At 40.1% G+C, this 281,446-nt stretch overlaps 10 protein-coding genes, 2 long non-coding RNA genes and 1 other non-coding gene across 32 annotated transcripts; 7 read left to right on the forward strand and 6 right to left on the reverse strand.

Annotated features, from left to right (window-relative positions):
• The first annotated feature begins 39,468 nt into the window (after positions 1-39,468).
• On the forward strand, positions 39,469-103,241 carry col11a2 (collagen, type XI, alpha 2). 9 transcript variants are annotated; one of them, XM_077009524.1, is made up of 66 exons: positions 39,469-39,706; positions 39,801-39,973; positions 52,323-52,484; positions 53,826-54,036; positions 54,288-54,450; positions 58,642-58,764; positions 61,751-62,911; positions 64,562-64,690; positions 67,521-67,742; positions 69,360-69,413; positions 69,650-69,691; positions 69,880-69,942; positions 70,163-70,237; positions 72,934-73,020; positions 73,308-73,364; positions 73,572-73,625; positions 73,745-73,798; positions 73,926-73,979; positions 74,084-74,137; positions 74,537-74,590; positions 74,910-74,954; positions 75,161-75,214; positions 78,856-78,900; positions 79,009-79,062; positions 79,612-79,656; positions 80,238-80,291; positions 80,459-80,503; positions 80,992-81,045; positions 81,460-81,504; positions 82,913-82,966; positions 83,122-83,229; positions 83,504-83,557; positions 83,688-83,741; positions 84,167-84,211; positions 84,483-84,536; positions 84,623-84,667; positions 84,781-84,834; positions 84,949-85,002; positions 88,018-88,071; positions 90,752-90,949; positions 91,483-91,536; positions 91,682-91,789; positions 91,888-91,995; positions 92,367-92,420; positions 92,545-92,598; positions 92,985-93,092; positions 93,181-93,234; positions 93,425-93,478; positions 93,590-93,643; positions 93,748-93,801; positions 93,937-94,044; positions 94,138-94,191; positions 95,682-95,735; positions 96,060-96,113; positions 96,333-96,386; positions 97,095-97,202; positions 97,373-97,426; positions 97,827-97,988; positions 98,938-98,991; positions 99,092-99,127; positions 99,219-99,272; positions 99,779-100,064; positions 100,291-100,403; positions 100,538-100,606; positions 100,774-101,010; positions 101,310-103,241. In XM_077009524.1, the coding sequence occupies exons 2-66, from the start codon at positions 39,877-39,879 to the stop codon at positions 101,454-101,456; spliced, it is 6,477 nt and encodes a 2,158-aa protein (XP_076865639.1). In that variant the 5' UTR covers positions 39,469-39,706; positions 39,801-39,876; the 3' UTR covers positions 101,457-103,241. The 9 variants fall into 9 exon arrangements, with proteins under 9 accessions (XP_076865639.1, XP_076865642.1, XP_076865640.1 ...); XM_077009527.1 differs by having other exon boundaries at positions 39,849-39,973; XM_077009525.1 differs by having other exon boundaries at positions 39,469-39,623.
• Positions 91,938-95,258, reverse strand: LOC143517246 (uncharacterized). The gene is made up of 4 exons (XR_013131907.1): positions 93,926-95,258; positions 93,729-93,772; positions 93,565-93,632; positions 91,938-92,596 (listed from the first exon to the last, which is right to left on the reverse strand). It is a non-coding gene; the product is annotated as an uncharacterized LOC143517246 (long non-coding RNA).
• Positions 103,242-103,615: 374 nt separating the features above from the next.
• On the reverse strand, positions 103,616-146,509 carry hsd17b8 (hydroxysteroid (17-beta) dehydrogenase 8). 2 transcript variants are annotated; one of them, XM_077009534.1, is made up of 9 exons: positions 146,419-146,509; positions 124,776-124,978; positions 124,032-124,148; positions 109,229-109,324; positions 108,665-108,750; positions 108,469-108,553; positions 104,208-104,250; positions 104,024-104,098; positions 103,616-103,805 (listed from the first exon to the last, which is right to left on the reverse strand). In XM_077009534.1, the coding sequence occupies exons 1-9, from the start codon at positions 146,462-146,464 to the stop codon at positions 103,786-103,788; spliced, it is 771 nt and encodes a 256-aa protein (XP_076865649.1). In that variant the 5' UTR covers positions 146,465-146,509; the 3' UTR covers positions 103,616-103,785. The 2 variants fall into 2 exon arrangements, with proteins under 2 accessions (XP_076865649.1, XP_076865651.1); XM_077009536.1 differs by having other exon boundaries at positions 124,928-124,978; positions 146,419-146,496.
• Positions 130,663-138,281, forward strand: LOC143517248 (uncharacterized). Its single transcript, XR_013131908.1, has 3 exons — positions 130,663-131,207; positions 138,001-138,033; positions 138,128-138,281. It is a non-coding gene; the product is annotated as an uncharacterized LOC143517248 (long non-coding RNA).
• Positions 146,510-148,262: 1,753 nt separating the features above from the next.
• On the reverse strand, positions 148,263-161,852 carry brd2a (bromodomain containing 2a). Of its 3 annotated transcripts, none has more exons than XM_077009538.1 (12): positions 159,939-161,852; positions 157,176-157,473; positions 156,866-157,003; positions 156,502-156,640; positions 156,152-156,351; positions 155,472-155,933; positions 155,250-155,378; positions 154,481-154,708; positions 154,029-154,294; positions 153,440-153,756; positions 150,933-151,061; positions 148,263-150,269 (listed from the first exon to the last, which is right to left on the reverse strand). In XM_077009538.1, exons 1-12 carry the CDS (start codon positions 159,968-159,970, stop codon positions 150,142-150,144), a joined length of 2,466 nt encoding a protein of 821 aa, XP_076865653.1. In that variant the 5' UTR covers positions 159,971-161,852; the 3' UTR covers positions 148,263-150,141. The 3 variants fall into 3 exon arrangements, with proteins under 3 accessions (XP_076865653.1, XP_076865654.1, XP_076865652.1); XM_077009539.1 differs by having other exon boundaries at positions 148,263-150,272; positions 161,512-161,851; XM_077009537.1 differs by having other exon boundaries at positions 148,263-150,272; positions 159,939-161,851.
• A 31,823-nt stretch (positions 161,853-193,675) lies between these two features.
• tap2a (transporter associated with antigen processing, subunit type a) lies at positions 193,676-199,722 on the reverse strand. Its single transcript, XM_077009540.1, has 11 exons — positions 199,081-199,722; positions 198,889-199,003; positions 198,455-198,585; positions 196,734-196,939; positions 196,124-196,321; positions 195,804-195,932; positions 195,499-195,687; positions 194,902-195,075; positions 194,540-194,699; positions 194,267-194,403; positions 193,676-194,119 (listed from the first exon to the last, which is right to left on the reverse strand). Exons 1-11 carry the CDS (start codon positions 199,580-199,582, stop codon positions 193,904-193,906), a joined length of 2,157 nt encoding a protein of 718 aa, XP_076865655.1. The 5' UTR covers positions 199,583-199,722; the 3' UTR covers positions 193,676-193,903.
• On the forward strand, positions 197,439-197,510 carry trnac-gca (transfer RNA cysteine (anticodon GCA)). Its single transcript has one exon. It is a non-coding gene; the product is annotated as a tRNA-Cys (tRNA).
• Positions 199,723-214,309: 14,587 nt separating the features above from the next.
• psmb9a (proteasome 20S subunit beta 9a) lies at positions 214,310-218,459 on the reverse strand. Its single transcript, XM_077009541.1, has 6 exons — positions 218,136-218,459; positions 217,830-217,897; positions 217,286-217,417; positions 214,983-215,112; positions 214,705-214,846; positions 214,310-214,592 (listed from the first exon to the last, which is right to left on the reverse strand). Exons 1-6 carry the CDS (start codon positions 218,190-218,192, stop codon positions 214,465-214,467), a joined length of 657 nt encoding a protein of 218 aa, XP_076865656.1. The 5' UTR covers positions 218,193-218,459; the 3' UTR covers positions 214,310-214,464.
• An 803-nt stretch (positions 218,460-219,262) lies between these two features.
• Positions 219,263-225,247, reverse strand: psmb12 (proteasome 20S subunit beta 12). The gene is made up of 6 exons (XM_077009555.1): positions 225,117-225,247; positions 224,613-224,683; positions 224,325-224,456; positions 222,551-222,680; positions 220,058-220,202; positions 219,263-219,669 (listed from the first exon to the last, which is right to left on the reverse strand). Exons 1-6 carry the CDS (start codon positions 225,162-225,164, stop codon positions 219,542-219,544), a joined length of 654 nt encoding a protein of 217 aa, XP_076865670.1. The 5' UTR covers positions 225,165-225,247; the 3' UTR covers positions 219,263-219,541.
• A 34-nt stretch (positions 225,248-225,281) lies between these two features.
• psmb13a (proteasome 20S subunit beta 13a) lies at positions 225,282-231,318 on the forward strand. Its single transcript, XM_077009553.1, has 8 exons — positions 225,282-225,414; positions 225,764-225,857; positions 225,971-226,068; positions 226,754-226,894; positions 227,230-227,345; positions 227,526-227,584; positions 227,703-227,854; positions 230,854-231,318. Exons 1-8 carry the CDS (start codon positions 225,353-225,355, stop codon positions 230,963-230,965), a joined length of 834 nt encoding a protein of 277 aa, XP_076865668.1. The 5' UTR covers positions 225,282-225,352; the 3' UTR covers positions 230,966-231,318.
• A 2,306-nt stretch (positions 231,319-233,624) lies between these two features.
• On the forward strand, positions 233,625-236,820 carry psmb8a (proteasome 20S subunit beta 8A). The gene is made up of 6 exons (XM_077009554.1): positions 233,625-234,079; positions 234,653-234,794; positions 234,981-235,092; positions 235,915-236,044; positions 236,160-236,364; positions 236,623-236,820. Exons 1-6 carry the CDS (start codon positions 233,930-233,932, stop codon positions 236,709-236,711), a joined length of 828 nt encoding a protein of 275 aa, XP_076865669.1. The 5' UTR covers positions 233,625-233,929; the 3' UTR covers positions 236,712-236,820.
• A 1,039-nt stretch (positions 236,821-237,859) lies between these two features.
• On the forward strand, positions 237,860-241,875 carry tapbp.1 (TAP binding protein (tapasin), tandem duplicate 1). The gene is made up of 8 exons (XM_077009552.1): positions 237,860-238,053; positions 238,441-238,629; positions 238,873-239,121; positions 239,381-239,740; positions 240,600-240,923; positions 241,175-241,276; positions 241,506-241,534; positions 241,691-241,875. The coding sequence occupies exons 1-8, from the start codon at positions 237,990-237,992 to the stop codon at positions 241,697-241,699; spliced, it is 1,326 nt and encodes a 441-aa protein (XP_076865667.1). The 5' UTR covers positions 237,860-237,989; the 3' UTR covers positions 241,700-241,875.
• A 981-nt stretch (positions 241,876-242,856) lies between these two features.
• On the forward strand, positions 242,857-276,557 carry daxx (death-domain associated protein). 9 transcript variants are annotated; one of them, XM_077009544.1, is made up of 12 exons: positions 242,874-242,901; positions 243,021-243,138; positions 244,213-244,437; positions 245,436-245,804; positions 248,073-248,204; positions 263,060-263,176; positions 269,488-269,719; positions 270,052-270,221; positions 270,530-270,677; positions 272,410-272,914; positions 273,318-273,447; positions 273,589-276,068. In XM_077009544.1, exons 3-12 carry the CDS (start codon positions 244,240-244,242, stop codon positions 273,682-273,684), a joined length of 2,097 nt encoding a protein of 698 aa, XP_076865659.1. In that variant the 5' UTR covers positions 242,874-242,901; positions 243,021-243,138; positions 244,213-244,239; the 3' UTR covers positions 273,685-276,068. The 9 variants fall into 9 exon arrangements, with proteins under 9 accessions (XP_076865665.1, XP_076865658.1, XP_076865661.1 ...); XM_077009545.1 differs by having other exon boundaries at positions 242,879-242,901; positions 244,216-244,437; positions 273,589-276,069; XM_077009550.1 differs by having other exon boundaries at positions 242,857-243,138; positions 270,533-270,677; positions 273,589-276,071.
• The last annotated feature ends 4,889 nt before the right edge of the window (positions 276,558-281,446 follow it).

The following is a 281,446-nucleotide window of genomic DNA, read 5'->3' on the forward strand; positions in this document are numbered from 1 at the left end:
TCAGGGTGTCCTCTGGTCCATATGAAATGCTATAGTCAGGTTTTTCTGAACAAATATATATAGATTGATTTTAGCACATTGGACATTCATTTTTCTCACGTCCAGTGAAGGGCCTAAAGGCACAGATTTTTTTTATTATTTTTAAGATTAATTCTGTAAGAAGTTGTGCTTTGCTCAGTGGATGTGCATATCTTCAAAGTTAAAAATTTCTACATTTTTTCGGCAAACTGGTCCAGTGCTTAGAAACCTGCCATGTTCTTAAAGTGGAACTTTCAGCACCAGACCCATGTTTTGACCCTAGAGAACCGATCTTTGTGTGTGTGTGTGTGTGTGTGTGTGTGTGTGTGTGTGCGCGTGCGCTTGCATGCATTTATAGTGTGTGTGTGTGTGTGTGTGTGTGTGTGTGTGTGTGCATGCATCCAACCACTTGTTTTTTTAATGTGCCAGGTGTAACAGGCTTCTTTTTCTACACAACAAAAAAATAGAGCTGAAAGACTTGTACTGTCAGTGCTGAAGTACTGACCATGAGTTCAATATGAAGTAAGAGAACAGTTGGCCATGATGGATCAGTCTTGGAGCAGACGTTTGAAATTTTAGCTTTTACATTCCATCTAAATTGATGCCTGTGCTCACCCAAAACCTCTCAGCCCTGTTGTTCATCTTTTAAAAAATATGTTTTATCTTAAAATATTATTTTTAGGGTGACTGGTGATGGGAATAATGTTTCCATAGTTTCTTTATAAAGCTGAGGAATCAAAACCAGCATCCATCTATGCATCTGTTTGTAAAGAGGCTGAATGCATGTAAGTGCTCCGACCATCCTCACCAACTATGGAAGACGGCAGATATCCAGTCAAATGTCCTAGCTGAGAAAAAATGGCAATGTGCATAGATGCAGCCCATTCCCCAAGCAATGAAATTTTTAATTCAAGTAAATGTATGAGGTACTTTCACTCCTTAATTCAGTAAGATTGAGAGCACAGGTCTAGACCAAACTAATGTTTTAAGTAGGTAATTAAGATTAATTTCAATTATATCATATATCTAGATAAATGGTTATGTGATTTTTGGTGCTAAACATTACACTGAGTCGATGTATTGTGAACACCAATGCAGATACGCCAGGGAATGTCACTGGTTACTGGTTAATATGCAATCACACATTAACAAGAGCAAAGTTTCATTATGCTCTGGTCTATAATTTCATCTTCCATTAAATTTTAGCAGATGTTTTACGTCTTCTAGCTAGTGTATAATAAATTTCTGTTATGATTTGAACACTATATATGTAAAATCGGTGTTCACCACAAAGCAGTTTTTACATTGTGAATGTATTCAGAAATCAGTGATCAGGAAGTAGTTCATCAGCAACTTCTGGGGTAATCTGCCATTATTCAGAAGTCACAATTACAGCCACAATTTTGTAATCATTATTTTTTGGCTTTTGATGCTTATCCAATTTCTTAAGAGGTGTCCCCCTGGCTTCCAAACGTTTCTTAAGTACCATTGTCTCATGTCTGATGAATGCAGGTATTTCATTATTGTCAGTGTTAGGACTGTCTGCTTCCACCTATATGGTATTGTAATCTTGCATCTTCTTGACTAATTCGTAGTGGGGAGGGTGTGTAATGCAGCATAGGTCACTCCATAATACTTTCATGGACACTTTGCTATCTGATAAGTGGGCAGGCACTTTTGAACATGTGCACTCATTTCCATCTGAAAAGTGTTTGGTTCTTTTGTAATTGGAGCAACACTAACACTATATCAAGTCTGTGTGTGATGCATGATTGAAAAGTGTCATCATTTTTGTGCAGTGGAGTTGTGAGAAAAGACAAAAATGCACACAGGAGTTTTGACTAAGGAGAACTGGAACTGTTTAACTGGGCTAAATATTCTAAATTAAATTTAAATTTAGTGCAATGGATTAAATTTCTTGTTACTTAATTGCAATTCACTGCAATTGGTACTTTAGTATTTAATTGAATAAATCACAAATTTGCATGTGCCCATGGCTGGCCTAAGGTGTTTTTGGTTCTACTATTTTAGCTTTACAAAGTAAAAAGCTCTACACAATGCAGCAAAAATGATCAAAGACTCCACTGGTGCTTTCTGCTGTGCCCATGTGCTGCATTTATTTTCTTGTGGAAAGTTCTTGTCTGAGTGTTTGAAATTGTATAATCTGAAATATGCACAGTGTGGACTCACCTAGAAAAATATGGATTCACATACATAAGAGATGTAATCATAGAAGTGAATATATTTTTTGATCCCCAAAATATAAGTCTTAGGATACCCCCTCATTAAATAGTCATACTTGATTGCATTACACAAACAAGACAACTGGGAGAGTAATGTACCGTTACATAGAATGGTTTTGATAACTGCTGCCTAAACTTGAAATGCAATTGAAGAGAATTCTTGTGATGCCCACTAAAGTAAAATGAGAAATACACAGTTTGACAAACAGTTTCTCTCCATGTTGCCTCACCATCCTTTACATATTTGTGTGTTATGTATTGGTGTATTAAAGTGCAAAGATTATAACTTAAGATCTTTCCACACTTTAATTGAAATTTTTATATTCTCTTTTCCATTTTTAACTTTGGCAGTTTTAAAAATGACTATACTTTAAGTGATCTCCCTGACCAGCCCTTTCTTCTGTTCCATGTCTAAGTAAAATTTAATAATATAGAGTTGGTTTTGAATGTTTTTTTTTCTTTGACCATTTCTTGCTCTCTATCAGTGTAATTCCTATGTTTTAAGGAATTTATGATTGAATTTCTTTTTGTTTGTTTTTATTTTGTTTGTTTGTTTTTTTGTAATGATTTTTGAATTTACTAAATTATAAGCCAGGTCTGCTGGCATTACAATGGAACATTAAATCTGATATTGATAAACCACTCTTCTGAAGAAAATACCTTGTGCAGCATGTTCTTTAAGTTTCTATGTGGCTTTTCCTTGTAATTTATTTATTTGTATTTCAATACAGTCTATTTTCTGAGCATGTCTTCTGTTATGTTGATTTGAAGTGCCTGAAAATGGTGTCAATTTAGCATTAACTAATTTCAGGTTGTTGATGAATTGTTTTTTTAATTGCACTTATCTTGATCATAAAAATTAGGGTCTTGGTTAGCAGTTACAGAGAATTACTATTATTACTACACTGGAGGGGCACAATATTATATCTTTATAAACATCAGAAAACTGCTAAATAACTTGATTATGCAATGTTTGATGGAATAGTGCATGATTTCTTAATGAATTAGTGAACCAACTGGTCGAACAAAAGCTTAATGTTGTTAATTCTTTGACAAAATTTGATCTGAGAAATATCTATAGCACCCTTGCCTCTTTACTTTCACCTTGATCACACTCCTTTGTGAGAGAAAATGAGGCATGAAATGTGGCCACTACATTTTTGTAATGCCCGTTAAATAGCCCTGCCTCCAAATTCCCTGTTTTGATGTTAGACAAATAGATACATTTTATAAATAATCACCCGGTTAAGCTTTGTATTTTATTATTTGGCATGTCAAATTGAATCTAAATACGCCATAGATGGAAGAAAAAAAATTAACAAAATACAAATTGGGCAGCAATTAATTAAATTTCGTATTCCAATAGAAAATTTATATATCTTCTGAGGTAGAGCAGAGTAGCATTTTATCCTGCCATGCTAATTTACATCATGGCCACTTAAGAGTTTTAAAACTGCTAAGTTATATAACAGCAACTTTGTCATTTGATTAGTACATTTGAGAAGGCGTTCCTCAAGATTTTGGGGTGAGTTTAAGAATTTGTAGCAACTGCATAGTCTAGCCAAATAGCTGCCCTCAGAATATGGTACATTAGTGCCAAAATGCTTTTTGTGAGTATTTTTATAAATAAAAATATATAAATTCTGCTGTAACACACTCAATTAAAATGGGATGGTGCCACCGATGGCTCCTTTGGTGTGGCACTCCTGCTACCTATATAAATTTGTTAATGTCAAGACAATGAAGTCTGATTACTTGATGTATGAATCAGTTACAGAGTAGTAGTCAGTCGTATTAGTAAGATTTTTTATTCGTAAGTTCATTCCCAAACTGAGAAACTTTGAGTGGAAATTTTCATTGTCCTAGCACTGAGTAACCTTATCGGATGTCTATCCCACAGTGGATTGAACATGGTCTCCAAAAAGTAATGATAATTATAATAAAAATAATACATTTTATTTATAAGTGCCTTTCACAACACTCAATGACACCTTACAAAAAATAAATAAATAAAAATGATGCAAAGAACATAAAATGCACTAAAGGACAAAACATACAGTACACAATAGAATAAATCACAGAGAATAGGCTATTTTGAACAGGTGAGTTTTGAGTCTAGATTTAAAAAGGAAGAGAATCGATGTTACAGATGTCAGGTGGGAGGGAGTTCCAGAGTTTGGAAGCCAGTGGAGTTGTTGAAGGACAGGTGTAATGTGTTGGAATGAAGGAGTTTTAGAAATAATACAAGCAGCTGTATTCTGAACCAGCTGAAGCTCATGGAGCGATTTATGAGGAAGGCCAAAGAGGAGAGAACTGCAGTAGTCAATATGGGAGGTAGCAAGGCTATGAACAAGAATAGATTGTTGCGGAGATGAAAATATGCAGACCGGGTTATATTACTGATGTGCGAGTGAAAGGATAAAGTGCTATCTAAGATGACACCCAGACTCTTAACCTGAGGTGGGGGGGAGACTAACGAACTGTCAATTGGGATGGAGAAACTGAACCGCAAAGCAATATTTCAGTTTTATCACTATGATAAGTTTTAGGAAATTAGATGCAAACCAGGTTTTTCTTTCAGATACAGTTTGAAAGGGATGAGGGTGGAAACAAGGTGTTTGGTTTACTAGATAAGTAGAGTTGGGCATAATCTGCGTAGCAGTGGAAATCAATATTAAATGTGCGAAATATATTGCCAAGGGGCAGGAGGTAAATGATGAAAAGGAGGGGCCTGGGGCACACCAGAAGAAACATGGAAAGACTGAGACCTGAAAGATTTGAGGTCACAAAGATTTGAGTACAGCCTGAGAGATATGAATGAAACCAGTCAAGTGCAATATGGTTAATGCCTATGGAAGATAGTCTATTAAGGATAGTATGAGAAATAGTGTCAATGGCTGCGCTCAGATCGAGAAGAATGAGAATGGAAAGAAAACCAGTGATCTTAATAAGAGCAGTTTCTGTGCTGTGGAGGGGGCGAAAACCAGACTGGAATTATAGGGAGTTTATTATTAGGGTTCACACACACATAGTGTGGGAACCCTATTGTAATTGTTAGCGTTTTTCTTATTATTATTCTTCTTCCCATTTTGCTGTCTATAAATGATACTGCAGCCTAAACCGTAAGGCCTAGACACACCAAACTTGCCAAACTTGTTCTCTAGGTCAAAAGGACCACACACACTTATAGGGACCCACATCGGCCTGATGGTGGCGCTATAGCACACTATGTGACTTTTTGGGCCATATCTCCCATACCATAAGTCATAGAAACAAAATTCCACTTCCTATGCATTCCTTGGCTCAATTCAATAGGACATTTCATATACAACTATGAAGCTCCGCCTACTTAGATTTTTTGCTAATTTGCATAATATGCAAAACCTACTTTTGCCTACTACTCCTTGGTTTTTCATCTGATCACCACAATCTTGGTATCAAACTACTCAGAAGAATCTCATTATCAAAACTGATCGCCAACATTGTGACATTTCCATACAGCCTGGCTGTCACATGTCAATCAATAGCTCTGAGGTGTGGCCAAATTTACTTCAGCAGCTATATCTCAACAATGCTTTCACCAATCTTCATGAAAATTTATCAGTTGTTAGGGCACATGACTCGGAGGTCACAGGTCAAAGCTGGCCACGATTGTCCAATAGGGGGCGCTATAACATGGGAAAAACTGTTTCTCAGAAACCATTAGTCACATCAAGCCAAAACTTTACAGGCATCATCATGGGGTCAAGTGGTATCAAGACACACAATGATGACCTCATCACTCAAAAAACATGGCCGCCATAAGCCAATTAATTTTAATTTTAATTAATTGGCCATTTGACAGACTTACCATAGGTATATACACATGAAACTGACATGGTATGTTCATGTACACACCCTCTAAGACATACTCATGTTAGAAGGGAATTGCACTACTAGGTGGCGCTATACTAGAAAATCCAGAATTTCTCCTACATATTTTCACTTATCAAAAAATGCTTGGACTCATATGATTGTATGCAGAATTCCTAGCAACTTTGTAATTACATGTGCTTTGCAAAAATGTACCACTTTTTCACTATTATCTAATATATATAACTAGTCATTTTCATACTAGTCCTAGCATTTTAACTCCATCACCTTAAATCACACCTTGTAATACTCAGCAGACTCTGAAATGCTAAGATTAGCGAGAAAATCCTAAGTTTTTGACAAATTAATATTTTTCATATGCATCACAATGCTACCATCATAACACATCAAATTCCCAGTTCAATAACTACGCCATAGTATGTCTGATTGTTATGGAAATTGAAATCCACATTCACATGACCATTGTGGTGCGATGTGCCAATTTTGAGCCAAATCCGTCCACAAACAGCTCTACAGTGAATATTTTCATTTTCCATACTCAGCAGTGGAGGGAGGATTAGAGACACACGCAGGTGCCTTTCTCACACACACTGCCCCCCCCTCCTCCACTCCCCTCACACTCCCCCATGCTTCCAACACTTTACAACCCATGGGCTCTACCTCCTCCCCCTCTCTTTCACATGCACTTACAAAAACACAGGCCTCTGTAGCTTTCACACTGCCCTTGCCATACCTACCCATTTCTCTATGAGTAACCCAGATACAAACACACAAACTGACGTTTAGCTTCTGTTTTTGAAAACACACACACTCTCTCTCTCTCTCTCTCTCACACACACACACACACACCTACTTATAGGTTTAACATACACACTGCCCTAGCCATGTATACCCATTACTCTTTGACTAAAACACACACACACACACACACACACACACACACACACAGATATTTAACTTTTTTCTCCATACACATTCACACACAGGACTACAATTATGCTTCATATACACAGTTCTCTAGCCATTTCCAACACACTAACTGATGTTTAGCTTATTTTTGTCATCCAAAGACACACTAAGATAATCTCAGCAAGTGATTTAGATCTATTATCTGAATTGTTTTGCCATTACAATGTTTTGTGACCTTTTGGGCCTTGGTGACTCATAAGCCAGTTAAATGGACACTGATACTTCAGAGCACGCTACATGTATTCAAATCCAAGGTTAATTATTTACTCTAAACAATGCTCATATCCTATATGGCCCATGGGCCCCTGCATATCTTCTTGAGATTCAAGACAATTGACAATGGGTGACTTTATTTGCTTAATCTGATTAATGTCAGAACATACACTACCACACACACACACACACACACACACACACACACACACACACACACACACACTTCTACCTAAATGTATGTATAGTTTGTATGCATATTTATAGTATATGTATAGTATATGTCAGTCGTGCCAGCAATGTCAGTCGTATCAGTCATATCAGGCATGCCATGCCAGTCATGTCAGTTATATCAGTCATGTCAGTCATGCCAGTCATGTCAGTCGTGTTCTGCCAGTCATGTAAGTGGTGTCATGCCAATCATTTCAGTCCAGTCATATCAGTCATGTCAGTTCACATTCATACTTTGAATACACGGACAGTCATGTTATGCGTGCTAGGTGTGCAAGGAGTGAATTAACAAAGCATAGTCTCTGGCTCCCTCAATCTCTCTCCGTTGGTAATATACAGGCCCAATCATGTATAGACACAAGCAGGCCTTCCTATATTGTTCACATAGATGCAACCCTAGCCAGATGAGCTATTTCTGTGTCTCCTTTTCTGACACACGCAGATGTCAGTCATGTCAGTCCAGTCATGTCAGACATAAGTCATGTCAGTCATATCAGTCATGTCATGCCAGTCATGTCACTCATATCAGTCATGTCATTACAGTCATGCTAGTCATGTCACTCATTCCAGTCATGCCAGTTGTCAGTCATATCAGTCATGTTATGTTTGTTCATCATGCCAGTGAAGTCATTCCATCATGCCAGTTATATCAGTTATGTCAGCATGTGATTTACTTCTGATCTGAATCATTTTGCCTATTTTTTGGACTTTTTTGCCTTTTCGTGTGTGAACCCGCAATTGCCGCTTGCGGCTATATTTATTATTTATTATTCTATAGGGAGTTTAGGGATAAATAGGTATTGAGTTGAGTGGCAATAACTTTTTTGAGTATTTTGGAAATAAAAGGGAGTTTAGAAATGGGGTGGAGGTTATTAAAATTATTGGGATCTGAGCCAGGTTTTTTCAAAATAGCAATAATGGCTGCTGTTTATATAGCAACAACCATGCCATGTTCATAGTCACTTAATTCACTTTTCTTTCCCATTCTCAGTTTGAACTTGCAGCGGATCATCTCTAATTACTCAATACCATAATAGCTTAAAATATAAAATAATGTGGAAAAATTGGTTATCAGCAGATTAATTGTGAAAATATTCTCATCCCCTTTTTTAAAAAAGTGAAAAAATAGCCTTCATTCATTTCAGTGGATTTTTAAGCTTGGGATAATTAGGTTACATTTGCCTTTTTTTCTTTCCCAGAAATGCTTCCAAAGATCAACTAATTTGCAGTAGGAAAATGTGACAGCCTGGCCCAGGTCTGGTCCACCTGCTTGGCCACCCTTGGTCACCAGAGGGAGGCACAGAGCTCCTCTTCAGTAAGCAAAAACAACCAACAGCTCCCTTACTTAAAGCAAGCTCTCTCACAACAGGATACACAGTCTTGGGTTTCAGAGTTTTTGTTTTAAGTTTCTAAACTAGATGCACCTATTACTGTGTGGCATAGAGTATGGAATTATTTTCTGCTAATTGTTGAGAGTTGCTTACACATTCTTATAATCTGGTCTTACAAAAACCTGCTCTTTCCTTTTGTAAAATGTGTATGCATGCACACAAATGCATCTCATGCACTTGCAAATCTATTTATGCTCTTGTGCTCAAGTTTTCACCACTACATTGGTGAGCAATGAATTTTGACCAGTGAAATTGTGCCTGCTTTCCTCTGCATTCTCACTGGGAAAGGTACAAATAACACATTCACAATGCCGTTTCACAGGTGCTACATTAGTAGTAGTAGTGGAATATTTTCCCATTGTTTAATAATGAGGGGAGGAGGATCAGGTGAGCTGGGCTGTGGGACTCAGAATCCCTGGAGGATGGATGCATGACAGTAACATTCCCAGGCCTGGATCCTCTCCTGAATGTTTTTTGTTCTGATTATCCCACTGTTATGTTCAGTTTTGTATTCATTCATTTAATTTGGAGACTTGTGTTTGCGTCCTCATTTTAAGAAATATATAAAATTATTCTTCTGCATTAGAAGAATACAAAATCTAGGCAAAATCTAAATACCAAATATAAGAAATATAAAGTTAAAAGTAAAAAAATATATTTTAAAAATTGAAGTAAAAGTGTGAGCAGTATTATTATAGGGGAATGAATTAATGTGTGCTTGGTGTAGAAATACTGCACATTTTATTTAAGACACAATAATGGCACATGTATGGGTCAAGCCACCTAGTGGTTGCACCCACTTAGTGGTTACAAAGCAGGGCCCCACAGGCAAAAGTTTTTGATCCACACTGTACCTGACCAACCCAGGCATGGATTAACATGCCTCATACAGTCATGTGAAAAAAAAACCATTTGAAGGCCTATATATTTACCAACATTTTTAATGTGAATATTTATTATAACTATTAACAATACTGAGGGATCCAAGTGAAATACAGTGGGGGAAAAAAAGTATTTAGTCAGTCAACAATTGTGCAAGTCCACTTAAAAAGATGAGACAGGCCTGTAATTTACATCATAGGTAAGGATACAGGACAAGGATACAACAGGACAAGGAAAACAAGAGCCTAACCTAAAGACCATGCAACAGACAAGGGAACTGGCGCAAACACAGGAACAGACACTGGAACGGACACCAAAGGAGACAACGGAACCGAAACAGACAACATAACACCAGGAACCACAGAAGGCAAAAACAAATAACCAGAACAAACAAAACCAGAACCCACAGAAGAGGGCGGGATGGTGGGAAATGAGGCACAGAATAGGGTGGGACGGGCAGGGACCAAGGCATAGCAGGATGCATAGGCGGGCCCGGGACCATAGAAGGCACTGCGGGGACATCTAGCAGCAGCGTGTCCGGATCCTCGGAAGGTGCAATGGCGATTTTCAGCTGCGGCAGGCCTGTGGTTACCGGGAGCGTGGCGTCTGGGGCTGGTAATTACCCACTCAGGTCACTGAAGCCGGGGCTGACCCACTCAGGGTCACTGGAGCTGAGGAAGACCCACTCAGGGTCACAGAAGCCATGGTTGACCTCTTCTGGGTTGCAGGAATGGGAGGAACTAACCTCATTTGGGCAGCAGGGATAGGTGCAGATGCCCACCAAGGGCAGGGGGCCCCACCAGGGCCCATGGACGCCAACACCGCGACTGCAGTGCCGGGCCCACCTATAGGTGTGCTGTCGCAATGGGGACGATTTCCCTGGGTGTGACCTGGGGAGCACACGTAGATCCCCCCAGAAAATCCTTAGGTGGATCAGCAGCCTTTGGGGTGTCTGTAGGTGCAGCATGGGGCACAGGAGACACTGATGCAGTCCCTCCCACACAGGGAAGGGGCTGAAGTGCTGGCAGCCGTGTCCTCCCCCACAACTGGAGCTTTAGAAACCCTGGAGGAACATACAGACACAAGATCTCCTCGATGGCTGTTATTGCACTTGCTCCGCCCCACCCAAGGCACCAGGAGCTAACACTGGTGCTTAAGAGCACACCGAGTGTTAGAATACAGATCGTCTGCACATTCACTCCGCCTGAACACATCTAGGTACTACAGGTCACTCCTCCCTGTAGTGTTGACCAAGACGGGCAGGCCATGTCATCTGCCCTAGCCCGGCCTTGTTTCCCCATCTCCTTGGTTTCCCTTCTGTCTGCCACACCCCTGTCCTCAGGGTTTCTACCTCCATCTCGTTTCTCCTCCATGTTTCAGTGTATGTAAACCCCTCCGTTCTACTCCTCATTGTCAGCCATTGTGTTTGTGAGTACTCTCCCTTCCCACCCTGCTCTGCAATGCCTTGCCTTGTAGTCTCTGTCTAAGTTTCGGTTCTTCGTGAGTACGTTGCATTTGTGCTTTACTCTCTGTTCTTCCCCTCAGTAGTTGTAATCTTTTGTGTTTCCTGGCATTTATTTCCTTTCCCCCATCCGCCCTTCTCTTTTATTGTGGTTGTCTCTGTTTATTCGCTTTAGTGTGTATTCGGGTTTGTCTTTTGTTTCCTCGCTTGTTGTCTTATGTATTTTGGTTCCATTTGTTTACTAGTTGTTCTTGTTGCTGCCTATTAGTTAATCTGGTTTTGTCTTTCATTTCCCAGTTCTTAGTCCTATGCATTATGGTTCAGTTTGTTTGTTAGTTGTTCTTGTGTCTTCCTATTAGTTTTGGCTGTCTCCTCTTTAATTTTGTTTTCTCTCGTTAGTTCCCATATTATCCCCACGTCATTATTAGTTACGTTTTGCTCTCTAGCTTTCTCCTGCTCCCCCATTCTTTAGTTTCCTTAGTGCGTGTTTTCACTCTGTTTATTATTGATTAGGGGCAGTCCTGTGGTAGGGAACTGGTCTTGTGACCAGAGGGTCATGGGTTTGATTCCCAGGCCTGAGGCCATGACTGAGGTGCCCTTGAGCAAGGCACCTAACCCCAACTGCTCCCCGGGCGCCGGGCTAGGGCTGCCCACCACTCTGGGCATGTGTGCACCACAGTCCCCTAGTAATCACTAGTGTTTGTGTGTGTTCTAATTGCACAGATGGGTAAATGCGAAGGACAAATTTCGATTGCGGTGAAAAGAAAAATAAATCACAATTGACAAATATGGCACATTTCATTTCATTAGTCTGTTATTTGTTCTATTACATATTTCATGTTTTGAAAGTTACGCCAGTTGAGTTGTTGGTGACAACAGGTACACAAACAACAATGGGTTTCCAGGACGCCACTGTCACATATGCCCCTCCCTGCCTGTCAGTTAGCTTTCCTTTTCACAATTGACCCACAAGCAAAGACAGAGAACACAGGATAGATATACAGAGCTTATGAACACTGAAACAAGGAACAGTTGGAGCTCATTGAAGGAGTGAAAGAAATGTAAAGAAAAACATGAAAAATAAAAACAAAAGTAGGGCTAAGTGAAAACGAAAGCCAACAGACAGCCATGCTGGAAGCCCTGTACTTTGGAGGAGTGGACTCGGGTCTTGAGAGATCACATCACAGGGGCAAGCTCTGCCACCTCAACCTCCTCATCGGTCGCCGACATGGCCTCCTAGAAAACAGAAAACACAGAAAACCTGTGGGATGAGCTGAAGAGGAGAGTGCATAGCAGAAGACCCAGGAGCAGAGGTGTCAAGTAACGAAGTACAAATACTTTGTTACCTTACTTAAGTAGAAATTTTGAGTATCTATACTTTTCTGGAGTAATTATTTTTCATTCAACGTTTTACTTCAACTTCTTACATTTTCACACAATTACCTGTACTTTCTACTCCTTATGGTTTACAAATAGCCTCATTACTCCTATTTCATTTTGACTTGTTCTCAATCTGGCTTGTCATCGTTAAAAAAACTATCCAGTAAGTGTGTGTCTCTGTCCTTGTTTTCTTCTTGTTTCTGAATGGGTGGATGAATGAGTGCGTGTTGGAGGGAGGGGACATATGGCCAGGTTTGGAGGTGTGAGGGTGAATTTGAGTGTATGTGTGTGTGTGTGTGTGGGGGTGGGTGTGTACATGGTGGGGGTGTATAGGGGCGAATGTAGGGTGGGTTTGGTTAGGTGGGTGAGGACAGCTGGTTCTGGGTCGGGGCTGGTCGTGCCCGGTTCACTCATGGACACTCCCCTGAGACTACTGCACCACTCCAGAGGGGGGGCGCCTTGGGGCTCCGGTGTCCGGCTTGGCCCCCCGGCGTAGGGGCGGTTGGCCCGCTCCCCTGGGCGGTGGTGATATGGGGCGGCCGGGTGCTCCTCGGCGGGAGGTGGGCCCTGCCGGGTGGTGGGTGGCTTTCCGGGCGCGTGGCGCCGTGGTTTTGCCGCTGGCCCCTGGGGGGGGGGGGGCATCCTGGGGGGGAGGCGCTCTGTTCCCTCTGGTTCCCCTGGACCTGCGCTCCTTGACCGGTGGGGCGCTGTCCGGGGTCTCTCTCTCCCGCCTGCGGGGGCGGGCGGGTGAGGGTTTCTGGGAAGTGCGGCTCTGGTACTCCACCGCTCTGTGGGGGGCCGTGGGCGGGTGGGGTTCCCGGGTCTCTCTCCGCCCGCCTCTGGCCTCTGGGGGAATGCTGTCGCAGCTACCCACCCTTGCTGGTAAGTACATTCCATACATCTATCCTATGTTGCACTTCTAGGTTGCACATAAACACACACTCACACACACCCATACATCGCACTCATCTGCACTATATGTATTTGGTTTACTTTCTGTACTTCTTTGCAGTGGTCATTTGAGCTGGTTGCGTGTTTTATTTTATTAATATTATTATTATTATTATTATTTTATTATTATTAATTTTTTTTTTATTTTTTTTTTTTTATTATTATTATTTTTTTTTTTTCTTCTTTTCTTTTTCTTCTCCTTTTTTCTCCTACCTCTGTCTTTTCCCTTTTTATTATTTCTCTCCCCCTCTTTTCTTGGTCCACCTAACCCCAATAATTATCACTTTGCATACTGTTATCACTATATATTGTTATCACTACACTATATATTATACAGAATTGTTATAATTGCCATTTAAATCTGTACATAAAAACAAAGTTGTCCTCCAAAGATGGGGGGGTGGAGGTGGGCCAAAAAAAAAAAAGGAAAAAAAAAAAAAAAAAAAAAAAAAAAAACTATCCAGATAAATTGCGACATCCAGATAGAGTGGATTTGATTGTGGTGGGATCAGAAGTATAAACATACACAGTATAAACATACATTCCCACACCCTATTGCTCTGTGTGCAATCCATCACACATGTCAAGTCACACTCCAGCAATGAGATAGCAGACATGAGTAGCTTAGTATGAAGATGTTCATGGCAGAGACTCGAGAACTTGAGTGAAAAATCCCAACTAAGCACAAGCAAGGAGGCTGGTAACCAGGAAGACCAGCTAAGCCATACTGTATATCAAAAGCACTCCGTTGTAGGCTTTTGAATTATTTGCCATGTTTGTGTCTTTGTCGTCATGGTAATAAAAGTTTTGTGTTATGCACCACTCTCTCACTGCCCCTCCCTGATCACCGTGACAATATGGTTTTAATAAATTTGCATTGTACTGAAATGCATTCGTTTTCAGTGAGCATATATGCTGCTGAAACAGGGAGCCTAGTGCATCTCAAATTTTTAACATTAACATTTTAAAATAACATTATTAGGGGTGTGACAATACACTCAGCTCACGAGACGAGATGAGACACGATATTGGATTCACGACAACGAGACGAGATTTTAAGAAAACTAAAATGACAAATTATATGACTGGACAACAGACTTTTATTTAACTGAGTTACACATGCATTTTGAAATGTTTTATTATAACTCTTACCATGCATGATGTAAGCATGAACTTTTAATAAACATCTTCCTCTACAAATTGAAATTGAAATAAAATTTCATAAAAGTTAAAATAAAATTAAAAAAATGTATCCTTTTTTCAATATTACAGTGAGTCCCCGCTTAACAATGGGGTTAGAGACTGAAAGGTCCGCCGTTAAGCGGTTTTCATCGTTAAGCGTGACCCTAGATTTAGATATGCTTTTATGGTAAATACAGTATAGAATAAAACAATGCTCTCGTGCACAACACTCCACTGTGCTGCAGGGTTGCCAACTTTTCAAGATCACTTGGAGATTTGAACCTGGGAGGGTGGCGAGTGTAAATTGTTGACGGGGAGGTTGGCACCAGAGCGAACTAGTAACTCATTGAATCATAGATATGGATCAGATATAGTTTTTTTTTCTGCTGTGAGAAATCGGATGTGTGAAGTCAGTCAAATGCGTGTGTCTCACACTCAATGCGTGAGAGTTGGCAACCCTGGTGATGCCACTGCTCTTCTGCGCGGAATTTTAAAAAGTCGGTTGTAACTCCGGTCCGTCATCAAAAAAAACCCGTCGTTAAGCGGGGACTCACTGTATTATGTGCAAAATAAAATTTATTCTCTGTCAATACAGAGTGCAAATAGAGCAAACAGGGCCTGACCAAGTATGTCACTGAATTTGCTGCAACTACACTGCCATGTTCATTTTTTTAAATATTAGCATGTCCACATATTAGCATATTAGCATCCCCACACTGCTCCCGATATCCTTTGCTGACTCATCTTGCCAAAGTGTGCCTTTCTGTCCCTGTTACCTCTGTTTCAAGTTGATAAGTTGATTTGTTTACTGAGCTGTGGTGGTGCTGTAAATGTCTCTGCATCGTGCTTGTATTGGCCGTGGTGTACGGCATTATTTTCATACAATGTTTGCATATGGTCCGTGTCTTATCAGTCACTCTCTTGCCATTTATCCTTTCCATTATCACTTTTACTTGAGAAAAAAGATTGAGTTGATACTTCAACTTCTACAGATGTTTTTTTAAAGCCTAGTATCTATACTTCTACCCAAGTAATGAATGTGAATACTTTTGACACCTTTGCCCAAGACTCTGGACAATTTAGAGAGTTTGTGCAAGAGGAATGGTCGAAGATAGTCATTCTGTATTCTCACATCTTGTGCAGAGTTAAAGGAGAACATAAAGGAGGTACAAAGTACTAACACCAGGGGAGCCAGTAATTGTGGCACACATGATTTCATTCAAAAGGTTTATTTCTTAATGTGTGACTTTTCCCACCAAATAAAGGCATTTGAATTAAAGCTTAGATTTTTATTTTCTTTCATTTTGCATTGTTGTCCTATATTATTATTCTTAAAGAATTTATCAGAAGCCAAAGAACACTTCTTAACCAGGGGTGCCAATAACTATGGAGGGCACTGTAATTCACATTCAGATGCATCCGAGAGATGGGCTACAACTGTCGCATTCCTCAGGTCAAGCCACCAATTTAGGAAGTGGTCAACAGGGTCAAAGAGAAGAAGGACTGGACGGTTGGCCAGTGATCCAAGGGCCTTTTTTCTGATGAAAGTGTGCCTTTTTCGGGAATCAAGGAGGGCAGTCATGGCCTGGTGGTGGGTCGTGGGGGTCGTGGGTTCGATTCCCAGACCTGAGGCCATGACTGAGGTGCCCCTGAGGTGCCCCTTAACCCTCAATTGCTCACTTGTACAGTGGGGAAAATAAGTATTTAGTCAGTCACCAATTGTGCAAGTTCTCCCACTTAAAAAGATGAGAGAGGCCTGTAATTGACATCATTATTTGCAAATAACACAACACACAACAACCACAACACTGCAAATAATGTGACGCGTCAAGTTTAAATGCCTCCGCCGCTCGCGCGAAGTGTGCGGAGTCGCTCGCTACAATCACTCGCGAAAGTTTAATCCAGTCTTAATGGTCCAATGAAGGTAATTTAAAAACCAGGACATTTCCTCACTTAAAAAAAAACCCGGGACGCCCTGGACAGGAAAATATGGAAATACGGACGTTTGGTCACCCTATCGTACTAGGAATACATTTAGCAGCTAAGTTATCGTTACTGACCTGCACGTTAGCCCCAACATGTTTTGCGTTGAGGTGGTATCGAAGGGTGGAAATTCTTCTGTGATAAGCGAACTCCTTCCTGCATAAAGTGCAAATAACACTATTTTCGTTTGTACTTCCATCTGGAAGTTTCTTATATTTAAATTTCCCATCCACCCGCGTAGCCTCTTCAGTCATATCATGCTCATCTTATTGTGCGTCCATATAATTGTATGCCTGGAATTCGTGCACTGAGAAACATTCCACTGTGCAAAAGTGTCTCATGTAGGGCGACGAACGTTAATTGTTGGGGGGGGGGGGGGGTTGAGGGGGGGAGCATATATTAGCATATATATATATATCATATGTCATATCTATATATATGGCAGTGGAATATATATATTAGTCCACTGCCATATATTTATAGACATTCCCACTGCCCCGCACACACTCCACACTCTCCCACCCACTCAGGCACTGCCCCGCTCATCATCCTCTCATTATTAGTTAATTCACATCATGTGCAGTTTCGTGTTTTCTCCTCTATCAGTCACTACTTAAGACCCATGGGTTCCTGCCATTGTTGCTGCACATTGCTAAGCTGTGATAGGCATCAGTCCCTGAAGTCTTGCCAGTACTCCTGCTGCCTTATCCTCTATAGGCACTGCTAGATCTCAATCTGCTACACAGTCAGCTTTTTGTTTGTTGCCTAACTGCCTTAGGATGCAACATGTTACTATAATATATAAGGCAGTTAATTTGTATTCAGAATATGGGTAGGTTTTAGTAAAATGTTTTCAATATATTCTTTACAACTTTAATTGGAAATTGTAAGTACTACAATTTAGAATATTATATGAGAATAGTCAGTATAAATTAACAGAAGATTAAAGCATTCAAGGACAAAATATGCATTAAATTCTTTTGGAGGAAGGTCTTTGAAATGTATCCATTCAGTAAATGCTTCATTAAAGTAATTTCTATGAATGCTGTAGAAATGTTGGTGTTGGTGAGGTGGTCAATGGCTGTAGTCTCCACACAGCTTCCACTCTTTCCATCTCTACCTACTGTACCTACAGCTCCCTGCTTCTCCTTCCTTTCGTGCTGTACAAAAGACCCTTCTGTTCTCCCTGCCCTTTCCTGGCCACCCTTCCCCCTTTCTCAACACTCCAGTGGTACATTCCCTTTCCTGCCCATCCTCCCCTGGTATGTATTCCATGCTGACCGGACCTATTGTGAAGCTTTTTCCTCACATCATTGCTTCTCAGTTCAAAGGTGGTCAGGGCTACTGACACCTTTAACTGGATGACTAACAGTGATGTGAAAATTAAATTAGTGGCTGAATATAATCACTGGGAACCTAACTAGTCTTTACAGAGTTGCAGAGAAAACCCCTCTACCTTCATCAGAATGGTGCTATGAGAGAATATTTGATCAACAGAAACACAGCAAAAATGTGCAGTTATTCATTTTGTTAGAAAAACATTGAATATGTCTTAAATGTGAAAAAAAGATTTAAAAGATTCTTAAATGTGAATTATTACGGACATTGATGATAGGTCATCATTAGTAAAATGAACAAATCATTGGGAAAATGCTGAACTGTCACTGAAAAAGAAAGTATTATGTTATATATTTGTTATCTATCTAACTCTCTCTCTCATCCCTCTCTCTCTCTCTCTCTGTGCACAAAGTTGATTTTGTTGATGTTGAATGCTATCATTCATATGATGTGTGAATGTTATGGGTTAAACATATTTTTCATATATAAATGGGATTCTCCATCTATTCATTCAGAAGCACTTTGCCTCTGTCTAAAACTTCCTGTTTCTCTGGACACTTTGTGTATTCACTACATATCACATATAATACCTAAGTGTGTGTGTGTATATATATATATATATATATATGTATATATATATATATATATATATATATATACTGCTCAAAAAAATAAAGGGAACACTCAAATAACACATCCTAGATTTGAATGAATGAAATATTCTCATTGAATACTTTGTTCTGTACAAAGTTGAATGTGCTGACAACAAAATCACATAAAAATCATCAATGGAAATCAAATTTATTAACCAATGGAGGCCTGGATTTGGAGCCACACACAAAATTAAAGTGGAAAAACACACTACAGGCTGATCCAACTTTGATGTAATGTCTTTAAAACAAGTCAAAATGAGGCTCAGTATTGTATGTGGCTTCCACGTGCCTGTATGACCTCCCTACAATGCCTGGGCATGCTCCTGATGAGGTGGCGGATGGTCTCCTGAGGGATCTCCTCCCAGACCTGGACTAAAGCATCCGCCAACTCCTGGACAGTCTGTGGTGCAACGTGACGTTGGTGGATGGAGCGAGACATGATGTCCCAGATGTGCTCAATCGAATTCAGGTCTGGGGAACGGGCGGGCCAGTCCATAGCTTCAATGCCTTCATCTTGCAGGAACTGCTGACACACTCCAGCCACATGAGGTCTAGCATTTTCCTGCATTAGGAGGAACCCAGGGCCAACCGCACCAGCATATGGTCTCATAAGGGGTCTGAGGATCTCATCTCGGTACCTAATGGTAGTCAGGCTACCTCTGGTGAGCACATGGAGGGCTGTGCGGCCCTCCAAAGAAATGCCACCCCACACCATTACTGACCCACTGCCAAACCGGTCATGCTGAAGGATGTTGCAGGCAGCAGATCGCTCTCCACGGCGTCTCCAGACTCTGTCACGTCTGTCACGTGCTCAGTGTGAACCTGCTTTCATCTGTGAAGAGCACAAGGCGCCAGTGGCGAATTTGCCAAAACTGGTGTTCTCTGGCAAATGCCAAGTGTCCTGCACGGTGTTGGGCTGTGAGCACAACCCCCATCTGTGGACGTCGGGCCCTCATACCATCCTCATGGAGTCGGTTTCTAACCGTTTGTGCAGACACATGCACATTGGTGGCTTGCTGGAGGTCATTTTGCAGGGCTCTGGCAGTGCTCCTCCTGTTCCTTCTTGCACAAAGGCGGAGGTAGCGGTCCTGCTGCTGGGTTGTTGCCTGCCTACGGCCTCCTCCACGTGTCCTGGTGTACTGGCCTGTCTCCTGGTAGCGCCTCCAGCCTCTGGACACTACGCTGACAGACACAGCAAACCTTCTTGCCACAGCTCACATTGATGTGCCATCCTGGATGAGCTGCACTACCTGAGCCACTTGTGTGGGTTGTAGAGTCCGTCTCATGCTACCACGAGTGTGAAAGGACCACCAACATTCAAAAGTGACCAAAACATCAGGCAGAAAGCATAGGTACTGAGAAGTGGTCTGTGGTCCCCACCTGCAGACCCACTCCTTTATAGGGGGGTTCTTGCTAATTGCCTCTCATTTCTACCTGTTGTCTATTCCATTTGCACAACAGCAGGTGAAATTGATTCACAACAGCATAACAATAGCATAACATCACAACAGGATAACTAGGCACTGTGCTAGGGAATGCTATATATACATGTTATTAGTGAACTAACAAACTGGACATGGAACAGGACTATATCTGGATATTCATGTTAGAAATTGTCATTCATTCATATATTCATACAGTTGTGATCAAATTTATTCAACCCCCAATGCTGCGAAGGGTTTTATGGAATTCAGTGCACATTTGTAATTGTGTTCATAATGAAATCTTACAAGGACTTGTTAAAGAACTAAATGCAACTAAGATAGCATCAATTTTTTTTGTCATAAAGTATTAAATGGCCTTTTTGTGATTTCTTCATTGACACAATTATTCAACCCCTTTACGACTACCACTCCTAAGAACAGAGGTTCATTCCAGTGTTTTCCATCAGGTATTGAAAACATCTGTGGATGTCAACGAGCAGCAATCAAGCATGATAAGCACCAATTAGGCAGATTTAAAAGGACTGTGATACTCAGCTCCTTCTAGACATCTACTGGTGTGTTTCCAAGCATGGTGAAGGCAAGAGAATGGTCCCAGAAGACAAGAGAAGAGGTTATTGCTCTTCACAAGAATGGCAATGGATATAAAAAGATTGCGAAGTTGTTAAATATTCCAAGAGACACTATCGGAAGTATCATTCGCAAGTTCAAGTTAAAGGGCACAGTGGAAACGTTACCTGGTCGTGGCAGAAAGAAGATCCTGACCGCGACTGCTGTGCGCTACCTGAAGCGTAATGTGGAGAAAAATCCCCGCGTGACTGCTAAGGAACTGAAAAAAGACCTGTCAGATGTGGGCACTGAAGTTTCAGCTCAGACAATAAGGCGCGCACTGCATAACGAAGACCTCCATGCCAGAACGCCCAGACGCACCCCCTTGCTGACTCCAAAGAACAAGAAAAGTCGACTGCAGTATGCCAAAAGTCATGTGGACAAGCCACAAAGGTTTTGGAACAGTGTACTGTGGTCAGATGAAACTAAATTAGAACTGTTTGGGACAATGGACCAGCGCTATGTTTGGAGAAGGAAGAACCAGGCTTATGAACAAAAGAACACCTTGCCTACTGTGAAGCATGGCGGGGGGTCAATTATGCTTTGGGGCTGTTTTGCTTCTAATGGTACAGGAAAGCTTCAACGTGTGCAGGGTACCATGAATTCCCTTCAGTACCAGGAGATCTTGGAGGAAAATGTGATGGAGTCAGTCACAAACCTGCGGCTTGGGAGATGTTGGACCTTCCAACAGGACAATGATCCGAAGCACACATCCAAGTCCACTAGAGCATGGTTGAACATGAAAGGCTGGAACATTCTAGAGTGGCCATCGCAATCACCAGACTTAAATCCAATTGAGAACCTCTGGTGGGACCTAAAGAAGGCAGTTGCAGTGCGCAAGCCTAAGAATGTGACTGAACTGGAGGCTTTTGCCCATGAAGAATGGGCTAAGATACCCATAGGTCGCTGCAAGACACTTGTGTCAAGCTATGCTTCACGCTTGAAAGCTGTCATAACTGGAAAAGGATGTTGTACTAAGTACTAAAAAATAATGTCACTAGGGGGTTGAATAAAACTGATAATGATGTGAGCACAGTAAAGACATTTGTGGTTATTCCATCATAAATATTATGTTATGTTTGTCTAATTTATAAGTGCCTCTTTGATATAATTGTAAATAAGATGACTGAAATGATCAAAATCAATGTCAAACTGGCCAAAACACTTTATTTCAGTGGGGGTTGAATAAATTTGATCACAACTGTATATGCAAACTTAATCTTTAAATGCTGCTTGAATCTAACAGGGAAGACTTTGCCAGTCTGACATGACAGAAATTTTTGGGCCTCTTTACTATAGCCATATAAATACATGTAACATGTAAGATCAAGAGCAATTTCAAAAAGTTAAAGGGAAGGCTGTCCCATCCCTACATCTTATCTCCTTGAATTTTATTCATTAAAAAGAGCACATAATTAGATCAGATCTCACTTTATCATTCAGATGAGTATTTGTTATGATTTCAAATATGTTAGGGCAAAATAAAGTGGGTTTAATTAATGTTACAGAAGATATTAAGGATTAAGGGTTTCCATATGCTGATACCATTGTTCACACAGTTCCTTTAATGTACTGCTGCTTGAATGGATGGTTTCTGATGTTTCAGAGAATGATAACAAATTAATGAAATAACATAATGCTATACATTTCCTATTAAATGTAAACATTAAATTATGTCTAAGTCTAAACAAGTGAGTTATTAATCTGGGTCTAGAATGCGATTCCAGTCTTTAATGGCTATGAAATAAGATCTTGCACTAGCTGTGCAAGTGGTGAGGAGGGGCTATAATGCTATAGGAGGTCAACAATACATTCCAGAGCTAGGACAATAAAGACTTTAAACATCACAAGCAAGACTTTGTCAATATAACATTTTCAGCCAATGTAAATGAAGTAAATCTACAGTAATATGCTCTAATCTAAACTACAAAAGCAGCATTAAGGTCTAACAACATAAGAAAAGAAACGTGTCCTTTATCAGAGGGTATTAAGAGATAATTTATTACTTTAGTCAGCGCAGTTTCAGTGCTGTCATGGGGTCGAAATAACTCTAGGACATGTTCTCTTTAAGAAAGAAGAGAGTTGTGAAGAAACTACTTTCTCTAGAATTTTGGAAATGAACGACAGATTAGAGATTGCACAGTTGTTGTACAGTTCCTGGGGATTAAGACCAGGTTTTTAAATTAGTGGCTTGATGACTGCAAGATTAAGTGATTTGGGGGTGTAGCCTTGGCTCAGAGAATAGTTAATTATAGTAAGCAAAGGTTCTACATTATTGTTCAGTAATTCTTTGAGTAAATGATTTGGTACAGCATCTACCATGCAAGTGGATGTTTTGGCAGATTTTAACAATGAAATAAGACCCTCGTGACCAAATTGGGGAAAAGAACTCCAAAAAGAACATCAGGGCCAGTGTTGCCAGGTGAGAAATGTAGGATTATCGTACCAGAGACATAAAATTATCATATTTTGAGGGAAATTATCTTATACCCATCATAAACAAAATTCAGCCAATCATGGCCTTTTTTGGGATCATCGTACAAATACATAGGTTGACAGGGTCCGAGATAGCATAATTTTTTCCCTAATTTTATCAGCACTGAGGCAGCAGAGAATGCCTCTAGGTGGCTGTGGCTAAAGAGGGCAGATCTGTGGCTGAGCGCTGCTAGGGCACAAGCTGATGCCTGATCAACCTTGGCTGGGTCGCCTGAGCGAGGGTGTCTTTGGGATTAGGGATTCGATTTGGTCATTATTCCTAGTTAGGCTATATACAGTTTTAAATATGAGTCTTGGGGGGTATTCCAAGAAGCGGGTTTAACAAACTCTAAACTTAACCCTGAACTCGGAGTTGTCTTACCCCGATCTGACATACTCAGAGTTTTCGGTTCCAAAACGGCGGATCGGAGTTAAAGTAATCAGGGTCGCTCAACTCTGAGTAGGTTGACCCAGACAGAAGCGCGTTCACGCATAACTATGAAAGGCATTCTTAATGGAACGCAGATAAATAGGATTTATCATGGACTTAAACGCGAAAATCAGCCGAACATCGTATTTCACACCACTGTAGCTTGAAGTATTAATGACTGCGTATGAAGAATATTTAGATATTATTAAACGTAAATATAATACTGCGGTAGCTGCTAGAGAAAGGCAGTCAGCATGTCAAAAAATTGCCAACAGAGTTAATGCGTGAGTGAAAATGATATTTTTATATTTAGCAGAAGGGTGCGATTATATTATTATTTTCTCCACCTTTATAATACTGTATTGAGTTTTTAAATATTTTTTTATTGAACACTTACTAATTCCAGGTCTAATCTGAGTGGTGTGAAACACACATGGCATCAGATAAAAATGAAGTATAAGAATATTGTACAAACTGGTATGGCTGTACATAACTATATCTTATTCTTAAAATATATTATAAAATATATTATTTACAGGAAAAATGAAATAATGAAACATAACAGTGAATTTGACTGTAATGTATATTAAAAGGTTACAGGGTGGATGGTGGGGTGGGTAGTGTTGCATGATTTAATGTGGAAAGCAGTGATTGCAGATGGAGTCTCTGACAACTCCACCATCTCTGTTGTCACCCACATGCATGTAAGGTTCCTCGTCTGTGGTCATGTCAGAGATGGTAGGCTGTCGCTCTTCCTGGATGGTTGCAATGTTGTGTAATACCACATATGCCATTATTATGTGGCACGCTCTATCAGGGGTTACTCTGAGCCCCTTCAGGCACTGGAACCTGGCCTCGAGGATTCCTAGGGTCATTTAAATTCTTGCCCTGGTTTTGCTGTGGGCCTGATTGTAGCGGGACTGTGGTCCAGGTGCAGGATCTGAATAGGGAGTCATAAGGTAGGCCTATAGGACAGGCAGGGATACCCTCTGTCTCCATGAAGGAGGCCGTCATGTCCTATAATCACACTAGGGTTTGCAATGATTTAACTATTACACTGCATGTGAACAACTAGCAAAACTACCGCAGGCCTACTCTGTTCAGATTTGTTGTACAGTGTGGAATCATACACGCATCCTGGCCATCTGGCTTCAACATTTGTGACGAGGTGGGAAGCATCACATATGATCTTGATGGGAAGAACGGTCAGTTAAAATAGCTACGTTATTTTTGTTACCATTAAAGATAAGTACATTATTCATTAAGGATTATAAAGGTTAGTACCTGTACATTAATGCTATGGATGAATTTTCATGTTCTAATGGTGCTGGAATAGGTAGCATATGTAGGTTCCATCAATACAGCCAACCACTCTAGGAAATCCTTAGAATGTAAATGGAATTAAGTTTGTTATATACTGCTTCTCCTTTGCTTAATTTCTTTATTGTCCGTGTGAATTAAAGACAAACCAACGATGCTGTGGAATTCCTCTTTGATGTCCATAACTGGCTTATGCCCAGGAAACACCACAAAACTGGGCACTAGTCAATTTAATGCCAGACATAGTTTTCGGACAGACCGACATACAGTAGCTTTGCTGACAGATCCCGCATCTTCTACACTATAAAAAAAAAAACATCCACTAGCAAAAAACGAAGAGCGATGTATAACAATCTGGAGAGAATTTAGGGCTGATCCGCGATGTGTAATATTTGAAATGTGACGCTTAATAATTTTATTGATGTAAGTATTGGATTGTGCTGAAAAACGATAACGTTCATTAAAAAATAATCCGAAAATGATAGTAGGCCTATGTCTATTCGGGGTTTTATAAGGCGTTCCCGACGAAGAACTCAGCGAATAATCTGAGTTTCAATATCCACATGATCTTCGAGGAAAGGACACGTCATGGTGACGTGTTTGTAACTCTGGGTCAGGTCCAAGTTAACCTGCCAGCGAGCAGGTTAGCTTCAGAGCATAAGTTGCTATAGTAACTGACTCCGGTTCTCTCTAAGCTCGGTTTCTGGAACGGAAAACCTCGAGTTTCCGTGAACTCTGAGTTAACTTACCCGGGTTTTCTCGCTTAACCCGCTTCTTGGAACACCCCCCTGGACTGTTTATTTCCTGTTATTTTCCTGTTTATGTTTTTGTTTATGTTTTTCTATTAAAGTGGATAAGTATGAGGATTTTGTCATATGGAGCAGGGGCGTTTGTTAATTAGGGCGATTGGGCGACGCACCACGAAAGCATAAAAAATAAGTTTTTTTTCCTCACATTCTATCATGGCATTTAACTAGCTATGCCTGTTCTGGACAGTTTCTCTTGCCTCGGAATGCCATTGTCCAATCAGCGTTGAGGTGCATTCCCTGTAGTACCGCCCCTTTTGGGGCGATTTTAGTCTAACTGAAAATCGCCCCGACTGCTCTCGTAGACTCTCATGTTAATATTTTTTTTCCAAAGTGTAGAATGTCTATGGGTTCCAGGAGGGCTCGCACTTACGTGCTTGCGTCAGACATAACGTAGGGAAAATAACGGCAGCCCACCACATTCTGAGTGATACCCATTGAATCAAGAATTGCTTGAAAGTTTATGCTAAAAGAGTCATGTAGATTTTCAAAGTGGATGTTAAAATCGCCAACTATAATCACCATATCAAGGTCATATAGGCAGGCCAGGGTCAGATGAGTTTAGGAGGAGTTAGGTGTGATAATACAAAGAACAAACCAAACCAAACAGTAGCAAACTTACAGACACGGACAACAGGGCTGTGGTACAAACAAAGATTAGCCAAGAACTGGACATAACACAGGGCTTTAATATACAACTCAACAAGGAAACTAACAAGACACAGGTGGGAGTGATCATTAGGGGGCAGGGTTTCAAATGACATGGGGTGGCAGGAGAAGCACATAAAAATCAAAACATTAGCACATAACAAATATAACAAACAAAACAGACTTGACAGTCGGATGGGGGTGGAGCCAGATGTGACAGCACGGTGCTATTTTTGGAATCAGATTGTAATAGCAAGATCTCTCTCTCTCATGTAGTTCATGATATTATATCATGAAAGTGAATAAATGAATGTTCAACTTATATAGCGCCTTTCTAGAAACTCAAGGTCGCTTTACAATTGTAACACAGGTACAACTCTTACACTACCATTCACACACCGGCGAGAAGCGGCAGCCAATTGCGCACAGCGTACTCTCTACCGGGATACACAGCCCCCTGGGGGACTGAATGGGGTGCAGGAAGGGGAGAGAGGACAGACCCTAGTGACAGAGCACCATCCACCACTGGGCATACAAACACACACACACATTCATGCACAGACACTCAGACAACTGCTTTTATTGAACATGAAGACATACACAGACTCAGGGAGAATTTGTCAGGGAATCAGAGAGGGCCAATTTACCTAACCTCCATGTCTTTGGACTGTGGGAGGAAACCAGAGACCCCGGAGGAAACCCACGCAAACACAGGGAGAACATGGAAACTCCACTCAGATAGGGACTTGAACCCAAGACCCCAGTGCTGAGAGGCAAACGTGCTAACCACCAAGCCACCGTGTTGCCAAAGTAGGCAATTTAAGTAGAATGCAATGTGATTTGCTCATCTTAAACAATTTATTGAAACAAAAGCCAACAATAGTGTTGTGTAAACCTCAACAACAAATTTCAATGTCTTAATAACCTTTCATGTGCCCTTGAGCATCAATTACAGCTTTACAACACCGTCTCATGCTGTTCACAAGTTGACTTTTTGTCTGCTGAGGTATGGCATCCCACTCTTCTTGAAAGGCAGCCCTTAGGTCAATGAGGGTCTGGGGTGGAGAGTTACGAGAAAGTGCAATCCATTCCATTTGAAGTACCCCAGTATTAGGTTCCCTAATAATGCAACCTCGATGAGCTTGAGCATTGTCGACCATGAAGGTGAAATTAGCCCTTTGTTGTTCATGCAGAGGTACAATGATTAATACTGTTATTCAAGTAGTACGTGGCTGTTACAAAGTGTAGGGCAGTCCTATATTGATTAGACACACCTGCCCAGACTGTAACACCATCACCACCAAACGCTCTGCTGGTGTCAACAGTGGCGCTCTCCTTGATGTCTACAAAATCATTGGCAGTGAACAGCACACTCATTCCCTCATCCAGTGTAAATGCTCCCTGGCCCATGCAAGATGGTGCCTGTGCCTGGTGGAGTGGTCAGATACACTTGCAGGTTGTCTAGCACGCAGATCACTCTGATGGAAAAGGTTTCAAATGGTCTGACATGGCACTTGGGTGCCTCTCACCTCCCTTAAATGTGCTTGGAGTTGTGTGATATTCATCATCTGGTTCTACAGGGCACTGTTCACAATGTATTGTAGCAATATTCATTAATTATGAATAATTATAAGGGGGACCACCCTAAAATTTCGGGGAAATAATTAATTTTAATAACTGGAATAGATGAATAGATAAATGGACACAAATTAAGTATTCTATCGCTATCGATCGCCAAGTATAAACGCCTCCGCCGCTCGCGCAGGTTTGCGCGAGGTGTGCGGAGTCGCGTGCTACGGTCACTCGTGAAAGTATAATCCATTAATATAATAATTTATATTAATTTATAATTTTTTTGCTGATGTTGGTCTAGCGTGCTGTGTGTCAGTGATTATGCCTTGGCGTGCCAACGGTGGCACGCGTGCCATAGGTTGCCGACCCCTGCCTCAGACTAAGGTCCTGGTGAGGGTTTCCTAGCAGAGGGACTGACGTAGCATTTTTCTTAGCATTTTTTACTTAATGCTGCGGGTACCTTTTAGGACCAGAGATGGATAGTTTGAAACTTTGTGAGGGAATGCACTTCCTGTGATTGTAACGGTAGACCCTCAGAGCAAGGGAATGAAAAATCTTTCTTTACTACAAAGTGGTCATCAGTGTGGAATGTGGCAAAAAAATGTCCACTTCTATGCCTTTCTGTGATTCTTCTAGTCTCTCTGTATTTCAGTTGCAACCTGCTGATGACACTCTGTGACTCTCTAAGCTCAGTGGCATCCTGTTTGAAGCCTCACAATGATCAAGTCAAAAAATGTTTTATGTAGTACAGCTTTACAAACACATGGGTCCACATCCCTAATGAGCAAGCCAGGACCAATAGTGACAATTTAAAACTCCCTAGGCAGGGTTTAGGAAGAAACCTTGGGAGGACCAAGACTCAAAAGGGTCCACAGTGTCTGGTCCCATCATTCCCATTGACATTATACTAAGTGAAAAATTAGCCTTGATTATAACAATTTCTGATGTTATTTATATCTCTGACAGTAGACCTTAATTGACAGTGAATGTTTGTTTGCCATATTTGTCTGTCAACTCTAAATTATATATCAGGGACATTTTTTAAAATGCCATATAAAGGTCAAATGAGCATCTCTCTCTATCAGATCTCAATTAATCAGAATATATCACTATAGCCCAGAAAGAGAACAACAAAAGTCACTTGTTGTATAGGGCTATAGCTACCTTGCTCGTGGTTACCTTACCCTAACAGCATGTCTAACCTTATCCTTCGTCATGGGGGAGTATGTGAATATGAATGCTAACTATACAATATATGTGTGCAACAAGCACCTCCAGTGAGGAATCAGTTTCCCTTCAAAATTCCAAAACCCTTTTTCATATGACAATCTCCTTGTCACACCATCAGCCTCTGACCAGCATCCCTATATCCCTCTTCATTACTTACCCTTTATTAGCTATACCTGTGTCTCATTGTCTGCCTTATCCTTGCGTATATATGTTGCCTTCTCTCTGTCATTGCAAAGTCTCGTTTGCCTTGTCTTGTGTTCTGAGCTGTCTGTTTACTTACCCTTTTTCATTCATGTTGTGACAATCCGGATTGTTGCATTTTTCTCTGGTTTTGTTTTTGTGTAAATATGTTTATCTGGGTAATTGATTTTAATGAATTGTGCTGCATTTCATCATAGTTAAGCAAGAATGCCTAAAAACTACCTTACATTGTTTAATTGTTTCCACAAAGTGTGATGTAGGCCTAGCCCACTTCAACAACTTTGGTCCTCAAGTGTTACTAAAGCATTATATATTAAAGATAAATTTCTGTACATTAGGACACTGGATTTAAAACTATACGCTAACAGTGAAGTTAAAGTGCAGACTGTCAACTTTACATTGCTACAATTAATACATAAGAAATCAAGAGATCTGCTTCTTAGGTATGTTGCTGTTGTCGCTCCAAGAAGTGTCAGAACCATCACCTGAGAAGACACTCGTCTGGGATTTGTTGACAGTTGTCAGTCATTGATTAGAAAGAATTTACAGCCAACTATATAACCATTTAACATTGTATTAACTAGCCAGAAAGTGGCAATAAACTATTGTTTATATCCCACGGTATAATGTCTGGTCACATTTTTTCCATATGTACCTGTATTTATTATTTGGACTAATGTCTTTTAAACACATAGAAACACACAAAACCATATTATTTCTATGGTTTTGTAACAACCCATACCAACTATAATACACACACACACACACACCCACACACACACACACACGCACACACGCACACACACACACACACACACACACACACACACACACACACACACACACACACACACACACACTTTCCTCAGCTGATCTATTTTGGTATGTTGTAGCAGGCTAGGGTGTGTGTGTGGTTTGCAGCCCTGCCCAGTAAAATACAGAGTCTTCAAGGAAGTCTACAATATAATTTTCCTGCTTTATTTTAATTACAAGGTCCCATTTTTTAAATAGCCACCATAGCCACACAAGGTTGATGAACCTCTCTGTAGGGCAATCTTGCTTGTATATCCCGTTCATGAAATATGCATGCACGTACACACACACACACACACACACACACACACACACACACACACACACACACACACACACACACACACACACACGCACACACGCACACACACGCAAACTTGATCAAATCTATCTGTTCAAACTGGTGGATCAGAAAGATAAAACAATCATACAGTCTCTGTATTATCTCTGAACAAATTAATTAACTAACCTAGATTTGATTTGAGAATTCTGTAATCAGTATCCAAATGCTCTTCTTGTTGATATATTACTCTGTCACAATTATTTAACTAATGTCCACTTCTTGATACCATTTTATAAGTTGTCCCTAGGCCAAAATGGTGCTCAAATGTTTATTTAAATAATAGGATGTCAGTAGCATAAGCAACATAGTTCTAGAAATAAGTAATACAATATACAACTCAACATTCAAAATTTAAATATATCTCAATTGGGTTTTTTCAAGACTTGATTAGGCATACTTTCAAAATGGTGGTGTGGCTGCCCTGCAGGCCTGTCCGCTTTTATAATGGTTTCCATTTTTGCTATTACTTTCTGTCTCTAGAACTCAACCACATAGGGCATGATTACAGCGTTTAAATTTGGAATCACTGCAGACTAGACTGCCCCAGCTCAGGACATATGCAACAAACGTTTACAGATGTAATCACTTCACATTCTATGAATTCTATTTTTCTGTCTTGGAACATTAGATCCTAGAGATGTACCACATATAAGTGAACAGTTACAGTTTAACAAAATGTGTTATATAACAAACAACCAATAAAACAGGGAGCTATTAAAATTAAGGGCAATTCTGAGGGAATAAATGTTTACCTCATGCTTTGTTTCTGTTAATATTTTAAGATTACATTAAAAAAAACAGCCCTGTTGATTCAATTTCTGAATGGAGCTGAAGCTATGCCTTGGTTCATTATCCTGTTGCAACCAAAGTCTCAATGCAGAAGCAGCCAGATTTTTATAAATCTCTGTCTATTTGTTGGAGTCCATGATCACACATCCTGTTACAGAACACTCACCTCTGGATTTTGTTGTCAAAAAGTTATTTTTATGGTTTATCTGGCACAGGAACCTGGTTCCAATCAAATGTAATGAGGTATAGCATATTCCAGGCACTTGCATTTTGGGGTTAATGGACACAGAAGCTTTGTTTTCTAGCAAGACTTCTAAATAGTTTAATGGAATTGAGGTGATTTGTGGTGTGAAGCTAGTCCAAGAAGGGTAAGTGACAATACTGACAGGGTAAGTGACAGTAGTGTCATCATGTTGCCAAACCACAAGAAAGGACTGTTAGTGAGAGGAACAAGAACCCAAAACTATGAATTCTTTATGTGCCCTGTCCTGTTCAGCCCTAAGTGTTGCAAATAAAAGCTAGTTAGGGGTTACTGAGCCACATATCCTGCTGTTACTTCTTTTAAGACCCAGACTCACCCATTGGCACAAATTACTTTTACCATGCATCAGACTGCACCCCTTAATACATGTATTACATATACAGTATATGTAAATAAACATTTAATGCTTTCCCATGGAACATTAAAATATATAGAATATTAGCAACATGAACCTAATCAAATGTCATTGCTATTATGCTCTATGTACCAAGCTGTCATAGTAGTAGTACGTTCAAGGAAGCAAAACTGGGGCCTTCTTTCTGTGTCTATGTGCTTGCTTCACTTCCCATGGCTGGTAGTCATGTGACAAGGGAGAGATCACTCAATGGGTGAGAATGACCATATTTACTAAAATTTAAAAGAGGATGGTAGTTTAAAAAAGCTACTGTTGGAATTATTTTGAATGTGGTCAGCTTTACAAAATTGTATTTTATAACACCCAGTTTCTTTGGTCCTAAAACATGGTCCTTTTTTAGGGGCATGAAAAATTGTGGCAGGAATGCCACTTCCCTCCTTCATCTTGTGACAAGCACACACATCATCATCATGACATCATGGTTAAGCCTTCTGCATAAACAGGGATAGTCATACCCAAGTAAATACCACTCTTCACACCCAATCATGAATGAAATGTGCATAACTCATCATGCAGTGCAGAATAGCTGGAAATTGGCAATATTGTCTGGAAACAAAAGGGAGCTGCCAGACCACAAATAAAAAAGAGACAACCGTGACCAAAATAATGGTCATAAATAATGCTACTTATTCATGTCAGCATATAGGATAAGAGGCCCATGGTGAAAAATTATCAGTAAAGACTCTGTGAGGTCATGCATATTTATTATGATAGTCCAAAACTAACAAATGTGGATTAAAACAATCATAAATTCAAACAACCAAAGTATACAACATAACAGAAATTACAGTGAGAACAATCATAAATTCAAACAACCAAAGTATACAACGTAACAGAAATTACAGTGAGGAATTCATACATTGTGATTTCCAGATTCACATTGGACATGCACCCAAGATGTAAATTTCAGACCCCTCCAAGATTTCTAAGTGGGAGTGTTCAAATACTTATTTTCCTCACTGTACATATAGCATATCTGTCATGCAACGGACACAGCAATCTATTATGTAATACCCCAACATGTCAACTTTGTATAAAAATTTAATTCAGAATAAACATGATGTAGCTTTCCCACAGAGTCAGTGTGGGCAAGATGCAAGTGCAGGCACTCCACAGGTTTATTAATAAAACCCTAACAAAAAACCCAACAATAACTAAATCCCAAAGTCCTAACCCAACCCATATCAGTGACAAACACAGCAAACAGGAAACACAATAGTATTAAAAAGTAAGGAGTAACATACACAACACCAAAGCGAACACAGACAACAAGAACTAGAAAACAGGGCAGGTAGAAAACAGGGACTTACAAAACTCAAGAAAATACAAGAAGCACAGAAACAAACAAACCAAACACTAAACCAAAAACCAAACACTAATCATGAACCAACTAACACTTTGGACTTGGGACAACTAATAAACAACAGAAAACACAGCATCATGGAACATAAGAAACAGACATACTTACAAATCAAAAGGTGACAGGGCTAAAACAATCAAGGAACAAACCAGGTAATAAGAACTAGAACAGAACAGAACAACAGAGAGGTAACTACACAAGGCACAAATGATACAACTAGAATGATATCTCTAAAGCAGAGGCTAGAACAAGCAAGAGGCTACATACAAGGACCAGCAACATGACTGGAGAAACACAGGATAAAAATACACAGGGAAAAAAAGGATCTAACAATACACAACCAATACACAGGGTGGGGACATGAGGTACATGATAGACACAAAATGGCATTTCAAAATAAAGGTACACAAAGAGGAAAACCAAGAAATTAAATCAAAACCAGAGGGGTTGCCGTGGCGACTGTGACAGTAGCAATAACAACCAACAATACCAGCAGTTTACCTATGACAGACCTATGAAAAATCATTTGTTCTCTTTTCACCAAACTCACCCATTCACCACTTGAAAACAAAAGCCACTTATTTACTTCCATTTCAATTCGAAAATGCAGAAATGCTTGCGTGGTTTGACACAAGGAAGACATCACAATGAATGAAGCTTGAGTGCAGGATCTACTAGAAGTCTGTATACACAGAGACTCTCCACATGAGAGTCAGGATTAGGGGAGTAACTCAAGAATGGCCACTCAATTTTCACCTGTCATCAGGATCCTAGTCTCATTCCTGCTGGAAGTGTGATTGTACCTCTAACATCAAAAATCTTAGAGGTATGGTATTTCATCATGTGCAGGCAATAGTGAATCATACAATAGCAGCATGATGACTGCTAGAACCCCCCTGAAAAAGCCACTGCCAAGAACAATGCTAAGAACATGCTCTTCTCTTTAGCAAGTAGGGGATCTCCAATAATTGGCATCCTGTCCAGGGAACACTGGTAAGCTGCAGAGAAAAACATTGTAATTTCCATTTACCATCAGCAGTCTGAAACAGACCGTGAAGAGGATGCGATGGCACTTGATAGCTGCTCTATGACCTCTGGCCCAGGGGCAGCTGGACATAGCCTGAAACTGGAAAAACCAGTCCTTCATGTTTTCTAATTTCATCAAATTATTGGAAATTAACTATGTGAACAATTTATTTTTAAACAAGATCACCTTCATGGAGACAAAAACATAGCATATTTGTTATGTTACATAAATAAAAATTACAAAGTCCTGGTCCAAGTGCCACATAAAGGCATTAGAATGGCAAGAACAGGATTATTTGTTTAGACATCGAAGTTATTGTTTCTGAGATCAGTAAACAAAAACTTTTTAAAATGTTGATAATGGAATTGTCATGGTAGGCTGGTCCCAGTCCTCAGGGGAGACACAAACGGTCATGCCCAGACACGCATTCACACAAGGCCACTCCCTCGCTCACAGTCCCCAACCTACTGACACTCCTTCTCATCAGCACACAGCACACACCTGTTCCTCATCCCTCTCTCCATTCGCCCCCCCCCCCCCCCCCCCCCCCCCCTCCATTCATCGACCCCATAGGTGCCGAGTTCCAGTACTGCGCATTCTTCAGTATGGTCCCTAGAGAGCTACATTAAGCTATTACCAACTGTGAGTATGTGAACTGTTTAGCTTTACATTAAGTTAAAAGAATATGATGTTTTTATGATATGTTGTAATTACCAAAACAGAAAAAAGAGAAAGAGACTATCAATGAACAATGTACAACACTGTAGAAGTGTACCTCTGGGCTTTAAATAGGGAGAAGACAAATAAAGCACAGGCACTCATGGTTAATAATAAGGAGGGAAGAATATTGTAGGTGGTGTGTGTGGAAATGTTCTTACATTTACGGCATTTGGCAGACGCCCTTATCCAGAGAGACTTACATTTTTATCTCATTTTTATACAAGTGAGCAATTGAGGGTTAAGGGCCTTGCTCAGGGGCACCTCAGTCATGGCCTCAGGTCTGGGAATCGAACACACGACCCTCCGGTCACAAGGCCAGTTCCCTAACCACCAGGCCATGACTGCCTTGATAGCTGGGTTCCTGGTGCACCTTGACAATGATCATTTAAAAAAATTATAAATCAAGTTTTTACTAACAAACTAACAAGTAATTCAATTCCACTCATACAGTACAATGTGAAAAGTTTAATTCTGTGAAATATTTTTCAAATCATGTAAATGTAGTTCAGTAGGAAGAATATGTACATTTTGAGCCTGTTATTTGGTCATCAATTCTAAACCAAGTGATTGATATTTCTACTCTGCTCTTAATATTTTTGCTTTTATACCAATATGCCACAAAAAAAACACAATTTATTAAGCAAAATTGATATAATGATATGTCCAAAGCTGACCAAAATCATCGATGAACAAAAGGTACTTCAATGGAACTTGCATAAACAACACTGATTTTAGGAAAGGCATCATAGAAATACTGGGTGAGGCAGCCTGTCCATTAAGAAGGTCTAAGATATCACATGAATGTGTTAGATTAGGCCAGTGTCTCTCCTTTATGTCATTTCAGAAGAATAAGGATCAACTCGGTCAAGGGAAGTGGTTAACCTGGGCTGTGTGATGATCACCACCCAGACTCCTCACCTTAAATAAACATTCCTCCAGGGCCTAAATGTGGAAATGATGTCTGAGTAACTTCATACCATATGGCAGTCTGTCCTATTCACAGTGTTTTGGAACTTTTGGTGGGCCCTGGATACAACCAACTCCTGCTGCAGCTGTCCAACTCTGTAACTTGGAAAAATGTTTTACCTCTTAAAACATCATTCTTACTATACTTGTATCCTCTTTATTGTAGTTGTGGTTGTCAAAACTCCTTATTTCCCTAATAGTATGCATTCTATTTTTTCAGGTGTTTTTATAGCCAGTGCCTGATTAATTATGATCAATAACAATGAATCAATAAAAATGGTGGACTGTCACGGTAGGCCTGACCGGCTCCACAGGGGAGCCACCCATATCACTACATTACACCACTCGTACACTCCCCAGATCCCAATTACCCGCCTACTAATTATTCAATCATCACTGCTCATTATCTTGTGCACCTGGCCCTCATTCCTCCTCTATATAAGCCCACAGGTCCTGCTGAATGTTGCTGTGCATTGCTTGTGTCGACCTGGACCTGATGGTGCTCTTCTGTTGCTACCATTTACAGGCCAAGTTAAAAGTGACTGCTGACCAAGTTTTGAGCACGCTATGCTCCTTTGTCTGTTTGTGTATTATTGAGCTTGAGCTGTGTTGTGTCTACTATGGAGATGTGTAGACCCAGGACTACATTCTGTGTCTGTTGCTTCCATCACCCTGTTACATGGAATTATATATCAAGGTGTTCCATTATAAGGTAAACTGTTCCTATAGGCTACCAATCCTTTTTTGTAATCAACTTTATGTACTCAGGAAATTCTGTATTCTAAGAAAGGACTGGTCGTCTTGATATTTTTATATCAATGATGTTTATATTTTTTCTGTTTACATAATGTTTAAGTGTATTTAAATACATGTGTATTTACAGCTAACACCTGCTCTTTTGTTATGTGCTTTCATTGCTCCTTTCTTCTGTTTTGATATGGTGGTTTGCCCTGCACTTTCCTCTGTGTGTCTACCCTTCATATCCAAAGGTGGAACGTTTTGGAGCTTTTCCTGGTCTTAATCCTCATGACCTTTCCAACAACAGGCCATTTTCTAATATATGATTTACCTGTTCAGTTAGGAAGCAACACTGACTGTGAATCAATTTAACTTGCTGTTGTGCAAATAACACAGATAACAGATAGAAATGAGAGGCAATTAGCAAGACACCCAGCAGCAGGACCGCTTCCTCCTCCTTTGTTCAAGGAGGAACAGGAGGAGCAGTGCCAGAACCCTGCAAAATGACCTCCAGCAGGCCACTAATATCCATGTTTCTGCTCAAACTGTCAGAAATGAACTTCATGAGGGTGGTATGAGGGCCTGATGTCCACAAGTGGGGCTTGTGCTTACAGCCTGATGCCGTGCAGGGCGATTGGCATTTGACATAGAACACCAAGAATGGCAGATTCACCATTGGCGCCCTGTGCTCTTCACGGATGAGAGCAAGTTCACCCTGAGCACATGTGACAGACATGAGTGTGGAGACTTCATGGAGAACATTCGGCTGCCTGCAACATACTCCAGCATGACCGGTTTGGCAGTGGGTCAGTAATGGTGTGGGAAGGCATTTCTTTGGAGGGCTGCACAGACCTCCATGTGCTAGCCAGAGGTACCCTGACTGCCATTAGGTACCGGGATGAGTTCAGGGAGTTGTTAACACTGCAGGCTGAAGCTCAGGCCGGGTTTAGCGTGCGCTGTCTGGGTGAAATTGTAAACTTTAGTTTGGTGCTTGAGGAGGCCACAACACAACTCGCTGTTATTCTTAGGAACTTGCAGATAATGCGGATTAAAAGCAACTAAAGCCAATGTAAAAAAAACAAAATAAAATGAAAAGGGAGAAACTAATACCGTTTAGAATTTCTAAAAACAAGCAACACTAAAGAGACAAAAAAAAGGACAAAAGAACATGCTGCCATCTTTGAATGTACCGATGTATATAGTAAGTAAACACAATAGACACTAAGTATATAGTGTCTCTGCCATTTGTAGTGTTACTATACTATTTATCATCAAATCCACAATGTACTCGCCATGGTGACCGGCATCGAGCAGAGGAGGAAGAATCCCCCCCCCCCTCCCGAGTCTTGGTTCCTCTCAAGGTTTCTTCATGCTCTTAGGGGGTTTTTCCTTGCCATTGTCGTCCGTGGCTTGCTCACTGGGGGCTTGGACTCGAACACTTGTAAAGCTGCTTTGTGACAACAACCGTTGTAAAACCGTTTTTATTTTTTGGTTGAATTTCATTATTGGTGAAAAGGTTGCAGAATGCCAAAAAAATCAGGATAGTTTGCTCTAGAACCTAGCAAACTACATCATTTTCTTTTCTGTAGGAGGTACAGTGAGTAAATGAATGTGGGATAGATTCTACTGGTGAACAAACCAGACATTGTTATAGTAGACAAGATACAGACAATAGTTATAATAGTAGCCTAGTTGTGATTCCTTCCAATGTAAGGAATAGGAGATTTTGGAAAGAAAAAAAACAAAAGAAGAAATAGAGAGAATGTACCACGAAGGATGTCCCAGGTGACAGAGATACTTGGGACTCTGACCCCTAAGCTGGGGGTAGGGTGGGGGTAGATTCGACAGGTATGACAATGTCTCAACCCAGAAGAGTGCAGTCCTCTGAAAACAGTAGAAAATAACTAACCACTGGACGAGTGAGAACTGTTTATGCACTATATATGTTTTCCGTATTTTCAATGTAAAATTAACCAAGTCTTACACTAAACAAAGCCGTTTTGCTCATTATCCTAACGATTAAAAGTCTGGAGGATCACTGTATTTATTTGCACTAAACTGAGCAATCAGAGCATAGCCTATATATGACTTCGAAGAGAGCAAGCGAGAAAGTGGGTGTGGTGGAACGCTAACAAAATGCGGATCACAACGTGATTGGCTAACTGGTTAGAAAAAAAAACATCTGCAAAAAATACATCTGCAGACTTGAGACTTTTCCCTTCCCATTCTTCTTTTCTTATCGGACAAAATACAAAATTAGATGTAAACACACTATCTTTGTATTGCCTGCCGCCAGGTACTCTTTTCCACTATAGCAAACCACAGAAATGTCATGTCAAGTACAGGGATAATAAAGGGATTATACGGGCTTCCCCATCACAGTCGCGCGTGTATTCTCTTTATTTATTTTTTTGCTTATGTACCTTGTCAGACTATAGTTACCATGTGCACACTGTCGTAGTTAGACACGTACTCTCTCTCCCTCCTTCTACTTACTTTCGTCCCAATCCTAACGCACGCGCACATACAAACACTCGCGCGCGCACACAGCACAAGGGTTCTTCGCTCTTCGTGGGAGAAAGTAAGAAGGGGAGAGATTTAGAGAGTGATTCCAAGTCACTCTCTGCTCTCTCCACTTTGGAACTGCTCACACATCTGACTCAATGGGGCTTTAGCACAACGATTCAAGTAAAAAACAAAACAAAAAATATTTATTACTAATTCCCATTTTTAAGATTTGTACATAAGTAGATAGGTAATTTATTGTCGAGGTGGGTGTGCGTTAAATACTTCTCTTAAAGCGCACCGTTTTCTTTTTGTTTCACAGAAAGCTCAGTCGATGCTAACTTTGATTTTCTATGTCAGAAGGCAGGTCTAATTTGATACTAATTTGATACTAATTTGGTAACTTAGTTTTACCAAACCGTCAAACTTGGAAGTTATGGATATTCGGAAGAAGCGAAGACCGTGGTGCAAGGACCTCACGTCCATCGTTCTGGTAACCGTCATGCTCACCCAGATTCTACAGGCTCAATCAGGTAAAGGTTTTCTGTCGATAAAATTAGATTTTTGTTGAAGTAGGACTATTATATGTTGGCAGACCAAATCATATAAAACGTCAACCATAAATACGAGACGATTTGTGTGGCGTTGTGTGTGCATTTGTTAAAAGAAAACATTGTAGACATTTCATTAGAAAATCGAAAAACAAATGTATTTCTGCTTGAGGAATAACACAACCATGTTTATTATATTACTTGCATCCTTTTAAATTTTAAGTGTCTTTGTAATCTCTCTGCTGTTCTTTTGGTCAGCTTTCATGGATTTCATTTTACTTTTAGATTACTTTGTTGTACTGTGTGTGTGCATTTTTTGTTGTTTTGGTTTGCTTTTTGTTGTTGCTGTCGGTGGTGGAGGTGGCTTACGATTTAAGATGGGCACTGCAATATACCAGGCGGGGGCATAGGCTTGGATGGTGCGCTTTAATGACAAGGTTAGGTTGGTTATGCTGACCATAGGCCTACAGAACGTCGTTTAGGTTTATGTATTTAACAAACAAAAAGAAAAAAGAAGCAAAAAGAAAAAATATCACTATGCAAAATAATGTAGCATAAGTATATAGTAGCGTAATATATTAGTGTACGAAAATGGCATCTTTCCTTGTCACCTGTTCTCGACAGGCCACTACACTACATAGGCTACACTAGGCAACATTTCGTTACATAGAGCATGGTCTTTACTGCGCATTCATTATGAAAGATTTTTATTATTTTTGGGAATAGGACGTTTGATTTCTGTTATAGGTTTTTATTGACACACGTTTATGAAAATATATTAGAAGTAAAATTATAAAAGTATATAAATCGAAATACAATAAATTTTTTCGGAGTGTAAATGTCAGTTCTAAAGTAAGCTAATCTTATCATCTTATCGCCTTTTCAGTCAGAGAACTTGTATAATTCCATATTTTTCCAAGGTCTTAATTCCTTGTACATTTAATAATGTTTTTGCTTTTTATGAATAGATTATTATAAGGAGCTCTGCGAATCACGGAGAGCTAGTCAGTTTAAAAAGAATCAAAGAGTTAGTGTCTCCGTGTATGTGCGCTTTGTTCAGTTATGTTTGTGTAACTGCGTACGTCAGTGTGAACCTTTTTTCAACCGGCGTATTAGGAAAATGAATGCTTCACTGTGTAAACCGCAGTGGAAGTAGTAGAACCCTATGTAGAATATCTTTCGTAGACTGAAAATCACATTGTCATCCCGCTGATTAGTTTTGTTGTCAAGGAATAACAACGTATTTGGAAACGGTTTGTGCAAAATTAACGAGAGTTAGACTGCTTAAGACCAGATCTGAGAACACAACGATGACGACGTTTTAGGTCGAAGAGACTATGTTTATTTCACTGAGATGTTCATTGACTTTGAAGAAGATATACTGAAGAAGCGCACTGTTTTAAACTAAAATGTTCTTGTGTTAACGAAACAGCCCTTAATGTCACTTTCCTGCCCTGCCTTATATCTGATGTGGGTACTGCACTGGAGCTCTTTGTGAAGTAACTTTCAATGCATGTGTGAGGAAACCTTGCATATACCAAGCATATACACTGCTGCTGGTTGTTTTCTGATTTTCATCTGCTCCGCCCGTTCTCTCTCTCTCTCTCTCTCTCTCACCATAGGCAGCAGCTAGTCTCTTGAACATGCCTTAAATATTATATTATGATTAGTCTTCTACAGGCCTCAGTAAATCTCTCAGCTAAAGTCAGTGTCTGAACCTTTAAATTGTAGGCAAAAAATGTATTTCTAAAACAATCCCACATTCTTAAAAAGCATGGCATAGGCCAAGACAAAAAGAGGACGTTTTTTTGTCTGCAGCTATATCTGTAGCTTAGTTACAGTCTAGATGCATTTAGCCATCAAGAGTGGTTGTAATAAACATTCTTTTCTAACCACAGCAGTGTCTTTGTGGAGAGGTGAATGCTCCATAAAGTCTTGCCGACAAAAAACTCGTCCAAGTGCTGAAAATGTGGTTATGTGAATATGACTAGACAAAGATACATGGACACCTCTCTACTGAAGCTCAGCATGTAATAGCACAGTACTCGAATTCTACTGTAATATCTCTTCCACATATGGTTCAAAGCATATCTGTTTTTTAAAGTTTCTATCATCATTTAACTTGATAACAATAAATAAACAAATAACTAACAAATATAACAAATTATCTTTTATCGTATGGCTCTCTGACTCAGTACAAAATAACAGGAATGTATACCACTTTTGATGTTTGATTTCAGATCCTGATTTTAGGTTTGATTTTAGGACCATGAGCTTTTATCTCATTATATAAAAGACACTGTCAATGAAAGGCAACTTTACAACTTTAAATGTAGTGCAGGTTGTATGGTGTGTGTGTGTGTGTGTGTGTGTGTACATAGCTCTTATTATAGATGAAACAATCAAAGCTGTTTTAATATGGCAAAGAGCATGCATAGGTATTGAGTAAATCAGTATTCCATGAGTAAAAACAAGGGTACTAGGTAAATCAGTACTTCATGAATAGTAAGTTCTGATTAAGTGGAAAAGCACTTTTACATATGACATCCTTTTTCTTAAAGTATGAAAAAAATGAACATATTATAGTTTCAGTGATTACATTTCCTTTAACATAGAACATGGATCATGAAGTGGATTAAAATGTCACAGAAGATCTCAAACTTTTGTCTGGATGTCTGCTACCCCACAGGATGCTGGTGCCAGGTTTAATTTTTATTTGTTAGGTTATGGTTTTGTTTGGAACTATTGTAATAGTTTGGAACTAACTGTTATATTATATTAGTGCATTTAGCTCACAGAGTGGCTTCATATTTCTAGAGACTGTATCATTTTAGCCCCCTTTAATCTTAGTTTAAATTAATGTATGGTTTATACAATAGATTACTTTAGATAATTATACTGCAATTGTGAGGAGTCTATTAAAAAATCTTTATTATAATGCACTAGCTGTTTGGTATTGGAGGTTTTGTGGTCAGTATCTCCACCCTTTAGGGCCAAGAGGAGGCTAATGCAGGTATATTGAATCATTCTGCCAAACAGATCCAGTCACATTGGTAATCTAGACAGATAGGGGCAGCCAATACAACTTTATTTCATTAGTTAAGAAGTTTTGTAAATATTAAACCTAAGAAGATTTCATCTCAATTTCCACCACACTAATACAATTAGCATTCTTACTACAAAAAATCTGTTGCCAAATTGTTATTATGCATTTGAGGGGCGGGAGGGTTACTAATGGAATTTGTCATTAAAGAAGTCAACTTTCTTGAATTCATTTACTGCTTGATATCAAGATTAAATCAAATGACCTAGTCCAATGGTATGTTTCTAAAATTGTACACCTGCCATGCTTATTGAGCCAAACTTGCACATATTCCTCATGTTAGCTACACTTTTTAAGGAATCTCTCCTCATTCACCCTGTGACTGCTCCTTCTGAACTCTGCTTCCTGCTTCCTGGTTTTTACTACTGAATTACAAACAAAAAACTTCAGCAAGTTGGGTGAAGGTCCTGCTAGTTATGGTGATGGTATTTTGCACAGCTGTTCAAGTTTGGAAGAAACAGTAGCACAGGGAACAAACAGGGTCAAGCCAGATGATTACAGAAACTGACCTTTGGATATTTCAGATGTTTGTTTCTTGTCTACTGTTTGTTTCTTGTAGGGCAGGCGTCTGTTGATGTAAAGCTGTTCAGAGCCTTGAGGGCACCTGAAGTACCAGTGACCGAATGACTGTCTAATCTTATATCTCTTTCTTTTAGAACTTAAAGTTTTGTTCTCGGTTTGTGTGGTTGTGTGATGCTCAGATAATGGTGCATTCAGAGATTTGGTTTCTACATTTGGTCTTGTACATGTATGTCTGCGAGTTTGTGTTTCCAAATTATCCAGTACAGTTATTGAAAAATGCAATACATAAAAAGTCAGCATTGCTTTTTGTCCTTACATCTAAAAACTCTTGCAACAATGGTACATCCAACCACAGCATCGGCACATCCAATGGCAAGCCAGACCATCTCCTGGGTGCTTTTATGGAATTGTCTTTGGTAGAAGCATGCAACCAATATTTAAAATACAGGTTGAGTATGTGAACATCAATTTAGACAACCATCGATTTGAACAGACATACTCACATGCCAGTGATATGCATTCAGACAGGCTTATCTATAGAAGCACAACTAAAGGGAGGGGCCTGGAGGTGACCAAAATCATGTGGTCTCACTGAGCCATTGCTATCCACCCAAGTCATTGTCACAACTAGAGTGATCACATGACATGGCTGGATGACAGCATCAACATCTCAGATTACCAGAAGACTCAATGATTGGGGCCCCCGAAGCTCCACACCTTCACATGAAGGATACTAAGTGAAGGCTTGATGAAATAGGTCAGTCTTAAGTCTAGATTTAAAGATTAGAACGGTGTCAGAATCTCAGATTGGTGCTAGAAGGCTATTCCATAACTGAGGGGCTTTAAAGGAGAAAGCTCTGCCTTCGGCTGTAGTCTTACAAATTTTTTGAACTAAGAGAAATCCTGCATTTTGGGAGTGCAGAAAGCCAGATGGAGCAAGCCCATTTAACGCCTTATAGGTCAACAGAAGAATTTTAAAATTGATTCGATATTCAACCAGAAGCCAGTATAATCCTGAGAGAGTAGGACTAATATGATAAAATTTTCTAGCCCTAGTTAGGACTCTAGTTGCATCATTCTGCACAAGTTGGAGTTTCTTTAGGGACTGTTTAGAGTAGGGGTGTCCAAACTTTTTGCAGTGAGGGCCAGATTTGGTGAGGTGAACATGTGTGGGGGCCATCCATTCAGCCTGGCATTCCAGGGACAGGGAGGGATGTCCAACCATTCAGCCTGGCATTTTACCATCTGCCGCTATAGTATAGTATAGTATAGTATACGCTGCCATCTTCTGGTGAAATATAAAATGCTGCTCACGTTCTGCACGTTCTGAATTCTTGCACTTTTTCGGGACACATTATTTCTATGACTTTGAAACTGTTATTGAGCTTGCAGGCTAGCTACCATTTGCTTGACTTTCTATGTTCGTTTGGGACTGGTGTATGATGTGGAGAACTGACGTTTGGGCTCATAATGCCGACGAACATTTATACTCTTTCATTACAGCGACAGCTTAATTGCAAATCAAACAGATACACTTTCCGGTGATTTCTTTCCCACCGTGTTTGAAATCTTCTACATTCACTTGAGTTTTTTCAGTGCTGCCATTTCTGGTGACTCGCGATGCATCTTTTTCTTTGCTTAATTTTGTTTAGTGGAGAAGCACCATTTCCATGACTGGCTCTTTCTAGTGTTGAAACTGAGAAGTGCAACAGAGTTGAGCTCAAGCTTCTTGTGCAGGCCATATTCAACTGTATTTTCAGAATTTGCTGCGGGCCAATGAAACCTGGACATTGGGCTGCAGTTCGCCCATGGGCCATAGTTTGGACACCTCTGGTTTAGAGCATCCAATTAAAAGACCATTACAGTAGTCCAATCTTAACGTGACAAAAGCATGGACCAGCTTCTCTGCATCAGCTAATGAAAGTAAATGTCTCAGCTTGGCAATATTACATAAATGGAAAAAGGCAGCCTTAGTTACATTGCATATATGTGTGTGTCAAATGAAAGATCCGAATCAATAGTGACACCTAAGCTTTTTGTGGTAGATTTAGGTGTTACTGAAAAGCCATCTAGGGTAAGAGGAATATCAGACCAATTGGTTCTAGCAGCTTTTGGTCCAAGAAGCAACACCTCAGTCTTACCTGAATATAGAATAAAAAAATTAGATACCATCCAGTTTTTAATGTCCTGGACGCAGTTCTCAGTTTTGGGAGTAGTATCGACATCCGGATTAGAAGATATATACAACTATCATCTGCATAGCAATGGAAGCTAATACCATGTCTATGAATGATTGTGTCCAGCTATAGCATATACAATGAGAATAATATGGGGCCCAATACAGATCCTTGAGGAACACCATATTTTACCTTTTACGTTCTGAACATTTGTTATTTATAACTACAAATTGGTAACAATCTGTCAGGTAGGATGTGAACCAGTAGAGTACTTGGCCTCTAATGACAATGAGTGTCTCCAGCCTATTCAGTAGAATGTTGTGATCAATGGTCTCAAAAGCAGCATTAAGGTCTAACAGTATAAGAAAAGAAACGTGTCCTTTATCAGAGGATATTAAGAGATAATTTATTACTTTAGTCAGTGCAGTTTCAGTACTGTGGTGGGGTCAAAATCCAGACTGAAATAACTCTAGGACATTTTCTGTCTGTAAGAAAGAAGAGAGTTGCGAAGAAACTACTTTCTCTAGAATTTTGGAAATTCAGATTCAGAAAACTTTATTCATCCTCGAGGGGCAATTGAGGGGATGAAATTAATGATTAGAGATTGGCCTATAGTTGAACAGTTGCTGGGGATTAAGACCAGGTTTTTAAATTTGTGACTTGATGACTGCAAGTTTAAGTGATTTGGGTATGTAGCCTAGGCTTTCAGAGAATAGTTAATTATAGTAAGCAAAGGTTCTACATTACTGTGCAGTAATTCTTTAAGTAGATGTGTTGGAACGGCATATAGTATGCATGTGGAGGGCCCAACTGAGGAAAAGATCTTCAAAAGAGCATCAAGGCTGATCAGACAGTTGTGTGTCAGAGTGCATTTGCAGGTTGACAGAGTCTGAGATATGACAAATTTTGTGTCAGATGGCTAGGGACAGTGCATTTGATGTTGGAAATTTTATCAGTCATGGGTGCGTTTCCCAAAACTTCGTAACCTCATACTTACGAATATTCTCCGCTTCTCTGCTTTGAATATCCAAGTAATATGCAACCACCAAGGCCTCTTTACATTGTGGCCAAGTGGCCTGGGAGTGCCCATGACTCCTTCATCTGGGCCAATTCTGGAGTGTGTCAGATAGCTAGGGACGGTGCGTTTGATGATGGACATGTACTAGCTGACAGTGGGTATCCACTCCAAAGCTACATACTCACTCCTGTGTCAAATCCTCAGACTGAGGCTGAGGAGAGATATAACATGGCACACTGCAGAACACAAAGCGTGATCGCGAGAGCTTTGGGCATTTGGAAAATGCGTTTTCGGTGCCTCCACAAGTCATCAGGTGGGCTTCGATTTTATCCACAATGAAGCTGTGCTGTAATTGTTGTACGTGCTATGCTCCACATAATTGCAGTGCAAGCTGGCATACACAATCAAGAAGAAGATGCGGAGGATGATGAGGAGACAGAGGAAATAAATGTTCTGGTAGAGTTACCAGGAGAAAGGAGAAAAATGACTTTACCAGCCTGGCCTGGAAAACCAAAGGAAAATTATAAGGAATGTTTTTGCCTAGATACAGCAAAAAATAAAATACTTTGGATAAGTGATCCTTGTGTGGTAAATTTGTTATAAACATACATTTAATTTATTATAAACATTAGAAGTGTGCCAAAAAATTGATTAACATATCGAAACTCGATTCTCATTTACTATGATTCAGAATCGATTTTAAATGTCCCAAAATTGATTCCAAGTCGTGGTGAAGTCTCACGTTACGTAATTACAAAATTACGTGAGACTTTACCAGCAGGTTCTGGGACACACTCATGCGCGGAAAAGTTTCAAAACAAATGAATGCCAGGGAAGACCGAACTTGACACAATGTAGCTCGTGCGCAAGGCTTGTGTAAGGCGGTGAGCACGGGAACGTACACACCGCGTGAAGTAATATAGAGAAGGGTGGACCCATGTGTCAGCTCGCAAGAGCAATACGTTTGACACTTGTCAAATATATTAGCGAGAGGGAAATGTGCACAGTGACCCAGAACGAACAAACAAAACAACACGGAAGACTCAACGCGCCAAAGAATAGAAACCAAAACCACGAGGGCACGGAGTAAATAGAAACAAAAAAATGCGGAAAACACAATGCGTGAAAAATAACACTCAACCGTAGAGAGATGGGGGAGAAAAAAACAAAACAACAGTAACTAAAAAACAGCGCGGATAAATGCCACACGAAAACGAAACCAAGGACGTCAGGGGAAGTAACTGGCAGCGGGCAAAAAACGCCGCAGCAAAATAAAACCCTTCCCAAAAATAAAGGGGAAACGGATAGGAAGAAATACAGGATTGGGAAAACTTGAGATGGGTCAGGAAGCGACGCAGGAGATAGATACTCGAATAAGTAAAGAGAAAGCATAAGAGAGAGGTGGTGAGACACCTTCAAACGAGAAGCAACCACAGAGAAAGCAGAGACTGGCTGAGAATGTACCGGCATAACAAAATGATTCAGCAGTGATCCGTCTCCACAAGCTTCCTTAAGAAGCCTAACAAACAGCTGAGACGAATCACTGCTGATTACGCCGGACTCTGGTGCCCCTAGCAACGGCTGGGGGAACAGCATCCGAGCCAGCCCTGACAGCTTGCAAAATGAAGCTCAAGAATTTTGGTAACACAACAAAAAGCATTTTTTCCCCCAAAGCACTTTATTTTTGTTAATTAAATGTGAAAGACACTTTATTTTCTGTATTTGTCATTCTGTCTTGCAAAGCAGACTGTAGTAGATTATGTAGATTTTATAGACTGAAGCAGAACTTTTTATAAATCAAATCGTTTTTGAATCGAAAATCGTTATGAATCAAATCGTGGCCCCCAAAATCGGAATCTAATCAAATCGTGAGATAGTAAATGATTCCCACCCCTAATAAACATACATATAAAATATTTTTGTGGTGCCTTACTTGTTGTCGTGCACCTCTGGAATTTTGTAACTTTGCGTGCGCCGCACTTCAGCGCTATGAACAAAGTCATGTTTGCAGGGCTCATACACCTTTACAAGGTAGAATTCAAGCACTTGTACGTCACTTTCAAGGTCCATTTTCAATATTTTCCAGCACCTTAAGCTTAATTAATTTACATATTTATACATACAGTATACTCAAAATGATTAGAAATTATTTTATTTTTTTCACATTACTTAATGGTTGTTTATTTTCAAAATGCCCTATCTTAACATCTTCACGTTCTCTCATGTTTCGCCCTGGAATTAACAGTATACAATAGAACTGTTCAGCCAGATAGCTATTTGTTGTAAAACGAAATACAGTTACAATTTCAAGCATTTTCGAGTACTTTAGCCTAAATCCCACACACATATCGTTTCGGAGAACTCTGCAAAGAATATGATGCACCAAGTATAAATTTCTCTGCCGTTCGCACGAGGTGTGCGTAGTCGCGCCACATGGTCCGTCGCGCAAGTATAATTCAGCCTTTACTCTGCTGCCTGCCTTCACTGAACACTTGAGCTTCGTAAGGTATACTTGACACGTTGCAACTGGCACAAGGACTCTCGCGGCAAAAATGACACAATTGTGGTGGCTCCGCTCATGCACGTTGGACCCGTGCCACCGCATCGTGAGGTTGTGCACAGAGACCGTATATATAAGTGGACTGGACGACACGAGTGAAAAGTGAAGGCTCCGTGTGTCAGCTACCCTCTAGTAGCTGGCTGCAGTACAACTTTTAACCCCGCCCATTCCCATGTAAGTGAACGGGCTTGACGAGAAACTTTGAATTTTTATTACACGTAAAATAAGTTTTTTGAGCAATTATAATTTGTCAATTCTATAAGACCCCATTGCGTTAGTATCTCTCCCGGTGTTTTTCTCTACAATAAATATATTTTATAAAAGTTATTAAGTGTTACTTAAAGGGGTGTGGCAATAAGGTGATGGACAGTTAATAGCTGCGTTGATTGACATCTAATACCAGACACTCAAACGTGAACACGCTCAACAGCAAAACTCTATCAAAACTCTCGACAGCAGTATTAAAACCTTTTACCTTTGTTTATTTTGTAAAACGTCAAAAGTGTCTTTATACCACACCTTAATGTCTTGTTCTGCAGTAAATTGTTGTAACAGACCATTAGGGTCAAGTTCTTTCAGTAAAAAGCTCAGTTAGATATTTGACTAGCTAGCCAGATGTTAACTTCAAATCTTCTCAGGTTACCAAATTGTGCTAGCTAGTTCGTAGTTTAGCGAATTGAACGAATTGTACTTGAAGCATAGACCATATATACATGTGTGTCTGTGTGTGTGTATACACCAGAGACCATATATATATATATATATATCGTGCACGTTGTTTACATATTCTGCTTCCGAGGAACATGGAGCTGTGAACCTTATTTTGTTTGGAACCTTATTTTGCTTAAGAAGTTATCAAGTACAGATATTACTGTTTATTGCGTTTCTAAAGCTGTACTGTCGTCTCAGTTTTTTTTATTTATTTATTGCAGTTAATTTGGAAAGGAAACAATTTTTTTTCGTGGGGGTGGGAGCGGGCCCAGATTTTATGGTCACGGTTCGCTACTGACACATTCAAGATTAATTATTGAAGTCATTCACATTAAACCTCATCAAACTAACCATGCTTTTTATATTTGGCTGTTAGCCAATAGCTTTTTTTCACTTTTACATTTTCAGTTACAGTCAGTGTCTGGTTTGCCTAGTGAAAATCGCACAACACGTACAACACCTACTACAAATACAATGTTTATTCTTTAGTGCGAAGATTAATTTCCGTTAGGACGTTTTGTGCTAAGCGCGATTCAAACCAAATGATTCCTATTCAGCATAGGAATAATTACCTTTGCGCTATAAAGAAAGTAGCATAGATTCACGGGTTGTAACTTTTGAACTGCTTCTTGAAGCTGTGTCAAAAGTGCTATACAGATGAGCTGGCCAAGCTGGTTTTCCTTGGAAAGGAGAGTGGGGGTCGGCGCCTCAAATGCGTACCATGTCATTAGCAAAACAAAGGGCACTAATCGCTTCACAGTGGGGAAGTGGGCTACTCGAAGGCTGATTTTCCTCGCGAAGATTTTCGTGGCGTTTGCAGTCCTAGTGTTAAGTGAAACAATATCTTTGTTCAGTAGTAGCTAGCTAGGTGGCACAGTCTGTATGCGCGACCCCGTCTATACTGGTGGGCGTATCCTAACGAATGTGATCAGAGTTGGGGCGGAGATACTGTCCTGCCTACCGGTTCTAATGCGCATGCTCTGGCTCCAATTTTCATCTACTGCGCAAGCGCATCCAAGATGGCAGCATCCATGACGGCCATCTTGGTGGCTTCAAAAATTCAAAATGGGAGTCAACGGTGACGTACCGTCCATTATATATACAGTCTCTGGTCGTGCACATCTCAATTTTTGTGCGTGTGAAGTTACAAGGTGGAATTGGACGGCACTTTCAAGGTCCAATTTCTATATTTCCCAGAACCTTCAGCTTAATTTACATATATATATATATACAAATCCACATATACTCTAAATGATTCGAAAAAAAATCATGTTTTATCACATAAGAGATGGTACCTAATTATGTTCATGACATGTTGCAGTATTCACTTAGCATTAGCTGGCATAAAGACTATGTCACGCTGAATTGTGTTTTTAGCAACAGTAAGCCGTGTCTTTTTTTTGTGCTGACTGATCAAGTGCCCATTTTTATAATGTAAAAAATGGGTCACTCGTTCTGAATTCCGGGAGATTATATGTGACTCGCGGGTATCAGGGAGACACTACCGAAATGCGGGAGACTCCCGCAGCTTCCGGGAGACTTGGGATGTCTGTGATGAGAGGGAGTGTTAATAGGTAGGGGACTGTGAGCAAGGGAATGACCTGTTGCAGTGGCGCAAAAAGGGGGCATGCAGCGTATGTGACGCATAGGGGCACTGCACTAGAGGGGGCACCAAATCGATGTAATACTTAATTGTGTCCATCTTACGTTGCCCCCCCCCCCCCCCCCCCCCCACGTCAACAACTTTTGTTCGGGGGGGCGCCGATAGTATGTTTGCATACACCTCAGAAAGTAAGTAACTGCACCCCTGACCTGTTGTGGGTACATATGTGTCTAGGCATGGGCACAGGCATCTCCCATGAGGACTGAGACCGACCTACCATGACATGTTATTTGTGTTGTTTTGTGTATTTCTTTTAATTAGTTTAATAAATCTAGGCTATATTGAAAATTAAGGTCTCCCTTTTTATAAGGAATGTGATGATGATTATCTATCTAATTAGATTTCTGCTGGTGTGGGACATAATATGAATAAATTTATATGAGAAGGCAGGTAAAAATCTGCCAACTCACTAAGGTAATTAGGCAATATTTTGCTGTGGTTAGTAATAATGGTGGCAAAGCATTAAGCAAGCTATTACTACTAATATACTGTAAGTACCAAATTGTTGAAAAAATTTTTTTGTAAAAAACTAAACTGTAATTAAATTGATGATCTTTCTCTCTGTCTTCATCCATAGAACCAATTGATGTGCTGAGTGTGCTACAGCTTCCTTCTCTGCCTGAAGGTGTGCAGAAAGTTCCCGGCTTTTGTAGCTCTCGGCATGCTGGCACACCTGACCATGCCTACCGCATCACTAAGAAAGCCCAGATCTCTGCCCCAACCAAGCAACTCTTCTCAGGTACCCATCTTTAGTGTTAAAAAAATTAACTCAACAAGAACAAAACAAATCACATTTGTTTTAAAAAGCCAATTACAACAAACATCAAAGGAATATTCCAGTGCTAGCCCTAAAAATACCTTTCAGGATGTTTAGTGTTTATTTGTCTGTGCATGATTTGGGAGTACGAATGGCATACTTAAAAAAGTTACGTTACCTCCATAAGCACCAACAATCAACCAGTTAACATGATGTCATCTTGACATCAAATTTGACAAAAGCAGCTTTTATGCCAACTTATACTTGTTAGAATAATGATACCGTAGCGTTGTACTTGGAGGGGGCGGAAACAAGTGTGATTGAGGGCAGGGTTTATTAGCATGAAGGACAATGCCAACATTATCAAACTTGCTTAAACTAACCATGCCAACACGGAGGGCATGACGTCGATGAGGCATTATTACTAGACACATTCACAGAGCATAATAGAAAATTATTAACAGAATAATTAGAAAAGAATTAACAGAAAATAATAAACAGACTACACAAGCAGTGTAAAGACTACACATTGAACAGGACACAACTAGACAGACTAGATATACGAAACTCTTGATCTGAAGCATAACGTAAACAAACATAGAAGAGACCATACAACCATGTACAGATAACTATCGAATTCACTACAGAAACTAAAGCCAAAACGTATACCCACACCATGAACTAGATCACCACGGAAGTCTGGAGGTACAATATTGGCTTGCAACCTACAGAAAACAAGGGTTATATACTAAAACTAAATTACCAACTAAATTAGAAACAGCTGACTTGAATAACAAAGGGTTCATGACTGCTGGTGTTGCATGGTGTTGTAATTGTAATGTATTGTAACATTAAAGCACTTGGATTGCAAAACATGCAATTACCCAGAAAAAGTTATGAATGTGCTTTTTATCAGGTTTTAAACAAGATATTTGGACAATTAATGACAGATTAAATTTACCTATAGTAATGTCCTCAAGGAAAAATAAATGATGGTACCACATATATAAGTTGAACAGTGTTTCAGATTATTCAGCATTTTAAAAGCTATACCTTTAGCGGAACTATTTGTTTTCTAGAACAATTAGTTACCTTTTTGTCAGTATCAGCATTTCACTTGTGCAATGGCAAAACCTTCAAGCTGTCTCATGTGTTCCTACACTCATGTGTCAGTTTCTCATCTACACCCTGATTTTCTGTTGTCCAGACTCCCTCACTCTCACTATTTCTTACTACCTGTTATATCCCTTGCTTATCCTTTCTTTTCTTAATTATTTGATTATGTCTTCCTTTTCTTGCTTATTTATTTTCCATCTTTAAAAGGTCGTTTCCCAGAGAACTTCTCCATTATGGCCCTGGTGAAGACCAAGGTGGGCCTTCAGACCTTCCTATTGTCGATTTACAGTGATCAGGGGGTGCAACAGCTGGGAGTGGAGCTCGGCCACTCACCTGTCTTTCTATATGAGGACCAGCGTCACATGCCTGCCCCAGAGGACTACCCACAGTTTACAGGCATCAATCTGGCTGATGGCAAGTCAGTAAATAGACCCCGTTGTCTCTCTTTCTGTCTGTCTGTCTGTCTCTCTCTCTCTCTCTCTCTCTCTCTCTCTCTCTCTCTCTCTCTCTCTCTCTCTCTCTCTCTTTAAAAAACCAAAAAATATAGGTTATACATTATGTCTAATATTTGCATGCACCTGTTTAAAAAAAACTGCATATACTGCATGTAAAGAAACTGACCAAACATATGCACATGTTTCTCCCATTCTATTTCTTTCAATACTGCAGGTGGCACCGCATTGCCATTTCCGTACAGAACAAAAATGTTACACTTCTCCTTGACTGCAAGAAGCGTATAACTAGACCGCTTCCTAGGAGTAACAAGCCAGTGGTGGACACCAAGGGTATTACTGTATTTGGTGCTCGCTTGTTGGATGAGGAGGTCTTCCAGGTCAGTTATAACTCATAGTGCAAAGAATTGTGGAACAGTTGCTTATTTTAAAACTTCTTCCTGTAACTCTGAAATAAATCAGTGCTACATGCTCCCTCTATTCAACTCATTAGTTAATTAAGAAGACACTGATTCAGCCAGGGTGTTGGAACATGGAAAACATTAAAATGTTTGGAGCATCAGATCTCTCTGATGGGAACAATTAACTCTAAATGTAAGGTGAATAGTTAAAACTAAAAAATAATAGCATCATAATATCCATGTGAAACTAATACACACATTTTGAAGGACCTCTTGATCTCTTTACTCCCTTTATCTTTTATAAACTCCCTAATATTTCTCCAAATATTCTACAAGGGATGGACTTTAAAGCAAGGTTTTTCAAACCAGTTTTCAGATGACCCACATTTTGTCCATACTTTTTTACCACAACACAAACAATGCATTTAACTCTAATCATTTACTAGGAACAAAACAAAAAACATTTACGTAATGAAAAGACTGCTCTGTATGATCTGGTTCCACTGTGCTTCACAAGAAGAGATGGTAACATGAATATCATGACTAAACTTCTGTTTACCTGAGTTAGGATGGATAATTCCACTACAAATATATACATCATTGTGAATGGCAATAGCTACAAGACACATTTTCAGTTTGCTGGTACAGGTCAGGGGTGTGTTTCCCAAAATGTTTGTAACTCTAAGTACTTCGGAAACCTTGTACTTAAGAATATTCTTAAATTTATTTTATACGTATTTATAAAAATACGTATTATACGTACCCATTTGTAACTCACTAAGTACTTCTTAACTCGAAGCTCATGTGCAGTTCTACCTCAAAAAGGACAGAGGTGCTAATTTCACTCATGCTGGTTTTAAGCACAGCATTACAACATTTGCATTTATGTGTAATAGTATTTTCTTTTGAACTAATTACATTGCATATACGACATTAAGTGTCAACAAAAATCACATGTACTACTTTGAACTCGTGACAGAGTGTTTTTGTAATAGCCCTGAAATAAATGCTCCGGTTTAAAATTAATTCTCCCGTCAAAATCAAAAAATATTTTTAACAATTTATTCTGGGTCCGGATGGGATGGCATTTGGGTTCGTATCCGGACCGAGGTCCATTGGTTGCGGACCACGGAAATAGAAATTTGCAGAGTTAATCAGGAATGAGATTGGGTCCGGACAGGACTGCGTTCGGGTCCGGATCCGGGCCGCGGTCCGCCTGTTAGTGACCTCTGCCCTAGATCTTCCAGATGATGTGCTGTGTGACAGATACCGGCTGCGTAGGGGTCAGATCATGGCTCTCCTTGAGCTTGTGCGGGAGGAGCTGGCTAGAGGAATGAAAGGAAATTTTGCCAAATAACATATTAAAATTGGTTTTCATGCAATTGCAAACATTCCTGGAGTTGTTGGTGCAATGGACGGCACTCTGATCCCCATACACACTCCCACCCTCTTGAGCCCAATCTACATCTGTGGTAAAGGCATCACTTGCTTTGAATATCCAAGTAACATGCAACCACCAAGGCCTCTTTATGGACATTGTGGCCAAGGGGCCTGGGAGTACTCATGACTTCTTCATCTGGGCCAATTCTGGAGTGTGTCAGATGGCTAGGGACGGTGCATTTGATGGTGGATATGTACTAGCTGGCAGTGGGTATCCACTCTGAAGCTACATACTCACTACTGTATCAAATCCCCAGACTGAGGCTGAGGAGAGATACAACATGGCACACAGCAGAACACGATGTGTGATCGAGTTTTGGTCATTTGGAAAATGCATTTTCGGTGCCTCCACAAATCATCAGGTGGGCTTCGGTTTTCTCCAGAACGTAGCTGTGCTGTAACTGTTGTATGCGCTATGCTGCACAACATTGCAGTGCAAGCTGGCATACACATTCAAGATGAGGAGGAGGATGAGGAGACAGAGGATAGAAATGTTCTGGAAGAGTTACCAGGAGAAAAGAGAGAAGGACTTTACCAGGCTGGCCTGGAAAACCGAAGGCAAATTATAAGGAATGTTTTTGCCTAGATACACCAAAAATTTAAATACTTTGGATAAGTGATCTATGTATGATAGATTTTTATAAACATACACTCGGAGGCATTTGTTGCGGTTTTATTTTCAATAAATATTTTATGTGCAAAAAAAAAAAAAAAAAAAAACCAATAAACAAAAAGCATCTTCCATAAAACTCCTACCCAGTGTTGGTACTAGTACTGGGATCTGGAAAGAATTTTTTTTTTATGTCAGTGCCACAAAATGGGAGTTATTTCATAGATGTTTTAGTGAAAATTCAGTAAAGTATATTCACATTTACTATTGTTACTTGGTATAAGTATCTCACCTTGTTCAGAGGGCAATATAATTGGAACAGATATTGAGGGCCTGCTCATCTGATATTCTGCTACTGCCAGCTGCTTGGCCATGATATCCAGTTTGGCCTTCTTGAGTTCCAGCAGCTCTTGATGGTGTTTCTCCCTCTGCTGCATGCGCTCTTCATGCTGATTCTCCTTTTGTCAGAGCTTTTCCCGTTTGAGCTTCAGCCTTTCCCTTTCCAGTGCAACAAGCTCCACACTGCATCCACAGGTATTTTGAGGTGTCCAGGTTCCAGTTGGATCTCTCTCTCTCTCTGGCCTGAGCACAGGAAGGCCCTGGAGATGCCTCAGGACTGCTGCTACATGAAGGTCCTGAGTTTGCAGGTTCAGGCGGGGTAGAGGGAATCTCACCCAGACATATATCTATACCCCACATTCCCTTCAGTAGCTCTGGGGCCCAGTATCCAACGATAAGGGCACTTGTAGACATTTGATCCCCACCAGTCTTAGCCCTCTCCTTTCTGAGTTCTCCCCCCCCTTTTTGGCTTGACTAGAGAAGTCGTGCCACTTTTTTCTTATCTCTACACCCGAACTCTTAATGCCACTACAGGCACTGATATTATATGTAATATTGTCTCATTTTTGTTTTTTTTCAGAATTTGAGGAACTTCCTTGCAGTTTAGAAAATAATATACTTTCGTCTTTTTCCACTTCGTTTTTCCACTTCCACCATTTGGCTCAGTTCCGTCAACAGAAAATTTTGTTTCCTTTGTTTGTTAGCCATGGTTTTGAATGACGTGTGAAAGGTTAATCAGGTGCCCTATTTATACCCTTGATATACGATCGGTCAGAATTGTAAAGGTAATAATTTTACACGTATTAGTTGTTAGTTTTTATGATTGTCATTTTCCCAATAATACTTTTGTGTCGTAATAATGAAAAAATATATGTAAATCGATGGAAAGGTGGAGTCAACAAAGAACTACTTAGAACTCGTTCGGAAATTGGGAGACTAAGAAGGCTTTTGAGGAACACTTGTAAATTTGGCGTTCTTAAAGTTACGTCATTCTTAAAGTTGTTTATAACTTTCTAAGATTGTTCGTTATCAGGAAACCCACCCCTGTTTTACAGTTCAGCAGCCATTATGTCCAGAACTGTTCTCATAATGTCAAGTGCAGCAAATATATTCCTGTGACTGCATGGGACACCTTGTCTTTTGCAACACAGTATGCAGTTTTATATGACTAAATGGAATTTGTTATTGGCATTTTTGACAGCACTCTGCTTAACACCTGAGCTAATATTTGCATTTCTTGACTTTTTCTTGGTTTTTAGCCATGATCCGTAGTTTTTACCCATGACCTGCATTTGTCCCTCATGAATCATGGTTTTTATGCATGACCCATGTATTTTACTCATGTCCAATGGTTTGAAAAACGTTTTAAAGCCATATGATTTTCGTAATATTCTTACTCATTCTGAAATTTTAAAATATATATGTGTTATTTGGCTATATATATTTATATAGGATAAATAACATAATATCTAAAAATGTGCTTAATTTCCATTCAACTTTTGACTTTATTAGTTAAGTCCTTCAGTTAGTTAACACTTGTTCGGTGGAGTGACCAATAAATGGCATGAGAGTTTTCTGTCATTGCTTCCTTTTATTTCTTTGACTAGGAAAGCTTAATTATAAATGTTAAACCACTTCATTTTATTTACAATTTGCAATCAAGAAATCATTAATGACTTTGTAAGTGTTTGTGTAAAAAGCTTCAGATAGTGTTGTAATAATTATAGTTATAGCTTGAAGATTTCTTCCTCTGATAGTCCTTTGAATTTGTTTCTTCGCAGGGTGAAATCCAGCAGCTTCTGATTGCCTCTAACCCTCAGGCAGCCTATGACTACTGTGAGCATTACAGTCCTAAGTGTGACACTTCTTTGTCCAAAGTTCAGGCCCAGGATCCTAACACATATGTGAGTAACACATTGCATCAGTCCAAGCCCAAAACTTGGAATTGCTGCACTATTCTGACATGAGAGACAAACTCACAAATCAGTGTTTTATTTTCAGTTGAAGCAGCATTTACTGTGACTAAGAATGCATTATAGAAAATATAATGTTTTGTCTCTCAAATCTGAGTGCATTTGATAATCATTTTCATTACACACTTTACAAAAGCTTGTGATAATAAATGAAAATAATACAAGGGTCATCAATAGAAAATATATGCAATCTCAAACTCATTTTACACATAAATGTTCTAGTGGAAAGTTTTACTTTCACATTGGATTATTTAAAAAGCTCTATAAACATTACCTACATAAGATTCAAAAGCATCCACAAAATGTTTACATGTCATCTACAGCTCTTGCATGTCATCAAAGTTTCCATTTCCTTACGCACCTTGAGTCTCGTTCTTTATTCTGTCAATGGCTGTGTTTTAAAAATTTGTGCTTCACATTGTGCTTCACATTTAGAGAAATGCAAAGGAATGTTGATGTGAAATTGTACAAATGAAGAAATTGTTTGAGGTTGCAAAGTTTATTTTGTCATGCCTCAAACTCATCTCACCTCAGTGATAGTTCCATTTTACATTAAGGTCTAAATGTGAGCATAAATAATATGGGTTGACACTATTTTGAACACCCCCCACCATATTTTAACATGTGTCAAATGAACATGCAGCCCATACTTTGACCCTGCCTCTGCTGAACTTGTTTCTGCATCTTGATCATCGTTCTCTTTTCTCCCCTTGTCCTCCGTTTCTCTTTCCAGAGGTGTTTGTGTCTGTTCTGCACATTGTACATCAGCGACTACATTCCTTCTTATAGTTATTCATATACTTGTTTCTTTACTTCCCTGCATTCCTCGACCTTCATTCCTCCTTCCTTACCCCATCCCCCATTTTTCTAATGCCTTTGATGAAGAGCTAGATGACTATGAATACCCCTATTATTATGAAGGAACTTTCCTGTTCAGTCCTCTCCCTCATCATAATTTACAATGCCCCACCTTTCTTCTACCTCACCTTGTATAACATAATTTGCAAGTCATTAACATACTGATGTCCTGTTTGTACTTGTCTTGTCTTGATGTACTTGTTGTCCATTGTCATATATCTGTGTGTACTATGCACTATATTTTATGTAAAATGATTTGTTTAAAATGCATCTATATAGATAGGCTGAGGTATTGCTGTGCAACGTAGACACACAAACCCCCCAAAATTTGTGTAAACAACTTTGCCTTAATCAGAGAACAACCAGGCTCCACTGTGTTAATCCAGCTAAGGAGAGAAATGTTGACCTTCTACAATTATCATGCTGTAATCGAATACATGTAAAAAATGGAGATAGAGTTTGATAATGTTTAAATTTTTGTCAATATAGAACAGCTTTTATTCTTTGCCTGCATGCATACATATGCTATATTCAAATTAGTTTAAGTATGCACATAAAAATGCACAGTAACATTTGCAACTTCTATAAACAAAAGTCATGTCATTCTTTGTAGCTGCATGACAATATTCTTTCTGTAGTAAGTAATACATTATTCTAGAGTATATGTTTGTGTTGGTAACCAAAATACCTTGCATAAATACTTTGCATTAATGACTGACATTATCCCAACACCTAGTGAGCTGTCTACATAGACAGCGTTTAACATCATAGTGTATAGGCTGTCCCAATTCTTAGATATCTTAAATATGCTGCCTAGTATATTTATAGTATACCAAGTAGCTTATCTAATGTGAGAATAAAAATTGTGATAAAAACAGGAATAGGAGAATGAATTGTGCTGAAATGCCGATGCAATGCTTGAATCACAAGTTTCATACACTGGTCGAGAACAAGATGTGATCGCTCTCAATAATGTGCCTAAGAATACATGTCGGTTAGAATGCTGCCTACTTAAACATTGCCTACATAAACAATGCCTATTTAGACAGGTCACTAGGTTTTGGGACAGACCCTAGGTTTATCCATATCCATCTGTCTGAGCACACTAACCATATGTTTTCTTTTTTCCGATTTGAAAATATGGTCAGACCTGATACATTACGTTGTTCACTTCTCTGTTGACTGGAATGTAGATAGAATAGATATATAGAGTACATTCTACTGTGTACTGTATGCATCATGTGACTTAACATTAAAGTGACTTAAAGTTACTTAACTTTAATATTTAGCAGATCATGCTGAAAAAGTCAGTATTTGACTCATGCTACTGCATGTCTCTTAAGGCCACCCTTCTGCCTGGGCAGACTTAACCATTCATATGGTGTCTACACTATAATGAATTCATTTATGATGTAATTTATCAGTTGTCATTTAATGGATAGTATTGTTAGTTTGTTAGAGCTCTATGAATGGTGAAATATGGCTGCATTGCTTGTTGCTATCAGCTTCCTATCTCAATATGCCATCATCTCTCTCTGTACAGCTGGGCAGCACAGTGTACCAGTCATGTATTGGTGTAATCAACAACATATGAGCCTATTTTTCTCAGTTGCTTGCAAAACACAGGCTCTGAGTCCTCGTACACACAAAATCACTGCTTTTTAATACAGATCATGGCATTATTGGAAAGCAGTTAAAATCTGGATTTTAGTTTCCATAACCCATGTGCTCAACAATTGAATGGATTTTACTTTGAAGAAAAAAAAAACAGTAAAGACCATTAAGTAAATACAGTATTCACTGGTATAAAGTACTGTATCCAGTAATGCCTGTGACATCTCAGTCAGTCACGCAGCAATCTTAATGTCATTATGTCATCAAACACCAACCCTTGTCTTTCTCTCTCCTCCTGTCCTTCCCCACTGCTTTCAATCCCACCCATCCCTGACATCTGTTTCTCTGTATTTTTTCCCCTTTACTCTGTCTACCTCAACATTACCAAATTACAAAATACACATCCAATTATGCTTAATAACTGAATAAATTATAAAACATATAGGACAGCATGACCACCAAAGTCAAATCTACATTTGCCACTGAAAAAACCAAACCAAACAATGCAAAACTTGGACCAAAATCAACTAAGGATAAACATGGTCCTGCCAAGCCAACTACTTCAACTAAAACAGGACCAGCCAGAAGTTCCACAGCCAAGGCAAAACCTCCTACTGCCCAAATTTTACTCTCAAAAATTAAGCCAATTATAGTAACTAAACAAGGGTCTAATTCAAAAGCCACATCAGTTCCTAAGGCTGGCAGAGATAAAACATCAAATAGCAATAGCAAAGCAGATCAAGACAAAAAAACTAGCAGCACATTTAAGCAAAATAGTGAGAGTAATGGCCATGGCAAGAAGACTATGGTGTCAAAAGCTACTGGTTTCAATAAAGGTAAAGCTAACAGGAATGGTAATGTAAATAACAATGGGAAAGCAGCTATTTCTAAAGCCAATGGCCAAGTCAATATTAAGGCAGTTGAAGTGAAAAAAATGTACAGAGCCACTAAAGCTAAGAACAATGCTGATGAGAAAAAAAAGAATGGTATGAACAACAGAAAAACAACAGAGGAGATTAAATCAAATGTTGATATTAAAGCTAGTGGCAGTAGAAGGGCCACTGATAAGAAGGCTAATGGCCTTGAGAATGTGGGAAAACCAATGAAGATTGAACAAGAAATGTTGGCTGTTGGCAAGTACAAATTAAATAAAGCACAGGTTCCTAATGCCAAAACACAAAAAGCTGAGAAAGCTAAGAGTGGATTAGCAAAAACAGAAGTTGCTAAGGAAGCAAAAGCCAAGAGTATCAAAGTTAAATCTGAAAATATTGATGACAGTAAGACTAAAATTACTAAAATTGAGTCAGTTAAGGTGAAGCCTGACAAAAATGAGAACAAGATCAAAGTTCACTCTGCAAAGGAAACAGTCAAACAGACTGTCAAAATAAAGAAAGTGACAACCCTAGCACCTCAACCTGCTCTAGCCTCTGTGCCTTTGCCTGTCCCCATCCCTCTCAAGCCAGAGAAACCCAAGGTGTTGATAGACGTCAGTAACACCAAATCAATGTCCAAACAATTCCCACCCTTCGACAAGGCTGCAGTCAGTGGTACCACCATCTCCGCTCCAGAAAAACCCAAGAAGAAACCAACCAATGGTTATCAACAGGTACAAAATCAAGAGCCCATGTTGGCTGTCCAGAGCTTTATTTCCAACCTCATCTTGTAGACAGCTATGGTCTGCATTCAGAAATTAGCTCAAAGTAAAAGTGCCTTCCTAGAGTCATAATATTCTAAATAGGTCTTTATCACTATATGCTGAAAAGAATATATAATGTGGACATCAGACTTGACTCTGTGGTGCTTTACAGATATAGCCCCAGGTCTCATCCTTTTAGCTTCTCATTTAGCTAGGTTTTACACACAGCAAAACATTTGTAGCTCTGTATGAAATCTGCAATGTCAGTGTAGTTAGCCTGAGTATTAGCCCATAGGCAGTTTGAACTGCTTTTGAAATTACATAATTCAGATAGCCAGTCTACTATATCATATAAAGTTACAATGGGTAAGTGGTTTTTTAATGGTTTTAGTACACTATAATTAATAGAAGCCTACTTCCTAAATGCATTTACTTACTAAATGCATTTACTATTTGTTCAGCTTTTCCAAGATCTATTATTCCTCTCCTAGGCTTACTATATAAGTTTAAACCTGTTTGTATTTGCCCATACATTAACTCACACCTACCCAACAGAGTTTGCGCCAGAGTTTGCACCATACAGAGTGTAACGCTGTGGTGTGGGCAGGACCAGGCATGATACATGTATTGAATTACAAAAAGCTAAATGGTTCAAAATGGGCCACATTGCTAAGGGGCTCAGAATACTCAGGCTAAATAAAAATAAAAACAATTCATGGTTATCTAATAGGACATTTGTACTGCATTTGAAAATGACAGAATTTTCACAAGTTTGTTCAGCTTCACAGCTAGTGCTGCTGTAGTGCTGGCAATAGCTGTATTTTATATATTTTATTGACATACATGCATTGTGGATTAGGAACTAGAATACCATGTAAACATTAGAGATGATATTCTGGTTTACCAGGAATGAGGTTGGAACATACTGACTAACTGGACCTTCTCCACTGTTTCATATCAAATTATCTTGGTGATATGAGAAACGATATAAAGCAGAATAAACTATGACACTATTGCATGACTTCATGTATAGATTTCTGTCTGTTTTCCCTTTAATGTACTTACTAAAAGTCTACTAAAACTATAGTATAGAGTTTCCATGACAGCATGCAACATTTCTTTATGTCTGTTCCTAGGCCTTTTTCTCTTATTCATTTTCTGTTCATTGATTTGAAATGAATATGAGTAAAGCAGTTTCAACAAAACTAACAAAAATAAATGTGCATTTATTACATATGACAGTTGCAAGGAGCTCCTTAGGTATATAATCGTTTTAAAAAATGAATGCAGTAAATACTTTGTGTGATCAATAATTACTGTTTTCATTAAAGCCATTTCACTAAAGCTCCTCACAGAATTCTCAGAATTGGCAAAAATATCTAAAAACATTTTAGGGTTAATTCCAAGACATTAGTTTCCGTCTTATATTTCTTTTTTACTCTCATTTTATTATGAGTTTAGGACAATTGCATTTTGCCAGGAAGTATGTTGTTTCTCTGGCAAAGGCACATTGTTCTTTCCTTGCTGCATTTAAAAGGTTCATCAAAGCTAACCAGTCTCTCTGCTTCAAATCTGCATACCTCCACTACCGATCCTATCCTCTTTTTGGCCTACCCAAAGGATGTAGAAGCTGCTAATTTTGAGGCTGACCACACCCCCACAGAGATGGATTATTATACCATCTTAGATGAGGAGGCAAGCCGACAGCCAAAAAGTGAGGTGACTGCAAATGAAGTAACCATAGGCCAGGTAACCTATTCACTCTAGACTGCTAAAGATTATACTAATAGCAGTAGCCATTTAAGAGACCTGTTACAATGGAGGTGAGACCAGCCCATGTACAATATCTCATAATACCTAACAGTCTATAATTAGCCCTTATCTTTATTAACATTACTCTGTAGCCACTAGTGCCATGAAATCTGCTGTAGTTCTCCCAAAAAAGAATGCATAGCATCATTTTTTATCTGATGTTCTTTGGTGACACTTGTTTAATACTGCCCAATATTTGCTTTTGTTTTTATATCGAGACCATTATCCTGAAACGCTAAATCTTTAACCCTCTACTGCACGCATTATTACACCAACATGCAAAAAATTTTTACAGTGTTTTTTATCACTTAAAATGAACTTAGATTTATATATTTAAAGTTTTTTTAGAAATATTTATTTTTTAAGGGGTACGTTTTGGTACGTTGCCATATGGCAACATTGTGCAACAATGGAAACAAGATCATACAGATCATAGAACTTTCATAGATGAGTATAATTAGTTTTGTTCACTGGAAAATGTTACAATTGATTAATCAATGAGAAATTTGTAATAAAAAGTGACATCTCATTCCTAATCCATAGGGTTCAATATGACGTTGGTCCACCCGTTGCATCTAGAACAGCTTCAACTCTTCTGGGAAGGCTGTCCACAAGGTTTAGGAGTGTGTTTATAGGGAATATTGACCATTCTTTATAAGCGTATTTGTGAGGTCACATACTGATGTTGGATGAGAAGGCCTAGCTCTCAGTTTCCGCTCTAATTCATCCCAAAGGTGTTCTATCGGGTAATGGGCAGGCCAGTCAAGTTCATCCACACCAGACTCTACCATCCATGTCTTTGCGTTACTCCAAGGACCTTGCGTTGTGCACTGGTGCACAGTCATGTTAGAAGAGGAAGGGGCCAGCTCCAAACTGTTCCCACAAAGTTGGGAGCATGGAATTGTCCAAAATGTCTTGGTATGCTGAAGCATTCAGAGTTCCTTTCACTGGAACTAAGGGGCCAAGCCCAGCTCCTCAAAAACAACCCCACACCATAATCTCCCTCCACTTGTACATGCATGGCTTGGATGCAGCTGCTTGTCCATGGAAACCCATTCCATGAAGCTCTCTGTGCAATGTTCTTGAGCTAATCTGAAGGCCACATGAAGTTTGGATGTCTGTAGTGATTGACTCTGCAGAAAGTTGGCGACCTCTTCACAGGTCTTCAGCATCCACTGACCCCACTCCGTCAGTTTACGTGGCCTACCACTTTGTGCCATTTATCTTATGACATGGTACACAAAAGAATAAACATATTTGTAAGCATATAAGCATATCTGTAAACATATCTGTCTAGTCCTACACCATTTATCTATCTATGTGTCTGTCTAGCTCCACTGACTATATTGTTCCATTGTTGCACAATGTTGCCATTTGGCAACGCACCTAATTTTTTGAATAAAAAGACAATATTATCATAATTTAAACATTTTTCTAATAAAATTAAGTCATAACGCCCCACAGAATCTGTCAGTATTTTTTGTAATGCTGTAAATGGACGAAAAAATGGCAAAATCATTGTAGATTGAGCAGCTCTTCGTCAGGTGACCTCAGTATGGGAACAGTGTGGGAAAAAGCACGACTTTGGAAGGAATAAATGTCATGTGATGTCCCCCAAGCACATAATTGGTTAAACTAAGGCCCCAGGTTCTATGTAAAAGCCAATCAGTATTGAAGTTTATTTTTAAATACCAGGAAATTGCAAAGAAATGGTATGTTGCCATATGGCAACACCGTGCAGTAGAGGGTTAACATTTCACCATCTTGGCATACGAACATTAAATCTTGAGAAACATGGGTCACCCAGGAATGCTTGATTTGTTAATATAAAATGGATATCATGCATTGTTTTTTGGACAGCTAATGATCTCTTGAGATTTTCAAAAGTAGATTTTATTTCAAAATTAAGTATTTGTATTGGAGTTATTTTGTTTGTTTGGTTTGGTTTGGTTTTCAACATATAAGCAGTATTTAACAAATAACCACTTAGCCAGGTTTGTCATTATCAACTGCATTTAAATAGTTTACAGTTAGATTTAGAGTCTATGTCCAGATGCACTGGAAAATGGTAAGTACATTAAAATGCACTTTAGAAGCAACCAGCTTTAGAATGCAAAACACCAGAGTAATATACTTATTACTTAAAGAGAGTGCATTATCATTTACTTGTGTGATTCTGTGTTCTCATGTTTTAGGATGAATTATATTCATATGGCAACCCTACTTATAGTTTATTATGGTGTAATATAGAATCTAATAGTAAGTAAACTGTCAAAAGATTGCTATTGTTTGTTGAGGCACAGTACACAAGATTATGGTGAAGCATTTTACTTTATCAGTCGGCTACAGTCACAAACCATGGTCTTGAGAGTATATTAAATGGACAAAGAGACATGACACTCAAAGAAATTACCAACCTTAAAATCTAATGATGGAAATGTGTATATTATAGACTATTTAGTAATTGGCTATTTGTTACTTTCCATTGTTATGCGGTAAACCCACATTAAATCAGTATTATGTGTCATTCTCAGTGTCTGTATAGAAGCAGGTAAGACTTAATATTATTTTTCTAATTTTTTTGGTCTCCTTTACTTCTCTCTTTACTTTACTCCTCTTCCTTCACTTTACTACTATTTCCCTTTACTGATTATTCTTTAATTCTGCCCACACTAATCGATCCTTCTTTCTATTCTAATGTTTCATCAAACCACATCCTGTCCTGCTGTTATCTACCCTGCTGCCATATTCTCCATGGCATACCCAGGTGGAGGAGACTCTGGTGGGTGAAGAGATAGAAAAGGCCAAAGCAGGGAGCGAAGGGGTATCTCAGACACCAGATGAGACTTTCACTGAGGAGTATGTCACAGGAGATTTTGGCATTAAGGAGTATGACTATTCCTACAAGGATTACAACGAGCCCAGCCTTGAGGGGAGGACTGAGGATACCATGGGTCCTAGCCTGTCTGCTGTCACAGATGAGAGGGGTGTAAGTTATGTCATGCTTTATAGCAAATTTCTTTGAAGCTTGCTGTAAAAGCGCTGAGAGCTGAAGTAGGATTTGCTGTATTTCTGAACTGTACATACTGTACTTGCAAAGGCATCTTACAGAAGTACTACGAGACTGGACATCACCTAAACTGTTCCTAAGCACTACTGTGTTTATTAACTTAAGGATTCAAGATTTTTTATTTAAAGTAATGCTTTAAATCTTCGTCGATCAAATCAGAAAATGCTTCCTGTCAGCACCAGTCTTAATGCCCTGCTGAAAGATCCCACTGCAAACATATATACAGTTTGTGACTGAAGTACCTTAAGTTTTGCAAAAGTTGCCCTTATGCTGATGTGATCAGAGACAAATTTAGCAGTTATACTACAATAGTGTATGAGGATGTATGTAGAGGAATCTGGTCCTAGATCATTGCAAAAGGATAACTTTCTTCTCAAAACAGCACCACAATTATTTATTTATTTATTTTTATTGTACTTCAGGACTGTTCTGTATGTATGGGTATATATACTCAGTAGATACTGCTCTGTATTTATGGGTGTATAAACTCAGCAGACGCTACTCTGCCTAGATTGCAAATATCACCTGCTATCATGGATGAACAATGCAACATCCTTTTCTGTGTTAGAGAGATACAGGTATTTGAAACATCATTTAAGATCCAACAACTATTTGGAAATAATATACAGTACTGCTGACTGAAAAACCAAAGTTTTTACCTCGGCTTCATATTTAGCTTAACTACAGGGTATATGGCCACTTTTCTTTATGACTTACAAGCAGAGCTAACAAAGTGCTCGCTTGCCAATGACCTCTTTCCAAGACTTCCTTTAGACAACCCTTTGAAACCCAGACCAGATCACTAGGCGCAGAGTGACATACACTAAGTCATTAAGCTAAAATTGTTTAATCTATAGTTTTATAGTTATCCTAGTTTTGTAGTCTTAGTCAAATTTTTGTTTATCACAAATTAATAGTGATAATTGAGACAATGCAGTAACTTTACAGACCTGGTGATCCTTCCAGTTTCAGTTTTCATACCTCTGCTGATATAAAAGGAACAGTATCTGAGGTGTAAGTAACCAGAGATATGTTGGATTGCACCAATGTTTGGATGTTTACTACTTTATGCTAGTACATACAATCCTTTTTAAACCAATGTTATTATTAATTAGTTATTCATTGCAAAATCACACAAAGATTGGTGAAAGTAGTGTTAAAGTGTTAAAGAGCTTACAGAGATAAAATGAATGCTCTACTGAATGGTGAATATGGCACTGGCATGTATCTTGCAGCTCTTAAATACACTGAGGCACATATGCACTGACAGAGAAGTTGGCAAGGAAAACTCTCTGTGGTTAGAATCTTCCTATTGTATATGGAAGATTCTGTCTCTCTGTCTGATGATGCTAATGGAAGACCATTAGCAGGAAGTGCTCCAGTGCAAAATGTTTGTCAAGTGCTCACAATTCAATAGTTTTTATTTTAGCCTCTTTTTGACATGGAGTTTGAGTTTTTCTTTCAGTCCAAGTCCAAAGTTTCTTTCTTTCTGTATTGACTGTGCTGTGTTGTGGTCTGCATATCTGTTCTCCTCAGGCTTCTATTAGGTCCCAGAAGGGAGAGAAGGGAGAGCCCGCTGTCCTTGAGCCTGTGAGTACCATCATGGAATTTGGTTGGCTTTAAAGGAGCTTGTTTTCAGGGTCTAAGAGGAAAAAAAGTGTCAGGTTTGCAGTGAGATAGAAAGATATCCTATTAAAAAAAAATCCACAAAAATCTCCTGGGTGGTATTATTCCTAGCATATGAAAGGTGCCACCACATTGCACCTTCTGGGAAGAAAAATGTAATGTTAAATGACAACTTCTGTATTATTGTTTCTGTCTCATAGGGCATGTTAATTGAAGGACCACCAGGACCAGAAGGACCAGCAGTAAGTGTAACATTACTAGATCATTTAGACAATAAATTTGCATATTGACAAGAAAAAAGTTAAGTTTAAAAGTACATTTCACTTAATTACTGTTTTATTCTTTTGCAGATTTATATGTACTGCAAGGGAAATGTATTGCTTTTTCACATTTTTCACAATTATATTTTCACAATTCCTCTTTATTGTAGGGTCTCCCTGGTTCCGCTGGGCCTTCTGGACCTCCTGGGTCTGTGGGTGATCCAGGCGAGAGGGTTAGTTTGTACTAAAAACATGTTGTGTACTCATATGGGTATGTTGAATAACATCTTGTAATACCTACAATTTTGATCTTTATTTTAGATTTTAATGTAATGTCCAAACCTGCATTGCATTGCAGCCAAATGCTTTTGAAATATAGACCATGTGGCATTCAAATTAAATAAAACAGATACTGGTCACAATATCTTAACTTGTAAATATCATGTTTTTAAGGGTCCACCTGGTAAGGCTGGTCTGCCCGGAGCAAATGGCATCCCTGGACCTCCTGGATCATCTGTTATGCTCCCTGTATGCGTTTTGCATTCCTTCTTTAATCTCTTTCTTTGTCTTTCTCTATGCATTTCTCAAATTAGTATTTATCTCTGCTTTTGGGATTTTATATCCTCCGAAAGATGGATAAAACACTGGAAAAAACAAACAATTAGCAAGATTTGACAGATTCTTTGATTTATGCATCAGATAAAATAAGTTTGGAACAAAAAGAAGTTCTTGATAATTAAGGAATGCACTTAATGCTTATCTACAATAAGTATTTTTTTACTATATCACAGGGCAAATCGTCAAAAATAGAATGCATGTAGAGAAATAAGTCATTATAAGTCTGGAGTGTAGAAAATGCACAAATAAGAAAAAGATGGGTCTCTTAAAACTTTGAACTGATGTGTGAAATTGCCAACACAGATCCATATTGATTTGCTTAATAATGCATTCAAATGATGTACAAAGGAAAGTAGAAGGTAAAAGCGCAATATCATAAACAACAAATAATTTGGATGGGAAGGGGGACAGTGGTTTTCACAAATACATTTCAAATAAAATAGAGAGTAGGCCTTATAGGTTTATAGAAATGCATCAGAATATCAAGTCCAAGGCCCCCCCATGCAATCATTGCCAGTAAACAAAAAGAGCTGAGGCTGTAGGTACAAGTCTGGAATTAGTGCTACTCTATTCACATTTTGCATTTTTAAATAAATAAATATATGGATTTTAAGGTCAAAAGTGCACAATAGTTTTACTCAACCACAGCTTCTTTATTAATAACTCCAGACTCAGAGCTACAGCACCATCTGCTGCCACCTTAGTAACACATATTTGCTAATAAATATAGTGCCCCCATAACATCCTAAATCAACAATAGGTCTTCCATCATGTAAGGAATCTATGTTGGGGCGTAATTTAGATGAATAATACAATTATGGGAGATGCATTTATTTTTTATTTGGTCACCATACATACTGAGACTAGTCATGTGAATAAACGTGATAATTGTAAACAAAATGTGTGGCATGTGATCAGAGAAAAGTCACAAAATGTTTGAAAGCAATATATAAACACATGAACAAAGAACACTCAGACAGGGAGGACAAAATACTTGGGTGCAGAGAAAGAGGCACTGCTGAATCATGAACAGACCCACATGATACAAGTGGATGCACTCAGGAAGGGCATATAGCCAGAGAAGCACATGGCTAGGTGGGGACATAAGCAATGCATGGAGGATCAACATAGATGAGAGGGAACTGTTATAAAATCAATAAGGTGAATAAATAATTTTACCTATTTTATATTTCACCTTATATAGATAGATAGATAGATAGATAGATAGATAGATAGATAGATAGATAGATAGATTATGATGACCTATTGGTGTGTTATTCTAGATCTACTGCATAGTGACGATGACCTTGGGATTCACCACAATCATTTAACTCAGCACCTGCTGTCTGTGCATTTTGTCTTTTTATTATTTTTATTACATTCATATTTGAGTCTCACTATGTATACGTTTGCTTGGGTGTTTTACTTCCATCCATACATCCATCCATTTGCAACCGCTTATCCGGATCAGGGTAAACAAAGAGGGCCAGGTTTCCCTCTCCCCAGCCACCTCTTCCAGCTCTTCTGAGGGGATACTGAGGCATTCCCAGGACAGCCGAGAGATATAATCTCTCCAGCGTGTCCTGGGCCTCCTCCCAGTTGGACATGCCCGGAGCGCCTGCCCAGGGGGCATCTGGACCAGATGCCTGAACCACCTCAACTGGCTCCTCTCTACATGGAGGAGCAGCGGCTCTACTCCCAGTCTCTCCCAGATGACCATATTCCTCACCTTATCTCTAGGTTTAGGGTTAGGATTAGGGTTAGAGAGCCCGGCCACTCTGCAGAGAAAATTTAATTCTGGCTCTGGATGCTGTGGGACTGCCCTGGCTGACACATCTTTGTAACATTATGTGGACATCGGGGGCAGAGCCTCTGAATTGGCAGAACAAGGTGGTGGGGACCGGAGGGTGTGCTCCAACTTCCCCTGGGATCACACTCCTCAGCCTCCCCGGTAATGTCTATGCAGGGGTTCTGGAGAAGAGAGTGTGGTCTATATTTGAGTCTCGGTTGACAATCGAGGAACAATGTGGGATTCGTCCCGGTCATGGAATCAGGTTGTGGAATGCACCATCTTTTCACCCTTGTGATGGTCCAAAAGGGTGGGATTGAGAAAATCCTCGAAGTATTCCTTCCACCACCTAATGACATTCCCAGTCAAGGTCAGCAGATCCCCAGCCTCACTGTATACAGTGTTGGTCAGGAACCGTTTTTCCCTCCTGAGTCGCCTGAGGATTTGCCAGACTCTTCTTGGAGCTGACCAAAAGTCACTTTCCATGGTTTCACCAAACTCTTCCCACACAGACAGTTTTTGCCTTTGTGACGGTTTTACTTACAACTGTTTTTTAAACGCTTGGCTTAAATTCTAAATGAATTGTTTTACATTTGAGAAAACATACAATGTGACTGTAATATATCTTCTTTTGTGATGTCACTGTTGTAAGGGCTGTTGTGAGGGCTGTCAAGTTTTATCAGTCAGTATTTAATCTATGCTGGGTTTAAACTGCTATGAATGACCACAAAAAACACACATAGACATATATAAAATTTCTAATGAAATTAAGGTAATTTAGCACAAAAATAAAATAAAACACATTCTGATCTAATAGTTCCGCTTTGGACAAAGTGGTGGAGACAAGGGTCCCATCGTCTCAGCACAGGAAGCCCAGGCTCAGGCCATCCTGTCTCAGGCTCGGGTGAGAAGTTCACATGTCTGTTCCCTCACACTGGGAGAAAACAGTGTTGTATATACTTGTATACTTGTAACTTGTATATAGTTGTAACGGGAGTATTGTATATCGCTATGTGTTGTATTAATCTAGAAACTCTGATGGTAATTTGCATGATTTTCAAAAGATGTACTGGACTCCATTTCAAATAAAACTGCTAAATTATTAGAAATTGTAAACCCAGTAGTGTAGAACCACAATGAATTAGCAGGTAAATTGTGCTTTTGGCAAAACAAGTTTCATCTTCCACTTAGTTGGCTCTGAAGGGGCCACCTGGACCAATGGGCTTTACTGGCAGACCTGGACCCCTGGTAAGAAAATCTATGTTTTAAAAGCCCATGTTTAATATATATATATATATATATATATATATATATATATATATATATATATATATATATATATTAGATACACACTGCATGCATTTCTACATCATTAGAATCTGAATACTGACAAATCAATTAATATAATGTGTAGCTCATTATGTTACAATAATTCTCTAACTGATGTTTTAATAGGGATCACCTGGCAGCTCAGGTTTGAAAGGAGAGAGTGGAGACCCAGGTCCTCAGGTTAGAGGATGTTGTAGAGTATGAGTATAAAAGTAAAAAAATATATGTTAGTTATATCAGCCATATATCCTATGCTGCTGGATGGTGTAACATGCACACTTTATTCCTTTATTCTGCAGGGTCCAAGAGGCCCACAGGGATTGTCTGGTCCTCCTGGCAAATCTGGAAGAAGGGTGAGAGAGCATATGTGTTCTAATGTGTTTAAAGGTTTACTAGGACTTACAATGCTGTTCCAACATGAAACTATATGTCTTGGTGATTGGGATTTTGTGGTGTTTGTCATATTTCTGGTACTTACAGGGCCGTGCTGGTGCTGATGGTGCTCGAGGAATGCCTGGAGAGCCTGGGATTAAGGTAAGAGATTTATCAAACAGAACAAAAATCTGGGTTTTTTCTGCAACAATTTCTATAGGTGTAATAATAAAATTTCTTTCCACATTCCGGTCTATCCATTTTAGGGTGACCGTGGTTTTGATGGTTTGCCAGGTCTGCCAGGAGACAAAGGTCATCGGGTAATTGCAATCTTCACATCAATGGTTATCACAAAAGGATTTTACAAACTCACTGGATCCTTGAACCTTCAACATTTACAATATATTAACATATACAAATTATTTCACACAAAACATACACAACACATATGGCACTGAAATAAGTAATACCAACTGAAGACCATTCAATTATTCAGTCAGAGATGTATTTGGCTCAGCGCCAGACACCTCATACTTCAAATAAATTGGATTGCTAAAGGAAATTTACACAAATGAACTAATCTAAAATGGCCTGGGTAACTATATATGTTTTATATAGTTTGTGATTCCAGTGTGTAAATGTGTGTTGTATGTCTATTATACTATACTGTTTATTCTAAGAATATTGACTGTTTTCAAGGCAATCTCTTTTTTATCCAGGGAAACCCTGGAGGAATGGGGCCAATAGGACCCACTGGAGAGGATGGAGAAAGAGTAAGTACCATGATCAGAACTTTGTCCATTTTTGGAAAAAAAAACTGCATATTATTTGCAGTCTGCATAGTATGTATGATATTAATGTCCCCAGTATTTTGCGATTGATAACATGTACAGACTTGGTTCAAACCCTGCACACTGTGCAGCTGGATAGGCTCTAAGCCCAGTGTTCATTAATTGGATTGTGTGTGTTTAAAAATGAATGAATGAATATTGTATATTACTACGTATTACTCTTACAATGTTTCATAGTTTCCTTGAATCCTTGAATACGTTCTTAATTTCTTCTGTTGTCAACAACCTCTGCCTTTTCCAGGGAGATGATGGAGACGTTGGACCCAGGGGGCTTCCAGGAGAACCAGTGAGTATTCAGGTTTATCAAAATGAAGGAAAAAAGCTCTAGAGTTAAAACTAACTATCTTTGGAGAAATCACTTTCATAATGTAATGCTTTGCCTTAGATATTGTTTTTCTCACATTGTGAATTCTGAGCTATGCATAAGTTTTTAGTTTTTATGTGTGGTATTGAACATTCCATGACTAATTGTGGGGTTTTTTTTGTGTCTAGGGGCCCCGTGGTTTATTGGGGCCTAAAGGTCCATCTGGAATCCCTGGACCTCCAGTGAGTATTTAGTACAAAGATGTCATTATGGAAATTTAATTACAATTTAAGAGGCATTATTCCACCTTTAAATAGATGCTTTGTAAAGATATTCAGCTTTGTCTTTACATTACTGTATATTAATCAGTGTTGCGAATAACGCCGTTAAAAATAACAGTGTTAGGTAACGTCGTCATTTTGTCAGTAACGGGATAATATAATTAGTTACTTTTCCTGTCGTTACAACGCCGTTTACGTTACTGGTCATTAAAAGCGGTGCGTTACTATATATTGATATACTAATGCGAGCGGACCGCTGCCCAGGCTAGTGAGGAGTAACAGATCCCGATAGGTCACAGTTCTCGGTGTAACACCTGTTTAACTTAACAAGTCAGTAAGCGATTGGCTAAGGCAGCGTTATGATAGCCAATCAGAGCCAATGTTTTTACACGCGCGCCGAAGCACACCAGTGACACGACACAAACGGAGAAGAGACAGAAATGGCGTCAGGTGCAAGCCGAAGAAAACTAGAACTTTCAAGGCGATATAAACATTATTTAAGAAAATACTTGAAGTTCCTGAATGTCTACCAGACTGGGTATTTGATTTATTTAATTAAGAATAGTGTGACGCGGGAGGCAGCAGACGGACGAGACACAGAATCCTTCAGTTTACTCACGGTCACTTTATTAAGTGCACAGGTATTGCGCAATAGCGCACGAGTAACACAGACGACGCTCACAACGTGCAGACTTAGACAACGACGAGCACAGGACACTGCGCGAGCGCACATAGAGGTTTTATAGACAAATCTCATTAGCCCCACGTGATCACGAGACGATTCACAGGTGAGACTTATTAATCACACGACATAACCCCCAACCACGAATATCCACTGACGCAGACAAAGCACGTGGACAACGTTGACACACGCCCAAAAGGGAGGGGCCGGGGTCCTCAACGTGACAAATAGAGGTTTTATTGTTAAGTTTACTTCTGTTGTAAACAAACCAGTTGTCTCAGGTTGAGAGAATTTAATTTAATTTCATAGATGTAAATGCACTTTATATAGTGTAACTGTTTACTTTTGCTTTTTTTCCCAAAGATTTGGGATTTTAAAGGATTTTATCCTGCACTGGTCTGTGGATGTGCAATAAATATCAAAAGTTAAACAATTTTCTGATCTACTCATTTCAAATGACTGTGAAAACTGCTTTAAAAAAAACTTAATTAATTGGCATATAACCTTTTTTTAACTGTAACGCAAATAGTTACTTTCCCTGGTAAAGAGTTACTTTTATTATAGAGTAATTCAGTTACTATCTCAGTTACTTTTTTGAACAAGTAGTGAGTAACTATAACTAATTACTTTTTTAAAGTAACGTTCCCAACACTGATATTAATATACATACGCACTAGGGCTGGGTATTGATTCAAATTCCAAGAATTGATCCGATTCCGATTCTGAAGATTAAGAATCGATTTTTTTTCGATTTAATCCGATTTAATCGATTCGATCCGATTCGATCCAATTCGGGGTTTAATGTTATTAAAAATGTATTTGAGCTGTTTCCTGACTGTGTACAGAAGCAACATGTTAAAACTAGTATTATATCGATATTAATCAGCAAATAGTTACTGGTAGTTGGTAGTTACTGATGGCTGGAAGACTGGTGAAAAGGGTCATCATAAATCTACCTTCAAGAAAGGTAATCCAGGACAATAAACAGAGGACATCTTTGAGGTGTCTATATCTGCAACAGTGGGCTCCTATTGGGACACTAACCAGTGCATTATTATTATGATTGAAATAATTAAGAATTCACCCAAAAGCTGTTGCTACCAAATGCATTTTTATTTTAAAAGTGCTCACACTTAATAAACTGAAAGTATAAAATGTAAACGTGTATTTTTCTTTAAAGTGAGTATATAAGAACAGAACTCTCACGTTACGGTCCCTGACCCCTCCGTTTTGGGCGTGTTAACGTCGTCTGCGTCTAATCGTCTACGTCGGTGTATCTCCGTGGGTGCGGGTGCGTCTTGTGATAGTCCTCACCTGTGGCTCGTCTCATAATCATGTGGGGTTTATGTGGTTTGTCTATTTAATTTGCGCTCGCGCAGTGTCCTGTGCTCGTCGTTGTTTGAGTCACACATGTTCTATGTAAATGTATTTTATGTGCGCTGTCTGCGCTTCGGTAAATGTAATAAACGTAAAGATTTGGAAAGTGCAAAGGATTCTGTCTCGTCCATCGCCTTGCGCCCAACGTTACAAGAACATTTTTAACTTTTTTTAAACTGTAAAAACACTGGGTAAACGGTCAGTGACACGGACTAACTGTAAATAGTCACTGACACTGGATAAACTGTCCTTCTGTTTTTAGATTTCCGATTTGACTATCGTCGTTACCGGCACTGTCCGACGCCAAGTCGTTTTACAGTTAGTTAGACCGAGCACGCCTGCGTGAATTCAGTGATGAGGCGGGGGTAAAAGTTCACTAAAAAATCGATCTTTGGACGTACGAATCGATAATCAGATCATCATATGCAAATCGATTCTGAATCGGAAAATCGATTTTTTCAACACAGGCCTAATACGCACATATAATATTACATTAATAATTAACATGCCCACCAGACGTATTGCCAATAATATGAGTAAAACATCAATTATTCATCATCAATTACTGTTTATCACTTAATGCACATTTTATCACTTAAACCTTTTTTATTCTGAATTACATTTGATTTTTTTTTTTGACATGCATGCACTTTGCACATGTGTAATGCATCATTTTTGAAGGCAGGATACCGAGGCAAGAGCACTTACCTTTTCTCCTTTATGCCCTTTCATTCCCCAGTGAACCCCCTAGGATCATATATATTTATAATTTTCTTGACAACATGTTCTCTTAGCCAAGATAACAGCACAAAAAATATCTGCAGTAATTCTTGATGAGTTTGAAACACAAATCATAGAATCTGAGATCATGTCCATACAGTATATAAGCTCACTCCTCACCAGGGCCGGAGTGGGCCACTTTTTCAGCCCGGGAGTTTCATGCCCAAATCCGGCCCAAAATAAATTTTCCCTCCCAATCGGCCCAAACTAGAGATTGACATGAGCCGGCCCATCGGGAATCCTCCCGAATCTCCCGATTAGCCACTCCGGCTCTGCTCCTCACTCCTTTTCAGAATTTTAGAGGAGCAAAAACAAAATTCAGTGATCAACGAACCACTTAATGTGGACCTAACTGATATTTCAGTCCTACTGGAAGATCCAACCACTAATCCAGCTTTATCTTGCTGGTAAATCAAGCTAGATTTCGAATCTCCAGAATATCAAAAATCCATCTTAGTTCTAGACCTTCTAAATAGTTTGTGGGCATCTGCTTCTGGATACTCCAAAATGTAACCAAGACCCCAAGATGTAACAAAACTCTACTGCCTAAAGTGTTAATCCAGTTAATTTTTTCAGATCTATATATATGTGTTATGTAACATTACTAGAAAATGCAACAAACATTTTTGTTAAAAACAATCCTTGGAAAGTTTCTAAACTTTTGGCTAATGACAAATATGTTTGGATATTTCATGGGATTTAGTTTTTGACAAAAAGTTCTCAGGACTTGATATTTAAATGAACTTCTGTGATCTTCTTTAAGGGTGTACGTGGAAGTGATGGTCCCCATGGTCCAAAAGGAAATATGGTTAGTAAATATGGATTTTAAAATGCAAAGAATGGCAAAAAAAATGAGGCTACCAATTTCTTCTAATCCTTAATGCTCAGTACTTCTCATTTATTATTTTTTTCAAAGGGACCCCAAGGAGAACCAGGTCCTCCAGGCCAGCAGGGGGCTCCAGGAACACAGGTGAAAAAACATTGCATCAAATTATTATGTACAAAATTAACATATCACTGGTGAACAATGATTCTGCTTCCTTTCCTTCCTTCCTTCCTTCCTTCATTTCAACAATGATTTTCCTTCCTTGTTTTGCATGCTGTAAAAAGGCGGGAAAACACTATAAGGTCCTATAGTGTTTTCCAGCCTTTTTACAGCATGCAAAACAAGGAAGCAAAATCAAAAGATCAAAAGATTCTTCCTTCCTTCCTTTCAACAATGATTTTGCTTCCTTGTTTTGCATGCTGGAAAAAGGCTGGAAAACATATTGGGCTTTATGCATGCAAAAAACAAGGAAGCAAAATCATTGTTGAAAGGAAGGAAGGAAGGAAGGAAGGAAGGATCTTTTGATGTGTAGGCAAAAAATTGCCCAAATAGTCAAAATGATCCCCTCTTTAGTTGCTTGGTTTGCAGAATATGGATGCTAAAAATAAATATTTTATGGGTAGTTGAGTTCATCTGAAGCACATTTAAAATGAAACATGCCAAAATTGAAAATGATGTTTTTGTGTGTTACAGGGAATGCCTGGTCCTCAGGGTGCTCTTGGTCCCCCAGGAGAGAAGGTGATTTTTTTCAAGACAAAGTGATTATCCTCAGAATGTCACAGTGCTATAGGATCTATTTAAAAAAAACTTAAAGTTGTCCCATGACAACTAGAAACTAGTACTAGCACTAATGTGCACTGTAGAAACCCTTACTCTGATGAATACTCAGCTATGTGCACTGGCATAAGGAACTGGTTTTGAACATCATTTGTTGTTTTTGTTATTATCCTATTTGATGTTCAATGTTAATGTATACACACAGTTCAAGTGAACGTTTCATGGGTGCACACATATGTTTATTTTCTGAGCAGAATGACAAAGTTTGTGCATGATTAATAGACTACACTGTACCAATCAGCCACATAAAGAGTGTGCGAGAGCACTGTAAGGTTAAAATTCACAATGAGCCTCATAGAAGTGGGAGTGGGAAAATCATAATGTTACATCTAATGTGCTTGCATGTACTTGTTACATGTTTCTGGTGAGAACATAAATATTTCTTGTATGTACACAATTGTTTCTAGCATGGAAACAAACAAATCTGGTGAAAGTTTCTCAAAATGATTGCTGATGTATGACTCTTGTTGTGGCTTTTTCAGGGACCCACAGGGAAACCAGGTCTACCAGGCATGCCAGGAGCTGATGGGCCCCCTGTAAGGGTTTAGTTTAATTACCTCTGATAGGCTGTCTTCACTCCTACATTCACTTTTATCAAGAGTACACGATTTCATTGACATGCCTTGCCATATTCATTGTCAAAAGATGTACCACTGTCATTTTTAATCGCCTTTTGAGATTTAAGTTAATCTTTCAATTCTAGGGTCACCCAGGAAAAGAAGGCCCACCTGGAACCAAGGGAAATCAGGTATGCCCATGTAACATATGTCTTAGAACAAAATACTGTGGTAATTAGCAATTATGCCCCTGTAATGAATATTTTAATCTTAATGTTAATCTTAAATTGAATCTAAAATGTTTTAATTTAAGGGGATAAACCCTACAAATTTATATACTGTTGTTTTATTTTGAGAGATCCTGTTATGATTGTTTTTAACTAATCAGACTGAAAAGAAGCTATTTAATTGCCATTCTCCTGAGCATATAAAACCCTACACAATTGTTATTTTAATGAATGTACTAAGAGTAAGTGACACAAAAACCATATCTTGAAAAGAGCAATGTAAAACCAACCAACCAATAGTTAATCAGTCACTTGTTGTGTGTGTGCTTGTGTGTGCATGTGCATGTGGTGTGTGTGTCTCAGAAATAGGTTTAATAATCTCAGTTAGCCATGTGTGTGTTTTATTATCAGGAAAATTGTATTAACAACTTTAGTCTTTTTTTCTCACTTAGGGCCCCAGCGGTCCCCAGGGCTCTATTGGCTATCCTGGCCCTCGTGGAGTTAAGGTATGATTCATCTTTCTTCTAGGTAGATAGCAGATGTGGATGAATTCAGTTCCTGATACCTGGTCATAAAAAAGAACTACATAAGAAATACACTTATTACAAAAAGACAAGGGATTGCCTTGTTGGCAATGTTGACATTGTTGAGTGGTGTTATTTTATGTTGAGTGGTATATATTTTATCTTACATTATGTTTATGTCTGATTTGGTATTATTATTGTCAATGTTGTCACTACTAGTATACAAGTCATTTACTGTAAAATGTAAAAATATATCTATATGAGACATGAGGCATGGTCTCAGATTCTATGCTTTGGGTTTCAAACTAATCAAGAATTACTATAGATATTCTTTGTGCTGTTTTCTTGGCTAAGAGAATGTGTTGTCACAAAAATTATAAACATATATGCTCCTAGGGAGTTCAAGGTATCCGGGGAATGAAAGGACATAAAGGAGAAAAGGTAGGTGCCACAGGAGTAATTTTGCCCTCTAATAATTTGTTTTTCTCAGTCGATTTGGTTCATTTCTCAGATCAGAATTGAAATTCTCAAAACTGTTCATTCAATCTCCACATCTCCTTGTCACTTCTGCACATCATAATTGCATTTCTCATTGTTTCACATTTTGCAAATGTTACGGTAGGAGGAGGCAGGCAGGTCGAGCGGGTACTTTCAGACATACAACGTTTATGCACAACGCATAAAGTGTGGCGCTGATAGCGCAAGCACGCAACATAGAACACTCACAACGGCACGAGCTTTAGACAAAGACGAGCACGAGACATTGCGCGAACGCACATTAAATAAGTGTAGAACACATACCCTCGTGATCACGAGACAAGGCACAGGTGAGACTAACGAACATGCTCACAAAACCCACACCCACGGAACTACAAATATGGACATAACTAGACGCAGATAATGTAACAACACGCCCACAAGGAGGGGTCCGGAACATTTTGTAAATGGTCATGGACAATTGTCTATTGTTTTTTACGTGATCAATTGCTTATGTCATGTTTATCAAAATGTGTTGCACGCACTGACGTAAATTTGGGGGGGGCGCTAGGACCACGCAGAAAACGCTCAGAGTTCTCACGCTGAAGGTTTAGATCAACCATAGGTCAGAGGTGCGTCTCATGAACCTTTACTGTAATTGGCAAACATTAGACGCTAAACACTGCAGTATCACAAAGTCTCATAATGGAAAGATGAGGCCATGTACAGGGTGAAGAAGAGGCGTAAGACTGTGTGGTGTAAGGCTAAGGGGACAAAAAAGTGAAATAAGGGCAACAATTGTGGACCATGTTTTACATGTAAGTCATGGTCTCACAATGGCTGAAGAACAACTGTGTCGTCAATCGTTCAAACATTATTCAATTTTTCCATCAGAATATACAGTCTGCACTGACTATGACACAGTTGCACTGACAACATGACTAAGTATTTTGACTGCCTTGTTCATAGGCAATGGCACACAGACTAGATATTCTGATGGCACTGACAAATTGATTGACCTAAATATTTGCTTTTGAGGAAAAGTGAAGTATGTGCTCTTGCAGGTATTTCATTGAGTTTTGCTGTTTGCACTAACTGTTTTGAGAAATGCACTTTTTATGATGCCAATGTAAACCATGATCTGAGAAATGTACCAAATTGACTGAGAATAACTGCTCAAAGTAGTGCTGCAAAGTTTAAATGAAACCTACACCACTGTGTATCTGTCTGTATCGGTATATATAGTTTTGAGTGCATTTAAAACCATGCAAATTTTTTTAATAGCCCTGGTTAAGAAACCTCAGCTGAAAAACTACTGAAGGAATCCTTTTGTACTGCAGTATATGTCAATTCTACTATACTTCATTGCTAGGGAGAAGATGGTTTTCCTGGAAACAAGGGAGATTTTGGTCCAAAGGGAGATAGGGTAAGACTTTCACAATACACATAACATGCATTAATGGTTTCACTTCTTTCTGATTTAGCCATACCCACAATCTAATTGAGCATCTAACACTGCGTGATTTTTATGTTAAAGTGAAAGTTTTAGTTTTTGATTAATGCACTTGGTGATGGCTACAGGGAGAGGTAGGAGTACCAGGCTCTAGAGGAGAGGACGGTCCTGAAGGTCCAAAGGGTCGGGTTGGTCCTCCTGGTGAGCTTGGACCAATTGGCCTCATTGGAGAGAAGGTAAATTTCGCATTAGTTATGGGTGTATTTATATGTTCATATCTTGATATCTTTTTATATATGTTTATATCTTATATCTGTTATATCTGCAATCTCTGCAAAGTTCACAGTTCTAATGCTAATCACAATTGTAATGTACATGCTCATACAGTATTCTTCTGAACTGGATTATAAAGTCCATTTATCCATGCTTTACCTGTCTATGAGCGTGAGCATTTACTCTGCTGCATACCTATATTAACTGATATTAATCAGTTCATTTGTGCATTTCTAGGGCAAACTTGGTGTCCCTGGCCTGCCTGGCTATCCTGGAAGACAAGGGCTAAAGGTGAACCACTGTTCATCTGTGATCCGATGAAACTTATCTTTTGTCTGATGAAGTCCCTGTCTTTCAATGAAGTCAGACACTTTGATATAGGTATAAATAAACTTTTGTAACTGGACCTTTATGTTTTAAGGGTTCACTTGGATTCCCAGGATTCCCTGGCACAAATGGAGAGAAGGGTGTGAGGGTAAGGTTTCCACAGAGTGGGTTTCTTTGCAGCAAGAAATTATTTAATGAACAGAGACAGTGCAGTAATGCAGATCCAGTGCTGCATTAAACATGATGACATGAACACCTGAAGTCCAGATAAGTTTTTCCAGTCACTGATACATTCCCAGTGGAACATATACATACCAATCTTGAAACTGATGGTTTCATATGCTCATTTAACACTTAAAACCAATTACATCATCCAAATGTTTTAAACCTACATTGTTTAGGGTCTCACTTGCACATATACAGTGTTACCATTCTTTTCCAGTCAGAATATATGTCCAGGCCATACAGTGTCATACAGTGTATATGACAGGGCTGGAATTACAGCGTAAAACCTCTCAATGTGAATTTGCTTTGTTTTGATATATAACTAAATGTCCCTTTTGTCTCCTGCAGGGTCTAATTGGAAAGACTGGACCAAGAGGACAGAGAGGACCAACAGTATGATCTCATATCAACTATTTTCTTCTCTTCTCCATCCTTTTTTCTTGCTTTCTCTCTTCTTCTTTGATAATCAGAAAACATTTAAATACATGTTTATTATATTGTTTGATGTATTTTTCAGTAACTAACAATTTCCTTATATTAATTGCATATATTGTAATTTGTTTGTTTTTGACTTTACCCTAAGTACTATTATGTTCAATGTCATCAAACCATTGTTGTTCAATTAACATTTCTTTGATATAATAATGCTACCACATCTCTCTAGGGGCCCAGGGGACAGAGGGGGCCACGTGGGTCTACTGGAAAACCAGGTGCCAAGGTAAACTTTACATCAAGAAAATATCCTCTACAAATTACAACAGTTTTGACCTTACACACTGAACAATCTTGATTTTAATTTTTTAGGGTTCATCAGGTGGTGATGGGCCTTCTGGGCCTCCAGGCGAGAGGGTAGATTCATTTATATACTAGTACTTTAATTAACAACAGTCTCACTGGGTAGCTCAAATACAGGTCTCTCATTTTGTCAAATGTATACTTATGCATATGATGTTCTGTCTCAGGGGTTGCCTGGACTTCAAGGAGCAAATGGATTCCCAGGACCAAAGGGACCCCCAGTATGACAATGCTTTTCTTTATTAGCTAATTATTCAGTATAATAAAGTTTATTTTATGTAGTGAGGTAGGGGTTTTTTTGCATTTGGTTTCTGACAAAAAACTGATTTTTAAAGGGCCCACCAGGAAAGGACGGGTTACCTGGACACCCTGGACAGAGAGGAGAAGTTGTGAGTATTTTATTATGTTTTTAAATTTCTCTCAATCTCTCTTTCTCTCTTCTTTTGTCACACTTCTACCACGAGGTCTGGAATTTTGAGACTGGCCAAACATTTTCATAAATACAGAATACATAAAATTGGATTCAATCATTCAATCATCAATCATCAGTTTGCCAGTGACTGTAGTACATATAACCTTTATATTGTAATGCATAACGTCATGAGCGAGAGAGTGGAAGTTGGGAGAGTACATGAATAGCATTCAGACTGTACCAAATGAGCATATATATATATATATATATATTAGTGGTGGGACTTTAACGTGTTAATTTCGATTAATTAATTACAGGAAAATTAACCAACTAAAAAAATTAACGCATTTTAACGCATTTAACGTATGAGACACTTTTGCACCGTGGAATGATTCTCAGTGCACGAGTTCCAGGCATACAGATTATATGGACGCACAATAAGATCATGATGGAGATGACTGAAGACGCTGGTGGATGGGAAATTTAAATATAAGAAACTTCCAGATGGAAGTACAAACAAAAATAGTGTTATTTGCACTTTATGTAGGAAGGAGTTCGCTTATCACAGGAGCACTTCCACCCTTCGTTACCACCTCAACGCAAAACATGTTGGGGCTAACGTGCAGGTCAGTAATGATAACTTAGCTGCTAAATGTATTCCTAGTACGATAGGGTGACCAAACATCCGTATTTCCTGGGACATGTCCATATTTCACATCCTGTCCCTGGCGTCCCGGGTTTTTTTTTTAAATGAGGAAATTTCCTGGTTTTTAAATTACCTTCATTGGAACATTAAGACTGATTAAACTTTCGCGAGTGGCCGTAGCGCGCAACTCCGCACACCTCATGCGAGCGGCAGAGACGTTTATTCTTGACGCCACATTATTTGCAGTGTTGTTCGCTCTCTGTGGTTGAAGATAAAGGCTTACAAGAAGCACTGCAAATTGCGTCAGCTGATGCAAGTTACGAACTGCCGTCTAGAAAGACAATGTCGAAGAAAATCCAGCAGCTGTATGATGAGGAAAGGGAAGTAAAACAAGTTATTGTGAAGAGCGCCACAAATGTGGCTCTGACTGGGGATCACTGGACCTCTGTTAGCAACAAGAATTATCTTGGTGTGACAGCTCATATTATAGATGACGAATGGAAGATCCAGTCATTTGCTTTGAGCATGCAGAAGACCACTTCTAGGCACTATGGAGATGCCTGTGGCAGAGGCCTGGGAAATTAAAGAAAAAGTATAGTCTACCATCTAAAATGGTATTAAAAACATCTTCTTATTTACTTCAATTCTTCTTATTCTTCCAATATCCTGAGCAAAACTCCCAAAATTAAACAACATTTTTGGTCAGAATTTCCAGTGTTCTGAAAACTGTTTGCTGTTTTCTGCACTCATCTATTGGTCTGTGTAGTAGACAGACTGGTGGAAAAATAAACAAGATCTTGAAGTTTATGATTATGTTCATTGATTCATTCATCATTCAAACTTAAATTTATATTTTTCATGTTAAATACTGAAATGTGATAAAAATGCGATTAATTTCGATTAATTGATTAATTACAAAGCTTCTGATTAATTCGATTTATATATATATATATATATATATATATATATATATATATATATATATATATATATATATATATATATTAGGGATGGGCATAGATTAATTTTTTTATCTAGATTAATGTCACTGAAATCTTGAAATTAATCTAGATTAAAATGGCTCATTCAGAATATGTGTGCTACCCAGGTAATGACTAAAAGTCAGTTTTTGAGGTTTCTTAATACAGAGGGTGCATTAGACCAGGGGCTCATCTCCTGTTTCCAAAAAGCATCAATGACTGCTTGAGAAAGCTATTCTACTTTGATACTTGAAGAAAAATAACATGCTCAATAAAATGTAGGCTACTCGTGTTCAACGGTTTATTCAGTTAAACATGAAAATAGTACTGTATGCCTACATACTTTAAGAGGGCATATTCAGTCAAACATGAATTTGTAAGTCTACATACTGTACATTAAAAGGGGTTGATAACATGTTTACTCAGTTAAACATGAGATTTGAAATGTAAGCCAACATTTAGTACATTTAACCTGTTTTCGGCGGTGGCGACTCTTCCCCTGGGCTGCATTAGCAAACGGGTGCTTTGCATTTAAATGGTACTTCAGACTGGTAAAACTCCTACAATAAACTAATTTTGCGTTGCATAAGGTGCAAACAACTTTAGTCTTGTCAATGTCTCCATTAGGAAGCTTCTTAAAAATGAATTTTCCATGAAGCAAACCTGGCGGCTTCGTGGCTGCATCCATGTAAGCTAGTGATGTGCCGGCTCTTTTAAGTGAACGACGAGAGCTGGTTCCCCTCTAAGACCGAGCCGGTTCCCCTCTAAGACCCCACCAGTCAACAAAATATGTTCGCCACCCCCCGGTCAACAAATTACGTTCGCCCCCCAACCCCCCCGGTCAACAAAGTATGTTCACCACCCCCCGTCAACAAATGACGTTCGCCACCCCCTCAAATAAGGAGCCATTTGGGAGCCGAAAGAGCCGACTCTTTATGAGGAGCTGAGCCAAAAGATCCCTAAAAAGAGCCGAAATTCCCATCACTAATGTAAGCACATGTGCAATTTGTTGTGGGTGGTAATTCACAGGTTTGAAAACTCGTTCTCGCACCCTACTGTGCCATTTGGTTAGGAATACACCCGAGCTAAACTATCAAAGTGAATGTCATCTGTTTGCTTACCTATTTTGACCCAGTTCCCAACCCAACTTTAAGAATAGATTAACGGCGATATTTTTTATATTGCCCGATAAGATTATCACATCAAACGCCGATAACGGCCCACCACTAATATATATATATATATATGGGGTGTTAAGAATAATATTATATTTTGGTTAATATTATTTCTTTGTCAATAAGCAAAAATACTCATGCTCATTGTATTTTAGTTGTCAGTTCTTTATTTATTCAATCATTCATTTTAGGGATTCCAAGGCAAGACTGGGCCACCTGGGCCACCAGGAGTTGTTGGGCCTCAGGTAAGCTTTTTTGTTTTTTATTGGTTTTCCCTAATTTCTCAAAAAAATTCTATTTGCATGGTTTTATTAAATTACTAGTAGTTTTATCAAATTACAGCAAGTAAATAATAAAATTGATTAATAATGGGAGTACAGGTGTCATGTTCTGCCCCTGACCCCTCCCTCGGGTTCATCTGTGTGTGTGTGTGTGTGTGTGTGTGTGTGTGTGTGTGTGTGTGTGTGTGTGTGTGTGTGTGTGTGTGTGTGTGTGCGCGCGCGCGCGTGTGTGTGTGCGCATCTGTTTTATTTGGCGCACCTGTTGCTTGTCTCAATATCGTTAAGTGCTTGTTCCTTGTTTATGTTGGAGTATTTAATGAATGTTGATGTTGTGCCTGTTGCTCATCTTTGTTTCATGCCCAGTCCCTATCGATTGTCTACGTGTGTTTCTGTTTAAATAAACGTGTGTGAAAGTTACAATGCTTTCACCTTGGTGTCCTGCTTCACCTCTCGTTACAAAAGAGAGAATGTAACTATTGTAACTATTTGGATTTTTAAAATAAATTTTGCAATTAAAACTACAGTTAATTTGCAAATACAAAAATAAATAAATAAAATAAATACAAAAGCATGGACCAGTTTCTCTGATAGCAAAAGTAAATTGTCTCAGCTTGCCGAATTACGTAAATGTAATTGGCAGTCTTAGTGGCATTGCAGATGTATGTGTCAAATGAAAGATCCAAATCAATTGTGACACCTAAGCTTTTTGCAGTAGATTTAGGTGTTACTGAAGAGGAATATTAGACTAAGAATATAATTGCTTCTTGCAGCCTTGGGTCCAAGAAGCAACACCTCATTCTTATTGGAATTTAGAAGAAAATTAGACGCCTAGTGGTACCATATATAATGAGCATAATAAGGGGCCCAAAATAGATCCTAGTGGGACACCATATTTTACGTTTGTGCGTTCCGTGCATTCACTATTTACAAGGACAAATTGGTAACGATCTGTCAGGTATGATTTGAACCAGGAGAGTGCTTGACAGTCAATGAGCATCTCCAGCCTATCCAGTAGAATGTTGTGATCAATTGTGTCGAAAACAGCACTAAGGTCTGAGAATAAGAAAGAAATGTGTTTATCAGAGGATATCATTAACTACTTTACTCAGTTTCAGTGCTGTGGTGGGGTATAAATCCAGACTGAAGTAACTTAAGGACATGTTCTGTCTGTAAAAGTGAGTTGTGAAGAAACAACTTTTTCTAGAATTTTGGGAATAAAGAGATTGGCCTATAGTTGAACAGTTCATTGGGATAAAGAGCAGGTTTTTTAAATTAGTGGCTTAATGACTGCAAGTTTATAATGATGTAACCTAAGCTCAGAGAAGAGTTAATTATCCTGAGGAAAGGTTCTATATTACTATGCAGTAGTTCTTTGAGTAGACGAATTGGTACAGCATCCAGTATACATGTGGAGTGTTTGGAAGAATTTACCAAGGAAATAAGAGAAAATAACTCTTAAAGAGCATAAGAGGTGACCAGGCAGCTGCCAGAATGCATTTGCAGATTTATTTGCCAGATTTATCTGAGATAGAATGACTAATTTTTTTCCCTAATATTATCAATATTATCATTAAAGAAAATGTTTACTGCTGCACTCCTGTGGGATTAGGGATTCAATTTGGGCATGATTCCTAGTTAGATTCGATACAGTTTCCAATAGGAATCTTGGATTAATTGTTCCCTAACCCTTGGATGTTTTTCTATTAAAGATGATAGGTATGAAGATTTTGCCATTTTGAGAGCATATTCAATAAGGCTGTTTTTCCATGACACTCTATATACTTCTAATTTAGAATTTCGCCATTTACGCGCCAGGATTTGCACAGCTTGTTTGAGATTACACATGTGGTCATTGTACCAAGGAGTCAGTCTTTTCTCACTTACTGTCTAATATCACAATGGCACAACCTTGTTTAAGGCTGTACAGAGAGAATTCTCAACATGTTCAGTAATACGCTCTAGCCCCTGCGGAGCTACAGATGGATCATTGTTTGTCAGATTCAACAAAGTATCGATGAACGCAGCTATGGTAGCAGATGTTATAGTTTGTTTTGATAATGGGGCAGCCAACGAGTATCATTGTTCAAACGCAACTTGTATATTTTGAACTATAATCACCTTTTCTGCTGATAGCACTATATTAGACAGGAAGTCCGAAAACTCAGAATAGGAACCTAGAGGGCGCTAAAAAGTAATTAACATAAACGACTGTGACACTTTCTTAGTTGAAGACTAAGAAACACAGCAAGAATGAGGTATTAAAAATAATTAAACCTGTAGTCTGATTTTTGAGAGACGCCTATATCGAAATCATATAGTGTGGCGACACCACCTCTGTGACCATTTAGACAGGGGTTATGAACATAGCTATAGTCAAAGGGAGAAGCTTCATTTAAGGCCATATAGTTGTCTGGCCGAGTCCAGGTTTCAGTTAAGCAAAGCTTGTGGTCGGTAATCATTTAATTAACATGAAGTGCTTTAAATGACAAGGATTTTATTTATATATTATAATTATCAGATTAAAATAATTTTCAGTAGTGTTACTGAATCAGTCTCTGTCCGTCTCTTACTTAAAATGGTTTTAATGGGTTTATATTTTATCAGCGAACTACTTAATCATTTAAAATGTTCTTTTAAATTATAGGGTCCTTCAGGTGAGACTGGCCAAATGGGTGAGCGTGGTCACTCCGGACCTCCAGGACCACCAGGTGAGCAAGGCCTTCCTGGACCTTCTGGTAAGGAGGGAACAAAGGGTGACCCTGGTCCCCCTGGTGGTCCTGGAAAAGATGGACCACCTGGATTGAGAGGCTTCCCTGGAGAAAGAGGACTTCCAGGGACTGCAGTAAGGAACTTAATAATAATAATAAAAATACTGAATCAGATTCTGGGAATCATGCACTCAAATGAAGATATATTTTTCATATAATAGTTTCATGCTTTTAGTTGTAATACCCTGACTTAATACTACATTTATTAATGTTTGTGAACATAGAATGTTTATGGCTCCATGTTATCTGAAAACATCAATGCCACCTGATTTCTATTTGAATAAAGTGTGCATACTCTTACTTGTATTCTTAGTTATACTCTTAGTATGCACATATGCAGTACATGTGGTACATGGTCCTTAGCATTTTCCAAAAGAATGTTGTACTTTTGACTCTTCTACATTTATACATTTACATTACATTGGTGAACTCATAAACTGAATATTTAAAGTCTGGATGAACTGAAAACTGAAACCATCAAATGAGATTTTGATCAAGATTTAGATATTTTATTGCAAGTAATTCACTTTATATAATACTTAATTTCAAGTATATTTTAAGATGATATGAAGAATCTGAATAATATATGTTCCTCCACCTCTAACAGGGTGCTGGTGGGCTAAAAGGAAGTGAAGGACCCGCTGGACCTCCTGGACCTGCTGTAAGTTTTTATCATTGTTGCTGTTTTTGCTGTCTTACCTTGTCAAAAATAATGATGGAAGGAAATGGAATAATAATTTAAGGAAATGTATCATATTGATAATTTCATTTCTCAGTCAGAAAACTGAAACTAATCTGATGTCTAGGGATCACCAGGTGAGAGGGGTCCAGCAGGCACAGCAGGCCCCATTGGTCCACCTGGAAGACCTGGCCCTCAAGGACCCCCTGGAGCTTCAGGAGAGAAAGGAGTGCCTGTGTGTGATCATTTCAATTTTACTCTATTTGTAAAATTTAAGGAAAACTACTCTATGAACTATGTATGCCAGTGGCACAAGATCTTCCTAATTCACAGGGAGAGAAAGGCCCAATTGGTCCACCTGGTCGTGATGGCATTCAAGGCCCAGTTGGTCTTCCAGGCCCTGCTGGACCATCGGGTGTTCCAGGAGAGGATGGTGATAAGGTTTGTGATTGACTTATATGACAATTTAAACCAAAAATGCAAAATTTGTGGTTGCTGTCATTAAATTTGTTTTATTTAGATATCTGCAGTAAAACAGCCACAATTTCAATAATGTTGAATAGGCTACCTGTATAATCTGTAGAATATGACTCACCATATTAGATACTACCAAGAGAATAATGTAATTCCCTTCACAACAAATTATGATGCTGACATTTAACAGTGAACACATAGGGTTAGACGTAACCTGACTGACTGACTAATACTTGACCCACCAGTGCTAATTTTGAAACCTATGAGTAAAATGAGCATAAGTGGTCACTGGCTTCAGTTTGCTCAAGAAAAAAATGTGATTGATCCTTGTGTAACAGGGTGAAGTGGGAGAGCATGGGCAAAAGGGAGCAAAGGGAGCCAAGGGAGAGCATGTAAGTGAATGTACTCAAAAAATGTAATTGGAATAAATAAGGAATAATTGATCCCAATCTCTACATCATATATGGCTGTTGAAATTTAAATGTTTTTTGTAATGGTATGATTTTTTATTTTCAGGGTCCTCCTGGTCCACCTGGGCCAATGGGTCCTGTTGGACAGCCTGGTGCACCTGTAAGTATGAAATATATCCAATTAATATTCATACATTTAAACAAGATTTAGAATATCCTTTTGCATGATATTAAACCTGCATTGTTGTCACAGTTGCCCCTCCTTTGGTGCTGTAGTTCCCATGACAATGCCTTGCCATATCCATTTTCTTTTGGTTTTATTCTGTTTTCATTTCTTACCATGTTCTAACCATGTTCCAGCTGTACCTCATTTCTATTGGTAAACTGTCCTTTTAAGCCCTTTGTTGTGGGCTTGTTGTGATTCACATTTGCAAGTTTCATTTTCAGCTTTTCTCATGCATGTATGTGTATTCTTTGTTCCATTTGTTTTATTAAAGACCCGTTTCCTGCATTTGCATCCTGCCTATGTCTCATCTTTTTTGACAGGGTGCTGATGGTGAAACAGGTGCCAGAGGTCAGCAGGGTCCATTTGGTGCCAAAGGAGATGAAGGAACAAGGGGTTTCCCTGGGCCCCCAGGGCCAATTGGTCTACAGGTACTCAAAGTCAAACCACTATTCTGCAGAGGATATTTTCATTTGACATAGTGGTATGAACATTTTTTAAAAATACATTTTTCACTAGGGATTGCCAGGCCCAGCTGGAGAAAAGGGTGAGACCGGCGATGTTGGACCAATGGTGAGTCTTGGAAATGCTTCCACTGATATGCAACCATAATGAAAACTTGACTGCCTTTGTACATTCCTATGCACAATGGCCATTTTGAATTCAGTTTTGAGTATATTTATTATAAATATTTTAAAATGAATACTGCAGACATCATACATTATTTTTGGTTGTTGATCCACTCATTTGTTTGCCTTGTTAGGGTCCTCCTGGCCCTCCTGGGCCACGTGGGCCAGCTGGTCCTAATGGTGCTGATGTGAGTAATCCCAAATGTAATCACATACTTTTAATAGTACAATGGTTATTTACTGTTGCTATGTGATGTCAATTTCTTTCACTTACACAACACATGTCTTTTGCTCAATAGGGCCCTCAAGGTCCTCCTGGTGGATTGGGTAATCCTGGTCCCCCTGGAGAAAAGGTTAATTACAAAAGAGGAGAGCTTTTTTACACATTTGTGAGTTATGTAGTTTACAACACATGCCAGGTTCAGAAGTTGTACTGACTTTTAAGGTCTATTGGCAGGGTGAACCTGGTGAAACTGGTCAACCTGGTATTGGTGGAGAGCCAGGAAAGAAGGTGAGAATTAATTATTTGTAATTGTAAATCTTTTCCACAAATTCTGAGATTTGGAAATTCTCTTCTTTTCTCTCACACTGTTCAGTAATGGTGTTCACTGTTTTGTGCATGCTGTGTGACTGACGTTGATGCCAGGGCCCAAGAGGAGAGCGTGGTGAGAAGGGTGAGACTGGGCAGCCAGGTACCCCAGGTCCTCCTGGTGGAAAGGGCCCCCCTGGAGATGATGGACCAAAAGGGAACCCTGTATGTAGAATGAAAAAATAAATAAACTCTCACCCACAAAATAGGTCATTACATGATTCAGAAGTGACTTGGCCCTGTTTTCATTTCTTTAAGGGTCCTGTTGGCTTCCCAGGTGATCCTGGACCTCCTGGAGAACTTGGGCCTAGAGTAAGTCAAAATCAATGTGAAAAGCTTTCCCATCATCCTCTGGACAACAACAGACATCACAAAAGCAACAATGTTACGCTGAAATAAGTAATAAGATACAAAAAAGCAGCATATGTCTATTCTAGTTTTCTAGAACTTCTTGTCTGGGTTTGATGAGTTTAGGTGTTTTCCAAATCATATCTGTTGCAAAGACATCTGTCCAGTGCAACGGAGAAGTAAGAGCTGGGTAAGGAGTAAGTGAGGAGGGTGGGGCAGCAGCATCAGGTAGTGGGGAGAGGGGCAGCTGAGAGAAGATCAGGCATGGCAGAACATTAAGAGTGGGTGTACCTTGGCAGAAAGAGAGAAAATATTATTAGGCATGTCCAAGTATGAAGGAAGTTAAATTAGGGAACTATAGTGTGCAAGGCTGGCAGATCTAGTTATGGCAGTACATGTTACAGGAAATAACTAGAAAGTAATGCAGATGTGAGAGCTCTCTGGAACATCAGCACTATGCTGCTCTCAGTTAACAAAGTTGACAAAAAAGAGGTGAAGTGACAGCATCATAACATCCCAAGTTTCCATAACTCCCAATGTTCATGAACCCCCAGTATTTAATATAATGCTTGACTGTACAAGCATGTTTTCAAGTACAGTAAGTACATGTACACATATATTATCATTAGTGAATCTAGTTTGGGAACTTGCACTTTGTTAATACTGGTCTTTCTTGTCTTTTAAGTTCTCTCCTGATCACTTCAAATCTGAAGTGCCCCTAAATATCCTATTCATCATACTCTGTAATCAATGGAACTTATCACAATGGCTGACTGGGTATCAGCCTGGGCATGATCAGCCAATCTGTCTACAGTGATACCATCCTAAGATCCCCTGGCAAATCCTTGGCAACTTTATATGTAACTAAGATAGTCTTCATTTTGGCTTCTTTTTCTCATGAGACCCAGAAATGAACTCCCTTCTTAGTCAGATTGCGAAAGATAACATTCACATTTACTTTCATTAACAGGACTAGAAATGGCTTCAAGATAAAATACTATAAAATACAGAATACTAACACAAGAGCCAAACTGAACTTAAAATCATTGCTTAAATGAATTGAGAAATTAAATAATATGCAAGTGATGAATTTCTCGCTTGCATATTATTTAATTTCTCAATTCATTTAAACAATGATTTTATGTTCAGTTTGGCTATTCTGTTCTGTTTAGCTTATAAAATCTACCTGCATGAACTACACCTGTAGCTTTTATGTGAGCATTTTGAGATGATAAAGTATGTGCAGCTCCTGCAGTGACCTGCATTCTCCTCACTTGAAAGTAGAAATGTAGTAACCTGATTTACTTATTTAATTTAAAAAGAAGTCAAACAGGAGACACTTGTGCACTGATTTAATGAATGTGTTGCTTGTTTGTGTCACTGTTGCATCTGATATTGCTTATCTGATAAAACAACCTTTTGTTGTCTATTGCTCACCCCTTTTGTTTGATAAGGGCCAAGACGGAGCAAAAGGAGAGAGAGGAGAGGATGGTGAACAAGGAGAGGCTGTACGTGGAAATTTATTCACATGGGTCTAGCTGAATATTCCAAAATATAAACCAAAATATTCATCCAAATATTGCATATAAAACCAAATATGATACAAGATGGGTAGGTAGATAAATTCACTTTGATCTCACAAAAAATAAAAACTGTTGTAGGTCATTTTCTGGTAGAGTTTTGTAGGATTTCTTTGTATTTAGGACATTGCATTAAAACATTGTTTTTAAATTTACATGGACAGTTTATGAATTTTATTCCCTTTTAATGCATCATAGCACATTGTAGTTAATGAGTGGCAAATTTATATGTGCTTCTGGCATTCATTTTAGGGCTCTCCAGGACCTCCTGGTGAAAATGGACCTCCTGGGCCTCCTGGAAAGAGAGTAAGAATAAATAGCACCTCAGCCATGTAATTTGTTACAACATGTGATATAACACCATTACTGGCATGCTTTGGGCCTTGATGTGCCGAACAGTGTATTTTCAAGTGATTGATGTAGGGATTTCATATATCCCTGTCTAGATATCTGGCTTTCTAGAAGGGAATTCAAAAATATTTTAAAAATATTTTTCAAAAGCATATCCAATTTCATTCTTTTCAGGGTCCACCAGGAACAAGAGGGCCTGAAGGTCGTGAAGGAGAAAAAGGAAGCAAGGTAAAAGATTGTGATTTTTCATCCAAAGCCTTATTTTGAAAGCATTTAAAATGCGTAATTCTGTTCTGGTCAACAAGACAAATAATGTTAGACTACTGTCTAAGCTGAGTGTTTCCATCGTCCACTTCCCTCCTGTACCCTCCCTTCCTCCCTTTGTGGTAACCAGAAGAACTAGAAGCATTGTCACAACAACCCAGCAATCACAAAAATGTCCGCAAGCTCACTGTAATGACTGAAGGGGAAAATAATCTCTAACATTTGGTGAAATACAAAATGGGATTTCACTTTGACATGAATGGAACTCTGGCTTCCTCTTGTCTGAAGGGGAAATTTGTCACTTCCTCTCTCACCCGAATGCCTAATGACATGTTCACAAAAAGTGATCAACTAGTGGGCTCTTATAGTACACATGTACACATATGAAAACTGACAGAGGTGGACATTCCAGGTTCAGAAAGTAAACATCCTCACCAAGATTTTTCTCAGGCTTCCTGAATTGTGTTGATTCCACTCATTTGCACTGGCTTGCACTAATTAGAAAATCCAGCAAGCTTGAGTAAAATCCTGGCAAGGAGTTTTACTTTCTGAACCTGGAATGTCCACCTCTGAAAACTGAAATGGTATTAGATTTTCTATAGAAACAGCATGTCTGTTGTTTTACAAAGCAAAATAAATTTCATTTCATTTTCTGTTCCATATTTACCATAGGGAGGTCCAGGGGCTGTTGGACCCCCAGGAAAGACTGGCCCTGTGGGCCCACAGGGTCAACCAGGCAAACCAGGAACAGAGGGTCTGAGGGGGCTGCCAGGATCAGTGGTAAGCTAACACTCCCTTCATCTCTTTTTTTCATATGGGCTGGAACATTACCTAGTGCTAAGGGTAAGGTGTGTATTCTGTTTTACCTGAATGTTATATACAGTTTTCAGTAACATTAATAGTTATACTATATTTTATTAATTAATATAATTTCTTTCTTTCTCTCTCAGGGAGAGCAAGGTGCCCCGGGCCCTGCGGGCGAGAAAGGACCTCCTGGACCTATTGTAAGTATTTGTACAAGAAAAATTAGCATACGGAAATGTATAACACTTTAAAATTCATTGGTCTGTTGGTTCTATTAAATAAATTACTGAGTCAAATAAAAATGTTTATATATAACTTTTTACCACACACAATGTCACAGAGTAGCTTTACAAATATATGGGTTGATACCAAGGATTACTATTGCAACAATGCATCATCAGTAGGGTAAAACTAACCTGTCTCACAACAGGTGAGACCCAGCTCATACTTTAAACATAATACTTTATGTTCATTGTTAGTGGGTGAATAATCCAGCGCTAAGGTTCTAAATTCTGCTTCACAATGATATAAAGAGCCAATATCACATCATGAAAAAGCAATGGTGCTACAAATGTTAACAGTGTTGTTCTCTATACTCAGGGTCCTCAGGGATTGCCTGGATTGCGTGGTGACCCCGGTGCCAAGGGTGAGAAGGGACACTCAGGTCTCATTGGTTTGATTGGACCTCCAGGAGAACAGGGAGAAAAGGGAGACAGAGGTCTGCCAGGTCCACAAGGATCACATGGCCCCAAGGGAGAAACTGTAAGTTCACACATAACACTGAATATTTACTAATATGACAAATCCATAAATAGCCATCAATAGATAAACTAGCTGTATCCTACATTGTAAAAGCTTGTATTGCATGACTAGGCCTACTTGTAACGCCAAAGGCGATATATAAGAAGCCGCAGATGTGGGTGGCATTGGAGTGTCTTCCATAGTGAAGATAGATACAATAAGACACATAATCTAAAAGGCAGTCTCTTAATGTGAAAGTCACAGCACAATGCACTCAAAATAAAGTGAATCAGCACTAAGTAAGCACCAGAGTCTCACTCGTTGCAGCATCTAACTTATGAGTCCTTGACGACACAATGTACTCAATGTGCAGTACTGGAGGTCTGGACCTGTGGGTATAAGTGCTAGCTGTGATTAGTGAAAGGAACGTGAGACAGGTGTGTAGGGTGTGTCAGTAGGAGGGCGTGGGAGTAACTGAGGGTGTGTGTGAGGGAGTAGGCATGACTGAGGGCGTGTGTGTGAGGGAGTTCTTGAACTATGAGAGCAATTTAATATGCTGAACTATAAGAGGAATCAGCTAGAATCAGCTAATTAAAAAAGGTAGGATATTGCTGGCACTGCAGTTAATGGAAATGCTTTAATAACACACTGTTTCAAAATATTAATTTCTTATGGTTTGTTGAGACCTGCGAACTTATTAAAAACAACTCCAGATTGCACAGATTGCTGTGATATTTAACACAAGCTTGTGTTAATAATAATTGGCTTAAAATAAAATGGAATTATTATTGTTCGTTTATTATTGTTAAGAACACCAATGTGAAGCCTAGATTTTAAAAACAGGCTTCAGTGTGTATTTGCATACAAGATAGGTAAAAAAAATAATAATGAAAGTTTTATAAGTAATTTTTTAACAAAAGAGTACATTTTAACAGATATGTTGTATATGGTATGTTATCTTGTATTTTAGGGAATGCCAGGTGGAACAGGCCCTCTGGGTCCTGCTGGCCCTGCTGGTTTGCCTGTGAGTGTCTTATGAGTCTCTTAAGACTTTGTGTGTACAGTTCCTAGCAATAGAGTTCTTTTTTTCCTACATTTTTAACCATGTCTTTTGTTTCACACAGGGTCCAAGGGGTGTAAAGGGACCAAAGGGTGCTACTGTCAGTAATGTCTAAAAACAACATTTTCAAAGCTATTTCAGTTGAAGTACACTGGATAATGTCTTCATAAAGCATCTGCTGTGTGTTGCAGGGTGGAGGTGGTCCCAAAGGAGAGAAAGGTGTACAAGGGCCTCCAGGTCTCCCTGTAGGTTTTTTTTTCTTTAAAATATACTAAATTTGATCGTGTATATTTTAATCAAATGGAAATATAATTCTTACTCCACATGAAACTGCCCTTGGTTTGTTCTCCCATGTCATCTGCACTGTTCTATGTTGAGGTAACATTAGTGTTAACATTCAGCAAATACCATAACAGTAGAAAATGTTGCTACATAATTTCTAGCATAAAATAAAAAGCATATATCAGCTATATGACAATAATACTGCCAAAATACATAACACTACAATGTCATGTATTTGATATAGATATATAATTTCATGATGATGACTTTTCTGTATTTTGCTGACACTTTTTTTTAGGGAAAAACAAGTGAGGTTGCAAACTGCAGCTTTCAGCATTGAGAGTACTGAGTGTAACATGTGCATGCCAAGATAATTGTATATTGTGCTGGAGAGTAAAAATCACCACCATACCTGCAAAAGCAGAAGACTGGTGGATTTATTTGTCACTCTGGCTGAACTTTCTTCTAGGGACCTCCTGGTGATGTCATCCAGCCACTACCCATTGAAATCCCCAAGAAGTCCAAGCGTTCAATTGATGCCAGCAGGATGCTCTCGGATATGGAAGATGAGGCTGCCTTAGCTGATGCTGCAGGCATTGAATACCTGATGGGCAATGAGGGCATGGAGGAGGTCTTTGGATCTCTAAGTTCACTGCGCCAAGAGATTGAATCCATGCGTTTCCCACTTGGAACTAAAGATAGTCCAGCTCGCACCTGCCAGGACCTCCACCTCAGTCAACCAGAATACAAAGATGGTATGGTGATCACGGATATTGTTTAATTGTTGAATGACTAGTAAAAATCTTGTTGAGAGTAACATTGTCTGACACTAACAGTGTAATGTCTTAGCTCACTCAGAAAAGAGTTTTGAAATTTTCCTCCCTCTCTGACGCATCACATCCTAGCTCAAATGCATGTCCAATATGCTCTACAAAACATACAAATAGTGAAATTTCATGTTTCTTTCCTGTCTCTGTTCAGGTGAATACTGGATCGATCCCAACCAGGGCTGTGCTCGTGACTCTTTTAAAGTTTACTGCAACTTCACAGCTGGAGGGGAGACATGTATCTATCCTGGGAAGGAAGTGGAGAATGTAAGAACATGGGTCACTGCATATCTAAAGTCTACATTACCTCATCACACAGTATAAAACCCCTCTGATCAATCAAAAGTCAGTACTTCTGTCCAACAGAATGCATAATGTGTAGTGCTCTCTGTCTGCTACAGGTAAAGATGAACACATGGTCAAAAGAGAAGCCTGGTTCCTGGTACAGTAACTTTGCTAAAGGAAGCAAGGTAACCATTTCTTCTTCCAGCTAAAATTACACATCATTTACCTAAAACTTGTTTCATTGAGGTTTTCTAACCAACAGAAAGACATGAAACACAAAATAAATATTTTGCTTTTACTGTGTATAATACTATAAAATTGGTTCCACTTTTTGCTGTCCATATTTTCACAGTTCTCATATGTTGACTCAAATGGTGAGACTGTGAGTGTGGTCCAGCTGGGCTTCCTGCGGTTGCTTAGCGTACATGCCCGACAGAATCTCACCTACCACTGCCACCGCTCTGTGGCCTGGTCAGACAGCACTGCTGACAATGGCTACCAGAGTGCACTGCATTTCCTGGGTGCTAATGAAGAAGACCTTAGTTATGATACCAGCCCATATATCAAAGCCCTCTTTGATGGCTGCTCTGTAAGTCTTGCCCTTTTCTTTTTTAATTATTTAAAATCAAATAAGTAAAAAAACAAGACCACCATAGCTCCTACATGCAATATAGGACAGGATACATTCAGTCTATGGCTGTGGCTCATTAAACATCACTGTACTCTCAGGAGGCTTTAAACATGATGGGAATTATAGGAATTTGAATACACAGCAATGTTCTAAAAAAGAATGGGAGTGGGCATTAACAAAAGAAATCAAGCACTGCTACTTTACCTGTTTACATTATTATTTTTTTATTCTAATGCTTCTCTTTTCTCTCTACCCAGTATCGCAAAGGTTATGACAGGACAGTTCTGGAGCTAAATACACCTCAAGTGGAACAGCTCCCTCTCCTGGACATGAAGATAACAGACTTTGGAGAGTACAATCAGAAATTTGGTTTTGAAGTGGGACCTGTCTGTTTTCTGGGATAAACACTCAGACATGGAAAAGGAGCAAAAATGTAAACCCAAATGAGATATTGACAAACTAACTTGGACATCAGCACTCATCCATCTGCACACACCTTCAATAGCAGTTGTATAAAGCAATGATTGATGTCAGTCATGCAGAGGTTGTCATGATCAGTGACAATCTTAAAACATACACACACACATGCACATGCGCACACCCACAAACACATTCACACACAAATATACACACACAAAAGCTGTTGTGAAGAAGGTCTAAACTCGGTCAAGTACAACCCCAGGGAAAATGACTCCAAACCAACTGCTGAACCAAGGTGAAATTCTCTTTCAGCAAAAAGGAGTAACGGTCAGCATGCAACAAGACATATTATGAAGAGGAGTGTTTTGGTACGAGCTGTTGCTTTAAAGTGGCAGCTCGCACTGGAAAGCCACCAAAGACCCCCTGCATCTCAGATCTCCCTGAGCCTCATCTTTCCTCCTCACTGTAGCTCTTTCAAAGCACCCTTACTCTCTACCTCCATGCTTTAGCCTTTCACTTATAGTCTTATAGAAACCCTACCCTTTTTACTTTACCTTATCAAAAAATGAGCTGCAGATTCATAGTTAGGACCAGTAGTAGTCGTTTTGTTTTTTTTTTTTTTTTTTTTTTTTTAATTTAAAGATAATTTATAAATAAGATTAAAGTAAGCCATACGATAAGCCATATGGGTAAAGGGAGTTTCTCACTGTTTCTGGATTGATGATTACCCTTTGCATTTGACCTTTCCATACTGTAATAAAATCCTTCCAGCAATGTTTTTGTACTGCACGTTTTCTTGAGCCTAATATATGCAATGAATTCAAATCCCCTGTAAATTGTATTGATGTGTTGTACATGTCTTGTAGAATGATTAAATCTGAGTGTTTTTACACACTGACTTAAGGTTTTGTAGGCAAACCATTAGCCCAGATCCAACTTATTAGTATTTATGAAGAAGAGCTTGAAGGTAGTTTCTTTAATACATCATTTATTGTTCATTCTCAAGAGAGAGGCACGTGCAGCTGTTATATAGAACAAAATATGTGCAGTATGACTTGTTTTGTTATGTATAGATTTGCCAGCATGCAGTAATTGATACCAGTTAGTCAAGGTACTCGGTACTCTCAAGACCATCAGTATTAAAACAATTTTCAGGTCATTGATACAGTGTTCAGTCTGGAAACCCTTTGTGTAATATTCTAATGTATTTATTTTTAAACTGAATCAAACAAGATGCTTTCCAGAAGACCAAACACTCTTGAAATGTGGTATTTCATCTGTTTTTTTCCTGTAGTTTTCTATTTCATTAAATATAAACATTGAAACCCAAGACTCTGCCTTCACTGTATGTCACACTGGTGGTGAAAGACGTAGGTCAGTGTGGAGCGTTAGAGGCTTTTAGTTGTAGAAAGAAAAACATGAGGCATGGGGATGCATCCACAAATGAACAACCACGATGAGGGTGAATAAGTGGGACGAAGGGCAAAGGTCAAAAATTCTACATAATCAAAGTATGGCAAATTAGTCATCTTATGAGGCAACATGAATTTTTGTTTTTGTTTCGTTTTATATCCTAGGGGGAGGGAAACTACAGCAGTATTTGTGAATTATTAAACAATGATTGTTTAATCTTGTCAACAGGATAATACTGAGGAAAGTTTTGCTATTTAAAGACCATCTGTTCCAACACAATATGGTGCAGAAAAAACATTTTTCTGTGTGGAAGTATTTTTAAATGCTGTTTCTGTAATATATTATCTTTAAAAAAGACATGACTCAATTGTTTTTATTTAACATGTTTGTTTGCATATATGGTAAAACATGTTGCTTACACCTATGGCTAACTATGTAATTTAATATGTTTTCCATAAAACAATATTGCTAAAACCTAGACCTTCATTCCACAGCACATTATAAAATTTTCTTTAAAATTAAACTGGTCATCTCTACTTGGCTTCTGTCATTTTAGCTTTTTTTCTCCAATTCTGCCCCTCATTTCTAGTGGCACCATGAATACATTACAATACAATACATACTTGGTACGCATGCCAGAATGTTTTCAAATGTGTCCTTATATGCATTGTTAGTACTCTGCCCATATTAAGATCATACTGTACATCCATTATTGGAGACAACACCTAGATATTCAACCAAGGTCATTTTATTTATTATTGCATAACATATATATAGTACAGACACAATTTTATAACTTTATAGACAAAGTTAATTTTATGAGTTTACGTAAAGGCACAAAGTTTATTTTGTACAGACACAAAGTTCATTTTAAGGGTTTGCGTATGGACCAGTGTCTCATCAGCCAATGAACAGGCCTCCTGAAGGTGTCAGGGGAGAAAAGTGAAATAAAAAAATGGAATAAATCTCAAGGTTCACCAGTAGTAAAATGTGGCTTATTTGGTTTTACTAGCTGGGGAGACTTTTAAAAGCAGCCAACAAGATATCAATCTGAGCCTTTTTTTAACACAAACGAAGAGCACAATTCCGAAATTCATGTAAAACTGCAGGACATGTTACACAATAAAAAAATCCTCACCTGCAACTTCAATGCTCACTCCAGTTATATACCGGCTATCATCTGATGCCAGAAATGCACAAACATCAGCAACCTCTACAAATACACATAGCACAGAAAAAGGTGATTTAAATATATATATATTTTCATATTTTAATGAGAAAACTGCCAGGCCAGAGCTTAAATTTTAGATATGAGGACTTACCTGCAGGCTTCCCCATCCTGCCCATCAGAATAAATGGTGTGATCTATACCAAACATTACATATGGATATAAATTGTATTTTCATGCATTTCAAAATGAGACATAAATGTGAATATTGGAAACTTAACTCGTAATGTCTTTATGGATTTCTTTGATAATAAAATAGAATTTTTGACTAAATATAAAACATTTTATAGGTAATCCAACTGGTCTGTCATCTGGTTTGGTTGATATTATAAGAAACACTTCTAAGATTAAGCTTTTCATCCACTCCCACAAGTAAAATTGGAGAAAATAATTGCATCACTAAATTATACAAATTGCACATTAGACTCAATTCCCTCAAAAATACTCAAATAAGTATTATCAGTTGTGACTGAACCTAGGCCCAAAACCTGTGTAAACCATGGACGAAATTTTGATTTCATAGGTGGGAGACACACAAATGGCTTGAGAACTGGATCTGACACCTCAAATGTAGGTGTTACTGAAAAACTATCTAGGGTAAGGGGCCCAAGAATTAGCACCTCAGTCTTAGAATTTAGGTTAAGAAAATTAGACGCCATCCAGTTTGTCCTGGACGCAGTTCTCAATCTTGAGAGTAGTAGTGATATCATTTGGATTGGAAGATATATACAACTGAGTATCATCTGCATAGCAATGGAAGCTAATGCCATGCCTACGAATGATAGCATATATAATGAGAATAATATGGGGCCCAGTACAGATCCTTGTGGGATGCTCTGAGCATTCGTTATTTACCAGTACAAATTGGTAACGATCTGTCAGGTAGGACCTGAACCAGGAGAGTGCTCTTGTGCCAATGAGTGTCTCCAGCCTATTAAGTAGAATATTATGATCCAATATTATGATCAACAGTGTCAAAAGCAGCACTAAGGTACGTACGTACGTACAGACAGACAGACAGACAGACAGACAGACAGATAGATAGATCGATCTTTATTAATCCCAGAGGGAAAGTCAGTTATTGCAGCAGCCCAGTTACAAAGAGAGCAAGAAGAATATCAGAATAACAATATAACAATATATAAAAAATATAATATAACAGTATGAGTAGTAGTAATAGATATCTAAATTACACGAGATTGATGTGCAAGGTAGTGGCATGGGTATTATGCAGTAAGTACTAGTGTTTAACTGAACGCAGTGACTGCACTCAGTAACAACAGAATATTAACAGTGTTAATATTGATAAGGAAAAAGTGACAGTGAAAAGGACAAAGTGACTGCATTGACGATATGGATAATGTCATAAAGACCAGCTAATGCAATTGAGCAGGACCTGGTTAGTCATTACTGTGCAGTAACGACTGGCACAGTGGAGAGCTGTTGTACAGCGTGATCGCAGTTGGAATGAATGATCTCCTGTACCGATCTTTGTTGCAGCGGAGCTGGAAGAGTCTGTTGGTAGAGGTGCTCCTCTGTCTGACCAGTAGCTCATGGAGAGGGTGTGATGTATTGTCCAGTATAGAAGTGAGTTTGTTGAGTGACCTTCTTTCCACCACTTCCTCAAAACCATCCAGTGGGCAGCCCAGAACTGAGCTGGCTTTCCTGATCAGTTTGTTGAGCTTCCTGGTGTTTCCTCCTCTGATGCTGCTTCCCCAGCAGACTGCTGCAAAGAAGATAGCACCAGCAACAACAGACTGGTAGAAGATCTCCAACAGCTTGCTGCACACATTGAAGGACCTGAGTCGTCTCAGGAAGTATAGTCTGCTCATCCCCTTCTTGTACACAGCGTCAGTGTTGGCCTTCCAGTCCAGTTTGTTGTCCAGCAGCACACCCAGGTACTTGTAGGAGTCTACCAGCTCAACATCCTGACCCATGATGGTGACAGGGCAGATTGTGGAATTCTTCCTTCTGAAGTCCACCACCATCTCCTTGGTTTTAGTCACATTGATGATCAGGTGGTTCCTTTTACACCGCCCAACAAATCTGTCCACGAGGTCTCTGTATTCTCCTTCCTGTTCGTCTTTGATGCACCCAACCACCACTGAGTCGTCAGAAAATTTCTGAAGGTGACAGAGGTCAGACCTGTACTGGAAGTCAGTGGTGTACAGGGTGAAAAGGAAGGGGGAGAGCACAGTTCCCTGTGGAGCACCGATGTTGCTGACCAGACGATCAGACTGGTAGGTTCCAGTTCTCACATACTGGGGTCTAGCAGACAGGTAGTCCAGGACCCAGTGGATCATGGGCTTATCCACCATCATCTTAATCAGTTTTTCCTTCAGTATGAAGGGTTGAATAGTGTTGAAAGCACTTGAGAAGTCGAAAAAGGTGGCTCTCACAGATGTGTTGGCCTGGTCAAGATGATAGTGAGCCTTCTGCAGTAAGTAGATCACAGCATCCTCCACTCCAACCTTCTGCTGGTAAGCAAACTGCAGGGGGTCCAGGAAAGGGCTGACCTGAGGTCTGAGGTGTGTCAGAACAAGTCTTTCAAGGACCTTCATGACATGAAGGTATGTCTAGCAGTATGAGAAAAGAAACGTGTCCTTTATCAGAGGACATTAACCCCCATACCGTGAAAACACAGGAGGGAAATAAAGACAATGGAAAGAACGCGGAATAAACTCAACGCATGAAAACAAAACTAAGGACGCCTGGGGAAGTGACTGGCAGCAGGCGAGAGCCGCAACAAAACAAAACCCTTCCCAAAATAAATGTGTAACTGATAGGAAGAGAGATAGCTGGAGGACAACTTGAGATGGGCCAATAAGCGGCGCAGGAGATAGACACTCGATTAAGTAAAAGGGACAAGGTAGAGATGAGAGAGAGAGCGAGAGAGAGAGAGAGATTAAGGTGGCGAGACACCTTCACAATGCGAGAGCAACATAGAGACTGGCAGAACAGAGAAAGGGCTGAGTGCGTAACGGCAAGCCAAAAAGAATCAGCAGTAATCCGTCTCCACAAGCTTCCTTAAGAAGCCATGGCAACAGATGAAACGGATCACTGCTGATTGCACCAATTCAGTCTAGGACTGACTCGGATGCCTCTTGTGGAGGTAGAAGGCGTGGCATCCGAGGCAGCCCTGACAGCCCCGCTACCATTAGGCTACATCTACTACCATAGCTGTTCTTATTGATGACCTCATGACTGTGCTCACCTCCAGGCTCCTCCCTTTAGTTATGCTGCTATATATAAGCCTGCCAGAGCCACATGCTAATCACTGGCATGTGAGCTATGTATGTCTATTTAAATCGATGGATGTTTAAATTGATAATCACATACTCAACCTGTATTTTATATCTTGGTTGCATGCTTCTACCAAAGACAATTCCATACAAGCACATGGGAGATGGACTGGCTTGCCAGTGGATGTGCCAATGCCGTGGTTCAATGTGCCATTGTCACAAGAGGACACGCTGATGCCAATTTCTACCTGAGGCTCACAATCTGCATTGAAGGGACTGTGAGTACTCAGCCTGGAATTAGAACTATGACTATAGAACTATATTTGAACTATAAATGCAGACATCTGCTACCAGGTTGCCCAATGCAGGATGGGTTCCCTTTTGAGTCTTGGTCCTCCCAAAGTTTCTTCCTAATCCCTGCCATCTTAGGGAGTTCTTCCTTGCCAATGTCACCTCTGGCTTGCTCATTAGGGATCTAGATCCATACGATTGTAAAGCTGCTTTGTGACAACATGTGTTGTAAAAAGTGCTGTATAAATGAATTTTACTTTGACAGTGAGCCGACTGATGAGTGGTGCACAATACAAAACATTAAATAAACATGTAGACATAGATGACAATACAAATGACAATTCATAGACAAACACGTAATGAGAGCTAAAAAGATCAACAATGGAGGGCAAAACACAACAGTTTAAACACACATTAACGAGGGGAAAACAAGAGGCAGGTGTAACAGGCTAACACAGGAAAATCTAATGAGAGAGAGGCAGCAACAACAGACATGCACGAAACACAGGCACACAGCAGACCATACCAAGGGTGCCCCTACAGGGGTGAAGTGTAATGGATAGTAATGTTGTGAAACTTTTTAATTTTTCTTCCCAGGTTTCCAGTAAAATAACTTAATTATTACACCCTCTTATAACTTTTGAGGTGTTTGACAGCCAAACATTTCATAACAGTCCAACCTTCATCCAGTGCATCCTGTGACGATTATTGACTTGGAATTGTACTTTTGATACAAGTTCATTTTGCTTCTTTCTTATGTATTTGCAAAGCATCAGCAGAAACATTTTATAACACATGGCAAGGCAAACCTTTATAACATACCTTATTCATGACTCTCTCTGGCACTTTTTCTGTCATAGGTGTGGCAATAAACCCTGGCAAGACACAGTTGCAACGAATCCCATATCTGAAATTATAATATATACCATCACACTGGTAATGAAAAAATCAATTTAGGAAATTGCAATAGTTGCATCGAATGACTGCCTAGTCTAATGAAACCTAATAAACAACCTGCCTGCTCAGTTCTTTTGCTGCAGTTCTAGTGAGCCCGTCCACTCCAGCTTTAGAGGCTGAGTAGTTGATTTGGCCAACGTTCCCAACCTAGTGCCAAGCAAGAACAAAGAGAAATCATAACAAATCACTAAAATAAAGGCTTCATTAGGCTACATGTAAAATAATAAACATTCTGATACAGTGAACACCATTTACATGACCATATCTTCTGTCATCTTATGTCACTGTTACATAACATTTCTCTATCTACTACCAGTGGATAGCTGAACTGGACCATTGACATTTTGTATTTCAATTTTAAAAGCAAGTTTGTTCTATGTATTATCCTATAGCAGCTGTGTAAGAGCCAACAAGGATTCAGGATTCTTGGCAATTATGTTTCAAGTAAATTTTCTTTACAAAAATTCATGTTATTCGCCAAGACAAATGTTTCTTAGACAGACTCTCACATGTGATGGTACATTGGAATGAAAACATTACAAACTGTTTAGCCTAAGGGTTAAAACAAAATTGGTTGCATGCATGGATGCATGTTGTTTAGATTTCTACAGGTGAGCTGACTGACCTTGCCCACTATGCTGCCCACAGTGATAATGGAGCCCTTTGTAACACCGGCAGCAACAAGAGCCTTGGAGACTGCCTGAGTTAGTAGGAAAGTACCCTAGAAGAGAAGTGTGTTTGAATAGAATCTGCACAATGACAGCTGGATGAAATGTTTGTTTTAAGTTCTTGAGTAAGGTTTTGTTTGATTAGACACAATCATGATTTATTATAATATTATTATAAGTACTGTTTATGCTGATCGTGGCATGTGAGGGTGAAAGACCCCGCGCCGTGGAGGTGAACGTACGGGAGAAGGAGTTTTTCACCTAGAGAAATTTTAAATATAATCTATCGATGAGATAAAAGGATAGAAGAAACACCAGAGCATCTTCCGAGAACAAAACCGAAAGTTTATTTTTAACTACATTAAGCTAAGGCTAGGAATTCTAAACATTAGATCGCTTGCATCAAAAGCTGTGATAGTAAACGAAATAATCTCAGATAACAGACTAAATGCACTCTGTTTAACAGAGACATGGGCTAGAGCAGGGATGTCAAAGTTAAATACACCAAGGGCCAAAAAAACAAATTTGCTACAAGCCGAGGGCCGGACTGGTTCAATGTTTATTAAAACATATTGAAATGATTGCACATAGCCTATTGAACCAAGACCTAACACAATGTATATTATTTAATGCTTAAATGAATAAAGCAATATTTTCTTATGGATCTGTCAGTAATTTCAAGTGAAAACATTTTTCAACAAGCAAACAGATAAAAACAAACTTCCTTCAAAGAAAACATGTCCTGTACATTAAATGAATAAAGTAATAAAGGTTTGAAAAGTGCTGGAATTTAGGCTAAAGTACTTGAAAATGCTTGAAATTGTAACGACTTTGTTTCACAACATATCTGTCTGACTGAACAGTTCTCCTGTATTACGTTAACAAATACGAGCCTCTTGTAATTCCAGGACGAAACATGAGAGTGTCACGGAACAGCTCCGGACCCCTCCCTGTGGGCGTGTGTCTACGTCGTCTGCGTCTTTCCGTCTGCGTCTGTGGCTCCTCGTGGGTGTGGTTGTGTCTGCGTGTGTTCATCCGTCTCACCTGTGGCCCGTCTCGTAATCACTCGGGACTCATGTAGTTTGTCTATTTAATGTGCGTTCGCGCAGTGTCGTGTGCTTGTCGTTGTCTTTAGTTTGCACGTTGCATGTGTGTGTGAGTTTGTGTTTTCTGTGCGCGTATTGCGCAACGCAACTTGAATAAAGCAGTGACGTTGGCTGCAAAGCAGGATTCGTGTCTCATCCTTGCTCCTACCCGCCACCGTCACAGAACGACAAGCCTACTCGAGACACCATGCCCGGCCACAAGTCCAAGACCAAAAAGGGCAAGAAGAAGACAAGCAAGCGGCGCCACCGTTCATCGCCCTCGTCTTCGCGGGGAAGCTCGCCCGTCCGGATCGGCGTCCTTGCGTGGTGTGAGACCGGTCCGCCACCAGAGGGTGGCAGTGGAGTGGAGGTGAACCAGCGCACGCCGGACAGCTCCACGCCTACTCAGGCGCAGCTGGAGGGGGACCCTGTATGCGCGTCCTTGCTGCGTCATGCTCGGGAGCACCACAACCCCGAGGCGGCGGAGGGGCTCCGCCAGGAGGTGGTGAGGATATGGAGGGTGTACCACTCCCCGTCCTCCAGGGAGCCCTCACCCCAGCGGGGAAACACCGTGGAGCTCTGCGGGTTGATGAGGGACCCCGAGAGCGAGCTCGGAGAGGAGGACTCCCCAGACGAGGAGGCGGAGCCGGACTACGGTGGAGGGGATCACTATCCGTCATTGGACGACGCTTCCACCGTGGACTACGGAGGGGAGGACTACCCCCCATCGGTGGACGACGCCTCCACCGTGGACTACGGTGGGGAGGACTACCCCCCCTCGGTGGACGACGCCTCCACCGTGTACTACGGTGGAGAGGGCTACCCCCCGTCGTTAGACGCTGCCTCCACCGTGGGCTACGGTGGAGAAGACTACCCATCGTCCGAGGTCTCCTGGAGTGGAGACAACGAGGAGAGCCCTCCTCCCTCGGAACTGTCCGTCGAGATCATTAAGGGGAAGTGGACCCCCTCTTCCGATCGCCCCAGTGACAGCGACATGGACTGCACCCGGGGTGGCAGCCCGGAGCGACCCATGGACTGGAGCCAAGGAGAAGAGGGGGAGGACATGGAGACCGAGGTCGACCGTCCACACAGCCCTTTCGGCACGACCGCCAGTGGCTCTGCGTCCGAAGCGTCCTTCGGCCGCGCAGCACACGGCACGTCAGCCGACCGCGCAGCACACGGCACGTCAGCCGACCGCGCAGCACACGGCACGTCAGCCGGCCGCGCAGCACACGGCACGTCAGCCGGCCGCGCAGCACACGGCACGTCAGCCGGCCGCGCAGCTCACGGCACGTCAGCCGGCCGCGCAGCTCACGGCACGTCAGCCGGCCGCGCAGCACACGGCACGTCAGCCGGCCGCGCAGCTCCCAGCGGAGGGGCTGCAGCCACAGCTGGAGGTGGAACGCTGCCCGCAGCTCCCGATCTCTCGCTCCTCTGGGCCCTCGTCTTGGCGCGTAGCTGGGCGCCTGTTTCATGTTTGTGTGTGCCTGTGTTCGTAAGTCTCCCCGTATATGTGCCTAATCCGTTATTCCCTTTTGTGCCGCTGTGTGTTAGTGTGCCAGTCTGTGTGTTTGTGAATGTCCCGTTGAATGTGTCTAACGTGTTTTCCCCCGTCTTCCCAGGGAGGGTGTTTTAGGGGGTTCGTGGCGGTCCTGCCGTCGGGGGTGACGGCTCTCGGAGGCTCGTAGACCAGCGGCTCCGGACCTGCCCGTCGGTGTAGGTTCAGGGCATTCCAGCTGCGCCGGACGCTCCGGGAGTAGCGAGCCCCTGGTGGCGGGTTCTGTCACGGAACAGCTCCGGACCCCTCCCTGTGGGCGTGTGTCTACGTCGTCTGCGTCTTTCCATCTGCGTCTGTGGCTCCTCGTGGGTGTGGTTGTGTCTGCGTGTGTTCATTCGTCTCACCTGTGGCCCGTCTCGTAATCACTCGGGACTCATGTAGTTTGTCTATTTAATGTGCGTTCGCGCAGTGTCGTGTGCTTGTCGTTGTCTTTAGTTTGCACGTTGCATGTGTGTGTGAGTTTGTGTTTTCTGTGCGCGTATTGCGCAACGCAACTTGAATAAAGCAGTGACGTTGGCTGCAAAGCAGGATTCGTGTCTCATCCTTGCTCCTACCCGCCACCGTCACAGAGAGAACATGAAAACGTTAAATAATGTGAAAATAAACAACCATTAAATAATGTGAATAAAAAAGCGAATTATTTTGAATAATTTCGACTATATGTATAAATATTTAACTTAATTAAGTTTAACTGGTGCGCGGTTACAAAATTCGAGAGGTGCACGACCTTGCGAATCGACAGCATGCGACGCTCTCGCGCATGGGCGGAGCCACTGCGATTACGTCATTTTCGCCGCGCAGACCCTCGCCACTTGTGTGCGCTGCAGTGACTTTGCGGGCTACCGTTGCATTGTGGGGAATGTAGTGTTTGTGCGTGCAAAACACCATCGGGCGGCTGTGGCCTTCGGGCCGGTTCTAATAGTAATTAAATATCATCCAGGGGGCCATAGATAATCAATTCGCGGGCCGGATCTGGCCCGCGGGCCTTGACTTTGACTTATGTGGGCTAGAGTAAACAAATATGTAAGTTTTAATGAAGCAGCTCCTCCTGGATACAGTTATGTTCATCAGCCCCGTATCACAGGGCGTGGAGGTGGAGTAGCCACAATATATGACACAGATATAGGTTTTACTGTAAAACCAACCACCTCTATTAACTCATTCGAAGATTTGATAGGTGAAATAGGCAATAATCTCATAGGCAATAAAACAAAGCTTAAACTAGTGACCATCTATCAACCACAGGGTCCTTACTCAGAATTTCTTAAGGAATTTGCTGAGTTTCTTTCGGAATTAGTCCTAACAATTGAAAGATTTGTAATTGTGGGTGACAGGACCTACTCACCGCTGTAAACACACCTTAGACTTATTACTTACTTATGGGTTAAACATAGAACATTTGGCAATTATCCCCCAAAATGATGCCATTTCAGATCATTCCCTACTGATATATGAAATAGCTATATACGATTTACATCAGATGCGCCATATAAAAACCACACGCACCGACACCACAGCAACATTTATAAACATACTACCAGAGCTACCGAGCACTATGCCACTGCAGCCCAATGAATTAGAACAGGCAACACAACAGTTTTATTCCACATTCAGCAATACCTTATGGCGCATTTCCACTAGGGCCTGCTTGGCGCGGTACGGTTCGATTCGCGACGGTTTGTGAGTGTTTCCATTAGTACCAGTACCCTGTGAGCCGGCCCCTTTGGGTACTTTTTTCGTACCGACTCGCTCGAGGTTCTAACCGTTCCGAAGCGGTACAGTTCTGTGACGTGGAGGAACAGCATGACACTGATTGGCCAGGGAGTGTCGTCACAGGTTGCGTCAGGAGAGCGACTCCTCCGCTATGCTATGGACTCCTCAGCCATTTTTAAAACCCAAGGAGCGAAGTCTGTTCCCTGGTCAAACGCCGAGGTACAAACCTTTCTGTTAATAATCAGCGATCAAAAAATCCAGGGCGAACTGGACGGGGCCACTAGAAATGTAAAGGTTTTTAGCGAGGTTTCCGCGCTAATGGCCACTCATGGCTACCAGCGGTCCGTTCAGCAGTGCCGGTCGGTCCAAGCTAAAAAAGCTTAACGCGATTACCGGGCGGTGAAGGACCATAACGGACGCAGCGGAGCAAACCGCAAAGACTGGATATGGTTCCAGCAAATGGATGTCGTATACGGTCACCGGCCAGCCAGTAACGGAAGAGAAAACGTGCTGGACAATGTCGGTGCTGGAGGCCACGGAGAATGGTGAGTGTATTGTGATTTCAGTTTTACTACTAGGCTCGTAAAAGATGTAATATGAAGGTAATATGAACGCATCTATTGTAAACGCAGGAATTTAGAGCTGTGTTTGTAGTTAATGTTACCACCACAGTCACTACTGTACAATAGCTAGCTCTTAGCCTTGCTAGTTGCTAGTTAGCTGTAGCCATAAACACAGCATGAGCAGCGATGACGTGCTACACATTTTGTGCAGTTACGCTATATTATTGTTGCTTTCACGGGAATACTTGTGTTTAATATTTGTTATTTTTTACGTTCAAGATTCCCCTTCCACTGACGAGGCGAGCGGAGTTGGCGGAAAATGTTTCCTTCAACCGGGCTTTCCTCGGGGTGCTTGGCGAACTTGTGAACACCATGCGAGACAGACGCCAGTAAAAGCACACAAAATGTTGCTTGTAGTACTATAAATATTTATTTCATATAAAGCTATACGTATATATTTGCTTTTTGCACTTTTTTAAAACTATAACTATATTATTTACATATGTTGTACTTTAAATATCTATATTTCATAATAAAGTTTGATTTCATTTGATTGTATGACTGATGCTTTTTATGCAGGGTGTGTTCAGCCTGTTTGAGTAATACCAAATTATTATCAATAATTAGAGCAATCACATACAATAATGAAGATAAAGATAAATAAGATACAATAATGCTATGTGTTAAGGGGCGTCGACCGGTGTTGTGGTCGTATACAAATGATGTCACGACACTACAACCCGCGCGCCAACAGCGACTCCACCCACATTGGGGTGGTTCACCATTGTAATGGAAACACAACGCGACCGTACCGTTCCGTTGCGAATCGACCCGTACCGAACCGTACCGCGCCAAGCAGGCCCTAGTGGAAATGCGCCATTAGACAGTGTAGCTCCAGTTAAAACAAAATTAATTAGGGAGAAAAAGCTTGCACCATGGTATGATGACCACACTCTTCTTCTAATACAGGCAGCTCGAGCAGCGGAGCACAAATGGAGATCCACTTCACTAGAAGTGTTTAGAATCGCATGGAAAGACGCCATAGTCAAATATAAACATGCCCTAAAAAAAGCTAGAGCCTCATATTATTACGTTCACAGGACGCAGTGTTATTAACTGTTCCTAGGATCAAAAAGATCACAGCAGGTGGAAGAGCCTTTTCTTTTAAAGCTCCACAACTGTGGAATAATCTTCCTGCCTTTTTTCGGGACTCAGACACAGTCTCAATGTTTAAAACTCGACTAAAGACTTATCTGTTTAGTTTGGCCTTTGAATAATCTGTTACATATTTACCACATCACATATCTTTCTTCTCCGAGGTTCACCTGGGGAGTAACACTGCAGTTGGAGCCTACAATACCAGTGTCATTGCTCCGACACGGAATGAAAACCTGGCGTTCAACCCAAGACATTTACATTGACAATATCAACACCCAGAATTTTCATACTAGTTACCTTATACTTAGTCTGATTGTGTGATTTGTTTGTAACCTGTGTATTCGTCTGTATAATTTGTTTTTGTGTGTTAACAGGCCGCCCAATGGAGGATGGGTTCCCTTTTGAGTCTTGGTCCTCCCAAGGTTTCTTCCTATTCCCCACCATCTAGGGCAGGGGTGACCAACCCGCGGCTCGCGAGCCGCATGCGGCTCTTGGCCTGGTTTCATGCCGCTCCCCAGCCGGTCCGCGGGCTCACCTGAACAAACGGGGCGACACACTGCTACATTTTCGTGGTGCACGGTTAGTTTACAAGCCTAGCGAGCCGCTAATACTTTTAAAACCGGCGTAGTGGAAAACACGCATTTGACTGTCTTCACAGCTAATAATTTACACTCGCCACCCCCCCCCCCCCCCCCCCCCCCCACTCAACAGATTACACTCGCCCATGTACGATGTGGCTCTTTTCCGTAACACAGTAAGAAAAGTGGCTCTTGGTCTATGACGGGTTGGCCACCCCTGATCTAGGGAGTTTTTGATTGCCACTGTCGCCTTTGGCTTGCTCATTAAGAATTTTGACCCATAGTATTGTTAACCTTGTAAATCCTGTAAAGCGCTTTGTGAAAACATGTGTTGTGAAAAGCGCTATACAAATATATTTGATTTGATTTGATAATATACTGTAAAATAGAACGATACAGAGATGAAAATATTAGTACTATTTGTATCAATATTTGTATCATATAAATATATAAATATTTGTATCAAATGTTTATTAATTAATTATCGTATTTTCCGGACTGTTCATTGAGCACTCTAGTTTTGTCCTAAATAGATATTAAGACATAATACTGCTGTAATACTGCGAACTCATGTGGTCAGAGGTGAATTTCGGTATAGCCAGTGTTTTTGATAAAAAAATAATTAACACACTTGAGCCAGTGTGGCTTTGGGCATAGATAATGCCGTGCCGGAAGAGTCGGAATTTGGCACAACACCAGCTGAAAGCCAAATCTGTCGCACGTAAAATGCTACAGGCATCAGTTCAGTTAAATGTATTCAGTTCAGTAGATATATGCGGCTTTAGCCTGGTGCGGCTTATACAACATTTTCCTTTTTTTTTTACTTTGTAGGTGCGGCTTATATTGAGGTGTGCTCTATAGTCGAGAAAATACGGTAATTGATTAATAACCTTTCAGTCAAAATCACAAATTTCAACAAAACAGGATGGTTATAATTTCACCATGGACTTCGCCCCAAACTTTGTTGCTTGTCATGATTCCATCTAGTTATGCCATTACACAGTAATCCATGCAGCAAAGATCACGGTGTGGAAAGAGTACTACAAATGGATTCTATTATGACTGGTGAAAAGGAAAAATCATTGTGCCTGGTTCCACACACAAAAAAGAACAAACAAAACTGAATCTGTTGGAGCCACTGTTCTGTCATTAGCATAGCTGTAGTTCAGTATCTAAACCTTGAATATCAATTCAAACTAATTTAACACTAACATGATTGCTCTTTCAAATCAATAATTCAAATTTTAATGAATTCTAAATACTAGGATATTGTACTTTCACCTGCCATTTAAGGATTTTGTGAGGATTTTCAGCAAACACTCCAGTGGAACCAATTTAATGGTCCATAAAAATTAGGCCTTTTGAGGTTGTTTGGTTTTCCATTTTGAGTCAGCAACCAAACGTGCACGTACATACAATATACTGTAGTTACTTCCACTGTTACTCTGACAAAGCACTTCTTGTATCCCTTAAAAAGATGTCAGTTAGAAGATGTCAGAATGTATGATAACAGGCTAAGGTAGTGTAGTGAGTGGAATTGCACCCACCACCACTTGGCTATGCCGAGAAATTCTGTCCATAAAAGTTATGAACAGAATCGGTGACAAAGGGCAGTCCTGGCAGAGTCCAACTCCCACCGGAAAGCAGTCTGACTTACTGCCAGCCATGGGAACCAAGCTCCTGTTCCATTTGTACAGGGACTGGATAGCATACTATACCCTATACTCCTGGAGCACTCCCAGAGGAATCCCAGAGGGACACGGTTGAATGCCTTCTCCAAATCCACAAAACACATGTGGACTGGTTGAGCAAACTCCATGCACCCTCTAGGACCCTCACAAGGGTGAAAAGCTGGTCCAGTGTTCCATATACAGGACGTAACCCACATTGTTCCTCTTGTAACTGAGATTCGACTATCAACCAGACTCTTTACTCCAGTACCCCTGCATAGACCTTACCGGAGAGGCTGAGGAGTGTGATCCCCCGATAGTTGGAGCACACCCTCTGGTCCCCTTTCTTAAAAAGGGGAACCACCACCCCAGTTTGCCAGTCCAGAGGCACTGCCCCTGATGTGCAAAGACGTGTCAGCCAAGACAGTCTCACAACATCCAAAGCCTTCTTAAGGAACTCAGGGCAGACCTCATCCACCCCCGGAACTACATTGGTCACCTCAGCCCAAGTGATGGGCAAACCCCCATCCGAGTCCCCCAGCTCTGGTTCCTCTATGGACGACGTGATGGTGGGATTGAGAAGATCCTCAAAGTATTCCTTCCACTGCCTAATGACATCCCCAAGGTCAGCAGATCCCCAGCCCCACTGTATACAGTGCTGGTCGGGAACCGCTTTCCCCTCCTGAGTTGCTTGATGGTTTGCCAGAATCTTCTCAGAGCCAATCCTCCACAACGTTCAAAGTGACGATCCGCTTGGCCCTCCAGTCAATCAGGGCCAATAGGATTCTTTCTTCAGTATGACGGCCTCCCTTACCCAAAGTGTTCATCATCGGGTTTGGGGATTGCAGCCACCACAGGCACCAACAACCTTGGGGCCACAGCTCAGGTCTGCTGCATTGACAATGGAGGTGAGGAACAAGACCTATTGGACTCAATGCCTCCAGCCTCCCTCGAGATGCAGTCAAAGCACTGCCGGATGTGGGAGTTAAAGACCTTTCTGACAGGTTCCCCTGCCAGATGTTCCCAGCAGGTCTTACTGCCGTTGTCCACATGAGCATTGAAGGAGATAAGATGGATGTTATAAAGTGTCGACTGTCCTATCTACCGAGAGATTTCTCAGCCGTGCTGATCGCTGCGGTCTATCTTCTTCCGTGCTTCAACAACAACAACAACATCAGGAGTGAGGCACTGAATGAACTGTACCAGCACATGAGTGAACAGTAGACAGCACACCCGGATGCTTTTCTCATCCTTGCTGGAGATTTTAACCACGCATGTGTTTTCTGGGTTTTTCTGGATTTAAACACATAGACTTCCCAACACGTGTTAACAACACACTGGACCAGGTCTTCACCACTAGTAGAGGAGCCTACAAAGCCTCCCCAAGCTTGGTGCTTCTGATCACCTCACCATTATGCTAATGCAAGCCTACAGGCCACTGGTTAAAGTCATCAAACCAGTTCTTAAGCAGGTACAAGTGTGGCCGGATGGTTACTCAGAGGCACTTCAGGACTGATTGTGGAATATGTTTACAGAGGTTGCTACCCACAGCTCCACCACAGACATTCAAGAATACACAGAAACTGTCTCAGCCTACATCACCAAGTGCATTGATGATGTGACTGACCTCAAGACCATCACTGTTCACACTAATCAGAAGCCGTGGCTGACAGGAGAGATCCACAGGCTCCTGAAGGCCAGAAATACTGCCTTCACAGCAGGAGACCAGGAAGGCCTGAAGATAGCTAGGGCCAACCTGTCCTGTGGCATCAGGAAAGCGAAGAGGCAGTACTCCAAGAGGATATCTCAACAGTTCAGTGACAGCAGAGACACATGGCAGAGAATTGGCAGAGAATTCAGACCATCACCGGCTACAAACCCCCTCCGCAGACCTGTGACAGAACCATTTCTCTGCTGAATAACCTGAACAGATTCTTCACACGGTTTGAACCACTCAACAACACATCCGCCCAAAAATCCATCCCTTCTCCTGGTGACCAGGTGCTGACGCTGTCTCTGGACACTGTGTGGAGAGCTTTCAGCAAGATCAATGCTCGGAAAACTCCTGGGCCTGACAACATTCCTGGTCGTGTGCTGAAGGACTGCACCTGGGCACTCGCAGAGGTCTTTACGGACATCTATAACACCTCTCTGAGTCAGGTGGTGTTTCAAAGCCACCACCATAATCCCTGTCCCAAAGAAGGCATCGCCATCCTGCTTCAATGACTACCGTCCGGTTGCACTAACCTCCATCCCCATGAAGTGCTTCGAACAGCTAGTCATGCACCACATCAAGTCTTTCCTCCCCCCTTCCTAGACCCCTACCAGTTTGCATATTGGTCTAATCGCTCGAACAATGATGCCATCTCCACTGCTTTACACTCAGCCCTTAAACACCTGGACAGGAAAGACACCTATGTTAGAATGCTGTTCCTTGACTTCAGTTTGGCATTCAATACTATCATCCCCCAACAGCTCATTCACAAACTGGATAGTCTGGGGCTGAGCACATCACCATGCAACTGGCTGCTAGACTTCCTGACTGAAAGACCACAGGCAGTGCAGGTTGGCAGTAACTCATCCAGCATCATCACACTGAACACAGGGGCTCCCCAAGGATGTGTGCTGAGCCCCCTTTTGTTCACTCTGCTGACCCACGACTGCACACCAGAGCACCCCTCCAATCTCTTCATCAAGTTTGCAGATGACAACAGTGGTGGGTCTCATCAGCGACAATGATGAGACACACTACAGGAACGAGGTGAGTCACCTGGCCTCCTGGTTCAAACACAACAATCTCTCTCTGAACACTGGCCAAGGAGATTGTGTGGACTTCAGGAGAACTCGCACACAGCACATTCCTCTGTTCATGAACAGTACTGCTGTGGAGAGGGTGAGCAGCACCAAGTTCCTGGGTGTGTATATCACAGAGGACCTCTCCTGGACCACCAACTCAGCGTCCTTGGCCAGGAAGGCTGATCAGCGGCTCTACTTTCTCCACAAACTAAGAAGAGCTAGTGCCCCAACCTCCATCATGAGTACCTTTTACAGTGGGGCAGCATCCTGACCAGCTGTCTCACCGTGTGGTATGGGGCCTGCACAGCATTCTGCCGCAGGACCCTCCAGCGTATCGTGAGCACAGTTGAGAAGATTGTTGGCATCTCTCTCCCCTCCCTTCCAGACTTATTCAGCTCCTGCTTAACACGGAAAGCCCTCTGCCTCGCAGGAGATCCAACTCACCCACTAAACAGTTTCTTCAGCCTGCTGCCATCAGGGAGGAGACTGTGGAGTAATAGGGCTGGAACCACCAGACTGAAGGACAGCTAAATCCACCAGGCTGTGAGGATGCTGAACTCTCTCCCAGCTTTACCCCCCCTCCCCCTCTGACCTATTTGATAAATAGGAGCAAAATCACTTCAGTGCTGCCCAAGTAATTCTAGCCCACTGTTGCAATCTTTCTAACAAAATACCATGATCAATGGTATCAAACACTGCACTAATGTCTAAGGTGTCTAAGAGAACAAGCACAGAAACTTCACCTGCATCACCAAACATTAAAAGGTAATTTAAAACTCTCAGCAGAACTGTCTTATGGCGCATTTCCACTAGTGCCTGCTTGGCGCGGTATGGTTTGATACGGATCGATTCGCAACGGAACGGTACGGTCGCATTGTGTTTCCATTACAATGGTGGACCACCACAATGTGGGTGGAGTCGCTGTTGTTCGCGCGGGTTGTAGTGTCGTGACATCATTTGTATGCGACCACAACACCGGTCGATGCCCCTTAACACATACCATTATTGTATCTTATTTATCTTTATCTTCATTATTGTATGTGGTTGCTCTAATTATTGATAATAATTTGGTATTACTCAAACAGGCTGAACACACCCTGCATAAAAAGCATCAGTCATACAATCAAATGAAATCAAACTTTATTATGAAATATAGATATTTAAAGTACAACATATGTAAATAATATAGTTATAGTTAAAAAAAGTGCAAAAAGCAAATTACCTAAAAATAACGTATAGCTTTATATGAAATAAATATTTATAGTACTACAAGCAACATTTTGTGTGCTTTTACTGGCGTCTGTCTCGCATGGTGTTCACAAGTTCGCCAAGCACCCTGAGGAAAGCCCGGTTGAAGGAAACATTTTCCGCCAACTCATTTTAAATGGTATGTCATGTTGGTAGTTGTCGTGTGAAATGAAAGACGTTGATGACATAACTTGCACTTTACTTTGAATGATTCATCTTTATCTTTTTCAAATACTCTTTTGAAGTTTTTTAGTAGCCATTATAATCTCGGCAGATGCTGACTATCCTGTAGCGTGTTCAGCTCCGCTCATTTGGATTGTGAAACTGCAGGGTGTGATTTATTAATGTGTAGTAAGGAAGATGCCTATTGTTAATGTGCACACATCATCTTAAAATATTTATTTACAGAAATTACGATGATTTTATTTGACAAAAGGCTATATATACTGAAAACAAAGACATTACATGTAACAACTAATGCTTAGCAGTATCCTTGGGCACCCCCATGCAGTTAGAATGGTACATTCGACATGACGTTTATAGTCGACTAGGGGGTATAGTCGACTATACCTTATAATCAGCGACTACTGCAGGTCACCCCTAGAAATCAGGATCGAAAATTTTCAAAAATGTTGTTTACCTCCAGAAACTGCACAAGCTGGGATGATGCAGCTTTCTATAAAATCTTTGAGATAGAAGGGAGTTTAAAAATGGGCCCGTTATTGCTACAAACTTACAGGTCTAGATTTGATTTATTCAGAAGAGGCTCTACTTTAAAGGAGTCAAGAATGCAACCTGAAGTAAGAGACATATTTATCATTTGCAACAGATAAGGGGCAATGAATGACAAGACCCGTTTTAAAAATTTTGATGGTAAGACATCAAATGGACAGGAAGAAGGGCACAAACCCTGCACAATAGAGACCAATTCCTCCTGAGTAATAAGTTCGACCTGAGTAAAACTAAGTATATGACAAGGTGAGAGGAACCCAGCTGAGCCAGTAGCAGGTAAAACAATGCTAGCTCTTAGGTCTCTGACCGCTTTCAAAAATGTTAAAAACTTGTCACAGTTTATGTCTGGGGCTGAAAAAGAGGAGTAATTATTGTTTACAAGACGATCAATGGTGGAAAACAAAAATTGTGGGTTTTGCTTATTTTCAGTAATCAAGTTTTTGAAGTATGCCACTCTTGCTTGTTTTACATCTGAATTGAATTCTACTAACAGTTCTTTTAAATAAAAATAATGATCTTGTAATTTTGACTGTTTCCACCTTTGTTCAGCCTTTTCAGAGCCTTAATTTCCTAATTTATCCAGGGGGAAGGATTTACTTGTGATTTAGCTCTAGTTCACATAGGAGCAATTTTATGTAAGACAGAAGTACACATATTATTGACACAGTTGGCCAGCTCATTTACTTGATCACGTGAGTGAACAGTGCATTTAGGTTTGACGACAGAAGGTTGAAAATCCGTCTCAAAAATGATACTGCTATGGTCTGATAATGCAAGGCTTTCCACCCAGACATAACAGACAGACCTAAAGTTAAAACCAGATCTAAAGTATGTCCTTTATAATGAGTTGGGCCAGTAATGTGTTGGATAAAATTAAGAGATTCTGTAATTCTTTAAAAACTTTGTAGCAAACACATCAGTGTCCTCATTTACATGTATATAAAAATCACAGAGTAAAAGAACTCGGTCATAATCGTGAGCCACATCAGACAGTAATTCCGCTAGTTCATTAAGAAAAATGCTGTTAGGTTTGGGAGGGCGGTAGCCTACATGGTAATGCACAAGACAGGATTTTTCATTCATGATCTTAAAAGCCAATATTTCAAAACTCAAAAACTCTCAGAGACAGACCTAAGAACATTTTATGCCATTTCTATACGCAGCAGCAATGCCACCACCCCGGTGCTAGTTCTTAAAGCATTAAAATACAAATAGTCCTGGGGACAGAGTTCAACAAGTTGGCTATATTCTCCAGCTTTAAGCCACGTCTCTGTAATGAAAAAAGAAGTCCAATTCCTGGGAACATATAAAATCGTTCATAACAAAAGACTTGTTAAAGCTCGCACATTAAGAAGGGCTAGCTTATAATACCTTTCCCACTTGTGTGCACATATAATAATGCAAAGGTTAAGCACGCATCTGGTGCATGCATAATGAAAGATCGAATGTGCAACAAGGCCTGCCTGTCATAGGCTCGAACAGTATGAGTAGATAACAATAAAATTAAAACAAATAAAAATAATGCAGGTAGTAGCACAACTGCAATGTCGCCCATCACCAGCTATTGCTATTTTTACCTTCATACTAGTATTAACTGTAATTATTCTTGTTGAAATTCTCCACATTATTAGAGCAGCCTAAGTGTTGCCACTGCATTACCTTAAGATTAACTTGAATGACCTTGTCAAAGTCCTTCTCCTCCATTGTCAGTAAAAACCCGTCTTGAGTAATGCCAGCAGCACTCACGCACACAGAGGGTGGCTGGAAGTAATGACTCTGGAATAAGATAAATAAGTAATTACTTATTTATTTATTAGTAATTCACTGTTTAATTGTCTGATTAATTTACTTTATTTTATATATTAAAGGCTTACTACAATGTGTGCGTAAATAGTTTTAATTTCAATGCATCACCTCTAAGTGTTGCTAAATGACGAAAACACATTAGAACCATGCGTACGCCTGAAGTTAAAGTGTCGTGGCGGTACGCACATTCTCACGTTCAAATCATATTTAGTACATCTGACCGTTTGCGTGAAACACAGCTTACGCAATGTTTTTGTACGTACGCACCATTCGTACATGAGGCCCCAGGTCTCTCACATTTCTCAATACCGAATAATTTAGGTGGTTGTTGGCTTTTACTTGGAAATAACCTAACACATGCTCAAAAATTAGCTAGCATTACACTGCATGGTAAAATGGCATGATACAAGGCCACCCAGAACAGGGCCATTTATGCTCTCTTAAGACTCAGTCATAGACAATTGTGGCATTATTGAGACTGAACATAAAATAAGAGGCACTAGATGTATATTTCTTCAAACACTGTCACTCAACATTTATGTGGATATTCGATAAACAATTAGCTGTGCGCATCTCCAGAGTAAATTGATTTTAGACCTGTATATTATTCAGTAGTGTCTCCACACTGTCCTTTAATGATACATCCACTCCCAGAGCCATATGCTCTTGCCCTCTGTGGTTATGTGATAGGAGTGCAAGTGTCTCATAGGCTGACTCTTTGTTGCAGTCAGCTACAACCACTGAAGCACCTTCTGAAGCAAACCTCTGGCATACAGCCCTTCCAATGCCACTGCCCCCTCCTGCAAAAACAGCAAAAAATTGAAATTACATTTTGGTGACAACCCCTGAACATTCCATTCTAGTCAGTTTTTTCAGTCAGTACATTTTTTTTGTCTTTTGGTAAAAGAAAAAAAGAAACTACCATACACTGTTCTGATAGTACAGCAGATATTGTCTGAGCAATAATTCCCCACAGAGCAATTGTATTTGTACAAGCCAGCTTTTAGCTGAACTCTGTTGAGTTCTAAGGACTCACTAATTGCAAAATGGTGACCAGTTGTACTCCTACATAGAAGCCCAAACACTGACTGTAACTCCCAGAATACTCTGGACATTTCTCACATGCAGGAATTCTGATTGATTTTATACATAGCTGTGGGTTCATTTCTCTCACTGTGAAGTAATGCCACTGTTTTGTATGGCTAAGTCTGTTTATTTATATATTTGCCTAGGATAATACTGTGAGTGCCAAGTTGTTTTATATCCTACATTCATTCTTTTATTAATCCCTCGCCTACAATCTACAAATGTCCGTCTGTTCACAGAACGCTACAATTCCAATATCAGGCCAACATCAGGCCAATGGAAGATCATCTATATAATCTAAATTAGTAGTAGACAAATAATGTCAGGCCAACCAGTCAAGATTTTTATGTAACTAATGTCTAACAACAGACATGTGAACAAGTCACTAAGTTGCAAGTACCAAGTAAGTCTCAAGTCTTCACAATCAAGTCTCGAGTCAAGTCCCAAGTCAATACATTCAAGTCTCGAGTCAAGTCCCAAGTCAATACAATCAAGTCTCGAGTCAAGTCCCGAAGTCTTAAACTTCAAGTCCTAGTCAAGTCACCAGATGTAATTTCAACATTTAACACAATTGATGCAGTTGATTAGTAGTATATTAAGTTAGTCAGACTAACTAACGTTAGGTTCTGTTCACTTGAGTGCGATGTCGTCGCAATTGTCGTCGTCACCTAATCCCCCCCCCCCGCTTTCGAATTATCATTGGTGCGGACTGCTGACACAAGTTGCTCAAGTGGACTCTTGCAAAAGTTTATTTCACTCATAATTTCTGAGTTATCACATCCCAGCTAGCTAGCTAACTGTTATATCATTATGTGAAATATACATAGCAGAGACTTGCTTTTGTTTGTGCAGCCTCAAATGTCGAACAAAGTGGTTGCATCTCCATCTCTTATCCTGACTCCACATGTCTTGCATGTCGCAGTTCTTCTTTTATTCACAATAGCATAATCTTTATAATTGAAAAGGATAATTTTTGGGAGCATGTTGCTTGTCATCTCCGCACAAATTCAACGCTGCTGGCCCTTTCCCCCTCTCCCCCGATTGGCTGCAGAACTTCACCTGTGGCTAGATTACGGATAAACTGAGCTAAGCGGTTCACATTTTACAGCACCATTTAATACAAAATTATCCAGTTATGTGATTCTATATTACTTATTTATTATGTTAAAATAAGGATTTCAAGTCTTTTCAAGTCTTAAAGCACTAGTCCGATTCCAAGTCCAAGTCAGTAAAGGTAAAATCTAAGTCAAGTCGCAAGTCTTCAGTGATGTTGTCAAGTCAAGTCACAAGTCATGTGACTCGAGCCCACACGTCTGTCTAACAAACAAATGCCCACCCCAGACAATCCCCCCCCATTCATCCAGAAACACTTCCATTGTGTTGTGGCCCACTTCCATTATGTTGTGACTGTATACGTAGCATTTCAGAACTTGCAGTGCATTTCCGAAATGTAGCATACAAGTTGGCATTTTGATGAATTTGCTTTGTGTATTTGCAGCACATTTTTCTATTTCAGCGCAATGGATTTTCTCAGCCACCATAGTATCCCAAAACTTTTGTCCATATAGTGTAGGTTGCACCCAGGTAAGCCATAATCAATTGCTACTCAATTTTATTTGATGATTTAAGCTTTACAAAAATGTAAAAATAGCAAACAAAAAACATAATTGTAAAGACTAATCTTTACAATACAAGTGTTCAGACACAGCACATGTATGTTTTTCAAAGTCAGTGGTTAAGAGAACGCCAGACCTTGATTATATGTCTCTGGTGGTCTGGTGGTTAATGTTTTATTAACATTATTTATATAGTACTGAATGCAGGTCACTATACAAAATAACACTTGTTTTTAGCCTTTAGAGATAAATATACCTATGTAAATATGCCAAAGTTGCACTTCTCAGTTTGTCATTAGCATTGATTCATCTTTTTAGCTCCAGAATGTTATGACTCATCTAGGACAACGATTTCTGGACTACTGAATAAGAAGCCAAAACACCTTTGGCAGGTTACAAAAACTGCATAAACCAAATATACAGAACTCAACTCAACTCAAACTTTATTTATAGAGCACATTTCAAACAACTGAGGTTGACCAAAGTGCTGTACAGGATGAGAAGCTGCATTAAGAATAGAAGTAGGTCCAATAATGTCACAGTTCCAAACAATTATAATCAATAAACAGAAGCAGTTCAATGACATAGAAAATATAATAAATAAAACTACAAATAAAAAAACATATTAGAATAAATAAAATAAAATATAAAACAAATCAGAGTTATCAGCAAAAAGTCTACTTAACTATAAGTAAAGGCCATGAAAAATAAATGTGTTTTAAAGAAGATTTTAATATATAGAACTGTAACTATGTCCAGTTAAAGATTATTGTAGCCTAAATATTTCAGGAATCATGCAGTAAAAATTGACGCTTCAAAAAGCACCCATAATGACAATATATTTGTTAAATATGTTTGGTTGATGTTTAACGCATTAAAAGCAGCTGGTACAGTCATGGCCAAATGTTTTGAGAATGATACAAATATTAATTTTTACAAAGTCTACTGCTTCAGTTTTTATAATGGCAATTTGCATATACTCCAGAATGTTATAAAGAGTGATCAGCTTAACAGCAATTAATTGCAAAGTCAATATTTGCCTAGAAAATGAACTAGAAAGATTGCACCTTGGTCAACAATCTATTGCATCATAAAGAACTTCAAGGAGAGAGGTTCCTTTGTTGCCAAAAAAGCTCCAGGGCACCCAAGAAAGACCAGCAAGCACCAAGACCGTCTCTTAAAAGTGCTTCAGCTGCGGGATCGGGCTACCAGCAGTGCAGAGCTTACTCAGGAACGGCAGCAGGCAGGTGTGAGTACATCTGCACGCACTGTGAGGCGGAGACTCTTGGAGCAAGGCCTGGTCTCAAGGAGGGCAGCAAAGAAGCCACTTCTCTCCAGAAAAAAACATCAGGGACAGACTAATATTCTGCAAAAGGTACAGAGAGTGGACTGCTGAGGACTGGGGTAAAGTCATTTTCTCTGATGAATCCCCTTTCCGATTGTTTGGAACATCTGGAAAACAGCTTGTTCGGGGAAGACGAGGTGAGCGCTACCACCAGTTTTGTCTCATGCCAATTGTAAAGCATCCTGAAACTATTCATGTGTGGGGTTGCTTCTCAGCCAAGGGAATCGGCTCTCTCACAGTCTTGCCTAAAAACACAGCCATGAATAAAGAATGATACCAGAATGTCCTCCGAGAGCAACTTCTCCCAACCATTCAAGAGCAGTTTGGTGATCAACAATGCCTTTTCCAGCATGATGGAGCACCTTGCCATAAAGCAAAGGTGATAACTAGGGTAAACGCCCCCATTAAGCTCACCCAAGTCTAAAATTTGACATATTTAAAGCAAAAGTCATTCTGTTTAGCAGGAAAGATTAATCTCTGATGTAACAATGTTAATGTTAGTAGTTTTACAATTTATAATAAAGTTATTAAAGTTTAAAAGTCAAAAGTCTGAGGTGTGCTTAATGGGTACATTATGTACCCTTTAAGCACACCCCTGTTCCAATTAAGCTCACAAGAATATTTTACATTTAAAATTATTGTTAATGTAAATAATTTCAATTATTTTGTATTTTAAATTGAGTTTAGACATGGAAAGTTGTTTGATCTCACTGAAAACATATGCAAAAGTGACATGATTATGTTCTGGAAAACCACAATAATAATATGAGAGGAAAGTGATAGTGAATGAAATATTTTTTATTAAAATTCATGTAACCATAACCAGATGCCCTAAAAGATACAAGCCAACACACAAAAACATAGTTTTGTCTTGGTTTTGTCATCTTAACTCTGTAAAAATAAGATATTGCTAATTATTTTACCATAATTTACACAGAAAACTGACAGTGATTGTTTTTAGACCATAAATGAACTATTCCCATAGGCAGTCTATGTAAGTGAGCTTAAAGGGAGCACCCTGAGCTTAATGGGGACAGCAATACTTTCGCATTTAAAATATAATGGACTTTATTTTAACATCAGTATTTTGTCACAAAATGATCTTTACCATGTATATAATCATATACTGTTTGAAGTGAAGCAAGAAATACTGATTATATGTTTATACTTAAGCTTTTCTCCGATGTGCTCACACTGATGCACTCCAGTTTTTATGCTGCTGTACCCTTTAAGCTCATGTATAAATTATACAAAATCTTTAAAAAACCCTGCAATCTACAAATATTATTTCTCATCCATTTGGAAATAAATGATGTGCTAAATAGTAAAACACAAGAAATTATCATGTGTGATTTACTATATTGGTGTCTGCAGCAATCTCATATGACTAGCATGCTAACAAGGAATTGCAGCATTTGCTAAAATGCTGTAAAACTGTATTTTGAATTAACTGTAACTTTCTCTTACATCCAAGTTCCAACTTGTGCTAGGTTGTGTTAAAACTATTAATCTCTTAAATTTGTAAAAAATTGGTGATGCTTAACCAAATTAAAATTTGCTGTATATTAAAATTTTCAAAATCTGAGGGGTCTCTCCAGATCAATGTTTTCATGTGGCTTTTAAAATGGCTGCCAGGAAGAGGGAACACTGACAGGATGATGTTAAAATATGTAGCTGTATGATTGGCTTTAAATTGCATGGGATATTTTAAAAAACAACTACATGTCTTGATTTAGTTATCAAGCAGGATAATAACTTTTTTGTATTAAAATAATTTGTGTTCAAAGTTGCAAGTGTGCTTAATGGGTACGTGAGCTTAATGGGGGTTACCCTAAATGGCTCAGGGAACAAAACGTAGAGATTTTGGGTCCATGGCCTGGAAACTCCCCAGATCTTAATCCCATTGAGAACTTGTGGTCAATCATCAAGATACGGGTGGACAAACAAAAACCTACACATTCTGACAAAATGCAAGCATTGATTGTGCAAGAATGGACTGCTATCAGTCAGGATTTGGTCCAGAAGTTGATTGAGAGCATGCCATGGAGAATTGCAGAGGTTCTGAAGAAGAAGGGTCAACACTGCAAATATTGACTTGCTGCATTAACTCATTCTAACTGTCAATAAAAGCTTTTGTTACTCATAATATGATTGCAATTATATTTCTGTATGTGATAAAAACATCTAACAAACACACATAAAAACCAAAGGACAGCAGATCATGTGAAAATATATTTGTGTCATTCTCAAAACTTTTGGCCATGACTGTAGATGTGTTTTACACATTAGATATATTCTGATTGAAAGAGCACTGCATGATTCCATGGAAACAGCCTGTTAAATTTACAAAGAGCAGTAGAATCTTTGGAAGCAGTATGTTCACACAGCATTTTCACAGCTGTACTAATGAGAAAAAATGAAAATGACCAGAGGGGTGTGTGTGTGTGTGTGTGTGTGTGTGTGTGTGTGTGTGTGTGTGTGTGTGTGTGTGTGTGTGTGTGTGTGTGTGTGTGTGTGTGTATATGGTTTACAAAGACTAAAAACAAGGTTACTGACCAGCATTACAAGGACACCCAGGTATACAAGGACATCCCAAGTGTCCTTGTAATTCCGAGAGCATGAATGTTGTTTTCTGACTTAAATAAATCAAATCAAATCAAATCAAATATATTTGTATAGCACTTTTCACAACATATGTTGTCACAAAGCGCTTTACAGGATTAAGAATCCCCAAGAGATTTTTGGAGTTTCCAAAAAATGTCCTTTTATACCACAATGTGTATGTGTGTTACAATGATGTCCTCTGAAACCAATGAATGGTATAGAAGTATTACACAATTTGGCGGGAATTTTTACAACATTTCCCGCGAAACAATGTAACCAATTTCCTCGCGGAACGAAGGCATCATTTTTTCCCGTGAAAGAGGAGGATTGTCACAGAGGCAGGATCTTCACGGAGGGGCAGGATCACAGAATTTAAAAGTAAGTAATTTGTTTGTATTATTTCCTATATTTCATAAAATTAATATAAATTTTATGGCACAAATAAATGTAAAAGATGTGGGAAATACACATATTTGTCATATTGGGCCATCCACATGACGTCTGACGTTTAATATATGTTTACGATGACAAAACAAGCATTCATTCAAAACAATTAAAATCATAAAACAGGTACGGTGACAGATAAACGCGCACTCTCATAAGCAGCTGTGATCATCGCTGTGCGTGTGGCGTTGTGGTCTGTCGCTGACTTGTTAAAGGAGAGAACGGGCCTCTACGCCTCCATGTAGCTAATGTTATATTGGAAATCCCATAGGGTCGCTAGCGGAAATTAGCATTATAATCGCGTTGCTAATTTGCTTTCTAAAACATCACGTACAGCATATTTTCTCATGTAGAAGCATCAAAGCACTCATAAATGTTTGTGATCTAAACAGCAGGCTAGAGCTACTCATTCTATATTGTGTTTTGTACTGTGCTGGTGTGAATAGCTAAGAAATTATATGGCACAATTAGCTTGATGCTAATGTTATATTGGAAATCCCATAAGGTCGCTAGCGGAAATTAGCATTATGATCGCGTTGCTAATTTGCTTTCTAAAACATCACGTACAGCATATTTTCTCATGTAGAAGCATCAAAGCACTGTTTCTGCTTCTATCATGACTCTGAAGAACACACCCACGGCAGCTCATACTAACTGAACATACCCCTAACTGAAAAGAAAAAATCTATCTATCTATCTATCTATCTATCTATCTATCTATCTATCTATCTATCTATGTGTTAGAAGCATTTGTGTTTCTGCTTCTATCATGACTCTGAAGAACACACCCACGGCAGCTCATACTAACTGAACATACCCCTAACTAAAAAGAAAAAAAATCTATCTATCTATCTATCTATCTATCTATCTATCTATCTATCTATCTATCTATCTATCTATCTATCTATCTATATCTATGTGTTAGAAGCATTTGATAGAAGCATTTGTGTTTCTGCTTCTATCATGACTGAAGAACACACCCACGGCAGCTCATACTAACTGAACATACCCCTAACTGAAAAGAAAAAAATCTATCTATCTATCTATCTATCTATCTATCTATCTATCTATCTATCTATCTATCTATCTATCTATCTATATCTATGTGTTAGAAGCATTTGTGTTTCTGCTTCTATCATGACTCTGAAGAACACACCCACGGCAGCTCATACTAACTGAACATACCCCTAACTAAAAAGAAAAAAAATCTATCTATCTATCTATCTATCTATCTATCTATCTATCTATCTATCTATCTATCTATCTATATCTATGTGTTAGAAGCATTTGATAGAAGCATTTGTGTTTCTGCTTCTATCATGACTCTGAAGAACACACCCACGGCAGCTCATACTAACTGAACATACCCCTAACTGAAAAGAAAAAAATCTATCTATCTATCTATCTATCTATCTATCTATCTATCTATCTATCTATCTATCTATCTATCTATCTATCTATCTATCTATCTATCTATCTATCTATCTATCTATCTATCTATCTATCTATCTATCTATCTATCTATCTATCTTGGTATTTGTCCTTAATTCTGTATATGTGTACATTTAGTTATGGTTTAAAGGGACATGATTTATGTTTCAGGCCTCAATTATTAGGTGTATTGGTATTTGTTCATGATTCTGTATGTGTACATTTAGTTATGGTTTAAAGGGACATGATTTCTATATCGGGTCATGTATTTAGTGTCTTGCTGTTGGTTATGACTGACATCTTTGTACATTTATATATGGTTCACAGGGGATGATAGTAGCTATATCGTGACAACTATTTAGTGTCTTGGTATTTGTCCTTAATTCTGTATATGTGTACATTTAGTTATGGTTTAAAGGGACATGATTTCTGTTTCAGGCCTCAGTTATTTAGTGTATTGGTATTTGTTCATGATTCTGTATGTGTACATTTAGTTATGGTTTAAAGGGACATGATTTATGTTTCAGGACTCAAGTATTTAGTGTATTGGTATTTGTTCATGATTCTGTATGTGTACATTTAGTTATGGTTTAAAGGGACATGATTTCTATTTCAGGACTCAAGTATTTAGTGTCTTGCTGTTGGTTATGACTGACATCTTTGTACATTTATATATGGTTCACGGGGGATGATAGTAGCTATATCGTGACAACTATTTAGTGTCTTGGTATTTGTCCTTAATTCTGTATATGTGTACATTTAGTTATGGTTTAAAGGGACATGATTTCTGTTTCAGGCCTCAGTTATTTAGTGTATTGGTATTTGTTCATGATTCTGTATGTGTACATTTAGTTATGGTTTAAAGGGACATGATTTCTATTTCAGGACTCAAGTATTTAGTGTCTTGCTGTTGGTTATGACTGACATCTTTGTGCATTTATATATGGTTCACAGGGGATGATAGTAGCTATATCGTGACAACTATTTAGTGTCTTGGTATTTGTCCTTAATTGTGTATATGTGTACATTTAGTTATGGTTTAAAGGGACATGATTTCTGTTTCAGGCCTCAATTATTTAGTGTATTGGTATTTGTTCATGATTCTGTATGTGTACATTTAGTTATGGTTTAAAGGGACACGATTTCTGTTTCAGGCCTCAATTATTTAGTGTATTGGTATTTGTTCATGATTCTGTATGTGTACATTTAGTTATGGTTTAAAAGGACATGATTTCTATATCGGGTCATGTATTTAGTGTCTTGCTGTTGGTTATGACTGACATCTTTGTACATTTATATATGGTTGACAGGGGATGATAGTAGCTATATCGTGACAACTATTTAGTGTCTTGGTATTTGTCCTTAATTCTGTATATGTGTACATTTAGTTATGGTTTAAAGGGACATGATTTCTGTTTCAGGCCTCAGTTATTTAGTGTATTGGTATTTGTTCATGATTCTGTATGTGTACATTTAGTTATGGTTTAAAGGGACATGATTTCTGTTTCAGGCCTCAATTATTTAGTGTATTGGTATTTGTTCATGATTCTGTATGTGTACATTTAGTTATGGTTTAAAGGGACATGATTTCTGTTTCAGGCCTCAATTATTTAGTGTATTGGTATTTGTTCATGATTCTGTATGTGTACATTTAGTTATGGTTTAAAAGGACATGATTTCTATATCGGGTCATGTATTTAGTGTCTTGCTGTTGGTTATGACTGACATCTTTGTACATTTATATATGGTTGACAGGGGATGATAGTAGCTATATCGTGACAACTATTTAGTGTCTTGGTATTTGTCCTAATTCTGTATATGTGTACATTTAGTTATGGTTTAAAGGGACATGATTTCTGTTTCAGGCCTCAATTATTTAGTGTATTGGTATTTGTTCATGATTCTGTATGTGTACATTTAGTTATGGTTTAAAAGGACATGATTTCTATATCGGGTCATGTATTTAGTGTCTTGCTGTTGGTTATGACTGACATCTTTGTACATTTATATATGGTTGACAGGGGATGATAGTAGCTATATCGTGACAACTATTTAGTGTCTTGGTATTTGTCCTAATTCTGTATATGTGTACATTTAGTTATGGTTTAAAGGGACATGATTTCTGTTTCAGGCCTCAATTATTTAGTGTATTGGTATTTGTTCATGATTCTGTATGTGTACATTTAGTTATGGTTTAAAAGGACATGATTTCTATATCGGGTCATGTATTTAGTGTCTTGCTGTTGGTTATGACTGACATCTTTGTACATTTATATATGGTTCACACGGGATGATGGTATTAAATTAATACCATTGCTAGTATGCTCTGTGTCACGGTGATCCGGCCCCTTGGCTCAAGGGAGACTTGAGCCAAGACTAATTCCTGAGACTGGCATGATTGCTTCCATATTTTTACACTTCCCTCGCCCGTCACAGTAATGATAAACCTAATCATGTCCCTTTAAACCATAACTAAATGTACACATATTATAGAGAATCAGGAACAAATACCAATACACTAAATACATGAGTCCTGAAACAGAAATCATGTCCCTTTAAACCATAACGAAATGTACACATATACAGAATTGAGGAGAATTATATATTGTCTTTTGACTCCCTCTCCTTGTCCCTCCCTCTCTGCTGCTGTAATATTGCAAATTTCCCCGCTGCGGGATCAATAAAGGACTATCTTATCTTATCTTATCTTACACTAAATACTTGAGTCCTGAAATAGAAATCATGTCCCTTTAAACCATAACTAAATGTACACATATACACAATTAAGGACAAATACCAAGACACTAAATACATGACCCGATATAGAAATCATGTCCCTTTAAACCATAACTAAATGTACACATACAGAATCATGAACAAATACCAATACACTAAATACTTGAGTCCTGAAACAGAAATCATGTCCCTTTAAACCATAACTAAATGTACACATACAGAATCATGAACAAATACCAATACACTAAATAACTGAGGCCTGAAACAGAAATCATGTCCCTTTAAACCATAACTAAATGTACACATATACAGAATTGAGGACAAATACCAAGACACTAAATACTTGTCATGATATAGCTACTATCATCCCCTGTGAACCATATATAAATGTACAAAGATGGCAGACATAATCAAACAGCAAGACACTAAATACATGACCCGATATAGAAATAATGTCCCTTTAAACCATAACTAAATGTACACATACAGAATCATGAACAAATACCAATATCAAATACCAAATACCAATGTGCAATAGCTACTACTTCAATGTGCAATAACACCTTACATAAGATTACTACATTTTTAATAGCATATTTTCTGTAACCAGTATACATACATTTTTTGTTTTTGTTTTTTTTTTATTTAAATTATTATCTGCCTTATATATTGTCTTTTGACTCCCTCTCCTTGTCCCTCCCTCTCTGCTGCTGTAATATTGCAAATTTCCCCGCTGCGGGATCAATAAAGGACTAACTTATCTTATCTTATCTTACACTAAATACTTGAGTCCTGAAATAGAAATCATGTCCCTTTAAACCATAACTAAATGTACACATACAGAATCATGAACAAATACCAATACACTAAATAATTGAGGCCTGAAACATAAATCATGTCCCTTTAAACCATAACTAAATGTACACATACAGAATCATGAACAAATACCAATACACTAAATACTTGAGTCCTGAAACAGAAGGGCTGTTAGAACAAAAAGACAAAAATTAAATAATAGAGATCAATAGTTATGTCCCGATGCTTCTTTGTCTACTGAAGACACTCTTATTCTTCTTGGACATCATCTGCACCCTGGTTCTGCTGGAGTCCAGCAGAGAGTTCTGTAGTGTGTTCTGAGATGACATTCTATTCTCTGCTGTTAAATGCCTATGTGATTTGTCTGGCTGATCTGGGGCTTATTCCAGTCCTAGCAACTTAATCAACAGATCTTTGACTCAGCCAGCTTCCCTGCTTCCTGCTCAGTGGGTCTTCAACCTCCTGTTTCTGAATCTGTCTTGTCCCATCTCTGGTCCATCACATCAGCAGTATGTGCATGTTCCTCTGGCTGAGGAACTGGCCTCTGTCTTGCATTTAGTAGAGAACATGTAGTGTTCCTGTTTCCCTGTTTTTACGTTGCGTCACAGGCCTCTACTGAGGCATCCAGAAACTAGAGCCCTCCACTGAACTTTCCAAGCTTTCACCGGACTTCCTAGAGCTTGGAACAAGGGTTTACTAGTCAGAAGACCAGGCCTGAAGTCTCCTTACCTGCAGTTGACATTGTTGTTGCTTCTGTTTCCCTTCAAAATGGAGGACATCACCACTTTGATTAATTCTAACATTAATCAGCCTGTGGCTGTTCTGGGACTTCAGGTACTCTCAGGCCATGGTTGGGCTCCTTAAGCAACACTGTATTCCCAAACCAGGTGCCCCACTAGGTTCCCCAAGCCAGAGTCCCCTACCAGACTCCCGAAGCTCTAGGCCTCAGATACACCAAAAGCTAAAAGACACCTCTAGGCTCCTCAAGCCAGGCGCTCCCTGACTGAAAAAGTCACCTCTTAATCTATCGCTGCCCAGGGTCTTCACCTCATGTCAAACAGGCTCAGAAGCAACTAGCCTCCACCACTACTCCCAAGCCACAGGACCCTCCAAGTTTCACCAATCTTCCATTGGGCTTCCAATTCCTAGGTCTGAGACCTCTGCTGTAGTGTCTTTGTCATCACTGATCCACAAGCCACCAGCCATACAAGTCACGTTCGTCACAGTGCAAGCTTCTCAAGTCAGAGGCCCCTACTGAGCTACACATGCTAGATACCTCCAACATACCACAGCTGCTTTCCCAAACTGCCAGCTTCCTCTGCCATTTTCAGTGTGAGGCCTTTGCTGTGATTCTTAAGTCAAAGGGCTCCACTGGGCTCCTCAATCTAAAGGTATCTGTCAGGTTCTCCAAGCCAGAAACCTTCCCAAAGCCAGAGGCCTTCACCAGGCTACACAACAACGTTCCCTTCAGTCCTGCTCCATAAGATAATATTCCTAAAAGAAACTTTAAAGTTTTCCAATGTTTATTGCTAAATTATAATACAATAAAATATGTCCTATACTTGTAATGCTGTGCCATCAAAACAGTCAGTTCTTTTGTTATGTTCAAGTATTCATATGTATTAAGGAATTAATGTTTTGAGGGCTGTAGTACAAGGATGGATTATAGCTCTACATATGTTTAGAATTGTGCACGTTATCAAACTATTGCAAAAACGATTTCTGAAATGTACTGTTGGTGCAGGCACTACTGAGACTTCTGTTGCTGGCAATAATGGTAGGATTTTTGATGTTCACTCTATTTTTGTGCATGTTTATTTCTTAATGACTGTTTAAAAATGCTATTAAACTGTATTAATTATTTATAATAGAGCTCATCAGAAAAAGGAAAAGGGCCTACACAAAGAAGCCTTGGACCACCACGGAAGTCAAAGCCGTCATGACACATTTTGGGCGGCACATCAGGAATGGGAAGTTAGCTTCTTTAATAGAATGTGACGCTTGCAGAAAGGCAGAACACCCAATTCTGGAGACACAGACAGTTCAAAATATTAGAGATTTTGTACGTAACAAGGGATTATATTACAAGCATGCTACCCTTAAATAACTCACTATCTGCTGTAGGTGCCTTTAATAAGGCTTTATGAGTATGTACATCGCTATGCATTGTAGGTTCTTTTCATTTATAGGACCTTATGAGTTTTTACACCCCCATTTTTAAATAGGGCGTTCTGAGTTTGTAGTTTGCTTTAAAGAGGACCATATGAGCTTGCAGGCATGAAAATCTGTCACCTTTCGGCGAAATTCGCCGTTTTGAAGTTGAAAAGGGTGACCTACGTGAATCGTGTAGATCCGATGAGTTTTTTGTTGGGGGGGGGGGGGGTCAGGAGATTATATGTATATATTTTAATTATCATATTGACTTAATAAGCAAACAGAGCACTTCCGAAATCGGCAATTTCAATGACACCGTGGCCAGCAGTTTCCGCCCAGAACCTTCATAGAGGCCAAATAGCGTTTCAATCATACGAACATTCTTCATTCATGTTATTAATTTACTGCTAAGCGGGACGAGAAGCAGGACCTAGTGCTACACCGGGGACAAGACAGAAGAGCGAACATTTACCACTACATTTACCACATCATACATTTACCACTACATTTACCAGATCGTACATTTACCAGTGGATTTAATTGGGTTATTAATGGTTTCAATCGTTTTCATAATTTGCGGTAAAACAGTTACTGCCGTTCGCTACAGCGTTGAACACTGTCAGAGCTACACAAGCTCTTGTGATAAATAGGTAGATAGATAAGCCATTAAGTTCGCGTCAACCCCGTGTAGTTAACGGTGACATAAAATAAGAAACAAGATTTTTTTCTAATGTGTCTGTAGTTGTAACTGGTGAATCCAGGGACGTGTGATAACATTCGCACCAGGGCTGAAAAGGTTGAAGATGAAGTTGTAAACTCTTGTCGTTTGAGTCTGCCCTGTGCTTTAGCCCATGTTAGAAAATAAAAACACGTGAACCCTGGTATTTTTACACTCATTTTCGCCGCTGTTGTATTTATTGGTTCATTAAGATGTAATGGTTTTGACTGAGCCATCTGGAATGGCGAAAGCGGCTTCTCGCGTTTACGATCTGGCTCCATACATTGAATCCAAGACAGTCAAAAAAAATTTTTTTTTATGGATTTCACTATATTTTACGGAGCCCGTAAGGTGACATCATGTAAAAAAATAATAACGCGTGGCCACGACTTATTAACGCGTGGAAACGAGATACTAATGTCGCCTTTCACACGCGGCAACAAAGTTTATTTTTTCACAGCAAAGCAAGCAGATCCCAGGGATGTTCGCGAACTGACTGCCCAAGGAAGGTAAATCTGGCTTTATATAAAGTAATACTTAATTATCTTGTTCGCACGCGTTAATTATCTCGTTCGCACGCGTTAGTAAGTCGTGGCCACGCGTTATTATATTTTTTACATGATGTCACCTTACGGGCTCCGTAATATTTGGCATCACCTGTCGCTGTACCCCCATACACCACCAGCCACCCCCCTGTCGCCGTATCCCCATGACGTCACATGTCAACGCCCCGTTGCCGTATCCCAGTGACGTCACATGCCCCGCCCCCCGGTCTTCTCACCTTTTTAACCCCTGACCCATTTTCATGCCTGGCTTGTAATGTTCTGTAGGTTCTTGGAAGGGCCTTATAAGCTTGTACTTGACATTTGGAGTCTTTTCTTTTGTAAGGGCTCTCAAGAAGTCATACTTAGTGGTTCTTAAACTGGAGCCTTGAGTTATACTGATAGCAGACTTTTATAGTTGTGATTTATATTGTACAGTGGGGAAAATAAGTATTTAGTCAGTCACCAATTGTGCAAGTTCTCCCACTTAAAAAGATGAGAGAGGCTGGTAATTGACATCATAGGTAGACCTCAACTATGAGAGACAAAATGTGGAAAAAAAATTGAGAAAATCATTTTGTCTGACTTTTAAAGAATTTATTTGCAAATAATGGTGGAAAATAAGTATTTGGTCAATAACAAAAGTTCATCTCAATACTTTGTTGTATATCCTCTGTTGGCAATGACAGAGGTCAAACGTTTTCTGTAAGTCTTCACAAGGTTGGCACACACTGTTGCTGGTATGTTGGCCCATTCCTCCATGCAGATCTCCTCTAGAGCAGTGATGTTTTGGGGCTGTCGGCGGGCAACACAGACTTTTAACTCCCTCTAAAGGTTTTCGATGGGGTTGAGATCGGGAGACTGGCTAGGCCACTCCAGGACTTTGAAATGTTTCTTACGAAGCCACTCCTTTGTTGCCCTGGCAGTGTGCTTGGGATCATTGTCATGCTGAAAGACCCAGCCACGTTTCATCTTCATTGCCCTTGCTGATGGAAGGAGGTTTGGACCCAAAATCTCACAATACATGGCCCCATTCATTCTTTCATGTACACGGACCAGTCGTCCCTTTGCAGAGAAACAGCCCCAAAGCATGATGTTGCCACCCCCATGCTTGACAGTTGGTATGGTGTTCTTTGGATGCAACTCAGCATTCACTGTCCTCCAAACACGACGAGTTGTGTTTTTACCAAATAGTTCTACTTTGGTTTCATCTGACCATATGACATTCTCCCAATACTCTTCTGGAACATCCAAATGCTCTCTAGCAAACTTCAGACGTGCCTGGATAGGAACTGGCTTAAGCAGGGGGACACATCTAGCACTGCAAGATCTGAGTCCCTGGCGTCGTAGTGTGTTGCTGATGGTAGCCTTTGTAACGTTGGTCCAAGCTTTCTGCAGGTCATTCACTAGATCCCCCCTTGTGGTTCTGGGATTTTTCCTTACCGTTCTTGTGATCATTTTGACCCCACGGGCTGAGATCTTGCGTGGAGCCCCAGATCGAGGGAGATTAGTAGTGGTCTTGTAGGTCTTCCATTTTCTGATTATTGCTCCCACAGTAGATTTCTTCACACCAAGCTGCTTGCCTATTGCAGATTCAGTCTTCCCAGCCTGGTGCAGGTCTACAATTCGGTTTCTGGTGTCCTCCGACAGCTCTTTCGTCTTCACCATAGTGGAGTTTGGAGTGTGACTGTTTGAGGTTGTGGGCAGGTGTCTTTTATACTGTTAACGACTTCAAACAGGTGCCATTAATACAGGTAATGAGTGGGGGAAAGAGGAGCCTCTTAAAAAAGAAGTTACAGGTCTGTGACAGACAGAAATCTTGCTTGTTTGTAGGTGATCAAATACTTATTTTCCACCATTATTTGCAAATAAATTCTTTAAAAGTCAGACAAAATGATTTTCTCAATTTTTTTTACATTTTGTCTCTCATAGCTGAGGTCTACCTATGATGTCAATTACAGGCCTCTCATCTTTTTAAGTGGGAGAACTTGCACAATTGGTGACTGACTAAATACTTATTTTCCCCACTGTATCTAGTAAATGTAATGTTCTGTAGGTTCTTGGAAGGGCCTTATGAGCTTGTACTTGACATTTGGAGTCTTTTCTTTTGTAAGGGCTCTCGAGAAGTCATACTTAGTGGTTCTTAAACTGGAGCCTTGAGTTATACTGATAGCAGACTTTTATAGTTGTTGTGATTGTATTGTATATAGTAAATGTAATGTTCTGTAGGTTCTTGGAAGGGCCTAGTGAGCTTGTACTTGATATTTGGAGTCTTCTTTTGTAAGGGTTCTCGAGAAGTCATACTTAGTGTTCTTAAACTGGAGCCTTGAGTTATACTGATATACAGTTAGGGAGCCACTGTCGAAGTGTTTTTCTGTTTTGTTTATTTCCAGGTTAGTATTTCAAGTTAGTTGTTGTATTGGCATTACGTTCTGGTATGCTGTCATACATTTTTTTTTTATGTTGCATGCTAGATGGCATTTTTAAATGTTTTATAGCACTGTATAATTAAATTTTTTTTAAGATTTTTAAGATTTTTTGAAGATGTTTTTAAAGAATTTTTAAAAGATTTGTAAGCCAGGGTAAAAGTATTCATATGTATTAAGGAATCAATGTTTTAAGTGCTGCAGGGCTAAAAGTAAAATATTGAAATTGTAAAAACTGACTTTGTAATACACTCTCATGAACTTTTACATGTAAATCTGTTCACAAATAAATGTTTTCTCAAATATAAAATGTTTTTCCATGTGTTTCAAATAGTTGAGATAAACAATATTTTAATGCATGGATTTTATTTTATTTTTTTATTAAGTTACTTATGATATTAAGTAATTTTATTAATTGCGATACAAAGGGGAGACTTAAAAAGAACATTAAAATATGGTATAGGAATTTATAAGTAACAAATAAATAAGTAAATAATTTATTGACAAGATTTTTACTTGTATTATCAACATACTTTTGATTAAAAAGAATGATTCCATAGTACAGTCCTAGTAAACCATATATGACCTTGTAATCCACCTTCAGGTTTGTGTTTGTGTATTTTATATAAACAGTCCTAGTAAACCATGTTGTCCTGGTAATCCACCTTCAAGTTTGTGTTTGTGTGTTTTATGTAAACAGTCCTAGTAAACATGTGTGCCCCTGCAAACCATGTTTTGTTGTGTCCCCTCAAACCTGTAAAAAGTCAGATGCTCAGTTCACATGATTTTATTATCCACAAACAAAATTTTAAGTGGGATGTATCTTAATGGATCCAAACTGAATTATTTGACATATATATTTCATTGATAGGGTATGAGGAAAGCAGTGTCCTCCTAAACCATGGTGGTTGCATGCTGTCCTCATAAACACTGTATACCTGTATGTGTGTGTGTGTGTGTGTGTGTGTGTGTCAACACATGTCCATGTAAAATAGTTTTATGGTTTTACAAATGCTGCATCTGCAAGCTTCTATGCATGATTGGTTCACAATTTAAAATAGGAGCAAGAATGCCAATGCAATTTTATAGTGGATTGGGCAGTACACTAATTGTTTAGTTGAAGTGTTTTAACAAGAGACACTGCCAACATTAGTGTTGTCACGATACTAAGAATTACAACTTCGATACGATACTTTAACAAATATTGAAATTCGATACCATTTTCGATACCAAAGTCAGATACTGTGCTCATTTCCGTTTTAAAGCCTTTTTATTTATTTTTATAAACAAACAAATGAATATTGTATTTTGTTTCACAAATGTCAAATAAATAAAAGGTGTAGTCCACATTAAAACAGAAAAATAAATAATTGCACATTAATATAAATTACCATAAATAATAGTAGTGCACTCTGGAATTCACATTTAGAAGACAAAAAAGGCTAGTGCAAAAAGTGTATTTTAAGTATACTTTAAACAACTTTAAGTAACTTTAACTTCAGTATTAGAGTAGAGTTCAGTATTCATAGATGATTGATCCGTTGTAGTACAATCACTTTTTTTTCTCCCTGTATGGTGTCGCACTTACGGCTCTTAAACCAAGAATATGACAAACATTTGCTAGGATACCATAATCGGACACAATGTTGTATGCTATAATACTAAAAATGGGAATAATCACCAACCTCTTTGTGTTTTGTACAAATCTGCGTGCTTTCAGGTGTTTGGCCAGATTCATTGTATTAAAGCTAGGTTTATACTTTCGTGAGTGAACGTAGCGTGAGCGTCTGCACACCTCGCGCAATCCTGCTCGAACGGCGGAGGCGTTTATACTTCCCGCGTCTCACATTCTTTGTAGTGTTGTCCGAAACGATATGTGGTAGTATAAAGAAACACCCCTCAAAAACAGGGGAAGGAACATTTACCTGACCAATTTTAATGTTGCTTTGTGTTTCAGGTTTGAAAAGTGCTGGAATTTAGGTTAAAGTGCTTGAAAATGCTTGATAGCAAATAGCTGTCTGACTGAACAGTTCTCTTGTATTACGTTAACAAATATGAGCCTCTTGTAATTCCAGGACGATACATGAGAGAATGTGAAGACGTTAAGATTGGGTGTTTTGAAAATAAACAACCATTAAATAATGTGATGAAAAAGCGAATAATTTCGAGTATATGTATAAATATTTAACTTAATTAAGTTTAACGTGCTGGGAAATATTGAAATGGACCTTGAAAGTGATGTACAAGTGCTTGAATTCCATCTTTTAAAGGTGTATGAACCCTGCAAACATGACTTTGTTCATTGCGCTGCAGCGCGCACCAAGTTACAAAATTTGAGAGGTGCACGACCTCACGAGTCGACAGCGTGCGAGGCCACCGCGATTACATAATTTTCATCGCGCAGACCCTCGCGCTGCTCGTGGCGCGTCAAGTATAAACCAGGCTTTAGCACCCTTCGTTGAAATGTTCCGAAAGCACCGCTTGCAAACTGGCTTGTTCATGTCCTTCGGTTTTCCATCTGTATCCAAAGTATTTCCACACAGCACTTCTGCTGCTTTCCTTGCTTATTAAGATGGGCTGCGAACACACTGCGTTTGCTTTAGCTGCCATTTTAGCATTACAAACTGTTCTCTGCATTACGGCAGCTTGGCTGGGTCAAACGAAAGCGCATTTTATGTAAAAAGAATCGATTGGCTCCTTTGGTTGGTACAGCTTTAAAGCACCGTTTGCAGACCGGTTTTGATGTGACTGTCTAATATGTATGCAAAATAATTCCATATTTCGCTTCGTGCGTGTATTTTTTTTAAACAAGCTGAGGACGGTTTGCAATATTGCTTGTATTAGCAGCCATCCTACAAGTCTTCTTCTTATTCTGCAGAGAGTAGGCAAGCACTGCACTGCTGTACGCGCACACTGCCGCTGTGTGGCACTCTTTGGAAATACTGCTCTTTAAAAAAAAAAAAAACACACAGCCCTATAGCACCGATACTAAGCAAATTGGGTATTGTACCGTTTTTAATAACGAGGTATTGTGATACTACTCTAGTATCGGTATACCGTGCAACACTAGCCAACATAAAACTCTGTTAATAATTGTAAAATTGAAGCATCTAAGAGCTCAGTCACTTCTTTTGCATCAGACCTCCAAAGTATGAAATAACATCAGCACAAGAACAGTGAATCAGCTTCATGAAGTGGGTCTCCATGGCCAAGCACTCATGCTTGGTGGAGTAAAGATAAAAGTGTAAGATATTTACTTGATTGGGCTAGTCTCCATGAGTGAAGACTAAAGTCAATGCTAAATGTACAGACATTTTAGAAGGATGACCAAACGTCTGTATTTCCCGGGATGTCAGTATTTCACATCGTGTCCCTGGCATCCTGGGGTTTTTTTTTAAGTGAGGAAATGTCCTGGTTTTCTTGGAGTTTTTGATAACTTTTACTGAAAAGCATTTTTAATAAACCAACTGTAAGGTTATTGTAGGATTACGTGGGCCTATGTTAAGTGAGTGTATGCCACAGTATGTGCATCTACTATCTAGATGGCTTGATATCTGCATCCATAACTTTCCTTTTGCTTAGAACACATTGTTAATAATAGATAATGAACATAGTACATACATGTACATACATGATAAATGCCAAAATAAATGTGGTCCGGATATAGCTACAAAATACATCCTGCCATTACAAATGCAGCAGATACACATTTATTTATGAACATTAATATAGTGACAAACAAAGCAGAAGTTACAGTATTCTAGCAAGACGGTACCTATAGCAAAAAATAAAGTTTAACTTTTTTGGTTCTACACAGAGCTTCAGCAGCCCTTCCCAAACAAACATAAAACACTACACATGGCCTTATTTACGATTGTTTTGGCCCATTAAAATATTAATCTACAATATTATCGAGTAAACCACAATATGCTAGTTTACTGAAAGCTTAATAGGAAATACTGCGACGGCCTGTTGTTGATATAGTACCACTTGCTTGCACGAATGATACGTTGCCTGTCCAGCAGCAAACGACTAAAGGGTTAGATTGAACTAGCAATGCTGTTTAGTCTGTGAACATACACTTACGTGACCAACATATGATAATTTAGTTAATATATCCTGATGTCGTCTTGCACAAAATAAATCTCACTGTCTCGCTTAGCATTTTACTGTTTCTATGCTGTTAAAAAACGAAGAGGCTTTTTAAAGCCTCTTATTTTGTTAACGGGAAATGTTTGTTGTTTATTAAGTGTTTAGAAGTCCTGTTAAGACGTGTTTCTTCCCCTAATTCGCTAACAAAAATGTGACGGTTGAAAACTAACCTGACACAACCGCCAACCTTGATACAAGTCGATAGGGTGCCGCCATGATGAGCCGCAAAGCATTAAAAAGTCCGCTAGATGGCGAAAGATTACAGTATAAAAAGCTTAATATACTGTATGTTCAGACACTTCCTGCGGCATAGCCTTGCATGCCATTTCTGTCAATTGTTAAAAGTATTCCTCACATTTTGAAACCACTATTATACTAAGTAGCTAATTGATGGTAATTAGTTTTGTATCTTACTGCCCTGTTTCTTGCAGTCTCTGAACAGTTGGTATCAGGATTATATTATGTTGTAGCCTATATACAGTATGTCACCCATAATGTTGTGTGCATTGCAATATTTTGAGCAAAACTGTGCTCTTACTCTGCTAACTGAACCTTCACACTCTACTCTCACAGGTGCAATGTGCAATTAATGAAGTTTGACCACCAGGCTGGTCCAATCTAGCCATGAAACCTCCCACACTAAAATGAAGTGTTTCAGTTTCATTGTCCAACCCCTGTACATATGTCCTATGTACATATGCCGGTGTGTGAAGGGGAGAAACCCCTAACCAATGAAGCTCAAAGGATGGACCCTAAGGAGCCAATAAGGCCTATGGGAGGTCCTATTTTTTCTAAAAAAATATTGCATCAGACTTAAAGATAATGGTAAAGCCAATGGTGAATTCTCAGAAAAGATGTGGACTAAAAACAAAGTGATTTGATTGGTCACTTTCACTTTTTGGACGAGTATAGAAAGGGAATACAAAGATGTATTGCAATAAAGTTTTTTTTCTCTCTTTTTCACTTTCCAGTGTCCAAGTGTTGTTTCTTTACTGACTTGACAAAATGTCTGGTTTTTTTTTTTTTGCCACAGCTGTTGATATATTTGTATTGTTAGAGATTATTTGTTAGATTCTAGTCTCTGTTAGAATTTCTTTTCAGTTCTGTCTGCTTGGTTTGTCTTCTGTTTGTTAGTATGAACATATGTACTGGTTTTATGACCATTACATATTAAACATCGCTTATTAAACATTGCTCTTCTCTGTGTTAGCATCTGCATCTCGTCGATCCATGATTTACACACGCATGTGTAAAATTGCCAGCCATACACATGCATTATCTGCTATAAGACATCGGGATTCTGGTTCAAATTGGGTAGAGACATAGTCATGTGAAAAAATTGACACCCCATTAAATAGTCAGCTCTTTATTAAGAAATGTTCACATATCAATGTCTTTGTTTATTTCTGGAAAAGAAAGTCATTTAATTGCAATTAAAACAACAAAAATGAACAACGTTTTACTCATGACAAAAGAAATTACCAAAATGCATATTATAATGGAGGAAAAAGTTAGGACACCCTACCCTCTAATAACTAATGTTGTCCCCTTTGGCCATAGCAACTAGCTCACTTGCCTCAACAAGGAAACTAAGAGCTGGAATAAATATGAAGGTGTGAAAGAAATTTCTGAGACTGCTTTATCATATGAAATCTCTAGAACTTACATTAGCATAAGGCTTTGAGGGCACATTAAGTAACAAATGCATTAAAAGACATTGGGTGAATTAAGATTTAATATATTTTAATGTACATTTGTTTACTTGTATTTTATACTCTGCAGGGAGCATATCCTTTAGCTCCTTGGTCCCAAAATTATGAAATGCCTTACCCTAATTGCTCCATCTTCGTCCTTCACTCTCTACCTTTAAGTCCAAACTTAAAACATCTTTTTCACGTGATTTCCAGTAATAACTTGTGTTAATTTGCATCTGACTTTTGTTTACTATGTGGAAAGCAACCTTGAGTATGAGAAAGGCGCTATACAAATAAAACTTATTACTATGTAATGAAGCAGACTCAGATATTTTTGGATCAATCAGTAGGGTTTATTCACAATGTAGCACAATAACACAAAGGAGTCTGCTAAACAATCAAGTCTGGTTATCAAAAAGCTGTCCAAACCAAGCAGAGAAAAAGAAAAAGTGCAGACAGTAAAGAACAAAAGGAAGGCTAGGGTTCAAAACAGGTGCAGTCAGAAACTGAAACAATGGCAATCCTTCACAGAGGGAACATCAGACAAGAACCCCCAGTGATGTGGCATACCTTCTTGACAGGTTAGTCTCCTGAACTTTATACTAAAAACATTTTTACCTGTAATGGAAACTCCAATAAGAGTACTGATTATGTATTTTTGCTATTCATAACCAAACATGATTATCAACTAAATGAGATAATCTTTCTCCTGGACTCTGAACATCTAAAAGAAAAAATGTTAATGTTTTTGTTACAGACATTTTATTACAGGAATCTACATATACCTATCCCAGGATAAAGTATGAAACTGTGACGCCCTGATGATGAATAATGTTGAGTAACACTGAGTGACTTATCTTGTAAATAATGTAATTCAAAACAAAATATAAACAAATCAACATTATTATGAACAGCTCATCATTTTTTATTATTACAACTTTTCAAATGAAAGTCCCATGTAAAAAGTACCCATTCAGATGATGCTTGCAGCCAAGGTTTTTTTTGTTGTTCATTTGTGTGTTGGGGGTTGACATTTTCTTTACCTATCAAATCAATGTATTTATGGGACAGGTACTAGATCCAATAGTAGAGGGGAAAAAGGAATCTAAGTAAATGCCGAGCAAAAATATAGCATAACATGGTAGGGAGGGTCAGTAAACCAGTTGGGATACAGGCTCAAAAGTTGTACAACTTACATATGTACAACTTTTTCTTAAAAGATTTATACATTCCCCTTTTTATTATGTATAGCTATAGTTATATACTGAAGCAAACTGTATGTTTGATCTATGAACGCTTCTGAATACACAAATGGATTACACCTTCAGTAGTGCATTTTTAAGTCTTCATGGATGAAAATGTAATTCTGCACTTGTAACGTATTGAATATATCCAGATTTGTGCTTTAAGAATAAAGGTGATTAGAGCACTGAAAATATTAGTAACGGGCTGGACCTCCAAAGGCCTGATATGCTGCAATTACATCCTTGTGCTCCTGGCATTTTACAAGCAATAAAAAACATCATATTAAAAAGCTTTCTAAGACTCATATTTTAATAGTTGGTCTTGTTGGTGAAGGTTATTCAAATGAATAATTTGAGGGTCAAGCTACAAAACATCGTCTCAGTTTTTGTTTAGGTAAGTCTTTCAAAACAAGGTTGGAATTCTGAATGTAAAGCAAGTATACACAAACACACCCACTCAAAACAAAACTGACAACAGCTCCACCCCTTCTTACTCTTTATGAAAACAGCATTTAAAAAGAATCAGTCCACCCAAGACAAATTTGTTGTTCCCTATTAGGGAACTAATTTAAATTCTTCTTTATAAAAGAAAGATATATATGTACATACACACAGAAATACGTGTACGTGTATTTATAAAGATGAACAAAAGACCAATGAAGATCCAGCAGAAAAGCGAGCATGTTGTTCCTCCTCCACAAAATGTTCCTGAAATCATGCCTCCTTCAAAACTTTTTTCACTCCCAGCAGCAAAGGCAATTGCATCACCGGTTTGTTCATCCACCAATATGCAGACAAACAAACATGGAAAACCCGCTTCTTTAATCCTTTACTAACTCAACTTCTTACACTTTTTCCAGTCCCTTGTCATCCAGTGCAGTACAGAATGGTGGCTCCTTTGCAAGTCTAGTTGAGCATGAGCATCCAAGTGTGTCCACTTCTCTTAAATGCTCAGTCAACCTGAGTCTGAGTCACTAGTGTCTGAGGAGGATGAGGAGGAGGAGGAGGAGGAAGAGTCAGAGCTAGAACTGCTGGCACTAAGACGAGAAGCCATAGCATGAGGCTCTGCTGCACTGGGCTTGTCTGCTAGAGAGAAAGAGAGAGATAATATAGCAACTAATCTGCAAGTCTATATTCACAGAATATATTCAAATGTAAATCTCATCATATATCCAACTACACGGATAAAAATGACACACAAAAACACAGCAAAACATGACCAAAACCTGTTGTAAATATATTCAAAAAGATTTAGTTCCTTCCTACCATGTCAGCACCCACAGGGGGAGCAGAATGGTCTAGGACTAGGGCCTAGGACTATGGCTGGTATTTCTCTCTTTATTTATTCATTCATTCATTCACAAAGGTCTGCATATATTTTTGTCTGGGCAACAAGAGCCTATCTAGACATCTCTCCAATCTTTCCATACTCCACAACAAACACATGGACAACTATGTACTGGTTCAATGACTCCTCTCTCAAAAGTAATCTTTTTTAACCAAGGGGGGGAAGTAAATAAACTAGAGGGGAATGCTAAACAAACATGTCACATGCAACTATGCAGTATGTGCATGACCAGGTCTTTTGTCTTGGCTCTTGCTCAAGAGACATCTTGCTTTGATGCACCATGTTAGAAATGTTTTTTTTTTTTAATATGTGAGTGCAACAAAGTCAGCTGTTAGTACAGTATATATTGACCCTGGATCTGATCACAGACTGTGTTAATATTAACATTAATTTCTTACCTTTGGTTTTGGGGGGTTTCTTGGATGAATTGAGCTGGCCACTGACATCCTGTAGTCGCCTCTCCAGCTCCCTCTTCTTCTCCAGAGCCAATTCTTCGCGGGACTTGCCAGCGCCACCTTTCTTTGGTACTGCAAAAAACATTTTAAATCATCTTGCATGCAAGTTATGCATTACATTTTCTCACTGTAGTAATACTGAATCACTCTGGGTTAAGAATTGGTTGCAGTATTTGTAGATTCACCTAAAGTGATTTTTAACACCAATAATCCCTAATAATCTATATAATAAACTATGCTACTTCATTGACTTTTTATTAAACCAATCTTATAAAATACTGGCACCATTTTGTTCCTAGGATGTTCTCTTTATGTACTCCAAGTAAACATTTGTAACATGGTGTGTAACGTTGTAACATTCATCATAAAAATAATTTTGGAAAACTCTAGAACTGAAATAAATGCCGATCTGCCACAGTAACTGCAATTAATTACATTAATTACATTAAAAATAAGCAACCTTCCAAAGTTGAGAGCAAAATCAAAGCAAATGGTGTCTGTTTCCCCCAGCAGGCTAAAGGGCAGTCAAGTGTGGCAAGTGAGGAGCAAAATTGGGACAGAATGTCTTTAAGGAGTTCAAAGTATATTTGCTAGCTTGTAGCTTACATGCACACAACTTGCACTACAGGTAGTATTTATTCTAACACTGCACATGGCCACCTGTTTGCAAGGGTCAGCCTTGCAAAATAGTCAGCAGAGTCTGATGACACAGAATATGTGCAAATCTTGAAAGTAAAGTCCTATCAAATTTATACAAAAAAACTTTAGTTTTTAGTTAGTTAAGTTGCAATATTGTCAATTGTGATTTTCACCTCAATCGAAAATAGCCCTCCGCATTTTCCCCATCTGTGCGGTCAGAACACACACACTAGTGATCCCTAGGGTGCTGTGGTGAACATGTGCCCAGAGCGGTGGGCAGCCCTAGCCCGGACAGCAGTTGAGGTTAAGTGCATTGCTCAAGGGCATGTCAGTCAAAAAAAAATTATATATATATATATATATATATATATATATATATATATATATATATATATATATATATATATATATATATATATATATATATATATATATATATTTTAGTGGTGGGCCGTTAATTTGCGGTCGTTAATTTGATACTCTTATCGGGCGATATAAAAATTATCGCCGTTAATCTATTCTTAAAGTTGGGTTGGGAACTGGGTCAAAATGGGTAAGCAAACTATGATGACTTTCAACTTGATAGTTTAGCTCGGCTGTATTCCTAACCAAATTGCACAGTAGGGGCGAGAATGAGTTTTTAAACCTGTGAATTACAAATCGTACGTGTTTTTACATGGATGCAGCCACGAAGTCGCCAGGTTTGCTTCATGGAAAATTCATTTTTAGGAACGTAAAGTGTTACCGGAGAGGAGCTCGGAGCGGTCGTTTTCTGCATGGTCCTAGCGCTAGATTTGTCGCTATTTAAATATTTCTTTTTAACCCAGTGGTTCCCAAACTTTTTCTGCCGTGCCCCCCTTTAGTAGATGAGAATATTTTTGCGCCCCCCCCCCCCCCTATTGACTAGGGATGTGTTGAAAACTTACAAAAACAATAGGTTCACAACTTTGGTCAAACATGAAAAAAATAAACTGCAAGAAACCTTTTAAATGGTTCAAGAATTTTAAATATAATTTAAAATAAATAAGGAGATGAAATAAGAGAAACAGCAATACATATGCGGCTAGTTTGCAAGCGCAGACATCACGCAGAGTACAAAGTATGTAACGGCCAGAAATATGTGTACTGTCTCTTTAAGGGAGCGAGTTGAGCGCGCCCCTGCAATAGCTCCGCGCCCCCCACTTTGGGAACCACTGTTTTAACCGTTAAAACTACAGAGGACCAAAACTGACTTTTGAAAATTACATCCGTGAGGTTATATGTACTAAATGTTGGCTTACATTTCAAATATAATGTTTAGCTGAATAAACATGTTATTTAATGTACAGTATGTAGGCTTACAAATTCATGTTTAACTGAATAAACCGTTGAACACGAGTAGCCTACATTTTATTGAGCATGTTTTTTTTTCTTCTTCAAGTATCAAAGTAGAACAGCTTTCTCAAGCAGTCATTGATGCATTTTGGAAACAGGAGATGAGCCCCTGGTCTAATGCACCCTCTGTATTAAGAAATCCTCTCTCAAAAACTGACTTTTAGTCATTACTTGGGTAGCACGCATATGAGCCATTTTAATATAGATTAACCTAGATAAAAAAAATTTATCTATGCCCACCCCTAATATATATACATACACACACACACATATATACATATATATATATATATACATATATATATATATATATATATATATATATATATATATATATATATATATATATATATATATATATATATATATATATATATTGGTGTGACATCAGCACATTGTGTTTTGCGCTTTGAAAGTTAAAGTAAACAGACTCCTACGGTATGGCTTCCGAGGCTTCTTGCGTAGACATGTCATGACATAGCGTTCCAACTCCCGCAGTGTAGATGGCTTCAGCGTCTCAAAATCAATCTCTATTTCCTCTGGGTTGGTGTCCCGCAATGAAGGTTCACGTGATTGAATTATGTGGACCACACGACCAAGCTTCTCGCCAGGAAGCTTGTTGATATCCAGACTCAGCTGTCGCTTCTCATCATAACTCATAGGGCTGCTTTCCTCCTCTTCCTCAGAGTCGTAGTGGGGCGGGAGGTCCACAGCATGAGAAGCATAACTTGTTGCTTGAGATTTCTTTGAGGATCTAAAGAACAAATGAATGGATGGATGATTGATTTTATACAAGATCACAGTAATAACGTAAATGTATAATATCAAATATGCATTCACTTATTGTTCTTGTGAAATGAATGAGTGCAAAATCTGACATTACTCTGCAAATGTGTAAATGCATACATGATGCAGAGATCAAGATACAAATAACCAGAAATTTCAGGAATATACCATGATGAATTTGTTTATAGAAATAGACAATTTAACCAGAACAGTTATTAAAGTGTAATGCAACAGCCATACTTGCTCTTGCTGCTCTTTTTGTTGGGTCCCCTCTTGCCTTGTGTGGAGGTTGCAGTTACTTTGCTGCTACTCTTACTCTTCGGTGTCTTTGTGATTTTGGGCATTTTAGGTGTCCGGATGACTACCTCCTCATCCACCACAGCCCTGCTGCGCTTATATTTCTCTTGCTTCTTCTTTTTCTTCTTGTCTTTCTTTTCTTTCTTTTTCTTTGGCTTGATAATCGGGTCCGAAGAAAGAGCAGCCAGCTGCTCGTGTACCGCCTTCAGCTGATAAGTCATAAAAGGGTGGAGGGGTGTAGAAATGAATCATCAGCTACCACAGATGGTTTGAGGTTTTAAGCAAGAAATTGTTAGGTGCCTACATGGCCATTGTTCTTCTCTGTGTGCGGGTCTGCTGTATGCACCTGCTGTAGATGCTCAATATCAAGTGTCAGTGTCTACCTGTGTACAGACCTGTTCCTGGAGCTGAGCCAGACGGTGTGCTCGCTCCTCCTCACTGTCGGAGCTTGGGCTGCTTTCGCTTTCACTCTCGCTGCTTATTTCACTCTCAGAAGATGAAGAGGAGGATGAAGAGGAGGATGAAGATGAAGAGTCACCACCTAGACCTCTGCCTAGGGATGCAGATTTGAGGGAGTCCTGGGGCTCATCGGGCATTTTGGCAAAACGGAATTCAAACACATCCTTAAATACAAATGAGAAACATTTATTAATGGATAATGTACAATCAGTCTGTGATTATTGTAAAATTAACACCAACCGGATGATCAAGATCCATAGCCTTGAGGTTTCCATTTTGTTATGACCATGTTACACAATTTATTTAAAACCACACCACAAACAATGTCTATCAAATGTGAATAGCAACACAGAAAAAATGCACAGCAACAAACTAGTATACTAGCCTACTTAAACATTTCAATTTATTGTGAAGCTAGTTCCATAAATTAATGACAACACTAATAACCTGTAGCAACAGTAGGTAATTAATGGTGAAGTAATAGTGCTATAGTGTTAAACTAGTTCCATTTATGGTAAATGTTTTGAAGGAGAATGAAGCTTTTGTTGGCAATGCTGATATTAAAAACAGTAGATTGAAGCAGTCAGTTATTTAGAATCAAGCATTCTATTGCGCCATCTGCTGCTAATCTGCTATGAAAGCATAAATTAGGTCATGTATTACACCCAATACAAAAGGTCAAAATTAAGTGACCAAGCATTGTACCTGTAGTTTTCTGGCCATAGCCACAACGTCATGGTCGGGTGGATTGTACTTGTAGCAGTTTGAAAACATTACTCGAATATCAGCAGCAAATTCTAGTGCTTCCCTGTACTCCCGCTGATCCACTTTACACTGTAGAAAAATACAATAAAGATATAAGTAAATAGAACAGCTGTACTATAATTTAGAATGGCAGGTTAATCCAAGTGAAACTACATTAAGCACCTTAATTGTACTGAGGTCCATTGGGTTCTTAATAATGTCATGGTAATCATGCAGCCCCAATGAAGACGCATCAACAGGCTTGTAGAAAGGCCAGGCGTATGCTGCATGCTTCTTTGACAGCAGCTCTTTGAGGATCCCATTACAGTATCGCAACTGCTGGCTAAGTTTCCCCCGCCGTGCTGGCTGATGCTGGTGCTGAGAGTCCGGCAAGTCTTTCCGTGGTGGCTTGATGGGTCGACCGCTGCCTCCTCTCCTTGCTGGGGCTTTCCCTCCAACGAGACCTCCGCCACGGCCCGTGCCAAGCCCCATGTCATGATTGGGGTTCATTCCAAGAGCAGAGAGAGTCAGAGGAGAGTCACCTCCACTGCCGATGCCTAGGCCCATACCCCCCACACCAATGGTGACAGGCATGGCCATGGTCGTGGGGGTTGTGGTATCAGCTTTGCGCTTAACTCCTTTTTTCTGGAGACAAGTGGGAAAAAAAATTATAAGGCCAAACAATGTGTTGCTGGTTTGCGGTTCTATTTAGCGAAGCTTGGCTAGTTGGTCAAAACTCTGACCTGGCATGATCTCTGGTTTATGTTATCAAAAACATAACTTACTGAATCTAAAAGTTATCATACTTAATCTGGTCTCTGCTGCGTTACGGGGCTTTAAAGGCAGTTCTCATAGTCACTTACCTTTGCAGTGGGCTGGGTGGGGGGCAAACCCATCAATGCAGGGGCACTGAGGGGAGTCGGGAGTAGATTCTTGGCTAGTAGCATCTGTGATTGAGTGGAGAGAAGCGAGTCTGGCGTGTCCGGGGTAAGAGGAGAGTATGCAGATTGAGACACCGACGATACAGCAGGGACCTGGTGAGCTGTTGTTATCCCACCTGAAACTGAGAAATAAACAAATAAAGAGCAAATTTCACATTTGGATTTTATAATAAATTAAAGAAAATACTCTTATATATAGCATTAAAATTTCATTTACATGGTAGAGAACTTATCACAAAGCTTAAATACGTAATAGCTATATTGGCAAGTACATTTAGCTTTACTGCCTTTGCCAGGCTTGCCACGTGGGGCAGGTGGGGGTAGCTCCTCCTCTTCTTGGGGCATCTGTGCTACCTTCTGTAAGAAGGCCTTTTCCAGAGACTGAGCCATCAAAACTATGTCATCTGTTGGCTTAGGGACAATTACAGGTAGATTCAGAATCAAAGGACACAAAATACAGATAAGACTAAAAGGTTATGAATATCTTGATCATCAAGGCATGCACTGACTAAGCTGAATATGTTTTTTAAAAAACCAGCAATAAAACTGAATTACTTGCATGACATTAAATTAAGCCACCTGAACCACAGGGAGTTAACATCTGACATACAGATTCAGGTTAAGAAAATGACTTACCTTATTATAGATGTAGCAATTAGTAAACATGGTGTTAAAGTCTTGCAGACACTCAGTAGCACTGCGGTAATAGTTGTTCTCCAGTCGTTTCTTAATTGTGCCCATATCCATAGGCTGTTTGATTATCTTATGGTAGTCCTATGGCAAAAAATGGAAAATCTTGTTCATGTGGCTTTTGTGCCAAAAAAGGTACCACAAATTAATAGTTGTTTAAATTTAGAAATATCCTAAATACAACCAATATGGTGATTAACAGCATATTGCTTTGCATTGATATTTAGGTCATTATACTTTAGGTAAAATTACTCACAGGCAGGTTGAGCTTTGCAGCATCAACAGGCTCATGAAAAGGCCAAGCAAAATGGTGCCGCCATAGAGACTTCATCATACACTTCTGGAGGAACTGGAGCTGGTTGGTCATACGACCCTGTCGGCTTGGATCTCGAGTAGGGGGCCGGGGTGGTCCGAGGGGGGTTACATGGGGGAGTGCAGGCCCCTCAAAGCCCTCATAGAGCAGTGATGGTTTGCGGATGCGCTTCCCAGGGCCAGAGATAGGCTGTTCCATCATTGTGACTCCCTGAACACCTATGTCACCCCCACCCATAGAGCTGCAAGGAAAAAAAAAAAAAAAAGATGTAAACTGAATGGGTTCCTTGATTGCACAGATCAGGTTTGGCTTCAGGGGTATACAGAGAAGAGTTTTAACAATTACTGGACTATGTAGTTCAGTTCCTCCATTACTTCTTTAATTATATTCATGAGAGAAAACTCTCTAATTACCAGAAAATACTAGCACTAACAAAATTTATCCCAAACAAAAGTTTGCATAAAATACTGTATTAATAACTAGAGTTCAAAAGATACATGCTGTATGAGTACATGGTTCATACCTAAACCTATGTTGACCAACAATCTACAGCTGGCCTTACATTAGTAATTATGAATATTTTTCAATAGAAATATAACCCCAAACAGATAGCCTCTTTCCTATAACTATTTTCTGCACATCAATTAAAAATGGGTATAAATGTGTTTAAGTTTCTTTATTGCACAATTGACTGCCTGCTTTTGTCCTTTGGCAACAAAACAGCACTCATTGACTTCATTACCATGGAAACTAAGGAAGCCTAGAAAATACATGGAAGCTGCACAAAAAGCAATAATTAATTTAATTATAGAACTGGATGCATGACCACATGTGCATTTTTACAAACTGAAATTTGAATTTTCCTTCAGCATAACTAGACCGTTTCATTTCTTTCATCCGGTACCATTCCACCATAAGGGAAACACATTTTACAATTACTTTTAAGAACTACATACTCGCATGTAAAATATTCAAATAGATTCAATATTCCTTTCCCATAAAGGATGGCTAGGACTCCTCCTATCCAAACCTGACTTACCTGAATACAAGTTTCTAGGCAATCACTAAATTAAGAAAGACCCCTCTATATCCATGAGCATGCAGCTGTGTGATCTGCAGCGCTGGTTTAATAGGTTCATTCAAGACTTTCACCTTTGTTTGTCTAGATCAGACCACAAGATGTAAAAACCTAGAGGGGTTGCTATAAGTAAAAAAAAAAAAAAATCTTGCCATTTAACTAAAATCAGTTGTATTTCACAAAGTTCAATATTAAAGATTACTCAGGTCATCTGTCTGAGGACCAATGGAAATACAAGTGTGCAATAAATCATGTTTTATTTACAGCAAGTACAAGCAAGATCTAATATTTTCATTTCAATTTAATGTTGAGGAGTACCCCAATAACTGCACTTGGCCTAATAAAATGTTAACACTAAGTGAATGATACAAGCTTCAAACGGTTGCCATTGGAAATACTCTTTATTATCAAAAACTGTACGTCACAATAAAATTCACAGTAAATCTATAAAAAGTAGCATAAAGAAAAGAAAAGCAGAAAAACTTAAGTAGGTTTATCCTCCTTTCTAGAAATCTATCTAAACCGATTGAGTCTCAAAACAGTAGGTACAGCTAGCTTGGCTATACGTTAAAGTTTCGGGTAGGAGACATTAAAACGTCTTTTAAAAGTTCGTTAAGCTAATCAGATTAGCAAACAAATAAACCCCGAGAACAATGTCGAAAACATTTGACGGTAAACCTAGAACATTTATAGAAAAAAAAAATCTTGTTTGGATGTAGGACCCATGTACACAGCCGAATGCTGTGTAGCTTCAAGTAATGGGATAGTCATTATGTTTACCTAGACGCGTGAAAACTAGCACCAAGCTAGCTAACTTCAATAGTTGCTAGATACCAAGTATTAACTCAGAAATAGTTTTCAGAGTTGAATTGAGACTCCATAACCAAACCCTTTCAACTGACAAGGAGAGCCTAACAATTAAGCTTATCAAGTGCGACCGCTAACTACACACTGCCGCATTAAAACTGCCAAAAGCTAGCCTGTTGGCTACGCTTAGCTAAAATAGCCTAAGCTCAGATACGCAAGCTTAGCCAACAAGCTAGCTGGTTAGCAGAAGCTAGCTACCGCCTAAAAGGTCCCACAACAGAGAACAGCTGGCAGTTCAGATTTTCCACATTTACCGAATTCCCTAAACGACGGGCTGTTTAACAATTTAGAGGATGCACTTTAATTAACCAACGACTTTGGATTCCGGAGTATATTGGCCAACACTGGCCATGAGAATTCTGCATCTAGCAGACAGGACGTTATCGAGTCTAATGCAAAACAATTAAGGATTCCATAAGCTTTGCATCACCTAAACAAAAAGGAGTAGCGGTCATTCATTTTACCGAGTCTATTTCTTTTCTTTTTCTACGTTAATGTTAACCGGGTTGCTAGATTGGACGGGCATCGGCTGATGGCGCCTGCGCACTGGTGCGTCAGAGTTCAAAACAGTATTAAAATACAATTGGCTACAACTAAAAAAAGTTTTAACATGCACAAAATGCAGAACGTAATTACATGACTGCAAAAAAAAACTACATGCGATAATGAAATAGTTCAACAAAATATATATATCGTGTCAATCGGTCAGCCCAAATATTCGTAAAAATCTTAAATTTAACGTTAATGAATCCAATCCGTACCTGTCAAGGGGCGGGCTTATGACCACCTCCATCAGGATGGATCCGGATTCTGTTTAAAGACCGGGTGCCTTCAAATCGCCGATCCGCCCGACCTCACTCCTCTAACTTCCTTTATCCTCCCAGCTACGGCTACAGTGAAATGGCGACGCAATGGCTCCACCCGAGCCTTTATACACCTTACAACAACTTCATTGGTTAATGCAACTCCACGCGCGCACGCCTACGCGTATTCTATACGCAACCATGGTCGTCAGTCACACAGGCCACGCCCTTAAAAGCCCAAAAGTTGACTCATTCGTTTTAGTTGACTACACAAAACGGGCAGGAGACGCCATGTTTTACGCAGAAGCAACAGAAACATCAAGTATAAGGCGTTTGTTCAGTTCGGTACAAGTTCATAACCGCCACTCTATATACTCTGTAAATATGCATGCACAAATATTGTTTAACGGTCACAAAAACGTAGGCCCGATCAACCGTGGAAGATTTGAGGTACCCCATTGGCTCATTTGATTAGTCCCGGGTATCGGACAAAAGCAACACTCAAAGACTACTTTAGGCCGCGCAAAAGCAGCTCCACCTCAACAAAGGCGCCATTTTATAACATCACCGCGATAATAAAAAAACGCCCATAAGCACCACATTCGTAGTATATAACCAGATAAATGGTAAATTTGCGTAATTGCAAATCCCCAACCATCATCTATACTCGAAAACAAAGTTTCTGCACCACCCGAACGTTTGGAATCACTTCGAGCAGTTATGTAAAAACTGAAATAATTAAGTATATCGAAGCTCTACTCTACTAAAAGACGTTCTTCATTATTCGGCCTAGGAACACGGTCTGTCCTAAAATGACGCAGCAATTTCGGCATATGTATATCTTACCGTAAAATAAATCATAAACGGCAAACTAGTTCCACATTCAACAAATAAATAACACTTAAATTATCAAAGAAAAGCCAGTCGACGCACCCAAAACAGACAAAATACAAATGGTCACAAAGCGATCTTACAGGCAGCAATAATAGTAACTAACTTGGGAATAGTAACTTACGTGGTATTTTTAGGCTAATGAAAAGAGACTATAATACACAGCCTAACTAACCCTTGATCTTTGTATACGATGGGGCCTAATCCAAAGTAGTAACTACATTGAAACTGAGGGACACACAACTACAATGCTGAACAAAATCCGGGGTAACCATCCTAATATTGCTATATAACTATAACTATATCAAGCAAACGTTTTAAGGTTCTTAATGCAATGTAGATACCTAGCCATCCACATTCAAGTTGCAACAATTTTCTCCATTACTGTTACCCATCCCCCACAAAGGTTACTTATTTTTAACAATGTCACTCAAAAGAAAATGAGAGATAGGTAAGATCTTAAAGGAGATCGATTGTAAATAAAAAACAAACGATTATACAACATTTAAAAATGCATACATTGTAAAATTTAAAAAATCTACTAATTTAAAGATTTAAGCCTAATAATATAAAAAACACCCTATACATCTATCGATGTTAAATAAACTTTTTTTTAAGGCTGACGTTGATATCCTCATACTTGACACATTTCCCCCATTTCTTCTTTTCTTCGGCCACGTTTCTTTATTCAACACATTTCCTTCCAACATGTCCGACTTCTTCTTCCCCATTCATTGGATCGAAGTAGGGGGAGGGAAAAGTCATGTGATATTCACATAACTATAAGTGGCATAAGATAGCCACGGATTTTTTTACAAAAACTGAAAGCCCGTGAATGTCATACAAATACAGAAACTGTCAAAATGACATGACGGGTAACAGACACTATCAAAATAAAGCCATAAAGTATTACAGAAGAATCTGTCGATATCTTCAAGGAATTATCCAAGACAAAGCATGTCCTAGCGATGTCAGCCACACTCTGATTGGACAAAAGAATCACGTGAAACAAGCTGCCCGAATTTTGCCGTTAGAATATTATTTGATCACGATGCTTCCTGTTTTTGTGGTCGATTGTACAAATTCCAATCATTTTAATATTTCTAGGTAAATACTGGAATACTTATGGAATATGTGGAGTACGTCGATCGTTTTACATTAGAAAAAAGCGAAGTCACTACGACAGCGATTCTCTGCGCATGTGCTTGGTTTGAGAAAATGGCGACCCCCATCATTAACCGGAAAAATAATTTTTGATCATGTGGCTACATTTTTCACCACCAGGTGTCTGAGATAAATCAGATTTGCCGTGAAAGATACATATATAACCTGTTAAATAAGCTTGAAAAATGTGTATCCTCTGATTAGTTTTAGACTTGAACTTAAAAAACGGTTGTAGCCTATCTCAAAACGAGCCTTCTCCTAACAGTTTATTTATGAACAGAGGTATCAATTCCAGGCTCAGAAAGTAAAAGTCCTCACCAGGATTTTGCTCAAGCTTGCTAGATTTTCTAATTAGTGCAATACAGGTAAAATTAGTGGAATCAATAAAATACAGGAAGCCTGAGCAAAATCCTGGTGAGGACTTTTACTTTCTGAACCTGGAATTGACACCTCTGTTTATGAAATTATCAATAAAATTAAATAAGAAATTATAATAACTGGAACATGTGAGAATCATTTGGCTTACTTGACCAGGTCATTGCTGTCTTATTAGGTATTTGTTGGAATTTTTTGCCTAACAAAATTCCTGATACCAGCTGTCTTATTGGGTATTTGTTAGAATTTTGTTAACTAACATCATCCTAGATTTTGATACTCATTGACAACATCAACTAATTCTCTCTCTCTCTCTCTCTCTCTCTCTCTCTCTCTCTCTCTCTCTCCCTCCCTTTCTCTCTCTCTCTCTCTCTCTCTCACACACACACACACACACAAACACATACACCTTCCTTGGGGAGAGGTGAATAAAAAAAAGTACATACACTGTCACTCATTAATGACTCTTGTTACATCTTAAATTTGTGTTTCATGTTTTTATTTTAAAATCAATATGTTGAACTGTTTTGCCTATGTTAGCAGGCCAGTATGTTGTTATTATTGCAATTATAATGTACCATAATATGCAGCTTGAAATGAAATGATTATAAAATCTCTAAATTAAATCTGTTTTTAATTTCACATTTTTATAGGATATTGCACATAAACAAGAAGTACGTAGGTGGAAACCTGTGTATGCAAACACCAAACTCTCTCTAATAGATACCTCTTACAAATAAAGAAAAAGTGGCTCACCACAGAGCGCGTGTTAATGTGAATCCTGCTGCAAGGGCAAATTACTTTGCTAAAATGAGGCAAAGATACACTACATACACCCTCACATACACATGCCAGTGTTTCATTGGAAAGTAAAATCAGTGATGTAGGTCTCCTAAAAAGGTAGTTTTATTGAGAGGTTTGAAGTCAAAATGGAAGACGAATTAAGGCCCTGGACATTAGACTAACAGTTTCAGTCATCTTCTGTACTTTAGCTATCAAAGAGAAAGAAACAGGGAAAGATCACAAACATCCAGTCACAGATCTGCCCACGGAAACACAGGTGCAGATGAGGGAAGCAGTTTCAGAGGCAGTACAGAGAGAAGAGAAGACAAAAAGGGTGCTTGCTGAAGTATTGAATCTTACTCCTCTATCACTGAATTCAACAGCAGATGATCAGCTTTTAATGGCCCTCCAGAGCCCATAGTGTATGTTGCTGATCATGACTATGTGCTGATCATGACTAGTTTAAAGAGACCACAGACACCCTCCACTCATGTGAGAGCAGTGCAGAAAAGTACCAGCAAACATAGAGCAGTGCTGAAGAAAAGGGAGAAGCTAAGGTTCATAAAAATAAGGAAAGTGAGTGAAAGAATGAAGGCAAAGGAGACAAAGGAGAGGGTTGTCACCTTTCTCACTTAGATATGGATGTTTGGAATGTTCAAAACATCTCATATGCACAATGTATGTACAATTTGAATTGAGTTTTTCTTCTGTCTGCTAGACATCATTTTCCATTTGATTGTTGATATAATAAGGTGTACGAATTGTTCTTACTGTACCAGGGGCGGACTGGCATACATTACTAGCGGGGATTTCCCCGGTGGACAGCCGCGCCGCCGATGGTTTAGCTCAGCCCGTGGAGGAGCCATTGCCATTCCGGCCCGTAGTCACACTGCTGTTTAATGGTGCCTATTACCTCTCCCCCGCTCCAGTCAGGCAAACCTACTCAGCGCGGACTGGGCCAGCTGATGCGGGCTGACGGTATGCAGCGGAGATCAGGAAAAAAAACCAACTTGTCCCAGAAAATCCGGGATGGACTACGAAAACATACAGCAGCTGTGTCACTTATTAATAGTACAAGTAGTCACAAACTTGTATTTGTCCATACTAATGCCACATTAATTATATCTCCCTGTTTGTATCCCACTGAGGGTCTAACTCATCTTGTGATCCCTCCACAACACGTTTGACACTACTGAAACGTGAAAAAATAAGTCCGCATTGCCATAAAGATGGAGCAGTCTAAGCCAGGGTTTAAACAAACTACGAAACGTAAAGGTGGCGCTGAAAAGCTGAGAGAGAGAAAAAAGAAAAGCTGCAAAGGTTACTCACTGAGTGAGCAATGTAGTTTTCAGTAGCTTTCCAGTTGTTTTTCCCCTGTATTTTGTCAGGGTCAAGTTGTTAAGTTTGTTAGTTATTTTGTTATGCCACTATGTGGCTTTGTAATCATATTATTGCTGGAAGTAATATTGTCCATATGAAAATAAAAGCTGTCATATACACTACGTGCCATGTATAGATTCATATACAGTGTATATACACACACACACACACACACACACACACACACACACACACACATATAATATAGTAGTGGGCCAGTCTGTCAGGAACTCCCGGGCCACTGTTTCTCCCCAGTCCGCCCCTGTACTGTGTACTACAATCAGAGATCAATCTGTTTCTTCATTGTTAATTTTATATAGTATTAAAACAATCTATTAGATTTTGATAATATTTATTAAAACACCTAAATCATTTAACTTTATGCAGGGTTCATACACTTTTTTGACAATTAATTTCCATGACTTTTCCATGACTTTCAGGCAAATTTCAATGACTATACATTCTCTAAACATATGTGTAGACATGAAAAATAAGAAAAAATCCAGGCCAAAATTCCACAGTATATCATAAATTAATGAAAAGCCACGTGGTTTAATTGAAAAAATAAACATTTACCGTATTTTCAATATCAATATACGTCGCACCTACAATGTTTTTTTAATGGAAAATGTTGTAGCTATAAGCCGTATCCGGGCTAAAAGTGAGTCCCCGCTTACCGACGGGTCTGGTTAACGACGGACTGGAGTTACAACCGACTTTTCGTAATTTTGCGCGGTGCGCGAAGGTGCAGTGGCAGCACAGTGGAGTGTAGTGTAGTGGAGTGTAGTGGAGTGGTGTATCGTGTATGATAAGCTGAAGCAGCGCAGCCTCCACCGTAGCCCATCTCGACAACGCGATCGCTCTTTCTCGCGTTGTACGCACGCAGTTTTTTTCTATACTGTATTTATGATTAAAGCGTATCTAAATCTAGGGTCACGCTTAACGACGAAAACTGCTTTACGACAGACTTTTCAGTCTCTAACCCCATCGTTAACCGATTGGTTAACCACACAGTGCACATTTTGCACGCGTCCTTGTCTTTCTCAAACCACAGCTTGTATTTGTCCAACTGAAGCAGCCATTGTTGAATCGGCATTTACCAGCATTACGCTGATTTACATGTCAAAGTACAATCTACAGCTCCGTTTGGAGTCCGTCGCTAACGCAACTAACGTGTGAAGTTACGTTAGCGGTCCGCACAATGAAAAAAAAAGCTATATATATATTTCTTCCGGTTATCAGAACGACAAACATTTATTGTGTCAAGCAAATTTCCATGACTTTTCCAAAACATTTGAGTATTTTTATTTTTTCCAAAACTTATCCAGGCCTGGAAATTGCTATTTTCAAATTCCATAACTTTTCCAGGTTTTTCATGACCGTACGAACCCTGTTTATGACTTCCAACTTTAATTGTCAATTGTTTGTCAATAAATGTCAGTTGGGGTAACCAATGTTTCTCATAAAAATCTACACTGAAAAAACGAACTTTTTGCTGTAGTAAAATATATGTAATTAATTCTCATTAAGTCTGACACTGTAATATTAAAATTATATAACTATATTTTAAGTAAGAATGTAAACATATACACACTTTGTTCATGTAATAAATTAACTCTGTGGTGTGAATAAATGTCATTAGAAAGACCCTAGTTATTTTTCAACGTTTTCTTTGGTCACAGTACATAAACCTGAAAATACTAAGTACAATTTAACCCCAAAAGTGTGTCGCGTTTAACTTCGCGCATGTGCGTTGAACGCGCCATTTTCAGACACCTTGCAGATGCCACGGATGAGCAGCTTCTGGAAGTTACAATAGGAGTGTGTCTGGAACTAAGGTAAGCTCTTGTTTGCTTCTTTAGAGTAAAAATGAGTATGTGTGCCCTTCAGTAGTTTGAGTGGGGAATTAGGCGAAGCTAATTAGTGAAAACTCGAAAGAGAAAGTGTTTGCTAACACCATAGCTAACGTAGCTAGCTAAAGTTACTCAGCCGAGTTGAACATCTTTAGTCTAATTTTCTCAGGTTGGCATGAGGAATTTCGCTGTTTAGCTGTTGTAGTTTATTTTGAGCTCCTTGTTTTAGTGGGCAAGTTATTTTTGGTATATCAACGCACGTTTGCTAATTGCTATTCTCTGTGCACATAAGGAGGGTGCCTCAGTGCTAATATCCACGAGATACCCCTCGCTGCAGAAGCAAAAATCCAGGTGATTTGATATGATTTGATGTTAGGAGTGGTTAGCTAAACAGAATACAGATGTATTAAATACTTGTGTATGTTGTGTTCTTCATATTGGACATAAACTGTTCAATTAATTAGTGCTTGCAGTATAGTTACTTATAATTTGTAATGGTTGTTCTGTTCGGTACCGCATGGACACTTCGAGGGGGATTGTTATTCAGTAGTGTGTGCATGTAATGGCCATGATCCTCATTAACCAGTTTACTGAAAAACTTCACAACAACTACTTATATTTTTCCATCCATCTATAGATGCATATCACGGTTTTGAAAAAACGACAGATGTGCAGTTGTGCACTACATGTTGCAGTAAATATCACTGTCTGCATACCTGAAGTGTATGGTGTGATTTTTGTTTCAATAGTTCCACAAAAGCAAAAGTAAATCCAAGAGCAGAAAGTATATGTTATGAATGCAAAACAGAAAAAAATATATCAAAAGTATATTTTTTTAATATAATTGGTTATTTGAAACTTATTTTCGTTTGCATTTTGACAAGTTTTTGGTTCCATTGTTTTTGTTTTTTTGGATTTTCCCAGTAAGGTCTTTTGCTTCTGGAATCTCTCTTTGCTTCTGCTTCGTTTTTTGCTTCTGACTTTTGGAACACATTTCACGTGTGGGAGGGTCTTAGATAAAGGTGTTCCTCTGCAATCTCCATTGGAAACATGTGAGAACGTGAAGACGTTAAGATTGGGCGTTTTGAAAATAAACAACCATTAAATAATGTGATTAAAAGCGCAATATTTCGAATCATTTCGAGTATATGTATAAATATTTTACTTAATTAAGTTTAACGTGCTGGGAAATATTGGTACAAGCGCTTGAATTGAACCCTGCAAACATGACTTTGTTCATTGCGCTGAGGTGCGGCGCGCGCGAAGTTACAAAATTCGAGAGGTGCACGACCTCATGTGCGCCGCGCTTCAGCGCGATGAACAAAGTCATGTTTGCAGGGTTCATACACCTTGTGGAATTCAAACACTTGTATGTCACTTTCAAGGTCCATTTCAATATTTCCCAGCACGACCAAAGACACTTTGTCAGACGTTCAAAAAACGTCCACTGAAAAGCCAGAATGAAAGTTATAGCGACATCTTTTTTAAACGTCTATTACTGCCGTTCATGTAATGGAATGTCACGCCACTAGGTGGCACACTAGAGTTAGATTGTTCATGATGTACCGAGCTAGGAAAAGCTAGAATAAAGTCAGAGATCCACGCTGGTGTTACTGTCTGGTTCTTATAAATATATTTTTACCCACACAACATTATACATGGTGTCAGAAGTTGGTGACAAGTATCCGACAGAAGATAGAGTTGAGAGAGAAACAGAAAAAAAAAAAGTTTTTTTTTTATCTCGTCAGTGACTACACCTGTAGCGAAGTAAGCTAGCTCACGGAGAAGCAAGTAGCTAACTCGTTTACTCGCGGTGAGAGAAGGGAGGAACGAGGAAGATGGATCAAATATTTTCGATACCACCTCCGGGCAGTTTTAACTTCGATGAGCCAAACAGTTGGACTCAGTGGATAAGACGCTTCGAGCGGTTCCGAATAGCATCGGGGTTATCAGAGAAAAGTGAGGAATACCAGATCAACTCGCTGCTCTACTTAATGGGGGAGAAAAGTGACGACGTGATGAACTCATTACAGTTGGAGGAAGCCAAAAGGAAGGAATACGACGAAGTGTGCAAAGCTTTAGGTGAGTATTTTATTGGCGCAAACAATGTTATTTATGAGAGAGCCAGATTTAATAGCAGATATCAACAACCTGGCGAAAGCATAGAAAATTTTATTACCGATGTGTACAGGCTAGCCGAGCATTGCCAATATGGCGCGCTGCGTGAAGAGATGATAAGAGATCGGATCGTAGTTGGAATCAGAGACGCCAAATTGTCAGAAAGACTACAATTAGATTCAAAGCTCACACTGGAAAATACAGTAACACAAGTCAAACAAAACGAAGAAGTAAAAAAACAACAGCCATTAATCCGACGTGAAAAAACGGAAATGAGGGAAGGCAATGTGGATGCTATAGTAGGGAGAAAACCTGCGAAACCTAAAATGGCGAAACAAACACAAAGCAACGCGACGCAGAGAACAGGAACGTGTAAAAGATGCGGACACAGTCCTCAACATCCATGGAAACAATGTCCAGCTAGAGAAGCAGAGTGCCGAAAATGCAAAAAGAAGGGCCATTATGCTGCAGTCTGTAGGACAGGGCGAGTTGAGGCCATAGAAGAAGTGTATGACCCTGCAGAAAGTGCGTTCTTGGGAGCAATAGAGACGGATCAGAAGGATGTCTGGAGAGATGACATAGAAATGAATGGAGAACTGATCAACTTTAAGTTGGACACAGGGGCAGCTGTCAGAGCCATACCAGACTCCATGTACTGCAAAACAAGAGATGGTAAATTGCAGAAGGCACAGAGGAGGATCTGTGGTCCCAACAACCTGCCATTGACTGTGCTGGGCACATTCAGAGCCTCCCTGAAAAAGCGCAAAAAGAAAACAGAACAGGAAGTTTTTGTAGTTAAGGATTTAGTGATGCCACTACTAGGGCTTCCAGCCATACAAAGCTTACCTCTGTTGCAGCAGATAGCTGCAGTGCAAGCACCAGATGAGAAATTCAAACAGATGTTCCCAAAAGTATTCTCTGGCTTAGGGAAGCTGCAGGGTAGCTATAAGATAGAATTAGCTGAGGGAGCGGTTCCATATGCCTTGTCAGCTCCTAGACGTGTAGCCTTGCCCCTAATGGACAAAGTGAAATCGGAGCTCCAGAGAATGGAAGACATGGGCGTGATCAGACAGATCCAAGAACCAACAGAGTGGTGTGCAGGAATGGTGGTTGTACCCAAGCCCAGTGGAAACATCCGGATCTGCGTTGACCTGACGAGGCTCAATGAGAGTGTGCGTCGAGAGAGACACCTACTCCCTGCTGTGGATGAGACTCTGGCAAAACTAGATGGAGCCGTCGTTTTCTCAAAACTGGAGGCCACATCAGGGTTTTGGCAAATTCCCCTACATGAGGAGTCAGAGCCCTTGACAACCTTCATTACGCCATTCGGGAGGTATTGTTTCAGGAGACTCCCATTCGGGATATCTTCTGCACCGGAACATTTTCAGCTCAGAATGTCCCAGATTGTTGCCGGCACACCAGGAACACTCTGCCATGCCGATGATATATTGGTGTTTGGCAAAGATCAAGCTGAGCATGACAACAGAAGTTCTCAGGAAGCTAGAGGATGCAGGTCTGACCTTAAATGAAAAATGCAAGTTCAGCGTGAGGGAAGTGAAATTCCTAGGGCATAAAGTAAGCGACAACAGGATCGAGGCTGACCCAAACAAAATCAAAGCCATTCTTAACATGCCCGAACCAGAGAACATCGAAGGAGTGAGACGCTTCATGGGGATGGTGAACTACGTCTGCAAGTTTTCTCCTCACCTTCCCAATCTCACAAAGCCCCTGAGGGACCTGCTGCGTAATGACAGTGTGTGGACCTGGGACGCGCAGCAAAAGACAGCTTTCGAGGATGTGAAGAAAGAGCTTAGCTCTCCAGCTGTCCTGGCCCAATACAGCTCAAAAAGAGAAACACTGGTGTCAGCTGATGCATCATCATATGGCCTGGGAGGGGTCCTGATGCAGCGACAGCCAGATGGAGAATTCAGACCAGTGGTGTACATATCCAGAAGCCTGACACCCACAGAGACTCGATACGCTCAAATCGAGAAAGAGGCTCTCGCAGTGACCTGGGCGTGCGAACGCCTGAGCGCCTATCTCCTGGGATTAGACTTCATGGTGCGTACAGATCACAAACCACTCATATCACTGTTAGGTAGCCGACCACTAGATGACTTACCTCCACGCATACTCAGATTCAGACTGAGAATGATGAGATTCAAGTACAAGATCATTCATGTACCAGGGAAACAGTTGGTAGCTGCAGACGCGCTGTCACGAGCACCACTGGGACCAGAAAGCAACACAGAAAGTGACAGCTTGGAAAGAGAGTGTCAGGTGTACATTGACTACATCGTGGAACACTTACCTGCAACAAAAACAAAACTGGAGGAAATCAAAAACGTACAGAACACAGATGCAACCATGAAACAACTCGGAGCATACACAGACAAAGGGTGGCCTCTGCACAGACAAGCAGTTCCAGAGAACCTGCTCCAGTATTGGCCGTACCGGATTGACATCCATGTGGCTACTGGCCTTCTCCTAAAGGGGGAAAGAATCGTTATTCCAGCGCCAATGCAAAGGGACATGCTAGAGAGAATCCACCACGGACACCAGGGCATGACGAAGTGCTTCGCAAGAGCACAACAGTCCATATGGTGGCCAGGCCTAACGAGAGACATCAAAGAGGTCGTGGAGAGATGTGAGGTATGTAGCCAGTACTCCAGCTATCACACAGAGCCACTACTCACAACCCCTTTACCCGCAAGGCCATGGCAAAGAGTGGCAGCGGACCTCTTTCAGTGGGGGAAGAGCCACTACCTGGTAGTAGTTGACTACTTCTCCAGATACATTGAAGTAGCCAACCTGCCAACGCTTACAACAGCGACCACAGTAGAGAGACTCAAAGTCATCTTCGCAAGATTCGGCATCCCTGAGGTGCTAGTGACAGATAACGGGCCTCAGTTTGCCTCTTCAGAGTTTTCAGCATTTGCTCAGGAATTTGACTTCGAACATGTGACGAGCAGCCCCAGGTATCCGCAAAGTAATGGTGAAGCAGAGAGAGCGGTGAGAACAGTGAAGCAGATATTGATCAAGAACCAAGACCATCAAAAAGCTCTCCTGGCTTACAGAACAACCCCATTAGCTCAAGGAGCCTCACCAGCAGAACTCCTGATGGGGAGACGATTACGATCGACAGTTCCAGTCCCTCCGCAGACTCTCAGACCAAAGTGGCCAGATCTCCAAGGCTTTAAAAAGAAAGATGCAAGACTGAAGGAGAATCAAAAGAAAGCATATGGAGCAAGACACCGAGCAAGAGAGCTGCCGACACTTGAACCAGGACAGAGAGTGTGGATCCGTTCAGCAAAGACCACCGGGACAGTCCAGTCACCATCTACGACTCCAAGGTCGTACTACGTGGAGACAGAGATGGGCACACTGAGAAGAAACCGAGCTCAGCTCACTGCTCTTCCAGAACCAAACCAGCCTGTTCCAGAGCCAGAGCAGCCCAGCTCTAATGTAACTGTGACCAGATCGGGGTGAGTCTCCCGTCCACCGGAAAGACTGAACTGGTAACACTTAGTATAGTGGCCTGCTGTGAACAGGACAGAATAAACTCCTACAGCAGCGCCCGAAGGGTCAGGCAGTCTACCCTGCCCTTCTAGTCTAGAGACAATTTAGATTGTTATCATTAACCATACTCCTTATTGTCAGAATTAATGTTATGAGTAGAGTTAATGTGAAGAACTAAAAGGGATATGGTAAATAGCTAAAAGGGGGGGATGTAATGGAATGTCACGCCACTAGGTGGCACACTAGAGTTAGATTGTTCATGATGTACCGAGCTAGGAAAAGCTAGAATAAAGTCAGTTCATGCACGGAGATCCACGCTGGTGTTACTGTCTGGTTCTTATAAATATATATTTACCCACACAACATTATACAGTTCAGTTGCAGTTTTTGCACGTCCTGACATCCAATAAAGATCCTAGTCAGACGTTCAGATAGAAAACTCGTCATAGACGTTCATGTTAAGTTAAAAGGTTAAGGTCCTAGTCACACTGTCAGATTTTGAACCTGTTTTGAACATCCACCAGACATGCAAAAATGGGTCTGGACTGACCGACGTGATACAGACTTGATTTTAACGTCTTTCTGACGTCGCATGTTTGTTGGGATAAGTTAAATATTTATACATATACTCGAAATTATTCACTTTTTTATCACATTATTTAATGGTTGTTTATTTTCAAAACGTCCAATCGTAACGTCTTCACGTTCTCATGTTTCATCCTGGAATTACAAGATGCTCGTATTTGTTAACGTAATACAAAAGAACTGTTCAGTCAGACAGATATTTGTTGTGAAATGAAGTTACAATTTCAAGCATTTTCAAACACAAAGCAACATTCATTTGTTTGTTTATTAAAAAAAATAAAAAGGCTTTAAAACGGAAATTAGCACCGTATCTGACTTTGGTATCGAAAATGGTATCGAATTTCAATATTTTTTTAAGTATCGTATCGAAGTTGTAATTCTTTGTATCGTGACAAGCCTAGTCCTAACGAAAAAAGTTATTCTTATTAAAGGTAAAAAAAAATTAAATGGTACATATTTAAGAAATGTACTGTACTTTATTATGTTGGCAATCACAGATCATTATTCCTGTCCACTGTTACGTTTCCTTGTAAACTTAAAAAACACCTGTATTGTGTTATTTAAAGAACATTTAAAGAACATTTTGATCTTTAAACGGTAAAAGTCTTAAGGGTGAATTTATTGGATTTATATTTCCTGGTCGGAAAACCTAAGCGACACATAGGAGGAGTTGGATTGGTGCAGCTTTGCCCGCCCCCTGGACCGACCAAAGCAAACTATGGATGGTGGGAGGAGTTGGATCTAGATTAGGGATGTCCCGATCCAGCTTTTTGAACTTCCGATCCGATACCGATATCGGCCGATACCGATACCGGCCTATCCGAGCATGTATTAAGGTTTAAAGTTATTTAGCCAACTTACTTTGTTGTCAAACTCATGTTGAAAAGCGTTTTACTCTTGATAACAAGTAGCCAGCTGAATTAGGTGTGTTTGAATAATACACAATGGTTGGTAAGGAGAAACTGACCTGTTTATTTAGCAATTAAATAACTCAGACAAAATACTAAATAACAAACAGAAATAGCATAATTAAACAAAGGATTAAAAAGCCACAAGTGCAAATAATATTGTAAATTATATTAAAAAAGCAAAACTGTCACGTAGGGCTACGCCCCCTCTCCTAGCTGTCACTCTGGGTTCCCTCATGTCTGTGTTTCTTGCCTGTTCATCCCGCCCTGCTCGTTTGTCTCTATGATTTCCTATTGTCTGCCACGCCCCTGTCATCATTATCACCTGGTCCTTGTCTAGTTCTGTGTATATTAGTCCCTGTATCTCCCAGGTCTAGTCATCGGTTGTTTTGTGCTTCATGTATTCTCTGTTCACGTTCACTGGCTCTTGTGTGTGTATTTGCGTTTCCCCGTTTGTTTCAGCCTGTTCCGTTTTCCCTGCCTGGTTTCTGTGAGTACTCCTTGTGTTACAATGTCGTTGCCTGTAGGGCTGTCGCAATAACCGCAATATTGTAATACCGCGATATTCACCTGCCAACCGCAGGGAATTCCAAGCAACCGTCACACCGCGATGTTCGTGTTTTCTTTTTTTCCACAAGGTTCTTCTTGTTTTACACGTAAGCCAATCCGCTGCGTGTGCGGTGGATGTTAATTACTATTTAAAAACGTTCGTATCCGTTGCTTCTGAGTGGCCTTTTTATGGTAACAATTGCGGCTACTCTGGTCGCAAAACCAAATGTGACTTCGCCAGTTTGGGAGCATTTCGGCTTTCAACCGAATGAAAAGAGAGAGCCGGACAATTTAAACGAGGCAATATGCAAAATCTGTGCGCGAAAGGTTGCTGTGAAACGGGGAAACTAAGAGAGCTCGCGCACATGCCAAGCTCGCGCTACCTGCACGAGCCCTAACGCAGATCCCATTGCCTGGTGGCACGACAACCAGGTTAGAATTCCTCTACTTTCTAAAGTGGCCCACAAGTACATGTGTATTTGTGCAACGAGCACACCACCAGAGAGAGTTTTTAGTGCTGCCGGAAACATTGTTACCCCACTTAGATCCTCTCTGAAACCACATAAGGTGAACATGTTGGTTTTCCTAGCACGTAACAAGGACATGATAACGCCGGACTAAACCTAGACTTTATTACTAAAGGAAGGGTTTCGTTTTCCTTCTTTTTTTTAAACGAATTCTGATCTCATGTGCTCAAGTTTTTTTGCCTTCTTTGCACAGCGCAGATCAATCATAGGCTATAAGCTAGACTTTGTTTCCATGAAAGAGTAAAGGAGCGTTCTTATTGCGCGTCATTAGCCTTGCATGTGCTCTGCATTTAACAATAAAGGACTGTTTAATTTGTCCTACAACTGTGTCGTCTTTGTTATAAAAATATAATATTCTTAATAAAAATTGCAATAAAAACGTGTTTATAATAGCACTTAAATCAGGATATGTTTGTGAAAACAACAAAAATGGCGATAATACCGCATATCGCGGTGTGGAGCCCTGTTAATTTACCGCAGTGGAAATTCTTACACCGCGACAGCCCTAGTTGCTTGTTCAATGTTCGGACTCCCTCAATGATTTGACCCATGCTATCCTTTTCGACCCTGATTTTGGAATTTCCCTTAATAAATCTCGCTCTCCTCAGCGTTTGTGTCCGCCTCCCTGTTCTGCCTCGCGCAGAACGTTACAAAAACACACAACCTGCGTGGAAAATAGTCTATTAACATTAACATCCATCAGTGCTCGTGAACAAGTGTAAACCAAAGCTTTAAAAAAATCCGTGCACATATCGTAAACAAATTAAAAGCAAAATGCCTTTTACTCCACACTTTGCTGTTCCATCCCCATCTATACACTCCCTTCAATTCAAACGTTTCTGCCAGTGTTAGTTGTGTAGGACCTTTCTTTTTGTCTTCGGGTTTTCTTTAGAAACTCGTCATGTTGTTTATGGTGGTATTTCGCTAAATGCTTGATTAGATTGGTTGTATTAAAAGTTCGTACAGCTTTACCACCACGCTTGACTTTACTGTGGCATATGTTACACTCTACCTCTTCGTCTTTGTCATCCTTTAAGGTAAAATAATCCCACACAACTGACATTTTTACCGATAACTTCAAATTTACACAGCGGTCCTAATGGTTAGGAGATGTCACGGAGCTAAATTGGGGAGACGCTATGCTCGTGTGCTGAAGGTGTGCTGGAAAATGCGGACGGGATTTTAGGGCGTACTCACACTAGGCTCTGCGATCCGGGCCCGGGCACGGTTGCCTGCCGAAGCACGGTTCGTTTGGCTAGTGTGAGCGCTCCAACCGTGCCCGGGCCCGGATCAGTTAACCGTGCTCGGGCCCGCTTTGAAGAGGTGGGCCAGGGCACGATTCATGTGGACTCGGGCACGGTTCGCTTCTAGTGTGAGCGCTATTCGTGCCCGGGCCCGCTTGGTGCCTCGTCTGATTGGTTCATTTCGCTGGAACTCAAACATGACATCAGTGATGCGACGCTCACGTTAAACAGTCATAGCGGCAAAGCGATTAGCAGACAATCGTTGTGTTAAATGATCGATAAATCTGTGCTTGCACCGTGTTTCTGCACTCCCAAAACGACTCCAAAAATACAATAAAAAGAGAATCATGAGCTCTATAGTGTTGTGCGAGCGCGCTTTTTTTCCAAATAAAGCGGCGTTGTGATGACGTAAGCGTGCTCGGGCCGGGTTGCTGAAGCGAGTGTGAGTGCAGGCCAGAGGGGGAGTGGGGAGGGGGGATAACCGGGCCCCAGCACGGATCCAGCAAACCGTGCCTAGTGTGAGTACGCCCTTACTCTCACTGGCAAAACCACAGCAAAAACTGGAATGGATTATCTAAATGGGTGCGCTGGAAAACCCGGATCGGTCTTCAAAAAAAAAACTGGATCAGGAGTCTGGATCGGCATTTTCTCGTGCCTGCCGAACCGATACGCATCCAAATATCGGATCGGGACAACCCTAATCTAGATCCAGCTCCACCCCCTGGACTTTTGCTTCTGCAGCGACGGGTACTTGATATCGACTCGCTCTTGCCCTGGCGGGAAGGTTTGTGCAGTCAGGAATAAGTGCCCTTAACTGTACTGTGTAAACACTGTACCAAAATGATTATTGTGCATTATTTGTAAGTTAAGGGTTTATTTACATACGTCCGTGTTTTTGGCTGGACAATCCGGTTTTTCATCTGCGCAACACCTGGACAACACCTATTGGTACGCGTATTGGAACCAGATAACGTTAGATAATGTTCTTTCATAACCTTTATTATGGTTGTGCCCCTAACTGACAGACAGCTGTGCTGGCTCTTGAGAAGCATTTATCACAGTGACTCAGCATTTATGCCATTTCAGACACAGCATATGTGGGTAATTGGATTACGTGCCAACAAAAATTCTTGCATTTACAGACATCTTGCAGAGTCGTAATACCGGGCATGGGTCATACTGGGAGGGCAATTAGGACAAGAGATATACACAGGCATATTCAGACAGGGAACTAAACACGACGGGGAAACACAGAACAGGCAGGTATACACGCAAGGGGAAACAATACTCACAACTAGAACACGTAACAGGGATATCAAAGGGCACGAGAAAAAAACGAGGCATAGAAACAAAATAACCGATACTGACATGGGAGACACATGGATATAAATAAATAGAACTAGACTAGGAACAGGTGATAACAATGAAGGCACGGGCGTGGCAGACGAGGGGAAACCATAGAAACAGATGAGCAGGGCAGGGTCCAGGAGCAGGGAACAACACAGACACAAGGGAACAGGGAAACCGGAGTGACAGCTAGGAGAGGGGGCGTAGCCCTATGTGACAGAACCCCTCCTCAAAGCGTGCCACTCCGGGGCGTAGCTTTGCCTCTGTGTTTGCCTCTGCCCCGTTCCCTGGCCCCGCTCCCGTGTCTGTTCCTGGTCCTGTCCTGTCTTGCCCTACTCCTGTACCTCGCCCTGGCCCTGTCTGTAATACCGTGTCCCAGCCCAGAGCCGTATAGAGAGAGAGTCGCGACAACGGAAGTTCAAAACGCTTGATGGTCACGTGATTCACGGAGGCTTCAGATAGTTCCAGGAAGTTCAATTTGAGCGCATAAACACACAGACAGAACTGCGATTTGAGGATTATTGTGAACATATAGCGACCAACTTTAGGCTAATTTTAGAGCATATTGCTGTTTAATGCTTTGATTGTTTTATAATTGTTATATATTAAGTTCATTTATATATTTAGAGGGACAGGAAGGGGTGAGAAATTCAGATTAGATTAATTTTCTAACATTAACATATCTTTAAATCATGGTGATTTCTGTAATCCCATGGTATTGGGGACCTAAGTAATCTAAATGACTAATGTACATTTTCTGACAGAAGGAAAATTTTCTTTGACTTCATTGTGCAGAAATATGCTTTAAAAGGGTACATTAAAACACATTACATTTACATCCAGACAGTATATGACATATTAAAATACATTGATAAATTATATATATATATATATATATATATATATATATATATATATATATATATATATATATCTTTTTAATACACACTTATTTACAGCAATTAATTCATTAAATAAATCTCTAATAATCTCAAATATGAATATCATGTCAAGCAGTTTTTCTGTGTCTTTTCCTCCGTGTTGTTTGTGTAGTGTCCACCATGGTTTGCTGTGTTGCATGGGGATGCTCCAATCGAGCAAAAATGTATGGTTTCCCCACTGATACTGAGAGGAGAAAAAAATGGTTGTCTCAACTAAGCAGGAGCAATCTTACCCTCACTAAAGATTACAACAGCAAATATATATGTGAGGTAATCATCAAACACTGCATTTGCACTTTTCACAATAAACACACTATTGGAAAGCTTAATGCATCATTTATTAAAATACAGAATAGTGAACAAAAAAAATCAAAGACTCCAGACAGACTCGGGTGCAGGGTGAGGTTGCTATCTAGTTGCAGGCTCCATTGAATCCCCTATGGTTCTTTGGCTTAAAGAGAGAGAGGAGAAAAAGACAGGAGAAAATGATTATTATGAGTATTGATGTGATATGAATTTGAACTTGTTGCATATCCTTGGTTGTTTTTTATACGTGTAATGAGTGTATACGTATCCAGTAAGTGTTCGTGTATTCACCCACTATGGGATATGTATATGGGTAGACAAAACTGAGTTGTCATGTGTGAGGAGTAAACTCACATCACTCTGCAGGCACATTTTGAGGCAGACCAGTTCATCAGAACCAAACAGGGCAAGACTAGGCACTCAGAAAGAGGAAGCCCCCTGCACTACGATGCACCACTGGACCTGTAAAGACAGGGCCCATAGCTGCTGATCACAGCTATAGTGTTGACACAGGTATAATAAGTATGAACTCCTAATAATTATATTATTTCTTTAAGTGATAGAATATTTAAAACTTAATCACACTAAAAGTATACGTCTTTTACATCCAGCAGTTTCAAAAACTGAGGAAATACATTAATAAAATAAAATAAAAGGAAATAAAACGTTAGCTCATACTCCAAAATGGATATCCTCATTTCAGCTCCTCGACCCAACACACTCTACAATCACACTCAAATGTTATATTTAACCAATACTTAGCTACCCCGCAAAAACATCGCATTTAGGTGAAATGGCATTAAGAGAGGAATTTACTATTAATAGGCTGTCAGTCGTTAATGTGAAATCTCGCTAACCGTATTCACGTCGTCTTAGCATAGATTTAGTTCCCTAAATCTGCTTATTAAGAGGTGGATAATTCACTAAAACGCTTTAATTCACATTTTAATGCACATGTTAATTTGATTCTGATGTCTTTATAATACACAATCTGATTTTTTAAGCGTACTAACCTGTAAAAGTGTATCACAGATGGTCCACTGCCCAGTTTGACTGCACTGCTCGTAATTGCTGCTAACTTCCGGGAACTATTGACAGGCTCCACGATCCGCCATTGCTGTAAAAAACTGGTCCATTGGAGTGAACGGAGTTGACGCGACTCTCTCTCTATATGGCTCTGTCCCAGCCCAGCTCCTGGCCAGTCTCCGGTTCTCCTGTCTCTGCCCTGCCTCCGTCTCCATGCCCTACCTTGCCCGGTCCTGTACTCTCAGTCTGTCCCATAGTGTCCTTTACAGTGTCCGCTGTCCCTGTCCCTCGCCGTGCCTTTACTCGCTCCGCAGCATATGCTGCGTTACATTTATATATTTGGTAGCATGTAATAAAAAAAACATTGCAACATTTACGTAAATATAGTGAGTAATAGGATTTTATACAACCAAGTAATTGGAAATGTAGAACAAAAAAATACATATAGAATTAATGTATTTATTTCATAACACAATTACTTCATATTTTGATGTAATTAAATTTCTGTCTATGAAGAAAAACGAAATGGACTGTACATAATCAATTTAAGTACATCAATTTAAGTAACGTTTGCCTTCAGAGTAATTAAGTAACCTTCACTTTAAGCTGGGTGCACACTGCAATTTTTGGCCCATTTTCAGCCGATTTTTCACACGTGTGACTATTTTTGCGATCGGGCCGAGTTTCGGCTCAATCGCGTGTTGTGCATCGTATAGTTTACACAGGTAAACGAGGAGCGATTCGCACCTCACGACCAACTCCCGATCAGAAATCGCAGCGTCGCAAGAATATCAAACATGTTTGAAATTCAAATCACTCCTCGTGAGAGTATCGCACTGTTGAAGCTAGGGCTGAATGATTAATTGCATTTGCGATATTTGAAAACGCGATTCTCTAATCGCACAGGCTGCGATCGTGACAGGCTGCGAACTGGTCACGTGACTTGGGAGCGAGCCGAGCCGAGGACGAACGGAGCAAACCCGAGCAGGAGGCAGGGAGGTAGTGAAGTGAACACAGCGCACTTTAACTTGTTGCACAATGGCTTCAGGCTCGACAGAAGCTGACACAACTGAAAGTCTAATACCAAAGAGGGGCAGCACATCAGTTGTGTGAAATTACTTTGGCTTTTAAAAAGATGCTGCTCAACGTCAGGTACTGTGTAAAACGTGCCTTGCTACTGTTGCTACGGCGAGGTAACACTACAAACGTTTTTCAGCATTAAAAAAACACCACAAAGCCTCGTATGATATTTGTAAGGCTAAAATGCCAACGACCAGTGCTGCATCTTCAAATACGCAAAAGTGTTTCTCTGCGCTTATACAGCTTTAGTACGCGGTGAGCGTACTTTTACTCTTGGTTTTCCGTTCACTACAGAACCTGGCCCCCCCTTACCTGTCCTCGCTAGTTTCACGCTACTGTCCTGCACGTGCTCTCCGTTCTGCTGATGCTCACCTCTTGGTTGTTCCTCCAGTCCGGCTACAAGGGTTTGGTGAACGAGCCTTCAGCGTTGCTGGCCCAAAGCTTTGGAACTCGCTACCCATCTCCCTGCGTTCCTGCACTTCACTCAAGACTTTCAAATCTGAACTGAAAACACTTCTGTTTCGGACTGCTTTTAATATCTCTTAATTGTTTTATATTATTTACTGCTGTATCTGACCTTTCTCCCATTTTTTCTGTACAGTGTCCTTGGATGTTTATCAAAGGCGCTTTAAATAAAATTTATTATTATATTATTATTATTTTCGTGGTGCGCGGTTTGTTTACAAACCTAGCGAGCCGCTAATACTTTTAAAATCGGCGTAGTGGAAAACACGCATTTCACTGTCTTCACAGCTAATAATTTACACTCACAGTAAGTAAAGTGGCTCTTGGTCTATGACGGGTTGGCCACCCCTGATCTAGCATGTTGTTTTAACATGTTTAAAGCATATATGTTATTTGGAGGTCATACGAACCCTTATTTGTCACTGACCCAGGTACATGGATTAAATAACTTTTATTTCTTCTGTAAATACTGTTAAATACAGAGATTTAGTGGGATTCTTCATCAGGAGGGTTTTCACTGCAGAGTTTGTCATTGCTACATTGTAGTTGTTAAGTTTAAGCTATAGATCTACCAATTGTTTTTCTTCATCTCTTTGTGTGTTAAACAGGTTTTCATGTGTTAAACCCCTCTCAGTAATACACCATGATAGAAATATTTTTCTCCTTGACAATTGCAAATCAGCTGCAGTGAGTCTATCAATGCTATGGTGTCACATTTCATTGGAAAACACTGGCTCAGTAGGTTTTCAACAGCTGCTGTTCATGTTGGCATCAATGCTGTTTTGCTTTGATTGATAAACATCACATCAAATGTGGTTAGTTAGAAAGGATGCCTGTCACACTAATATGATAAAAAACTGATTGTATCAGTTGTAATTTAAGCATTATTGTTTGGAAAACAGATCCATCCAAAAATCCCTACTAACCTAGAACTTGTCAATATCAAGTAGATAATGGAGTGGAATGTAAATAGGGCCAAGTCACATTTTATTTCATTGACAGTTAATATCATTGACAGTTATTAAGTTATTAAGATAGTTATTAATTATTGATAGGTAAGTAGTTATTAAGTAAATAGAATACAGTATCTCACATTGTAGGAACTGAAGCTGTCCTCATAGTACTGCAGCATGCACACAGTTATCTAAGAAAGCGTATGAGTGCAATATCAAAATGCTGTAGGTTTGAATTTAAATTAGTTTACACTACCAAATATGTCAAAATTCAAATGTTATAGGAGAAAAAGTTCTTCTCTGCTTTGCAAATACACATTCTCACCTTAATATGATAATTATTTTGAAAAATGGTTGTGAAAATTCATTGCTCCAAATGCATTTTCATTGCAGTCTTCCATCTGACAGTGAACCAAAGTGGGTCCTCAACACACTAAGCACAACAGGTGACTTTTTAAAAACATGGCAGCTGATTTGATTAGTTCATAAAGTAACGGATGACGTGGAGGAGGGTGGAATTTGCGACTCCTATATTCACACCTGATCAGTGTGAAACTTTAATTAAGCATATGTGTTAGATTTATCTGCACTAACATGAGGATTGTTTTTGCCAGAGTGAACTCTAATACCAAAAATATATAAAAACAGTGCTGAATACAGCACAAAAATGTTGGAGCTGCTCAGTCAGTTTGTAGATGGTGGAGTAGCTAGACTCTCTGTCCCGTCTAGCTCCATCCCCACCTGTCAAGTGTACCTTTTGTTTTTCTAGCCACGTGTCTGTTTTGGTTCCACATAAAGCTGGGCGATTAATCGATATTATCTATTTGAATTTACAGTTAAGGACGATGTGTTTTTAAGAAAATCGATTTTCTGAGTTTTAATTTTCACCACCGACGCTGCACTGTAGGCTCCCGTAGTTCAGTGAGTTTAGCACCTCCCACCCATCCACCCTCAACACACACACACACACACACATAAACATGACGGCGGAGCTTGTGCTCAACAAAAGAGCAACTAGCTCCGTGATCTGGAGTTGGTTCGGTTTTGCGGAGTCAGATGTAGACCAAACAAGTCCTCGCTGTAAGGTGTGTTTGAAACCGATAGAGGGAGAGAGCAAAGAGTACTATTGTTCAGTTGCGTTGTGAATAAAGTTTCCCTCCGCGGGATATTTTGGATTAAGCAATTTCTGCCTCGGTTACCAAACCCGCTTCAATGGTTTATACTTTCGCGAGTGACCGTAGCACGCGGCTCCGCACACCTCGCACGAATCTGCGCGAACGGTGGCGGCAGGATTGCCAGGTCCTACAAAAATATCCGGACAAAATCAGGGTAAAGCCCGCCCTTCAGAAGCCTAAACTAGCCCAAAATGTAAAAAAAAAGTGTGTAAAATGGAGACAAATTAAGTATTATATTGCGATCCATTCTTAGTGTTGACTTGTAACTCCCGCGGTAGCCCAACTCAAAAGTAGCCCAAAAAACTGCACCCCGCGACCCCAAAATTTTCAATTTTCAAACAAGCCCAATTTGGCGTGAAAACCGCGAACCTGGCAACTATGGGTGGAGGCGTCCGAAACGATATGTGGTAATATAAAGAAACAACCCTCAAAAACAGGGGAAGGAAAATTTACCTGACGAATTTTAATGTTGTTTTGTATTCCAGGTTTGAAAAGTGAATTTAGGCTAAAGTGAGGGCAGCCCTGTTCTTAATCAGAATGTAGACAGCTTGACTGTCAGTATGCAACATGCAACAATTGTTAAATTGTATTTGTTTTCCATTTTACTAAAAAGGGCACCAAATTATATATATCTATTTATTATATCTATATTATATCTATATTATATCTATTTATTTTTTGAGGGTGTGTTTTATTTATTTAAGTTTGAGGGTGCATTGTGTCAGTGCTTAAACTATGTTGGAGAAAACCTTCTAAAAGTTACTGAATGTTCTCACTTGTTTACAATAGTTTTTTGCTTGTTTCTGGTTGCACTTTAACCCCAAAGGGGAAATTTAAGTGAAAAAAAAATTAAAACTTTTTTTAACCATTCCTTTATCATCTGTATTTTTTTAGTAGAGGAAAATAAATCTATTAAAATCGAAAATCGGATTAAAAAAATTTTGGAGGGCCATATCGCCCAGCTTTAGTTCCCCATGTGTTTCTCCTGCCACTGTCATGACATTTGTAATCCTTGATTATCCTTTATCCTTTATTAATCCTTTGATTATCATTCCCACCCGTTTCTAGTTGTTTCTTTTTTAGCCCAGTGTATTAAAATCCTGTTCTTTGTCTTGTTCAGTGCTGGTTATTGAATGTGTGAACACTCTTCCTGGTTGTATTTCGTGAGTTTCTGGATGTGAGGTCTGTTTAAAGTTATTGGTGGTTGTTTTGTCTTTGTGCTTATCTGGACTCTGTATATCCCCTTATTGTTGATAATAGGTTATCTTTCAGTCTATCATCATTTTGTTTTGTGTTAATATGGATCTAGATGGTGGCTATATGAACCTGGACCGTGACCCTGACTGATTATGGATATGCCCGTAATAAACTTGCTCTGCTAAGCACATGCGTCCGCTTTAATGCCCCTGGCGTTACACCTTTTGAGTTGAAAGTCACTTGTTAGTCTTCAACTTTAACTCTTCTATTAATCATATAGTCTATTAATCCCAGTCATGGGCAGACAGTCTGGCTTCAACCTAGCATATTAAATTATAGATTATGGATTGGTAATTTAAAGGTTTTATGACCGTTTTATTCTTAGTGATTATAATAGATATTTTGCTAGATGATTGCTGGTTGTCTTGATAGACTGCAGAGTGCTGGCCCTACTGTTTTTCTTCATGGTGTGTGCCTGACATTAATGCATGATGCAAGTGATTGTGTGTCATTCCACCTCATAGGCAATACCATTGTGAAACCCTGTGTACTCCAGTGTAAAACAATATCTTCAGTCCCACTACATTGTTTCAGCTGTTATACTTAGAAACCTTTTTCTCAGTATGTGAAGGACCCCTAAGATAAAAGTTTAGAAATATTTCCTTACTGCTCATTAAGAGTCAGTGCCTGGTACCCAAATCTCTGAAACTGTACACTACTGACAGTAGAAGGTGTTGTACAGAAGAGCTGAACAAAATTCAATTTCTTACATTTTTAGCACTGTTATAGCATGTCACCTTTGCCAGAACTCTGTTCATAAAACTAGCTGTAGGAAATCTAGCTGGAGTGTTGTCAAGCATGTCACCACAGACACCACCTTGAGATGTCTAACAAGCTTATACAAGCTTGTTGGACTGAGCACAGTCTCGTGAGGACCCTGGGTGTAAGCATACCTTTGGCCACACGGTGTACTGTATATGTCATAACTGCTCTCTTGTGAACTACAGTGTCATCTAGTGGTAATTATGAATATGGAATAGTGTGATTAAATTTACTTACCACTGACTCTTCAGTTATCCTCACACTTCTGTTCTCATATTGTGATGCCGAGGGCGTCCAGGAGTGATAGGATGGACACAAACACTGAGAGGAGCAAGATTTATTAAAGGGCATTCCAAACTCTGGGTCGTAAAGGCAGGCATGGGTCAAATCCGTAAAAGGGTCGAAACATGAAACATAACCAACACACAAAGACATTATAAATACAAGGAACAAACCATAAATCCAACCAGACCACGTAACCACACAAAGCTGTACAAACAACAACAATGACCAGTAACCAGACAAGACCAACCTTTGGATATACCAGACTAAACAAGCAACACATCAATCCAATAATAAGGGGGCTGGGTTACAAAACATGAGGAGGGACTAGACCATGCACATGGTTAACAATACAAAACACACATGATTGAAAGCTGGGGGAGGGGCTAACCATGACACATATTAATGTAAAATAAACTACAAGTCAGTGAAACAAACAAAAGGTTAGCATTAGTAATTAAAGGATTGCTAAGTAAAGCCTATGGTCAGAACTGTCATGGTGGTTCGGCCAGGAGGCCACCAGAGGGCACGTGCACTCACGCTCATGCACTACGCACATGCCCCCTTGCACCAGGCCACTTCCGAGAGCTGCGAGGGCTTCCTAGTTCAGTGCGTTTCATCAGTGAGTTCCGCAAGGTGTTCCATCACCCGCGCCAGGGACGTGCCTGCGGACTTATCCTGCTCCGCCTACGTCAGGGCAGTAGATCTGCCGCCGAGCATGCCTTAGAATTCCGCACCCTGACCGCGGGTACCGGCTGGAATGACGCGGCTCTCACGGATGTGTTCTTGGCCAGCCTAAAGCCCGAGTTGACCTGCCGTCCGGAGGAACGGTCGTTCAGCCGAGTAGTGAGGCTGGCTATCACATTTGACCGGCTGTTACAGGAGAGAGCGAAAAGCACCGTGTCCATGCTTCACCTGTCCATGCCGATGCCGGAGCCACCTAAGGAGAAGGATCCAGCTGAACCCATGCAGGTTGGAGCTACCACGGCCCCTGCAAGAAACCCTGGCTCTCAAAGGGGCCGTCCCAGGGTGAGTACGTCCTTGACGGGCAGTTACTTACCTGGTTCATTCGTGTGTCTTATGGGGGTGTCTCTTTCAGGGTCTCTGCTTTAGTGGACTCGGGAGCGTTGGGGAACCTGATGCGGCGGAGCGTGGCGGAGGAACTCTGCGTCCCACTGCGGAGATTGGAAGAACCAATGTGGTCGGCGAATTGGTTCACTAAGCTGGATCTACGCAGGGCCTATAACCTCATCTGCATACGCAAGGGGGATGAGTGGAAGACTGCTTTTAGTACCACCACAGGGCACTACAAATACCGGTTCTTGCCTTATGGCTTGTTCTCCGCCCCGTCGTACTTCCAGGTGTTCATTAATGAGGTTCTAAGGGAATACTTGAATAGGTGTGTCGTCGCTTACATCAATGACATCCTCATCTATTCAGACACCCTGGAACGACATGTGCAGGATGTATGAGCACTCCCTTGTGCAATCATCTGTATTGCAACCTAGAGAAGTGCGAGTTCTACCTACGGGCTGTGAACTTCCTAGTCTACACCATTAGCTGGCATCCGTACATATGCAACCGTGCAAGATGGAAGCTGTGGTCAGATGGACGCAGCCTCACACACGGCGCTACAACGGTTAATTGGCTTCGCAAATTTTTAAGGCGGTTCATCCGTTCATTTAGCCTGATCGCGAGACCTCTGACCAACCTGTTGCATGGGGGAGCTAAAAATCTAAAGTGGACAGTGGCAGCGGAAAATGCACTTAACAGCCTGATCCTAAACGGCCTTTTATTGTGTGCGATGTGCTGGCGCACGTAGCCTCCTGCCCAGACTGCGCGCACAGCAAAGTTCCATGCACTCTGCCGGCAGGTAAGCTGCTTCCGTTGCCCATTCCGGAGCAGCCCTGGACACACATAGTGCTGGACTTTGTAACCGATCTCCCTCCCTCAGAAGGCAACATGATGATCCTCGCCGTCATCGACCGCTTTTCTAAGATGGTGCGGTTTGTGCCCCTGCCTGGCCTGCCCACCGCGTGGGAGACTGCGGATCTTCTGTTTCGGCACATGTTCCGGCAAATCGGCCTGCCCGAGGACATCGTGTCGGACAGGGGACCGCAGTTCACCTCACGTGTGTGGCATATCACCGTGTCTCCCAGGCCTTCCACATTTCAGCTCTGAAACCCATCCGGGAGGGACTGCTGAGTGACAGCGAAGCCACCAGGCAACCCTCGCCTCTGCAACTCTTCAACGGTCCAGCGTACCAAGTGCATCAGCTGCTGGACTCCAGATGCCGAGGGATGGGGCTTCAGTACCTGGTGGACTGGGTGGGCTACGGGCCTGAGGAGCGCAGTTGGGTCCCAGCCTCCCAGGTGCTGGACCCCTCCCTCATCGCCTCCTTCCACCGGGTGCGGCCTGACCGTCCTGCCCCACGGGGTCCAGGCGGACTTAGGCTTCGTCGGCGGGAGAGGTCCTTGGGGGGGCTCTGTCACAGTGGGTCGGCCAGGAGGCCACCATAGGGCGTGTGCACTCACACGCTCATGCACTACGCACACGCCCCATTGCACCAGGATACTTCCTTGGTCCAGCTCACCTAATCAGTCCCACCAGGATTTCGCGGGCCTTTTTTGTGATTGTTGCGGGCTAAAACGTTTGATGTTGTGGGTGTTTTTCAAAAAAATTGTGATGCAAGTTGCGATGTGTTTTTGCTTTTTTTTTGTGATTACATTGCAATAGGGAGTAAATGTTGTATGGTTTCCTCTGTTTAGTAGTCCATTTTAATTATCTATTTACCTATTTATTTCAAGGTTGCCAACTTTTCAAGATCGCTTGGAGTGAGATTTGAACCTGGAGTGGGTGGCGAGTGTAAATTGCTGGGGGGGTGGCGAACATTAGTTGTTACCGGGTGGGGTGTAAAATGGACACAAATTAAGTATTATATCGCGATTGATCGATCGCCAGTAGTTGGCGCCAGAGCGAACTAGTAACTCATTGAATCATAGATATGGATCAGAGATAAATAAACTCAAAATTTTTTCGGCGTGAGAAATCGGATGTGTGACGTGAGAGCGTGTGAAGACAGTCAAATGCATGTGTCTCACGCTCAATGCGTGAGAGTTGGCAACCCTATTATTTACCCATGTATTTATTGTTCATTTATTTATTTATTTGGATCTCCCTATGGGTATTATGCTTCTTATCCTGTGTTTTACCCCTGGTTTTAACACTTCCAGCAATGATTTTATTTCTCTTACTCTATGTGGTATGAAATAGTTTTTTGTATGCCGCGCCCCCTGAAACACAGGTCTTGGGACAGAGAATGCACAATGATCCCTCTCACTTTCTTGAAATGATCCCTCGAAGTGCAACAGCTCGGTGGCAGAAATGGACTTTCTGTCTCTTAAAAGACTATGAAAAATCACTTGGAGTGGATGGGCTGGTACTAGAAATGTTAAACTTGTTGGAAATACATGTATGAACCCATCATTGTGAAACAATACAACACTGAAAACAAAAAAAAACCCAGTTTACCCCCGCTTTCATGTAGTGTACAGGGATACTGTTTTTCCCGATCTTTTGCCGTTATTGAAACGTTCGCCTCGCTCATGCTGCTTTCAGTCTGCTCCTCTTGAACGTATACACAGAAGAAAGGCGGGAGTTTGTCGACATCACATCAAGACGACATCAGTGATTGGTCAAATTTGCAGGAAAGTTGCAGTGATTGGCTGAAGTTGCAACACCGCCCTGAATTTGCGGGGTTTGCTTGAATTTGCGTTGAAGTTGCAAATCGCAACATCGCCAAATTCTGGAGGGTCTGGCAAATAGTCCAACAGTTTAAGAATTTTTTTCAATATGCAATTTAAGTATTTCATCATCTACCGTCCATAATTTCATCAAAAGATTCACAGAATCTGGAGAAATCTCTGCAAGTAAACAGCATGGCCGGAAACCAACATTGAATGCCCATGACCTTTGATCCTAATGCGGCATTGCATTAAATGCTGACTTCACTCTGTAATGGATATTATCACATGGGATCAGGAACACTTCAGAAATCCTCCAAGCCAAAGAAGAAAATTCCTGTCCAGGTTGTTATCAGCACAAAGTTAAAAACCCAACTCCTCTCATGGTATGGGGGTGCGTTAGTGCCCATGGCATGGGTAACTTGCACATCTGTGAAGGCAGCTTTAATGCTGAAAGAAGCATACAGTTTTTGGAGCAACATATGCTGCTATCCAAGCAGCATCTTTTTCAGGGAAGTCCCTGTTTATTTCAGCAAGAAATAAGCCACATTCTGCATGTGTTACAACAGAATGGCTTCGTAGTAAAAGAGTGTGGGTACTACAGTATACTGGCCTGTCTGCAGTCTCCCATTGAAAATGTGTGCCTCATTATGTAGCACAAAATACAACAACAGAGACCCCGGATGGTTGAGCAACTGAAGTTGTACATCAAAAATGGGAAAGAATTCCACCTACAAAGCTTCAACAATTACTATTGGGAAGGTGATGTGAAATGTGTTGTAGGCACCAATTTCAAAATGAGTGAATATTTGCAAAATCAATAAGGTTTATCTATTTCAACATTAAATATCTTGTCTTTGTGGTGTATTCAATTATAGGTTGAAAAGGATTTGCAAATCATATTGTTTTTACGTTTTACACATCCCAACTTCATTGGAATTGGGGTTGTTACATTGAATTTGTGATACGCATACAAGTAACTTGTATTGCAGTGGCCATATTATTAGCAGCCTGTTGTTTTAAATAAATAGGACAGATGAAACCTTAAGTAATCAGACCCTCCAGAAAGTCACTTTCCCGCAAATTTGACCAATCACTGATGTCGTCTTGATGTGACGTCGACAAACTCCCGCCTTACTTCTGTATATACGTTCAAGAGGAGCAGACTGAAAGCAGCATGAGCGACGAAAATAACGGCAAAAAGATCGAGAAAAGCAGTATCCTGGTACACTACATGAAAGCGGGGATAAATGTAGTGGGCCGCGGGCCGGATTGATTATCTATGGCCCCCTGGATATTTAATTACCATTAGAACCGGCCCACAGGCCACAGCCGCCCGATGGTGTTTTGCAAGCACAAACACTACATTCCCCACTATGCAACGGTAGCCCGCGAAGTCACTGCAGCGCACTCAAGCGGCGAGGGTCAGCGCGGCGAAGATGACGTAATCACACTGGCTCCGCCCGTGCGCGAGGGCGTCGCACGCTGTCGATTCGCAAGGTCGTGCGCCTCTCGAATTTTGTAACTGCGCGCACCAGTTAAACTTAATTAAGTAAATATTTATACATAGGCTATAGTCGAAATGATTCCTTCAATGATTGCTTGAAGTGTTAAAACCATGGGTTTTATAAGAAGCATAATACCCATAAATAAATAAATCAGGGTTGCCATCGATCTCGATATAATACTTAATTTGTGTCCATTTTACAGGCCGCCCGGTAACAACTTACGTTCGCTAACCCCGCCCCACCCCCTCCAGGTTCAAATCTCACTCCAAGCGATCTTGAAAAGTTGGCAACCCTGAATAAATAGGTAAATAGATAATTAAAATGGACTACTAAGTAGAGGAAACCATACAACATTTACTCCCTATTGCAATGTACTCACAAAAAAGCAAAAACACACCGCAACTTCCATCGCAATTTTTTTGAAAAACACCCGCAACATCAAACATTTTAGCCCTCAACAATCGCAAAAAAGGCCCGCGAAATCCTGGTGGGACGGAGTAATACTGATATTACTCCCACTGCTGGTGCAGAATGCCAGACCAATCAGTGTAGACCTAGAGGTGTCTCTGTAGTGCAGCCAAACTCCTTCTTTCTGTCTACAACAAAAGCTCAAAAACTGTATTTGTTCACCCACTTAGATTTCCATGTATATGTAGAATTCCAAAAGATTTTGAGAACAAACTAGTCCTAGTACAGAGGTCACCAACAGGCGGACCGCAGTCGGGATCCGGACCCGAACGCAGTCCTGTCCGGACCCAATCTCATTCCTGATTAACTGGATACGTACCCAAATGCCATCCCATCCGGACCCAGAATAAATTGTTAAGAATATTTCTTAATTTTGATGGGAGAATTAATTTTAAACCGGAGAATATATTTCAGCGCTATTGAAAAAAAACACTCCGTCACGAGTGTTACGTTCGCCCCCCCCCCAATAGTTGATACCCCTGTCCTAGTATTTCCAGGAGACCTCCTCAATGCTTCAAAAGAACTTTAATAATTTTCCATAACAATTATTTAGATTTCAGACCAGGTTCCACCAGGGGTGGAGCTTATTTTAACTAGTCTTCAAATCTAGTCTTCAAGTCTTCAAATGATGTGTACGTGTGCGCCTTTTGGTGGCGTCTGGGCTGACCCATCATGACCATCATGACAGTTTTACTTTCCCATACCCTGCTAAAGTGGTGTAGAACTGGGGCAGATGGTCACTAGGGGATTTTGATTCATTCTACTTTTTAAACTACTAAGTCTGCAGGCATCACTGGCAGGAATAAAAAAAGTGAAGTTATTTATGCATTCATGGAAAACATAAGTAAAACATAGTTTAAGCATAATCAACAAAAATGTATGCACGATTTCCCCAGAATTAACTGACTTATTTATCAGTTTGGCAGTCTTGAGAAATGTGTGCAACTCCACAAGATGGCACCACTCACTATGAAATAAGATGAAAATGAAACTTAATTGACATTTACTTTCCACATATATTTATTGCATTTAGCAGATGCTGTTGTCCTAAGCAACTTACAAATGTATCTGTGAATAAGTATAAGTATCTTCTTATGCCAATACTCTAGGCCAGAATGCTAGTACATTAGGTTATCCACCGCTTCTGTTACTTTTAATTAATTAATACTTAATTAACCAGAAATTAAGTTACCTTTAGGGGATAGTACCTACTTCTCATAACCAGAAAGAGGTTCATGCTCTGTTACAATGATTAAAATTAGGGTACATGCAGTAGTCTAAAATAGACTACTGAGGTATTCTATGCATTGAAAACAGCATATACATATGGCAGAATTGTAGCAAGAGCCATGTTAATATCCATATACTCAATCATTATTCTTGTGTTTACTTTCCTCTTATATTTGTTTCAATGCAGATAGTAATACTGTAATTGTTGAGTAAGACTTAAGATGAATAACTAAATAATACTGCTGTGGTTTAAGGTAAGAAGTGTTCTAGGGTAAAATACTTGTTGCTTCCACCCCCCCCCCCCCCTCATTGATATATATACGTATTTTAAAACATTACAACAACTCTAATACATAAATGAAATCCAGAAACACCCAACATCTTTGACATTTGTCTTTTGTTCAGTAGATTCATTTAAGAACAAATGGTGATACTGGAGAAATCATTAGGATTCCATTAAAACAGAAATTTCAGCTATGAAATATTAGTGATAAAAGGAAAGAGGCTGACCAGATGTCCTCTTTTACCTGGACATTTTGTTTTACTAGAGCTTAAATAGAATTTTGAGAAGCGTTTTGTTCACAAGCTAGTCACATCCCGAAAACTAGGATTTGGCAAATTTCACTTTGTTGTTTGCCATTTGCTAATCATGAAAGGACAAAATACTATTAGGCTACCTTCTATAGTATACAACAAAGTTGTGTAAATAATTCTAATTGTAAAAGTGATACAGAGAGAGGAGACACACGGGAAAGACAAGAACAAAAGGCTGAAATGTCCTTGCTGTTTTAGACTAAATTCACTGTCCTGCCTCCACTCCTCTGCCATTGGCAAACATTTAATACCACGCCTGGTTTTGGCTCGGCTGTTTTGACACCTCAGGAAGTGACTGTGGTGAACAGAAAGTGAAAGGGGGAGACAAGGGATTTTCCAAAAAGGTGTGTGAGTAATACTTCAGTTGGGATAGACACACTCTGTGCATCAACCATTTTGTTGCAGGCAAAGTTTGTTTTTATTATATCACCACAAAATGGCCGACTACACCATGACAATGCAGGTGGGGGTAGGTTCAGCCAAGCAGATCTGGCAAGCTTGGTGTATCTTAAAAAGATACCCTGCATTAACCCTTTCAGTGTCCAGCTGAACTTAAATGATCCCAGTAGTAGTTAATTCATTCTAACCAATAACTACTGTTCACCATGTAAAAGCAATCAAAATACATTTTCATGCATTTCATGCATTCTGGAGACCAATGCTACAGAAGAAAATTTTTATTTTACAATGTTTAAGTGCTTTTTGTAGTTAAACAGATGAACAGTGTTGAGAAAAACAAAAATAGAAAAAAAACATTGGTTGTTTTCCTATACTCCTCCACTCTAGAGAACCACCATATACATTCTTTCCTTTTTTGTATGCTGCCCAATGTTTATTAATTTATTTGGTGTGATCATGGTCATCACAGATAACATGACCTCTGCTACTGACTAGGACATCTCATTATGAGTGGAATCATCAGTAAAGAGCCGCTCTCTCAGTTTGAAATAATGCCCCTTTTTCTTCATCAGTTCCTCATGAGTGCCTTGTTCTAACACTCTCCCCTGGTCAACCACAACAATCTGGTCAGCCCTCTCAATAGTCTTCAGTCTGTGTGCAATCACAAGTAAGGTCTGATTTGGGCAGTTGGCCAAGGCTTGTTGGATCTGTAAAACATTTTAGGTCTTGTTATAGTCAGTCTGTTTACTTTTACTACATGTAATTTCTTTGACTTTTTTATTGACTATTAATTAAAATGAAAGCAGTTTTGCTCATTTTACTGAGTTTGTGTGTGTCCCTATCCACATATTTACCATCTGTTCACTCTCAATGTCCAGAAAGCTTGTGATCTCATCCAGTAAAAGAATCTGTGGCTGTCTGATCAGAGCTCTGGCAATGGCAATGCGTTGCTTCTGACCACTAGCGAGAAGGCTTCCTTGTTCACCTACATCTGAAGAACATTTCTTCAGTATTGCAAATCTGTATTCCATATTGTCCATATTGTCAATGTCACAATTAAACTCCATAATACTTGAAGCCCTTTGCCTATTTAAATTCAGAATGTGAATCTGAGCAACTGTATTTACCTGTGTCGTACCCTTTTTCTAACTGGCAGATGAAGCTGTGGGCATTGGCTTTACGGGCAGCCTCTTCTACACTCTTATGTGAACAGTCTGGTAAACCATAGGCAATATTTTCTCGTACCGTACCAGAGAAAAGAACAGGCTCTTGACCCACTGCAACAACCTGCAGTAATAATTATGAATGCAATAAAAATTATAATAAAAAAAGTTTGAACCAGTCACAATTATGATATCACAACCATTAATATTACACACTGACTTACCACTTATATATATTTTTGCATTTTCAAAAATGTGCAGAACAAGTAGTAATTACTCAGTGAAACTGTTGGAAACAGTATGTTAAAAGTAAAGTAAAAAGTTACCTTGCTGTGCAGGTACTTGTGCTGGTAGTTCTGCAGAGGCTGTCCATCCAACAGGATCTGCCCCTGCTGAGGCTGGTAGAACCTCTGCAGTAGACTGACACATGTACTTTTGCCTCCACCAGACATGCCCACCAGGGCAGTCATCTGACCTGGCTTCAGCTCCAGACAGAAGTCCTGAATCAAACATATCTAGCTGATTTTAAATCAATCAATTACAGTGGACACACAGACAGATGGATGGACAAATGGAGGGATGGATAGATAGATATATAGTTAGGTATATTCACAGATATACATAGATGCTTTCAATTTCATAAACATTTCAAAGATACATTTCTGAGTGTTAATGCTACATTCTAAACGTTATTCCTTGCAATACATATTTATTACAAGCATTAGATACAAGATGTGATATGATGTATTTACAGCATAAACACATGAATTCTTAGCTAAAAATGTACGGAGGTGTTCAATGAATGTTAAGTATGATTAATCAACAGTATGAAATAAATAAGATTTCATGCATAAAAATTTTATTTTTGTCATTTTTGTGTGATACTAATATATTCTAACTGTGGGCTGATGTAAGATCTGCACCTTGAGCACATTGCGGTCAGAACGTGTTGGGTAGGAGAAGATGAGGTTCTGAAAGCACACATGTCCCTTCAGCTCCTTTGGTTGCAGAGTCCCATCAGAGTTCACTTCAGGCTTGCGGTCCAAGTATTCAAACACTTTACCTGCTGCACTCACGCTGTTCAGCATGTCTCCAAATATGTAAATCAAAGTCTGTAAGGTATATAGCCACAGGTTTTGCTAGGCTTTCTTATAAAGTTTATATAGTTTTCTAGTTTTATTTCTGGTAGTTCTAGACCTGTTTTTTTAATGGTCAAAATCAGACATACCCTGATGCTGTTCCCAAGGTCTGACTGGTAAAGGATGAATGAAACCAGATTTCCTGTGCTCATCTGCCCATACTGAATAAACAGCCTGCCATAATGTAACATAGCCACATTCACTCCTAACTCTATCAGCTGTGAATGACATACAAACAAATAGAAAAGCTATTTCACACACAAATACTGGAGCTGGGATTTGTAATGACCATCTTTAAACCATGTCATAATAGATAGTGAAATATAAATAATTGCAAGAATACTGAGTACAAAAACTCACTATGCAGAACAAAAAAAGTAAACACTGGCAGTGCTTAATTCATACTCACCCTCCTCACTAGTAGGTACACTGCCCTGACTGTGTCCCTTTGGGTCTTTAGGTTATGGGTGTTCACCAACCGGTCATTATAACGATGGGACTCACTCTGCTGTGTGTTGAAGCTTTTTACTGTCCTAATGCCAGACACTGCCTCTCCTGCAGTATCACTGGCTCTAGCCATGGAGTCCTGTACCTCCTTTGATAGTCTCTACACAAAGAAAATAAGAGACATCACATGCAAATTCTTTTAAATCTTTAGTTGTCAGCTACATAGGTCACAGGGTCAAATATGCTTGATTCAGCTCAGTTAGCTCCGAACATTCAAACAATTTTCAACTGACTAGAATTTTGAGAGACAATGCTTAGTCCAGTATGATTAATTCTCCATCAGAGGACTTTGGTAAACATTCCATACAAATTCTGAGCAGCTTACGCCTTAGAAAAAGGGAAATTTGTTGGGGTACAAATATGGTTCATATTTGTATCAAGAGTGCATGTGCAAGCACAAATGTGTTTAGCCATCTGTGGGCAATATTTCTTCTTTAACATGGACAACCACGTTTAAACCATGAAGCAATGGGACATTGTTGTAATAGGACATGGTTCTGTTTGGTCAATACCTGGTAGTGAGTATCATAGATGTTCTGTAGAAGGCCAGTTAAAGGTGTCTCCATGAGCACTAGTAGGGTAAGCTTCCAGGAAAGACTGAACATCAGGTACATCATGCCAAGGGTCTTGATCAAAGTCCGTAGAAGGACATTCACATTTAGAGCTACAGCTCTACTCATCAAAGTTGTGTCGGTGGATAGTCTGGATGTCATGTCACCTGTATTACAAATTTAGAATACACAACGTTTACAAAATGTAAGTCCAAATGTAAGAATCATGACATCCAATATTGTTTACAGCCATTCCATTAAATAGAAATGGAAACAAAGAGAGCCCTAAGTGCTGCTACAAACAATCATTCTTTTTTAAAAACAAGATCCCCATGCAACACCCATAGTACAAATCTTTCACTGAAACTGGAACACCACCAGAATAAGACCACAACTGCTCTGCACCACCAGTATAAGACCATAACTGCTCCACACCACTGTAACTGACAGCAGACTAATGTTCCCAACTCCACACAGTTGTTAAGCTTTGGGTTAGGGTTATAGTAAGCCTAGATAAGCTGGTCGAGCATTTTCACTGTTGCTCAAAACATTCACTTAGATTGTCACCTTCCAACATCTCCAGTAAGCTCCACATCAGGTATCGTGTGATCTTGTGTTTTTCCTGCTCATGTGATCACATTGGGGTTGCAAATCACACTTCTTTTGGGGGGTATAGCTCAGTGGTAGAGCAATTGACTGCAGATCAAGAGGCCCCCAGATCAATTCTGGGTGCCCCCTAGTGTCAGCTGAGAAACTTGCCCTTCCCTTATATGATGCATTGCTATGCAAATTGCAACTTTTAAGCATTTAGTGTATGACCTTAGCAAGCACTCCATATCTTACTCCATTCTGAGTAAGAAAACTTGCGCCAATGGCTTCATTCCATCATGATTCATTAAGGGCTACTGAATGCATTCCCAAACACATATCTTTTAATACTGGTTATCTCAGCGTGAGGGCATTTGAGGGCCGGTCATGATATGCCAACTCAACAATGTATATAACTGGTATTCAAGTGATTCCTATTTTATCTCTGGATGTTCCCTCATCGCAAACTTGAGAGACCTTCTGGCTGCTCGCTATTTCAACATGCACATTATATTTTGCTCATAGAGTGCACCCCTAGAAAAAGTCATAAAATTGCAAAGTCGTATGTCTCACCCCTGTTGTCATTAGTTTCACCTGTCTTATTGCTGGTCATTGTATGAATATTTGGATGTCCTAGCCTCAGTTAATGTTTGGGTGTTTTTGTCTCTTTGTCATCAAGCATTTTCATTGTATTCCTGATTCTATTTGTGTTGGCTCCCTGACCTTGGGCTGTCTTAATCACCACAATTCTGTATTTGACAAAAACAAATCTCGTTCTTCTCATCGAGTGCATCCGCATCCATATTGCTCTGTGTTACACAGTTATTGCCCAACAGACCCTTGCTGTAAGTTAAGAGATTGGTTCTTCCAGTGGACAAGCCACCAGCAGCCACTATGAATAACAGGTAAACTGGGTGAATACTCTATCCACCTTATTATACAGCCATTAGATGGAATAGAATAGAACACTTGGACCCTAATTTTGTGGCTCATGGTTTTAGGTAATTGAGGTTTGGAAGAAAAACACTTAGGCTTGAGATGAGAAGGGAAGATGAAGGGAATATAAAATATTACAAGATCATATAAACAGCTACCTGTTTTTGTGCTCTCAAAAAATCCAATTTCCTGTTTGACCAGGGAGCCAAAGAGTTGAAGCTTTACTCTAGAGGTAAAGCTGCCAATAGCACACAAAAAGAGGCCTCCTCGACAACCTGCACTGAAAGAGCTTAAGAGAAGGAGAAAGAAGCATTAGGCCTATCTATAACTTAAAATCTGTCATGCAATGAATATTCAAAATGCTACAACAATGGTGACAATTTTTGACAGCAAACGTATGCAAAATGTACACTACCATTCTGCATTGCACAGATCAGCATTGTGAGCTACACTCCCACTGATGTTCGTGTGACGAAAGTACGTAAAAACATTATATTCCAAAAACAATCCAGCCAAATCAGAAACTCAGAAATAAACCTTTAAAGCGTTAAGTAACAAATCTTACACTAATTTAAAAAAACGTTTTACTTACCTTCCAAACGAGAACAACGTCAGGAATATTATTGCTGCTCGGAACCTGTCCCAGTGGTAATCAACGCGCAGGATGTCAATCAGTTTTCCTGTGTATAATGGAATGAACATCTCGCCTGAAAATACAACATCTCACTTTAACATGGATATTTTACTGACTTTCGATATTCAATTTTAAACACGGACTACTTACAGAGAACAGATAGCGCTAGAAACACTGATGCTCCAATCAGTACGAGGTAGTCAGGTTGGTAGAAACGGATCACTCTCATAAAGAGCACCCGAGCCTTCTGTTTCTTCTCTTTTCCGTTGCTTTCTCCATTAGATTCAGGAAATAACATTTCCCAAAACAAGCATCCCAAGGCAGCAGCGACGCTACCAATCAACCATGTATCAAACTTCTTTAGTGGATAGTTTCCAAAAAGAGCTAAGCGAGCAGTTTCATACATCGGTCCAATAAAACAGTGAGTCAAAATCCAGCGCTTCGCCACCGACCTTCTCAGGTCGGTGTAGAAAAGGGATGCTGTGTATAGCAGTGCCCATCGCAGTACTGATTCAACCCATTGTCTTACCAGGTTACTGTTACCGTCTAAATTGCTTTGTCGAGATCTCAAGCGTGTGTTTGCGAAGTCCAGCATATACAGTATGACAAAATCCGTACATATTGTAAACGCGAACACCAACACTTTCTGCATATTGTACTATATCGTAAGACTTGTCGTAAAGGTTAAGATGTGAAATCTAGCTAAATAAAAGACTCCAAATGCATTCGTTCTTAATTCGTTAAAGTAAGTTCTCTATGAAGCGAGGTCAGACAAGGATAACGCACTGATGATAAACTAAATAGTTTCATTTTCGATTTCGCTTCGAGCTACTTAACTGGCGTTCAGCAGAGGGGAATCCCCAATTACCCCACTAGTAAATCTGACAGTTTTGTTAAGAGTTAAAATAATTATTTTACTAGAGAAATGTAAGCCAACATATTTTTGTTAATCAAAAAATTTATTATTTATCGTAGTAAATATTATTTAAATTACTATTTAGCTAACTATAAACACGACAGGATAATTGTAATAAAAGTCTGATTAGAATTTGAAACATGGAAAACGAGCATTATTTTACTATTTCCAGTTATTGAGAAGTCTTAACCCTGCTAAACGTGTTCGCTTAGCAACTGATGAGTCATGTATAAAAACACGGCTTGGAAATCTGCCAGGTTTGTGCAGAACCAGAGAGGAGGGTACGGCTCGAGAAAAGAGACCACCTCCCCGTGGCTGCGTGTGCGTGGCTGCCTGGCCATGGCACGAACGCGTTCCTAATCTCGCGCATGCTCGTTCGTGTGCAAAACGATGGCCGACGCCAGCGTTTAGTGTAAGTTAAAATACCTCGTTTTTGTAGACAAACGAATCTTACATTCTAGTCTTGTATTGGCAGTGTATATGTTCATAAAGTTACTTTATGGAGAGGAAAACATTTAAGAATAGCCTGTTAAGTTCTCTGCATTGTAAACTTCGCATGGGAATAATGAACAATGCTTGACAAATTGGGAATACCAATCAACTGTAAATTGAACAGTGTTTAAAGAGGGGAAGCCATGCGGCTTTTGCAAAAATAAAGTTCTAAATGGAAATATTTTGTTTGTGTGTTTTCATGTATTTCTACCTGAATTTTATCTGCAAAACATTAAGTTTAATGTGCATTGAAGTTTTCAAATCCTTTGCAAACATCCTTATAATGTCATATGGGATGTTTCGTAAATACAAAGAGTGAAGGTATAACTAGTATATGTAGTTATTTATGTAGAAACGGTAAATTTGCATTTATTACTTTTATTTAGAAATTCCTATCACGCGATACTATAACGGAACTTCACCAGCGCGGTGCAGCCAGGATGAGAGAGCCATGGTGAGAGAGTCTCCCAGTCTCGCGCCGTATACTCTTGGAACCAGAGCTCATGGCAATGCAGACATTCAGAAAAAAACATTTGAGGGCTTTATCTCAATGTTATAACAATGTGCTGATTTGTCTTCTCAGTTGTGGCAAATTATCACAAATTTGGCTACACGTCAGATCTTAAAGCGGAAATTAAATATGTGAAATGCAGTAGGCTTGTAACGTGGCACGCGCCACGGAGCGAGGAGACGGACACAATCGCTGAGATGAGCGAGATTTATTACGGGGAATACCATAGGCAGAGTCGAAAACACAGGCATGGGTCATAACAGGCAGGCAGTCCAGACATGAAATACGAACAGACATACTCGGGCAGATAAACCAACACGACGGGGAAACACGGAACAGGCAGGAATACTTGCAGCGGAAACAATACTCACAAAGGACAGGATAGAACAAAGCACAAGACACTAAGTAGACAAAATCACGGATACTGGACTGGGGAAATACTGGGACTTTATACATAGAACTGAAACAAGGGACAGGTGATAACAATGACACGGGGGCGTGGGAACAAACGAGGTAATCACAGAGACAAACGAGCGGGGCGGGGTAAACAGGCAGAGAATAACAAAACCACGAGGAACAGAGACGTTGGAGTGACAGCGGGGAGAGGGGGCGTAGCCATACGTGACAGTACCCCCCCTCAAAGCGTGCCACTCCGGGGCACGCAAGGGCAGACAGGACAGGAACCGGACTCGGACAGGACGGGGAACCACGGTACACGGCGAGGGACAGGGGACACGGGACAGGACGCTACGGGACAGACAAGACTGGGCAAGGCAGGACAAGGAGCCTGAGGCAGGACAGAGACAGGGGAAACAGAGACTGGCCAGGAGCTGGGCCGGGGCATGGCAACACAGGCAGGGACCGGGCGAGGCACGGGAGCAGGGCTGGACGGGACAGGACTGGGAACAGACACGGGAGCGGGGCCAGGGGACAGGGCGGAGGCAAACACAGAGGCAAAGACACCATGAACAACGGAGACAGGCACTGGCACAAGATGGGTGACAACTTGGGGAACAGACATGGGGACAGGGACGACACCACAGGAAACAGACACAGGAACAGGAACATGGACACGAACAGACACAACCACGGGGACAGGGACCAAAACAAAACCAGGGATAGAACATGGGAGCAAGGGGAACATGGGCAAAGAGACAGGGGCACATGGCAGAGCAGGGGGCACAAAGAGTCCAGGCCCAATAGAGGGCAGCACAGTCTCTGGGGACACAGGCGCGGCCGGGCGGCGGGCAGCGGGCACAGGCGCGGCCGGGCGGCGAGCAGCGGGCACAGGCGCGGCCGGGCGGCGGGCAGCGGGCACAGGCGCGGCCGGGCGGCGGGCAGCGGGCACAGGCAGGGTCCGCTGGCGGGCAGCGGGAACAGGCAGGGTCCGCTGGCGGGCAGCGGGAACAGGCAGGGTCCGCTGGCGGGCAGCGGGAACAGGAGCCGGCAGACAGGCAGCGGGAACAGGCAGGGTCCGCTGGTGGGCAGCGGGAACAGGCAGGGTCCGCTGGCGGGCAGCGGGAACAGGCAGGGTCCGCTGGCGGGCAGCGGGAACAGGCAGGGTCCGCTGGCGGGCAGCGGGAACAGGAACCGGCGTGGACGACCTCTCCTGGGTCGCGGGGACAGGAACCGGCGTGGACGACCTCTCCTGGGTCGCGGGGACAGGAACCGGCGTGGACGACCTCTCCTGGGTCGCGGGGACAGGAACCGGCGTGGACGACCTCTCCTGGGTCGCGGGGACAGGAGCCGGCGTGGACGACCTCTCCTGGGTCGCGGGGACAGGAACCGGCGTGGACGACCTCTCCTGGGTCGCGGGGACAGGAACCGGCGTGGACGACCTCACCTGGGTCGCGGGGACAGGAACCGGCGTGGACTGCCGACGGGCAGCGGGGACAGGAACCGACGTGGACTGCCTACGGGCAGCGGGGACAGGAACCTGGGGTGAGGAGATGTGCTTGGGGGGCGTGTACGCCAAGCCGACGTCCTCGGGGGGCGCGTACGCCAAGCCGACGTCCTCGGGGGGCGTGTACGCCAAGCCGACGTCCTCGGGGGGCGTGTACGCCAAGCCGACGTCCTCGGGGGGCGGAGCCGCCATACTGACGTCATCGGGGGGCGGGACCGCCATACTGACGTCATCGGGGGGCGTGTCCGCCAAGCCGACGTGGCTTGTACTCCCCCCCAAAAAATACATGGGGGTGTCCTGTGGAGTAGCCGGCGGGATCAGCGGTGTTAGGTCCTCCTCCTCAGTGTCCGGGTTGAGCCTGGAAGAACACACAGACACACACGCCCCTCGGTGGCTCTCTCTGCGATGGCTCCGCCTCCTCTGAGGCGTCGGGAGCTCGCAGCAGCCATTGAGAGCCAACCGAGGGTTAAGCCACGGCTCGTCTGTGCGCTCGTTCCGTCTGCCCGCTGCTTGCACCACAGGTTGCTCACCCCTGTGGCGTTCGTCAAGCGGGGCAGACTCCCAGCGCTCAATAGGAGTCTCGTCGCGAAAGCCAGCAGTAAGAGACTGTGCTTTCTTCGGTCTGCGACGAGACTTCCTTGTTCCCACAGCGCCAGGGGTTTTCCTGTCTCCGGCTCGTTCGCACTGTAACACATGAGAGTTAAACTGCACGGAAGCAGCCAACAACTCGTTACAGCGACTAAACTCACCGGAGTCTCGCTCTCTCGCTGTGTCCTCGTTTGATCCGTGATTATGTAACGTGGCACGCGCCACGGAGCGAGGAGACGGACACAATCGCTGAGATGAGCGAGATTTATTACGGGGAATACCATAGGCAGAGTCGAAAACACAGGCATGGGTCATAACAGGCAGGCAGTCCAGACATGAAATACGAACAGACATACTCGGGCAGATAAACCAACACGACGGGGAAACACGGAACAGGCAGGAATACTTGCAGCGGAAACAATACTCACAAAGGACAGGATAGAACAAAGCACAAGACACTAAGTAGACAAAATCACGGATACTGGACTGGGGAAATACTGGGACTTTATACATAGAACTGAAACAAGGGACAGGTGATAACAATGACACGGGGGCGTGGGAACAAACGAGGTAATCACAGAGACAAACGAGCGGGGCGGGGTAAACAGGCAGAGAATAACAAAACCACGAGGAACAGAGACGTTGGAGTGACAGCGGGGAGAGGGGGCGTAGCCATACGTGACAAGGCTACACAAGCCCTGAAAATGTGCCTGTCACGGTGAGGCGCCCCCCTACCGGTCGCCTCCGTCCACAGCGGCCGTGTGTTGTTGTTATTGTTTTGTGACGTCGTATGCGTCCCTCAAGTGGGCGGAGCCCATGATCCGTCTCACCTGAGGGTCGTTTGTTTGCCTATATATGTCTTGTCTTTGTACCAGTTGACCGATGGTCATTATATCCTTAATTTGGAGATATTGCATGGGGTTTTTGGTTTGCACACTTTCTATTAAACCATCCTTTTTCCCTGAGACTTGGCGTGATCGCTTCCTTTTTAGTTGCTCATCCCGTCCATCACAGAATGACCATCGGAAGCCGCCAGTCTCTTTTACTTTCTCCTTCGTTCATGGTCATGTCTCATGGTAAGTGTTTGTCTGCGTGGTGTTTTGTGAAGAGTTCCGCCGTGCTTTTGTGTTGTGTTTGTGGCACGGCGAGGACCAGGGCAGTCTGCCCTGGGAAAACTCTTCGTGTTTGTCATTTGTTTGTTGGAAGAGCTCCGCCGTGCTCGTGTTGTGTGTGTGTGTGTGGCACGGCGAGGACCAGGGCAGTCTCCCTGGGTAAGCTCTTCGTGTTTGTCATTTGTTTGTTGGAAGAGCTCCGCCGTGCTTGTGTGTGTGTGTGTGTGTGTGTGTGTGTGTGGCACGGCGAGGACCAGGGCAGTCTCCCTGGGTAAGCTCTTCGTCTTGTGTGGTGTTAGTGTGTACGTATGAACGGTAAAGTTGGTCAGTGTGCGTTGCTCGTTTGTTTGTGTTGAATGTTTTATGTGTGACGCAGGTACCGCTCGTCACTGTCACCTCGCTCCCCTGTCGTCTTGTGTTTTATGTGGGGGTGCGACTGCGAACCTGAGCGGCGCGTCACTGTCTACCGAGCACGCACGTATGGATCCCGTTTCGTTCATTGTTTGTACACAGTTTTTTGTTTGTCTAGTCTTTGCGTGTTCGTTTTGTCCTAGCGTGCTTGTGAAATGTTATTGTTGCATGTAATTCCACGCTTGCCCCTCCCCTTAAATGTGTGTTTGGGTGGGGGGGACCGGTTGTGGTCCCGTGCCACGGGGTATGGCATGGAGGGCGTGTGTGTGTGTGTGTGTGTGTGTGTGTGTGTGTGTGTGTGTGTGTGTGTGTGTGTGTGTGTTTTCTGTGCAGGTGCTTCTCCTTGGCGGTGTTCCTGGACCTTGTGGGGGTCTCCACCTGGCAGGAGCCCCCTTGTGTTGTGGGGTGACCGGAGCCCGGTCATGAAGAGCCCCTCCCTAGAGGGCTGGGGCCCCTCGATGTTTGGGGACCATGGGGCTCCGGTCTGAGAAGCTCCTGCTGAGGAGGGAGATCCTCCCTCCTGCCTGGGGTGACCAGGAGGCCCTTGGGGCTGCTCCCTAGCCCGCGTCGGGGGTGCTCGGGGCTTCGGTCTCTGGCGCTCCTGGGTTGGGTGGAGGAGTCCACCTTGCGATGAGGGGCCCCAGGAGGGGTTGGCTCCCCAGGAGACTGGGGTGACCCCTAGCAGAAGGCAGGGGTCAGCTCTGGGAGGAGGTAGGTCCAGGAGGTGAAGTAGCCACGCCTTGGAGAGGTAACCTGCACACACACACACACACACACACACACACACACACACACTAAGGACGATAAAGGAGCCGTAGCTCCTCATCCACACACCCTTGGGGCTCTCTGGCTAAACGCCGGTTGGGGCGTGAGGGCCCTGTGACCGACTGGGGCATGGTTTTGTGTTGTTAATGGCCCGGTCAGTCCAGGGTCCCGCCCAGGGAGGTGAGCTGAGTAACGTTGTATGTTTTGTTTCAGCTCCCGGACTGCAGGAGTTATCCCTGCCTTCCTGCCCTTTGTGTTTTGTGTGCAGCCGCTGTGTGCCACACACCCAGTGGAGGGGAGTGCGACCCTACCGGTCGCTTCCTTCCTCAGCGGCTGTTGTTGTTGTTGTTGTTTTGTGACGTCGTGTGCGTCCCTCAGGTGGGCGAAGCCCGTGATCCGTCTCACCTGAGGGTCGTTTGTTTGCCTATATATGCCTTGTCTTTGTACCAGTTGACCGCTGGTCATTATATCCTTAATTTGGAGATATTGCACGGGTTTTTGGTTTGCACACTTTCTATTAAACCATCCTTTTTCCCTGAGACTTGGCGTGATCGCTTCCTTTTTAGTTGCTCACCCCGCCCGTCACAGTGCCCAAGAAAACCCAACAAAAATATATTTGGAGGATGAAATACCTGAGAGCTTGAATGACCTGATTTGAGCAATTGAAAAACAAAATCTGTGCTTGTTTTTTAAATCTGTGAACCTGTAAATTAAAAGTTGTACGTTTATGTGTAATGCGAGAACTTGAAACCTAAATTTTGCACTTGTATTTTTGATGTAAGAACGTGTAAACTAAAATTTATCAGAAAATGTCCGCCTTTAATTTTGCAACACATATTTCAGTTTATTTGTTGCAACATTGATTTTTGCACCAGAAGTGAGCAGGGCAGTGGTGGTGGGCGTGGCAGTCAATGATGGCACACCAAATAGCGGTAGGCTACATTTATTTATTGTATGAGCAGTGGACAATGTTTTGCTAAACATGGCAAACGGCATAAAGAAGCTAGATGCTATAGTAAGATTGCCCAGATACCTTATAATAGAGTTGGCTTGTTTAACAAAATGTGGATCTTGATAAAAATTCAGCAAAATGACAATGCATATGCAACATTTTGGAAACGTGCTGAAAGTCACTGCGGTCAAACCAGCCTCCACTTCAAAAATCTTGGTCAAGCCAGCCCCCGGAATATTTGCGCGTATACAATGGATTGCGGTAAAGGGTGATGCTGCCTGTGATTCCACATTTAAATGTAAATGGTGTACAGAATGAGTACAAGCATGGGCGTGGTAAGGGGGGGAAAAGTGGACCAGGGCCCGAATAGGAAGAGGGGCCCATTTTTTTGCTCATGTGCCTCGTTTACTGGCATTTATAGGGGGCCTGTACTGTTTCACCCAATGTGACCCAGTGTCCTATATTGGGATTTGCAGTCAGATAAACTCTTTCATACACCACTTCCTCCAAGGAACAGGCGCGGGTTGTATATGACGGGATTTAATGTAAGAAACTGAAACAACAGAAATACAGAAAGGCACTCAGCACATAAATCACAATATACTAATTAACCAGAAACAGAATCCCCCTACGTAGCAAGCACATTGAAATTGGACACGTCCCTGGACGATAGCCACACCCGTTGCCCAGGGTGCAAAGACAGGGCCGGAAGGTGACGCCTATCCGCACAGTGCTTATGGCTCGCCGAGGCCTTCAGCAAGTCGACCTGCAGTGGCAGACCAGGGCTCTGGCATTGGGTACCGCCACATCCCCCTCCTGGTCAGCGAACATGGGCGTAACCGTAAAGGCCCTCGAAGGGTGACCTGCCCTGGGACGAGTGCAAGAGGGTGTTATGGGCGTACTCTGCCCACATCAGCTGATCGGACCAGGAGGCAGGATTGGAGGAAGCCAGACACCGGAGCGTCTGTTCGAGGTCCTGGTTGATCCGCTCCGTTTGGCCGTTGCTCTGGGGGTGAAACTCAGAGGAGATGCTGGCCCTGGCACCCAGAGCCCTATAGAGAGAGAGTCGCGTCAACTCCGTTCACTCCAATGGACCAGTTTTTTACAGCAATGGCAGATCGTGGAGCCTGTCAACAGTGGCGTGCACACATAGACATCAGGTGGTGCTAAAGCACCACCAACTCTGCCCTTTATCAACGAAAGTGCCCTTTTTAAACTTCGTATTTTTTTTATTTTTTCATTTTACTGAGGTCGGTTTGAAATGATCTTTTGAAAACCTGAGCGATTAAAAACAATGCCCTGAAATGAGCCACCACCTCACACACACCTGACCTCTCTCTTCCTTTAACACCAGATGCGCTGCAGCAGCAGTTCAGTTCAGCGAGTGGAAGGAAGCGTCTTCAGCACAGCACACACGGTCAGATAGACTTCTTCTCCCATCCCCACCAGCCAGGTCACATACACATCAAGTCAAATCGTACCGTTTGCCCTCTAAGCCCAACGTGAAATCATTTTCTTGTGTTGTAAAATGTCTCATACAGCACCAAACTACTAAGCATTTTTAGCCGACTGGTCACCTGATAAACTAGTCGCACTAGCCCAAATCAATGATAGATAACGTGAGGACGACCACATACAAATAGTTAAGGTAGAGTTTGCAAATCTATGTGTTAAGCTGAACGTCTTCAGTTGTATAGGTTTTGTTAGGCAACATAAATTACATTCATTTGTGAAAGAAGAATCGGGAAGTTCCCCATTACCTGTGAAAAATGCCCATCTGCATTCATGTAATGACAACACTCAGTAGCCTATAACTCCTTCTCCTACTTTACGGTCTTTTACTGTCTTAATTGTAGGCCTATATTGATTTACTAATTGCAAAATATATGCAACAAGGCCTGCAGACAGTGGAGGGTAAACAGAAGTTACCTGAAGGACATGACTGTATATTGGATATAAATTATATCAGTTGGATGCGTGAATTTTTCTCCATTGAAAACTCACGTTTAGAGAATGTGACAAATAAAAGTCAAATTTCATTCAACATGTGCTTGTAATTTTTTTTATAATGAAGTGTTCCACGTGCGCTAAAAAGTGCCCTTCACCCCCCCTCCCCCCGAGCACTTGCCCCCCAAAATGTCTGTGCACGCCACTGCCTGTCAATAGTTCCCGGAAGTTAGCAGCAAATACGAGCATCGCAGTCAAACTGGAGCAGTGGACCATCTGTGATACACTTTTACATGTTAGTACGCTTAAAAAATCAGATTGTGTATTATAAGGATATCAGAATCAAATTAACATGTGCATTAAAATGTGAATTAAAGCATTTTAGTGAATTATCCACCTCTTAATAAGCAGATTTAGGGAACTAAATCTATGCTAAGACGACGTGAATACGGTTAGCGAGATTTCACATTAACGACCGACAGCCTATTAATAGTAAATTCCTCTCTTAATGCCATTTCACCTAAACGCGATGTTTTTGCGGGGTATCTAAGTATTGGTTAAATATAACATTTGAGTGTGATTGTAGAGTGTGTTGGGTCGAGGAGGTGAAATGAGGATATCCATTTTGGAGTACCAGCTAACGTTTTATTTCCTTTTATTTATTTATCCTTTTATTTATTTTATTTTCCTTTTTATTTCGTTTTATTTATTTTTATTTTATTTTATTAACGTATTTCCTCAGTTTTTGAAACTGCTGGATGTAAAAGACGTATACTTTTAGTGTGATTAAGTTTTAAATATTCTATCACTTAAAGAAATAATATAATTATTAGGAGTTCATACTTATTATACCTGTGTCAACACTATAGCTGTGATCAGCAGCTATGGGCCCTGTCTTTACAGGTCCAGTGGTGCATCGTAGTGCAGGGGGCTTCCTCTTTCTGAGTGCGGGGCGATGCACAAAAATGGTGGGAACAGCATCTGCTCTCAGCCTAGTCTTGCCCTGTTTGGTTCTGATGAACTGGTCTGCCTCAAAATGTGCCTGCAGAGTGATGTGAGTTTACTCCTCACACATGACAACTCAGTTTTGTCTACCCATATACATATCCCATAGTGGGTGAATACACAATATTAGAGAACACTTACTGGATACGTATACACTCAATACACGTATAAAAAACAACCAAGGATGTGCAACAAGTTCAAATTCATATCACATCAATACTCATAATAATCATTTTCTCCTGTCTTTTTCTCCTCTCTCTCTTTAAGCCAAAGAACCATAGGGGATTCAATGGAGCCTGCAACTAGATAGCACCCTCACCCTGCACCCAAGTCTGTCTGGAGTCTTTGATTTTTTTTGTTCACTATTCTGTATTTTAATAAATCAGGCATTAAGCTTTCCAATAGTGTGTTTATTGTGAAAAGTGCAAATGCAGTGTTTGATGATTACCTCACATATATTTGCTGTTGTAATCTTTAGTGAGGGTAAGATTGCTCCTGCTTAGTTGAGACAACCATTTTTTTCTCCTCTCAGTATCAGTGGGGAAACCATACATTTTTGCTCGACTGGAGCATCCCCATGCAACACAGCAAACCATGGTGGACACTACACAAACAACACGGAGGAAAGGACACAGAAAAACTGCTTGACATGATATTCACATTTGAGATTATTAGAGATTTATTTAATGAATTAATTGCTGTAAATAAGTGTGTATTAAAAAGTCAAGATATATATATAATTTATCAATGTATTTTAATATGTCATATACTGTCTGGATGTAAATGTAATGTGTTTTAATGTACCCTTTTAAAGCATATTTCTGCACAATGAATTCAAAGAAAATTTTCCTTCTGTCAGAAAATGTACATTAGTCATTTAGATTACTTAGGTCACCAATACCATGGGATTACAGAAATTACCATGATTTAAAGATATGTTAATGTTAGAAAATTAATCTAATCTGAATTTCTCACCCCTTCCTGTCCCTCTAAATATATAAATGAACGTAATATATAACAATTATAAAACAATCAAAGCATTAAACAGCAATGTGCTCTAAAATTAGCCTAAAGTTGGTTGTTATATGTTCACAATAATCCTCAAATCGCAGTTCTGTCTCTGTGTTTATGCGCTCAAATTGAACTTCCTGGAACTATCTGAAGCCTCCGTGAATCACGTGACCATCAAGCGTTTTGAACTTCCGTTGTCGCGACTCTCTCTCTCCCAGGAACTTGAGGAAAGCACCACAAAAACGACTTGTGAACTGTGGTCCACGGTTGGAAACCATGCCCACCGGGAAACCGTGAGCACGAACCACGTGTTGCAGGAAGATGGAAGCCGTCTCACGAGCGGAGGGGAGTTTAGGCAGGGCTATAAACTTTGTGGATTTGGAAAAGCAATCCACAATGTCAAGGAGACCTCCGCTCAGCCAGATTTATTGTAAATGTCACACACAAACATAATAAAGTAATTTTCAACAATGAACATTGTGTGCACACATACTTGACACAAATTGTTTACTGAAATGATCTTGTCCTCACTGGCAAGCTTGGCAGTGTTGAATGAATGAATGAATGAAATCTCACGCACATGCGCGTTTGACAAAAATACCGGGGTGAATTCAAGCTAAGCGAACAGCACATAAAAAAAAACATAATCACAAACTTCAATATAAACATAAGGATCCGGAAAGCCCCTAAAGCATGGCAGAGTTGGCTAATGTGAGTGTCCCAAACCGCACCCAGGAGTGATATGCTTCAGGACTTTGGCACGGTTGGAGGAGGTGGTCAAGACACGGGGAGGTTGCTCATGCAAGCTCTCACACATACTACGAGCTCTGTTATGTATGTAACTGTTGTTTTCTAGGTAAAAGGTGTCTATCGCCCTCAGAGCTGATGAGGTAACCGGGCCATGGCACAGATCGCTGTGATACAGATACAGATAGTTGTGCAGGTGAGAGCGCTAGCCGGCTAGGAACTCAGACCTCTCCCCAATCGTACCTGGGCACAGCACGGTTCGAATGGCCCTAGTGTGAGTGTGCGGTAAGAGCCGCATGAATCCAGGCAAAGAGCTGCATGCAGCTCCAGAGCCACGGGTTGGCCACTGCTGCTCTAGGGTGAGGCCCCGGTAACCCTGATCTGGGCAAGGGTATCTGGGTCCTGTTATTTTTAATTTCCATATTGGTTTTTGGATCACTCTTTGTTTGGCTCATTACCTAGAACCAATTTGCCTTGGGAGACCCTATACAACCACAAAAGAAAAATTGTTATGTAGCTCCCTTTAGCAGACATGTGAACAAGTCACTAAGTTGCAAGTAACAAGTAAGTCTCAAGTCTTCACAATCAAGTCTCGAGTCAAGTCCCAAGTCAATACAATCAAGTTTCGAGTCAAGTCCCAAGTCAATACAAGCAAGTCTTGAGTCAAGTTCCAAGTCTTAAACTTCAAGTCCTAGTCAAGTCTCCAGATGTAATTTCAATATTTAACACAATTGATGCAGTTGATTAGTAGTATATTAAGTTAGTCAGACTAACGTTAGTGTTTCAGTTCGCTTGAGTGAGATGTCGTCGCAATTGTCATCGTCACCTACCCCCCCCCCCCCCTTCATTCGTCCGTCCGTCCCCCCCGGTCCCCGCCTTTGAATTATTGTTGGTGCGGACCGCTGACACAAGTCAAGTTGCTCATGTGGACCCCTGTAAAAGTTACTTTTCGACCTCTTGAGTTATCACATCCCAGCTAGCTACCTAATCATTATAGCATTATGTTAAATATACATAGCAGAGACTTTTGTTTGTGCAGCCTCAAATGTCGAACAAAGTTTGAAGTGGTTGCATCTCCATCTCTTATCCTAACTCCACGTCTTGCATGTCGCAGTTCTTATTTTATTCACAACAGCATAATCTTTATAATTGAACAGGATCATTTTTGGGAGCATGTTGCTTGTCCTCTCCGCACAAATTCAACGCTGCTGCCCCCCCCCCCCCCCCCCCCCCCAAAATAAATAAATTACTTATTTATTGTGTTAAAATAAGGATTTCAAGTCTTTTCAAGTCTTAAAGCTCAAGTCCGATTCCAAGTCCAAGTCAGTAAAGGTAAAGTCTAATTCAAGTCGCAAGTCTTCAGTGATGTTGTCGAGTCAAGTCACAAGTCATCAGTTTAGTGACTCGAGTCGAACTCGAGTCCAAGTCATGTGACTCAAGTCCACACATCTGCCCTTTAGTGTCTAGATTTAAACAGTTTTACATGACAAACAGAGTGGCAGACAGTCTTTGTACCAGCAGTGGTCATCAGTATGGTTCTCTTTCACAATATCTATCACATCTTTGCGGAAACACCAAGTTCACTTTAAGAGAACCACTTAACTGCTGCACATCGTGTGCTGCTGTCTCTGCCGACACTGCATAGTCGACTGCTTTCTGGAACGTGAGATCTTTCTCCATCAACAGGCATTTCTGAACAGATTTGCATTTTAGTCAACAAACAAACCTGTCACGTATTGGGTTTTCCAAGTACCCACCAAACTCACAATGTTCCGAAAGTGCCTTAAGCACCATGATATACTGTGCTACAGTTTCTTGTTCTCCTTGATTTCGCTTGTGGAACTGGAATCTTTCAGCTATTTTGAGCGGTTTTGGAGTGAAATGAGCCTACAAAACAGCGAAAGTCTCTTTGTATGTCATAGTACCATGCTTCGTAGGAGCTACCAAACTGCAGGGTAGTCCATACGTTTTAGGCTCAATTACACTAAACAGCACACTTTCTTAGCCACCTGAATGTCATTAGCCCCGACATAATGCTCAGAACATTCAATATATGTTGTCCATTGCTCGCCAGTCTGATCAAAAGTATCCATATGCCCTATAATTCCAGCCACGATGCATCTGCCTTCAATAACATGCAATGCAGAAGATTGCTCTCAATCAGTAGCCTCTCAATATTCTACTTGTGATGGTGGGGGGCTCAGGGGCCCCCAGTCGTTGAGACTTTTGGTAATCTGAGATGTTGATGCTGTCATCCAGCCATGTCATGGAATCACTAGTGACAATGACTTGGGTGGAAAGCAATGTCTCAGTGAGCCCTCATGACTGTGGTCACCTCTGAACCCCTCCCTTTAGTTATGCTGCTATAGATTAGCCTGCTGTAGCCCCATGCTAATCAGTGCCACATGAGCTATGTATGTTTAAATCAATGGTTGTTTAAATTGATGTTTACATACTCAACCTATATTTTATATATATTTTTGCATGCTTCTACCTATTCCATACAAGCACCTTGGAGATGGTCTGGCTTGCCAGTGGATGTGCTGACTGCCAGTGTTGATTGTGCCATTACCGCAAGAGGACGCACTGATGCTAACTCCTACCTGAGGCTCACCATGTGCAATGAAGGGACTGTGACTTCTTGGCCTGGAATTAGAACTACAACTATAACTATAGAACTACATTTGGACTATAAATACGGACTTCTGCTAGCGGCCCACCCAATGGAGGATAGGTTCCCTTTTGAGTCTTGGTCCTCCCAAGGTTTCTTCCTAATCCACGCCATCTTAGGGATTACATCATGTAAAAAGCTCTATATAAATAAATTTGACTTGACCTATATGCCAGAGGTAATCATATGATTGCCATCTTCTGTCAGAGCCGATGTCACGTTAACCTGCATGCTCACGGTAACATACATTAACTTTATCTTTAGCATATTTTTCTTTCTTTCTTTGGATCAATGCAATATTTTAACTGATGTTATAGTGCATGAAATGTGAGTCATAATGTAGAAACATTAGTTTGAACCTTTTATTATTTTCAATCACTTAAATTTGCAATCAGTGTTGAGAATTAGATTGTTTAATGGCTATGTTTGGAAAAACAGGGTATTGTTAGGATGTAAAAAGCTGGAAAATGCAAAAGTTTTAGCCCAAAGAAGTCCTATATATTTCACTCGTCAAAAAATATGGGCAGCTTATTTCCAAGAATGCACTTCTCCTCTGCTCCATCTTGGTCAATGGTAACAACATATGCAACACCTCCACTGGAACCATCTCTGCCCATAGCCAGAGTCAATGCTAGAAAAGTACACATAAAGACAAAGCACAATTTAAAAATATACAAAAATCCTGTCCACCCAGTGTTATCAATAGCGTATCCCTAAAATAATGCCCTAGTCAAAATTCTTACCATTGACAACAAACTCCTGGCATTCTCGTCTTGACATGCCTTTCCGGTATTCTGCATCTACAAACCCATAGATGTATGAACTTCCTGAGCCTCCAATAGCAAATGGCTGCTTAGACAGAAGGCCATCAAGTGTCACATATACCTGTTAAAATATAGCAACATTTTGGGAATAAACAAAAAATACTAAAGACACAGAATAGGTCACTGCAAATGAAACTCTTGCACAAGCTATGCATTTTGATTAAAACTACACTCTGCTGACTCAGGACGTCACTAACCTGTCCCCCACCTCTCCTGTCCCAACCTGCAACAATGAGATGTGCAGATAGTTCCTCTTTGTACTTGTAGGAGATGTTCTTGACTAATGTAGCAGCTGAACGAACTAGGGGATCTTCTCCTACCTCAATGCTATCATGTACATACACATACACACACACACACACACACACACACACACACACACACACACACATGCAAAGTCATTAAAGGTTGTTTCTGCATTGAATTTCCTAAAGAAGTTCAGTTAAATTCATAACAGCTTCATGAAAAAAACAACTTAGTTTTCATAAAGACATAAAAAGAGAAGGTGCTATCATGGATGGTATTTCTGCCTAAATGGCATCATATGCAGTAATTCAGTGGCTACCAACATTTTTAGTAAATGGTAAATTGTATCTTTTAGGTTGGCACACCTGGTATTAATTATGTGATATGTACTGTTGTATTCAGCACCACTGTTGTGTTTAGAAGTTAGATGACAGAAAACAGACCAGCCACTTCAGCAAAAGATCATGAGACAAATTCATGAAACATATAGAGAGATTTAATGTCACATTAACAGTAAACAGCACCATGGTAACACATTTCCTCATTCATAATTACTGATTTCTGGATAATTTTACCATTTGCATGATAGAGCCTATGGTACTACTTACTGCATTTTGTCCTTATTTGTATATGATGTTAGTGATTCATAACAGAACACAGCTACATATTTAAACTGCATTTTGTATCTTGGTTACATGTTTTTACAAAGACATCTCCATCAAACACCTAGAAAATGATGTGGATTGCCAGTGGATGTGCCAATGGTGTGAATCGATTCGCAGATGCCTCCAGTAGATGCGCCAATGAGCCCAGAGGACACACTGATGGCGCCGGTGGACATGCTGATGCCGCCAGCGGACACGCCGATGCTGTACCCTACCTGAGGCCCAAGCTCCACTTTGGAGGGACTGCCCAGCCTAGGAATAGAACTATAAACATGGATTGCTACTTGGATTGAGTCTTGGTCCTCCCAAGGTTGCTTCCTAATCCCCACCTAGGGAGTTTTTCCTGGCCATTGTTGCACCTGTTTTGCTCATTATGGATCTGGACCTACATGTTTGAAAAGCTGCTTTGACCAAGACTCAAAAAGAAACCCATCTTCCATTGGGCGGTCCAGCTAGTAGAAGTCTATATTTATAGTTCTATTTCTAGGCTGAGCAGTCACAGTTTGTCCAATGTGGATGTTGGGCCTCAGGTAGGAGTCTACCTCGGCGCATCTGCATATCCATCCACGGCATCGAAACATCAAACTGTCAAGCCAGACCATCTTTTATGTGCTTTTATGGAATTGTTTTTGAAGAACTGCTTTACAGCGAGAAAATCCACTAACCATAGCTAGATAATCTGTGAGGCCTTATTTGGATAGTTAAATGCCTGTTACCTATTTTTTCTACCAGAGGCAATTGTCCAGATAATTCATCAGTATTAATTATCTATAGCATATTTCATTGTAAACATATATGTATGTATATAGTGTTTCTATTGTCACAAAAATGAACACATAATTCTGGAATGTCCAAAGCTGAAACACAAAAACCTGAAGAAGCCTCAAACACCAGCATTAGATGGAATTTGTATTTCAAGGGACACTGTTGTAGCTCTTTCATGTTGGATTCTGTTTTACCTTTATCTGCTGCCACTAGCTGTAGTTCAGACATACTGGTTCAAAGCATAGACCTAAGTATTCTAAAAGTACCTGTTCATACCATTTACCTGCATTCTGTATTAGTCACCAGCACAGTTAAAGTCACTGTTCATACACAGCTTCCCATAAAAGCAATCTTTTTTATTTTTGGAAATGATCTTGCTGAAACCAAAGACTGGTCCCTTCCAGAAGTTATGCCATAACCTGAGAAAAACCACTCAGAACATCAACAAGTGAGTTCTCATCTGTTTTAGAGCTAGTGTGCTGACAAGGGTTTTGTTTTTATGCACATTGCAGTTATCAGCATACTACCCCACAACTGAGACTAATCAGTCATCCATCTTTTGGGTAGGGCCTTAAATATGTATGGACTCATTTATATGTTGATTTTGATTGGCTTTTACCTTAGGCACACACATTATTGCCAAGGTGACTTTAGGAATAGGAATTAAATATGGAGTTGCACATTTTGTCTTGGTAAAAACACTTCATGTAGAGTATATCCTACACCCCTAATAATACTACACAAGTGTCATTATCTGGTATTAACATTGTGCCAGTTAAAGAAATATAACAGATCAGACAGCTTATAGATGAAAAGTATGGTACCTGTGCACATCAAGTTGGTAGTTGACTATCTCAGCCATTGTTTGGGCATCAGCAGCAGATCCAGACAAAGCACAGTATATTTTATCATGGAGAGGAGACAGTTTGTTCATGACCCGATTCACCACTGCTTCCCTGCAAATTAATTCACATATATTGTCCATACAAGCTAAAGCTAATACCCTCTAAATTAAGCAATTAATGGTATGCATGGGCTTGGTTTAAGTAAAAAATTACAAACTTGACAAAACTCCTTGTTATAAAATGCAGACAGCTGACTTCACATCTTTTATAAGTGCATTCATACTACAGTAACCTAAAAATTCAGTAGTCTACATTTCCCAATTCCTGGACTGAAAATGTGTCCATGAACTCAGTAAAAGTGTCGTTTTGTGTCATAAATTGAATTATTTGGAGACATTAACATGGCGCCATGTGATCCACTACATGCTCCCATTACATTACTATATCCCTCAAATAGCTGAAACCCCACTTTACGAAGAATGCCACTGACCACCTACACATAATGTTGGAATAAATCTCTTACCCCGCAGACACTCGCGAGTCGGAGCCGAGAACAACTCCGCCTTGAAAGGCAATCGCTATAATAGTAGTCTAGGAAAATTTAGAAAAATAACATTTATATTATATTCATAAAAATGCAAGTTAAACTAAACTAAATTAAAGGTAGGAGAGAGTGAGTTTTCAGAAGAGAGGTAATAATGCCATGTATCCTTATATTAGATTATTCGAATTCAAATATGCTACCGCCACAGAGCAATCAAGATAGTAATAATAAAGCGATTATTTTATTCCCTAATTAGATGAATACATATGTACGCCTACTACTTACCCCGGTTTTAACCTCATCTGACAACCCCTCGAGCTGCGAGGGCGATTCTTCTAACATGTTGTTGGTATCGTAATCGTCGAAAAGTGCTGTAGAATTTGCCTTCTGTCTCTGCACAACAATCTGCGCGTCTGACGCCTATCAGCTTGGAATTCGATATGAAGGCGCTAAATTACAAAACTTCTGAACGCGTTCCTACAATTAAAAGCTTTGTTTGAAATGAAGAAAAAAGGAAAAGTAAAGAATTTGACATAAATCTGTAAAAGCCTGTGGCGGTCCTGAGGCCTCAAATTGAGCCTACGTTATTTCCGTTTTTCCAAACTGAAAACGAAAGTAGTTCAAGATGTATGCGCGTCTTTGGTTAGCGTCGCAACAGTTGAGGGTCCGAAGATGTGGTCCGAATCTATTTTGTAGCGTAGGCTATAACGATACGGCATAGACTTGTGAGACTTTTTTTGTTTAGCACATATATATATATATATATATATATATATATATATATATATATATATATATATATATATATATATATATATATATTTTCACCAGGGCTTTGATTTTGAAATGAATAATCCTAACATCCTGAGATTGCCTGGATGATATTGTGAGGTGGTCTACTGTGGAAGTGGAATGGTTCTGTGGAAAAAAATGATTTTAATTCTTATCTGAATTCAGTGAGAACATGACTTAAATATGACATTTACTAGGACTCTAATGTTAAATTGAATAATCATAATGCCTAATATTTTTTGAGTGACAGTGTAAGCCATAGCCATAGCTATAGCACTACAGTGTTTATTAAGACACTGGCCTACTAAATAATCACATAATTGAAAACATTGATTGGTATATTTCAGACTACCCAATAAAGGGTAGTCATGGACTGGTGGTTAGGGAGCTGGTCTTGTGACTGGAGTGTTGTGGGTTTGATTCCCATGACTGAGGTGCCCTTGAGCAAGGCACCTAACCCCAACTGCTCCCCGGGTGCTGGGCTAGGGCTGCCCACTGCTCTGGGCACGTGTGCACCAAAGCCCCCTAGTAATCACTAGTGTGTTTGTTCAAACTGCACAGATGGGTAAAAGCGGAGGACAAATTTTGATTCAGATGAAAAATCACAATTGACAAATATGGAACATTTACATTTTATTTTACATTAAAGGGCATGTCCAGAAAAAAGGAGACCAGGGTTATAAATGATTACTTAATAAAACAATTTTAAAGTTTTGCCACATTTAGACTTTTTCTAGAACAGAAATGTGCACATCTATAAAAAGCACAGAAAGAAGTAATTTTAAATGGACAATAAAATGTTGAAATTATGAAATTTCAACATTTGAAACAATGATTTCAGAATGAAATTATGTACTGTAACTATTTAGAATGTCGATTGGAAATGATCTGGTGATGTTCTACTCATCATGGAACTTCGGCAGTTTATCACCAGGAACAACCACGTGTTCAACTCCACTCTCAGTGATCACCACCAAGTGGACCACACCACCACTCACATTATCTCTGCCTATAGCCAGGGCCAAAGCTGTGGATGACAGAGAGATAAACCAATCATTCATTTATAGCTCTTCTCTTTTTTCTATTTTGAAAGATTATATTCATTATCTACACTGACCACAGTAAACATTAATGATCTATAAACTATAGATAGATATTCAATATTGTAGTGAAATAAACAAAATTGTCATGAAGTACACAAGGTTTCCAAAGAAGAAGGATATTTAGATCAGAGGCCTATATCAGCTGAAAGTCTGTTCAAAAGTTCCTTCTTCTCTGGACACCTTGTATACAATTCTGAACACTAGTTCTCTTAATACAGTGTGTATGTGTCTGTGTGTGTGCAATCTGTTCATACACTATGACTAGGTGAGTGAAAATTCCAATTCCATATAAATATTTAGATTCCACTGTACCATTTGAAGCAAACTGAAGGCACTCTTCTCGACTCATATCAGGTTTGTATTTAGCATCCATGTAGCCATAGATATAGGTGCTACCGGAACCTCCAATGGTAAAGGGTTGACTGATCAGCATTCCTCCCATCGACACTGTGTATACCTGAACATATGCACAGTATACAAAAAACAAAAAATGTACTCATACATTTCCATTACCAAGGGTAGTTTTCCATTACCAAAGGTACTACCAACCTAAGAAGTTGGGCACTAAAAAGCTGTGATGGCAAGCAGAATCAGCTTTTGTAGAACAGGTAAATGCCACAGTACAGTCCTGGACTCCTCCCTTCAGGCGTGTCTGTCAGTATTTATATCCGTGTCCACATGCATTTGTTTATGTGTGTGCGTGCTGTGAGTGTTCATCCTTACCATTCGCATCACCTGTTTCTTGTAACGTTATGTGTTGCACTTGTGTCTCGTTTATATTTATGTTGTTGTTGTTGTTTGACTGTAAGTCCCGCTACATCATTTTGTGTTTCTTGTTGTACCGTAATGCTATTATTAAAGACAACTACAGCCTGCTCTTCAACTCGGCATCCAACTTCCTCACACTTGCTTCACAATGTGTAAAGTGTTACACTAAACATGCTTGTAGAATGGAAGTACCATTCTACATACACACACACGTTCACAGATGACATAACTAATATCTGTGACAGAGGTTGATTAAAGAGAATGTGTATATACTTTCTTCACATAAAATTACATTCAAAATGATAATGAATAATTATTTTTATGAACTATGACAAAAACCGGAGCCTGAAAACAACCCAAATAGAGTTTGAGATCTAAAAGTGTGTCTGTCCTTAGTCAGGTAGCAGATCCCTAATGTGAATACATTTTTTTGTTTGTTTGTTTTTAGCTGTTGTGACTGCGTAGGACAGCTGAAGACACTTTGAAGAGAGTACAAAGTGTAATCTAATCTAATCAGATTGTCACAGTTCCCTCGGCAACACCTCTTGTCTTGGTTTGGTTTATTTCCTGGTTTCTTCTTTAAGCTTTTATTTTGAAAGTTCCTTTTGTGTCTACCTTCACGGCCCTGTATCATTTCTCCACCCTGTATTGGTTTCACCCGTTTCTCGTTAGATTCCTCGTTTGCCTCTGTATTTAAACTCTGTGTTTTACCCTGCACTTTGCTGGTCATTACATGTAGCATCTGTTGTTTGGTTCCTGATTCTGCATTAAGTATTTTCTAGTTATTTTTGTTTGTTAGCTCATGTCTTGTAGTCCAGTCTGTGTTACTAGTCTTGATATTTTTGTGTATGTCTTGTCTCTGGTTTGTAGTATGCAGGTTTGCCCCACAGCACCAGTGAACATCCAGGGTAGGGACACTGAGACAGTGGTTTCTTACAAGTACCTGGATGTTCACCTCAACAACAAGCTGGACTGGTCTTCAAACACAGATGGCCTTATATGAAGGGTCAGAGTCAACTCCACCTGCTTAGGAGACACCTTCGGAGTCCGCAGGACCCTGTTATAGACCTTTTCTGACTCTGTGATAGTGTCTGCCCTTTTTTATGCAGTGGTCTGCTGGGGAAGTGGATGCACAGGGAGGGACAGGAGCAGGATAGACCAACTGGTGCAGAGGTGTTGAACTCTGTGTTGGGATGTTGGCAAAGCTGACCTGCATTATGGACAACCTCCATCACCCTCTGTATAAGACCATGGGTGACTTGAGCAGCAGCTTCAGTCATAGACTGAAACAACTTCACTGTAGAAAGGAGTGCTTTCGCAGGTCATTCATCCCAACAGCAGTGAGACTGTATAATGCATCATAATGTCATGAATCACTTGATGTCATGAGTCATGACTTGGGACACCTAACTGCCATCACTTATGCCCACAGTGTACTTTACATATGGTACATAGATTTTAAATTATCTACATTCCCACCCATTATGCATACAGTGTATGTATGCTGTATACAAAATGCAAATCATCAGCTTCAAATGTATATGTGGATTGATATATATTTTTTTATGTATATAGTGTTTTCCATTTTATTTTTATTCCATTTCATCCTTACCTGAAGCTGCTGTAATGAACAAATTTCCCTGAGGTGGGATCATTAAAGTCTTATCTCTAGGTTATTGTTCCCACCAAGAGGGTTGGACAACTGCTCTCTGTTGGACTCTAGGCCACAGATGGCTGGTGCATCACTGCGACTCGAATTCCTGATTTCCCAAGAACACGGTACAACCGCACACAGCTGAGCACTTCAAAACATAGATGTCTCTACAACTATTTACATTTTTAGTTATATATTTTAGTAGACACTATGCTTTTTTCCATAGCAACTTACATAGTGCTTTGCTGTTTCTATGGTAAAAATCCTCATACTTCTATATATTAATCTAGAACTAGATTAGGTATCGTGTTATGCAAGGAAGACTTTAGTGCCATTTACTTAGCTTGCCTATGTTCAAAATGTATATTACTATAAGAAAGTACCTGTGGTCCTCTCTTCTGGTCCCAACCTGCTGTAATAAAACCAGCCTCTAGATCATCTTTATTACTGTAGCAGAGCTCCTTCAGCACAGATGCTGCAGCTTTCACCAAGGGAGGAGATTCCATTTGTATACTAGAGAAAAAGAGCATCATTAAAGAAACAATGCTTTGGACATCTAAAATTTTAGCAAAGCCACTTTTCACCCTGTGGTGTGATATGTAACCGACTGAGGAGTATCCTGGTTCACTGTGTCGCATGCAGCTGATAAATCTTGAAGGATGAGGAGGGAAGGTGAGTCAGCATCAGCAGCCATCACTAGGTCATTTGTGACTATAACCAGTTCTGATTCTGTGCATAAAATATTGCAGGGCATAAAATTATTGCAGAGTACCTTTGTCATTTCTGTATGTTTGGATGTTTGTGGTTTAAGATGATTATTGATTGTTATAGATTATATAGATTATTAATTTTTTTGTGATAGAGTAGAAGTGAGAGTGTGCCTCTATAGGTTAACTTATGAACAGTGAGGCCAGATGCTTTGTAACATCGCTCAAGGGCACGCCCAGCTACCTTCATCTTTCATCTGGTAAACCAGGAGGTTGAGTGAGAAAATGTAACTGTTTTGGTTTTGACTGGAGCCTGAATGTTCAATAAATTGCTTAGTTTTTCACATTCCTAAAGGAAATGTCATGCTTGCACTTTCAAGTTAAGGGAACTTACAATTCCATAAAAACAGCCACATCAGACACGCCCAAGTCACACACACATAAATTGGTGACGCGGCAGAGTCAGTAATCACCACATCAAGTGTATACCCCTTAGTATGTGTGGGCACATCAACAAGCTGTCTGAGATTAAAACAGTCCAGTAATTGCAGAAATTCGGCAGTAAGGTGGCATGATGCTATCCACATAAGTATTCATATCTCCAGGAATAATATTGTTTGTAGAAAATGTACAGAATGATGAAAGCAGATTTTGCATTTCAGGGATAAAGAGTGGGTTAGTCCAATATGTGATTGTATATAAGACAAGCTTCGTTTGTCAGTGATTGTGCATTTAGCAGTTCAATTGTCATGTTGGATGGAGCAGTGCGCTTCAGTATTAACTGAAGTAGCTTAAAATCCACTCCACGTTTTCTTTCCTGCTCCATGAGTAACGTTGTCATGGAAACGTCAGCACTTGAAACATGCTGACTGTGCATGCTGCTGAGTAAAGAACACCGGAATTGCACATCCAGAACAGGAGTAAACAAACTTTCTCTTATGAATGTAGCGTGGGCGCCGACATTCACTGACATACATGCTGGAACACCATGATTGTTGAGTTTCATCAACTGATAAATGGAATAACTCAACATTATGCTGGTGGAGATGAAAGCCGGTAGATGTTAGTCGTGACCAAAATTCGCCAACGGAAAGTCCAATAAAACTAAATGACTGCTGAACTCAAAACACAAGAAACAAAAGGCATAAAAGCAGAAATTCAATCTAAAATTCAGTTTAAACTCTGTAGGAGAAGCAGCGAACAACCAACGCCAGTGTCCTCTCCTCCTCGTTGTATTAAGTAACTATTTACATTTTACCCATTTAAACAACTAGGCCAGTCTGGGTCTAGGAGTCTGAGAGGTTTTATACATGGGTTTGTGAGTCTAAGAGGTTTTATACGTGGGTCGGGTAGTCTGAGAGGTTATTCAAGGGTTTTTTTTGTCTTCTCGTTCCACACTCATTAATATTTTGGAAACATTTTCTGAATTTTTAAGAAAAAGAAGGTGTACCTGTGGAAAGATAGCTGGAACTTGGCCATTTTAGTTACGGCTTGTGCATCTGCTAATGAACCAGCCATGCAACAGAATATCTTGTCATGAATCTGGATCAGCTTGTTTATGACTTTAGAAGACACGTAAGACCTATGAATTGAAATTCAGAAACAAAACAACAGGTAAATGTGTGTGTGGTCTATGGGTGTGTTTGCATGCGCATGCATGTGTATAGTTGTATCTGTATGAGCATATGTATGAGCATCAGACTCTAGGATTAATACTTAATACTCTTATAATACTCACCCACCAACTGATGCCCTGGAATCAGAGCCAATGATAACTCCTCCCTTGAACTTTACTGCAAGGATAGTTGTCTATCAAAAAAATAGGTGTGAAAAAAGAATATATGCATATCAAATCACATACCCCCATGCAGTATTTTAAAGGTCTATAGTGATTTGCGCCTCATAACAACTCAAAGGATGTAAAAGTTTTTGGTGAACGTAATTACTACATTACGCCTGCACATGGAAAGTCAGTGTTCGCAGCGCAAACCATTTTGTACTTGAAAGTGAAAGTAACTCTAAACACGATAAAAAAACATTTCCACAACTTGAATATATTACCACTGAATACGGCTAGGCGACTAAGAAAACAAACAATAATTATATCAACTACTGGATGACATCTATCACTATTAATTCCGTAAACAGGGAAACTGAGTATAACGTCGTCGTTAAGATATCAACAGCGATCAAATAGTTAGATATAGTCCAGATAGCATATTAGTACAGAAACTGTACTTACACCTGTGCTGACACCTTTATTCAGGGAGTTCGCTGGGTGTCTTTCCATAGTTATAAATTAGTAGTAGCCTAACCGTTCCAGCTTCAGGAGGGATCGTGTCACCTCATTCATAAGAATAACTTCCCAGGAACCTGTGGTACGACAGTTGAACGGCGTCACCACTGGACACGGAGCTGCAATTACAGAGATCTTCAGTGGCAACCGATTACATCGAGCAAAAAAAGTTCTCGCAGGACATGGCGTTATCGCATGTATATGAAACACCTGTATCAGGATTTAATTTTGAGAACTCGACAAGGTAAGTAAAACTATGGAAGTAAATGTTCGCTGATGTTGGGCATATCACGTAAATAGTGCTTTACAGTACAAGACCTGAAGTCTTGTCAAAAACGAAAGTATGTTCGTCTCCGTATAAAAAAACAACAAAACCCCCCATCGTTTTTGTCAATAAACCACACTTTTCTAGGAAATAAAACAGGTTATTGGGTTATAATGTAGTATCAAATGCCAGACGGTTGTGATATGGCGGAAATACTTACATTTTTTCTGGTATAGCCTAAACAAAAGGAAATCTACGTGACTATCTGCCTTGTTTAGCCTTTTCTGGTGAATAATGCGGTAGCTTCATCATTTTCTCTGTTATTCAGAAATGTTTTATTTGAGAATTTTCTGGGTGAGGGAAATACCATGGCCCCTAAGCCTCTGAAGACAGGCACGACTATCGCAGGGGTGGTGTATAAGGTATGAACATAAAACGTGATCAGATATAGGTTAATACCGTTTATCTTGGATGTGTACTGTATGACACAGATGTCTCTTTCTATTTTTCTGTGTTTCGCTGGGTATGTGTATAGGATGGTGTGGTTCTCGGAGCAGATACAAGGGCAACCTCCAGTGAAGTAGTGGCGGATAAAATGTGTGCCAAAATTCACTACATCGCTCCGAACATATAGTAAGTACTAGTGAAATTAAATTGCCCTTTCATATAGAATCAGAATGAGAAGGTTTTCATTGCCATATGAGTGAACAGGTTCACAACATTAGGAAAGTGCTGCAGTACTTGTTGCTAACATAAAAAGAAATGTTAAAACATGCAATACATACAGATTAAAATAAAAACTAAATAAAAAGGAATAATACTTCAATAAGACATTATAACAATATTACAGAATATACAAAATATACAGTATGTAAATTGACTGAGATGAATTGTAAACATTTAGTGCAGAGCATAAAGTGACATGATAAGTGACCGTAGAAATGTATGTAAACTGTAGTCAGGTACATGACAGTGCAGTGATCAGTGCAGACAGACAGGTGCATAAACATAGGGTCATGAGCATTTGTGGAGGGTGGTAGTCACAATCTTGGGGTTACAGACTTAATAATAGCAGTATAGAACTGCACCATGGTCCTTGCTGGCAAGTTGAATTTTTTAAGCTGCCACAGAATCCTCTGTTGGGCCTTCTTAATGACAGTGGTGATGGTGGGCTCCCACTTGAGGTTCTGGGTGATGGTAGTTAGCATATATTTTAATAATCATAAAGCAAAATAATTAATCTTAATTTACAATTTTAATACTTCATGAAGCTGTAATTTCTTAAATTCATGTTTTGTTTAATTTTCATGTATTTTAGTTGCTGTGGAGCAGGGACAGCAGCAGACACAGAGAAAACCACAGACTTGCTGTCATCAAACCTCACCATTTTCTCCATGAATAGTGGCAGGAACCCCAGAGCCGTCATGGCAGCTAACATATTGCAGGATATGCTCTACAGGTGAGAGTGGGTGTGCTTGTGTCATATGCATATAGATGCATATGTAAAACCATGTTCTTCACCCCCAGTACTAAAGAGCCTTAACGCTGGTAATGAGCACAATTTTGTGAAGGTGTTAATGATGATAACAGGTTTAGTCATGCCTCTAACTAAACTGTGGGGCAGGCAGTGTAGTATGACCTCTGTGCACAAGTGTCCTTGGAAACTCATGTCCTGAACACCAAGGGTATCGATCCTATCAGCTTGCTCCGTAATTCGTTTCAAAAAAGAACATTGTAGTGAAAGTAGATGTTTGTTGCTGCTAGTTTGTAATTGCTTGTGCTGTCATATCTCAGGTATCGAGGCATGATTGGAGCAAATCTAATACTTGGAGGGGTTGACTGCACAGGGAATCACCTCTACAGAGTGGGACCCTTTGGAAGCATGGACAAAGTTCCATATCTCGCCATGGGTAAGCATGTGAGCCTCAACGGTCAAAATGTTTTTTGTTGAAAAAAGTCTAAATAGTTAAATAAATAAATAATATTCAATAACAATTTCATTGTTATACTCTCATTCAATATATGGTTGTTTATATATTAGTGTTTAAGCTTAAGTAGAATGCGAATCTTTGATGAATGGGTTTGTGTAGGATCTGGTGATTTGGCTGCTATGGGTATACTGGAGGATAGGTTTACAGTCAATATGAAGGTAATCGGTTGTTTTAATTAAAATTTTTTATTCAGATGTAAGAATGCAAAGTCACAGAACTGTATGTGTGTGATGAATGGCTGATTTGCCTCACATTCATGTTTATGCTCTCGTCCAGGTAGAGGAGGCCAAGACACTAGTGCGTGATGCCATCCATGCAGGCATTATGAGTGACCTTGGTTCAGGCAACAACATAGATGTGTGTGTCATCACCAGGAAGGGAGTGGACTACATTAGACCCTATCAGGAGTCTGAATACAAGCAAAGCAGGTGGGCCTATATATATATATATATATATATATATATATATATATATATATATATATATATATATATATTTTTTTTTTTTTTGTGTACTTTACTACAATTTTTATATCTCTATGTATCTTACCTTAGTACAGTGCAGTTACCTAATGTAATCTTATTCAGATATGGAGAATACACGGTACATGCATCCTATAGGGACGTGCGTTGACCAGTGAATGTAGTGCAGAACTGATGTTCACAGACGAGTTGCACCTGGAAACCAAAGCTGTACACATTGCTAAGCGTAGCTCACGCTATGGCTCTGTCCGAAATGCGGTACTTCCCTCCTATACAGTACGCCAAAGCAGTACATGATAATGGGTATTGTGTTCGAATACATAGTATGCATTAAACAGTAAGCGAAAAGTACCTGGATGGCTTACTGAATTGGGAGCCATTTTGAAGTATGTGATTGTGGCAGACTGTCCTACACCATGATTCAACTGAACCATTTAACTATGATCTTGTGAGGTCATATGACATAGGTAAAATGGCGGACGTAGTATGTCCGAGATAGTATGCATATTGCCCAGTGACCTACTGAAAGAATGTACTGTTTTAACCGTTGAGCAGAACGTACTGCATCCTCCTCTGGCCGATGCCAGTCACCATAACAACAATTAGAGAGATACATAAACAAAGAAAAGATGGGAAGGATAAATAATTTGCATCTTTGTATGTATTTATATACATGAGTTCTTTATGTAATTCTTATTCACTCTTAAACTTCTTGATGGTTGGTAATAGTTTATCCACAACTGGTTAGACAGGGCAGTGGGTGGATCCTTCATCATAGCTGGTTAGGCAGGAGGTGGCTGGGCCAGGGTTGCCAGCCACCTCCTGTCTCCTTGTCTCATCCTAGGATCATCTGATCCTTGGATTGCCACCGATTCAGAACATGGATCTAAAGAAAAGGCTTGCATTAACTTGCTTTATTGCCTTTTGTGCAGCATTGCGTCTCCCTGTAAACAAAGCCTCGATAGAGACTTGCCAGGCTATTTGCCTCTGTAATATGCTCTGTCCCTAGCAATAGGCAACTGTCAGTTTATTGTTGTAATACCCAATAAATATATGTACAATGAAATATGCTATTAATACTGACATTATCCTGCCAATATCCTCTGGTAGGAAATTTAGTTAACAGGTTTTAAAGCTATAGTTGGAGTCTGTGAAGAAACTATCCAAAATAATGGTTCACAGATTATTGTAACGATCTGCGCAGGGCAGAACAGGTAGACGGACACAAACGCTGAGGAGAGCGAGATTTATTACAGGAAATTCCAAAAGCAGCGTCGATGTAACAGGCATGGGTCAAACCGGGCAGGCAGTCAGGACACGAAATACGGACAGACATAGTGAACACAACAAGGAAGACTCACAGAACAGCAGTACTAGGGCGAACAGGCAAAACACAGCAAAAAACAAAAAGACTGACAACTAGACCTGGGAGACACAGGGATTAATATACACAGGACTAAACAAGGGACAGGTGATGACAATGACACAGGGGCGTGGTAACAAACAAGGAATCCATCAAAACCAACGAGCAGGGCGGGACAAACAGGCAGGGAACACGGACATGAGGGAACCCAGAGTGACAGCTACGAGAGGGGGCGTTGCCCTACGTGACATAACCCCCCCTCAAAGCGTGCCACTCCGGGGCACGCAAGGGCAGACAGGACAGGGACAGCGGACACAGGACAGACCGGAGGGACAGGACCAGACAAAATAGGACGAGGGACCTGGGACACGGCATGACACGGGACACAGGGAGACCGGATAGGGCCAGGGTGAGGCACAGGAGCAGGGCTGGACAGGACAGGACCGGGGACAGACACTGGAGCGGGGCCAGGGGACAGGGCAGAGGTAAACACTGAGACAAAAACGGCTTGGACTACAGAGACCGGCACAGGAACAAAGTGGGTCAGGACTTGGGGAACAGACACGGGGACAGGGACCTGGAGGAAACGACCAGACACAGACACAGGGACGGGCACGAGGACACAAACAGGTACACACACAGGAACTGGGACCAACACAAAACCAGGGACAGAACATGGGAGCAAGGGGAACATGGGCAACGAGACAGGGGCACATGGCAGAGCAGGGGGCACAAAGAGTCCAGGCCCAATAGAGGGCAGCACAGTCTCTGGGGACACAGGCGCGGCCGGGCGGCGGGCAGCGGGCACAGGCGCGGCCGGGCGGTGGGCAGCGGGCACAGGCAGGGTCCGCTGGCGGGCAGCGGGAACAGGCAGGGTCCGCTGGCGGACAGCGGGAACAGGCAGGGTCCGCTGGTGGGCAGCGGGAACAGGCAGGGTCCGCTGGCGGGCAGCGGGAACAGGCAGGGTCCGCTGGCGGGCAGCGGGAACAGGCGGAGCCGGCGAGGACGACCTCTCCAGGGTCGCGGGGACAGGAACCGGCGTGGACGACCCCTCCAGGGTCGCGGGGACAGGAACCGGCGTGGACGACCCCTCCAGGGTCGCGGGGACAGGAACCGGCGTGGACGACCCCTCCAGGGTCGCGGGGACAGGAACCGGCGTGGACGACCTCCTCGGGATCGCGGGGACAGGCCGCAGACGTGACAATTATTATCTAGCTATGGTATTTGAGAGTATAATGAGAGTATTTTCTCATTTTAAAACAATAAGTGAGCAGTTGTTTTCTAGTATTTTTATACAAAAGTATACCTGTATGTGCTATCTCTCTCCGCATTAGCATCTGCCGATTTTTTTTTTGGCGGATTGGATGTCATGGTCACGTTGCACAACGAGATGCTGTCCCGCACGAAGATAACTCTGTTCGTGTACTGTAATATTTTGCATATGTATTTATACTTAAATACTTTAATTATTTATATTTAAAATTTAAGTGGTACACAGTTTCCAGAGAAGCAGGATGTTTCGGACAGAGGCCCTTCTTGGACTTGGATAATCTCTTTTGGTGTCCCTGTCTCCCTCTCTCAGGCAGGATAAATATAAATATAAGCCAGGTACAACCCCTGTTTTGACAGAGAAGATAGATCGCCTGGAGCTGGAGCTGGTTCACGAGACGGTTCAGACGATGGAAACAGCCTGAGGAAAAAAACCATCAAAGTCATGATGTTTCTAGTCCAGCAACACAGTTTTGTCTGCTGTTTTCATGATAAAGCAAATCAAAAGTTTTGTTTGTTTTCTTGACTGCCATGTAAACAGTAACATTTTCCCAAAGAAAAATAGTCATCAATAAAACATACGTTTTAAAAAGAACTGTACCGAAGATTGTATATAACATAAGAATGATATCAGGACAAACACATCTGTAACGCCGAGGTGCAGTCCTAATGACAAGGTGGTTTCAGGGTGCAACACACTCGCATTTATTGTAATGAACAGTGCAGGCAGCGTACATAAAAAAAAAATCACAAAGTGACGCGATACTCTGACAAAGACAACACAGGACGATACAAACACACATATACACCGGGGCTGCAAGGCAAGGCAAGTTTATTTATATAGCACTTTTCATACACACTGGTGCTTAAAAGTGCTTTACACAAGAAAAGAAAAGATTATTACGACCCGAGGTCTATCACCTGTAACGCTCGGGACGCAGCGAAGGACGAGGCACAGAATCCTTGTCGTTTCGAACATTACTTTTATTAACATAAATGAAGCACAGACGGCGCACATGAAACACGATAACCACGAACGTGTAAGACTCAAACAAAGACGAGCACAGGACACTGTGCGAACGCACATTAAATAAACAAACTACAGAAGTCCCGAGTGATGACAAGACGAGCCACAGGTGAGACGGATTAAGACATAATCACATTAAGACATAACCGCACACACGAAGATCCACAGACGCAGACGACTGGACGTAGACAACGTAAACACATGCCCAAAAGGGAGGGGTCAGGGGCTGTAACGTGTAAAGAAGATAATAAAAGGCAATAAAACTGGAAACAGAAAATAAATAAGAAAATAAGAATAAGTAAAAAATAATTAAAATAGGCTACGTTTATGGTACCTATACTAACCAAAAGCCAGTTCAAATAAATATGTTTTTAATTTGGATTTAAAAACATCTAACGTTGGAGCTTGTTGTAGCGTGACAACATCTTAAAGCTAACATAGCTCATCATTCTTCTACCTGAAGTGTTTTCATTCTATTTTTATTACATTAAAGTTAATGACTATAATTATTTGATACCACATAAATACATTAAAGTGAACCAAAATTATGTTTCAGTTGCATTCATGCAATTACTCCTGGCTCAGTAGTCAAAAATCTTGGTGTCATACCTGACTCTGAACTATCATTTGATAAATACATAAATAATATTATTAGGATAGCTTTTCTACATCTCCGTAATATCACCAAGCTAAGAAATGCTCTGTGTTATCTCCACATTAGACTACTGTAACTCCTTACTGTCAGGATGCTAAAATGGGAATCTAAATAAACTTCAACAAGTAGTTCAAAATGCTGCAGCCAGAGTTCTAACTAGAACTAGAAAATTCAATCATATCAGCCCAGTCTTATCAGCCCTGCATTGGCTCCCAGTTAAATTCCGTACTGATTTTTTTTATTGCACCTGACTACCTCCAAGAGCTTATCTCCTATTATGAACCCCCATGTCCACACAGGGTGCTGGCCTCTTATTCGTTCCAACAATTAATAAGGTAACAGCAGACGTATGAGCCTTTTCTTATAAGGCCCCCCAACTATGGAATAACCTTCCAGAATGTGTCCGGGACTCTGACACAGTCACAATTTTGTGTGTAGGTGGAAAACGTTCTTATTTAGTTTAGCATTTGGTAATTAATATGCCCCCTTAGATAAAGGTTACAGATACAGGGGTCCATGGACAAAGGGTTTTAAGGTAAACTGGGGAGCTGGTGCTGTCATCCTGTCACTGCATGTGATCACTCAAGTTTGTTGACCGTGTAGTGGGTGGATGCCAACGTCTCAGGATGCTTCCAAGTCTGGGCTACCTTCTGGTTCTTCCCTTTAGCTATGCTGTAATCATTTAATGCCGGAATTGCTGCCACACTCCAGATTTTTTTTTATTGTCTCTTTCCCATATATAATCCCATACAGAGCTAATTGTCCCTCTTTTCTTTTTCCTAATGGCTGCCCTCCTACCTGAGAAATACTGACACAAGGAGAGACGAGCCTTTCCTGCTAGCCACCATGGGCCTGCCACATCCTGCCTAACCAGCTATGGATGAAGGAACATCTGCTCTGGCCCCTCCCAACACCCCAAATTCTCACCTGCTACGGTTGAATCTCCATGGCCCTGGACTACTATTACTGGCCATCAAGAAGTCTAGGACTCTTAAGAATAAAAATTACATAGAGAACACGTATATAAATACGCTGTGAAAAGCGTTATATAAATACATTTTGATTTATTGATCAAAGTACAGACATAAGCATTGTAAATATCACTGGATCAATATCATGACATAAAAACCACAAGCTAATATTAATTTATGTTTCCAAAATTCTATTATTTAATTGATCTAATGTGCTGATTCATTAAGATACGAATGCTACTAGATGTAGCTACATATAAGTTTCCTATAACACGTAATTCATCAATCAACGTTACTTATGTATGGAGCTATTACGACAAACTGTACTTATGAAGTCTTCCTAAAAACTGGTGACGCGAATAGATAAAAGCTCCCATTGGACATCTGTGCACGATAACTTGTCGTTAGTCTTTTTCTCTTCAAAATGGTTTTAATTACTTAAACTACCTATTTTGAACTGTATACAGTTGTGTGCAACTGGATGTTTCCCACTTTTCCAAAATATTTAGAACGCATAGATTATTTTAATAAAAAATAAGAAGACAATCATAACCGAAACCGAATGGCCTAAACCATCATTGACAAACTTTCGGTTTCGAAAGGACATTGTCAAAATCCTTCGATGATATTGTCTTCAACTGATAGATCATATTTCACCTACACTAAATGAACTAGTTTTTTCTTTCCATTATTTGTTTTGTTTTAGCCTTACATTTCTTCTTGATTTAAGCACAGCATGGCTCTTTTTGAAGTAAGTGGGTTTTCCTCCCATTCCAAATTCAGCAAACTGCAGTTTCAACGCAGTTCAACGCAGCTTGTGGGCCCAACGAATCACTACACTTTTGGAGCGAAATCTCAAGAATTTGCTGTACCAGTTGGGATTGATGTAAGTAATTAGTTTAATGAATTGACATTTGCTTTCAATACAGTGTTTTAATATTAGACATTTATTACGGAATATCATGAGCTAAAATTTCTTAAGCTGATCGATGATTAAATATGTTAGATGTATTCTTGCTTATTTACATAGTTTCATAATAGCTAATATGGACTAGTGTATTGGCAACCATATGCCCAAAAGTCCCATCCACTACCCCCTCACCTTTGAAATGGTCCCGTAGATCTGTTGTTAGTCTACCTGTTAGCATGTTTCCGTCTGATTTAGTCCTACACGTCTGTTTCAGTAGAGTGACTTATCATAGGTTCCATTTTCAAAACTGATAAGTGAAAAGATCACAATTAGATTTGTTAGGATTTTGTTTTTTTTATCATGGCAGCAGAGAAACGTAGCTAAGTTGACTTGAATAATTGAAATGAAGATAGTAACACCAGGAAGTGCTTGCCTCAATAGTGGAAACATTAGCTCAGCACATAGTTACTTTAAAATATATTCTAAATGTTTAAGGTTACAAAACATAGGTAATGGTATGTATTTGAAAATGTCTTAATTTTATTTCAGCCCTCATCCTTCCTGAAATCCTGTCATCATGAGGATGGCATATCAATAGATATGAACCATGGCACCACAACACTGGCTTTTAAGTTCCGCCATGGTGTCATTGTGGCAGTTGACTCCAGGGCTTCAGCTGGTAGCTATATTGGTAAGTATGCTTACATCACTACACAAAGCTAAAATATTTTTGAACACGTTAAAGGCTACCACTGGGATTGCCAATGATGAACAATTTGCAAGTCAACTAATCAGAGCACATATTAATACACAGCCTATGCTTTATTGTCTTCTAATAATCTAATTCCTTTTCTCTCTATGGTTTTGTTCTGGACAGCTTCAAAGGAGGCAAATAAGGTGATTGAAATCAACCCTTACCTGCTAGGCACCATGTCTGGCAGTGCAGCAGACTGTCAGTACTGGGAAAGACTTCTGGCTAAAGAGTGCAGGTCTGTCTGGGCATGAATATATGTGTGGGGAGAGGGGAGTGTTTGAGTCCATCCACAGGGTACTGTTACCCTTATATGTGTGTGTGTGTGTGTGTGTGTGTGTGTGTGTGTGTGTGTGTGTGTGTTGGGTCAGGAAATGTATCTAGTGGAATCTGTTTATACCAAAGATGAAGATAAATCAAGATTCTTTTCAGTGGCATAAAATATCCACTAAGGAGCATTTTTATGCTTAAAGAGATTAAGAGCTTCATAATACACAACTTCTTTAGGTTTCGTAGTACTATACTAAGCATAATACTAACAGACAACTCATAAGGTCCAGTTCTAGTATTAGTGTTTATAGTTCTAGTGAGGTTTGTTGAACAAGAATAATTATATGGTACTAGGAGGACTGACAAATCTACTGCTACATGTTCACATCTAAATCTTGTACTAAAGTTGCGCTTGAATTCAAATTCTTGAATATGTGCAAAATATCTACCTCAGAGCATACATTTAAGAGCATATTTCGGGGGGTTATATATCCCTCAGACATTATTCCAAGTGGTAACAAAATGTATGTTACAAAATTCTAGTCATGAGAAATATAGAAAACTACACACATGTAAATTAGTTACAACACTAAATAATAACTAAATTCCCAAGGGTTAATAAGCATGCAACTGCTTATTAATTCTCAATAGGCAGTGAATCAACTTGAGTTTGTAACGCACTTCTTATATCCTGAATTATTGCAGAAAACACTTTTAGATTTAGAACTGTCATGACTAATCGCATAAGTAACATTATTATTGTCTACCTGTGTTTTGTGTATGATCTTAGGCTTTATAAGCTACGTAATAATCAGAGGATCTCAGTGTCTGCAGCATCAAAGTTGCTGTCCAACATGATGCTAGGTTACAGAGGTATGGGACTCTCCATGGGGAGCATGATCTGTGGCTGGGACAAGAAGGTACAACTATGCATCTCTATCCAACTATGCATGTGTGTAATTCTTAAATTCAGTAACTTAGTTTATGTCCTAAATGTTAATTTGTTAATGTGTGTGTCTTTGTTGGCATACCCAGGGGCCAGGTTTGTATTATGTTGATGATAATGGCACTCGATTCCCGGGGCGAATGTTTTCCACGGGTTGTGGGAACAGCTATGCATATGGAGTGATGGACAGTGGCTATAATGAGAATATGACAGTGGAAGAGGCCTATGAGCTGGGTCGCCGTGGCATTGTGCATGCCACACACAGGGACGCATATTCTGGTGGAGTCGTCAACCGTAAGTGATACCCACTAACTTTCTTTGATTCTCTCTCTGTCTGATTATGTTGTTGCATTTATGATTGGATTCTGTATAAGGATCTTTAAAAACAACAGGGATCTAAAAATATTTATTGTTAGTGGGTCACTGAACATGAGTTTGACAGGAGTTACCTGATGAATCCTATGTGGTATTTTTTAAGAGACTTTGTGTGAGAATTTGTATGTACAGTATGTATCAGAATTTTTTCTTGTTTATTCTTGTATATATTCTTAGTCTATCACATGAAGGAGGATGGCTGGATTAAAGTGTGCAAGGAGGATGTTTCAGAACTAATCCATCGTTACAGGAAAGGAATGTTCTGATCCCAGATCTGGCCTTCTATTCATTCACACAGAAACACAATTCCTGCTCTGCTACTGTACTTAATTGTATCTGTTCAAACAGATCAAAATAAAAATGGTTTTAAGCTAATTACCAACTTGTTTGAGAGTCTTTTAAAACCCTCCGAGGTCCATTACCGCACCGCATGGCCAGATGTTTATGTTAATATCTGTACAATACGACATCTCAGACACATGGTTCATAAATTTTGGGAAACTGCGACCTGGCACTTTAAATGTTAATTCATGTTTGAGTGTAAACAACGCAAGGAGCCAATAAATGGGCGAGTTAAAGTCATGCCTATATTTGTCACTAAGATTTACAACTGCCCTCCTCTTGTGTGATTGAGAGGGGGTGACAGTGGCAAGGAAAACCTCCCTGGACGGGGGAAACAGGACCTCTGGTCAAACCTAACCTCACTCCTCCAAGTCAGGAAATTAAAGTGGTCTTATTTAGTTTTATTATTTTCCTGTCGAATCTGTTCTTATTTTAAATTATATTTAGAGTTGAACAACGACGCACAGCAACAGCACAACAAACATGGCGGACCGTACCAACGGAGCCTTGGGGGGGCTTTTACTAGCCTGTTGTTTTCTAGAGTGGTCATCCAAAAAATTCCATTATCACTTATTACTCCAATATTTATTAACATGGTCAGCTGGCATTTATGTTATCTTTTAAACTGCCCCAAATGGATAGAAACGATGTTATTTTATGAATGTATTCTGTAACAAATTGCAGAACTTGTTATAATTCTTTCTCATTTTGTGATTGCAGGTTAATTAAAATGACCCAATGCTAATTATTATGACTGTCAGTGGCTGTTTTATTACCTGAAATCAGAGCGCGTCCTTGTATGAACCCGGGTTTCCGGTAAATCATGCAACAACAAAACAGTAAAGATCACATAAAATGGTTTCAATGTGACCTCTAGTGGTGGAAGTGGGAAACGTATTCATATAAAACAAGATTTTAATGATTTTTTTAAAGATTGAAAGACACATTGTTGTGATTGTTTAATAGATCAAACCTCAGATTGAATGAAATAATGCAGAAAATTAATGCTACCGTACGTTTATGGAATTAAACAAACGACAGGCCTCTGACAGGGAAATTGACATGCGCTTGCGCACTCTAAATTTAAAAGTGAAACTGTTCTTACGATGCTGTTTTTTTATTTCAAGTCCGTTGATGTTTTCAGTTTGTTCAATAGGACATAAACTCACACTTGCGTGCTCTGATTCTAAAGCCAACAAAGAATGCCCAATATGTCGACCAGTTTCGAGATATCGATATTTGCTGTCGTCTTTTTCTTCGTCGGCGGTAAGTATCCATTCACAGCAATTATACATTCTCACTTACTAAACGTAAACTCGACATGTTAAAAGCCTTCGTAATATATTGTCGCAATGTAGCCCACATGACAGATGGCTAAAAACGGCTAAAAATATTTTATAGTGGCTGCATGTATCTAAGTGGCCTTGCACCTTTGGCACTTGTGTTTGTTTATTATATGTATTTTAGCCCTACTGTTCAGACAAGATAGACGTTTATTCGCGTCCTACTACACTTCAACCTAACTTAGCATGTTCTGCCCGTGCTCCGTCTAGCATTTTGCTGCAGCTTATCTCGCGTGTCCAGCCAACCTTTAGAAATACATAAACGATGACAGATTGCACAACGTGTCAGTAAAAGTCACTTGGTTTGCAGCCATTTGTTCAGGATGCGAAGTGTTGGAGTGCTGGTTTGTACAGGAAAAACCAGGTCGTGGAGGGGGTTTCTCCCCTCCAATGAGCCAGGAGAAATCCTTGATGTACGTCAGAACGAACCTGGATAGTGAAAAAACCCACCATAAACCTCCATCCGACATCAGCCCCTCCAGAATTTACTATGTGACTGGTTAGTATGATAAGAAATTCTTTTAGAATTTAGTTGTAGATAATGAAGCAATTGTTTTGCAGAAATCAATTTATTACCTGCATAGCAGGCAGTATTGTTCAGATTCAGATATAGGATAGAGCTTCATATTCTTGTAACGGATCATAATGTATGATAAATATATACATGTATTATGAGGAAATAATTAAAGAATATTCGCCAAGTTTCACCAAGCAATAATAAACTGTACTTTAAATCTCCCAGATCCTGCTGGTACTTTCTGCAGCTCATCTCTCCATCCACCTGAGGGCTCTGTAACAAAACCTCAGTGTGAAATAAACCCTTTCACTCCTCAAGCATCTATGGTCAGATGGGCTGCTTCACTCACAAACTCTGCACAAAGCCCAATATACCTGGATGCTGACTGGTTTTCTGTGGCAGCACAAGGCCTTGATGGACAGCTGATTTTATCAAATTTGATGCGAGCTTCAACAGCTTCTAATGAGCCAAATGGTAAGGTTTTGCATTAATTAAACGTAAGAGCCCAGTGATTTGTAGCTTTGGTACAAGGATAAAAACAGATAATATCTTTAATATAGAATATTAGAATATTTCATATGAGTTACATTTTATATATGTTTTATATTCAATTTCACTGTTCACGGCACACTGTTGAATCTGGTGCAAAGAATCAAGATAGCAGTGGGAAAAAGATTTCTTTAACATTACTTTTATTTATTCTGCTTTGTCTCCCTCTTGCTAACTCTGTCAGTAATCCTCAGTGTCTCCAGTAAAACTGCCTCAGTACGCTCTAGACTGGGGGAGCCTGTTCTTTTAGACTGTGGGTTCTGGGTAAATCCAGCCTCCCCTCTTTATGGTTCCGGCTTTGCTGTGGAGTGGCGTTACCAGTTCCGGGGTGAAGGGAGGCTGGTTGTGGCCTATGATGGTAAAAGTGATCGATTTGCTGAGACATCAGAGGTGGGGGCCGACTTGGACATCATTGCCCTTTATGAAACGGGAAATGCCTCACTGGTCCTTGAGGAGGCACAAGTGAGGCACTCTGGCACCTACATCTGCACCATTTATCTACCCCACCTTCTGGCTCAGGTGGCCATGGACCTGGAGATAGTTGGTAAGTTTTTGACAAGTTTATTTAAAGGTTTTTTTTTTGTCACAGCTTTGGAAGGCCAAAGAGCAATCAAGCGAATCCCATGTGTCAACACACTTTGTTCAACTCAAAGATGGGTTTAGTCACTGACTTGAGTTGTGCTGAGCAGTACGAGATGTGTATTCACCCTAAACTTTTATGAAGCATGTTTAACCAAGAGAGGGAGACATTGTATTTGAAATATACAGTTGGACGCTAGCCCAGAGGTAGGCAGATTCAGGTTCTCAGGGCTCTGGATGCGTGGTTTGTATTAACATTGATCCTTATATACAGCTTGGTAGTTAGTTGCTTCAGTATCTGACAGCTGTATTAGCCCCCTTAGTTTTTTTTGCCCTTCCCTTCACATTTCTTGGCTCTTTTAAGTCATGCATTTATTTATGACTCTCCTACTTTCTCACATTCCATAATTCCTATCAATTACAAGTATTCTTCTCAAGAGCTCTAGTTATCATTAAGTACATTTGTGCTTGTGTGTTAGGTCAGTGTGTCTATCTATTGGTGTCTCTGAGCAGATATTGTTGAGCTATGCAGACATATTTCTGCTTCTCGTTTATAATTTCTCAACTCTCAGAGTCATGTTATCTCTCCAAAATATCAGGCGGTTGTCCTCCCCAACCATTAGCTTATTTCTCTAACTTATATAACTGCATACCACTCTTTGGATACTTCTCATTCCTTGGCTCCCATCAACATACACATTGACATTTTTGTTTGTATTAATTAAATGCATCAGGTGTGTCCACATCAATGACACATTGGCCACTGACATAATGATTAGTAGCCTCATTCCCTTTGTATATCTACCCATTTCATCTTCTTCCAGAACCTCCATCCCTTGCCATCTACCCCTCGCCTCTTCCCCTCTCTCTCCCTGGGCAAGTGGTGACAGTCCACTGTGAGGCTTCTGGTTTTGTCCCTCTTTCTTTGGACCTTGGCTGGGAGTTCACTGGGGCAGATGGTAAGAGGCGACATCTTGACCAAAGCAGCGTGACTGGGCACAGGCAGGCCATTGATGGCACCTATAGCCAGAGCACTCGTCTGGAGTTGGAACCCACCAAGCTAGGGCTCGGCAGGGGAGGAGAGATCACCTGTGTTGCCAATCACCAAGGAGGATCTAGACGAGCTAGTGTGACACTGAATGTCATTGGTGAGTAAGAAGATGATGAGTGCTTTTTTTGTTATGATGTTATTACTGATACAAAGGAAGTGATTAAATTGAAGAAGATTACAAGGAGTATGAGATGGAATGGTGTCCAAAGTCATCTAGCCTTTTGCTATATCTTATTTTCTTTTTTGTGTGAAGATTTGTTTTTGTTAAAATTGTATGTTGTTTTAAAATTGAAAGAAGCAGATAGAATGTTAGCCCTAGAATGTTAATCTACCTTTTAATTATTTCAGGTGTCAGTGCTCCTTCCATAGAAGACTCTATGGCATTGGTTGCTGTAGCCCTTGTGCTTTATGGTGTAATTAAGGTTTTATTCTGGACATTCAGTTCTGGTGGTAAGATAGCATTCACCAAATATGCATTGAGCTTCTTTTAAATTTTAATTTTAAATTCAAATTTGATTCAGGAAATGGAAAAACCTTCATCTTGTTATAAGATATTGGTATAGCTGGAACATATTGGTTTGCACTGCATGTTGAATGGTATCCTGGAGATTAATGTGTGAATGTGAAAGTTGTTTAATTCATATTATCATATCTATATTTCATTATTCTATCCCTGTAGATACCAGCAACATAAATTTGAAGGACAAGGTAATATCCATATTATTCACATATACCTAGAAATTACAACAGATAATACTTTTCATTCCAAAATTCTCTTTCCAAATCACATAAAATAGTTATGTCTACTATATTTATCATTGAAAACATGTATGCTTATTGTATCTCGTATCTCAATTTTAACAGGACCAGTAACTGGTGCTCAAACGCTTTCCTGGGTGTTCAAATAACCTGAGGAAAAAGGTTTTGTAAATTCTTTCAAAATACTGTTACAGACTCCATTCTGGTCCATCATTGCCTGTTAAGAAAAGCAGAAGGAAATTTCAATATGTTTTAAATAAAAAAAATTGTGTAATTATTTGTGTGTTGGCCTTTACAGTTTTCATTCATTTTCATTGACTTTTGATTAAAAGTAGATCCAAATGTGTAATGTATGTATATTAATGATGTATGGGATTTTTGTGTAGATTTGTTTTAACCTTCACTCACCCATGAAATACAAAGTACTTGGTTGAGTATTTCTGAGGGTACCTCTACTAACTGCAGTTCAAAACTAACAACACACTCAACCCAAACAATACTCAGGGTGTGTTTGAAATAGTCTACTTACTACATACTACTCACATACTTAGAGTATATGATAAGTATTTGGTTGGGATTGAAATTGGTTTGCAGTATGCAACCAAAGTAATTTTCATTATGTGAAAGATATTCGGGTCACATGCTCCTTCTGCCAAATTTTCCAGTACACAACCAGACCTATCATCATGGTGTACTGCATCCTGTCATGCAAAGGCTGTGGAAAATATTTCCCAAGTAATCAGAACCTTCATGTCCACAATACCTCAGAAGTATGGATTAGGTTTGGTACATACTGGATACTATACTGCATTCTACTAAAACCAAGCACCTAGGCATGTTGAATCATAGCTAAGACTTCAACCCAATAACAATGTTGATTTACAGTTGATTTATGGTCATCAACTAAAACAGACCAAAACAACCCAAAATCAACATTGTTTCAATGTTCCTTTGTTATTTTGATCAAGACTAACCAAAAATGTTTTTCCCCAGCTGATAGGTAAAAGTTTAAATGTTTAGGATGTGTTTGATGCATAAATCGAATAATACAAGCCAATTAATAGATTTAACTTTGTCTACCAAAACTCATGAATTAAAAATTTTGCTTCTCTGCAAAATCATGTGTAATGCAATTTTGAACATCCGTCCATCCATCCATTCTAGATGGCGACGATGAGCGCCAAAAGTCATTTGAGTACCAAACAACGAAGAAGAAAACGATTGCATCCAATGACCTAAAAGAGTACTGGATTCTATCCAACCAGGCAGTTCGTTGTTGGCGAATGATCAGTGTTGCCACGAGCGTTTCACTTGCGGTATTGTCCACTTTTGTACTTGCAGGAAAGATTTTTTTCGCGCGGCATTTTAAAGTCATCACATGAAATATTTTAAATAGCCAAATAAATAAGAAAAATAAAGCATTGTTTTGATCCAGGCTGATTCAAAGTTTTGGAGCTTGACGACTTGTATGACAGTTTTGAGGGTGGATCGGATCTGAAAGACCTGGCAACCTGGGGAGTTAAATTCAGCGTTTGGGTTCCAGAGTGCTGTGCGTAAGTTGGATTTTGTTGCACAATATTTCCTATAACATCAACATTTGGGTCTGAATCTATTAGCTAAATTTATTTTGAATCGTGATGGTGGATAACTACTTTGATACACTTAAAAATCTGCTCACAGTGATGGCTAGCTAGCGAATCTACTGTTTACCAGCTAAAATCCGAATGCTGAAAATGTTGCTCTAGCTAGCTAGCTAACATGCTATTTAAGCATACGAAACAGAAATCAGGCTAACGATAGTTATATTGCTAGCTACCATCGCTCTCGGCGTCGGTTCTGTTAACAGTAGGCTGGCAGGCAAGCTAGCAAGCTGAACATTGCTATTTGTCGAAGATATCCAGGTAGTTAGCTAAACTAGCAAGCTAACTACGTTACCTATGACAATTACCCTTACTAACGTGGGATTAGGTTGTGTACCCCATATCAGCACTAAAAAGGGTCCTAACACAAAAAATACACTGACAAATCGCTAGCTAGCATAATTAGCTAGCTAGTCGACATACCACGATGGGCTTCCAACTCTTTAGCTACCTAGCAAGATGCTAGTTAGCTAACTATAATGATTCGTTAAAGTTTTTAACTGCTTAGTAACTGCTAGCTATTGGCGTTGGGTTATAAAGCAAAGTCAGAATGTTGCCTTACAGTATTTTTCATGACAGCACCGTATGCTTAAATATCAGCTGCGGTAGACAAATGTCTACAATTGAAATGTTTAAAATGGAACGGACTTTCTAAATTAACTGTCGAAATATTTATTATTACTACCCGTTATGTAAGTTATGTTAAGTTATGTATGTTAAGTTAAGTTAAGTTATGTAACGCTAACCTGTGTTTAATAGTACTAAATTGCCCTTCTGCAATGGTACACAGTAACTTTTACTATTAAGCGAATGACGAGTAAAACCACAACTTGGAGGTGTGAAAGGTACGGGAAAAGGGGGAGGCTACAAAGGACAAATTTGTTGCATAGAGTAACTTTAGCACTGTGCGAGTCGGTTAGCATTACTTCAGTATAGAATTGTTTAACTTAATTATTTACTGATCCCCTTCTTACTTGAAATCTGAAGCAGATTTGCTCAACCATCATAAAAGTAATGGACAGCATTGTGATCGTCGATGATGATACTGAAGAACCTTCCTCATCCACTGTGCGTCTTCAATCGACATCATGTGTATCCAGCACATCTAAGGTCCAACAGTCAAAGCCAACCCACATCACTGAGTCACCGTTTGGCATTGCTAAGAAGGATGGCCATGTCTTGAAAGTGGAGAATGAGAAGCTTTTTGGAGAGGTATGTTGGTGCTCATGTGTACCTCTGAGAGAATAATATACATATATATTTGAACTACTGTGACAGAGCTAGTCACTTTGGCTGCTATCTGATCGAGCTAGCTCTTTGGTCCGCTAATCAAATCTCCTGTTTACCTGCTGTCTGATCTGAGTTCGAGTCCCGGGTAGGTTGTCTGCTTTCAGCCTTTGTTATAATTGCATTCACTAAACAGTCAATTATTTTGTATCTGCTGCAGATATTACTTGTCTCAGACTTTCGACCTGCACATTAAGGTTTCGGTGTTCAAAAAAGTATTCTGCCTGCTACAGCGTTTTGCTGTAGAAAATGAACTTTGCTCCTTACATTACTCTGAAGGTTCTAAAACTGTACTTGGTGTCTGGCACTGTCTTTCAGTTGAAGAGCAAGGGTATTATCGATTAAATGTTTAACACTGTCTTGGCTTTTTGAAGTCAGTGTTGGCATTCTGAGCTGTGGCTCGTAATTTACAACTGTTCTGTTTTATCCAACTATACAGAATAGACAGTTAAAGCAGTATTATTGTGTACTATCAAGTTTATTAAACCTTAATACATAGCAGACTCACTAGTACATAACCTCTCAGCTCGTGGTGTGTGTCACACTCAAATTCGTCCCTCTAGGAACATAACATGTAACTAACAAATCCACTTGTTACATGTTTAGCTGCAAAATGTCAGTTTTATCTAATCTAATGTTTTTCAAAAAGAACAAGATCAGTGATGGCTTAATGAAACAAAACAAGAATTAAGTAGTACATGACGGTGCAGTGCTATCACTGTCTCAGCTTTAACCAATTGCTCAAACACAACTGACTCATCAAACAGTGTGGTGATGAAGCAGAAGCAGTTATTTCTCATAACTAAAACAAAGAAGTAATGCATTACTACTGCTTCTGCTTCATCACTACACTGTGCTTGATGAGTCAGTTGTGTTTGAGCAAATGTCACTAATGAGTTCTTCTTATTTCTAACTTCACTTAGTTTGTGGAGCACTGCAAAATACACACCCAGGATCACCCAGAGGTTGTGACGTTCCTGCAGATGAAGTACTCCAAGGCCTCACCTGACTTCCTATCATCGGTGGAGTTCCGGAATGCTCTGGGCCGCTGTCTTACAAGAGCCCAAGCCAACACAGCTAAAACCTTTGTTTATATCAATGAACTCTGCACTGTGCTCAAACAGCATTCAGCCAAGAGGAGGGCCCTAATCCAGCCCAATGTCAAAAAGCAAGGGACAAAGTGGAGCATATGTGAAAAAGAGAAGGGGAATGTAGAGGAGGTGGATCCATCAGTATCTGCACAACAAGAAGGGAAGGAGGAGAACACCAAAAAAAGAGCTTCCAGGAGACAGGTATAGATCTATCATTACAGCATTATACAGAAAGACTGCTAAAGATGTACTTAGGTTTAGGATAATGTATGAGTAAACTTTCTAAACATAACCTCTCCATATACCTAAATGTTCAAATCATAATAGTCTCTTAGCGCTTAGTATTGTTTCATGCATGAGGTGATGAGCCATGGTTGTTAAAATAAGAAGTTGACCATGTGTACCCATGATAGCAATGTTTTAAGAGGTAAGATTTGTTTGAGTGCTTAGGTATTTAATATTGTACAAAAATGTCAGGCTACATGTCAAAACTTGTAACACCAAACCCTACATCTTGGAGATGTTTAAATAATTTTATACTGGTAGTTCTGACTTGAACTTGTTTAAATCTTATAATTAAGGCCCTACCAAATTCATGCCCATGAAAATTCACAGACTGTGAAGTCAGCCTTTTCCCATGACCTATCCAGTTTTCTATTAAATACAGGTAAACTTGGAGGAAAATAAATGTATTGCATAACTCAACAGCACAGAGTTAAACTAAGTTGCTAAGTACTTTATAACCCTGACTCTTAAATGTGAGTGTTTCCCAAAACTTCATAACTAACATTGTAAACTTGTTTGTAACATAAGTGTTCTGACCCATTTGTAACTCACTTGGTACTTAACTCAAAGCTCATGTGCAGTTCTACCTCAAATAGGATAGAGGCCACTAATTTCCCTTTAAAAAAAAAACCTTGTGAAGGTTCTTGGCATGGCATTAGCACATGCTAATCTCAAAGCATGAAATCAAAATTAGCTAAATATTTAAAAAAATGTGCATCTCTTATGCTACATCCAATGGGAATGAAAAGCAAAGTTACTCGCTTGAATTATTTAGGCAGTATTTTTCTAGTATTAAATTAATGTTGGTTGTATGTTTCATGGTTTTGTAGTGTCACAACCTACATTGAAGATCTTTTAGCTAAAATATGAGAATAAATATATATTATTTAATTTTATTCCAGGGTTTGATTTCATTCACATCAATCAAATAATATAACTTGATAGAAGTGCATGCAATTATTTGTTGTACACATTTAAAGTAAATTATTTAAATTGAACAAAATGCATTTTCCAGTGTTGAAGTAGTATCTAATAAATACAATGTAATCTCTGTGAAGAAATCCTTTACATATATAAGTAACTTTGAGTAAGGTCAGATTAGAGTAACCCCACTGATGGATTTCTGCATACTCCTGCATTGCACATGAGCTAAGCAAAGCTGCTGTACATAATCTAGACTTCAAGGCACTGGGGTACAAGTTTTCCGTTCTCTCACCACTTGAAAAATAAATAAGGAAATATAACATTCACTGGAAAAAAGTCCTGTCCTGCACCTTTTTAATCTCCTATATTATGTCTGTAGGTTTTGGGAAACGCGTTACGTGGTTTTAATTCACGTTACGTGGTTTTAAAGTTGTTCGTTAATCTCTAAGATCATTCATTATCGGGGAAACGCACCAGTGATCTCTTGCTGTGGACATGAACAAGACAAGATCATTGTACACAAATTTTCTTTTTGATCTCTGATGTGGATTTGAATTTAACAAACTTGTTTCTGGTTTTGACAAAAACCTTTAGTTTAATTACATATGTTGCTATTATGTTTTAGAAGTTGTTTGAAGCACCAGATTCTTTAACGCTAGCATGGCGCAACCTATCGACAAACTATTTTAATTTCATGACAGAAAATTAAACTTAACACCTGATGATTTCCAATGCTTACATTTCAGCCATTAAGGAAAGATGTTTGCTTACTAGGACAGGCAAATTACTATCCTAGCTGTGTAATTGTGTTTAGGCTACTTGGATGATGTTCTGAAATGTTGTAAATATTGTTTGTGAAATCCATTACATTTTAAAATGTAATGAAAATGAAGCCTTTGCATAAATTTACTAGGGCCGTACTAATCATAGAACTTCATATTGTGATACTTTTCTGTTCTGTTTTGGTGAAATGTAATAATGCTAATGTATTCCAGATATTTTAATATTAAAGATATTAGGTTGAAATTGTAATCTGTTCAGTTTAGTTTTTGTCTGTAATACATTTCTAAAATTGTCATGTCCCACGTAGTTTAGTCATACAGCTGAATGACCCAAAATGTTATCCCCTAGTAATGATGTAATGTCCCATATGTTTTATGTGAAAAGCCACAGAATTTAGAATGTTATACTACATTATTGTTGCATTCTTTGTCATTCTCTAAATTTGTCTTTTTCTCTCTCCTTCTTGCTCTTACTCAGATAGCATATTTGGAGAACCTGCTAAAAGTTTACAATGATGAGATCAGACGGTTGCAAGAGAGGGATTTGAGTTTGGAAGATATGGAAAAGGAGGACTCCAGCTACATCCAGGAGCATAAGCTCAAACGCAAAGTTAGTCTTGCTGTTCTCTTTACTTGAACTCTTGAGCTGGGGTCAAACAGAATGTAAACAGAATCTGGTGGGGGAAAAAGCTAGGTAATTTGGATGGGAATGCCAGAAAGCAATTCACTTTGGGTAGCAGTTAATTTTGCTCTGTGCAAAGGTAATTCGGGTGTAATTTTAACCCTGCGAAATCGTGAACCTCAGGCCTAGGCCAGTAGAAAACAAGAATCCTGAAAAAAAAGATGAAGTGCAAATTATTTTATCTGTAGCTTTAACTAGATGGTACAGTTGGATCAAGATTTGGTTTCTTGATCAGGGGATTAATGGCTGCTTGTTTACAGGTTTTAGGCATGTGACCCATTGTAATGGATGTGTTAACTACTGTTACCAGAGGTAACATCTTTGAATAATTTTGAGGGAATTGAGTCTAATGTGCAAGTAGTGCAAAGAAGTTTCTTCAATTCTGGTTGTGGGAGAGGATGAAAAGCTTCAAGCATTTCTTCTAATGCTAAATTTTGTCAATATCAAACAAACCAGATGACGGACCAGATGGATTAACTATAAAGAGATTTATATTTAGTCTCGTATTCTCTATTTTATTATCAAAGAAATCCATGAAGACATTACTAGTTAGGTTTCCTGGAATCTGAGGTTTAGCGCCTAAGTTTATAAATACAGTGGAACCTCAGTTAGCGAACGCCTTTGATAGCGAACAATTCAGGTAACAACCAAAACTTTCGGACTTTTCTGAATTGTGGTCGTTAAGAGATTCCACTATAGTACTAAAAGAAATCTAGGGTTGGTTTTATTATTCTCAGTGAGGCTAAGTATGCTCAGCATGTTTTAGTGAGTGTCCTTTTGTACTCAATAAGGCACAGTGGAATACTTCCTGCTTAGTAGATTTCCCGCTCTAATTCATGTGCTATTTGTTTTAAGTTACGAGTTTGGTCGGTGTACCATGGGGCGAGCTTTTTAAATCTGGCATTTAGGCTATATATTCGAGTGGAGCTACTGTATCTAGAGCTGATCTGCTGGTATTCTCTAAGTAGTCCGTAAGACTGTATAATTCCTCTCGATCTGTTGGTGAGTAGGTTAAAGTAGTTAAGTCTGGGAGGGTGCCAGGCTAGGGCTGCCTACTCTGCCAAAAACGTCCTCTATTCATCTTCATATTTTTGTTTTGCTGTGCATTTTTTCCCTGCCATTTTGAGAGCAAACTTGACACAAATTGTTTATTGAAACAATCTTGTCCTGACTGGGAAGCTTGGCGGTATTTTCATCTCATGCACATGCGTGTTTGATGAAAATACTGGGGTGAACTCAAGCTAAGCGAACAGCACATAAAAAAAAACAAACACAAACTTTGATATAAACATAAGGGGTGATATGCTTCAGGACTTTGGCACGGTTGGAGGAGGTGGGCCACGACACGGCGAGGATGCTCATGCATGTGTTGAGCATCCCGATCCCGCAGCTGAAACACTTTTAAGAGACGGTCCTGGTGCTTGCTGGTCTTTCTTGGGTGCCCTGGAGCTTTATTGGCAACAATGGAACATCTCTCCTTGAAGTTCTTGATGATGCGATAGATTGTTGACTGAGGTGCAATCTTTCTAGCTGCGATACTCTTCCCTGTTAGGACATTTTTGTGCATTGCAATGATGACTGCACGTGTTTCTTTAGAGATAACCATGGTTAACAGAAGAGAAACAATGATGCCAAGCACCAGCCTCCTTTTAAAGTGTCCAGTGGTGTCATTCTTACTTGATCATGACAGATTGATCTGCAGCCTTGTCCTCATCAACAACCACTGTGTTAATGGAGCAATCACTGAAACGATGTTAGCTGGTCCTTTTAATGCAGGGCTGCAATGAAGTTGAAATGTGTTTTTGGGGATAAAGTTCATTTTCTAGGCAAATATTGACTTTGCAATTAATTGCTTTTAAGCTGATCACTCTTTATAACATTCTGGAGTATATGCAAATCGCCATTATAAAAACTGAAGCAGTAGCCTTTGTAAAAATTAATATTTGTATCATTCTCAAAATGTTTGGCCATGACTGTACAAAAAAATAGTTTTACTATTTCTTTCTTAATTGTTTAGTTTTATTTTTTACTTAAAATATTTTTTAACCCTGAAGTTTAAGTAAAAGTAGAAGTCTTTCGTATTACAACTACTCTCACAAGTACCTTTTTGTCCAAAAAGCTACTTGAGTAAATGTAACGGAGTAAATGTAACACGTTCCTACCCACCTCTGCCTATGTGTCCTTGAGTGTATGTAGAGCTGGGCGATTAATCGATATTATCTATTAATTCGAATTTACAGTTAAGGACGATGTGTTTTTAAGAAAATCGATTTTCTGAGATTTAATTTTCACCACCGATGCTGCACTGTAGGCTCCCGTAGTTCAGTGAGTTTAGCACCTCCCACCCATCCACCCTCAACACACACACACACAAACATGACGGCGGAGCTTGTGCCCAAGAAAAGAGCAACTAGCTCCGTGATCTGGAGTTGGTTCGGTTTTGCGGCGTCAGACGTAGACCAAACAAGTCCTCGCTGTAAGGTGTCTTTGAAACCGATAGAGGGAGAGAGCGAAGAGTACCATTGTTCAGTTGCGCTGTCAATAAAGTTTCCCTCCGCGGGATATTTTGGATTAAGCAGTTTCTGCCTCGGTTACCGAACCTGCTTCAATGGATTATACTTTCGTGAGTGACCGTAGCGCGCGGCTCCGCACACCTCGCGATCCATTCTTAGGACGGGCATCTGAGGAATTAAAAAAATGGCCACCTGGAATGTAGCTGCACAAAGGGGTTAACCTCATTGTGCAGCCACATTCCAGGCGGCCATTTTAAAAATTCCTCAGATGCCCGTCTAGGGTTGCAGCAGTAACCGGTTTCACGGTATACCATGGTATTAAAATGCACGGTTATCATACCCTGTGCGTTTGCTTATTACCGGTAAAAAGCAAGCCAGCGGAGAAACTGACCCGCACATGCGCAACTCCGCTCCGGTTCAGCTACTCAGCACAGCGGTGAGAATGGCAGAAGTGTATCAGACTTAACACATTTTTTAACAAAAAAAGCTAAACTAATGTCAGCGGCGAAAATGACGTAATCGCGGTGGCTCCGCCCGTGCGCGAGGGTCTCGCACGCTGTCGATTAGCGAGGTTGTGCACCTCTCGAATTTTGTAACGCCTCAGCGCAATGAACAAAGTCATATTTTGGACACCACACCCTGTCCAAATATGCCACACCCGATACACACCCTTAGCCAACCAAGCTAACATGCTAACATGTGGGTGTACCGTCTCACTTCGGGTTGGCGAAAATTTTGAAAATTGCTCATATATTCCATACAAAGTAATCCTTTTATGTTCGAAAGTATCCGCAATCGGAATAAAAACTAACAAAATAATCCACGGCTGCTTCAGTTTCGCCGAACAGTGTGTTCTGTGGAGCTTGGCTTAGGTTAGCAAAGGTTAGCTTATGTTGCTATGCTAGCGGACCGACATTGGAAATGAACCGCGACTTTCCGAGGGCTTAATTTAAAAATATAATTGACCAATCATGGCAAATTAGGGCTTCAGAAGGAAGTAAACTATTGGTTAGAACAGCTTTCAATCACTTCTAAGGCTCCAGCTTGTCTCTGTGGGCTTATAGGTTCACCCCCCCCCCCCCCCCCCCCCCCGCCCCTTCACACCTCGTCGGTGAGAGGTTGTAAAACCTGTCATTCAAAGTCACTACCCCACTTCTGACCAATAAAAACCACTCAAATCAAAGCAGAACCGCTGCAGCTTTGTAATAAGAGGTCAAATCCGCTTTTAAAACGCTTCGGTAACGCTTAGGGGCCAGATTTGTCGGAGCGTCTCATTCAGGAAGTGGATTACACAAAATTTTGCAGTGAGGTGAGCAAGCTTTTTAAGGTACTTAACCACAACGGATCTCCGATGTTAAGGTCTTAAATTAAAGCCTTATTAGTACACGATTTTTAGGTGACAAAACATGGTCATCTTACTTCGTATACTTTTTAAAAGGACAATTTAAATGGCGAGTCAAGTTGCACGTGTAAACCACATGTTGTAAACACGGTGTGTCCAGAAGGGGATTTCTTGAAAACAGTTGCTTGTAGATGGTTGAAAATCGGTATGCAGGATGTTATACTAGTTAAAAAAAATACAATCAGTGTGTTGTGTTTGCGTTTTAAGAATTTTCGGCGATATTAATTATTTTGTGTGGATAAACAGATTTTGCCCGGCGATGGGATTGCTAGAGGGCGCAACTGTACAAAGAAGTTAAAGCACCGATCGCAGACCGGTTTTGATGTATCCACGGGGTTGCCATGACTGTCTGAAATGTATGCAAAATTATATATATAATGATGAAGCAAGTAATGAGGAAAGACCTAGAAGTCAGATACACAGAGCGGCTAGAATGAGTGCTGATAGTATCCTGCTTTGTGGATGCCCCGTTTAAGGGAAACTTCTCCAAAAACCTGGATGACACAGTTGAGGCCTGTCTTGAAGAAGCTGCAACCATTGCAACAGAGGTGTCCCCATGCCAAAAACAGCCTCAAAAGGGAAGGGAAGAAAATGAGGCAGGAGAGGGCAGCAGCAGCACCACTACTGTTACTAAGAGAAAAGGTAAAGGTCTGTCTGCATTGCTACAGCAAATAAGTTCATCCAGGCAAAACAAGGCAACCTCAGGAAATTAAAACACCCATGAAAGGGTCATGTCTGAGGTCAGGATATACATGTCTCTTCCTACTATTGACACTGATGCTGACCCTCTGGCTTGGTGGAAAATGCATGCCGAAGGAATGCCTTTTCTGGCAAATGTGGCAAAAATATATCTATGTATCCCTGCCACAAGAGTGCCTTCTGAAAGAATGTTCAGTACAAGTGGACGTATTCTATCACCTCACCGCTCAAGATTGAGCCCTGAGAAACTTGACATGCTTACGTTTCTGCATCATAATCTGGCATGAATATTAAACACAAATGACTGCTGCACTAAAAGTTTGATTTCAGGAGAACTGTTCAAGAATTCTGCTGCACCTTTGATACCGCAGTATTTACTGAGATGCTTATCATACCGTGAAAATCTCATACCATTCCAACCCTAGTGAAGACTGTAGGGCACTCCATGATGACTGATGTAGTCTTCATACGGATGTTTTGCCACTGTTGTTGCATGTTGATCTGGAAGATCATACATGTTCAGGAATTTTGTAATCCGTCACAACAAGTAAGTAATGATTACCTTTTTGAGTGAGAGGCAGCTCAGTTAAATTTGCTGCTATCTTTTCAAAAGGCATTGTTATGACAATGTTTTACATATTTTCATTTTATTTTTCATTGGTTTGCGGGTGAGGAGTCTGTGGTCATCGTACTTCAAAAGCAGGGCACTGGAAGCACCATTCAGCTATGTTTCTTGACGTGTGGGCAGTAGCATTGAGGTTGTAATGTTTTCTGTGTACTGATGACCATTAAGTGCATGTCCATGTAAAGCCTCAAACACTTTACATTGCAAACTACCAGGCACTACAACCTTGAAGGAGAGGATCGCTTGGAGGATTTTTAAGCAGTCTTTCATTTTTAAATGTGTGCCTAGTATATGGAAGCAATCAACTTTCATTCCACTACCTAAGGTGTCTAAGCCCTCAGACCTCTGACTTCAAGCCTATGGCCTTGACATCTTGTGATGAAAGCATTTGAGAAACTGATTGAAGGAAATAGTAGCAAAGACTGAGATACCTAGATCCACTGCAGTTTGCATACAGGGTAAACAGGGGGGTGGAGGATGCTACTGCAGCTTTACTCCATTTCTTGTTTAAACACATTGATGGGCATTGGAAAGATGATAGACTATTATTTGATCAGCCTTTAATCAGTCCCACCAGGATTTCGCGGGCCTTTTTTGTGATTGTTGCGGGCTAAAATGTTTGATGTTGCGGGTGTTTTTCAAAAAAATTGCGATGGAAGTTGCGGTGTGTTTTTGCTTTTTTGTGAGTACATTACAATAGGGAGTAAATGTTGTATGGTTTCCTCTATTTAGTAGTCCATTTTAATTATCTATTTACCTATTTATTCAGGGTTGCCAACTTTTCAAGATCGCTTGAAGTGAGATTTGAATCTGGAGGGGGTGGCGAACATTAATTGTTGACGGGAGGCGGGGTTAGCGAACGTAAGTTGTTACCGGGCGGCCTGTAAAATGGACACAAATTAAGTATTATATCGAGATCGATCGCCAGTGGTTGGCGCCAGAGCGAACTAGTAACTCATAGATATGGATCAGAGATAAATAAACTTTATCTCAGTTTAAAGTTTAAACTTATAAACTTTATCTCAGACCCTCGCCACTTGCGTGCGCTGCAGTGACTTCGCGGGCTACCGTTGCATTGTGGGGAATGTAGTGTTTGTGCGTGCAAAACACCATCGGGCAGCTGTGGCCTGCGGGCCAGTTCTAATAGTAATTAAATATCATCCAGGGGGCCATAGATAATCAATTCGCGGGTCGGATCTGGACAGTTTATCCCCGTTTTCATGTAGTGTACCGGGATACTGCTTTTCCCGATCTTTTTGCCGTTATTTTCGTCGCTCGCTGCTTTCAGTCTGCTCCTCTTGAACGTATATACGGAAGTAAGGCGGGAGTTTGTCGACGTCACATCAATACGACATCAGTGATTGGTCAAATTTGCGGGAAAGTTGCGGTGATTGGCTGAAGTTGCAACACCGCCCTGAATTCGCGGGGTTTGCTTGAAGTTGCGTTGAAGTTGCAAATCGCAACATCGCGACTTTCTGGAGGGTCTGTTTAATACTACTCAGCCCAGTGTACTGGCCAAGAGGTTGGCAGGTGTCATGGAAATTTCCTGAAAATAGATGAGGACTCAGACGTGGTTAAAAGAGATTTTATTAAAAAGTAACAAAAAGCATGACTGTCTCGTCTAGAACAAGAACTCTGAGGACAGAGCAGTCTCTCCTTTATACCGCACGCAGGCGGGTTACTGTTATGGTAATGTTAAGCACAACACGTTCCAACATATTGACGCACAATAGGTTGTTTTTGTCTCATGTGTATTCCTCCTAATATGAAGCTTTCCTGTTTTTAGCAGAAGAAACTGATGTATCAGTTGTACACAAGCTTTCTGTCTCTGCACATTATTTTGACGCCGTTTACAATGCACACACACACACACACACACACACACACACAAGGACATACAGTATACTGAATTGCATACTGAATTACACTATTCACAGTCCTTCTGCTAATCAGAAGGACATGTACTAAATCATAATGTTCTTTTGTAATCTTAATGACAGCAAAATGGTGTAATTTCTCACACGGGTAATTTTGCATTGGACTGTAGTCTGATTGGATGGATTTAGAATTTTTTAATTAATGGGACCCAGAGAGTCAACTTAAATGACTAATTTTCAGATAGTTTAATATCTTCTCTTGGGTCCCCACAAGGTTGTTTTATTTCCTCTTTTGTTTATCCTATATTAGGGGTGGGTGATATGGGGAGAAATTGCTTCACGATTTTTTGCATAAAATCACGATTTCGATTTTTTATCACGATCTAGGGTTTTTCCATCCAAAAAAATTAAACATTTTGGGGCTACAAAGCTTTCTTTCTAAGCAGATTTTAATGAATGAATTGCAATTTTTCATGTACAAACATTGTAAACAAAAAATGTAAACTAAATATACAATATTTCCCAGCACGTTAAACTTAAGTTAAATATTTATACATATAGTCAAAATGATTCGAAATAATTTCATCATATTTTCAAAACGCCCTGAACGTCTTCACATTCTCTCATGTTTCGTCTTGGAATTACAAGAGGCTCGTATTTGTTAACGTAATACAAGAGAACTGTTCAGTCAGACCGCTATTTGTTGTGAAACGAAGTAGTTACAATTTCAAGCATTTTCAAGTACTTTAGCCTAAATTCCAGCACCTTTCAAACCTGAAACACAAAGCAACTTTAAAACTGTTTTTGAAGGGTGTTCTACCACAAATCGTTTCGGACAACACTGCAAAGAATGTGACGCGGCAAGTAAATGCCTCCGCCGTTCGCGGAGGTTCACGCGAGGTGTGTGGAGTCGCATGCTTTGGTCATTAATTTACATGATTTCATTTTCAAATTCTGACGTGCCTGTTTTTCATATGTTAAAACCAGACTCTGTATGAAAGTCTTAAAATAGAAATCTCTATTGTGAGGATCATGTCAGAAATAAATCCTCTCTTTCTGCAGTATCTGGTTATATTTCAACTTGGCAGTAAAATGGACGTTTACAACAGTTGTTGATCAGACACTGACCCAGGCTCAGTTTATCAGATATTAAATAATTTAAACTTAAATAATTGTAGTCCTACTGAAATCCATGATTTATGTTTCTCTAATTTTGCAGTATTTATTTAAACAGGTGTACAGCTTATTTTTTTAAGGAGACATTTTGTATACAATAGTTCCAGGTTTCTACAATAAATCTTTTATTGAACAAAAAAAAACTTTTCTTGTAATTTCTTTAAGGGTCAGTATATCTTTTAATAATATGTGTAACAAACTATGATACCGTGATATTTCCTGAGACGGTTATCATACCGTGAAAATCTCATACCGTTGCAAATCTACTGGGAACACCTCGGTACCCCCTAGAAGAGCTAGAAGAGGTGGCTGGAGAGAAGGAAACCAGGCCCTCTTTGCTTAGGCTACTGCCCCTGCGACCCGGACCCGGATAAGCAGATGAAGATGGATTGATGGATGAATGGATTTGTGGCAAAGTGCAATAAGCACATTTCCTAATTGGTGCTACAGAATTAGTGTTAATTTTGTGCTTGGACAGTTTATCCAGTGTCAGTGACTATTTACAGTTAGTCCATGTCACTGACAGTTTACCCAGTGTTTTTACAGTTTAAAAAAAGTTAAAAATGTTCTTGTAACGTTGGGCGCAAGGCGATGGACGAGACATAATCCTTTGCACTTTCCAAATCGTTACGTTTATTACATTTACCAAAGCGCAGACAGCGCACATAAAACACGTTTACATATAACATGTGTGACTCAAACAACGACGAGCACAGGACGCTGCGCGAACACACATTAAATAGACAAACCACATAAACCCCACGTGATGACGAGACGAGTCACAGGTGAGGATTATCACAAGACGCACCTGCACCCACGGAGATCTACAGACGCAGACAACGTTAACACACACCCAACAGGGAGGGGTCGGGGACCGCAACGTGACAGTTCTGTTATTATATTCGCACTTTAAAGAAAAATACTCGTTTACATTTTATACTTTCAGTTTATTAAGTGTGAGCACTTTCAAAATAAAAATGCATTTGGTAGCAACAGCTTTTGGGTGAATTCTTAATTATTTCATTCATAATAATAATGCACTGGTTAGTGTCCCAGTAGGAGTCCACTGTTGCAGATATAGACACCTCAAAGATGTCCTCTGTTTATTGTCCAGCCGTCAGTAACTACCAACTACCAGTAACTATTTGCTGATTAATATCGATATAATACTAGTTTTAACATGTTGCTTCTGTACATAGTCAGGAAACAGCTCAAATACATTTTTAATAACACTAAACCCCAAATTGGATCGAATCGAATCAATTAAATCGGATTAAATCGAAATAAATCAATTCTTAATCTTCGGAATCAGATCGATTCTTGGAATTTGAATCGATACCCAGCCCTAGTAGAGTAGATACATTGCACACCGATGCTGAATGTGTTATGTCTTCATTTAATGGTGTGAACTTACCAAGTTGCATACCTGGTTGAAACGCCACCAGACCAGTTTGTAGGATTCATCACATGCATCATTTTAACACTTTGTGTCCAGGCCACTGCAATACCATCTGTATTGAAAAGGCAAGGTTCAAGAATACCACAGTAACCATCTGGAATGCCTGAATTAACAGAAGGAGGTACAAGTGAAGTCAAACGATACATTTCACAGTGTAGAGGTATGGTTGTGCTCACAACTATTTAGGCCCACAGGGCTGGCCCAGAGAATATCATAGAAGAAAATAGTAGTAGTCCTTTAGTGTGTTGGTATATGTTTGAAAGTACATTTTGTTACATTAGTCAATGTCTCCGCAATGTCTGGTATAATCTCTACTGCGATGTGAGGAAAGCGAGTATGGCTCAGATGAGATGGGCTTTGGCTAGATCTGTACTTGGCTGGGCTTCTCCACTGAGGAAAAGGAGAACCATGGTGTCTAGTGGCTGCGGATTTGTCACCTTGCTGCCAAAGTTCTTTATCATGAAGTTGTAGCTTTAGTGCAGCCATGTCTTTGCTTAGGTCTTTGACTGTGTCTGTGAGGTCCTGTACAGCTTATAACAAGCTTATGCATGTCATTTCGTCAACAGTACGGACTGACTGAATAGCTGCAGCAGAGCAATCTGTGTTAGTGGAGGTAATTAGTGGAACCAGTTTGGCTGCATGTTGTGCTCGTTCAGCCAGTGCTGCTGAACTCCTCTTTATCCAGGTGGATACAGAAGTCTGTATTTGAAATTGTTAACTATGCTGCACTTTAGTTGGAATGTCCACAATTCAAGTATAATTCTGAAGGTATTAACAGTGCTAATCGTGTGCTGATTAATGACACAATGGGATCTGACAAAGGCAGGGATCTTGATTTTCTTGTATTTGGCATTGGTGTGCTTGTGTTTCCCTTGTAAATAAACCCAGTTCCAACAAAGACCAAAGATCAGTACACTTCAGTATAATTCACCACCTGTGAATTGTTACTACTCCCACTCTGCAGGCTAGACCAGAACCCAACAATTGGAAGAAGCGTAACGGACAACACAAATAGCCAATGAGAACAGCACTGCCGAGACCAATCAACTGGTGGAGTTATGCATGATTTTCACCAATAGCGCCACCTAGTGGTCAAATGTTTCCAAACTGCACAGCATGACACAGAGTTCTTGGTTATGCATAATGGTCAGGTTTCATGTCGATTTACCAATATTAAGTCTGTCAAATGGCCAAAACCAATTAATTGGCTCATGGTGGCCATCTTTTTTGAGTGATGTCATCATTGGGTGCCTTGATACCACTTGACCACCTGATGCTGCATGAAAAGTTTTGGCTTGATGTGACCAATGGTTGATGAGGAACAAGTTTGTCTAAGTTATAGCGCCCTCTATTGGACAATTGTGGCCAGCTTTGACCTGTGACCTCATGCATATGTGCCATTTGTCATGTGCCCTAGCATATCAAATTTCATGAAGATTGGTCAAAGCATAGCTGCTGAAGTAAATTTGGCCACGCCTCAGAGCTATTTTTTGACATGTGACAACCAGAATGTATGCAAATGTCACAATTTTGTCCATAATTATTGATATTGAGATTATTCTGAGTAGTTTGATACCAAGATTGTGATCACAGGAAAACCCAAGGAGTAGTAGGCAAAAGTTTGGCATATTATGTAAATTAGCATTAGGCAGAACTTAATGTTTCTTGAGGCTTTTTTGTTTGGCTTGAGCCAAGGAATCCAATAGGAGTTAGTTTCTAGGACCTACGATTTGGGAGATATAGACCAAAACGCAAAATGGCGTGCTATAGCCCTACCATCAGGCCAATGTGGGTCTCTGTACTTTAGCATGGTCCTGCAAAGAGACTACACGTTTCTGCCAAATTTGGTGTCTCTGGGCCTTACGGTCTAGGCTGCAGTATGCGTTTTATGCGTAGAAAAATAAGAAGAAAAACCATAACAATTACAATATGTTTCCCCACACTACGCATGTGAACCCTAATTAAAGGAGTCCAGTATGAGAGGTCCTACCAAATCCAAAAGATCAAGGTATAGCTTGGGTGGCAAACCATCTAGGCCTGGTGATATGCTCTTCTGGAGGTCTTTTTCATCTTTGTGAAGCTCTTTCAACTTTATAGGTGCATCAAGGAGATCCCTGTCCAATTGTGAGAGGACTGGAAACTTTAAACCATCAAGGAACGTCTGACATTGAGCTGCATAAAAACGATCTCAGATTTATACAAGTTTGAATAAACGTTTTGAAAAACTTATTGATAGCTGGATTATCAGTGATTAGTTGATCATTTGAGTTTGCAATTCCATTGATGTAGGATTTAGCCTCACATTCCTTCAATCTGTGAGCCAACAAGTGACAAGATAATATTTGTCTAATTCTATGTAAGATAAACTCCGCTTTAGCAATTGATCGACGTTTGTTATTCTTTTAAAGATCTCAGGTTGACCATGCGATCTTCAATAAAACATTGTTTTTGCAGGGTTTCTAAAAGTTCTACATTATTTTCTAAATCATTAAGTCTTTGTTTCCGCTAAAACTCAGTTTTAATTGAGCTAAGAAAATTTGAGTTGGTCAAGAGTGAGCTGTTGAACCGCCACCTGGCAGTTATCATTTCTGGAAGGAGAAAACGGCAAAATATTGCTAAATGATCAGACAGCAAGATTGGTAAAATTGTGATGGATGTCTTTGTCAAACTCCAAATTCCTTTCGACCAATATAGCAACCCTTTTAGTTTCATTAGGAGCCTTGTAGTATTTGATTTGGAAGCGATGGACATCACATTGGTTGAGGTGCATTTCCTGTTTCAAAGCTATCGAAACAAGATTTTCGATGTAAATGCTCCAGAACTCTTGTTCGTTTTTCTGCTGAGTTAAGTCCTTTTACATTAATATCTTTAGAGGTAGTGTTCCCATAATCAATATTAATTTGTACTGGAATGTATAATGAAAGAAAGGGTAGAAACAGGTCCTCCAAATAAAGCAAAGAAGAACAGAAATAGCAATGATGTACCCATAATAATACAGTTGGTAGTCTGGTGCAAGGGGAATAAGAAAACTACAAGAAAAATACAGACCGCACAGACATAAATTCTATAGGTCTGTACAAAAAAAAAAAAAAACAATTGCTGATCCGTGGCATATCCACCGCAACTCACAGTAGTCGTGATCAACCCACATAACCCATCAAAAAAGGAATGTTCATATCAACAATTGGTAGGGGGATATGGACTAGAATTGCGATGTGTGATAACATTGTTGGATATTCCGATATCGATGTGAAACAATAAATTAAGATTCAAGTACAGAAATGTGTCTCTCTGAACAGCAGCACGTTAATTTGTTTTGTTTTTTAATGTGTAATGAATCCAGAATAATTCCAATTATTTTGCAGGTTTATTCAACAATAGATGAAATCTAAAATTAGATAATACGTGTACAAGTGTTCTGCTGTGTTCTCTCAACATTTAGTAATCATAAATAATAATAAAATAAGGTTAAAAATAAATGAAATAAAATACAAACAAAAGCACTCTTTTTTAGTGATAGCACAAACTTATTATAGCTAGAGCTCAGCATCACAGAAGCAACATAGCCAACATAAAAGCACAAAAACTTGCAGTTTTTTTTCTAAAAGTTAGGTACACTCTGTAAAATGCTGTTTGTCCGTACAACCTAAAAAAAGACACTAAAAGTATTTATTTAAAGTTGATTAAACACCAGGCTGTGCTCATTTTTTTCCCGGACTAACTAGGTTTATACTTTCGCGCATGACCCCGCACACCTCGCACGAACCTCCACTAAAGTACTTAGGCTAAAGTACTTGAAAATGCTTGAAATTGTAACTACTTCATTTCACAACAAATAGCTGTCTGACTGAACAGTTCTCTTGTATTACGTTGTAATTCCAGGACGAAACATGAGAGAACGTGAAGACGTTAAGATTGGGCGTTTTGAAAATAAACAACCATTAAATAATGTGATTAAAAAAGTGAATTATTTTGAATCGTTTCGAGTATATGTATAAATATTTAACTTAATTAAGTGTAACGTGCTGGGAAATATTAAAATGGACCTTGAAAGTGACGTACAAGTGCTTGAATTCCACCTTAAGGTGTATGAACCCTGCAAACATGCCTTTGTTCATTGCGCTGAGGCACAGGAAGTTACAAAATTCGAGAGGGGCACGACCTCGCGAATCGACAGCACGCGAGGCCCTCGCGCACGGGCAGAGGCATCGCGATTGTCCTTTTCGCCGCGCGGACCCTCGCTCCGCTCGCGATGCATGATGAGCATGTTCACCTCGCTCTGCCTCTTGCCTACTTACGTCACGTGATCGTAGTCTGCAGCACGAAGAGCTCCCTCTATTGCTGGATGTGGATAATGCACGCAGATGATGCGATTTGAGTTTGCTGTTATTCAAGGCTCTTTCGATGTGTTTATAGTGAAACCTCATATCGCGATAACGATAAAAATACGATTAATCGTGCAGCCCTAACAAGTGGTCTTGCTCTCATTTGAACCAATATGTATTCAAATAGCCCAAGTGTGCCTTTATAATTTGCCTCTGAACAAATATTACAAACATAGTAGTTACTTAACTGTTGGACTCTGTGCTTCGTGCTTCGTGCTTCGGTACTAAACAAAGTTCTTTGCTTTTTGAGGATAGTCAAACGTTAACGTTTTTGGTTTTATTATTTTCCACACCTATCCTGGGTGTTGTCTGTCTTATTGGCCACATAGATTAAGTTTTATTATATCATTGTGTTTGACCATATTTAAGCCTATTGTGCTTCCATGACCATTTGTCAGTGAGTATTGAGTGGGCTTTTGTTATTGTCAGTGCACTTTTACATTTGTTTTTGTTTTCGTTCATTAATTTTGTCCATTTCAATTCTACAACATATTTGCATTTTTTTTCCCCTGTTCATTGCTTTGACAGTACTTTGCCAGTAATTTCTGTTCTTGTTTACGGTAAGCTTGTATTTGTTTTCTTGTACATCTTGTGTTTACAGTGCAATTGCTGTTGGAATGTTCACTGTACCATCTTGTCTGTTTCAGATGATGAAGATTTATGATAAACTATGTGAGTTAAAGGGGTGTAACACACTTACTGGCAGAGTGATCGAGCAGAGGATCCCCTATAGTGGCACACGTTACCCCGAGATCAACAAAAAGGTATGATATAATTGTAAGGGTTGCCTTTCTTGTGGCTTAAGTATTTCTTAAAATAATTTAATTATGGGGTCCCGTGGTTAGGGAACTGGTCTTGGCACAGGAGGGTCATGAGTTTGATTCACAGCTAATCCATCACTGAAGTGCTTTTGAGCAAGGCACTTAACTCCAACTGCTACATGGGCACCAGGGCTAGGGCTGTCCACCACTCTGGACATGTACAGTCATGGCGAAAAGTTTTGAGAATGACACAAATATTATATTTTCACATGATCTGCTGCCCTCTGGTTTTTATATGTTTGTCAGATGTTTGTATCACATACAGAAATATTATTGCAATCATATTATGAGTAACAAAAGCTTTTATTGACCATTAGAATGAGTTAATGCAGCAAGTCAATATTTGCAGTGTTGACCCTTCTTCTTCAGAACCTCTGCAATTCTCCGTGGCTTGCTCTCAATCAACTTCTGAACCAAATCCTGACTGATAGCAGTCCATTCTTGCACAATCAATGCTTGCATTTTGTCAGAATGTGTAGGTTTTTGTTTGTCCACCCGTCTCTTGATGATTGACCACAAGTTCTCAATGGGATTAAGATCTGGGGAGTTTCCAGGCAATGTACCCAAAATCTCTGTTTTGTTCCCTGAGCCATTTAGTTATCACCTTTGCTTTATGGCAAGGTGCTCCATCATGCTGGAAAAGGCATTGTTGATCACCAAACTGCTCTTAGATGGTTGGGAGAAGTTGCACTCTGAGGACATTCTAGTACCAGTCTTTATTCATGGCTGTTTTTTTTATGCAAAACTGTGAGAGAGTCGATTCCCTTGGCTCACCTCGTCTTCTCCGAACAAGCTGTTTCCAGATGTCCCAAACAATCGGAAAGGGGATTCATCAGAGAAAATGACTTTACCCCAGTCCTTAGCAGTCCACTTCCTGTCTGTCCCTGATGTTTTTTCTGGAGAGAAGTGGCTTCTTTGCTCCCCTCCTTGAGACCAGGCCTTGCTCAAAGAGTCTCCGCCTCACAGTGCATGCAGATGCACTCACACCTGTCTGCTGCCATTCCTGACCAAGCTCTGCACTGCTGGTAGCCCGATCCTGCAGCTGAAACTTTTTCACTTTTAAGAGATGGTCCTGTCACTTGCTGGTCTTTCTTGGGCGCCCTGGAGCTTTTTTGGCAACAATGGAACCTCTCCTTGAAGTTCTTGATGCGATAGATTGTTGACTGAGGTGCAATCTTTCTAGCTGCGATACTCTTCCGTTAGGCCATTTTTGTGCAGTGCAATGATGACTGCACGTGTTTCTTTAGAGATAACCATGGTTAACAGAAGAGAAACAATGATGCCAAGCACCAGCCTCCTTTTAAAGTGTCCAGTGGTGTCATTCTTACTTGATCATGACAGATTGATCTCCAGCCTTGTCCTCATCAACAACCACACCTGTGTTAATGGAGCAATCACTGAAACGATGTTAGCTGGTCCTTTTAATGCAGGGCTGCAATGAAGTTGAAATGTGTTTTGGGGGATAAAGTTCATTTTCTAGGCAAATATTGACTTTGCAATTAATTGCTGTTAAGCTGATCACTCTTTATAACATTCTGGAGTATATGCAAATCGCCATTATAAAAACCGAAGCAGTAGACTTTGTAAAAATTAATATTTGTATCATTCTCAAAACTTTTGGCCATGACTGTAGGTAGGTAGGTAGATACTTTATTGATCCCGAAGTAAATTTAGCAGTCAGTAGCAGTTACACAGTAACAAATCACAGTAATGGACACACACACACAATTTAACAATAACTTAAATAACTTACGACATTCACAAACAAAACACAGACTATACACGTGTGCAAGTATCTCAACCAGAGAAAGGAGGTAGTGCAGTACAAGAGAAATTGAGTAAAACTGGAAATAGTATGTGCAATGTCCAGTAGTGCAAATGTATGGGATGAACTGCAAAAGTGTCAGTGACCAGGAGTGTGGATGTACTGACAATGTACGGAATGTATGGACATACAGTAAACAATGTTCAGGACATAGTCAAAATGACCAGTGTCCAGAAGGGCAGATGAACTGAAAGGTAGTAGTGCAGGTAGCAAATAAATAAATAAATAAACTTGTGCAACAGAAGAGACTCGTTCCTCATCTGTCCCCCTCCCTCTTTCAACTCCACTGGGAGGAGTTGAAGAGTCTAATGGCTCTTGGCACAAAGGATTTCCTGAGTCTGTCTGTAGAGCTGCTCTGTGACAGGAACCTGCCACTGAACTTGCTCCTTTGGTCCATAATGATGGTATGCAGTGGCAGTGCAGTGACAATCATCTTCCATGATGGAGAGCGGTTTGTGCAGTGTTCTCTCCACCACCGTAACCACAGAGTCCAGCTCCACACCATCTACAGACACTGTACGCCTGACCAGCTTGTCCAGTCGCATCTCGTCCTTCTTTTTTGATACTCCCCAACACACCACAGCATAGAAGAGACAGCTGGACAATACAGTCTGGTAGAACATCTGCAGGAGCTTCCTACAGATGTTGAAGGACCCCAGTCTCCTCAGAAAGTAGAGCCGGCTCTGCCCCTTTCTGTACAGGAAGTCCGTGTTGGTTGACCAGTCCAGCCTATCATCCAGGTGTAGTCCGAGATACCTGTAGGTCTTAACCGTCTCCATCAACCCCCTCAATAGAGACAGGCTGTGTGGGTGTTCTGGTCCTGCGGAAGTCCACCACCATCTCCTTGGTCTTGGAGGTGTTCAGCAGCAAGTTGTTCCTGTTGCACCATGCCGCAAAGTCACCCACAAGATGTCTGTACTCCTCTTACTGCCCTCCTCGTACACAGGCCACAATGGCAGTATCGTCCGAAAACTTCTGCATGTGGCACGTCTCAGAGTTGTACTGGAAGTCTGAGGTGTAGATTGTGAAGAGGAATAGAAATTACAGTCCCCTGTGGAGCTCCTGTGCTGCTGACCACAGTCTCTGATGTACAGTCCTTCAGCCTGACGTACTGAGGACATAGCACTTTTGTAAGTCGCTCTGGATAAGAGCGTCTGCTAAATGCCATAAATGTAAATGTAAATGACTACCAGTGAGGTAGTTAGTGAACCAGGAGATCCACCTTCATCCTCACCAGCTTGTCTCTTAGATGGAGGGGCTGAATGGTGTTGATGGTGCTGGAAAAGTAAAAAAAAACATGACTCTCACATGACTGCACTGCCCCCCCTGTCCAGGTGAGAGTGAGTCCAGTGGAGAAAGTACAGTATGGCATCCTCCACCCCCACTTTTGCCCTGTAGGCAAACTGTAGGGGGTTCATCGCATGTTGAACCTTGGGTCTGAGCTGGTGTAGAAGCAGACATTCCAGGGTCTTTATGACTTGCGATGTAAGAGCGACTGGCCTGAAGTCATTGAGCTCACTGGGGTGCGGTTTCTTTGGTACTGGAACCAGGCAAGTTGTCTTCCACAGTGTGGGGACCCTCCCCAAGTGCAGACTCAGGTTGAAGATGTGCTGTAGGGGGGGGGGGGGGGGGGGGGGGCAAGCTCAGCAGCACAGGACTTCAGTAGTCTGGGACACACCCTATCTGGTCCAGTTGCCTTTCTAGAGTGGAGTCTCCTCAGCTCACCTCTGACCTGTTCTGTAGTGAAGGTGAGTGGAGGGGGAGACAGGGGGGCTGCCGTGGTCTGCTGGGTGTGAAGAGGGTGAGAAGAGGGAGGAGTGGGGACTGTGCTGTCTGCCCATGGGAGGGGTGCATGAATAACAATGGGAGAAGGTGAGGTGTTAATGTCCAGGCCAGTGTTAATTTTGACAGCAATTTTTGATTTAGTTTTAGTCTTGTGAAACTAAAATGTCATTTAGTTTGTCATAATTTAGTTACTGGAGTTGTTTTTAGTCTTAGTCTAGTTTTAGTCGACTAATTATCATTAGAATTTAGTTGACTAAAATATAAATGGTGTAATAGTCATTATATACACTTGTACAAAATGAAACATTTATTAACCAGTTACAGAATATTATTGTTTGTTTGTGCAATATATACAAAAACAGATTTCCAAACAACTTTATTGACCTGAACTCAGTTATTGAGAATAACAAACCATTGATGGCCAGTAGGCCTGCTCTACCTGAAAACATGGAGTTTATGAACAATACATATTACATTCGATATAAAACTGGGTGCTGTAAAAACAGCAATGCCATAGCCCGCAAATGTCGTTTCATTTGTCGTATTTTTCCCGACATCATCGTCCCACATGGTTTACCGTCTTCTTTTTCTCAAAGTCAAAGGAGAAATGTGTCCATTAGTGGTGGGCATTATCGGCCCACCACTAGTGTTCATATATCGCCTCTTATCTTTCTTCCTGCTGACATTGTCGAGTTCACAGGCTAGTATGGTCTTCCCGGGTTCTGTGCGATGTGAAGATGTTGGTACTGATTGGACTGTTACCCGGTTTGTCCCGCCTTTTCGTGTACGCTAAAGTAGTTACGGTTGGATCTGTTCTGAACTTATCCCTACCTTTCACTAAACTAAATCAGGTCTGATTGGATGTTGTCGCTGGCCAATATTTTCATCTCGTTTTTATTCGTTGACGAAAATGTCCATTAATTTCATCATCATTTTTATCCCTTCATATAGTTTTTATTTAGTTATCGTCTAGTTTTCGTCATGAAAAAAAGGTTCGTTTACGAAAACTATGACAAAAATTATTCGTCAACGAAATGAACACTGGTCCAGGCAAACAGAGACTGAAGTAACAGGAGAAAAGATGAGGGGGGAAGTGGAGGAAACGTCAGCCGGAGCCATAAGGTCTTGAACAGGGCAGTCAAACCGGTTATAGAAGGTGTTGAACTCATTGGCTCTCTCACCCTCACTGTCACTGTCTGCTTACAGCCCGTGATGGTCTTCATACCATTCCATACCTCCCTCATGTTATTCTCCCTCAGCTTCTGCTCCACTTCTTCCTGTCGGAGTCCTTGGACTCTCGCAAGTGGACTTTGAGCTCCCTCTGTACACTCTCACTCCTAAGCTCCTCCTGGTTGTTATCTTTAAAGGCCCTCTTCTTTTTGTTCAGAAAGCCTTTAACACTGCTGGTTATCCAGGGCTTGTTGTTAGCTCACAGGAACAACCACGTCCATGCAAAAGTTCATGTAGTCCATCATGCAGTGGGTCATTTCCTCGATGTCCTCTCCTTATGGCTCCTGCAGAACACTCCATTCAGTGGACTCGAAGCAGTCCTTGAGAGCCTCTTTGGCAACAGGAGACCATTTCCTGAAGGAGCGTGTAGATGCAGGTTGTCTACGGACCTGGGGCTTGTACTGGGACTGCAGGTAGACCAGGTTGTGATCAGATTTTCCCAGAGGGGGGGAGGGGTGTGACGGTGTATGTGTCCTTTACGTTGGAATAAAGGAGATCAATAGTTCTATTTTTCCTGGTGGGACAGTCAACCTACTGGTGGAAAGCAGTGAGTACTGAATCCAGTGTGATGATGATAAAGTTCCCGGAAATGGCTATGTAGGCCTGTGAATAATGAGTTTGTAGTCTTGCGATGGTTGAGTGAATGACGTCACAAGCGTTCTCGGCGTCAGCGCGAGGAGGAACGTAAACACAAACAACAATGGCATTGGGGGGGGGGGGGGGGGGGGGGGTCAAACCCTAGACGTCAGATTGGCTACCATGTATGTCAATCAAAATACAACCCTCAGTGCAGAGTGCAGATGGACAATAGCCTATCATTCATCCACTACTTTTTAATGTCATGTGATCTACCCACACTTCCTTCGCGATCGACCCAAACTTTCTTCGCGATCGACCGATCAACGTAATGGGCACCCCTGGCCTACAGTGTCTGAAAGGGTTGTCTTTCAGCTGTGTCGCACACAGCAGCCTAATCATGATCGTATTATTGGGAAAATTTTGGGCTCAATTTTCCCACCAGATCTGAGATTCTTGTCAAAGTCAAATTTATTTATATAGCATTTTTACAACACATGTTGTCACAAAGCAGCTTTACAGGTGCATGGGTCCAGATCCCTAATGAGCAAGCCAAGGGCGATAGTGGTAAGGGAAAAACTCCTTAGGTGGGGTTTAGGAAGAATCCTTGGGAGGACCAAGACTCAAAAGGGAACCTGTCTTCCATTGGGTGACCCAGCTTGTAGAAGTCCATATTTGTGATGTGACGTTTGGCTAGTTTAATAACCACTGTTGCGCTCTTTTTGCAGAGGCAGTAATGATTTGTGATTTGTAATTTTAAGATGTGCAGCTTCGTCAGAACTCCCACCACCTTTCCGTTTGCTACCTATGTACTATCTCACATTATTTTTTTGGACAGATTGAGCGATTCATAAACAGACCGGAATCCCATCAGAATCCTCCAGATTATGGTGACATTCTGCACGTGATTAAGTGCACCAATGATCGATATGAACTCCAACTCAGCCGCAAGCAACAAGCACAAATCGCCCAGGAGGCATTCCGTGAGACTGGCAACCGGCTCCAGGAAAGACGTCATTTGGACATGGTGTACAACTTTGGATCCCATATAACAGATTTCTACAAGCCCAGTAATTCACCTTGGTTGTTCATTTTCACACTTAAAGAGAAAATGCATAATAGCTATGTAACAGATCTACAGCATGACATAAATACTTTGTGGTCACTTTATGATTTAGCTATACGATACGATTGTATGTAATCGTCAGCCATAACATGAGCAGGTATCTATTGGTATGTTTTTTGCACAGCTACATATCTAATTCAGTAGTATTTGAAAGAATGCAGCATGTCCCTTACTTTACACAAGCTGTGACCACCTTCTTAGCCTCTTTCAGGGACAACATTTTTATGCCACTTAAGTTACGAGGTGGTGCTAAACTCTGGGTCTCTATTTCTTTAGCCTCAGATCCTGCCCTATGTGACTCGGCGTTGTCTCAGAAATTGCGCTCTAACAGAGAGGTGGCCCTCACCAACCTGGAAGAGGTTATCAACAAATATTCCCATAGACAGGATGACACTGAGGAAGAAGAAAGGAAAAAACGTCAGGAGAGAGGGAAACAAAAGAAGGAGGTAAGGATGAAGTCAAGAAGGCATGATATGCTGTGTCATCAAACTGCTAAAGATTTTGTGTAGAGCATAAAAATGTGTAAGCCGAAGGCAGACGTATTTGAGTAATATGCTATAAGATGCAAGTGTTCCGTTCTCTGCAGGTAAATCATTAAATATTTTAATAGCTAACTATAGATTATTTTTTCTGCACGGACTAGATCACAAAATATTACAATGTGTTGTACCACCTGAGTGGTGGTGTTTCATCATGAAACAAATCTGAATAACACTTTGTCTTCTTGTACTTTTTCTTACATTGGCATGGTTAGCAGAATGAAACAAAAGCACATGAGCAGGAGAAGAGTGAAGAAGAGCAGGAGGAGGTAGAGGAGGAAGAGGAGGAGGAAGATGAGGAGGATTCTTCAGATGTAGATATTGAGGAGGAGATCCATGCCAGTGAGGCACAGCTTGGGCCAGGTGAGGTGTAGATGTAAACAGCAGATTAAAAAGAATAACAGCAACAATAATTCTGGTTTTTCCTCAGACTCCATTGTACCTGTTTTGGGGTTTGGATCAATAGTTCAGGCCGTAATCAAGAATCACTCATTTGAACTTGCAGTAGAACCCCAGAACTCTATGCTAATTCGTTCCGGAAGGAGCATTGAGAAGTGATGCAGTCAAGTTCCGAATCAATTTTAACTGACAATGGATTAATCCATACTCAACCATTAAGTTGAATTCTAATGCTAAGTCAGTAACACGAATGCCTTTTTCATACTTCTCTATGATCACCCTTTTCAACTCTATTGTTATTCTTACCATTTTCCTCTTCTGATTTTCTGCTATGTTTTTCTTGGGACACATGTTTTTTGTCTAAAACAGTACAAAAAACAATAAAAATACAGCAAAAGCTTGGAGCGCAGCCTCAAAATTGTTTAAAACCCATTGAACAACACCAACTAGCAGCATGTGACAGAAGCACAAACTGTATTTTGTTTACAAAAGTCACGGGAGTTGGGTTGGATTCCAAAATTTTCTCAAAATTTTGTGTTAAACTCCGAATATGTAGAGTACTGAGGTGGTCGAGTTCCGGGGTTCTACTGTACTCATTTTAAAATAGTTGCAATTTAAAATGACTTCCCACTTTTACTGAATCTTATATTGGGCATGAAGTGGTCTAGACCTGTTGTACATGGGCAGTTGTTGTCCAAAGGAAAAACATGTATATACCAATGGATAAAAAAAAAATTGTATTACTGTGAAGACATTTGAGTAAAAAAAAAAATAAAACTTTGTGTAATCATATTCTGATGATCGTGTTTGACACTGGCATTTAAAATGATTCAAGAAGTGTCATGACCCAAGTGGCCCATCATTTAATGATGTTTTAAGTGTGTGATAAATTGCCTAATTACTGTAGAATATCAAGTTCCAACAGATCCATTTTATAATATTAACCGTGTAAATATTCTAAAGTAAACTAAGGTTAATTCACGTGAAATATGGAATTATAAGGGTACATCACATTTTTCTAAATAAACCTCAAATAGACTGCTGCTTTTCTATTGAGTTGCATAGGCATGCTAATAAAGCAGCACAAAACAGTTGTGTATTTCCAAGGTTCTAAAAATCAAAGGATACAGTTCTAGAATTTTTAGATTCTAAAATTATTCACTTCATTTCACCAAAAATATATATTAAGCAATGAGAAAACAGGATGTGTTCAAAGGTCTACTTTAAATCTAAATTATTTTTCAAAGCAGACTTGACATACAAGTCTCCTCCTGTTATGCCTATAGCTCTAGGTATGATATTTTGTTACATTTTGTTTTGAATGGCCTAGAGGATTGCAAAGAAATAGTAAAATAATAAACAGTATTATGCACTGGTTGAATTCCTCATAAGATTTATGAAAGTATTTCAGGCATCTACTTCAGGGCGTAACATGCTGCACCATCAATTACACTACTCATTTAGAAAACTGTATTTCTCAAAACTCCTCTTAAACAATGTAAAAAATTATATTAATTAGATTTTGTCTTAAACTGAAAGATGGCAATTCTCCTTATTGCTGGCCCAACAAACTAAAGGGAGAAAATAAGCAAACAATGTTATTTTTGTTTTAAAATCGTTTCATTTTTATTTTCCTTTTCATAATTTATAGCAAAAGAAAAAATCTCAGGAATTATTTATTTATGAAACATTTCAGATGATGGCAGTGACAAGGAAGAGGAGCAGTTGAACAACTGTGATGTTGAAAAACCCAACAAAGATGGGTTGTCACCTTCAGTCATATTGCCCAGCCAGGATGAAGATGAAGGTGAGGGTGGTAATGAGGTCCCACGGTGTGACGGTGAAGCATGCAGGAATGTGACCACTGAAAAATCACTTGACGGCAAGCATGGCATAGAAAGTCCTTCTTCTTCAGAAAGCCCCAGCCAATCAGAGCTGGGGAAACTTCAATCTGACATGGACACTTTTGCCTCCCAAAATCATCATGCATCTGCTCCTGACAGCATCAGTGATCTCACAGAGATTGTATCAGCTAATGAGAACTCCACATCCACGCCAATAACTGTGTCAGCCTGTTGTAGTCCACTGCCACCCAGCCCTGGGGTGATTGACATGATGTGTAATGGCAGGAAGAGGAAGCGTGATTCAAAGATGAAACCCTTGATGGTCCAAAATGGCAGCATCAGACGGAACAGTGTCAGGTAAAGTCTGAACATGAATGTTTGTCTGAACGTGACTAAAGGGAAGTCCTAGATTTTAGTGGTGTCTAATGTCTCAATGATCTGTTGATTGTTGATGATTTTTTTATATATATATATATATATATATATATATAATTTTTATATATGCAGTAATCCTTCAGTACATCTAGACAGTATCAATTAATTTATGTTTTATTATTTGCCATATATGGAATGCTTACTCTTGCAGACAAGTACTCTGAACTTTCATTTGCAATGGCAGCTGATGGTCAGTCAACTTTGTTCAGTACTTTAAGCTTTAACGCCATTAATTGTTGATGTTATGGTTCAGTGTTAAGTGTGAGTAATGTCCTGGGTACTTTGTGCTTAAAGGTCATTTCCTGTAAACATTCTTATTCTTTAGTGACACTGATATCCCTCTGGATATGGGGGTAGCCTGCAGCCCTGTCCGAGCAGATTCCACACGGGCTGACACACCAACTCAGGACTTGGTCAGCAGCTCTCGCTCAACACCCCCCCCTAAAAAGAACAAGGCAAGTGTATATGTGCGTGTGTGTGAGACACTATATTATATTTAAGTAATATTATAAACTGCAGATTTTTACATTCTTTGTCTTTGTCATCCATTCCAGAATCAGATTAGCCATGTTTTGCTTGATTTGCCTTTAAATGAAGTGAATGTGGCTGAAATTCGAGATGTTTTTAGAAAAGCAAAGTTCTTCAATTTCTCAGTCACCTCGAAATCAAAAATTTCTGTATTACAATGTTAAGTTACATCCTTTGTCATATTAATCATGATATTAAGCATATCATATATAAACAGGTACCCTGGAAATGCTCTGCCCACTTTTTTCTGATCATCCATGATAGAGTGCAGGCTAGCATTCACATTTAACTGTTTCCACAATCTAAGTAAAATTTGATAAATTCCTTACCATCCATATTTTTTTCTATTTCACCTGGAAATGCATTCTGGATTCACATTGGCTTTAACATTGCAAGTTAGTTACAAGTCTAGCATAACCAATGCTTAGCTGACAAGTACCATCCTGTAGTATTGTGATACGTATATTATTAATAAGGATGGCATCGATCCAATACCATGTATTGGAATTGGGTCAATATAAAAAAAAAACTGCTGAATCATACACTCACCAGCCACTTTATTAGGTACACCTGTCCAACTGCTCATTAACGCAAATGTCGATTCAGCCAATCACATGGTAACAACTCAATGCATTTGGTCATGTAGACATGGCCAAGACAATCTGCTGCAGTTCAAACCGAGCATCAGAATGGGGAAGAAAGGTGATTTTAGTGACTTTGAACATGGCATGGCTGTTTGTTCCAGACAGGCTGGTTTGAGTATTTCAGAAACTGCTGATCTACTGGGATTTTCACGCACAATCATCTCTAGGGGTTACAGAGAATGGTCTGAAAAACAGAAAATATCCAGTGAGTGGCAGTTCTGTGGGCGCAAATGCCTTGTTGATGCCAGAGGTCAGAGGAGAATGGCCAGACTGGTTTGAGCTGATAGACAACAGTAACTCAAATAACCGTTTGTCGTTACAACCGAGGCATGCAGAAGAGCATCTCTGAATGCACAACATGTTGCTACAATTTGCACAGGCTCACCAGAATTGGCCAATAGAAGATTGGAAAAACATTGCCTGGTTTGATGAGTCTTCTGCAATATTCGAACAGTAGGGTCAGAATTTGGCATCAACAACATGAAAGCATGGATCCGTCCTGCCTTGTGTCAATGGTTCAGGCTGATGGTGGTGGTGCAGCAATAGTGTGGGGGATATTTTCCTGGCACACTTTGAGCCCATTAGTACCAATTGAGCATCGTGTCAACACCACAGCCAACCTGAGTTTTGTTGCTGACCATGTCCATTCCTTTATGACCATAGTGTACCCATCTTCTGATGGATACTTCCAGCAGGATAACACGCCATGTCATAAAGCGTGAATCGTCTCAGACTGGTTTCTTGAACACGACAATGAGTTCACTGTACTCGAATGGCCTCTACAGTCACCAGATCTCAATCCAATAGAGCACCTTTGGGATGTGATGGAACAGGAGATTCGCATCATGGGTGTGCAGCCGACACATCTGCAGGAACTGCGTGATGCTATCATGTCAGTATGGACCAGACTCTGAGGAATGTTTCCAGGATCTTGTTGAATCTATGCCACAAAGGATTAAGGCAGTTCTGAAGGCAGAAAAGGGTCCAACCCAGTACTAGCAAGGTGTACCTAATTAAGTAGCCGGTGAGTGTATATTGTAGGAGAAAATTCTAAGGAAACCGACATGGCTCACTGCCATGGATCTGCACCAATGGTGACTTATTAATTCTTTAAATAAATAAAAAACAAGCAAAAATTTCACAGAAAGCAGCAAGAATCTCACAGAAAATTAGCCAGACAGCAAAAGTAGTAACCGAACAAGCCCTCTACTTCTCCAAGTTCATGAAGTTAATTACTCTATGGCTTTAGTATAGTTACACCATATGAAAAATAATGGTTTGCCTGCTGAGATTTAAGGTGAATGGCATTTCTGACCATATTACTGTATAGGAATCACTTCTGAATAAAGCATGCCCTGTTATTAGCCAAGAAAAAATCCCAATATGAGTTCTGTTTATAAATTGTAATCTGTTCGAGGTTTAGTATCAATCAACATTAGCTGAGTAGGGAACAAGGCAGTCCACAACACAAAATTGCCCTGCCATTTACCGTTACCTGAAATGTTAAGGCACACAAAACAGATGAGCTGGCATATTTTTGTTTGACTCATCTGTTACGTACATTTTAGTAAAGAATTCCATGTAGCCCACTCAATTAAGCAGGACTTACAAAATAGATGGCCTGCTGCCTTAAATTTCAGTAATTTACACATTACATTTGGTTGTTAAATGCATGCAAATACCCCAGCTATTATATTGCGCTGCACTTGTTCTCTTCTACCCAACCATATCTGCCTGGTATATTGGTTGGCTGATATTGTTTATATATACTGAACAGTTGAAAGTTTATTACATGTTCATATACATCATATATAATAATATAATTATTTGTTATGAGATTATATCGTTTAGATTTGCTTTCCTATGTGTTTTTGCAAATGCACAAACAATCACTTACTGATGATGCAAAACTGATGAATGCATTTCCTGTGTTCTAACCCACAGGTGAATGTGGCAACACAGTGTGATCCGGAAGAGGTGATCATTCTTTCAGATTCAGACTGACCTAGGCACACTGCCGTGTTAAAGGGCAGTTAGCATTTGTCTCCATACCTCTTGACTCTGCTAGTGCCTGCCAATGTGAACTCTTGGGCTCCCTTTGGAGCAGAGGAACAAAGCCCTTTGCAGTGGGCTTAAACTAACAACATACCAGAACCTTTTAAAAGCTGCAACGTACTTGCACTGCCCAGGTATGGCACAGCAGTAGTTATTCAGGGTCTTGTAAGTGTTTAAATTGTAAAAGACTATTGTAATGGGTTTTTATTTTTGAATGCTTGGGAGTTCAATCAGCGTCTGACTTCGGTGCTATTGTAATTAGATAAAATTGTAGGGTATGACTGTATTTTATGTTACAGTGGGTTTCTTAACAAACTCAATAAAAACTTTTGTGCAGATCCTTTCTGTATATTGTTTTTTATACCGTTTTACTGTGAACCAAAGGCTAAAATTCACATCAGGGAACAGTAGTTTACCTGCATGTCTTCATTGTTTCTTTCTAATGCTGCTGTTTGTTTCAAATGCATTCTTTTTGAGTTGTCAGGCTTGTAAAAGAATAGATGATCTGATATTTTGGCAGTTTTAGAAAGGATGAGATGTATGGCAGCATGATTTACTTTTTCATTTTTTCTACTGTAGTTACTACTGCTACTGTTAGTGGCGCACTGCTGTTAGATCAGGTGTGTGTATGCGGGTTGGCAGTGCTTTTTAGTCAGTGGGACTATATACAATTTCTACATATTAGCCTTTAATAACTTAAATAAAGGCTATTCAGCAGCCTTGGTAGTCACTGAAGAAGTGTATCCAAAACAAAACACACCCACACATCCTACAAAGATGTTGCACATCATCCCAGTGTGAGTTTGACAGAAACCACAGACAAGGGCTTGACCTTCACAGAAAATTTGAATGCTGTATAATGGGAATACGTCTTGCCATCCAGCCTAGATGGATACCTTTTTAATAACACAAAAGTACTGTAGAAAAGTAACGAACAACAAGGTCACCGGGCCTTATGAATTTGTCAACATCCAGTAACATTCATTCAATTTTACTAAAGGGAAAACTAGAGACATAAAAAAGAGACATAAAAGAATGGATGGAGAAGCTGCTTAACAATACTGTGAGGCATGGTTTCCAGGTTTATCCTAGACATTAATGATTATTTTGTACAACCAAAAGCTACATTTAAGGACCTTTATAATCCTTAGTCTGGTGTATCATTTGAGGCCCATATAAGTAAACATCTCTGAAAGTCCATATTGTAAATCTAAAAATATATGCAAAATAAAACGTTAACCCTGCATGATCCTGCAAAAATGCTTAATTCCCTCTTTAGCTCTGGATTAAAACTTCTGCAGTGTTATTCAGCAAAGCAAGTGTGGTGGTGTGCTGTGTCAAATAGTGATTCGGCTCCAATGTTTGAAGATATGTAATTATGTAATATATATATATATATATATATATATATATATATATATATATATATATATATATATATATATATTACAGTGGAGGAAATAAGTATTTGATCCCCCACTGATTTTAAAAGTTTTAATATAAAACAATAAATGAAATGTCTCAATTTTATGCCAGCTTTATTTTAACAGTGCCACATAGAATATCAAAAGAAAAACTGAGAAAATTACATGAAACGAGAAATAAAAAATAATTTGCATTTCATTGAGGGAAATAAGTATTTGATCCCCTAGTAAAACATCATTTGATACTTGGTGGCAAAACCCTTGTTGGCAAGCACAGCAGTCAGATGTTTCTTATAGTTTTTTATAAGGTTTGCACACACTTCAGGAGTAATTTTGGCCCACTCCTCTATGCAAATCATCTCCAAATCTTTAAGGTTTTTAGGCATGCATTTGGAAACGCGAAGCTCTCTCCATAGATTTTCTATGGGATTGAGGTCAGGAGACTGGCTAGGCCATTCCATGACCTTGATATTGTTCTTATGGAGCCACTCCTTTGTTTCCTTGTCTGTATGTTTTGGGTCATTGTCGTGCTGAAAGACCCATCCACGACCCATTTTCAGTGCCCTGGCAGAGGCAAGGAGGTTGTCACCCAGGATTTTGCGATACATGGCCCCGTTCATCTTCCCATCAATGCGGTGAAGTTGGCCTGTGCCCTTAGAAGAAAAACACCCCCAGAACATAATGCTTGACGGTGGGGATGGTATTCTTAGGGTCATAGTCTGTATTTTTCTTCCTCCACACACGTCGAGTTGAGTTGAAGCCAAAGAGCTCAATTTTGGTCTCATCTGACCACAGCACCTTCTCCCAGTCTCTCTCGGAGTCATTATTATGTTCATTGGCAAACTTGAGGCGGGCCTGGACGTGAGCCTTCTTGAGCAGAGGAACCTTGCGTGCACTGCAGGATTTTAAACCATTACGTCTCAGTGTATTACCAATGGTTTTTTTGGAGGCTGTGGTCCCTGCTGCCTTGAGATCATTACTCAGCTCCTCCCGTGTAGTTCTTGGCTGATTTTTAACCTTTCTCATGATCAATGAGACTCCACGAGGTGATATCTTGCATGGAGCTCCAGGCCTGGGTCGATTGACAATAATGTTGTACTTCTTCCACTTCCGAATAATTGCACCAACAGTTGTCACCTTCTCATCCAGCTTCTTACTTATGGCTTTGTAGCCCATTCCAGCCTTGTGTAGGTCAACAATTTTGTCCCTGACATCTTTAGACAGCTCTTTAGTCTTGCCCATGGTGGAGATGTTGGGAGTGTCACTGAGACTGTTGGCAGGTGGCCTTTTATACAGGTGACAATTTTGGACAGGTGTCTCTCATCCAGGTAACGACTTCACTGTGATTAGAGTGTGTCAGTGGTCTGTGGGAGCCAACATTAGTCATGGTTTTACTAGGGGATCAAATTCTTATTTCCCTCAATGAAATGCAAATTATTTTTTATTTCTCATTTCATGTAATTTTCTCCATTTTTCTTTTGATATTCTATGTGGCACTGTTCAAATAAAGCTGCCATAAAATTATGAGACGTTTCATATATTTTTTTGTATTAAAACTTTTAAAGTCAGTGGGGGATCAAATACTTATTTCCTCCACTGTATATATATATATATATATATATATATATATATATATATATATATATATATATATATATATATATATATATATATATATATATAATTAGAAGAGTTTTCACCTGAGGACTGGATTTGGATTTTTGTAGGTAGCAGTTGCATGGCAGTGTTTTCTAAAAGAAACACATGGTTTTCAGTTTTGAATGTTGTCTTATGTAAAGAACTGTGTTTAAAATATGTTTTAGAGTTGCTAAATGAGGGTAAGTCAGAGAATGTGCTTATGGTTTAGTGCACCAGGTGATACATCAGTTTCTATGAGCTACATGAGTTTCCAAAATTGTGCTATAAGACTTTTGGGGTCTTAGCAGCTGCAAAAAAAAAATCCATTTGTATTGTTCCACCAGTCTTGGTTCAATAATGACCTAATATATAAACAAAGTTGCAAATCTTGGTTTGATCATCAATGGAGTCCAACACTGCATAGAGATGATGATGAAGAAGACGAGAATGAGGAAGAGGACAGGCTACTACAACGGATGAATTCAGAGCCACTCTGGTTGACCATATGGTCAACTATGCATTGAGAAACGGTCCAACCTAATCTGTGCTGCTACACTGTAGCATCATCTAGACTTTTCAAAATGAGAAAAAATAAGTATGCTATGCTATCCACTCTCTTTAGTCCAGTGTCCTAGTAGAATGAACCAGAACCGTCTGGGTTTCTTGTGGTTTGGTAAGTTTGCGCCAGGCTACTCAAGTACCAAACTGGTTCACTAGACAGCCACGATTTGTTGTGCTTCAATTCCACCATATTCCCCATTGCTATTGAGTTCGTTTTTGGCATGCATGTGGTCGCTAACCCCACAGACGCAAATCCATTCAGGAGGTGATTGAGGAATCTTGTAGTGACATTGATGAGGGAACATGCCAAGAGTGGATACATCACTGCTGTCTTGCCAGAGGCCATCGCTTGAAATGTTGATGAGATTTTATAGCAAGACCAGCCAGACTCTTTTGCACCCTGATTTTTGTATGCTGGAGTTACAAGCGTATTTTTTTTTTTTGTAGTTGTTATCCATGTGTTTACAGTATATACAGCATGCATTGCTGTATTGTTCATGCAAAACTAAAATAAATGTTCCACTTGTAATTTTCACTTCATGGTATAAATGCCTGTATATTTGTGAATATACATGTATATATGAATACTATGATATACCGGTAACACTTTACATTAAGTGTTTACTTACTAACATGAAGTAATGCATTAACAATAATTAACTAATGTTACGTAAACATGCAACAGTTGCAGCTCCTGTTTTGGCTCTTTGTTGCTCACACCTTTTTAGAGCTTTAGTGTTTTAGTTTGGATCAAAAGGGACTAAAGAGCTAAAAACAGTATGGACACACTTCAGTTCCTATGCTGATAGTTTCTGGATATTTCCAAGTTACCCATTACTTATGTAGGTAAATCAGTACAATGTAATATATTCCTTTAAGGTCGCACCAAAAAAGGTGCAAGCAACATAGAGCCAAAACTGAAGCCGCAACTGTTACATGTTTACTTAAAGTTAGTTAATTATTGTTAATGTGTTACTTCGTGTTGTTCCTGTTAACTAATGCATTACTTCACATTAATAAGTAAACACTTAATGTAAAGTGTTACCAATATACCTTTATGCAATATATGCAAAAATATGGTTTTGGCAAGAGTTTGTGTTTGGTTTTTCCAAAAAATGTGATGTTGCGCATTGTGCGTGTGGCATTGTTTGCTGTGTTTTGACAAAAGGAGAGATGTTAGATGCGTTAAATGTTGTTTGTGCGTTAACATTGGTTGTGCTTGAGTGGTAAATTAAACTAATTCCTTTTAATCAAGCACTGACAAACGGTAACAGTATTAAAATCTCAAAATTCAAGTTTTTCTGCTTGAATGTCTTACATTGTTTTTGTTGCCCATATGTTAATTTTGGTTATGCATGTGATGTTTGTCATCTCAGGAAAGCTTTTTTAGACTGAAGTCTTACATAAAAGAAAAGTCAGACCTCAGCACAAGTTATAACAGTTATATTAGTCATATCTCTTATGAATATTCTTTCCAACTGGTGGCCAGAACTTTACTGTACTGCAAGATAAATAATCCAGATTGAGAGGCAAAAGGAGTAAAAGAAAGTTTGTCCCCTCCAGCAGACATTGGATAAGTTAAGAAAAGTGAAGCATCCTTCAAC

The sequence above is a fragment of the Brachyhypopomus gauderio genome, chromosome 6 (genome assembly GCF_052324685.1).
Source record: "Brachyhypopomus gauderio isolate BG-103 chromosome 6, BGAUD_0.2, whole genome shotgun sequence".
In the NCBI taxonomy this organism is placed as follows: domain Eukaryota; kingdom Metazoa; phylum Chordata; class Actinopteri; order Gymnotiformes; family Hypopomidae; genus Brachyhypopomus; species Brachyhypopomus gauderio.

Bases quoted from the DNA above. Each gene is read 5' to 3' on its own strand.
- hsd17b8 (XM_077009534.1), bottom strand. From the start codon at position 146,464: ATGGCGGCACCCTATCGACTTGTATCAAGGTTGGCGGTTGTGTCAG. The intron at 108,751-109,228 runs GTCAGTCAGCTC...GCTTGGCACTAG, and splicing joins TGGGCAGCATAGTGGGCAAG to GTTGGGAACGTTGGCCAAAT. The intron at 103,806-104,023 runs GTGAGGATTTTT...TGACACCTTCAG, and splicing joins AGTGAGCATTGAAGTTGCAG to GAGGCCTGTTCATTGGCTGA.
- psmb12 (XM_077009555.1), bottom strand. From the start codon at position 225,164: ATGGAAAGACACCCAGCGAACTCCCTGAATAAAGGTGTCAGCACAGGT. The intron at 222,681-224,324 runs GTACACCTTCTT...CTTTTTCTCTAG, and splicing joins TTCCAGCTATCTTTCCACAG to TATACAAATGGAATCTCCTC. The intron at 220,203-222,550 runs GTACTTTCTTAT...GCATATGTTCAG, and splicing joins ACCAGAAGAGAGGACCACAG to GTATACACAGTGTCGATGGG.
- psmb9a (XM_077009541.1), bottom strand. From the start codon at position 218,192: ATGTTAGAAGAATCGCCCTCGCAGCTCGAGGGGTTGTCAGATGAGGTT. The intron at 217,418-217,829 runs GTAAGAGATTTA...ATTAATTTGCAG, and splicing joins GACTCGCGAGTGTCTGCGGG to GGAAGCAGTGGTGAATCGGG. The intron at 214,593-214,704 runs GTAAGAATTTTG...GTACTTTTCTAG, and splicing joins CCAGGAGTTTGTTGTCAATG to CATTGACTCTGGCTATGGGC.
- tap2a (XM_077009540.1), bottom strand. From the start codon at position 199,582: ATGCAGAAAGTGTTGGTGTTCGCGTTTACAATATGTACGGATTTTGTC. The intron at 199,004-199,080 runs GTAAGTAGTCCG...TTGTATTTTCAG, and splicing joins TCTAGCGCTATCTGTTCTCT to GCGAGATGTTCATTCCATTA. The intron at 196,322-196,733 runs GTATTGACCAAA...TTCTTTGTGTAG, and splicing joins TCTATGATACTCACTACCAG to AGACTATCAAAGGAGGTACA.
- psmb8a (XM_077009554.1), top strand. From the start codon at position 233,930: ATGGCTCTTTTTGAAGTAAGTGGGTTTTCCTCCCATTCCAAATTCAGC. The intron at 234,080-234,652 runs GTAAGTAATTAG...ATTTTATTTCAG, and splicing joins CTGTACCAGTTGGGATTGAT to CCCTCATCCTTCCTGAAATC. The intron at 234,795-234,980 runs GTAAGTATGCTT...TGTTCTGGACAG, and splicing joins TTCAGCTGGTAGCTATATTG to CTTCAAAGGAGGCAAATAAG.
- daxx (XM_077009543.1), top strand. From the start codon at position 244,240: ATGGACAGCATTGTGATCGTCGATGATGATACTGAAGAACCTTCCTCA. The intron at 248,205-263,059 runs GTTAGTCTTGCT...TGTCTGTTTCAG, and splicing joins AGCATAAGCTCAAACGCAAA to ATGATGAAGATTTATGATAA. The intron at 263,177-269,487 runs GTATGATATAAT...TTTTTTGGACAG, and splicing joins ACCCCGAGATCAACAAAAAG to ATTGAGCGATTCATAAACAG.
- col11a2 (XM_077009524.1), top strand. From the start codon at position 39,877: ATGGATATTCGGAAGAAGCGAAGACCGTGGTGCAAGGACCTCACGTCC. The intron at 73,365-73,571 runs GTAAGAAAATCT...ATGTTTTAATAG, and splicing joins CTGGCAGACCTGGACCCCTG to GGATCACCTGGCAGCTCAGG. The intron at 83,742-84,166 runs GTAAGGTTTCCA...TGTCTCCTGCAG, and splicing joins ATGGAGAGAAGGGTGTGAGG to GGTCTAATTGGAAAGACTGG.
- tapbp.1 (XM_077009552.1), top strand. From the start codon at position 237,990: ATGCCCAATATGTCGACCAGTTTCGAGATATCGATATTTGCTGTCGTC. The intron at 239,122-239,380 runs GTAAGGTTTTGC...TAACTCTGTCAG, and splicing joins AGCTTCTAATGAGCCAAATG to TAATCCTCAGTGTCTCCAGT. The intron at 241,277-241,505 runs GTAAGATAGCAT...CTATCCCTGTAG, and splicing joins CTGGACATTCAGTTCTGGTG to ATACCAGCAACATAAATTTG.
- psmb13a (XM_077009553.1), top strand. From the start codon at position 225,353: ATGGCGTTATCGCATGTATATGAAACACCTGTATCAGGATTTAATTTT. The intron at 226,895-227,229 runs GTGAGAGTGGGT...GTCATATCTCAG, and splicing joins TTGCAGGATATGCTCTACAG to GTATCGAGGCATGATTGGAG. The intron at 227,585-227,702 runs GTAATCGGTTGT...GCTCTCGTCCAG, and splicing joins GGTTTACAGTCAATATGAAG to GTAGAGGAGGCCAAGACACT.
- brd2a (XM_077009537.1), bottom strand. From the start codon at position 159,970: ATGGAGGTGGTCATAAGCCCGCCCCTTGACAG. The intron at 155,379-155,471 runs GTGCTTAATGTA...ATTTTTCTACAG, and splicing joins TGGACCTCAGTACAATTAAG to TGTAAAGTGGATCAGCGGGA. The intron at 154,295-154,480 runs GTCTGTACACAG...ATGACTTATCAG, and splicing joins TGGCTCAGCTCCAGGAACAG to CTGAAGGCGGTACACGAGCA.